The sequence below is a fragment of the Rhipicephalus sanguineus genome, chromosome 5 (assembly GCF_013339695.2).
Source record: "Rhipicephalus sanguineus isolate Rsan-2018 chromosome 5, BIME_Rsan_1.4, whole genome shotgun sequence".
Taxonomy (NCBI): domain Eukaryota; kingdom Metazoa; phylum Arthropoda; class Arachnida; order Ixodida; family Ixodidae; genus Rhipicephalus; species Rhipicephalus sanguineus.
The window spans coordinates 203,337,782-203,604,975 of record NC_051180.1 but is presented as its reverse complement, the minus strand read 5'-3'; the positions used below and the strand labels follow the sequence as shown (position 1 = coordinate 203,604,975).

Below are 267,194 nucleotides of genomic sequence, written 5' to 3'. Positions count from 1 at the left end.
TCGTCGAATGCGCCGGTCTTTCCGACACAATTGCACTCATTTCGCCATCTGACCACGTTTGCACAAGGAGAGGCTTGCTGGTACCTTTGCGAACCGTCCAAGTCACCGGGCAGCACCGCTATTTGTTAACAACCCATCTCCATACATTGTTACGTTGGTGCGAGGGGAAATGTTTGGCAGAGTGAACCCCTCGAAGACGCACAAGTTATGGACGCACCGATGACACACACTGTCCCAGTTCCGGTACGATCAGTGCGGTTTCCGCGTCCGATTCGTTCTCCGCGATACGCCGAAAACCGCCGCCCTCCCGCGGCTACAGCGCGCAGGTGTTGCCTCCTTCCTACTACACAGATTCATACTGAGTCACGGTCCCACCCCAAGAGCTTCTCAGCGATCGAGGCCGTGTTCTATCAGAATCGTGGAAGCCTTCTGAAAGAGTGCCATGCTGTTCACCGCAAAACTACTGCTTACCCCCCGCAGACGAATGGCCTAACTACGAAAGTTTAACCGCCCGATCGGCGACATCTGTCAGTGTACGTCGCCGCCGATCACACCAATTGGGATGCCATTCGCCCTTCGTCCACGTACGCCTATAATACCGCCCCTCAGAGCACTACTGGTTTTTCACCCTTCTTCTTACTGTACGGAAGCCACCCGTCGCAAAACCATCGACACGATACTTCCATACAAGCCGGATCCATCTGAGTGTGCGGCCTATTTCTGACACAGCCAGGCTTGCTGAAGAGTGTCGCGAGCTTGCCAAGACATTTACGACGCAGGAACAAGAGCTGCAGAAGAGCATTCGCGATGGCACCACCACTTCTGAGCCCACGTTCCTCCCCGGAGCGCTCGTATGGCTCTCGGTCCCTACCACTGCAAGTGGCCTCTCTTCAAAACTGCTGCCGACATACGAAGGCCCATACCGGGTCGTCGAGCGCACATCCCCCGGTCAACTACTTGATAGAACCCATCGAACCAGCTTCGGACATGCGCCGTCGAGGGCGTGACAGTCAACGTGGAGCGCCTCAAGGCCTACTATGACCCACTCATAGTGACGAGCTGTTAGGTCGCCGGACGGCTCCCTTTTCGTACCCGGGGGTAATTGTGGTGAAGCAATTGGTACTGTTTCACGGTTGCGTTCTCCAGCGGCTCCTAGTGGGTCGTCCTCTTATAAACGCCGCTCGCTCTCGGAGCCCGTGCTTTGGCCTTGACTGTCGCCATAGGGAATTGTCGCCGAGTCCCGTCCAATAAACCGCTTAACACAGGAATGCTTTCTCAGGCTACTTTTCTTTCGTTTATGAACGAAGCATTTCTTAGCGAACCTTTGGCACTTTGAGCGTTTCTATCTATCTATCTATCTAATCTATCTATCTATCTATCTATTCTATCATATCTATCATCTATCTATCTATCTATCTATCTATCTATCTATCTATCTATCTATCTATCCATCTATGTATCTATCTATCTATCTATCTACTATCTATCTATCCAACAGCTTACGGTCTGGATGCTTCATGATCGTGTCCTTAACATTGTGTGGACCGAAATAGGCATGGAAGGGTAAGATGATTTGACAAATATAACCGTAAGCTCATGACATGCATAACGTGAAAGTCCTGTCGCGTACGTCGTGAAAACACTTTCCTCTAGACAAGTCTGGCGCGTACCCGTTTACCGCGGGCCACGGTGTATGGGTATGCGCCACAGGTGATTAACAGTCTACATCTACGCAGGAACGGCGAGAACAGACATTGGTAACTCATATGCGAGAGCGTTAAGATAAAACGCCAGGCCTGCGCTGAAACCGCAGCACAGACACAGCGAAGCTGGAAGAGCGGCGTTTCTAGAGCCCGTTGTAAGCTCTCTTGGGGCTACAATACAGTACACTAGAAAGGTAACCACTACGTCATAAATCACACTTTTTTGTGAAGTTGGGAAGCACCTACTAGGCCATTATTCGTCATTCAGCGGAGAAGCGAGGCACCAGCTACACGTCTGTAAGGCATTATGTGCACTTTGTTGACGCGACGACTGATGACGATGAAGAATTATGACTCAGCCCTTTGTAATGGTTTGGAAGCTTTAAACGGCCCACCAGTTATGTAATTTGCATTGGGTGACGCCCGGTCGCTATTTCCCTCTCCCGTCATGCTGTATAACATACGTTGACGTGGGAGAGAGACGGGGGGGCGAAGAACTTTACTGAGACCCCGAGCAAATGCATCATGCGCTTATGCACTTCCTTGGCCACCAATACAAGTGCACTTGCGAGGAATCTACTACGCTATAAATCATTGTAATTTTACTGATACCCCGAGGAAATGGATCATGCGCTTATGGCCTTCCTTGGCAACCAATACAAGTGCATTTGCGAAGAACCCACTACGCTCTAAATCATTGCAATTTTACTGAGACCCCGAGGAACGGATCATGCGCTTATGGGCTTCCTTGGTAACCAATACAAGTGCACTTGCGAGGAACTCACTACGCTATAAATCATTGTAACTTTACTGAGACCCCGATGAAATGGATCATGCGCTTATGGGCTTCCTTGGCAACCAATACAAGGGCACTTGTGAGGAAATCACTACGCTATAAATCAATCTAATTTTTGAGAAGTAGGGCAGCAGGCACTGTGCCATTTTTCGTCATTCTACGGAGAGCCGTGGTACCTGCTAAACGCATGTAAGGCATTATGCGCACTTTGTTGATGCTGTGACTGATCACGATGAAGAATTACGGCAGAGCCTTTTGTAATGGGTTGGAAGCATTCAACAACCTATTCGTTGCGCATTTCGCATTCTGTGACGCCTGCTTACAGAATTCGCGTTGTGCGACGCTTGGTGCTTATGTTTACTCTTCTACCACGCTATATTGCATATGCTAATGTGGTTCCTTCCCGACATGACCCTGTATAGGACCTTTTTGGCGAAGCAGTTTCAAGCACCGGCATGGCTCAGAGGTTGAATACTGGGCTCGGCACGCAGAGGGCCCAGGTTCGAACCTCGTTCCATCCTGGAATTCTTTTCTTATTTCGAGGGATACTGGTTACGGACACCGGCGACGGCGGCGGCGGCAGCGGCGGTGGCGGCGGCGGACAACTACGTCGCCAAAAAACAGCCGGTGAAATGATCTCATAACAGCTTTCGCTGTAAAAAAAAACGCCAGGCCTGCGCTGAAACCGCAGCACAGTCACAGCGAAAGCTGGAGAGCGGCGTTTCTAGAGCCCATTGTAAGCTCTCTTGTGCTACAATACATGTACACTAGAAAGGTACCCACTACGCCATAAATCACACTTTTTGTGAAGTTGGGAAGGCACCTACTAGCCATTATCGTCATTCGCGGAGAAGCGAGGCACCAGCTACACGTCTGTAAGGCATTATGTGCACTTTGTTCACGCGACGACTGATGACGATGAAGAAATTGACTCAGCCCTTTGGAATGGGTTGGAAGCTTTTAAACGGCCCCCACCAGTTATGTAATTTGCATGGGTGACGCCCGGTCGCTATTTCCCTCTCCCTCATGCTGTATAACATATGTTGACGTGGGAGAGAGACGGGGGGGCGAAGAACTTTACTGAGACCCCGAGGAAATGCATCATGCGCTTATGGACTTCCTTGGCCACCAATACAAGTGCACTTGCGAGGAACCCACTACGCTATAAATCATTGTAATTTTCCTGAGACCCCGAGGAAAAGGATCATGCGCTTATGGACTTCCTTGGCACCAATACAAGTGCACTTGCGAGGAAACCCCACTACGCTATAAATCAATGTAATTTTACTAGACCCCGAGGAATGGATCATGCGCTTATGTCCCTCCTTGGCAACCAATACAAGTGCACTTGCGAGGAACCCACTACGCTCTAATCATTGCAAATTGTTACTAAGACCCCGAGGAAACGATCATGCGCTTATGGGCTTCCTTGGTAACCAATACAAGTGCACTTGCGAGGAACTCACTACGCTATGAATCATTCTAATTTTTGAGAAGTAGGGCAGCAGGCACTGTGCCATTTTTCGTCATTCTACGGAGAGCCGTGGTACCTGCTAAACGCATGTAAGGCATTATGCGCACTTTGTTGATGCTGTGACTGATGACGATGAAGAATTATGGCAGAGCATTTTGTAATGGGTTGGAAGCATTGAACAACCTACTCTTTGCGCATTTCGCATTGTGTGACGCCTGGTTACAGAATTCGCGTTGTGCGACGCTTGGTGCTTATATTACTCTTCTACCACGCTATATTGCATATGCTAATGTGGTTCCTTCCCGACATGAACCCTGTATAGGACCTTTTTGCGAAGCAGTTTCAAGCACCGACATGGCTCAGAGCTTGAATACTGGGCTCACACGCAGAGGGCCCAGGTACCTTGATTCCTCACTTTTTGGGCGCAACAGCGGCAGTGGACGGCACGCATCATCGTCTCACACGCATTGGTATTGCCAACTTGCAGAAAATACAACGCAGAACTTCTATCCTGCTGCTACGTCGCGGTGGCGATAAGTTGGACCAACGGCCCACTCAGTGGCCGCCACGTTCCACAATAGAGGGCGACGGACGTTAGAGGTACCTGTGGTACCTGGATTCCTCACTTTTTGGACGCAACAGCGGCAGTGGACGGCACGCAGCATCGTCTCACGCCCATTGGTTTTGCCACCTTGCAGAAAATACAACGCAGATCTTCTATCCTGCTGCTACGTCACGGTGGCGATAAGTTGGACCAACGCCCCACTCAGTGGCTGCCACGTTCCACAATAGAGGGCGACGGACGTTAAAAGTACCTGCGGTACCTGGATTCCTCACTTTTTGGGCGCAACAGCGGCAGTGGACGGCACGCAGCATCGTCTCAGGCCCATTGGTTTTGCCACCTTGCAGAAAATACAACGCAGAACTTCTATCCTGCTGCTACGTCACGGTGGCGATAAGTTGGACCAACGCCCCACACAGTGGCCGCCACGTTCCACACTAGAGGGCGACAGACGTTAAAGGTACCTGTGGTACCTGGATTCTTCATTTTTGGGCGCAACAGCGGCAGTGGACGGCACGCAGCATCGTCTCACGCCCATTGGTTTTGCCACCTTGCAGAAAATACAACGCAGAACTTCTATCCTGCTGCTACGTCACGGTGGCGATAAGTTGGACCAACGCCCCACTCAGTGGCCGCCACGTTCCACAATAGAGGGTGACGGACGTTAAAAGTACCTGCGGTACCTGGAATCGTCACTTTTTGGGCGCAACAGTGGCAGTGGACGGCACGCAGCATCGTCTCAGGCCCATTGGTTTTGCCACCTTGCAGAAAATACAACGCAGAACTTCTATACTGCTGCTACGTCACGGTGGCGATAAGTTGGACCAACGCCCCACTGAGTGGCCGCCACGTTCCACAATAGAGGGCGACGGACGTTAAAAGTACCTGCGGTACCTGGATTCCTCACTTTTTGGGCGCAGCAGCGGCAGTGGACGGCACACAGCATCGTCTCACGCCCATTGGTTTTGCCACCTTGCAGAAAATGCAACGCAGAATTTCTATCCTGCTGCTACGTCACGGTGGCGATAAGTTGGACCAACGCCCCACTCAGTGGCCGCCACGTTCCACAATAGAGGGCGACGGACGTTAAAAGTACCTGCGGTACCTGGATTCCTCACTTTTTAGGCGCAACAGCGGCAGTCGACGGCACCCAACGTCGTCTCACGCCCATTGGTTTTGCCACCTTGCAGAAAATACAACGCAGAACTTCTATCCTGCTGCTACGTCACGGTGGCGATAAGTTGGACCAACGCCGCACTCAGTGGCCGCCACGTTCCACAATAGAGGGCGACGGCCGTGAAAAGTACATGCGGTACCTGGATTCCTCATTTTTTGGGCGCAACAGCGGCAGTGGACGGCACGCAGTATCGTCTCACGCCCATTGGTTTTGCCACCTTGCAGAAAATGCAACGCAGAACTTCTATCCTGCTGCTACGTCACGGTGGCGATAAGTTGGACCAACGCCCCACTCAGTGGCCGCCACGTTCCACAATAGAGGGCGACGGACGTTAAAAGTACCTGCGGTACCTGGATTCCTCACTTTTTAGGCGCAACAGCGGCAGTGGACGGCACGCAGCATCGTCTCACGCCCATTGGTCTTGCCACCTTGCAGAAAATACAACGCAGAACTTCTATCCTGCTGCTACGTCACGGTGGCGATAAGTTGGACCAACGCCCCACTCAGTGGCCGCCACGTTCCACAATAGAGGGCGACGGACGTTAAAGTACCTGCGGTACCTGGATTCCTCACTTTTTGGGCGCAACAGCGGCAGTGGACGGCACGCAGCATCGTCTCCGGCCCATTGGTTTTGCCACCTTGCAGAAAATACAACGCAGAACTTCTATCCTGCTGCTACGTCACGGTTGCAATAAGTTGGACGAACGCCCCACACAGTGCCCGCCACGTTCCACAATAGAGGGCGACGGACGTTAAAGGTACCTGTGGTACCTGGAATCTTCACTTTTTGGGCGCAACAGCGGCAGTGGAGCACGCAGCATCGTCTCACGCCCATTGGTTTTGCCACCTTGCAGAAAATACAACGCAGAACTTCTATCCTGCTGCTACGTCACGGTGGCGATAAGTCGGACCAACGCCCCACTCAGTGGCCGCCACGTTCCACAAATAGAGGCGACAGACGTTAAAAGTACCTGCGGTACCTTGATTCCTCACTTTTGGGCGCAACAGCGGCAGTGGACGGCACGCAGCATCGTCTCACACGCATTGGTATGCCACCTTGCAGAAAATACAACTCAGAACTTCTATCCCGCTGTTACGTCACGGTGGCGATAAGCTGGACCAACGCCCCACTCAGTGGCGCGCCACGTTCCACAATAGAGGGCGACGGACGTTAAAAGTACCTGCGGTACCTGGATTCCTCACTTTTTGGGCGCAACAGTGGCAGTGGACGGCACGCAGCATCGTCTCAGGCCCATGGGTTTTGCCACCTTGCAGAAAATACAACGCAGAACTTCTATCCTGCTGCTACGTCACGGTGACGATAAGTTGGCCCAACGCCCCACACAGTGGCCGCCACGTTCCACAATAGAGGGCGACGGACGTTAAAGGTACCTGTGGTACCTCGATTCCTCACTTTTTGGGCGCAACAGCGGCAGTGGACGGCACGCAGCATCGTCTCACGCCCATTGGTTTTGCCACCTTGCAGAATACAACGCAGAACTTCTATCCTGCTGCTACGTCACGGTTGCGATAGGTTGGACCAACGCCCCACTCAGTGGCCGCCACGTTCCACAATAGAGGGCGACGGACGTTAAAAGTACCTGTGGTACCTGGATTTCTCACTTTTTGGGCACAACAGCGGCAGTGGACGGCACCCAACGTCGTCTCACGCCCATTGGTTTTGCCACCTTGCAGAAAATACAACGCAGAACTTCCATCCTGCTGCTACGTCACGGTGGCGATAAGTTGGGCCAACGCCCCACTCAGTGGCCGCCACGTTCCACAACAGAGGGCGACGGACGTTAAAAGTACCTGCGGTACCTGGATTCCTCACTTTTTGGGCGCAACAGCGGCAGTGGACGGCACGCAGCATCGTCTCACACGCATTAGTTTTGCCACCTTGCAGAAAATACAACGCAGAACTTCCATCCTGCTGCTACGTCACGGTGGCGATAAGTTGGACCAACGCCTCACTCAGTGGCCGCCACGTTCCACAATAGAGGGCGACGGACGTCAAAAGTACCTGGGGTTCTGTACCTGGGATTCTGCGAGGGTTCTGCTATAGGACGGACGTGTTTTTCGTGGGCTCCGGAATGACAGCGTCAGATAAGTGTTTTTTTTTTGCATGATTCGAGCTTGTTTTTTTTAGTTATATGAGTACATAAGCCACTAGATTGAAACTTTAAAGCATAATAGGGCTTACAATTTTGTACTGTTTCCTGTGTGACAGTCGCCTGGGGTTTTTTTTTTTCGTTCGGTCACCACGTGTCTGAAAGGTACACATGTGCTTTGAAGTATAGCATACTTGCGGAGTTTTGTGATACCATTTGACTTTAAGTGTATCTAATCCGCCGTGTGAACCATCTAGCCATGGTCAAAAAGCCCGTAAAATGTTCAGGGTGCGGAAATGGGATGGAAAATAGAGGTTTGTATGGATGAGAAAGACAGAGGGAGCTGACGCCAAGTGTAAGCAATGCGAGTTAGAGGCGAAAAATGGAAATAATGAATGGCTGCCCAGAATAAGCTCATGGTAAGAATCGCCGAGCTGGAGATTGCGTTGGCGACAGAGCAGGAAAAAACGATGGCTATGGGGGAATGGCTTAAGTCAGCCGAGGAGGGGTTAGCAAAGGTAGTCATTGTGAACAAAGAAGGAAGCGACAGCGGGAACAGCGTGACATCGACCCCCACATTGGTAGACTCGAAGGGGGGAACAGGTTTAGAAAAGACAGGTGCAAGGGTCACAGGACCCAGCTTCCGCGAAGTAGTTTTGGGAAGGGGAGGGGACAAAGCAGCAGTGGCACGCGCTAGTAACCGAGGCAGTGGCCAGGTGCGGGACGGTCCATCAGAAGACTCAGAGCACGTGATAATAGCCGGGGACTCGAATTTAGTTAGATGCGAAGAAGCAGTCAAGGAAAGGGTGAGAGGCGACAAACGAGTTTTAATAGGGAAGTTCCCGGGACATAGGCTGGGATCAGTGATGAGACTAGCTAGCGCAAAACTCGCAACTAAGGCTAATGGACGTAACCTCGTGATAATCGCGGGAGGTCTAAACGACGTCTTGAATGAAGAATCAGCCGAACTAGCGACCACATTGGCGAAAGGGTTGAGGACATGCGCGCCATTTCCTCTCAGGTGCAGATAGTGGTATGCACAATACCGGAAGTACCAGTGAGAAATATCAACTTGCAAAGAGCGGTTGTCGACGCAAACAAAGAATGATATGGCGAATTAGTCGAGAGAAGGGCTTCGAGGTAGTGGATATAAACAGGGAGGTGCACAGGTGGGGCGGTTTCCAAGAGACAGAATTCACCTTCGATAAGAGGCTGGTCATGAGGTGGGCTGGCGACTGGCAGGACGCGCAGTAGCTTTTTTGGGGGCACGCGGGCCCTTCGGTGCCCACGGTAGCTTGTAATGACGGAAAACAACCAGGGGGACTCTTTGACAAGCAGTATAGCGAAAACCCAGAGAAAAGGTAAAAGAAGGAGAAGGCGCGTGTTGCAATTAGTTACATAACATGCAGGGGGCAGAAAAAAGGCAAAATGGTTAGAGAATTGAGGAGCAGTTAAGCAAGGAACAGATAGGTTGTTTATGCGGTTACAGAAACACACCTTAGAGACTTGGAGAGCCACCACATATTGACAATTATATTTGGGAAGGATGTAACAGGATCACCTCAGAAAGCAGAGGTGGGGGTGTTGGAATGCTAATTCATAGCAGAACAAAATTGGGATAGAGTGAAACAAACGTGTTCAGAGCACATGTGGGTTTCGGGCACAGTAGTGGAAAGAAAACGTGGCTAGGTGTAGCTTACTTGTGGACAGGCAATAACTGCAGAGAAAGAATCTGGAGATAGTGAAATGCAGAAGCACCGATATTAAAGAATTTGGTCATGATGCGAAATAATCCTTCTAGGGGACATGAGCGCTCACATTCATGACCTTGACGGATATTCAGACACCAATTGCAAGTTATTGCTAGATCTCTGCGAGCAACGTAGTCTTGAGATAGTTAACGTGGGGCCTAAGTGTGAGGGGCAGATCACGTGGGAAGTCGGAAACCGGCAATCGAGCATTGATTATTGTCTCATGACAGAAGGAATATATGACAAACAGAGAGAGATGAGAATAGACGAGGAAGGCATTAACAGCTTGGGTAGTGATCATAAACGCATAATATTACAAATGGGATATAAAACTGAAAATAAGAACATAGAATCAAAGTTTGGCAGCTTGTATCTAAATGACAAACAAATAACAAATATAGCCGCAGTAGTCGAGGAAAAAGTAGACGAACTACCAGGCAAAGACTGGAAGTATAGTGAGCTGCTACATGTAATCACGAAAGAAATGCAAAAAGAGAAGAAAACTATTTGTTGGAAAGGAAAGAGAAAGCCAAAAAGTTGGTGGAACAAAGAAACCGGGAGGCGATCGAGAAGCGACGTGAGGCATCACGGGAGCACAGACAAGCAAAAAAGGAGAAGCGGCCACAGGACGAAGTCAACCAAATATGGGAAATATATTTAGAGCAAAAATCCATTATGCAGAAATTAGTCGAGGCAAAATTAAAGGTGAAAGTGAACGCTGGATGACAGAGATTCGCGAAAAGAAGAAGGCCAGCGCCTAGGATATTTTGGAGCCACCTAAAAGCGCTGGGTAGGAAGTCTGTCACAATGCAACAACATATGGTAGATGAAGGAGGAAATCAATTGGAAGGGTATGAAGCGCTAGGTTACATCCGAAAGATAACAGCTGATTCGTTTGAAAAGGTCGCCCCGGGGATTCCGCCAGTGAGTAAAAGTACGCAAAGGAGTGCAACCGACGAAGATGTAGTACTAGAGAATTTCAATTGGAAGAAGGCCGAAGGAAAAATTCCTAAGCGCACTACTCCGGGCTTAGATGGGGTCCCGTCAGCCTCATTAACGAACTCGGGCATAAAACTAAAGCACTGCTGAAGCCGTAGAAAAGTGCTTACAGGAGAGGGAAATACAGACAGTTGGCGAAAAAGTAGAATGACTTAATCTATAAAGGCAAGGGAGAAAAGGATAACATTCGCTCGTATAGACCGCTAACCATTACATCGGTGCTATACAGGTTGGCGATGCAGGCAGTAAAATTAAAAATAGAAGCGTGGGTAGAACAAAATGATATTTTGGGAGAACTTCAGAATGGATTTCAATTGACAGGCGGTTAGACGATAATCTGTTTGTTCTTACCCATTGTATAGAAATATCGAAAATAGAAAACAGGCCCTTATACGTAGCTTATCTAGATATTACCGGGGCGTATGACAACGTTAATCAGGAAATTTTGTGGGATATACTGAAAGAAGTGGGCATAGGTGACGACTGTATACAGCTTTTGAGGGAAATATACCGAGAAAATACAGTTTGTATAGAATGGGAAGGAATAAGTAGCAAGGACAGCGTTGAAATTAGCAAGGGGCTGAGACAGGGATGTCCTTTGTCCCGCTGTTATTCATGCTGTACATGGTGAGGATGGAAAAAGCGCTAGAAGGTAGCAGCATTGGATTTAATTTGTCGCCACACGCAGATCGGCACGATGGTTGAGCAGAAGCTTCCAGGTCTATTTTATGCTGATGATATTGTCTTATTTGCGGACAGTAAAGATGATATACAGCGACTGGCAGATATATGCGGAAGGGAATGTGAGGCTCTAGGACTAGGATTTAGTGCAACAAAATGTGGATTGATGGTATTCAATGATCACGAAGACCATGTGGTCTTTATACAGTGCCAAAAAATACCGAGGGTAAGCGAGTACAAGTACCTCGGAGTATGGGTAAATGAGGGGGATAGATATATGAGGTACAAGAGAAAGCATCGGTAGCAAAGGGAAAGAGGAATGCTGCAATTATGAAGCACAGAGCTTTATGGGGATACAATAGGTACGAGGTGCTTCGAGGGCTGTGGAAGGGTGTGATGGTCCCGGGGCTTACATTTGGGAACTCAGTAGTGTGCATGAAGTCAGAGGTACAATCAGGAATGGATGTAAATCAAAGGACGGTGGGCCGCCTCGCGTTGGGCCCTCATGGGAAGACGACAAATGAGGCTGTAAAGGGTGATATGGGATGGACAGGCTTTGAAGTGAGGGAAGCTCAGAGCAAAATGAGATTCGAAGAGAGGCTGAGGAAAATGAAGAACAGTAGATGGGCAGAGAAGGTTTTCAGGTATTTGTATAGGAAAAGCGTTGACACGCAGTGGAGAAAAAGAACTAGGAGGCTCACCAGTAAATATACGGCTAGCAGTGCGGGCGATATGGCAACAAGGAGCATTAAGCGGAAGGTCAGAGAGGCGGAGAGGACTTATTGGATGGCAGCGATGGAAAAGAAGCGGCTCTCAGTAACTACCGAAAGGGAAAAAACGAAATAAGGAGGGAAAGGTTTTATGATAATTCAAGGGAAGCACTTTACTGTTTGAAGCAAGGTCGGGCTGCCTTAGAACGCGTAGTTATAAAGCGAGATTCAGTAACGAAGAAGAACAATGTACATGCTGCGGGGGATACTAAGGAAACGATGGAACATGTACTGATTGAATGTGGCGATATTCACCCAGGTATACGTGTGGGCACGAGTCTACATGAAGCCTCGGGTTTTAGGGACAACAATGGAAAGCTGCACACGTCCGCGATAGAAATAAGTAAGAGACGGTTAGAGTATTGGTGGCAGAAAGTAGAGATAAAGAACAAAATAAATAATGGGGGAAAAATAAGGTCATTCTGCCTTAAGAGGCAGAGAGGTGGACCGCGAATTTATATTTTTTGGTATAATAACATAGATTTAATCAATGTAGATAAGGTATTAGGCCACATGAAACAAGGAAGCTTTTTTTTTTCTTCGAGCCTGGTGGCAGACATGTCACCGCCCCGTTTTAAAGGGGACGCTCATAGCATCCATCCATCCACCTGCGGTACCTGGATTCCTCACTTTTTGGGCGCAACAGCGGCAGTGGACGGCACGCAGCATCGTCTCACGCCCATTGGTTTTGCCGCCTTGCAGAAAATACAACGCAGAACTTCTATCCTGCTGCTACGTCACGGTGGCGATAAGTTGGACCAACGCCCCACTCAGTGGCCGCCACGTTCCACAATAGAGGGCGACGGACGTTAAAAGTACCTGCGGTACCTGGATTCCTCACTTTTTGGGCGCAACAGCGGCAGTGGACGGCACGCAGCATCGTCTCACGCCCATTGGTTTCGCCACCTTGCAGAAAATGCAACGCAGAACTTCTATCCTGCTGCTACGTCACGGTGGCGATAAGTTGGACCAACGCCCCACTCAGTGGCCGCCACGTTCCACAATAGAGGGCGACGGACGTTAAAAGTACCTGCGGTACCTGGATTCCTCACTTTTTGGGCGCAACAGCGGCAGTGGACGGCACCAACGTCGTCTCACGCCCATTGGTTTTGCCACCTTGCAGAAAATACAACGCAGAACTTCTATCCTGCTGCTACGTCACGGTGGCGATAAGTTGGACCAACGCCCCACTCAGTGGCCGCCACGTTCCACAATAGAGGGCGACGGACGTTAAAGTACCTGCGGTACCTGGATTCCTCACTTTTTAGGGCGCAACAGCGGCAGTGGACGGCACGCAGCATCGTCTCACGCCCATTGGTTTTGCCACCTTGCAGAAAATACAACGCAGAACTTCTATCCTGCTGCTACGTCACGGTGGCGATAAGTTGGACCAACGCCCCACTCAGTGGCCGCCACGTTCCACAATAGAGGGCGACGGACGTTAAAAGTACCTGCGGTACCTGGATTCCTCACTTTTTGGGCGCAACAGCGGCAGTGGACGGCACGCAGCATCGTCTCACACGCATTGGTTTTGCCACCTTGCAGAAAATACAACGCAGAACTTCTATCCTGCTGCTACGTCACGGTGGCGATAAGTTGGACCAACGCCCCACTCAGTGGCCGCCACGTTCCACAATAGAGGGCGACGGACGTTAAAAGTACCTGCGGTACCTGGATTCCTCACTTTTTGGGCGCAACAGCGGCAGTGGACGGCACGCAGCATCGTCTCACACGCATTGGTTTTGCCACCTTGCAGAAAATACAACGCAGAACTTCTATCCTGCTGCTACGTCACGGTGGCGATAAGTTGGACCAACGCCCCACTCAGTGGCCGCCACGTTCCACAATAGAGGGCGACGGACGTTAAAAGTACCTGCGGTACCTGGATTCCTCACTTTTTGGGCGCAACAGCGGCAGTGGACGGCACGCAGCATCGTCTCACGCCCATTGGTTTTGCCACCTTGCAGAAAATACAACGCAGAACTTCTATCCTGCTGCTACGTCACGGTGGCGATAAGTTGGACCAACGCCCCACTCAGTGGCCGCCACGTTCCACAATAGAGGGCGACGGACGTTAAAAGTACCTGCGGTACCTGGATTCCTCACTTTTTGGGCGCAACAGCGGCAGTGGACGGCACCATCGTCGTCTCACGCCCATTGGTTTTGCCACCTTGCAGAAAATACAACGCAGAACTTCTATCCTGCTGCTACGTCACGGTGGCGATAAGTTGGACCAACGCCCCACTCAGTGGCCGCCACGTTCCACAATAGAGGGCGACGGACGTTAAAAGTACCTGCGGTACCTGGATTCCTCACTTTTTAGGCGCAACAGCGGCAGTGGACGGCACCATACGTCGTCTCACGCCCATTGGTTTTGCCACCTTGCAGAAAATACAACGCAGAACTTCTATCCTGCTGCTACGTCACGGTGGCGATAAGTTGGACCAACGCCCCACTCAGTGGCCGCCACGTTCCACAATAGAGGGCGACGGACGTTAAAAGTACCTGCGGTACCTGGATTCCTCACTTTTTGGGCGCAACAGCGGCAGTGGACGGCACGCAGCATCGTCTCAGGCCCATTGGTTTTGCCACCTTGCAGAAAATACAACGCAGAACTTCTATCCTGCTGCTACGTCACGGTGGCGATAAGTTGGACCAACGCCCCACTCAGTGGCCGCCACGTTCCACAATAGAGGGCGACGGACGTTAAAAGTACCTGCGGTACCTGGATTCCTCACTTTTTGGGCGCAACAGCGGCAGTGGACGGCACGCAGCATCGTCTCACGCCCATTGGTTTTGCCACCTTGCAGAAAATACAACGCAGAACTTCTATCCTGCTGCTACGTCACGGTGGCGATAAGTTGGACCAACGCCCCACTCAGTGGCCGCCACGTTCCACAATAGAGGGCGACGGACGTTAAAAGTACCTGCGGTACCTGGATTCCTCACTTTTTGGGCGCAACAGCGGCAGTGGACGGCACGCAGCATCGTCTCACGCCCATTGGTTTTGCCACCTTGCAGAAAATACAACGCAGAACTTCTATCCTGCTGCTACGTCACGGTGGCGATAAGTTGGACCAACGCCCCACTCAGTGGCCGCCACGTTCCACAATAGAGGGCGACGGACGTTAAAAGTACCTGCGGTACCTGGATTCCTCACTTTTTGGGCGCAACAGCGGCAGTGGACGGCACGCAGCATCGTCTCACGCCCATTGGTTTTGCCACCTTGCAGAAAATACAACGCAGAACTTCTATCCTGCTGCTACGTCACGGTGGCGATAAGTTGGACCAACGCCCCACTCAGTGGCCGCCACGTTCCACAATAGAGGGCGACGGACGTTAAAAGTACCTGCGGTACCTGGATTCCTCACTTTTTGGGCGCAACAGCGGCAGTGGACGGCACGCAGCATCGTCTCACACGCATTGGTTTGCCACCTTGCAGAAAATACAACGCAGAACTTCTATCCTGCTGCTACGTCACGGTGGCGATAAGTTGGACCAACGCCCCACTCAGTGGCCGCCACGTTCCACAATAGAGGGCGACGGACGTTAAAAGTACCTGCGGTACCTGGATTCCTCACTTTTTGGGCGCAACAGCGGCAGTGGACGGCACGCAGCATCGTCTCACGCCCATTGGTTTTGCCACCTTGCAGAAAATACAACGCAGAACTTCTATCCTGCTGCTACGTCACGGTGGCGATAAGTTGGACCAACGCCCCACTCAGTGGCCGCCACGTTCCACAATAGAGGGCGACGGACGTTAAAGGTACCTGTGGTACCTGGATTCCTCACTTTTTGGGCGCAACAGCGGCAGTGGACGGCACGCAGCATCGTCTCACGCCCATTGGTTTTGCCACCTTGCAGAAAATACAACGCAGAACTTCTATCCTGCTGCTACGTCACGGTGGCGATAAGTTGGACCAACGCCCCACTCAGTGGCCGCCACGTTCCACAATAGAGGGCGACGGACGTTAAAAGTACCTGCGGTACCTGGATTCCTCACTTTTTGGGCGCAACAGCGGCAGTGGACGGCACCCAACGTCGTCTCACGCCCATTGGTTTTGCCACCTTGCAGAAAATACAACGCAGAACTTCCATCCTGCTGCTACGTCACGGTGGCGATAAGTTGGACCAACGCCCCACTCAGTGGCCGCCACGTTCCACAATAGAGGGCGACGGACGTTAAAAGTACCTGCGGTACCTGGATTCCTCACTTTTTGGGCGCAACAGCGGCAGTGGACGGCACGCAGCATCGTCTCACACGCATTGGTTTTGCCACCTTGCAGAAAATACAACGCAGAACTTCCATCCTGCTGCTACGTCACGGTGGCGATAAGTTGGACCAACGCCTCACTCAGTGGCCGCCACGTTCCACAATAGAGGGCGGCGGACGTCAAAAGTACCTGGGGTTCTGTACCTGGGATTCTGCGAGGGTTCTGCTAGAGGACAGACGTGTTTTTCATGGGCTCCGGAATGACAGCGTCAGATAAGTGTTTTTTTTTGCATGATTCGAGCTTGTTTTTTTTTAGTTATATGAGTACATAAGCCACTAGATTGAAACTTTAAAGCATAATAGGGCTTACAATTTTGTACTGTTTCCTGTGTGACAGTCGCCTGGGGTTTTTTTTTTTCGTTCGGTCACCACGTGTCTGAAAGGTGCACATGTGCTTTGAAGTATAGCATACTTGCGGAGTTTTGTGATACCATTTGACTTTAAGTGTATCTAATCCGCCGTGTGAACGATCTAGCCATGGTCAAAAAGCCCGTAAAATGTTCAGGGTGCGGAATGGGATGGAAAATAGAGGTTTGTATGGATGAGAAGACAGAAGGAGCTGACGCCAAGTGTAAGCAATGCGAGTTAGAGGCGAAAATGGAAATAATGATGGCTGCCCAGAATAAGCTCATGGTAAGAATCGCCGAGCTGGAGATTGCGTTGGCGACAGAGCAGGAAAAAACGATGGCTATGGGGGAATGGCTTAAGTCAGCCGAGGAGGGGTTAGCAAAGGTAGTCATTGTGAACAAAGAAGGAAGCGACAGCGGGAACAGCGTGGCATCGACCCCCACATTGGTAGACTCGAAGGGGGGAACAGGTTTAGAAAAGACAGGTGCAAGGGTCACAGGACCCAACTTCCGCGAAGTAGTTTTGGGAAGGGGAGGGGACAAAGCAGCAGTGGCACGCGCTAGTAACCGAGGCAGTGGCCAGGCGCGGGACGGTCCAGCAGAAGACTCAGAGCACGTGATAATAGCCGGGGACTCGAATTTAGTTAGATGCGAAGAAGCAGTCAAGGAAAGGGTGAGAGGCGACAAACGAGTTTTAATAGGGAAGTTCCCGGGACATAGGCTGGGATCAGTGATGAGACTAGCTAGCGCAAAACTCGCAACTAATGCTAATGGACGTAACCTCATGATAATCGCGGGAGGTCTAAACGACGTCTTGAATGAAGAATCAGCCGAACTAGCGACCACATTGGCGAAAGGGGTTGAGGACATGCGCGCCATTTCCTCTCAGGTGCAGATAGTGGTATGCACAATACCGGAAGTACCAGTGAGAAATATCAACTTGCAAAGAGCGGTTGTCGACGCAAACAAAGAGATATGGCGAATTAGTCGAGAGAAGGGCTTCGAGGTAGTGGATATAAACAGGGAGGTGCACAGGTGGGGCGGTTTCCAAAGAGACAGAATTCACTTCGATAAGAGGCTTGGTCATGAGGTGGGCTGGCGACTGGCAGGACGCGCAGTAGCTTTTTTGGGGGCACGCGGGCCCTTCGGTGCCCACGGTAGCTTGTAATGAGGAAAACAACCAGGGGGACTCTTTGACAAGCAGTATAGCGAAAACCCAGAGAAAAGGTAAAAGAAGGGAGAAGGCGCGTGTTGCAATTAGTTACATAAACATGCAGGGGGGCAGAAAAAAGGCAAAATGGTTAGAGATTGAGGAGCAGTTAAGCAAGGAACAGATAGGTGTTTATGCGGTTACAGAAACACACCTTAGAGACTTGGAAGAGCCACCACATATTGACAATTATATTTGGGAAGGATGTAACAGGATCACCTCAGAAAGGAGAGGTGGGGGTGTTGGAATGCTAATTCATAGCAGAACAAAATTGGATAGAGTGAAACAAACGTGTTCAGAGCACATGTGGGTTTCGGGCACAGTAGGTGGAAAGAAAACGTGGCTAGGTGTAGCTTACTTGTGGACAGGCAATAACTGCAGAGAAAAGAATCTGGAGATAGTGAAATGCATAAGCACCGATATTAAAGAATTTGGTCATGATGCCGAAATAATCCTTCTAGGGGACATGAGCGCTCACATTCATGACCTTGACGGATATTCAGACACCAATGGCAAGTTATTGCTAGATCTCTGCTAGCAACGTAGTCTTGAGATAGTTAACGTGGGGCCTAAGTGTGAGGGGCAGATCACGTGGGAAGTCGGAAACCGGCAATCGAGCATTGATTATTGTCTCATGACAGAAGGAATATATGACAAACAGAGAGAGATGAGAATAGACGAGGAAGGCATTAACAGCTTGGGTAGTGATCATAAACGCATAATATTACAAATGGGATATAAAACTGAAAATAAGAACATAGAATCAAAATTTGGCAGCTTGTATCTAAATGACAAACAAATAACAAATATAGCCGCAGTAGTCGAGGAAAAAGTAGACGAACTACCAGGCAAAGACTGGAAGTATAGTGAGCTGCTACATGTAATCACGAAAGAAATGGAAAAAGAGAAGAAAACTATTTGTTGGAAAGGAAAGAGAAAGCCAAAATGTTGGTGGAACAAAGAAACAGGGAGGCGATCGAGAAGCGACGTGAGGCATCACGGGAGCACATACAAGCAAAAAAGGAGAAGCGGCCACAGGACGAAGTCAACCAAATATGGGAAATATATTTAGAGCAAAAATCCATTATGCAGAAATTAGTCGAGGCAAAAATTAAAGGTGAAAGTGAACGCTGGATGACAGAGATTCGCGAAAAGAAGAAGGCCGCGCCTAGGATATTTTGGAGCCACCTAAAAGCGCTGGGTAGGAAGTCTGTCACAATGCAACAACATATGGTAGATGAAGGAGGAAATCAATTGGAAGGGTATGAAGCGCTAGGTTACATCCGAAAGGTAACAGCTGATTCGTTTGAAAAGGTCGCCCCGGGGATTCCGCCAGTGAGTAAAAGTACGCAAAGGAGTGCAACCGACGAAGATGTAGTACTAGAGAATTTCAATTGGAAGAAGGCCGAAGGAAAAATTCCTAAGCGCACTACTCCGGGCTTAGATGGGGTTCCCGTCAGCCTCATTAACGAACTCGGACATAAAACTAAAGCACTGCTGAAAGCCGTAGAAAAGTGCTTACAGGAGAGGGAAATACCAGACAGTTGGCGAAAAAGTAGAATGAACTTAATCTATAAAGGCAAGGGAGAAAAGGATAACATTCGCTCGTATAGACCGCTAACCATTACATCGGTTCTATACAGGTTGGCGATGCAGGCAGTAAAATTAAAAATAGAAGCGTGGGTAGAACAAAATGATATTTTGGGAGAACTTCAGAATGGATTTCAATTGACAGGCGGTTAGACGATAATCTGTTTGTTCTTACCCAGTGTATAGAAATATCGAAAATAGAAAACAGGCCCTTATACGTAGCTTATCTAGATATTACCGGGGCGTATGACAACGTTAATCAGGAAATTTTGTGGGATATACTGAAAGAAGTGGGCATAGGTGACGACTGTATACAGCTTTTGAGGGAAATATACCGAGAAAATACAGTTTGTATAGAATGGGAAGGAATAAGTAGCAAGGACAGCGTTGAAATTAGCAAGGGGCTGAGACAGGGATGTCCTTTGTCCCCGCTGTTATTCATGCTGTACATGGTGAGGATGGAAAAAGCGCTAGAAGGTAGCAGCATTGGATTTAATTTGTCACACACGCAGATCGGCACGATGGTTGAGCAGAAGCTTCCAGGTCTATTTTATGCTGATGATATTGTCTTATTTGCGGACAGCAAAGATGATATACAGCGACTGGCAGATATATGCGGAAGGGAATGTGAGGCTCTAGGACTAGGATTTAGTGCAACAAAATGTGGATTGATGGTATTCAATGATCACGAAGACCATGTGGTCTTTATACAGTGCCAAAAAATACCGAGGGTAAGCGAGTACAAGTACCTCGGAGTATGGGTAAATGAGGGGGATAGATATATGGAGGTACAAGAGAAAGCATCGGTAGCAAAGGGAAAGAGGAATGCTGCAATTATGAAGCACAGAGCTTTATGGGGATACAATAGGTACGAGGTGCTTCGAGGGCTGTGGAAGGGTGTGATGGTCCCGGGGCTTACATTTGGGAACTCTGTAGTGTGCATGAAGTCAGAGGTACAATCAGGAATGGATGTAAATCAAAGGACGGTGGGCCGCCTCGCGTTGGGCCCTCATGGGAAGACGACAAATGAGGCTGTAAAGGGTGATATGGGATGGACAGGCTTTGAAGTGAGGGAAGCTCAGAGCAAAATGAGATTCGAAGAGAGGCTGAGGAAAATGAAGAACAGTAGATGGGCAGAGAAGGTTTTCAGGTATTTGTATAGGAAAAGCGTTGACACGCAGTGGAGAAAAAGAACTAGGAGGCTCACCAGTAAATATACGGCTAGCAGTGCGGGCGATATGGCAACAAGGAGCATTAAGCGGAAGGTCAGTGAGGCGGAGAGGACTTATTGGATGGCAGCGATGGAAAAGAAGCCGGCTCTCAGTAACTACCGAAAGGGAAAAAACGAAATAAGGAGGGAAAGGTTTTATGATAATTCAAGGGGAAGCGCTTTACTGTTTGAAGCAAGGTCGGGCTGCCTTAGAACGCGTAGTTATAAAGCGAGATTCAGTAACGAAGAACAACAATGTACATGCTGCGGGGGAACTAAGGAAACGATGGAACATGTACTGATTGAATGTGGCGATATTCACCCAGGTATACGTGTGGGCACGAGTCTACATGAAGCCTCGTGTTTTAGGGACAACAATAGAAAGCTGCACACGTCCGCGATAGAAATAAGTAAGAGACGGTTAGAGTATTGGTGGCAGAAAAGTAGAGATAAAGAACAAAAATAAGGGGGAAAATTAAGGTCATTCTGCCTTAAGAGGCAGAGAGATGGACCGCGAATTTATTTTTTGGTATAATAACATAGATTTAATCAATGTAGATAAGGTATTAGGCCAACATGAAACAAGGAAGCTTTTTTTTTCTTCGAGCCTGGTGGCAGACATGTCACCGCCCCGTTTTAAAGGGGACGCTCACAGCATCCATCCATCCACCTGCGGTACCTGGATTCCTCACTTTTTGGGCGCAACAGCGGCAGTGGACGGCACGCAGCATCGTCTCAGGCCCATTGGTTTTGCCGCCTTGCAGAAAATACAACGCAGAACCTCTATCCTGCTGCTACGTCACGGTGGCGATAAGTTGGACCAACGCCCCACTCAGTAGCCGCCACGTTCCACAATAGAGGGCGACGGACCTTAAAAGTACCTGCGGTACCTGGATTCCTCACTTTTTGGGCGCAACAGCGGCAGTGGACGGCGCCCAACGTCGTCTCACGCCCATTGGTTTTGCCACCTTGCAGAAAGTACAACGCAGAACTTCTATCCTGCTGCTACGTCACGGTGGCGATAAGTTGGACCAACGCCGCACTCAGTGGCCGCCACGTTCCACAATAGAGGGCGACGGACGTGAAACGTACCTGCGGTACCTGGATTCCTCATTTTTTGGGCGCAACAGCGGCAGTGGACGGCACGCAGTATCGTCTCACGCCCATTGGTTTTGCCACCTTGCAGAAAATACAACGCAGAACTTCTATCCTGCTGCTACGTCACGGTGGCGATAAGTTGGACCAACGGCCCACTCAGTGGCCGCCACGTTCCACAATAGAGGGCGACGGACGTTAAAAGTACCTGTGGTACCTGGAATCCTCACTTTTTGGGCGCAACAGCGGCAGTGGACGGCACGCAGCATCGTCTCACGCCCATTGGTTTTGCCACCTTGCAGAAAATGCAACGCAGAACTTTTATCCTGTTGCTACGTCACGGTGGCGATAAGTTGGACCTACGCCCCACTCAGTGGCCGCCACGTTCCACAACAGAGGGCGACGGACGTTAAAAGTACCTGCGGTACCTAGATTCCTCACTTTTTGGGCGCAACAGCGGCAGTGGACGGTACGCAGTATCATCTCACGCCCATTCGTTTTGCCACCTTGCAGAAAAGACAACGCAGAACTTCTATCCTGCTGCTACGTCACGGTGGCGATAAGTTGGACCAACGGCCCACTCAGTGGCCGCCACGTTCCACAATAGAGGGCGACGGACATTAAAAGTACCGGCGGTACCTGGATTCTTCACTTTTTGGGCGCAACAGCGGCAGTGGACGGCACGCAGCATCGTCTCAGGCCCATTGGTTTTGCCACCTTGTAGAAAATACAACGCAGAACTTCTATCCTGCTGCTACGTCACGGTGGCGATAAGTTGGACCAACGCCCCACTCAGTGGCCGCCACGTTCCACAATAGAGGGCGACGGACGTTAAAAGTACCTGCGGTACCTTGATTCCTCACTTTTTGGGCGCAACAGCGGCAGTGGACGGCACGCAGCATCGTCTCACACGCATTGGTTTTGCCACCTTGCAGAAAATACAACGCAGAACTTCTATCCTGCTGCTACGTCACGGTGGCGATAAGTTGGACCAACGGCCCACTCAGTGGCCGCCACGCTCCACAATAGAGGGCGACGGACGTTAAAAGTACCTGTGGTACCTGGATTCCTCACTTTTTGGGCGCAACAGTGGCAGTGGACGGCACGCAGCATCGTCTCACACCCATTGGTTTTGCCACCTTGCAGAAAATGCAGCGCAGAACTTCTATCCTGTTGCTACGTCACGGTGGCGATAAGTTGGACCTACGCCCCACTCAGTGGCCGCCACGTTCCACAACAGAGGGCGACGGACGTTAAAGTACCTGCGGTACCTAGATTCCTCACTTTTTGGGCGCAACAGCGGCTGTGGACGTGTGGGATGCGGAGTCGGTAAAAGGACGCATCCCAACATAAAACGTAACAACTGTTTATTAACGGAGTAGCAGCAGCGGGGCGAGCATACCGACGCTGCGCTCAGTCGGGTAGCGAAGGAAGGAATACTTCCGAGCGTAGCAGCTCGTGTTTATAACAGCCGTCGGTGACGTAAGCCTCCGGTGACGCTGCGGTGGCGCTGTCCCTTATCGGAGGCGTGGTGCAACGTACGGCCATGTCACGCCGGGCTGGCTAATGACGAGCGGTGCCTGCGCCGGTTTGTGCGCAATGTGTCGCCACATCACCCCCCCCGCGGAGTGCAGAGCCCTCAGGGTCTGTAAAAATCTGGGAGGCGTACCAGACGTCCAGAGCGTGTTGTGAAAGGTGTGGGCTGTGACGTCGGCGTCTGTGGATAGATGCCTGTGGATGGAGTGGCGCTGCCCGGTTCGTTCGCAGCGATGTATGCGGGCTTGAGCCGGTCAATTGAGACGCGGACGTCGTTCCCGTTCAGGCGCAGAGTGAAGTTTTTGTCGTCGCGATTGACGACCAGGTAGGGTCCGCTGTAGGGTGGCTGGAAAGGCCTGCGGACGGTGTCGTCGCGGAGGAAAGCGTGCGTGCACGATGCCAGCTCCTTGAACACGAACGGTGTAGGCTTGCTGTGGTGGGCTGCAGGTGACGGGCGTAAGGCGGCGATGGTGCGTCGGAGCCGGGCGACGAAGTCGGTGGGATCTGACGTCGTAGTACTGGATGGCAGCGCAGCGAGAAATTCACCTGGGAGGCGGAGTGGTTCCCCGTAGACGAGCTCTGCTGGTGTAGCGTGGATGTCCGGCTTGAAGGCGGCGCGAAGTCCAAGGATGACGGCTGGGATGGCCTCGAGCCAGGTTGAGTCCGGGTGGCACATAATGGCTGCTTTGAACTGTCGGTGGAAACGCTCGATCATTCCGTTGGCGCAGGGGTGGTAACTGGTGGTCCTTAAGCGTTCAAAACCGATGGTCAGCCCGAGGAACCTGAAAAGATGCGACTCAAACTGCCGTCCTTGGTCGGTGGTTACGCGGCGGGGGGCGCCGAAACGAGCAATCCAGCCGGTGAAGAAGGCTGAGGCGACGTCTTCCGCGGTGATTCCCTCGAGGGGCCATGCCTCGGGCCATCGAGTGTACCGGTCGATGGCGGTGAGGCAGTAGCGGTAGGGTCCAGCCAGGGGGAAGGGTCCTATAATGTCGAGGTGGACGTGCTCAAACCGACCAGAGGGCTGAGGGAATGTTCCGAGTGGTGACGTGACGTGCCTGGTGACTTTAGCGCGTTGGCATTGAATGCAGGAGCGCGCCCAGGTACGACAATCCCGCTGCATGGAGGGCCAGACATAGCGGTCAGCCACGAGGCGTGTAGAGGCGCGTATGCCGGGATGGCTGAGGTTGTGGAGCTGGTTGAAAAGACCACGGCGATGGGCCAGGGGCACGTAGGGCCTGCTTCGTCCTGTCGACATGTCGCAACAGATTGTGGTTGCCGACCCTGGAATGGGGACTTGTTGCAGCTGTAGTGAGGACGTGCCCTTGAGAAGTTCCTGCAGTTCGGGGTCTGTAGTCTGGGCCTCGGCGAGGACGTCCGCTGTTATCTGCACAGAGCTGATGGCTGCTACACGTGAAAGCGCGTCGGCGACCACGTTGTCTTTCCCGCTGACATGTTGGATGTCGGTGGTGAACTGTGCGATGAACGAGAGTTGGTTCTGCTGTACAGGCGGGAGTTTGTCGCGACGTTGAGAGAAGGCGTAGGTAAGAGGCTTGTGGTCGGTATAGATGGTGCAGTTCTGTGCTTCGAGAATATGGGAAAGTGTTGCACTGCTTCGTATATCGCCAGAAGTTCCCTGTAGTAGGCTGGCAAAGTTGTCGGGGCGGTTGTCGTGGTTTCGTCAGCGGAACTGGCGGTTGAAGGGGCCGTTTTCCGAGCTGCGAGTTTCTTGGAGAAGAACGCCAAGGGATGCCAGGTGTTGTCCACGCGTTGCATGAGGGCGGCGCCGATGGCGAAACCAGATGCGTCCGTGAAGAGTCCCAAGGGAGCGTCTGGCACGGGATGGGTGAGAAGCGTGGCGGTGCAGGGGGCGGCTTTGCATTCTTCGAACGTTTTTGTTAACGTCGGTGTCCACGTGACGGGTTGGTTTCCTCGTAGGCCAGCCAAAGCATCATGGAGGGGAGCCTGGTAGTCGGCTGCGTGTGGCAAGAAACGCCTGTAGAAGTTCAGCATGCCGAGGAAACGGCGAAGGTCTTTAGCGGTGGCGGGTTGAGGGTAATTTTGCAAGTCCGAGATGCGTTGGGGCAAGGGCCGAGTTCCCTCAGATGAAACTTCGTGGCCGAGGAAGCGGACGACGGAAGCGCCTAGCGTGCTTTTTTGGATATTGACGAGTAGACCGTGGTCATCGAGGCGTTGGAAAAGCAGACGAAGGTGCCTGTGGTGCTCTTCGGCGTCGCGGGAGAATACCAGTATGTCGTCAAGGTAAACGAAGCAGAAGTCGAGGCCGCGGACGACTTCGTCGATGAAGCGCTGAAAGGTTTGTCCGGCGTTCCTCAGGCCGAAGCTCATGAAGGGAAACTCGAACAAGCCAAAGGGAGTGATGATTGCCGTTTTCGGGACGTCATCCGGATTGACGGGTATCTGTGTGTAGGCCTTCACCAAGTCTAGCACGGAGAACACGTGGCAGCCATGAATGCGATGGGCGAAGTCCTGTATGTGGTGGACGGGGTACCGGTCCGGGATGGTGCGCGCGTTGAGGGCACGGTAGTCCCCACAGGGCCGCCAGCCTTCGGTCTTCTTGGGAACGAGGTGAAGTGGCGAGGCCCATGGAGCGTCAGAGCGGCGGGCGATTCCTTCGCGGAGCATGGCCTCGAACTCTGCTTTGGCTATGCGCATGCGGTCCGGGGCAAGGCGACGGGCGCGGCAGAAAACCGGGGGGCCTGAAGTGGTCCGGATGTAGTGCACGGTGGTGTGCTGCACTTTGCGTGGCAGTCCGCTGGGGCGCGTCAATCCGGGAAATTCGGCGAGGATGCCGTGGTACGGCGAATGATTGTCAACACTGAGTACCTTGATGCTTGGCTGTTGGGCGGTCGTTCGTTGGCCTGGTGTGGAATGTCCCGTTGTCGCGTCGATGAGGAGGTCGTTGCGGCAGTCCGGAAGGAGGTTGTAGTGGGCCAGAAAGTCCGAGCCGATGATTGGCTCGGCGACGTCGGCGATGACAAAATTCCAGCGAAGGTCACGGCGTATGTTTCTGAGCTGGATGTGCATGCGGAGCGAGCCGTACGTCTTGATTGTGGAGCGGTTTGCCGCGCTGAGCTCGAAAGACGTAGGCGGACGAGGACCTTGAAGATGGGATCGCGGGTAGCAGCAAATGTCCGAACCGCTGTCGACAAGGAACCGCTGCTTCGTGATTTGGTCGGTGACGAAAATGCGACGGCCTCCGGGTTGGCAGCTTGCGGCCGTCTCTACGAGCTGCCGTTGGCGTTTTCCGCATGCCCAGTGGAACACGGTGGTCGACATTGCCGGGCTCTGTCCCCGAAGCGTCGGTGGTAGTAACACGGGCCGTTGTCGGGTTGCCGCGACGAGGTGGTGTTACGGTCGCGGCTTTGCGAGTGGCGGCGCTCGCGCATCGGGACACGTTCACCCAGGCGTTGTCGAATGCAGGTGAGCTGTCGATCGATGTCGTCGATACGGCGTGCAAGCACTGCGGTGGTCAGCGGTGCAGCGACAGCCTGGGTGGTGGGTGACATCTGTGGCAAGGAGGCCTCGATGACGCGATCGGCAATCACCGCAAGTTCGTCGAGAGGTAGACCAACCTGAGCCTGCAGAATTGCCTGGACGTGCGGCGGGAGTCGCTGGAGCCAAAGCGCTCGGAGGAAGGAATCCGGGACTTGCATGTTGCCCGCGAGCGCACGCATGTGGCGCAGGAGCTGCGAAGGTTTGCGCTCGGAAAGCTCTGCGGACTGAAGTTGGCGTACCTTCTGGTCTTCCGAGAGCGACAGGCGGCTGATAAGGGTAGTCTTCAGGTGTTCGTAGAGGTTGGCCGTTGGAGGGTTGGTAAGTATATCCCGGACCTCGATGGCATAACGTGCGTCCAGGTGGGCGATGACGTAGTTGTAGCGGGTCCGGTCTTGCGTGATGCGCGCCAGGGAGAAGCGTGCCTCGACTTGGGCGAACGATACCTCTGGCGAGTCCGCCCAAAATGGCAGAAGCTTGAAAGTGGCGCGCCAGACGTCCAGGTCGGCAGCGGCCGCTGTGGTAGCAGCGCCTGCGTTGACAGCGACCGTTGAAGCGGAGCTTTGGGGGGCGTAGTCCGCACGAGGCTGTACGGAATCGTCGGGCGAATGCGGTTCGTTTTGCATGCGCTGCTGCTGTTCCTGAAGTTGCTGTTCAAGATGTTCCACTTCCTTGCGAAGAGCGGCAAGGGCTTCCGGTTTGGCCATGGCGGTGCGGTTTGTTCGGTTTCCGGGTCACCAGATGTGGGATGCGGAGTCGGTAAAAGGACGCATCCCAACATAAAACGTAACAACTGTTCATTAACGGAGTAGCAGCAGCGGGGCGAGCATACCGACGCTGCGCTCAGTCGGGTAGCGAAGGAAGGAATACTTCCGAGCGTAGCAGCTCGGGTTTATAACAGCCGTCGGTGACGTAAGCCTCCGGTGACGCTGCGGTGGCGCTGTCCCTTATCGGAGGCGTGGTGCAACGTACGGCCATGTCACGCCGGGCTGGCTAATGACGAGCGGTGCCTGCGCCGGTTTGTGCGCAATGTGTCGCCACAGACGGTACGCAGTATCGTCTCACGCCCATTCGTTTTGCCACCTTGCAGAAAATACAACGCAGAACTTCTATCCTGCGGCTACGTCACGGTGGCGATAAGTTGGACCAACGGCCCACTCAGTGGCCGCCACGTTCCACAATAGAGGGCGACGGACGTTAAAAGTACCTGCGGTACCTTGATTCCTCACTTTTTGGGCGCAACAGCGGCAGTGGACGGCACGCAGCATCGTCTCACACGCATTGGTTTTGCCACCTTGCAGAAAATACAACGCAGAACTTATATCCTGCTGCTACGTCACGGTGGCGATAAGTTGGACCAACGGCCCACTCAGTAGCCGCCACGTTCCACAATAGGGGGCGACGGACGTTAAAAGTACCTGTGGTACCTTGATTCCTCACTTTTTGGGCGCAACAGCGGCAGTGGACGGCACGGAGCATCGTCTCACGTCCATTGGTTTTGCCACCTTGCAGAAAATGCAACGCAGAACTTCTCTCCTGTTGCTACGTCACGGTGGCGATAAGTTGGACCTACGCCCCACTCAGTGGCCGCCACGTTCCACAACAGAGGGCGACGGACGTTAAACGTACCTGCGGTACCTAGATTCCTCACTTTTTGGGCGCAACAGCGGCAGTGGACGGTACGCAGCATCGTCTCACGCCCATTGGTTTTGCCACCTTGCAGAAAATGCAACGCAGAACTTCTATCCTGTTGCTACGTCACGGTGGCGATAAGTTGGACCTACGCCCCACTCAGTGGCCGCCACGTTCCACAACAGAGGGCGACGGACGTTAAAAGTACCTGCGGTACCTAGATTCCTCACTTTTTGGGCGCAACAGCGGCAGTGGACGGTACGCAGTATCGTCTCACGCCCATTCGTTTTGCCACCTTGCAGAAAATACAACGCAGAACTTCTATCCTGCTCCTACGTCACGGTGGCGGTAAGTTGGACCAACGGCCCACTCAGTGGCCGCCACGTTCCACAATAGAGGGCGGCGGACGTTAAAAGTACCTGCGGTACCTGGATTCCTCACTTTTTGGGCGCAACAGCGGCAGTGGACGGCACGCAGCATCGTCTCAGGCCCATTGGTTTTGCCACCTTGTAGAAAATAGAACGCAGAACTTCTATCCTGCTGCTACGTCACGGTGGCGATAAGTTGGACCAACGCCCCACTCAGTGGCCGCCACGTTCCACAATAGAGGGCGACGGACGTTAAAAGTACCTGCGGTACCTTGATTCCTCACTTTTTGGGCGCAACAGCGGCAGTGGACGGCACGCAGCATCGTCTCACACGCATTGGTTTTGCCACCTTGCAGAAAATACAACGCAGAACTTCTATCCTGCTGCTACGTCACGGTGGCGATAAGTTGGACCAACGCCCCACTCAGTGGCCGCCACGTTCCACAATAGAGGGCGACGGACGTGAAAAGTACCTGCGTTACCTGGATTCCTCACTTTTTGGGCGCAACAGCGGCAGTGGACGGTACGCAGCATCGTCTCACGTCCATTGGTTTTGCCACCTTGCAGAAAATACAACGCAGAACATCTATCCTGCTGCTACATCACGGTGGCGATAAGTTGGACCAACGCCCCACTCAGTGGCCACCACGTTCCACAATAGAGGGCGACGAACGTTAAAAGTATCAGCGGTACCTGGATTCCTCACTTTTTGGGCGCAACAGCGGCAGTGGACGGCACCGAACGTCGTCTCACGCCCAGTGGTTTTGCCACCTTGCAGAAAATACAACGCAGAACTTCTGTCCTGCTGCTACGTCACGGTGGCGATAAGTTAGACCAACGCCCCACTCAGTAGCCGCCACGTTCCACAATAGAGGGCGACGGACGTGAAAAGTACCTGCGGTACCTGGATTCCTCACTTTTTGCGCGCAACAGCGGCAGTGGACGGCACGCAGTATCGTCTCACGCCCATTGGTTTTGCCACCTTGCAGAAAATACAACGCAGAACTTCTATCCTGCTGCTACGTCACGGTGGCGATAAGTTGGACCAAGGCCCCACTCAGTGGCCGCCACGTTCCACAATAGATGGCGACGGACGTTAAAAGTGCCTGCGGTACCTGGATTCCTCACTTTTTGGGCGCAACAGCGGCAGTGGACGGCACGCAGCATCGTCTCACACGCATTGCTTTTGCCACCTTGCAGGTTGGTGTTGATTTAACTAGCACTTACCCTTAAATTACCGGTGTCCGCTGCTGCTGCTGCGCCCCTGGTTGACCATTGCCCGCTGTTATCATGAATGAGTGTTTGGCATGCAAGGGCAACATTCAGCCTGAAGAAATACCACTCCTATGTACAGCGTGTAAACATGCGTGTCATGTTGGTAAATGTTCGGGAATTACTGTGGCTACTTTGTGTAGTAAAGGCGTGTCTTCGAAGGGCACATGGAAATGTGGAACGTGTCAGACAAGTGAAAAAAAATGGGGCACATCATTTATTCTGTCTTACAGCCAAAGACTCGAATGCAAGCTTAACCAGCTAAATGGAAACATTTTGGGCACTTCTTCCGCTTGTACCCAAAGTGGGCGCCTTGTCTGAGGCTGTGAAAGCCATTCCTGGCATCGAGGCATCAATCCAACTGCTCTCTGACAAGCACGACAAAATACTTGCGAAGATTGACAGTCAGGGTACTGAAGTTGCGGCCTTGGGGAAACGTGTTCCACACCGAGAATCTAAAACTGCTAGGACACCGGTAAGAGAACAAAAGCTGATTATCATTCATACCGCTAAGGCCGAGCTAGCCGACCGTATTCTCAGGGAATTTGAACTCAATGCACCCAGCCGGCGCGTCCCCCTTGTGGGACACCTACGCCAAGATGGAAAGGATGTCTGCTGCGGCGTCGTTACCGTCCGCAATGCTGACACTACGGACTCGCTTCGTGCTAGCCTTCAATGGCGCCACGGCACCATAGTGTAAGTGCGTAAAGTGGGGAACTCCAACAAAGCAAGCCTCACTTTCGCCGGAACTGAGAAGCCATGTTTCGTACATTACGACTCGGAGCTTGTGCAAGTTAGGCCTTACGAGCGTACCATTCCGGCCTGTGGAGATTGTGGTGTGGTCGGCCACCGCCCGGACGCCTGCCCCGGCCTAAGGCCGGACCGGTGTGGACTGCGGGCCCCTCACAAGTGCAACCCAAAGTGCGCAGTCTGCGGTGGAGCCCATGCTACGGGGGCACGTGCGTGTACAGCTAAATATCGTGATTCCCAACACGCCCATCCAAAACGCGGGCCTAAATCCAAGCGGAAGAGACGCAGGCATGGCAAGCGTCGTCCTAGCTAGCCCAAGGACAAGGTCGTCGACCCTACAACGACAAAGTTTGTGACCCCACCCACCGGAAATCAAGGGAAACCTCCGCCACCAGCTCCTCGTGATGGTGCAGCGAAGCAGCCTGGACCCCCCCAAACCGGCGGCCCGAAGACGTGGGTGAACGTCGTCCAGCAAAACTCGCAGGTGAGCGGCGCGGGCAGGACAGCTCCTTCCCTCCCTCTCCCTTCCCGTTCTCCACAAGCGGCAATCTCCGCCGAACAAAGAGACATATCTGCTCTTCGCGAGCAGGTTGCAAATCTTCAGAAGCGCCTAGCGATCGTGGAGGCCCACCAAAATCCCTTAACCACCCCTCTGCCCCACCCGCAGCAGAGGCGATGGAGAGCGACACCACTCCCTCGGGACAGGCTGTGGACGCCCTCGCGGCGCTCGAGGCGAGAGTGAGCGCGCTCGAAACCCAGGCTAACTCCCGAATATCTGCATTGGAGACGCAAAATAATGCCACACTTAGTTCGGCAGCTGACAAAATTAGTCAGCTTACAGAATCTATCCCAAGCATCATAGCTACTCAGTTGGCTCAACTCACCCGCCCTACCAAGCGCGCTAGCCCGCTGAAAACTTTCGCGAGTCGGCACCTCAAAGCGTCTAGGCGTCAGACCATTGACGAAAAGGAAGAGGTAACCTACAGCATCCCCATTATGGTGGAATCGCCTCTCCCTGTAGCCACTGGCTCTCAAACCTCCCCTCTCCAAACTATTAGCTCTACCCTTGACCATGGCGGGCACCCCCAGAAATAAGAAGCAGCCGCAGCCCAATTCGACATTTATTCAAATTTTACAGTGGAATTCCCGCGGATTCAAAGCACGCACCAAGCGAGGAGCTGATTTACGCCTTTTCCTTTCAACTTTTGCCGAGTTACCTGCTGTGGTGGCCCTTCAGGAGCCAGTAAACGGGGCCACTCTCACCAACTACTCGGTGTACCAGCGGGATGCGCAGAGCTGCCTCTGCGTACATAAAGATTACACGGCCTCAGAGGTTGACCTGGATCTTAGCGCAAATTTTCCTATGTAATGGTGACGATCCTTCCGCTACGCAAACAGGACCCCCCATTACACCTACTTAACATTTACTGTCCCCCAAAGCTCCCGAATGTTACTTTTGCAGATATCTTCAGCCGGGCCTTGAAGATCGCGAAGCAGGATCCCCTCATTATCGTCGGAGACTTCAACGCTCCCAGCACCCTATGGGGATACACACGTCAAGAGAAACGTGGACGCAAGTTGGCAGAGCTTGTGTCCACATTGGGCTTCACACTTCACACAGATCCCGCGCAACCCACTCGAATAGGTAACTCCGTTACACGTGATACGTGTCCGGACCTAACCTTTACGAAAAATATTCGGCATGCAGATTGGAGCAATACCGCGGAATCCCTCGGTAGTGACCACTGCGTAATTGTCACCACAATACGTACCAAGCCACTCAAAAGACCACATTCCCATGCAAAACTACCCGACTGGACCAAGTTCCGGGCCACCTACGTAAACCCCCAGTCGATAGTCGACCAGGGATACTTAGCGTGGTTCCAGCATTTAGTATCACACTTGAAATCAGTGGAGCAAAATGTTAAACTCTCAGAGGCGAATCCGGTGGTGGATAACCACCTCCTCCATCTCTGGGAGGCACGACACAGCCTAGTCCGCCGCTGGCGTGGTCAAAAACACAACCGGCAACTCAAAATTCGCATCGGGGAGATCACCCGACAGGCGGCTGAGTACGCGGCCCAACTCACCGACTCCAATTGGGTAGACCGATGTAACCAGGCAGCTCGGCAATTGTCGAGTCGCAGTACGTGGCGTCTCTTCCGCGCCCTTATCGATCCGGCATAAACCCGTACAGATACACAAAAACACCTTCAAATGGCTATCTATAACTTTAATGGAGACACGTCCAAACTGGCCGAAGCACTCCGCGACAAATATTTGAGCATGCACCAGGATCCCCGTGGTAAGGCATACTCGTATGCAGGTTCCGAAAACGCCGAGTTGGATCGACCGTTCCAGCTCCATGACCTAAAAGCGGCCCTGGCTAAAATGAAGCGAGGTACAGCACCAGGCCGGGACAAGGTGACGGTAAAGCTTCTTGCCAACCTCCCCGATCCTACGACATGCTTCTCGATTACTTCAACATTATCTGGCTTGGAGGCACCCCCCCCCCTATCGATTGGAAAACGGCAGTAGTAACTTTCATTCCATACCGGGTAAAGCCATCAACACCGACAACCTCCGACCCATCTCCCTCACTTCGTGTGTGGGGAAGCTGATGGAGACAATGGTCCGTGACAGATTGTCAGTATTTTTGGAACAGCAAACCATTTTTGCCGACACCATGTACAGTTTCCGCCCACACCGGTCCGCACAAGATGTCCTGCTGCAACTTCACAAGGAGATCCTGGACCCTGTCGAGCACCCCAGCAATGATAAAGTGGTTCTCGCACTTGACCTGCGGGGTGCCTTTGACAATGTGACCCACGAGATTATCCTATCCCACTTGTCGCAAACGGGCTGTGGGCGTAATACTTTCCGTTATATCAAAACAATTCCTCACAAATCGGCAATCCTATATCCCGCAACAAGACACAGAACACGGGCCATATCAGTAATGCACACGAGGGACCCCACAGGGAGCGGTTTTGTCCCCATTATTATTTAATCTGGCCACGATGAAGCTCCCTACCTAGTTGGCTGAGGTCGCCTGTGTTCAGCACGCGCTGTATGCGGACGACATCACCATCTGGGCAACAGAAGGATCGGTTGGAGAGATCGAGACCAACCTGCAACAAGCGGCAGCTATTGTGGACGAATACGCTCGTCGCTGTGGTCTTGAGTGCTCCCCGAGCAAATCGGAATTCGTGCACCTTCGCCCCAACTCGAAGTGCACAACCAAAATTGCCCTCTCCCTACTTAGCGGACCGATACCCGAACGCGAGGAAATCCGCGTGTTGGGGCTTTTCATTCATCAAAGGCGCAAAATTGACACTACCCTACACAAGATACGAATGGTGGGTGACCAGGTGGGCCGGATGGTTCGTCGTGTATCCAATAAAAGGGGGGGGGGGACTACGATGCAAATATGCCCTGCGGCTGGCTAACGCGTTCGTCACCAGCCGAATTTTATATTCGGCTCCATACCTCCACCTACGCAAATGCGATGAGAATGCCTTGGATGTAGTTCTCAGCAAGGTTTACAAGAGAGCACTCGATCTCGCCATAACGACGTCCAACCAGCGTCTCCTCGGTTTGGGGATGACCGACACGTTTGGGGAGTTACGAGAAGCTCATCTTACCAATCAATACTTGCGCCTCAGCAAAACACCTGCGGGGCGACGCCTTCTGCCCCGCTTACATATATCCCTCGTTACGCAGACGGAAGAACGGGTCCGCGTCCCCGAAGCTTGGCGCTTCGCTCTCCAGGTGCGAACCCTTCCGTACAACACGACTAGAGGCACCCATGATGGTCGCCGCCTTGCGCGGGCGGAGGCCGTCTCTCAACTGTATGGTGAAAAGCCAGGTGTCTTCTATGTGGATGCTGCCGGCCCGCACCATGGGGGTTGGTTCACGGCGGCCGTCATCCACTGAAACACTACAGTTCAAGGCCTTACTTTCCGTGCCCCAAACATTACATTTGCGGAGGAGATCGCCATTGTAATGGCCGCCGCAGATCCAGAGCCCCGGATCATTATCACTGACTCCAGGGGCGCCTGCCGCAATATTGAGCAAGGGTATATTCCATACCGCGCATTCAAAATCCTCCACGCTTGCCAGTATACGGGGTATCCAACCCGTCGTACAATCGTGTGGGCTCCGGCTCATGCGGGTCTTCAGGGAAATGAGACAGCCGACGCTGCCGCCCGCGCGCTTACTCACCGGGCGTTGCCTCATCCGCAGCCAGCTCCGGAATCCGATTTCAATCCAGCCACCACCATTAGAGAGATCACCTCTTTATCAATCTTCGCATGGCCTCTATCCCCCCGTTTGCAAAGGCCTCACCAAGGCGGAGGAGCGCTGGCTTCTCCGCCTTTTCACCAATACTGTGCTGTGCCCGGCAGTATTAACACATTTCAATTCGGCCTTCTCGGGCGCGTGCCCGCACTGTGCGGAGGAGTCTTCCGACACCTATCACATGGTGTGGGCATGCCCCTCCAATCCTGCCTACCCACCCCACTCCCACCCCACCCGAGAAAACTGGGGAGCTGTCCTGCTCGGCTGCTCCGACCTCCAAGCCCAACAGGCATTGGTGGCTAGAACCCGGACCGCCGCGGCAGCTACAGGGATACCGGACTAGGGATCCCTCCTAGTGTTTGTGAAGGACGGGCCCATCCGGCTCACCCCGTCCACACCTCTCGCTGTATATAGCGTAATAAACGTTTTCCACCACCACCACCGTCACCATGGCCGGGTGTTGCGCACCGCAGTTCACCAATCATGCAGGAACGCTGGAAGCTGTATCGTTTTCCAAGAGACCGGAAAAGAAGGTTTCTTTGGACAGTAAAAATCAAACGCGACAAGTGGCATTCGACGAACATCATCCGTTGGCAGCGTAAGCTTCCAGCTAATATTTCGAATTGACCTGCAAGGAAAGCTTGTGCCGGCGTCAACCTTGCGTAAGAAATGGACACTCTGATATCAGCTGTATGCTTGAAAGATTTTGGTTCACGTGTGTATGAATCCTGCTATTTACTTCGTAAACATTCCATACTGCACTTGGTTGGTCCTGTATCTCCCTTTGATTTTTTCTTTCGGTATTTTTTGTGATGCGAAATTTATCATGAAATATATTACGCATGTTCGTCTGTACATGATACGCTTCTTTTTTTGTAATCACAATTATTTGTGGGATTGACGTCCCAGAACCACGATATGATTATGAGAGACGCCGTAGTGGAGGGCTCCGGAAATTTAGACGCTCTCTTCTTTAACGTGCACCTAAACCTAATTATACGGGCCTCTGGCGTTTTGCTTCCTTGGAAATGGGGCCGCTGCGGCCGGGATTCGATCCCGTGACCTTCGGGTCAGCAATGAAGCACCATAACCACTAGAAAACCACGGCGGGTTCTTGTGTTCTATATTCCTTTCCGTGGTTTAATTAAGTACGCCTTCTGTTCTGTCTGATGCTTATGTATGTATGTGTGCAGTTAAATCTTTTTTATTCTTCACTGTTTCTGCGTTTGCAGGTTACCTTTTAGATGCGCATTATCTCTTGCTCGGGGGTATGTCACGCGGCGTGGTAATCCGCACGCGGCGTAGTAGTCTGCACTCACACTACGCATGCACCTGCTTGCGCTTCTCCTGCGTTCTCGCTTCTCCTCTCACGGCGCATACGCTACTCTCCTCCTCTAGTCTCCTCTCCTTCAAGTGGTAGAGCGCTGCGCGCGTTCAGTCCAGCGCTTGCCTCGGTTGGCTCCTCTGAAATGTGGGCTCGACATGCCGAAATTCTCTCCTGCGCAGCGCGGCGATGACGGCCAGCGCATGCGCGTCGCCTCCCCCTCTCTCTCAACTCTTACGCTGACTCTCTCTCGCACGCCTGTCGACCGCGTCCCCGCGCGCCCTGTGAGAATTAACGGCCAGGCTAGAGGGAAGACACGACGTGCGTAGTGTTCCTCTTCGCGTTCCACGACGCTAGGTCGGTAGTATGCCCAGCGAACGCCAACGGAACGCGATCGTGCAAGTGCTCCGGCTTCGCATCGCCTCATGGTCCCCTTTAGCGGGAGATGGTGTAATTTTTTTGTCCTGTCTTAAATCATTACGCAGTTCTTGTTTTTTAACCAATCACGATCACTGTGAAGCGACTAGTGGCAGTCCTCAGCAAATTCTGCCATGGAGCACTTTATTTGTGTAATTGCTTCTGTCAGCACAGCATCAATGTGCGCAAATAAAGGACATGTATACAGGATAATAATAGGGGGCTAATAATAACACGCACACACAAATTCAGTATTTAAATTATTTGAGCAAGCATAATATATTTTTTATAATATACGCCGTGAAGGCTCATACAGAAGTGCGCATACAAACAGCACTCGCGAAGCGTCATTACAAAGAAGACGCATGAAAAGAAGAAGAGGACGGGGCATCATTGTGTACAGTAGACCCGCTGTGTCACTAAAAAAATACAAGAAACAAAGTCAAATTGTACAATGAGTACCTCAAGGAAAATCTAGGATCGGAGGCACCTCACCTGGTTTTGCACTGCCTCCGTGATCTGCCCACCTTTGTTTGATCCAGCTACGACATCATGTAACGACAGCATCATGTGACGTCACGCCAAAATTTGTGACGTCATGATGCCGTCATATGGTGGCGTCGTCACGTGACGTTGATTTTTTGCATCACTTGTCTCCGACGCCGCGGAACGCCAACGCCGAAGGTCAAATTTCGCGTTTATGAGGCATTTAAGGCTTTCGCCTTAAAAAAACGAAAAAACGTCTGCCTCAGTGGTATAGTGGTTACGGTAATCGGCTGCTGACCCGAAAATCGGTGGTTCGATCTCGACCACGGCAGTCGCATTTCGGTGGAGGTGTAATGCTTGAGGCCCGTGTACTGTGCGATGGCAGTGCAGGCTAAAGAACACCAGATGGTGAAAATTCATGCAGCCCTCAACTATGGCGTGTCTCATAATCATATCGTGGTTTTGGCACGTAAAACCCAGATATTATTAATAAAAAAGGCACAAACAAAGGACGCAGTGGATCTTCCGCGCATGATGCAAGACAGTATTGGAAACACTCAATAACGTGTGCATGTGATTGGGCATGCAAAAAGAAAAGCTGCAGGTACAAAAAAGGGAAAACGCACATATACTGCGCTTATGCAAAGTTTTATGGCATACTACACAACAACGTATTCATTGTTTTGATAAGGACTCCGATGCCGTTACAAATGCGGCCACAGATTGTGAGCAAGAAATGTCAGCTATAATAATGATAAGGAAGCTTTCGTTTCAATAAAGCAGAATATTTGCACCACACTGCCCCTCGGCCCTTTATGCTGTGTACAATATTTATGATGCCATTTATAATAAACGAGTAAATTGTTTGTAAACTTAGCAAAATAAGCCACCTTAATCGCGCTTAGGTTGCTTCGAAACACTAAAATGCGTGTGTTGATATCCACATACTGCTATTGCTGCTGACATGGATATAAATCCTTTAAACGATTATTTGTGTTTTTGGAATGCAGCGTTTACGAGAAAACTAAGTAAGGCTTTAAACTTAACTATGTCGTTTCCGGTGTAAGGAAGGGGATTCGTTTTCAACATGTCTACGTCTACCTCTAGTGCATACCACATACACATGCCGTCAGTTTACATGAATTACATGCTCTCTTAATAAACATTTAGGGAACAACAGCACTAAATGCTGTCCAAGCATCAAAAAAGAAAAGAAGAAGATAAAACTCGCTAGCGTGCACTTATTTCCGGGCGTATCCGCGTACCGCAAGCGCGTTATGTAGCGCGTTTCGCATGCAGCCTAGCTGCGACGGGGTTCACAATGGCGGCCGCCATAGCAGACGACGCGGCTGTCCTCAGCCTCAGCGTAGAGCGCGGGCATCAAGGCACCCTAGTAAACGCCAGTCAGAGGCGCTATCAAGCGGCCCCAGCGCAGTGTCAGACGGCGACTGCACAGCGAAGGCGAATAGCTGCGCGCGCGCTGGCGCCACTGTGTCTACGGCGTCACTCCTCTCGAATGCGGCGGTGTCGGAGAGCGCGTGAGATGCCAGCTCCGGTGACCCAGCTGTGTGACATCACTTATCCTCGCACATGCGCAGCACAGCTCATGACGCTCCACGCAAAATCGGCTCCGGCTAGGCAAGTGTAGCTAACGCTACAAAACTGTACTCGTGTTATCCATAACCTCTGGATATGTGAACAGATTTCTGAGCACTTTAAACAGGATCCTATTTTGCATATCAGGAACCATGACCCACATACCTCCTCTGCGGCACCTCTCAGCGAAGCGACCACGCTGATGACCAGTCTTAGTCCGATCAAGTCAACTACGCCGGATGACTTCCTTCAGTCCGCAGACTTCACCGTGCTCCAACGTGCAGATACATACTGCCGTACAATCATCGATCGGCTCACTGACTCGTCCCGTGCTCTCAACAGCCGCTTACAAAGACAGCTCGCGCGTTTCAAACTTCACGATGAAGCGCTCCTTCGGCATATTTACCATCCTCTCGGTAAGCGATATGTCCCAGTCATCCCTTTCTCACTTCGACTCCAAGTTTTAGAAGCCTTTCACCACGACCTGAAGGCTCGCCACTTAGGTTTTCATAAAACCTACGATCGCATCAAGACTCACTGCTTCTGGCATGGACTTTCCACTAGTGTTTCCAAGTACGTCGAGTCCTGTTCGTCATGCCAGCACCGAAAATGTTGAACAGCTCTTCCCGCCGGCCCTTTACAACCCCTACCATGCTCGTCCGCTCCCTTGCAGTTCGTGGGCGTAGACTTATACGGACCTCTACCGCTTACACCCGCCGGTCACCGCTGGATTTACTGCCGTAGACCACTTAACTCGCTACGCTGAGACGGCAGCTCTTCCTTCGGCTGCTGCCTCCGAAGTCGCCGACTTTCTCCTTCGTGCCAATATCTTTCGCCACGGCGCCCCTCGAGTTGTCCTTAGTGACCTTGGCAAGACATTTCTTTTCCATGTCCTCGCTGAAGTCCTACAGGCCTCTGACACCATCCATAAGACTACCTTGGCATATCAGCCGCAGACAAACGGCCTCATCGGGCGTTTCCACCGAACTTTGTCAGACATGATCTCTATGTATGTTCCACCCGATCACAAGAACTGGGACACAATACTACCTTTCGTCACGTTTGCCTACAATACTGCCATACAACGCACTACAAGTTACAGCCCGTTTTTCCTGGTGTATGGCCATGCACCTTCTTTTGTTCTGGACACCAACTTCTTGTCCGCGCTCTCTGTCCCACCTGCGTCACTTCCAGAGGAATTCGCTGCCCGCGTCGCCCGCTGCCGTGAAATTGCCCGCGCCAACACCTCTATCATTCAGGCCAAGAGGAAAGTTCGTTGTGATGAGACACGTAGAGTTGTGTCTTTCCACCCAGGCGACGAAGTGCTCCTCTGGACACCTGTTCGCAGGCCGGAGCTCTGTGAAAAATTCGTTCACAGATACCTGGGCCCTTACTCCGTGCTTGAACGAACATCCACCGTGAATTATCGCGTCGCTGCTGTTAGTTCGGCTTCGGACCGCCGCTGTCGCGGTACCGAGATCGCCCATGTGTCTCTCCTGAAGCCCTATATCCGGCGTTAGTACCCTTACTAAGTGGACGTCTTGCTGACCGCTTTCGTGAAGGGGGAAATAGTGTGAGCGCTGACTCTGTAGTTCATCACCTTCACTTGTGCATGCAAATCATTGTAATCATCAACATCGTGTTCGCTCGCCGGTGTTCGGTTTTTGGTTCGCGCGCGTTTGCTGTAAATACAACGAAGTTTCGTCGTACCTGACGTCGTCTTATATTATCTCAAAAAGGCATTTTTAGAATTTAGAAGTAACCGCGAGAACTTCTATTTGACGTACACCAATGCCACAACCAATTACACTTTGAGATATAGGAACCAGGAACGTAGCCGGAAATTTTTAGAGGCCAAGCTCCTTATAGCGGCACCCGTTCGTCCCCTGTATGTAGTGTGTAACCAGTCTTAACGCTAGTACCAGATCTTGACCTCCAAGGTGGTGCCGGTGGGAGATTTCTCCTGTGCGTTGTTGAACAATAATAAATTCGCAGCGTGCGCGTTAACTAAAAGCCGATTTCTTCTGTCTCTCATTCCCCATTAGCAGCCATTGGCATGTTCCAGTAGGAAACGTTAGTAGAAGTAGAAGTGTAAGTGTTAGCTAAAAGCCGACTTCTTCTGTCTCTCATTCCCCGTTAGCAGCCATTGTTTACCTCCAAGGTAGTGGCTGGTGAGATTTCTCCTGTGCGTGATTAAAGAATAAAAATTCACAGCGTACATGTAAAATTAAAGTGAGCTGCAAGTCGCCATGACTCTCATCGACCCTTTAGTATAAACCGGCCCGACCTCACGTCGTTGATGATGTAATGGGCGTGAAGCTACGCGACGCCGCCGCCAAGATCCTGCCGTACGAGAGCTTCGCCCCACTCATCATCAGTCACCCCGTGGATATGCTGTGAAATTTTTTTTTGGGGGGGGGGGAGTTTCAACCATACTTTATAGATGTTCGTGCGTGCGTTTGTAAGTGTGTTTATATATACGCAAGCAAACTTGAAAATTTTCGGGGGGTTTGAACGCTCCCCCCCCCAACTCCCCCCTTGGCTACTCCCCTGCTATACTCGGGGACAAGTTTCTGTGGCAATGAAGGAAAAGCTACAGAGCCACAATGCACGTATGCTACCGATAATGAATGTAGTCCCACAATTGCATCCGTATTTTCTGCGTGAGATATATAAAATATTCCTTCATTTTCTACATGTAGCTCTTTGAGACGGAACGCAGCGCATACAAGCGAGATATTTGTATTTATTTTACTTTATACGTTGTCACTTTGTGTTTTGCGTGCTTGAAAAAGTCGCGCCTTATAGGCACCGTTCAGTCGAGTTTGCCAGTCTGACTGCAGCGCCAGAATACATAGCCTAACGGATAAAAAAAGCAACCTTGAGACGGCCTCAATGAAATTGGAACGCGACGCGCGCGTTTCGCGCCCTGCATCTGTCAGCGGATTGTGGCCGGGATCCGTGGCCGGGATACACGGGGGACGCGAGCACGCGTCTATTTTCTACGTGCCCCTAACGGTGAATGCCGAAGACTTTGAGACGGGGCAGTTTGAGCAACGCAGCTCCATCTGGTCAGTGTGCGGTGCCTATACCCGTACCTTAGACGCTAAGCAGCGTTTGCGTCAAAATGCAACGCTAGCCATCACTTTCCACGGCGTTACGAGACGCGCGCCAAACCGGACTACTTCGCGTAGCCGTACATGTGCAGACGCTCCGCACCCGTAGCTTTCCCTTAATTCATTGACAAGAAAAGTTGTCCGCGAGTATAGGAACCTTGGTAAAGCACGAACGAACTACAGAAACCAATTATTACAATGGCGAATTCATATTCTCCACAATCATGAACATGCACTATTTCATAATATGGGACATTCTCTAACTCTGTCAACATTTAGAAAAAAATCAAAACGGTGCTTTCTCAGAAAATAATTCGTATTGTTGGGGTGCTATAATTATGGTATTTTCTTTCATCTATTTGTTGCTGTGCTACAAAAAATATCTGGATCTAATTTTTGTACAACCAGCACCGAAAACGTTGGACAGCGTTGAGTAGGTATCTATACATTTAAATGCGAATGCATTTCTTAGTCGGGCTATGTCAGGCGTCTGTCGGTGTCCGCGCGCCGGCAGGTGTTATCTCTCCGCTCTCACTCCCTTCTCCCATAGCAACAGCTGCGGGCGCACGCGCTTATCCTCGCCCCTAGCAACCGGAGCAGGTGGTGCGGGCGGAGTAGCGGAGAGTGAGTGGAGAGAAGGAGCGCGCTCTGGCGTGTGAGGGCGCTCGCATCGCTGGAGCTCGGCGGAGCTCCCGCGTGTGTGGAGAGAGTGTAGGAGAGGGTAGGTGCACTGCTTCGCCGCTCCTCTCTCGCTGTTCACTCTCCTCCCTGCGCCACCGCCTCAATGCAGTGCGTTTGAAACGCGTTTGTAGCGTTTGTGCTGCCTTGGTACTGCCTTGGTACTCCCGTTTGTGCTGCCTGAAAACAGCGCGTTCCAAACGCGTTTGTGCTGCATTGAAGCAACGCCACCTAGACAAACTTCGTCAATGCCGGGAAGCTAAACTCCATTTGTCGCGTGTCGTCAAAGGTAGTGGGCTGACTTTTTTCAGTGGCCCGCTCTTGCTCGGCGGACGCTATCACCCATGCATCACTACAGGGCTGCGACGCTGGTTGCGTTGTGCGCTGTGCTTGGTGGCGGATCATCGCCTACGCCCGCGTTCGGCGGCGCGTTCGCATCGGCGTTTTTACTAGTGTTCGAAACTGGACGTGTATCGAATCTCTCACGCGCTGGCTGCCATCCGATGCCGAGTTAAGTTGAAAGCAGTGCCAGAAACGCTAATGCTGCGTTGCTCTGAGTGCCGTCGGTTCCTTCGAAGCTGTGATGTGTGCTGCTTGTGTTTGTGCGCGTGTTGGTCGTTGAGTGACTAGGCTGTGATGCCAGGGAAGTGTTGTGTTCTACATTGTTGTGGCAACTACGACTCGAGGCCCAAGGTACACGTATTTGGATTTCCAATCGATAAAGACACGCGGAAGGCATGGATACGTGTTAACCCAAAGGATAATTTCAGCCCATCAAAGCATTGAAAGGTAAATACACACCTTCTCTTTTGATTTTCGTGTATTCCGTTTCATGTAGTATGATGGTATTACGTTTCGGTTTTGTCACGTGCGTGCGTTTCGCAGTATGTTAGGGTGAACTGCAGAAACGCGAATCGTAAAGTTGTCACTCTCTTGTCACTTGCAGGTGTGCGAAAAACACTTCAGTCCGGACGATATTCTACGAGAAGTTTGCAATAAACAAGGCACAAAAGCGGAAGGAACGAGATGTGTATGCTTAGTTATGTACTTTGAAGCATGCGTTGTTTTTCATTATTAGAACATTTGGCACGCAAATAACGGGGGTTCCAATCGAATATAAAAGTCGCCACATGACACGCACTGTGGGAGTTAATGTAATGCGTAGCAGTCAGCATGGATCTGCATATATCGCATTATTTGTCTGTGAGGCAAATGAAGGCCTTCATGTCATAACAACGGGTTCACTATTGAATGTTTGTCGTGCATTCATGCATGTACATTTCGTTAAATACCATGCTATAGAACTTACACTCTCGTGTGTACAATACATGGCTGCTCATTTATATTTGTCACGCACTTATTTCACGTCCTACCGCTTTTGGTATAAATCCGGTTAGCGAAACAGCCGGAAGTTTACTTTGACAATGTCATATAATTCACGCATTACTTGACAAACATGTCATGATTTGCATGCTAAGACCTGTCACTTGTGCTCCTCATACAGTCACGTCACGGCATACCAGTTTTGATACACATCTTGCTAGCCAAACGATTGCAAGCCCACCATGAGCGTGGCATGCAAGTCATGCCGCACATGGCATGAATGTCATGATTTTTACGTTACAACCTGTCATTTATGTTCGTCATACAACCATGTAACGCTATGCCAATTTTGGTATACATACATTTAATGAAACGGCAGCGAGCGCTCCAAGAGTGTGTCATGTAAATCAAGCCTTACATGACATGCATGTCATAATTTACATGTTACAGCCTATGAGTCTTGTTTGTCATACACTCCTGTTCCGCCATACCGATTTCGGTGTATATTAAATGAACTAAACGGCCGCTAAAGCACGAATACCGTAGCTCACGCAGGTCGAGCGTCAGCCCACTAGTGACACGTCACTCGAACAGCTTCCAGGCCTTGACGAAGTTTGTCTAGGTGGCGTTGATTGAAGGCGGTGGCAACATCCCTGAGGTGATTACGAAGACACGTAGGAAGCGTTCGTTGAGAGAGGCGTCCAAAAGGGAGACACTTGAGCGCGTCGATGTGTCCAGCTTTACGCCATTAAAATTACTACGCCGTGTACTCTCGGCGCAAGAAATGCATTCGCATTTCCTCACGATTCCCTTCGGGGAGGTGGGGGCATTTTTAACACGAAAGTGTTTTATGCCGGGGTCCACCAAGACTTCAGTGACGTATTTCCGTCACGGAAATGACGTCGAAAAAATATACACGATCAGATGGCAAAGAAAAAAAAGTTCCGTCAACGGGCATCGAACCCACGACCGCTCGGTCCGCAACAACAGATGCCGGGCGCGCTATCCACTGCGCCACGGTCATTTTTTTTTCCTTTATTAACTGCGCCACGGTCACAGACTCTGGGGCTTTACAAACGCGCCTTTTATATCTACCACTCTCCCGTTCGGCGGGGTGGTGTTGCCCTCTGAGAGCGGCAAAATAGAATAATACGTCATTATTGTGGCTTTCGCGATTAGTACCTGCAACGCGTTACACGTTCGTCCCATTCGGCGCGTTTTCAATAGAAGTGCAATTTTGTCAATGCCTTAACACACCGCGAGGTGGAGACCTTAACGCAAGCGTCGTAAAAGCGTTGGCCTCGCTCATAGCATCACGCTAATCAAACCAAACATAGCTCTGCGACGCGCGCCTGGCTCACCTGCCTGTAACACCGCGTTCCCCGCCTACGCGCTCGCCCCGAGAAAAATTGCGGCCGGGCTACCGCTGCGGCACGACGCGCTTTGCGTTTCCCTCTAGTGCGGCCGTGGTGTTCAATCACAATTTAACATGCCGCAGGATGGCGACCAAGTTCTGCGTCCAATATGCGACGCTCTTCTGGCTATCACAACTCGTTCTCTGATTACGCTTTCACCGTTAACTACTACAGCTACCACAGGGGTTTGTTTAATCATTGAACATGGACGTTAGTCGTCGGCATGGAGATGTACCACCAAGCATCAAAGTGGGTGCATCCATGTTAAACGGCGCTGCCAGACATCCATATACATTGTGCAAACTCTCTTATATCAATGTACAGTAAACATTCAGTTACTTCTAGGGCACGTTTTACTTTCGTGTTATTCCGATTCCTATGACGGAGGGATCAACCATGTTTTTCATTTGTGTATCTACTTATTCAGATTATTGCACTTTATTATGCTGTACAGAAGTAGTTCATTTGAAATTGTGACATTTATGTACAGGCACATATATATATATATATATATATATATATATATATATAGATATATATATATATATATATATATATAGTATATATATAGTGTATGATATGCCGTGTGTGTGTGTGTGTGTGTGTGTGTGTGTGTGTGTGTGTGTGTGTGTGTGTGTTTCTGCAGCTGTCCACTGTTGTCTGCTGTACTCGTGGTGCCAGAAGCCTAGTCAGCCATGTATAAACACGCCTTTTGTTCCGGCACCATGGGAATTGATGTTTTGAACATTGTTTATTTGCAGGAAAAAAAATACAAGATTTCCCTGCGGGAGGCAAAGACTAAAGACTAAATAGCCTGACGAGGTCTTGACCTCCTGATACAGTCTGCGCCTCATGTATAGTCGAAACTGTAAAATAAGCTTCAAACTTCAAGAGGAGCGAACGCTAGAATGGGTCGTCCTCTCCAGTGACATCTCGTGGGGCTCTCTCCAACGCGCATTGCTCGTGCAGGGCCGGACTGAAACGGTGCGTGGGCGTGAGCGCCCGCCCCCTTCTCGAGTCCGGCCATGGCTCGTGGACGCCGCTCGCTGTCAGGCCGTTGATGAAGCTACCGGTCGACTTCTACGCCAGCGTTCTATAAACGCCTTTACAATCTAACAAGCACAAAGCAATAAACAGCGCCCGTCCTCTTTGCTTCTTTATTCTTTCTGTGTTTGTTCCTTTGCGCTTGTTTAGATGCACAAGTTGAGCTAAGATTTCTGTTTCAGTCATGAAATACTCCGACACAAGCATTAACATTTTATGTCCACCTCACTCGTTCGCGCTGCACGCTCCGTAGACGCCTCGTGTAGATTACGTATCTGGGCTTCAAACAACCACCGCGAAGGTGGTGCCCACGTTATTTCGCCTCAATTATGGCAGATTTTCTGGTGGAAGAAATTAAGGTACAGGAATATTTGCTCAGTAGCTTTCAAAAGCATCACAATCAAAATCCTTACGCATGAAAAAAAAGTGCTCTTTGCGGTCGGAAAATTATTCAACACAAATTTTGAAGGATCATCTATGCCCCGCCACGGTGGTCTATAGTGCTTATGGCACTCGACTGCTGACGCGAAGGTCGCGGGATCGAATCCCGGCTGCGGCGGCTACATTTTCAATGGAGGCGGAAATGTTTGAGGCCCGTGTGCTTAGATTTAGGTGCAGGTTAAAGAACCCGAGGTGGTCAAAATTTCCGGAGCCCTCCACTACGGCTTCTCTCATAATCATATCTTGGTTTTGGGATGTGATATTAATATTATTATTATTATTAAGGATCATCGAGACTGAATTTTGTGCGCCACTTCACTTAGCGGTTGCGGCATGTTTAGTGCTGCTTGATGGAAGAACTGCTACAGCATCGAGGTATAAACTCCACAAGTGAACTTTATTTGACCAGCAGCTGTGTGTGTGGTGAACAAACAAAGGGAGATGGCTCTTACACTTTTTTCTTACTTGACACATCAATTCCGGTTCATATATACAGGGCACACGAGCAGGTTTCTATGCGGTCGCAAGGGTACACTTCATCAATAAGGGACACTCTAGCACAGAAAGCAAGTATATTTGGGCGCCCATGAAATGGCTGCAGCTATGGGACGACAAAACGCATGACCAGGTAGCACGAAAACATGGCAACGCAAGAATGAGCGGTGGCAGATGGCAGCGATTTCAGCTGTAGAGTTTCTTTTTGTCTTCAGACTTTTGCAGTGACTGATCACATAAACTTGCAACGATTGGTCTTGATTGTAGATCCCAATAAGGCTACAACGTGGAAATCAAAATATATGGTGATCCTATACTTCCAGCTAATTTTAAGTGGTCGCCCGACCTTTATTTCTACAAGGCTCGCACGTTTCGCACACTTCACCACCTTGCTATTGATGTAGCACCAATCCTTTTCACCATTGCAGTGCTTGTGTTGAGAAATAATGAGCAGAGGTATGTGCGTAACAGAAAAGCAATATCCGAGTCAGCACAGCTCTTCGGGTTGTTCTTCTCAATAAAGGCATATTCAGTGCCACAGTCAAATCATCTAAACAACGTAATATAGCGCGGCAAGTACGTCCAAAAGTCACTATCAAAGGAACAGCCGGCAGAAACAGCCCGGTAGAATACAGCCCTATGACGCAGAGAGCCTTGTGCACGCGAAACAACACAAATCAGTGGGGCAAACATTATTAGAATTTCAATATATTGCAGGCTTCTCCATATATTTACCACGCCAACATGACCGAATGCATACACGTTATAGCACACAAGCAGATAAATGTACTTGAACGATGGAGTCACAGGGTTCACCAAAACCAAGGTGACATATGTCCTACGCAAACACCCGAGCTAGATAGCGCTGGGTCTGTTTTAATCATGGGCCTTTTCAACATGCACTGGAGCCCGAAGTCCGTTTATTTGAGAATGTCCCAGCGAAATATGTGCGCCAGAATGTGAATACCAGAGCTGTGACATCAGCGTTAGAATGCCAGGTTCGCTAGAAACTACAAGTATAACGAGAACGTTGTGCAGGAAAACCTTACGCAGTCACAATGAACCGTAGCCGCTAAAAGCGAAGTCGAGTCAGTCCGCCGTAGAGCAGTGGTTAGATCGACGTAATGGTGTAAGTTTCAAGGAACGCAGAACCAGTGCTAAGGAGAACCTAAGCAAAGAACTAATGGCTGACTTGGCCAGCATAGAAGAGCTTCTCGCACAGAAAACTTATACGACCAGTTTAGGGGCGAATGCGCGATGTCACTTTTCTGCGCAAACTAGAATACGTCAGGAGCAATGGTAATATAAAAGCAAGGTCTGAGCATGGGCTCCCACCTTCAACAATTCTTTGCCCGCTACCGCGCTGTTTGTTGAAGTTGGTGATATAGAATTGGGTGGCTCAAAACTATCTATCAGTTCATTTTGTGGAAAACAAAACCACCGCAAGAACTCAGTGCGACAAATTATGCTTGTAATTATTTCGAAGAAAATAATACGCGTGTAAATTTGATGAGACAAAGCATCTAAAACGTGAAGAAACGTGAAGCATTTTCGCGACTCATAGTTGAAGACACATATCAAGGAACAGATGACAGGAGTGCAAAACGCTTGAAAGGACAGGGACAAGAGCAAGAACGAGCTCTAGTTCTTCGTGCTGCCCTTGCCCTTCTAGCGCTCTGCAGTTAGTATGTGACACCAACAAGGCCGAACATCACCATTGCAAACTACCAACCGGTTTATATATAGTCTTGCAGTGGATACTTAGGCGCACTTTAATTATGAGCGAGTAGACCACCTTAGAGCTCCACTCAGTTGTGATATTCCCCTACCTGTGGCCACAATATTTCTGGTTCTGCCAGAAATATTGTACTCCACTTGGCCCATTCGTGTTGCTACCAGAGTGCCCGAAATAATTATGAATTTGAGAGACTATGATTCGCACCACAGTTGCCTCTAGGCGCAGCGAGAGCAGGACGTAGGGTACAACCTCAAGGGATCAATGTTATCCGGTGTGTAAACGACTGAGTACAACACCCAGTCAAGTACTTAAACGAACTGCATCAAGTGAAATGAGCTGGCCGACAGAAAGCAGCAACTGATTGTAAAGGTTTTGAAAATGTAGCCACGCAGAGGAAGAGCTACTCCACGCTCAAAAGCGAAAGTGCGAAAGGCTTTTTAAATGTAGCAAAGAATGGCACTTGTCCGAACACTTTTACGGCAGTGATAGTATGCGAGTATGTTGTGTGCCAGTATGCCTACTACCAGTTCATCCAGATTTCACTACGCATTAGCAAAAAATCTAGGTGACTATTGTAATGCTGGCCGCGCTATAATTAAATCACGGAAATGTGTAACTGGCTATTTATGAAATGCTGTGATATGACCAGAAATTTTTACGGCTTGCATTAACGCCTGTCGCCGGTGATTGCCATTTTTTGCCCGAGAGCCTTATGGCGGGAAAGAGCTTTATAACCTGAGAGCTTCTGTTAGAGTCAGTTGTTCACGGAAATGGCCGTTGATAACGGGTGCGCTCGTTGACACCATTGTAAGGTGCCGAGAAAGTCGCTCTGCCCTCAGGCACCACGGACTTCACAATATTTATATTATGATATTTATATTTCTTTATTAATATATATATAAACTACGACTGCATCTTCCTAACATTGGCTACTTATACTGCAGTCCACAGCGCGCTAGCTGACATCGTCCGCAATCGAATGACCTTGCCTGATTTGAATCGTGACTGCTTCAGTTCGTAGCAGACACGCAAAAGGACAACAGTCGCGTCTGTGCTACACATGCATAACAACGCAAAAAGTCTACTGCGATCTCCTTTGTTTCTATTTACGTAAATAAAAATGTATAGTGCTATGGGGTACATTTTTGCGCAAACTATGAAAGAAAGCACGGGAAAAGAGTAGGAGAAAGCAATTGTGAGCCTCTGTTTCGTGAAATCCAGATAATAGGCAGGAGCAGTGACACATTAGCGCGAGAGTTATTGGAGGCATTCCACATTAAGAAGAGAGGCACGAGTTGTGTCAGTGATACGTCTGTTTGTCTGTTTCAAATGAGATGCAACTATTTGATATGAAAGTGTGATTTTTCTCCCTTACTGACGCACGCATGCGCACATGGTTTTTTGTTGTTGGCTTCACCGTTCGAATAAACAGTTGAAGTTTAGGGCTCGACCTTTCTGCTTTTTCCTACTCTTTTCCCGTGCTTTCTTTCATAGTTTGCGCTAAAATGTACCCCATAGATTTCACCCAACTCTCCAAGCAACAAGTCTTACGCATGTATAGTGCTAGCGGCGTCGCATGCACATGTCTAGCTGCATAAGGAAACGTTCGTACGCCTAATATTCTGGACCCTTGCAGTCTGCTTTCGCTACTGATCAGTCCAATATTGCTGCCCGATTGTTGAGGACGCAGAAAAGCTTCGATTTGTCGGTGGCCTCGAAGGTAATGTTGCATGAGTACCTACTATTCACTATAATAGTCATATGATTTCCTATTCTGGTGAGTGGAGCCATAGGTTTTTCGTATAGATACTCATTGACGTGGAGCCATGATTAAGAACACAGAAAAGTACGCTTAGCTAGTGAGGATTTGTAGATATCTACGACGGATGGCATCAACTCATTTATGTTGGTAATATGGGCGTATATTAAACAACGCGATCCTTACAGTAACTTGTGGCGTTTTTTTTTCGAAATGGGCTAAATCCAGAAACCGAAACTAGCTCAAATATTGCTCCATTGGCAAGTACATTCTCTCAACTTCCCTCTAAAAGAGAGATCGGAACGAAATGAGTCAAATACCAACAGCTACGTTGCTCACAGATCCCGTTTCAAAACGAAATTGAGCCAGATCCATGCGCTGTATAGATCGAAATGAGTCAAATCCAGTATGCCGATAGTAGAGCGCTTCGGCGATCACGTGATTCGGCGAACGTGGAAGCCTCCGTGTGATTTCCCGCCTAGCCTGACTACTCTGCCTGTTTTCTGGGTGTTTGTGCAAGTTTTTTTTTTTTTTTTGCCCTTTCGAAGCTGGATTATCATGGATTCTGATGGAAGTGAAGGGATCGGCGAGAGATCGGTCCCGAGACATCGACGACATCGTGAACAGAAGCAATGTCGACGCCGACGAAGCAAGAATGTGCCACTGCCCGAATTTCAATAAAGTTTTTTTCAAGAATACCGCATTGAATTCCATGTCTCAATTCGAAATGAGCCAAATCCAAAGTTATAATGCTAATAATGGCGAAATCCGCTGCATATTTTTTAATTGATTGTGGCCAGAAACTTTCCCTAGCCGACATGTAAAACGTATCATAGAATAGCTTTGACAGCGTTGTATTTAGTTTGCATAGCAAATTTTTGCCGTTTTCTCAAATTCTCTTTGGATGGATTTGACCCATTTAAAAAAACGCCTCACTTGTTTAATGAAAATCACGGTGCAGTGATGCACCGAATAATAATCTAGTCGGGTATATCGGCAGCAAATACACAAGCTTGTCCTTTTCGTGCTATGTGTGGTGCTTATCTGTTTCGCGTGTAAACAGGTGTGAAGAGCAATTTCACCTGTTTACAAGAAGAAGCGCCGCCGTGCCTGCGCCTGAGTTCTATGCTTCAGAGAGAAAAAAAAGACGATATTGCGGTTTTGTTGCGCACAGCTTGAAATCATGGGCGCATATCACAGACACAATTTATCGGCGTGTTCATTACAGGGAAATGATGTCCATTAATAGTCAGTTTGATTGCCTATAAAACCAAAGAATAAATCATATATAACCATGACAATAGTATCTCTGTTAGTGAAGACTTCCCTTCACACCAGAAAAATACTAATTGAATACAGAAGACATCTACAAGCACCATATAATTTACAGCATAAAAAGCTGACGGAAGTTCCTACGGATGCGCTGCAAGTGAGCAGTGAAAGGAAACTGTCAAACACCACGAATGGTGCCCTGGCATCTGTTCGATCCCTAAGGTAATGCCGCAATATTTCAAGAGCACCTCCATAGGATAACGCGAGGGGTAGGAACACCGATGCCATATTGTCTCGACTACCGGTTCTCTTTACTAATCTTCGCATTCTCTTGCATAAAAGAGACGATCTATGCAGCCTAATAGATGATTGTGATGCAGACATAATTGCATTAACCAAAACATTGTTGACGAGCAAAGTAAACTCTGAGTTATACCACTGTAATTAAGCGCAAACACACTAAGTGGCGGCGTTTTAATTTGTGCTAATAAATGTTTAACTGTTTCTCCGTAGCCGCAACATGTGCCTTTGAATGTGTATGGCGCTACGTTTCTGTGAACTTCAAAAAGGCTGTGATTTGTGCTTGTTACTGAGCACCATCATCGACTTTTTGTGACATCATATATCATTGTTTATGCCAGTGCTAAATACGTAATTAGATGATGCACCAATTTTGCTTGTGGGTGATTTTAATGTCCGGAAAATTTCCTGGTCAGGCAGGTATTAATTCCAACTTCCGCAGAATCGAAGCGTTTTATCGACGTATGCGCAGATATACTCCTGGTGGTTACTTCCAAAACCACGTCACCTCTTTTGGATCTTGTTTGACACCCATAAATAGACATCTTCTCTTGAGCAATCACGATGTCTTGTATTTTACTATTAGTCAACCGCGCCACAACAGGTTAAAGACCATTAGTGACTATAAAAACGACAATTTCACAGCTATCAACCATGAAATTGCTCTTTCTTGGATAATTTGCTGTCTAATATCACTAAACGCTCACTGGATACTGAGTGGAATATATTTAAAGAAAAAAATTTACGGTCCTGACAACTTGCTTGTTCACACGACCCACTTTTTTAGTCTACCACAATTATTCGTGGTGCAGGAAATCCTTGAAACAAAAAAAAGACTTCTCTTTCGCGCAAGTGAGTGGGTATAAAGTCAGGTTATATAGAGAGCTTACAAAGAAGCTGCCTCAACTAACAAATCTGCGATAAAAGATACAAAATACTCATTTTTATTGACACCCGCCCGAACACAGTTATGAATAATTCAAAAGCTTTCGGAATGTAGTAAAACCTAAAAATCGCAAATTTTATCACTCAGCACATCTTCCGGCGAATCCATATATCGGCAGCACAGCGCTAAAATTCAAAATACTGCTCTTATAATAGACTTCACGCCTGCAAGACATGCTCTCCATCTTCCAAGGCTATTGCGCTGCAATCTTTCGTCATAAGAAATAATAGACAACCTCAAGCCTACGTCGTCTTCTGGAATAGTAGAAATCAGGACAAAATTTCTAAAAAAAAATGCCAGCGAGCACTGTCGTACAAAGTATTTTTTCGCCGTCGTACTTGTCCTCACCTATCCCTCTCGACTGGAAAAGAGCTATGAATATTCTGATCGACACATCCTGCGAAACTAATTATCTTTTTTACCTAAAGGTCCGTATCCCTAACCTCAGTGCCATGCAGAATAGTGGAGCACATTAAATTTTCTAACCTTGTCAAATTCCTTGAAGAAAACATTTTTTTCTCTGGCAGTCACCATGGCTGTCGCATGTGCCTTTCCTGTGAGAATCAGCTGTCTCTTTTGCTAATGACTTACATGTTTATATTGATACCGGTTTTTGACTGATTGTATATTCTTTTATTTCTCGAAAGCTTTCGACAGAGATAAACACTTATTGCTCCTAGACAAACTGAGCGCACTAAACATAGACCAGGAATACATAGTTCAATCCAAACGTTCCTTTCATCTTGTTCACAATTTGTTCTAGCTAATAACTCCTCTATCATGGCTCCATTTCAATCATGCATTCCACAACGGTGCGTGGTCGGTCTTCTTTTTTTATTACATATTAATGATATACCTGAAAACGTTTTCTCAAAAGCTTTCCTATTCGTTGACGACTGCTTTGTATATCATAAAATTATTAACGCTCTAAGATAACAACATTTGAGTCTGATTTAAATAAAAAACATAAGTTCTGCCTCACTTGATGCATACAGCTTGACAATATTGAATGTAAATCTGCACGTATTCTCGTTCTAACGCAATCTGCCCTCTATATGCCATAATTATTACCCCCTTCATTCCTTCACACGCTATCGCTATTTAGGCGTTCATGTAATCAACGATCTTTCCTAGAAACAGCATATGCAATACCTGATATCTAAAGCTAGCCGCTCCTTACGATATTTGAAAAGAAAATGTTCCCTTCCACCTGGTCCATTAAAACGACTGCTACACACAGCCTACGCCCACACCCATTCACAATATGCCTCATCCACTTGGGATGCCCATCAAGCCACATTAACTAATAATAGAATTAGGACAACATCCCTCTGTTCGTTTCACTCTGGCTTATTATCATCGAACTGGTAGTGTTACAGTGATTACAAGTGCCCTTCGGATACCCTTGTTATCTCTTTGCAGAAATCACGCATTTCATTTTTGTTTTTCATAAACTCCATCACCACAAGGCATTTCATCGAACTCACCCTGCGCCATACTGTTCAGCTCGTCATGATCACGTGCATAAAGTTAACGTCCCCCGTCATAACAGCTTAGCAAGTTCGCAATCAATCCTTCTTAGTGCTTTAATCGATTCGAACAATCTATATGTATCATTATTTCGCCAACTGTGCTCGTGTTAATAATGCACTAATCAACATGAACTAGTGAACGCTATCAACCAGTATAACTGCGTGCCTTTTAGACGACATTCCCTGTACTCTTTGTATATTTAATCCTTATTACGCACTGTACTGAGTGTTTGTAATAATTTGTAATCTCTGTGAATCAATTTACTATTAATTAGCGTTCTTCCCTGCACAGCGATTTGCTACAAGTACTGCTATATTTATGTTGTTATCGCATAAAACTTCGTCCTCTCCCCTCTACAGCGTACACACTGTACCCTGAGGATACCAGAAACAAGTATAAAAACCATCCGAAGCAAACACAATTCTGAGCGAAGCAGCCCTGCGTTGCTATTGGAGATAGGCAATTCTTTGGCTTCATCTGTAGCTGTTATTTCTCCAGTGACTTTGAAAGAGCTGTTATAGCGCATTTATGCCGCTTATCAACAGAAAGAAATATTACAGGCAGTTCAGGAAACGTAGAAACTTGTAAATGCACAAATGTGTATTGGCTTTCATATTTTGGTGCAAAAGGATTCGCTAGTTTGCACCAAACGATCTCAAGGACGAGGGCGCTGACTTTGAGGGTGCGCTACGCATACCGAAGAAGCGGTTCTTATATTACGACTCTCATGCCACCGGTTTCTAAATCAGCGATTCTCCAGATACCATGCATGACTCACTAGTACACTGTTTGCCAGCATCTGGGAGGAAATAGCTTCAACAAAATTCCCGAAAGCGTGAGTGTGTCGCCCTTGTGGTTCCTCGCGCTCGAAACACCGGCCATTAAAGATGCACGAACAAGCCGATTTCAACGCATTAGCTGACTTGTAGGTAAGTTAGCAAGTAAGTATCTCCAGAAATGAGAGCTGACACGCTAACTAATTTTAGCACAAAGATAATAAAATTGAATTGGGGTATAATTGTCCATTGAAAGACGCAATTTCCTGCCAACGAATGTTGTCAACGATTACACTGGGAAAACAATGTTTTCTTAAGAGGTTGCGCCACAGTAAACTCACACTGCTGTACAAAATGAGCACTAATTTGATTTTAAAGCCAGCACGGGATGCGCGACAAGTTCCGCTATTCACAGATTCCAATGCGACGCGATGCACAACAGACGCTCTGCAGATGTTGCACACGAGACGCGGTATTTTGCGAACCGGGAATAAGATTTCAAGACGGCAACGCCTAGCGCTTCCACAATTACTGAGAGAATAACAGTTGCATGACTAACGTAATTTCTCACCAGACGTCTCATCAAAGCACTACAGTGCATCTGTCTCACAGCATTTTCAGAGCAACCATTTTGTACTGGTGCATCGTAAATGTAATCCCTTTCTTTTGTTGAACATATTACATCGGGAAGAATGGCAGTCGGTGTCAGTGCATGCATAGGCACTACAATATATTGGGAGGAATGCTCACTTCGCTTCGTTCAGCGCATGACTCTACATACGGTTCAAAATATTCATTGATCAAAACAATAATTATTACCAAGCACAAGCATGCGAACGCGGCTGAACTAACCACGTTTTCCTTTTGCAAAGTAAACTAAAATAAAACTTGCGTGTCTGAGAAATCGTCCATTCCTTTACTGGACTGCCAGGCAGATACTCGATAACAAGCCGTCGAATGTTTCTGCAATATGAAACTCTTTCTTCAAGATAAACAATTTTGTATTCTGTCACCCGTCATTGGTGCTGCCAAAACGTTGTGCGCTGTTTTATGTGTATCGCACTGATTTTAAACTTCGGTATGAAGCAGGAGCGTCCTTATAAGTGAAAGCTGCAACCAACACTGAGTGTTTCACTTCTCTGCTTTTCAACGTGAGCTACTTCGACGTCAAAATTTCAAGTACAAAGTGCAGGATAGTTGAACGTTGCCTCTTCAGCCATCCGTCAAACTTCATCGCAACACACCAGCGTAACTCACCAAGCTGCTTTGAGATACTTAAAAAATGTATTCAAATTAGTATGCCATATTTTAATAAACTACCGCTACCAGCGTCAGGACAGTGCTACAGTTATGATATCTAATGGAGTGGCCCACGATTCCTGAAATTCTGCAAAAGTGTCACAGGACCCGCAGGCCCATCACGTGTCGGTCTGCGCTGCATGAAATGACTGCGAAAGCATATCCTACTGCAATGCGAACGCTAAAAGCGGCTAGGCATCGCTGCCTCCTATGTCTGGACTTTGTCTCTTCCTCAAGTCCAACTTTCTATCTAAGCGGCAAATATTTATGCGCCGTTCTTCATGCATAAATCACCGGGAAATTGTGAAAGGGGGAAGTGCTAAGAATACCGGAATACATCATCAGCCCTCTTTTGTGTAAGTATACCACTGAAAGGTGGCACCAACAAACAACTTTCTCATGAGGACCAAACCGAATGATTCAAGCGTTGACTCCTGCCATCCGGGTTGCATGGACATCCGGTGCACAGCCTCCCCTAAAGACATGCCCCTTTTGCGTTGCCCCAACAACAGTGACAACGATCGATCTCCTGCTTGGGGCCTGTCCAGGCCTTCAAAAGGCTCGCACTCGCCACCTGCGAGGCCTTGACTACCACCGCGGTCGACCACCTGACTTAACAAGCTGGACGTACGGGCCTTTGCATCGACCGCTCCTGGCCTTTATCCGCGAAACGGAACCCTTTATTTTTATTTAACTTATGCCGTAGGGCATACTGGCGCCAATAAAAAAAAAGAGCACAGTCTGCACCTCTTAGCTATGAGTCGAAAAAAAATCAAACAAACAAACAAACGGCGATAGAAATGCCTCCGTCATAAGACAATGATCGAATGCGAGTGATGGACGCCTAAGCAAGGACGCTGAGTTATCGTGCAAACGCAAAATAATGTGACCACACAAAGCAGCATTGGATTATTTATGACGTTTGCAACGGGCACACACGAGATTATGCGTAAGCAGGAGTCTTTACTCAAACGGTCAGCTATTTATTACACATTCACCATGATCAACTAAGTAAATTACAAAATATATAAATACCAACTTTTCTTACATCAGCGGATAGCGAAATCCAGCAATTCGTTATTTCTTGGCTTGCCGTTACCAGACAACACATTTGTCTGGAAGGCGCTGTGATGTAACTGGAGGATGATCGAAAATGAAGGATAAGTATGATCCTATATATTTGTTCATTTTTGTCCCTTCTGTGAATTCACATCTTAAAACAGGCACCATATGGGCTGATTACAACGCCTGCTAAGTCAGGAATACCGCTGCAATGGCCACTTGAATAACTCTGCCATCATCGACACACTTCTAAAACCTAACTTGTGGAACATGGCGCTTGCTGACCATAAAACTGCGCGTGACACCAGCTGTGATATTCCTAAATACTGTCATTTCAGCCTGGGTCCACCTCTATCGCCTCTTAAGAGAGCTGTGTAGAATGCACCGAACAGTAAGCATTCAGGGAGCGTAACCAAGCCACCGGTACTGCGGGAATTGTTGTTTGGCGAATGTCGCCATTTGTAGTAAGATTTGTGCCCAGCTGGAAAAGCAGCCATAGTGGTGAAGTATAGCTTACATAGACAGTAAACGCGGCACTACAGCCAGAATGTTGATTTCGCAAGTGTGCTCCCCTGGCCCCCACTTACAGAACAGGCACGGTTCGCGAGGGATGCTCTGGCCATCAAACGCGTCTACTTGCAATAAATCAGACGCCACTTAATGGAGATACGGGAGTGGGCCGCACGCCTTCGATGCTGTCAGTGATCCTCAAGCCGTAGGTTGCCCGACTCTGATATTGGAACAAGGATGCGAACGTGTCCAAACTACGCTCTAGAATTCACCGCTCTTGTCCCCGCAACACCTTCGAAGGCGGCCCAATTTTGGCCAGAGAAAACATAGGACAGTGCGCAAGTAGGAAAATGTTGGGACTCTTTAACGAAAACAAAGAAATCGCATCAATTTTACAGAACGTAATACAAGGTCAGCTGTGAGGCCACAAACTGGCAAGAATACCCCTCTGCGGATTCGCGTTACAGATGTGCATCAACTCTGCAAGTGACGACATTAGTGCGCGCGGTTGCTTGCTTCCCAGTACAGGCAACCATCTCCCAGGTAGTCAATTGTGAGCTTCCTTGATAAACAGACTGACGAAAGCTTCTACTCACACAGCGTGAATTTTCCTTAAGGACAGACCGAAGACCGAATAAGGACGGAGGACATGCACAGCCGCATTACCAATCCAGATAGGTGCAAGCGGGCGTCCACGTCAGCGTGCCCGCAGCGAGCACACTGAGGAGACACAACGGCGTATAGTACCAGACAAAATTGATTTCTAGCCTTCCATCAAATGAATGCCACAGATGTGGCACTCGGGCTCGTCGTGTATTGCGTGTTTCTTTAGTCCATCTTGATGGTCGCCGGCGACGCTGGCTCTTGTTTCATCAAGCTCTTCTGGGAGAGAGCGAGCAGCGCGTTCAGGCTGTTTTCCGCGTCCGTTGCGTCATCCACGGCGGGCGGCGCCAAACCGTTTGGGTGGTGCAGGTCGAGTCCATTGCTTCCTGGTCGGTCGTGGCCATTCTGCATGGACGGGTGGGGCGGAGGAGCCCCCCGGACCACCCGGGACGTTCCCACGTAGTCGCCCCGGTCCAGCCTGGGAGGTCTTCCGCGTGGCCGAGGCGGTGGCGAAGACAGGTCCGTGGCACAGTGGCTGTTGCTCGATTCCTCGGACTTGATCTGCGATGCCAGCTCCTTGATGACACGGAGCCCTGCAAACATTTTTCTCCTAAATGCGACGTCTCAGCATGTTAGCTACATGTTACCAGCATGCACGCAACTTGTGTTACCCACTCCTAGTGTTTATTAGGAGTGGGTAACAAAGCAAGGACGGCACTAACGAGCGCCTGTCTGTAATGTAGTGCTCTGGGCTTGTTGGGCTGCGGCGTCCTTATGCTCTTACCCAGTTCCTTTGTTATGCTCCAACTAGCCCAAGATAACGCCGTATTGCCGTTCATCTAGTACAGCTCTCAGCATTGCTTAATGTGCACATAATCCTCTCTTCGCGGTATTCATGGTGGCGATTAGTGCACAGAGCAGCCAGGCACAAGAAGCTGGCTCTTGTGCGCCGTTTTTGCAATGCGCTTAAAGCGATCGTCATTAAACTGTTCCAACGCAACTAGCTCACCACCTTATAATCTAGGCGGCGCTTGACACACACACACACACACACACACACATATATATATATATATATATATATATATATATATATATATATATATATATAGGAGAAAGGTATACGCGTCAACAAAAAGCACGGTTTCGCCGCAAGGCCGAAGCAATGAATGCGATTGCAAGAAAAGTGGCCCGTAATAGACGCGCTGCTACGCTGCAGAAACACCCCCGGCCGCAACTACCGCGCGAGAAAACAGTAGAAGGGCAACGTTCTCCCTGCGCAAATATTAGAAGAAGCGAACGAGCTGGCCGACAACCTTTAAATGCGCCCGTTGCACTCCTCGAGCCATCTCGCTGGTAATGAAGAAACGCTTATAAGCGCCTGCCGTCTCTGAGTACTGCCACGATGCTACGCTGCAGAAACATATGCCCCCCGGCAGCAACTACCGCGCGAGCAAACAGTGGAAGGGCTAGGTTCTGCCTGCGCAAATATTAGAAGCGCACGAGCTGCCCGACGACTTTTAAATGCGCCCGTTGCGCTCCTTGCGCCATCTCGCTGGTAATGAAGAAACGCTTATAAGCGCATGCCGTCTCTGAGTACTGCGGTAAAGGGTGTGTATATAACGCTCGCCGTTAGCTACCTGAAGGATCTGCGTTTTTTGGCGTAGTGGTTAGTCCCACTCGCTGTGGAGCGAGAGGTCGCTGGTTCCATTCCGCGCTTCGGAAGCATTTTTCTGAAATATTTTTCTTCGGGACTTATACATGTATACGGTGCATGACGCCGGCGACGCCGACGGCAAAAACCAGCCGAGACTGTCCATGTAATTCCTATCGTAATAAAGCTGCTTATTTGTCGACGTTTCCATCAGAGACCGATCTGCATCAAGACGAAACTTACCAGGCTTCGATGCGTTTTATGTGGTCGTCCTCCGAGCCGAGAGAGAGAAAAAAAAGTAAGAAAAGGGAAGTAAAAAAAGCAAAAAGAATTTTTTTTTTGGAAAAAGAAAACAGAGTCGCGAACAAACCACGTGGACATAATTACACATAAGAACAAGTGCTTCCTGAAAAAAAAGAAAAAGAGCAAAAGGACAACAAAAGAAAAATGTGTAGATTTTCATAGATCGTCCAGGTGGACACATGGAGTACATTCCTGTCGTCGTCCGTTGTCGAGCTCCACTTTTCCGGCTCTCCCCTCATCACTTGTTCCTGAAGCTTGGACACGATAAGTGAGTACGTTCTTTTAGTCCATTGTCACGCCTCACGTCTTCGGCTCTACCCCCCCCCACCCCACCCCACACAAACACAGCTGCTCGTGAAGCCTAGTGAGGGGATGAAGCTTCATAAGAAGTGATACGCGCTTAAAAAAGAGGTCAACTCAAAAAGCTTAACACAAGTCCAGAAAAAGTGTAGAGGATAGGTACATTCATGCAAACCAGGCAGCCACGACCTGTGGCACAGGATAATGTTTCGGCAGAAAATACCCTTCAAATTATTGCCGGGGGATTGTCGTTCGAGTGTCAGAGTGGTTTCATTGTGGGGAGAATTCTTTGAAAGATGCCCCCTCTCTTTTCCTCTCACCGAATTCGCGTGAGGATGTTGCATGCCCGAAAGCGTGCTCCTGGCGATATCCGGAAATAAAAAACGAAAAAAAAGAGGGAGAGCTTCGGTTAAGATTATTATTATCTTTAATCTTCCAGAGCACGAATTGAAGACAATTTGATCGCACTGATATTTAGTCCAGCCTTCATTGTATTAAACTTATAAATCATATATGATTCGCGCTGTTAACGCTCCCTGTACCGGAGAAACCGCTTTGTAAGAGTGTAACCTTGATGGAATCAGATGGGTGGTTTTCCAAGTTTATATGTTGAGACAAAGGCAGATGCGGAAGTGAATTAACATGTGAACGATGGTTATTAAAGCGGGTGCGGAAGGCTGTGTCTGTCTGCCCTATGTATTGAATACTGCATACTCCGAACCCGAGATGGAAGACTGCATTATAGTTGTCACAGTTAATGTTTTAGTAAATAGAGTACTTGAAATTGGAATGTGTGCTTTCAGCAACGTTGCCTGTATGTGTTTGCGAACCTTGCAGCGAGCCTGGTCGCATGGCTCAAATCCAGTTGTAGGTGTCTTATCGGTTTTCGAAATCTGAAGCATTGTATGTACATTCAGCGTGTGTACATTCACTTCGAAAACCGATAAGACAAGAAAACCGTTAAGAAAACCGATTTCGCCAAGGCCCGACAGCGTGGTCGGGCCTTGGCGAAATGTGCGGACGCAGCTCTAGGTGTCGGCTTGAATGTGCGTCAATATTTTTGACGATCGCACTTAACAAGGAAGCGCTGTCGTCCCCGATGAGCGAATGGGAGACGATCCGCACGCGGGTTGTTTTACTCGAAGCATGGTTCAGAGCGCCGCGGTAGGGTAGTGCATGAGCGCAGTCATGTGGTTTTACTTCATATTTCGCAGGCTTCCTGTTAACGTGGGAAAAAATCGTCACGCAGCATGTACTTTGCCTCCAAAAGTTGGGTCAGTCGCTTTGGAATGCCCTCTACAAAGAAACGAAAAGGACTTGGCCCTCTCAAGTGAATATTCAAAATTGTGCACAATTGATCTTACTTAATTACCTAATTAGGCGGAATGTATATGGATGGATGGATGGATGCTATGAGCGTCCCCTTTAAAACGGGGCGGTGACATGTCTGCCACCAGGCTCGAAGAAAAAAAAAAAAAAGAAAAAAAAAGCTTCCTTGTTTCATGTAGCTTCCTTGTTTCCTTGTTTCATATACACAAAATAACGAGCGCCGCATGACGGCAAATCATGTCTTTGATTTCATTGAAGGATCCCTGACATCGAGATTTTTTGTTTGTGACTTCTTTACTGTAATTTGTAGCCGTGTTTCTGGTAATTCCGATATAGAATCGTAAATGCTCCAACGTTTCGTATAATTAGTGCAAGCGACGTTAATTGTGACCAATGTGAGCGTCACTACGGAGCGCCCGCCTAAAATCGTAAGAAACTAGCGCCCCACAGCGGAGGAGCGTCCGAGACCACGTGCGCTCAAGCTTTGGTGACGCTGACAGCGCAGTCTTCAAATCGGGGCCCCAGGCGCGATGAATAATGAAATGATGTGGGTTCTTCGGTATGAGTTAAGCGTGTTGAGAGCGCGTTCCCTCAGGAAAAAGAGAAGCATTCCTGATGTAAGCAGTTACAGTCACCTCGAGAGCACAGCGAGAGGGGCGAGGAACAATAGACCACGTCGGGTACCAGTCGTGGTTTTGTCTGTGCCCCACAAATGTCCTGCGACGTCTACAATACTCACTTTTCTTGTGGAATGTGACAAGGGGCCTTCGTTTACGTCACACTAGAAGCGATGTCACGAGGTGCTCTCAACTAAGATGAGCACTCATGTTTACTTTAAAGGGACACTAAAGAGAAACAATGAATTGGTTTATATTGATACAGTGTGCTCGGAGAACTCTTGTGCAGTTTATTTCACCACCATAGGTTTATTATTAGAGGAGAAAAGCAAGTTCAAAGTTTCATTTTTAAATTTCGCGCCGGACTTTGTAATTCGTGACGTAAAAGATTTCAAAGAGCATTTAACGTATTTTGGCGCCATTGGCTCGACGAAATTTCCACAAACTCGTTATGTCAAGTCTCTGACCCTATCAGAGGACAATGTACTTCAATTTAACCGATTAGAAACTACGTAGGCCCAAGCAGGCGCCGTCAAAAATATGTGACATCACGGCAAATGGTGCGGGAATTCCAAGGTGGCGTCGCCACCTGTATTTTCTTTTCGCGCGTTTTCTCGCTTATTAAGCGTCTTCTCGCAGCAAGCGTGGTGTTTTTGGTATCGTGGAAGGCTACTTTACTAATACGAGAAAAATCGTTTTGCTATTTAGTGTCCCTTTAAAACCAAATTAAAACGCCTAAGAGGCAACGTTCGCGACTAATAATCGGCCAGAGGTGGCCACGTATGCAAGGCAATCAAACGACACAAACATCTCGAGGTTTCACTTTTGGTGTCAGGGGTCCTTTAAGTCGCAATTTTTAAAATGCTTGGCTAAAATCAACCAATCGTTGCGGAATTCACATGGTTTGATGCCTGGTGCAATTCTGCCACGCAATATGAGATGTGCTCCTCGCAGTACGTGATAGTATTACAGGTTTTTTTTTTTTTCGGAACAGTTTGAAGCGCGAGGGTGGCTCTGCGGTAGAACACCTGCTTGCCATGAAGAAGTCGTGCGTTCGATTCAAACAACAACCGAACATTTTATTTATTTACGTCTATCTCGAATTTTCGCTTATCGACAACGCTGATTTTTCCCTCACAAGCAACCGCGCCGACACCGCGATTTCCGCGAAACGAGCTCTCGAAAGCTATGAAGTTCAAATCTATACCGCATGGAGTGCGCGCGAGATGCCAGCTTTCTGTGGGATGCATACGGTTTGTCGCAAAATGGTTATTAAATCTTGTGTAGCGAAGCGTTTGAACTCAGTAGTGGGTCGTTCTCTCGAGGGCCTTCTAGTGGGTCGTCCTCTTCTCTGAGAGCGCGCCCCTCGTGCTGAGAGTCGGCGCCGGCTTGACTGTCGCTGTCGTATATCGTCGCCGAGTGCCCGCTAATAAACGTCTTTACAATTTGGTGGAGAGTGATGTGCCTTCACAACAACTTCGGCCCTGTTTCGATGTCCCCGGCGCTGTCCTTGCGCAGCGCAAACCTGGGACGTGGCATATGCAAGTCGTACGCTTACTAAAGCCGAGACCAACAACACCGTTACGGAGAAAGAATGCCTGGCAACCATCTGAGCCCTTACGAAGTTCCGACCTTGATTGTAAGGTCGTCCATTTGATGTCGTCACCGACCACCATGAACTGTGCTCGTTGTCGTCATTAAACAGGGTCGAGGGCACAATTTTTTTCGGGGGGGGGGGGCACCTCCTTGATTTGAAGGGGGGGGCCGGGCAGGCAGATGTGGTCCAGTGTCATTTTGGGCTCCCTATGTCATAGAAAAAAAACATGGCTGATCCCTCCGTCATAGCAATCGGTATAACACGAAAGTGAAAAGTGTCTTCACAGAAGTAGTGCTTATTGTGTAGTGGTATATGAGAGCTTGTACAATGTCTATTCGTGTTTGGCAGCTAGAGCACCGTTTGACGTGGATGCACCCATGTTGACAGCATGTCTCTATCGCGACGACTAACGCCCATCATCATTATTAAACCGTTATGGTAGCTGACGTTGTGAACATATATTTGGACACAGCGAATCGTGAATCCCGCGTAAGGATGATATCACAAGCTCATAATCAACACTCGTACCCGGTATGCGCTTCTTCAAAGCGTCGTCAATTAAGGAGAGAAACGACACGGTGTGCGCTTTCTAGCGATGGGTGACCGACGCCTGCGCTCATGCATGCACTACCACACACTGCGCTTCAGCAACACGGGAGGTAGAGGTTCGTAGCCTGAGCCACAAACGCGTGCGTCCCGCTGGCCTCTATCTCGCAGGCGCGGCTCTCGCTCCACCAAGGCACGACATTCGCCCGTCGAAATCGCGTCCTTTCTGCAACGCATATTGCAGCAGTTTTGTTAGTCGGTGTTCTCGCAATTGAAGCAGTCGGACCGCGGAGAAATCCCGTTGGTGCACGTGGAAGCTGCATTACTCCGATGAGCCGACGCACGCTAACACGAAGCCAAAGGCAAAGAACGTAACTGCGTCAAGGGTGCCTCGGCGACGCCAGCGCGGCCAGTCTACCTCTCTGGTATCGGGACGCTTTAACCATTACCTCCGATATCGCGTTGCAATCTCGGAGTAAGCACTAGTAAGTGTCGATCGTGAAGCATTACTTCTTTTCACACCTCACAGACGGCGGCACCGCCCCGCTCCGCCCACCGCGAAAGAGAATGTGTGAAAGACATAAGGCGCGTTCGCGCCGTGTCTAGCATCTCCCGAGTTAGCTTACTCGGTAGGGGGTCGGGCGCTTGCCGTCGCGGCCGCAACGTCGTGGGTTCGATTCCCAGCGGGGTATCTTTTTCTTGGTTTTTTTCTTTCTCACCCGTTGGCATCCATTTTATCAACGTCATATCCGTGACGGATGTACTTGGTGGACCCCGGCATAAAACACTTTCCTGTTAAAAAATTACACCATCTCCCGCTAAAGGGGACCATGAGGCGATGCGAAGCCGGAGAACTTGCACGATCGCGTTCCGTTGGCGTTTGTTGGGCATGCTACCGACCTCGCGTCGTGGAACGCGAAGAGGGACGCTACGCGCGTCGTATCTTCCACCTAGCCTGGCCGTTAATTCTCAAAGGGCGAGCGGGGAACGCGGTCGACAGGCGAGCGAGAGGGGGGCAGCGTAGGAGAGGAGAGAGAAGGGGAGGGGACGCGCATGCGCTCGAGCTCATCACGGCGTTGCGCAGGAGAGAATTTCGGCATGTCTAGCCCGCGTTTCAGAGGAAGAGTGGAAAGGGGGAGGGGATAGGGGAAGTGGAGAGGGAAAGTGGAGAGTGGAAGGGGAGAGGGAGAGTGGAGAGGGTAATAGGGAGAGGTGAGTGGAGAGGGGTGTGTGTGGAGAGGGTATGCGCATGCGCAGTAAGGGTGGTCACGCCGCACACCACCACCACCGGATTGAGCTCCGCCTTAAGATACTTCGCATCTAAAAAAGCTTCAGGGAGGGGGGCATGGGCCCGGTGTGCCAACCCGCCCCCCCCCCTCCCGCTTGGCTCGTCTCGCCCGTTGGGCACTTCTGCAAGACTACGACCTCCGCGTGCTGTACCGCAACGGACGCCAGCATGCTGGCGCCGACGCCCTGTCGCGCTCTCCCTTGCCTGACCACAACGCCCGCAGCTCAGTGTCTCACTTGTCGTTTCTGCCATCGAAATTCACACCATCGCTACCGAACAGCGCAAGGATCAATGCATTGCCTTACTGATAGGCTTGCTGACAGATCCATTGGCCACACCATCCACTCGCGCGTTCCGTCGTCAAGCCCACGGTGTAAGATATATACTCTTTAGCTGTGGACACTTCTCGGCTTGCATGCAGAGCGCGATCGACCAGATAAAGTAACAACGGCGCGCGTCTGTTGGTGCGGTGACCGCAGCGGGTATCTAGCGGCGGGAAGACGCAACCTAAAGAGAGAAAATGCTTTCTGCACCGTTGCTATAGCAACCGACGCAGTCGGCGGCAACGCCGGCGTCCGCTGCATGTCTTGTTTTTCGCTCGTGAAAAACGCGGTATGCGTTTCGAACTTGGAGTAGCTGGCGTGCCGTAGCCGCGTTCGCTGACTAGGAAATTCAGATTTCCCGCGAAGCGCCAGTTGCTACGGGAACGCGTTTTTGTGTAGAAGTTGCATCATCCCGCCGGTAGGCATCCGCTGCCGTCAGCGGTCCGACGTGTCTGACGGGCTCTCGGCGTCGTTACTTTATCTGGTCGATCGCGTCTCGCGAGTGTCCTCACCTAAAGAGTATATATCTTACACCGTGGTCAAGCCCACCATTTCGCCGTTCGCGACAACCTGCTGCACCGACGCAATTACAACGGCGAGGGCCGCCAGTGGCTACTAGTAATACCCCGCAGTCTGCGTTCTGACATATGCGGGTCGTTCCACTTTGATCCGCAGTTTGCACACTATGGGGCATCGCAAACCTACCAACGCATTCACCAACGGTACTTTTGACGAGGGATGTACCGCTACGTGCAGAAGTTCGTTCGCTCATGCATCGACTGTCAGCGCCGCAAAACTTCAACTAACCTGTCGCCGGCAGGTCTGCAACCTCTACCTTGCCCTGGCCGACCGTTTGGGCGCGTTGGCATCGATTTGTATGGGCCACTTTCCTTGACGTCCGCTGCCAACCGCTGGGCCATCGTCCCCGTCGACCACCTCACGCGATACGCTGAAACTGCCGCCCTCCCGGCGGCTACAGCGCGCGACGTGGCCTCCTTCCTGCTCCACAGATTCATGCTGCGTCACGGTATACCCCAGGAGCTGCTCAGCGATCGAGGCCGTGTCTTCTTGTCGGAAATCGTCGAAGCCATTCTCAATGAGTGCAACGTTGTTCACCGCAAAAGTACTGCTTGCCAGCCGAACGCTTTAACCGCACGCTCGACGACGTGCTCTCGATGTACGTCGCCGCCGACCTCACAGATTCGTATGCCATTCTGCCCTTCGTCACGTACGCCTACAATACCGCCCCTCAGAGCACTACTGGTTTCTCACCCTTTTTATTGTACGGCAGGCATCCGTCGCACACAATCGACACAATCCTTCCCTACAAGCCGGATCGATCTAAATGTGCGCCTATTTCTGCCACAGCCAGACTTGCTGAGGAGTGTTGCGAGCTCTCCAAGACCTTTACCAAGAGTGCCAGAAGAGCATTCGCGGTGACACCACCACTTCTGCGCCCACGTTTCTCCCTGGAGCGCTCGTATGGCTCTCGGTCCCTACTACTGCAACTGGCCTCTCTTCCAATCTGCTGCCCAAATACCGTGTCATTGAACGCACGTCAACTAAAGGATGGAACCCATCGAACCATCTTCGGACATGCGCCGTTGAGGGCGAGTCATTGTCAACATGGAGCGCCTGAAGCCCTAACATGACCCGCTCATAGTGACAAAGTGCTAGGTCGCCAGGCGGCTCCCTTTTGGTACCCGGGGTAATTGTAGCGAAGCGTTTGAACTCAGTAATAGGTCGTTCTCTCGAGCGCCTTCTAGTGGGTCGTCCTCTTCTCTGAGGGCACGCCCCTCGTGCTGAGAATCGGCGCCGCCTTGACTACCGCTGTCGTATATCGTCGCCGAGTGCCCGCTAATAAACGCCTTACAATGGAAAATGGAGGAAGCAAGGAAACAAGCAAGGATGGAGGAAGCAAGGAAACAAAGACACGGGAAGTTACATAAGTTACACAGACTGGCGCTGACTTCCAACTACGTTTATTGAAAAGCACGAAGCCAGCTTTCATGTATGTGCGTATGTTACCAACAACCCGAGACGCATCATGGGTGACAAAACAAAAACTGCGTCTCTTTGTCAGTTATATGCTTCATTATATAACCTGCCGTGAGCCAAAACTCGCAAGGCCGAGTGTCCTCTCAGGGCGACTGTTTTCAAGAAGGGCACCTGGTAGCACCAGATGAGTGTCCACCTTCAACGCCCTTTCAAATGTATTGCCTTCAGTCACCCTTTCATGATAATAGGCTCAAGTGAACTGCTGGAGACTGGATGCCTCCCGTTCAGCATTTTGCTAGATTTCAGGAAGCTATTCTACTCCATACCGCATCAAGGCCTCTTCAGTGCTGTACGTGAGTGCATCGGACATTCGGGGCAGCACAGCTTCTAGAACTCCACCGGTTGAAACAGCGGAAACTTCTTAGAACTTTTATAATTTTTATGCGAAGCAGCTTTTGCTCGGGGCTGTGTCCGTCCATTGGTGACCGTCCGCTTTCTACCACCTAACATAGTCATCTGTAAATATTGAGCGCGCGCTCGCGTCAAGGAGACGTCTTATTCATCATGTTCTTCGACCGCCTTGAAGATGATACGTGCCGAGCACTTTAGGGGCCCGGGCTGCCGTATGCTGTCCTAGCTTGGCGTAAGGGGCTGGTTAAGACGCTGTGGTCTCTCCCCCTTACACTATCTCAGCAATCACATGATGGCGTCGGGGAACGAGATTCTGCAGACGCGCCATGAAACCCCGTGGCGGGCTCCAACAAGAGTTCGGGATGAGTAACAGCAACAGCAACTACAGTGAATTCATGGTGTGCTCCACTTGCAAGGAGGCGTTGACATCGGGCAAGGTGCCCGTCGTGAACGGAACTTTAGGTCGACCCATGCGCTGCTTCGCATCCCCACATGATTCGCTTTAGTGGGAGATGGTGTGATTTTTTACTTCCAGTCAACCGCCATCAGTTTTAAAGGAGAACATCACGTGTAGGAACGCGGTATACGTTGTAGGGAACGCTGCCGGCGGCCCAGTAAAAAAATTGGGAAAGGCTTGCGGCGCGTGGCTCGGGGCGGCTGCGAAACACATGAGCCTGGCCCGGACCCGGCAGCAGTAGAGATGTCTCTGTTGCCACCCTGTTCTATATGAGGGCTAAGGCCGACCGCCTGCCCTGGGGCCATAATGCATAGGGTCCTCAGATGCACCGATACTTTGCAAAATATTCTTAGCCTCAGTTGAGAGGCGTGCAAATGCTCGGGTTGCTGGCTAAGAAGTAATTATGTAGATGACTACCAAGTAGTTTTACCCGATTTGAGTACCACCGATTTCGATAATGTCATCGGGATGATCATTAGCGCTTTCACTATTGAATCACGTAGGCTAACCTTACCTGTAAAAGGCTATGTAACAACAGCATACAATTTTTAGATTTTAAGCTAATGTTCCAATGGCCATGTTGCTATTTATATATAATCCGAGGACGAAGAAGAGCATTCTGCCTTATGACAGTGCGCACACTGAACTTGCTAAAAGGGGCATGTGGTGCCGTGTATGAAATTCGCACTAGCGAAAAACTGGCACACGACCACTTCAGTTAGTCTGAATAATCAGTTTCCACCTCAACCCCTCAATACACTTCGTGCCCGTAAAAATGTTCTCCGGCAGGATACACGCGCTCTTATCCCACCGTGTGTCTGCTCTCTCCCCTTTCACCTTAGTAGGGCGGAGGAAGTCGTGCTTAGGAGGCTTCGGGCAGGGGTGGCCCTTACACCAGCTGTTATCTCAACATGGAACTGGTCGCATTTACGAGTTGGTGCTACGTGCCCGTACTGTTCTGTTCCAGTGATGCAAGCAGATGCATACCACCTCATATGGAGATGCCAAGGATTACAGTCGGAACGCTCCCGTCATTTCCTGCAAGCTGGTCTTCGCGACAGTGACACAAACAGTTATGACCGATAAATACATGACAACACATTCCACAAGACGCTTCTTCACTTCATACACAACACCGGCCTAACGGCGCACATTTAACACAAATATACACAACAAATACTATGCCTTAAGGGCAAGTCTACGTCGTAAAAGAAAAGAATAATCAGTTTCAACGATTAGACGCTGCGTGTTTTAGTTCTCCACTTCTCACTACATTGTGTGCGAGCCAGTCCTAAAGGGCATAAAGAAAATGAACCAGACAAACAAAAGGAGAAAGAGATCGACGAAGACCGCAGGTGATTCTGTACATCTACGGACTCACCCATAATTTTAAGGGGGATGCGGGGCTATAAGAAAGCGATTTTCGCAAAAAATATGCATTCTCAAATTTCAGTTGTTTTGGATTACTGGTTCGTTAAAGAACACGCTAACCAAATTCGGTTGTTGTCTGCGCAGCAGGAAAGGATAAAACGAACTCTTCTTCACGAGATGGTGGCGCGTTTGCTGTCGAAAGCGTCTCTGAAACGCCCTCTGCAAGACGCGGCTGCAAAGCGGGCAAGAAGCCGACCGCGAAGTGTATGCCCGTGTGAGAACGTTTGTTTATGGCGCCTTTAAGTCACGAATAGCTTTCTCGAGAGAATACACTAGACGGCAAACAAATAAATTAAATAGGCACATTTTTAAGCGCGGCAACAGCACAGTCGCTGGCAAACCGGAACCAAAGCTCGCATTGGTGGAAACATATCACGTGACCATCCACTGCTAGTTTCGCCTGAATTTTGAGTTACACCTGCTGTGGTTCTGTGCTACTCGGCGGCTTATCTGTAATATTTCCAGCGAGTTCTTTGTGATCAGCGGGTGGTTTGCTTTGTGGCCAACACGTTTTGTAAGCAACACTCACAGCTCGAAAGCTGCGAAGAATTGAAGAATATTGGATGCTATTGTCACAGAACGGCATCGTGTTGAAGAGGAAGGCATTACCTATGCAGCAGGCCACTTTGATTAACTTTTTGTGACCGTCGAGAGAGAAAGCATGTTGTCAGTCTTTCAACTCATTTTTCTCAGTTTGCACTTTTAGAGAAGAAGCCTGTTAGAAAACTATCATTTCCAGACTGCTTCGCCAATAGCTGCTTACAAGGTCCTTTCTAGGTTAAAATTTTCTCAGGAGCAAGATAAGGTACTCTTTAGATCCCTAAATATTTTCTAAGACAACAAAAATTTCAGGTGTGCGACATGCAGTTACAAGAAAAAATAGCATTTTTGCAGAAACGACATAAAAAATATGTGACTGGCCTTATCCAGCACTACATACCATCTAGAAGGAATCAATTGATAAAAAAAGTTGTTACATTTTCATTATTTTTGAAATTATAGTTTTCCTTAGTTTGCATACGCGATTGATCATTATAAGAGCTATAGCTTTTTTTTATATTCCTGCTAGGGTGCTGAAATTTTGAATATGCTCTAATAACAGAAATATAAGCCATCCCTGAAATTTTATTTAAAATTAGTGCAGCAGTTCAAAAGTTGAGTCTTCAACCCCGCATGCCCCCTTTGGAAAATTGTTAACAGGTATGCCGTAAAAGCGGTGTTTCCCGTAAGTTAGCGCAGATTTGTTGTGCACCTTCTTTTTGTTGTTGTGGTGTTGTGGTGTGTTGTGCACCTTCTTTTTCTCTGTCCTCGTCCGTCAGTGCGCTACTTAAATCATGATGAATCCGTACCAACTAGCTCAAGTTTCAATTCTCACGCAGATTTGCCCTTTGTTGACCAAGGAAAAGAAGAAATCATGCGCAAAGGAGCATTGTCATTACACGGACTGTCTACACACGTGGTATACAGGATACGACTCAAATGCGGTAAAGAATACATTGGCCAGACCGGCTGTTGCTTCAGTATCAGAACATGTAAGGATTTTTCCAATGTCAATTCAGGCGGAAATCTTGCAGATCACTGCAGCAAGTGTAAGTGCACAACATATTTTGATCACTCGACTTTCGTCAAGCATGCAAAAATATAGGGTGTATTAGATAAGATCGAACACGAGGTCCCGGTCACCATTCCTGATTTTGATGAAACTTACTGTAGGTATAGGCATTACACCCAGAACAATGGTTTCGAAGTTAGTCTTGCGAAAAAAAATTTCGTTCGCCTGAAACAAAATATACAAATTTAGGCCGGAAAAACACTTTTTCGCCATATTCGCGAATTCTGAATTTTGAGCGCACGTAGGAAAATAAGGGTGCACTTCTTGGTCACAACATTTATTCCCTTTAAAGAACTAGTGAAATACAATCTTTTGAGTTTATTATTTTCCTTGTTTGTCAGAGTACTTCTGAAGAAAAAAATCACAAACTTGGCAAATCGCACAAAGCACCTGTGTTTGAGGATTTTATAGCTGCAAACAATTTAAAGTGAGGGCAATAAAAATCGGTACATATTAACTTTGGTACCTTCGCTCTTTTTTAAAATTATTTTCGTGGATTTATCGCTCTCCATTTTACTCGATAATTGGGCTGAAACGTAAGTGATTTACCAAAAACGCCGAACTTTGAATATAGTTTTCTCAAAAACGCCATTCTTAATTTTTTTAAAAATCCCCCTGATTGAAGTCAAGGACGTCATCTATTTTTCTGCATTAAAGAACGTTGCGTTATTTTGGTTGCTAACAAGTTATAATGGGTCAAATTTGCCTAGCGGCCGCGTCGTTCCTTATGTGCTGAAACTCGGATATAAGTTGTTCAAAATACTTGTATGTGAGATAATCACAAATCAGCAGCTCCACACCAACATATGCGCAGCCAGGTGTCATGGTTCAGCAAGCTTTTTCATGCGATCAGCCGCTTGACAAACACGCAGCAGCGGTCGCTCGATGCTGCGGGCGCTCACATTACATGAGTGCCGCTTCGACTGCGGATGAGCTCCGCGTGCGCGCCAAACTACGCTCAGAGAACGAACGAGAGAAGGAATGCATCACTGCGAAATTTAATATCTGTTAAGCGCCAAGAAATGTCGTAATATGCAACGAAAACTCTGCCTTCAGTTTCGCAGTGAGCGCCTCCAGTAGAGCGCTCATGTATTTTCTTTCCCCTCCTGTTATGCCCGCAGCCGCAAAATGTGGTAAACACTCGGCTTGCGTTGAATATTATATGTACGGACGCACAACAACACAATATTGTAAAAGCTGTGCTTTAATGACGCAAAATACTTGCACTCACTTATTTTCACAGCCGGCTGACATAAATGCTCTGGCCCGAGATAAACAACTGCAATTTGAGTTGTTCAACCATAGGAAGCACGTATGAGGCATTTCTTTAGATGTCAATGGCTTGCTTTTGTGTCCCATATTGCTGATAGTTTAAACCTAATTATCTTTAGGCCATCAGAAGAGAGAAAGCAACACATGAGAGCTCTACTGGAGGCGCTCACTGCGAAATTGCAGGCAGAGTTTTCATTGCATATTACGGCATTTGTTGGCGCTTAACTGATATTAACTTTCGGAGTGATGCATTCCTTCTCTCGTTCGTCCTCTGAGTGTAGTTTGGCGCGCACACGGAGCTGATCCGCAGTCGAAGCGGCACTCATGTAATGTGAGCGCCCGCAGCATCGAGCGGCCGTTGCTGCGGGTTTGTCAAGCAGCTGATCGCAACACAAAGCTTGCTGAACCATGACACCTGGCTGCGCATTTGTTGGTGTGGAGCTGCTGATTTGTGATTATGTCACGTACAAATATTTTGAACAACTTATATCCGAGTTTCAGCACATAACGAACGACCCGGCCGCTAGGCTGACTTGGTCGAATTTGTGCCATTATAACTTGTCAGCAACCAAAATAATGGAACGTTTTTTGTGCAGAATGATAGACGACGTCCTTGACTTCAACCAGAGGGATTTTAAAAAAAAAATTTTAAATGGCCTTTTTGAGAAAACTATTTTCAAATTTCGGCCTTTTTGGTAAATTACTTACGTTTCAGCCCAATTATCGAGTAAAATGGAGTGCGATAAAGCCACGAAAAGTATTTTAAATGAGAGCGAAGGTATCAAAGTTAACATGTACTGATTTTTATCATCCTCACTTTAAAATGTTTGCAGCAATAAATTCCTCAAAGATAGGTGTTTTGTGCGAATTGCCAAGTTTGTGATTTTTTTCTTCAAAAGTTCTTCGACAAACAAGGAAAATAATAGACAAATAAGATTGTATTTCACTTGTTCTTTGAGAGGTATAAATATTGTGACCAAGAAGTGCACCGTTTTTGCCCTAGGTGCGCTCAAAATTCAGAAATCGCGAAATTGCCGGAAAAGTGTTTTTTCCGGCCGAAATTTGTATACTTTTTTGAGGCTGACAAAATTTTTTTTCGCAAGACTAACTTCGAAACCATTGTTCTGGGTGTAATGCCTAGGCCTACAGCAAGTTTCATCAAAATCGGGAATGGTGACCAGGACCTCGTCTTCGATCTTATCTGGACACACCCATAGAAAGATAAATAATAGAGGCAGCTCACATTAGGAAATCTGGTTTCAGCTGTGTAAGTATTCCAAGTGCCTTTATAACTGACAAGGGAATGCAGCTTCTGTTTGGTCGCCTATGATGCGTCTCGAGTTGTTGGTAACATGCGCGCATGCAGAAAAACGGGCTTCGTGCTTTTCAATAAATGTAGTTGGAAGTCTGCGCCAGTCTATGTCGTTAATGTGTCTTCCCTTGTCATCGTTTCTTTGCGCTGCACAGACTTAGTATATAAAAAGACATGCACCAGCTAGCACGCCGACGGATTCTTCTAGGTTAATTCAAGCTCGACAAGCTTTTATCACAGCGCCTTTACCAATTTCCTGGGTGCTAGCTTTTATCAAGTATGTATTGATATCCTTTGTCCATATCTCACCTATATTTTTAATCTGTCTTTGGCGAGCGCTATCTTTCCCAGGAGGATGCAGATCGCAAGAGTTTCTGTGCTTTTTAAGAAAAGTGACATAAACGATATAAAAAATTATAGACCTATTTCGATATTACCAGTATTATCCAAAGGGCTTGAGAAACTTATACATGTGCAATTGTCTAAATTTTTCGATAAGCACAATCTTATATCTACAGCCCAATTTGGTTTTAGGAAACGCCTGTCTACTGAGTTAGCCTTACTACAACGAAAAGAATCCATTTTACCACAATTTGAAAGCAAGAATCTTGTGCTCGGCCTTTACATAGATTTCACTAAAGCATTTGATTGTATCCGTCATTCCATATTGCTTGAAAAACTTGAAACTTACGGTATTCGCGGGCACTGCTTAAACCTTGTGAAGTCTTACCTAGATCATCGTCATCAGTACGTCCAGGTTGAAAATTGCTGCTCAGATTTAAAACATATCAGTAGAGGCATTCCTCAAGGCAGTATTCTAGGCCCATTCCTCTTTATAGTTTACATAAATGACTTGGTAAATATCTACAGTGATGCGAAATACGTCATGTACGCTGACGACGCTAGCGTATTCTTTTCGTCACCTGACCTTGGTAGCCTTCAGAACAACGCCAACACTGCTCTAAAGGCTCTCCAAGAATGGTCAGCAGCAAACGTTCTGCAAATTAATACAAAAAAGACAAACGCCGTGATTTTCAGACCGAAATCTAAGCAGATAAGCTGCGATCACATCACCTTTCTTTATGCACATGAAACAATCGAAATAGTGAGTAGTGTGAAAATACTGGGCGTTACCTTCACACAAAATATGCTTTGGGATGTACACATCGACTCGGTTTTAGGCAAGTTATCTCGTGTGGTCGGTATGACGGCGCGTCACAGATTTACATTACCTTTTACAATAGAGCTTCTTGTTTACAATACACTCTTTTTTTCTTCCCTATATTATTGTTTTATGGTATGGGGTACGACGACATATACCAATGTTGAAAGACTTCATATACTGCAGAAAAAGTTTGTACGAGCACTTTTCAATATACCCTATAATTCCCGTACTTCAGATTTATTTTTGAAAGGAAACAACATTTCCGTGTTTAACCTTTACAATTATAAGTTAAGTCTAGCGTTTAAACGAGAAATAAAAGAAAACTTAAAGTTTTTCCATGACTTATCTAATCTTGCTAAAAACACGCATTCATATGGCACTCGTTACATAGAACAGTGGAAGGTGGTCACTGCGCGGGCAAATTATTCTATGCAGAGAATATCATACACGTTACCAACCCTTTTAATTTCATTTCATAAGTTACACATTGTATTGCAGGTAACTTCTGCACGAACACTGCGCGAACACTTCATCAACCCATTCTCGCATAGTAAATAAGAGTAAAGTATTGCTTCCTTCATTCTTTCTTAATGATGTGGCTGTTTTTTTGTATGAAATTGTATAATCTTTTTCAATATATTTGTATAGTGAATATGTGTTCTGTATGATTTTCTTTTCTTTTTATGAATGTGTGCTATCGCTGCCTGCATTGTAGAGGTGGCTGCGGGCCTCTGTCAAGTTGCTTGTTTTCAAGCAACTTTTACCCGCAGTCTCCTCCATCGCTGATGGAAATAAAGAAGTTATTAATATTATTATGTTCAGAAGAGGTATGGCCTGTTTCGACATGCGCCATGACACTTTATACCCACGGCCATGACAATTTCGGCCGCGGGTAGAAATTTCATGTGCAGGGACCCCCAGTAGCCGTTGGGTCCATGCAATAATGCGTTACTTTGTACTGGGGCCGCTTCTCCTCGCCAGCAGACCAAAGGAGAGAACAAAGAAACGCCAGAGTTCAGCACCCAAACCGCTAGGAGGCCTCCGCAGTTAAACTCTCTACTGTTAGCTACAAAGGGCGGGTACCTTCGTCCATGAGCGTCTCCTGCACAAGCTGCTTGGTTATCTGCGCCGAGGTCTTCTTAACACTGGCCATCTTCATGTTGAACACGTCTGCAGCGCTTGGCGGAGCTTGCTGCTGCTGAGCCAGGTTGCTCGACTGGTTAGAGTCCTGAGACGGTGAGTCGTGTGCCTCATGACTCAGTGTCGGTGACGAGTTGTTGCTGTATGCCGAGAACTGTGAATCTGCACAGAGTGCGAAATGTTAGGTGAGGTGGCGCGTCTATGCAAGAACAGGGGACAATTTATGTACATTAGCAAGCAGATGCGTCTACTAAAGTTATCATAACAGTTATCAATATCTGCAATGTGCACTTCAGCTCATTCAAATATAACTAATTTTCGCACATTGTTATAGATGACATTCCTAATAGCATCTGCCATCAAGTGATTGCAGGCAATGACCATGGAATTTCGTTTGCCCAGTCTGGAGAGCAATGCCTTCAAGGTCTGAAGCTCCTGAACGATCCACACAAAGTAATCCGAGAACCGCTACGTAAACGGCGACATTCCACCCGCGTGTCTATCTCTCTCAAAGGACGTTTTAGTTTGCCGCAGATTGGGTAAATAAAGCAACAATGATACGGCACAGTACACATGTACAAGGACATGTTCGGCTGCATCTCAGAAAGGACTGTGCGACTCATTGGCTGGTGCATCACGTCCGTCACATCCACATGATAGCTAATTCCTCACCAGGGATCGGCACATATTAAAATGCAGGTGGCCACATAATGATGTCTTGTTATTGAGCAATGCTAGCAAAAGTTATGAATTCCATTAGTACTGATGTGAGGGCTTGTTGGTATGGCACGTTTGAATAATATTGTAGCCAAGTAAACGGGGACGCAGGCAAGTCACGTGAACACACGGCGCTGTGTGTGTGCGATCATTTGCTTTGCTTTTGTCGCTGTTAATTTGCGATACATCATTATTCAGAGCTGAACCTAAGACATCAGTGATTAATGCACACGCGATAAACTAGTCTGTGGGGCACTTCTCGACAAAGCCATCATCCGTGGAATTGCTGCTAAGGACGCAGCATTCCATTGACCAACGGTCCGCCTGAACGGTTGCTCGCGTGACCGCTGACGAACGGCGAGAAGGAAAGGAGTGAGCTCAACGCGAGGTGCGCCAGGTTAGCAGAACCTCCAGGATAAACAGTGGGTATCACGAAGTAACGATGTGGCCTTGCTGACATTTCATATAGAGCAACCTAGCTGCAACGCGAACACGACACAAGGGCAAAACAAGGTAAGCAAAGTGCTACACGTGAGAAGGCGTGCTGATACGGGCTTCGGTACACAGTGAGACTTGAAAGCAGCGCTAGGAATAGAAGCGACAAAATAGGTGCTTACAAGGAGTTTATTCCGCAGTAGTGGAACACGTTCTCGCAGAAAAAACATTTTTTAAAGACAACGTGCATTTCTGAATCAATAATTATTATGCCTAAGGGCAGACCTCCGAAAAAAGAATTATGGCACATGCGCGAAGATTGCAAGATATACATGCACTCTCTTCAGCAAAGCTGCGGAGGCCATGCTTATGAATGAGTCATTGCGCGTGTGAACACAAGTGTTTCGAAGATCTCTCCGGCGCATTATACCTTTTATCTTTTCAAACCCTAATGCGATCAAAGTGTAGCGCTCAACTCCACTTCGTACAATGCTGAGCGAGATTTCCTGCATGTTCCATCCTTCATGATGCGTGCATACTTTCGTAGTCGGTCGCTTAGGTAAAAGCCTATTTGCCCAGCGTATGGCTTCCCACAAGTTAGCGTTCAGTCATACTCTACCTTCGATTGGCATTGAACGAAACACCATGCGTGCCGTTTCACGCAGGATTTTGGAGTAGATTCTTGCACATTCACTCTGCCACACAATCCACGTAAGTTAATTGGGTGCGCTAAAAACAACTGAGAGCCCTACTCGAACTGCAACCTTTTTCAGCCGATGGGAGGCTCCATGAATGTAGCGCATGACTGCAAACGTGTTCCGTTCAATCACTTCACGTTCGTTCACGGGTTTTCGCGATAGTGTTTCGTCCAGGAGCAGTTTACCGAGACTGAACAACATGGGTGCGGGAAAATCTTGTCTTACTCAACCCGTCAGCATGCGCAGAAAAACTAGCGCCGACTTGACGCGGGCAGGATCGGTTGAGGGTATTCCTGAAGACTGACATGGCAATGTCCCGTTTCGACGGCCCTTGAATGAGCTGAAGAAAGCGGCAATAAATTCTTTTTTTAAACGGGGCGAGTACTTCCAGAACAACTGTTCGGGGCGCAAGATGAGCTCCAGGCCGACGTCATCGGTGGGTTCTTCAGCCGTCAATGCGAAGCTCTTCAATTTTAATCCAAACAGCCACAGGATGCACTGCACTCGTATGTGAGAAGGCGCGGAGCCATAGGTCAGCAAAAAATGTGGAGCTCACTCAGACTGACTCATGAAATATATTTTGCCCTTTGAGCTCACTCCGGACTCAGACTCACCAAATGTTTCCTCACCTAGACTCACTCGGACTCAGACTCACTAAAGTATTACTCACCCGAACTCACTCGGACTCAGACTCATGAAAATATTACTCAACCTGACTTACTCAGACTCACGGCTCAATCAGAGTCTCAGTGAGTATGAGTTAGTCCACTCATGAGTGAGCTTGCCGACCTATGCTTGAAGACAACGAAAACGTCGTCCACGCAGTGAACGACCCGCATACTTTGACCTTCCGTGAGGCCCACTACAAACACCTAGTGACACCACGCCAACATCGAGTCGCTACGTACTTTAAGTAGGCCGATGTTCTGGGCAGGATGGAAGCTCAAAGGGATGAAAAATTCGTCAACACGGGGTGTCGCTGGAGCCGACGTATCGACAAGCAGGTGGGAAACTTTCTGCGCAAAAACCAGACTATTCACAAGACGAGATAGACAGGACGGGCGTCTTGTGATTGTCTGCTTCTTGCGCACAAAGTTTCCCATCAGCTATGCACAATCTCACCGAATTTCAAGTTTTGTTAAATCGACAAGCAGACTTGTCTTCTTCAAGGCTGCAACTGCTTGTAGCGAGGCAAGCGCCGATACACACACCTCCGCTCAGGGCAGAGTAATCCCCTTGAAAGGCCACTACGGACGACTCCAAGAAGAACTTGAAATGTCCAAGCAATTTTCTATGGCCGCCCCATTGCTTTTCGGAACCGAACGCTTCATGTGTCGTACTTTAAGTAGGCAGAAGTTCTGGGGAAGATAGAAGCTTAAAGGGATCAAAAATTCGTCAACATGGGGTGTCGCTGGAGCCGGCGTTTGGACAAGTGGACTTGTCTTCTTCAAGGCTGCAACTGCTTGTAGCGAGGCCAGTGCCCATACACATACCTCCGTTCTGGACAAAGTAATCCCCTTGAAAGACCCTCGAAATAGGTACGTGAAGTCAGGCATGCGTTACCAACACGAGTAAAACCAACAGGACTTCAGAAAAACATCGACAGCAACATAATGTCCAGCTGCAGACTGGCATCTAACATGGTAATGCGAGCAATCTTCTAGCCGATTTTCCGTTGTAACGTGCGTGCTCTTTCGGCGTGCATATGGGCATGTCGCTGGCGCCACATCGACGAAGTAGATGGAACTAAAGCTGTATACAGCACTGCAGTTTACACCAGTACGAGCGTCTGCATTTGTAATCACTAGAACAAAAGTCTCAGAGGTCGAGCGGCGTGCGCGGAAGAACACATGATAATGTTTAACGTCTTCTCGAGTAGCGAAAGGACGCAAGCTTTTCCCTCACCGTGAAATAGGCACATTGTTCATTAGGGAAACCCTGAAATGGCTTGTTAACCTCGCACATATGCACTGAGCCGGTAGAGCCACTCCTTAGATTATTGAGAGACCAATGCAAAGCCGTTGCATGCGTAATGTCTTTTGTCTTTAAACGTGTGAAGTGCTACAGATCGTAGAGCGACTTATTTACCGCGATAGCGCTGAAGAGCTCGTTTCGCAGAAATTCCAGTGGGGTATCAGCGGCGGTTGATTCTTTGGTTGTGAGTGAAAAAGCAGCATTGTCCGTGAACGAAAATTCGAGGGAGATGCAAATAAGCATATGAGCTGGAGGGCGTCCGCACTTTCGGTTTCTTTGCGGCGCGGTTTAGGTCTCCGCCGAAAAGCGATGGCAGGCTAGCGATTGGGAAGACGATACGAGCACGGCCCGATTACCGTATCGCGTTCTACTCTTGTTGCCGCCGCTTCCGAGAGAGACGGGCGCGCGGTGTGGTCGCACCATCTCCTGGAGGCGTTGTAATGGTTCGGCGCGGTTTCCCCGCCGTTTCCGAAAGATGACATGGCCATGCCGCGCGGATGTTCGCTTACGAACACGTAGTGGGTGCATCGCTTGTTACCCATAACAAAGGGCACACACATTTGTACGCGCATTTTCTTGCAGACACGTAGAGGGTGCACCAATACTTCGAAAAAAAATGTCACGCTCGCCGTTCCTTCACTCCACAGGGCTGTTGACACGCGTGTGGTGGATTCTGTGCGTTCCCAATGTCTTTTCCTGCAGTGACTGAAAGTGTCATGGCAGTGTGTGTGTGCGCGTGCTCAGTGAGTGAACTCAACGTGTACGAACGCAGATAGAACAGAGGCGCAGGGCATTGTTTATAGCTTATCCCAACACTGCAGCGTCGCGCGATACTCTCTTGAACTTAGACACACAAAACAGTGCTGCCAGAATTGTCATAAAAGTGCTGTTGAAGAGGACGGAAACCTTCACCGTTACTACATGTGTGTCGTGTATGTTTGTGTGTTCGTTCGTGTGCGCGTGCGGATTTCGCTATCGCGTGCAACTCTTAAAAGTGAAGCTTAAAGCTTCAGGGTCCCCAAATATTCTCAGTCGTGCCTGCCTCCCATATGATGGATGGGTAGATGGAGGAAATATCAATTAAAATAACGGCTTTCTGCTCCTTGGCGCTCGGGGCGCCTCTTTGCATTATGCCGTGGCAAGATCGGCCCACCAGCCCCAGCTGAAAATCCGAGCTCTTGCCGTGGTCGTAGAGCCGTCTTCCACAAGGAAAGCAAACAGGCAGGAAGGCGGTCTATGAGCAGTGTCGGATAGGCGGCCGATCTCCTGGGATGTAGTCACAACGAAGCTCTCTTTATTTGACCTTGGTGCGGAACAAAGGAGCGCTAAAGAAGCGGGGACGCAAACAAGAGACACACCGAACCGGCGCTTAACTTTCAACTGAACTTTCATACGAAACTCGGCTGCCTAGTACACAAAGGCGTTAGCGAGAATCCGAGGCTATAGCACTACCTGACTTTGACGTTAAAGCTGCTTAGACTGGCACATGCGACAACTTACTAAAGCCAAAATATCGACAATTCAAGAGGAAGCGAGCGCTATCGCGCCCAAACAAACAATAAAAAACCCAGCCTACTCACGTATACTATAGAAAAACCAAGGATGGGGTCGATAACTGTCATTCCTGAATTAAACTCTGAGCAGACGTTGGGCGACGTGTTTCGTTGCGGTATCCGAGTGGTCGGCGTTTAATGTGCCTGGTCGGGCAGACCTTTTACTGCTGGTTCGAGGAGTCAGTGTGCGATGTGCTAGACAGTCAGAGACAAAGAGCAATAGATGGGTCCGCCACGCTTCCTGCCGAACGCGTCGCGTAATCTGGTATCGTGTTTCCGCTTTCTTTTAGACCATGCATGACTTCTCCGTGTGTCTGCCAAAGTGATGCGCAGTTCAGATATTGAATCCGCGATGACGGAATGATTGTGAAGACGAAGCATTGGGTGCTATACAGGATGGCCCGAGTCTGACGAAACTTTATTTGTTTTTCATTTGTTTTTCGTTCCACTGAGTGCAGAAGTGCACCCATGCAAAAAAGAGTGTCAGAAACTTTTACTAATGTTATTTTTTAGAGGTACGGGCTGTGTAAATTCTTTTCCAAGCCTTTAATGTCTGCACTAAGTATACTTTAGAATAATCAGCACCGTGGCCTCTGAGATTGGCTCCGGCCGAGCGCCTTACAGCACCGCGGCGCGAGCTAATCGCCGAGGCCGCGTGTGTAATCGGTCGCCACGTACAGGCGCGTTCAAAAGTATACGGACCACGGGATCGCGTGGCAGAATGCATCGACGCGCCATCTACCGACGCTGCGCCTGCTGTCGAGAGCACCACTGAAGCAGCGGTGCGCATGCGCGTCCCTACATATCAGATGGCCTCTCATGTCGCTCTGTCTGACGTGGTTATGGCGCTCGTAGACAAAACGTCAACTGGGTGTCGCTTTCGTTGCTCCATCTAATCTGCGCCGTCGTTTTACGAAGCGGCTGCGGTGGGGGCGGCTCAAGCGCCGTGCGCGCGTCGCTTTTTACACCGGTCAATCAGCCTAACTAAGCATCGTAGAACCTAGTGAAGCCAAGCATACATGATTAAGTTTCTCAACCCAGCTCGTCTCTGTCGCATTAAGCAATGTTAAGCTTAGATGTGCCTAGTTAAGCCAAAGTAAGTGTAGGCGAAACTGATTAAACCTAGTTGAGCATGGTATCTCGTAATAAAGCCAAGCATAGCTAAGTTCATTTAAGCAAATCCCAATTAAGCTTAGCCCAGCTTGCCGTTTTCATGTTAGGCCAAGTTGACCTTACATGAGCGCAGTTGTTTCGAGGAAAGTATAGCCAAATCTAATTAAGCATACTTTGTCATTGTTTCACCCGATATAGGCAAGCATATTAAGCATAAACAAGGCAAGCCTACTTGTGACCAATTAAGCCAAGTCGAATTCCCCATCAGCCCAATGAAGCCAAGATCAGGAGGATTACCCTTGACCAATCTGAGACTAACTAGGATCATTAAAGACTAATTAGCATTAATTATTGCACTAATTAGGCCTATATCGAACCAAGCACACCCTAGATATTCAAGTTTCACGTGGCCTATTTCCTCAACGTTAATAAAACTAATTAACCTAATTAAGCGGTGTCAAGATATGTAGATATGAATCTCATTAGGCACAGTTGAGCATGGCACTTCCAAATTAAATCAGAGCGTAATTAGCTGTAATTAAGCAAATGAAATTAATCGTGTTATTTTCAAGCAGTCGAAGCTGATTCCCTGTGAGCGCCTTGCAGCCAAGCTCAGGAGCATTACCGCTGACCAAGCTGAAGCTAATAAAACTCAGTTAATCCTAAGTAGCGGTAATTAGGAAGAGGTCCAATTACGTCTCCTTGTGTTGTGTGAGATCGAACCAAGCTCACCCGCGACACTCGTGTCATGTGACATACCTTCTCTAATTACGCCTAACTCAGCATGGTATTGAAACTTCTTTGCCGCATAGGACGCTCTCGGCAGAGGTGTTTCATATAGATTAATCACGTAAATTTACACAGCACAAACAGGCTGCAAAACTGTACCGTGCTCACCAGATTCAAACAAGACACCAAATTTTTCATTATAATGACTGGTATTCGCTACTGCTTGAGATAACCACGTCACGTCGCAATGAATGTGGTCCTTCAGGATGATTTTTTGCTCATTTACCAGTTCGAGTTGAATTTACACCGATATAACCCGAACTGAGGACGGTGGAAATGAAGGTATCTTGGATACTTAGCCCTAAAGTGTCCTGTTTCGACTTTTTTGGTTGAAAATATGCATTTGGTTAGGTTACGAAAATCAAAAACATAGCAAAGAATGCGCCATCAGGAGACGGCAACTAAATCCTGAGTTTGCGCGTGCACCTTTTGCGACAGCTTCCATCGACAAAAAAGCTGTCCGTTGGGCGCCAGCGCGTATATAGATTGCGCTTTAGGTCTGAGTTTGTTCCGCCTGATAATTTCACCCATGAATGACGGGGTTTCCCAGCCACAAATTAGAGGTATATTTTGAAGCCTTCAGCCGCATATGACGTAACAATTCCTTTATTGAACTGCGTGGTCGCACGCTTAGCCCGATGTCCTATCTTCGTGATCACTGGCAGCGATGAGCGCAGACGATAACTTTCATCGACACGCGCTGCAAATAGCTCTTAAGGTCGTCTGTATTACAGTTTTGAAATAGTAGACTCTGAAAGTGGCGTCAGTAGTGGTTCTTCATCAGTAATGGCGCCATACATACCCTTGGACGAAAGAAGACGCATTGAGGAGCTTGACACCGCTTAATTAAGCTAATTAGATTAATTAACGTTGTGGAAATAGGCCACGTGAAACTTGAATATCTAGGGTGTGCTTGGTTTGATATAGGCCTAATTAGTACCATAATTAACGCTAATTAGTCTTTAATGATCCTAATTAGTCTCAGCTTGGTCAAGAGTAATCCTCCTGAGCTTGGCTTCATTGGGCTGATGGGGAATTCGACTTGGCTTAATTGGTCACAAGTAGGCTTGCCTTGTTTATGCTTAATATGCTTGCCTATATCGGGTGAAACAATGATAAAGTATGCTTAATTAGATTTGGCTATACTTTCCTCGACTCAACTGCGCTCATGTAAGGTCAACTTGGCCTAACATGAAAACGGCAAGCTGGGCTAAGCTTAATTGGGATTTGCTTAAATGAACTTAGCTATGCTCGGCTTTATTACGAGATACCATGCTCAACTAGGTTTAATCAGTTTCGCCTACACTTACTTTGGCTTAACTAGGCACATCTAAGCTTAACATGGTTTAATGCGACAGAGACGAGCTGGGTTGAGAAACTTAATCATGTATGCTTGGCTTCACTATGATCTACGATGCTTAGTTAGGCTGATTGACCGGTGTAAAAAGCGACGCGCGCACGGCGCTTGAGCCGCCCCCGCCGCAGCCGCTTCGTAAAACGACGGCGCAGATTAGATGGAGCAACGAAACCGACACCCAGTTGACGTTTTGTCTACGAGCGCCATAACCACGTCAGACAGAGCGACATGAGAGGCCATCTGATACGTAGGGACGCGCATGCGCACCGCTGCTTCAGTGGTGCTCTCGACAGCAGGCGCAGCGTCGGTAGATGGCGCGTCGATGCATTCCGCCACGCGATCCCGTGGTCCGTATACTTTTGAACGCGCCTGTACCTTCTAGCGCGTTGCTAGGCCGGAGCGCGCTCTCTTCATCCTGTTGTCAAAATGGCTGACTGGGCTAGCGCTTGTCTGTGTGTTATTAATTCCTTGTCTACGTAACGCGCTCGTATTTCAAGCAAGCAGACTTCATCCTCTTATTCATCATCTGCTCGCTCTCCGAGCACGTGCGCCCGGCTGATTAGCTAATCGGCTGGGCCGTACACCTGGCCACTTATGTCAGGGCACACTATGACCGAGCTATTTAAGCAAAGTCATGCTTGGACCGAGCTAAATAAGCTACATCTTTGAAGACCATCATAATGAAAGCTGTGTAAGGCTAAGACCCAGCTAACTAAGACTATGCTTATTAATACGACGCTAAATAGGCCGCAGGCAGTAATTACAACCAACTTAATTAGTTAGCCACTAACGTGATGCTAATTAGAATCGTACTAACAATATGCTAATTCGCCCCTCACTAATTAAGACATCATTAACTAGGAATGAGCCGTGTAATTAAGACATTAGCGCATAAGACAGGCCAATTCATTATCATGGTATTTAATTAAGACCTATCTAATTCATGCCATAAAAATTGAGACCGAACTGACGTGGTCATCACTCCAAAGAAGACCGAGCAGATTGAGTACACGAGTCACGTAAAACGCTGGAAGAAGCTAGGTGATCACAAGCTCCTCTGATGGCTCTAGCCTTGCACGAGTAGTGCAAGCTGACCAAAATATTTTATATGCAAAGAAGCTGCTGCTTAGCGTCAGCCGCATGAAACGCTTCAGAGGCACATCGGAACTATGACAGTCACAAGTTGAACTGGGGCTTTTTCAGAATCAACGAGTTTGTTCCCGAGTTCGCGCGTCAATTAATTTAATTGACAGACACCCGCGGCGAAGATCCGGTCCAACCACCGCGTTTGCTAATGCCGAGGAGCAGTGCTCACGCCGCAACGCCGGCGAGCGGCACGATTCATCTTTGAGCTTAATCGCGCAGAATATGCAGACACGCACGAAGAACTAAAGGTTATATAATCACGTGGCTACGATGTCTCGCATTCATTTTCACCGCGCTCGCGACGTACCACTCACAGCCATGAAGCAAGCGCTCCTGGTGGAATTTGCGGCGGCAAATGTTACTTGTTTCTGGCGGCACTGTTCCTACCGATTTGTTACTGCAGAAAATACTTCAGACGTTTGATCTGTCACTGTAACACTACTTCCGCCCTTCGACAAGACTTAGACAAGATATCAGTGGCTTATCGTTGCGCTAATCGGAACGGGTGATGTGGGGAAACTTTTTCCTGCTTACGAAAAAGTGGGACGTATGTGTCCCGCTGTCGCACAAAGGATTAAGCGCTGTTGTTCGGCAGGTTATTTTGTCCGCGTGCACATCACTGGTGCTTTCATGTAGGGTACTGCTGTTAAGCGTAGTTTTGTCTTTCACCCCTCGCCTTCTGGAACGCTACTCATAAGGAAGACAACGCCTACTTTGCGGTAACCTTATGCATCACCAAATAAATAGCCTGTAGGCGATAGTTATTGATGCAAGTGTGCAGGCTTGCGCATGCTGGTATGCCATCGTAAATATAAAAAGAGCGCAACAATGCATGTGTGTTCTACGCAAGTGCTCGTTTGTTGCGCTGCTCTTACATCTGTCAATGAAGTTCCCACTCACCAGTGTCATCGGTGTCTGCTTTGTCTTGTTCGGAACAGGACGACAACCGGCCATACTGCGTTTTGGCTGCGTTACTGCAGAATCTGTGAATGACAAGAACGGCACAAAGAAATCAGCTTTAGGCAGCTATGAGAGATCCTTGCTCGGGCATGTCAGCTCGCCCGCCGAGTGGTCGTCGCAAGGGCACTGCCACACGGTGTCACGGGAGTAAGACCGTTTTGGCGTGCGTCGTATTCCGTTTGCTCAGCTCCATAAGCTCTTTTAACATTTCACCGTACGCACTTGGACATCACAACACGTTGCTGTCGAGTCTACGGCCATCCACTTGTACATCTTCATGCGCTGACGGGCTTCTATTGTTTGCAGCATCTTGGTTTTTAGATGGGCACAATTTAACGTTAAGCAAAGAAAATTTGTATGTATGAAACCTTTTCTAGAAATGCGTAAAAGACGGATGTCTCCTTAATAAGGACATTTTCCATCAACCGGATATCGCCTCCATGCATGGCTGTATGCCGAGACCATACCCGCCTGGCTGCACGATTACCCGAAGGAGCGTCAATGTAGTGCCCATTTCATTTGAAAATAACGTCAGCAACTCATGATAATTGATAACTACAGCTTAAAATTCAACTGTGTTTGCATTTATAGAATGTAATAATAACTTGAATGAACAGTCTGGGTTAAGTCTAGAGGAAACAGTCGCAAGGTTTTCGTAGGTGGAGTGCGCCGGCCCCCAAATCATGACTTTACCTACTTTATTGGACCCTAATGTTTTTTGGACACCACAGCTCAAATATAAATAGCTCTAGAATTAGTGAAAGCATAATCGAACGTGCTATCAAAGTTCCAAGTAGCCTAACTATTGATGAGGATATGAAGGCCCTACAAGGCGTGACCTGGCGACAAGCGGCCGGCCAAGTCGAAATAACAACCACTTTGATCAAAGACAAAGCACATCATATACCTAACAGTTGTTTGGTGAGGACAACAGGTTAGAACATCATATACTTCACAGATATTGGATATTGTACTTAACAAGCTTGCGACGCTCTACGCAATATGTCTTAAAATTTAAAACGGCAGATAGATACATCGAAGGCAGTTGGACCTGATGGTTTATCGCCATTTGTTCTAAAAAATTACACCATCTCCCACTCAAGGGAACCATGAGGGGATGTGAAGCGGCATTGGGGGTTCACACCAAGTTTCTGTTACGTTCACTCGGCGTTTCCGTTAGTGTGTGAGTTTTGTATTTAGCGTTTGTGTTATCATCACGTTGTGTTTGTGCGTTGCTTTCCGTTAGCGACGAGTGAACTAGTGGCTCCGACGTTGACGTTACAACTCATCTGAACGGGAGCGAAGCGATAATGACGGAAGCCCACCGAGCGCACGCGCTTATATGCACATGAAATGGGGGAGGGAGAGGCGAGAGTGGGTTACAGGATGTATCTGGCTGCGGCGTGGCTGCATCATTGGTAGGAGAGTATGCGCCGCGACTGCAGCGCGGGGGAGGAAAGGAGAGAAGGCGACCGAACACCTGCGTAAAGGAGGAGAGTGGGAAAGAGAGTACGCGCATACGCAGTGGAGCGAGGACTCCACCACCGCCGCCGGACACAGCCCCGAGCAAAAGCAGCCTTGCACCTAAAACATGGTTCATCCCTCCGTCATAGAAATCGGTATAACACGAAAGTGAGAGGTGTCCTCAGAGAAGAAGTTGTATATTAATGTGCGAGACCTTGCACAATGCTTATTTGTGTTTGATAGCACCGCCTATGCGCACCCACGTTGACGCCTGGTGGCCAGTGTTGGCGGTAACGCGTTACAAGTAACGGCGTTACCGGTAACGCGTTACATTTTCAGTAACTTAGTAACCTACTCGTTACTATTTCGGAACTGTAACGGCTAACGTACTTTCGTTGCCATTTTTCGGTAACGTGAGCTGTCACGTTACTCGTTACTTTGAATTTCCATTATCCTCGCAGTCTTACACAAAATTCAGCCGTCTTGTAGGAGCCTTTCTCAGACCTCGCCCAGACGTTATTTTTTCGCTGCGGCAGACTGCTGTCGGCCCGCCAAACGTTGACAAAGCGACCCCGCACGGGGTCCTTTATTGTACGGGCGAAATTGCAACGGGGAGCAAATTGCCGAAGTTTACTAAATTGATAGTTTCGGCTACCTTGCTATCGAATTTCAAGTTCCTCGTAACCGTCAAATGCGAGCTGTCGGGACCTTCTCGGCTTGTGGACACCAAGGCTCGGTGTGAGCTCCAGCGCAAAGGAAGATGACTTTTTCGGAAATGCCTTCTGAACGTAATCGACAACTGAAGATGAGTGACTGTCTCGCTACCTCTGATGCCGCACGGCATCGCCATGAGTGGGCTCAAAGAAAACTTTCCGCGCGTTCACCAGCTCTTCCTCAGAGGGAATACAAGAGTACCGCCTAGCGCGCCGTCGAGCTCCTATTTCGCGTAGGTGCGGACGTATTCGCTATTAAGCGCGTCAGGCTCTCCGATTAAATATTTGAAACACAGCTGTTGCTTATATTCAGCTGTTTGTAGTTACATTAGAAAACTTTCCATGCAATATTCTAGCACTATTTCTAAACTTCTTATTCAAAATTAGTTTTGCCTCTTGCAACTGCGCCTACGTTTCTGGTTACTGAACTCCTGAGCAAGCAAGGCTGACCTTGAACACTTTCACATACGCTGGCGCAATATTTGCGGCAATTACACAGGTCAAATTGAAAAAAAAAAGAACTTGTCTATGTAAATAACTTTCCCCAGATTTATGTCATTTAAGCATTCAATCATTGCTGCCAAAATTTCAACATTTATTTTGGTAGTAGAAGCACGCCGTCATAATCACTGCAAGTCTGTTTAGTGATGTTTTCATTGCGGCGAGCGTTGACGATGAAATCGGTCACTTTGTGTAATTATCCATTCCGAAAAATAGCTTCCCCGTGTGCCACAGTTGGAGGCTGTGTTAAGTTGAAGGGCTGGTTTGTGCTTGTTATACGCAGTATTAATACGCAGTATTAATACGCAGTTAGAGGATCAATATACCAAGCGTGGAACCACTGTGGAGCACGTAGAAGATCAGCTGGAGACGTAAAACCAGCTAGGAAAAACGTACTTGCTTGAGCTCGCTCAAAAGGAGAATGCGCCGCTTCAAAACAGGTTCCAAGCTATAAGCCTGGTCAATTTCAGGCATATTGAATGTTTCTTTGTTACATGGGCATTCGGCTCAAATATTTAAAGCCTATTTTTCTCAAAACGTACCTTTTTTGCATCCTACAGTTACGCGAACAGTGATAATCTTCCTTGTAATAGATATCTTCACATAAAATTTGTCGTGCTGTTCCTTTATAGGTGCAACAGTGCATTCAAGCAGAATGATTGAAAACTACCGGTAAATTTTTGTAATATGGACAATTGTATGCAAAACAAACCTGCCAAATATCAACTTTATCAGTCTTTTTATGGTGACGCACGTTAGCTTAGAGATATTGTGATCGTGGAGGTTAGACGCACAGGATATTGTCCTCACCCGCCAAGTCGCGTTTGAACAGTTTTTTTGTTGGCATTGTTGGCGCAACATGCATATTTTGGCACATGTTGATTTTTATAAATTTTACTTTTTACATTTTTGCCAATTTCATCACTTTAAAGTTTAAGTTTACCAGGCCCTACAAGCCGAAACCACACTTTTGAACTAAAAGTGTAATTTTTTTTCTCGAAGGTGGTGACCTAACTTAAATTTCTTCATAGTACTTGCTATAATAGAAATGCCATTATTCCGTCCGTCTCAATTCGACTAGACAATTAACGGAAAATATTAGAACACCCGTACAAAACACAAACTTCTGGTGGTTCGTTCTTTGTATCGTGTCCCAGACAACATCATCAATGATACTCAGAGTGAACTTTTTTTTTCTCCCAGTGACAGCGCCCACATTAATACTGTCAATAAGAATGGGTTACTATGCCGAAGCGTTCTGATGTTTAATATGTATGATCGTGGTGTTTTTTTTTTATATTTTGTGCAATTCAATATAATTTACGCGTTATTGTTTTTCTTTGAATTATCTCGTGTTTTGTTTTATCAACTGCTCATTATGTCATGTCGTGGCGCATGTCCACCTCCCCCTGCAGACTGCCCAAAGGCAATCGAGGTGAAGCGTAAAGAAATCAATAAATAAACACGGAAAGGTCGGCTGCAATGAATACAACTGATCAAAGCTGTCGCAAGTTGCGCTATTCTATTTGTGTGCGTGCAATTCAACTGATTATGTGTTATTGTACAAATTTATAATTTTTCGCCCAATTTACGCTGCTTCTATATTTAAACGTCCTTTGAAGAGTCAAAGCACCAGAGCAAGATTGAAAACAGGGCACACTCAGGGTAGTCAAACATCGGACACATATCAGAGTAGTGGCCAAATTTCGACAACTGGGACACATTCGTCCCCATGCGGCCTCGGTGAAACATACAGTACACCTGGAGAACATAGCCATTTTCACAAGGGATGCACGGGCGTGCAAAATGAAGTCTTGGATTCCTATTGTTGAAACTGAAGCAAGATTCGCTGTGGAATGGTTTCTCATCGTTTCAAGCCCCGTCTTGTCTTTCACTTGAAGCTCGCCTTAGCGCTGTGTAAGATAAGCCGCGAAACAGAGCAGCCTTCACGAACTTCTTTAGGAGATGTCTTGAATCGCAGACCACGATGCTCCGCATTGCGAAATTTCAGGGTAGCTGTATTGATTTCCCGATGTATGAGGAAACTAATTTAGGAGATATATGCACCGTCGTCACGGCGACAGAGACGCTTCTTTCGCCGGCGCAAACGGCAGGGCCCCCTCGGTGCTTTGCTTCGCGCAACCTCCGGGTCGCTGGGCCTGCGCTCGGGCACTTACATCGGTTGCTCGCTTCAGCACGAGCTTAGCTCAGATCGCACTGTACTGTGCGCAAGGGAACAATCTGAACAGCGTGGCTGGCGCCACAGTGTGCTGTGCGACAAGTAGCAGTGCCACCTTTCGCAGCAGTCGCCGAATGACACTGACGCAGCAGTTGGTTTCTAACGCACTCACCGCGAGCCTTACCAACAAGGTGATCGGCGAACGGACGCCACCTCTAGGACGCCGCGAGCTACACTCACGCAGCGCTGTTGTCTTGCTACTCGCGGAAAACAGCGCACTCAAAAAGCGTCCTGTTTTCCCCCACGTTGTTCATCTCGCTCTATGTCAGTCATTCTTCGCGTTCTCTCTCTTTCGTCCTCCCTTATGTCAACAGATCCTTGAGTCGCTCACGTCAACGATGACCGCTCGAAAAGAAGGACACTTTAAGAACTACGCTCATAGAGCAGGTCAAGACATTTGCCTTATAGAACGACGTGTTTACATTCACAAAGTCGTCCTCGTTACGAGGACAATGCCTAAACAAAAAAATGAATGACGACGAGAAACGACAATGAAAGGAGCCCCTTTCGCTATGAATAGCACAGGAGCGAAGCTTGAATCGGGATCCGTCAACGAGGACGGCAGCGCGCATCACACGCTCTTCTGCCTGCATTGATGCACTTGCATCAGTGCAGCTACTCCGCAATGCTTCTACTTTCGCTCTTCGGAAGGCACATGCGTCGTGGAGCGCGATTCAGACACGCGAGGGTGACAATTTCTCGCGGTCCTCCAATTCGCGCGCTTGACAGCGTCAAACGGCCGTGTCGCCCCACGAAACGTTTCCTCTAGCCCAGCTGTTCTTGAACCCCACCAACTTTTTTTTCTAAGCGTTGCAGGCACTCTCTCTCCGAAACATGCTTCAATGCATTCTTGCGTACTCTCGATAGCAGCTTCTCTTATGCGAGGGCTACGCAGGAATGACCACGATTGTGCATTTTTGCCAAGACATAAGGAATCATCTAGCTAACCCTTTCAGCACGTACTGGAAAGAGCGACCCGTTGGCCTGAAGTGTTAAGCGAATTAAAAAAAGAAATCTTACGTGATATGGCATTGGCTGCTCTTGACAGGACCTTAGAGACTGGCGGTCTAATTATGCATGTTCAACGTATCTCGCATGCATATATAAAAAATGACTGGTTTCTTTTGACTCAGCACAGCGAAAAAGAAAAGAAAAATTCTCGAGAGAAGAAGTGTTTCTCAGAGTACGGCAAATGGAAAATGGGTTCCGCATCGCACGCGATATCACGCTGGTCGCTCGCGTTTTGTCAGTGGGCTGCCGCTGCGATATCTGACTCTTGCCATGTGTGAATCTCTCCTGCGGACGCTAAAGACAGACCTTGAAGAAAGATGGCTGAACCCAGTCTTATCTGCAAATATCTAACACAACCTTATTTGCAGATATCTAATGCAACCTAAAGACGATGGAAAAGCGGAATCGTTTTGATGGTCATAGAAGCTAACATGTTACTCACTCCTGAAATTTCCGATGGCATCGAACGAGACATAAGTGTTCGTTCGTTCAGTGGTCATTTAGTGTGGTGTAGTGCACTCTCCTGTCGTTAAAATCGGCGGAAAGGTTGACCCGTGATGGCGGCCACATGTTCACCGGGAGAAAATGCAAAAAACAGCCGCGTATTTAGGCGCTCATTAAAGCGGTTAGAATTAATTTGCGGTGTACTGTGCTAAGACCTGCCTCATAACGTTGCTCTAGAACGTAAAACCCAGGGATTTACCTGCATCGGCGCATTCAAACTTGGTCTCGAAGGGGGCGAAAGCGGCAAAACTCACCGAAAATTCACTCGCTTCGCTGCCTAAGCGGCCGCAAAGCCGCGCGGCGAGCCCGACGCGAAAGCGGACCGCCTTTCCGCGCCGTAGTTTGGCTGCGCTAGCGTAAAGCACGTGACGTAAATACACAGCCGGCCGATAATTCAACATGGCGGTGAAGGCGTCGGCGGTGGCTCGCATAGGCGCATCTGCAAACTACCCGTGCAGCACGACAAAACTCACAGCCTCGACCAGCACGCGTTCCTCGAGAGCCTGGCTTGGTTTAAGGTTGCCGAGAAGATTGGAAGTAGAAGCAGCGCGTCGGCGTGCCCCAACGTGTCTCCCTTTTTAACACGAAAGTGTTTTATGCCGGGGTCCACCAAGTACATCCGTCACGGATATGACGTTGATAAAATGGACACCAACGGGTGAGAAAGAAAAAAAACCAAGAACATAATACCCCGCTGGGAATCGAACCCACGACGTTGCGGCCGCGACGGCAAGCGCCCGACGCGCTACCCACTAAGCCATATCGGGAGATGCTAGGCACGGCGCGAACGCGCGTTATATCTTTCACACATTCTCTTTCGCGGCGGGCGGAGCGGGGCGGTGCCGCCGTCTGTGAGAGGTGAAAAGAAGTAATACTTCACGATCGACACTTACTAGCGCTTACTCCGAGATTGCACGCGATATCTGAGGTCATGGTTAAAGCGTCTCGATACCAGAGAGGTAGAGTGGCCGCGCTGGCGTCGCCGAGACACCCTTGACGCAGTTACGTTCTTTGCCTTTGGCTTCGTGTTAGCGCGCGTCGGCTCATCGGAGTAGTGCGGTAGTGCATCTTCCACGTGGACCAACGGGATTTTTCCGCCGCCGACTGCTTCAATTGCGAGAGCACCGACTAACAAAACTGCTGCAATATGCGTTGCAGAAAGGACGCGATTTCGACGGGTGAATGTCGTGCCTTGGTGGAGCGAGAGCAGCGCCTGCGAGACAGAGGCCAGCGGGACGCACGCGTTTGCGGCTCAGGCTACGAACCTCTACCTCCCGCGTTGCTGAAGCGCAGTGCGTGTTATGTATGCATGAGCACAGGCGTCGGCTACCCATTACTAGAAAGCGCACACCGTGCCGTTTGTCTCCTTAATTGACGACGCTTTGAAGAAGTGCATAACGGGTACCTGTGTTGATTATGAGCTTGTTGATATCATCCTTACGCGTGATTCACGCTTCGCTGTGTCCAAATATATGTTCACACCGTCAGCTACCACAACAGTTTAATCATGATCATGGGCGTTAGTCGTCGCGATAGAGACATGCTGTCAACATGGGTGCATTCACGTCAAACGGTGCTATAGCTGCCAAACACGAATAGACGTTGTACAAGCTCTGATATATCATTACACAATAAGCACTACTTCTGTGAAGACACGTTTCACTTTCGTGTTATACCGATTCCTATGACGGAGGGATCAGCCATGTTTTTTTTGCACAGCCGGGTGAACCCGCCGCCGCCGCTGCTGGCGTGTCCGCTTATGTAGTTTCTGCTGGTGCATCTCCCGAAACAACGGTTTGAGAAGGTGAAAGCTATTTCTTTTCCGTATTTTACATGCATAACTTCAATTTGGCACGAAAGTAAATGCTCAGGAAACGTGCAAATTAGAATGCATTCACGAAGTGGTTAAGGCGGCGGCGGTGACGGCATGCAGCAGAGGCAGAACAAATCGGAACGTTTTCGAAGCGCGCGAACATGGTTTTGCGGCCACTCTGGCGTTTTCGCTTTCTCTTCGCTTCTCAGGTGGGAATGCGCCACATGTGTTTTCGGCGACAGGCTGTTTTCTCTATAGATTACGTAATGAAGCAGAAAACTGTAGCAGGACATCCAAGAAACACCAGTGCCACAGCATAAGAGCTGACATTGTGCTGGGTAAACAGACAGACATATTTCGCAACGCCCACGCGCTATAGGTGGCGCGCGATGTTATCCATGTATATTGTAGCAAAACAGCCATTTGGGCTAGTTGGTAACGGTTCACATCTTAAGGCAAAAAGGCGCACTGCGGTAACAAGGACGTAAGAAGGCAGGTACCCACGACACAAAGCGCACACTCGCAACTGCAGGTTTATTGAAAGAGCACACATAAATACGTTACAAAAAAGGCACGTGGTGCAATCGGTTCCTCCCTTCTTATGTCCTTGTTCCTGCAGTGTCCCTTTTTGCTTTAAGGTATGATGTTATCCAAGATGGCGGAACGAGAGAGTATGGAACTCTCGACTTCGCATTCGTGTAGTAGCACGTCGGGCTTTTATTATTATTATTATTATTATCATTATTATCATTGTTATCATTACTTCATTCTTCTCGTAGAGCGCCGAGTATATTCTTTTTTTTTTTCAGAATTTATCAATTTCGACTGCGAAATGCTGCTGTCTTTTATAAAGCTGCTGTTGGTAGGAACCATTATGGGATAACTTGAGAGTTACGAAAAAAGGATCCGGTAGTCCAAGGCGAAGAAGTTGTGAACGCTGCAGCCATCTTATTTACTGTGGCGTCCGGAAATGCAGTGTGCACGCAGTTACGATTAATGCTCACAGACATGCCACGTTAGAGGGAAGCCTCATGAACTGAAGTTTAATTTTGACGGAAGCATAAGTACCACTTACGTGAAATTTTTCTCGTAGGCTGCAGCCGCTGTGGCCGCCCATGCGTCCACAGCGTGCTTCACCTTCACGCCCCGCGTAAATACCGGGCGCGCACAACCAAAGTGCATACGTGCTTGTTCTTTTACGGCGAATGACGCGCTTTACCTCACCTCAAGGATTTTTGCGACGCGAAGCGTATCTAGAACCAAAAGTTATGGCTGGAGTGCAACGTATTACGCTTAAGCCAGCAAAAATACGCTGATCGTGTCTTCAAGTTAGACATCTTTCGAAAAGCGTCAGTGCCTTACAGAGCTAGCGATTAGCGAGCAACTGCGGACCTTGTTACGCTCCGATGCAATGATCCTGGCAAGTTGAAAAACGCACTACAGCGCTTCGTCGATATCTTGTTCCTTTATACTTCGTCTGCCACTGACACAAAAACAAAGTTAGGCAGGGGGTAGCACCGAATGGTGGCCAGGCCTGTCAGTCATCACAGTTAATTCGATTGAGCAAATGCGAATTTGAGCGCAGTATTGTCCTCAGAAAAGAGCGCGTGCAATATGTGTTGAACCTGTGTACCCGCACAATGTTATTAAATTTGTAGTAGGGCGTCAACACTTCCCTACACAGTCCTGCTGTATTTGTATGATGCAAGCCCAGTGTTGAGAAATGGAGCTCATGCATCTTTCGCAGCGCGGTTGCTGCACTGAAGCACGCCACATTGTGTTGCTTTTAAGTATTATTCTTTTTCTTTTTCAGTGACATATAGCCTGTTAACAAAACAAAACCGAGGCGAAATGCAAGAGGCCCGCTAACAGCGTGTCGGAACGGAACGAAAACCGAAAACGAAAAACAAAAAAACGATATTTTTGACCGGAACGAAAACGTAACCGAAACTTTATCTAATATTTCGTTGCGGAGTGAAACCGAAATTTTTTCAATCGTTTGTCGGTTCACGAGAAAACTTCGCAATCAGGAACCACTGAGCTCATGCAATGTGCATATCTCAAGGTACAGTATTAGCGCGTACCTCAGGCAGGAATTCCGAAGCAAAGGTATGTTGAAATTGTGCGAAAAACGAAAACAGTGGCAACCAGAGATGCTTATCTTAACGCAAGTGGCCTTTTGTGCGCCTGTCGCGCAGGCCAAAGTGGAGAGGGCATTGTCGGCGCTGAAGTTTGTTACAGCGAAAGCTGTTATGAGATCACAACAGCCGATTTTGGCGCGATGGTTATCCGCCGCCGCCGGTGTCCGTGACCGCTATCGCGTGAAATAAGGAAAAAATGAAATGATAAACAAATTTCTAGAACCGGATGGCATTTTAACCCGCGCCCTCTGCGTGGCAGTCGAGTTTCCAACACGGTGCCACGCTGGTGCTTGTAAGTCCTTCGCAAAAATACTCTATACAGGCGTCATGTCGGGCAAGGAATCGTGTTAACATATGCAATATAGCGTGGCAGAAGAGTAAAATAAGAACCAGTCATCATACAATCCTAATTGCGCAAAGAGTGTGCGGTTTAATGCTTCCCACCAGTGTTGCGGAGTTGCCACTCTAGAAATGAAATGGCTCCTGAATCATTCCACATTTTCGCGGCCGCGGAATGAAATGGGAACCGAATGGGGACAACGCTTGGAGGAATGGAATGGGAATGGAATTACGACTTTTTTCCGAAAATAGAGCACGTTTTCGTCGACGTGCTGTTTTTGAAGCTTCAAACATTAGTAAGTCAGAGACCCGAATTTAACAATAAAGCGGTATTTTTAAAATGTCTTGGCTGATTACAAGGACGGTACATTCATAAGCTACGCTCCTACTACAAACCGAGGCATAATAAGTTAGTGTTCAAACATATGCATTATCCCAGCAGATACTGAAGGGAGAAAGAAATTACCCCTGCGCGTTGGTTCCCATTGATGGCCCCACACGAATGTGACGAATATTGTATGCACAGCCTGATCTTTATCTCTCGAGCAGTGCAGCACATGACACACGTAAATAACCTTTGCGACAAGGAAGACATTGCATACCTGCGCACAGGCGAACACAGAAAGTTCTCCTCACCCCATCCACGCTTGCGAGGCGCGCTTCAAAAGCGTGAGTGCTGACGAGCAGTGCGGCCGAGTGTTCCGCATTCGATGCAAAGGAACAGGGTACCCGAGCGGTGCACTGTTCCAACTAATACCAGCAGATCTAGAGGGTTTTGTGCACCATGAACTAAATCTTAGCTTTCTCCATATTCACGACCTCTTCAGACGCGTGGCAAAACTGCGTAGTCTTCTTGGATACTACTTTTGTCAGCACAAAAATACGCTATGTCGTCATTTTAGCATTAACACGTTTAGACTTACACAATATTAGAATATCCCCATTCGTTCAAACATGCTGACCATGTAAATACTATAGGTAGCGGGAGGCCTGCCCCTATGCGAATTAGTAGGGTGGTGGTTGTACTGCACGAGATATGTCACCACGCTACTATCCCCCGACCTTGGTGTTTTTGGTAACGTGTTTTGCGTTCTTAATGCATCTGATTTCATCAGCTTTGTGGGGTGTTCATTCATAACTCGATAAACTATCAAGATGCCTTTCCTACGTTGAAGAATTACATGAATGGATTTGAACTGCCCGGTCATTCCCGGAGTGGGAATGGGCTAAGTTTTCTCATTCCGAGGAATTGAAAGGAATGTAATTGCGGCAAGTTCTAATTGCCTGGAATGGAATTGGAATGCAATGAAGGCGCCCATTGCGCAACACTGCTTCCCACCCACTGCAAAGTGCTCAGCCATAAGTCTTCATCATCATCAGCCACACCACAAACTGCACATAACGTCTTACACATGCGTAGCGGGCACCACGATTCTCTAAAGAATGACGAAAAATGGCATAGTGGGAACTTCGCTACTTCAGAAAAATTACGATGATTTGTGGCGTAGCGGGTAGCATGCATGTGTGCTTGCATTAGTTGCCCCAAGGGACTCTACAATGGGCTCTACGAAGTCCGCTCTTCCAGCTTTCGCTGTGACTGTGCTGCGTGTTCCGCGCAGGCCTGGCGATCTTTTTATCAGAACAGCAGTCTCGCACATCAGAGAATACACTCAATGAGGTGCTGCTTCTGAGATCGTGCTCACTCCCTTGACACAAAGCAGTGAGCTCACTAAAAAATCGTAATTGACTTTTGAGAAAATAAATACTATGACTTTGAAGGGTATACTGCTTTGTGCTAGTTGGTAGGAATTCGTGGTGCAGTTACTTCCGCTCCTCTGAAAAACGTGTTTTACCCTTGTCCAACTTTCTTAAGAAGAGGGCAAGTAACTACATCAAAAATGCAATGTCTTTTGACATTACCTTAACTTCAAAATTTTCATAGAAGAAATACCGTTACGAACTGCTACGGAACAATTCTTTTTTTCGTTCCGGAACAGAAACGGAACGGAACTTTTTGCGGTGGAACGAAAGTAAAACCCAAACGAAAAACAATTCGTTCCGACACCCTGCCCGCTAATGTTAAAGAACTCCAGGTGGTCTAAATTTTCTGCAGCCCTCCACTACGGCGTGCTCCATAATCATATCTGTGTTTTGGCCCGTAATACTTCAGAAATAATTGACAAAACTCAAACGCGTCCACCCGTCGAGAGCCACACGACAACACTGCCCCTTTAATCTCTGAAGCACTGCTCTCGGCGGCCACTACGCGGCGCGACCGTACGTGCGCATTGCGAAGATAGTGGCGCTTATATAGTGACAGCAACACTCTCAACGTGGAACTGGCCACGGCAAAGGACGTCATTTTGTAAAAGGCAAAGTACAATTGGCAGCTTCTCGCGTGGAAACAACATTCGGAAGTCTCACTGCATATAGTTAAAACGTCGCAGCCTAGCTTATAAGGCAATTGTTTTCAAGTAACGCGGCGGTTTCACGGATGATGCGCGCTGTCCCATCTCCTGACACGGCTGTCCATTGGGCTGGTTGGTGATTCATGATCTCAGGTTTACAGCTCAGAAGAAAAACAGGGACGACGATAAAGGGTCTCTGTTATTACCGGCTGTCCCGTTTACGTCTGCGCTGTCACCCCATTTAGATGGCCTCCTTGACAAAACAAACTTTAATGCGCGATAAAGAAGCAGGGGCGGCAAACTTTACTGAACTGAGGCTTCCGTTAACGAGGCACACATCCTGTGCAAGCATTCGCGACTGACTAAGATGTTACAACAGCAACTAGAGGATGGATAAATATATCAAAACGCCTGCTAAACTTCTCTGGGGGGTTCCCATTCCGCTTAAATGAGTTTTCAGGCAGAAAGAAACGTGTCAACGACAGCTTTGTTCCGGAGGGCGAATATGCGGCTCCCTCAAACTCGTCGGGTGACTGATGACCGTATAACTAGTTCCAGCTGCACTAAGCCATGCGTGGGACAATGCGACTAAATGTTTCGTACGCGTGTATCGATGAGGCAAGCGTCACCGCTGATAAATGACGGTTTTAATAGCCGATTTTGGCGGCGATGTTGCACGCCGTAGCCGCTGCTGCTGATGGGCGGTGCACCGCGCATAATCCGATCACCGCTCATGTCGAAACCGATAATTATCCATGGAAGTCAACTATTCCACGCCAAAGAGCCAGTGCACTGTTTTATCTCATGGTTTTCGTTCGTAAAAGAAATGGCACTTGCAGTAAGGGTACGCAGCGACCGGGAATGTGCAAAAATGCTTGCAGAAAGAAGTGCTCTGTTTTCTGCCTAAATGAGAACTAAGTTATTAATGTCGATGTGATGCACTCCGAACGTGTTTTTAGGTTGGCGCAAGACGTGCAAAAGCCTAATACACTCTAAGCCAAAAATGGAAAGAAAGAGAGTAACTGCGGGTTTTAGTCCTACAGACCAACTGTTACTCCCCAAAAGACCAACTGGAACAAGATGGCTGACATGTCTCAAGTTCGGGGAGTAACCGTTTAGTGTTAGGTTGGAAGAGAGCAACAGAAGGACGAACGGCAACGGTTGCTCTCGGTGCGCAACCGTTGCCCTCCTGCAGGACGCACCCTGTATGGGTCGATGCATGGGCCACATTTTCTTGCGGGCTGGCGTAAGGAAACTACTTTTTGTAAACACAAGAGAGAGATACGCACGTTAATAGGGACATTTAGCTTGCACATATAATTTTAACATTACCGTGTTACCGGAACACATGTTTTAGAAAAGTTTTAGCTCCCCGTACGTAAACGTTTACGTACGTACGTAAACGGATACCTTTACGTTTGAATAAACCACGAAATGGTGATGATAACGGCATTTAAGTTATATTTAATTTAGATAAGATTGTATAACCGCTACGACAAAATCACGAGGGGTTTTTAGCTTGTACAGTATCCCGGTATACGCAAAAAGGTTACCAGGTTATCCGACGATGGTTTCGCCATCTTTTGACGCTTCGTGCAACCATAGTCATGGACATGTTTGTTTTCGCCTAGTGTTTTAAAGCGATAGCGTCAGAGAGCTCGTGTCGCAGAAATTCCGCCGTCGGCGTCGGTGTCGGCACCATTGGTTGTGAGCGAAAAATCGTCCGTGAGCGAAAAATCGAGAAAGAAGCAAATAAAATAAAGAACAAAATTTTCGGTCCCAATGAGGATCGAACCCAGGCTGTTCACGTGGCAAGCAGGTGTCCTACCACTAAGCCACGATATCACTTGCATCTGCTTCCGGAAAAAACACTACATAAATTCCATGTAGTGGAAGGAGTCTCCTTAACGCATGTTGTTCGACAGGTGCCACGACGAAAATGAGCCCATTCGGCGATTTGTAGGCGCATTTGGGAGGCCATCAAATTACGTCGAAAAAGGCCGGGATAGTGCAGCCATCGCCGCTAAAAACACACACAAACTTTCAAACAGCTCTAAAAATGGACAACTATGTCCATCTAGCGGAAAATATATCAAGCCAACGCCGGCTTTCCAGAGGAGGCGTTGATCAAGCAACAGCAAACGCTAGATAATGTGCTGCCATCTGTGAGGCATTGTGAGACTCTTCATGGCCTCCGAGATGGCAAGCGCGCGGCGTGTATCTTGGAGGCCATGCGACTCTTGCTTTAGATCGAAAACCTGTACCATTCGCGCGCGCGCGTGTGTGTGTCTGTGTGCGTGTGTTTGTAACAATACTAAGTATGCACTTAGTGGTTGAAGTGCGCACTAGGGGCCGGATTTCGCTATTGCGTTAAACTCTTAAAGGCGAAGCTAAAGGGTACCCCAATTTCTTTTGAGGAAAAAAATGACTGAAAAGATAACTCATTCGTAATTATGTCGCGGCAAGGCATTTACGCCAGAAGTAGAGCGCACGATGTGTCTGCAATAACAATTTTTTGCTGCCTGGTTCATCTTGTTCCCGCTAGATGGCTTCACTATCCAGCCTGTCGGGGCATTTATGTCAAGGCTTTCACGTTTTTACGGCGTCGGTATTCTATTTCTAGGTCACTCTAGTGGCTTTAGCCGCTGAAACAAGGTGATCGCAATTGGCGCTCGCACTTCTGCTTATTTTTACTCGGCGGCTGGAGCCTCGGCAAAGCGGGTATCGGGAGTAGCCGCGAACGAAGGTGGATTTGCGAGATACGGCCGTAAACGTAAAGCCAATCCGGCGAGTAGTTCACGTTTCGTAAAGGCCCGTGCATGCGCACATTCCTTCCGGCAACTCGTAACACGATAACGTAAAGCTAAAAGCCCCTAATACAAGCTAAAATCTCCTAATAAAAGGCATGGTTGCACTAGAACGCCAGCACCTGACGCTGCTGTCGTCGCAAGTTAAATGGCGTGTTTGCGTATAACATTTGGCATAAATACATAGCCTGAGAATGTGGCAATAAAATGCGAAGCTTCGCGAGACTCCGTGTATACTTCACGACAAACAAGCAGTTGAGAGAAGTACACAGTTGATAGATTTGCGGTTTTATGCTGAACGGCAGTCTCCAGTACAAAGCAGCAAAAGCCCTGACTGCAGGGTTGCAGCAGAGATCACGCGACGCACACTTATATCGCGATGCGCAGAAAGACTGACAGCGAGCTAACGCCGCTGCCTCCCCCCTCATCGCTACCTTGTCACTGGCTGATTTTGGCGGGAGGACAGCTATCGCAATCGGGTCCGGTAGTTTCACTATGTGTTTAATCTCAAAGCAAATGAACGTCATCAGCTCGGGTGGCGTTGTCTTTTCAAAGGGGAGGCGACTCTTCCGCAAAAAAAATTGTTATTATTATTATATTTATACTGATAACAATAAGAATAATGATAATAAAGAAGAAGAAAACACACCTCCGGGCAAAAAAGAAAAAAAAGAAATTACTGGCCTTTTAGCTAGAGCAAAAGGGAGAACTGGCAAAGCCTGTGTTTTCGCGAGATACTCGTTACAATGACGTTTTCATATGTTTACATTGTTACTTTCTATTCTCTTTCAAACATCACCATTGGTTCTGCACGTGTATGCTCATTTCACTAACGTGTCAGGACGCGCAACGATCCGTCGGTACCTACATAGCCCCGTTTCCTTTCCGACAGTGCCGTAGACTGTGATGGCGTAGTGGTTAGCGTACGCGCATGGCAATTAAGTGGTCGCGAGTTCGAATCCTGTGTATTTGTTGCAAATTTTCTGAAATTTATTTCTGAATGAGATGTCTGTATATCGTTTGTACATCCAAACAAATATCTGTATGAACCTCAATATGCTCTATAAGTCAATCAAAAACGAAATTTTTTTGGCCTAAGAAGAAACTAAGGATTAACAGGAAGGAGCATCCGTTGCTCCCTTGAGGTGCATCAGGAAGGACTAACAGTTGGTCTTCAAGGAGCAATTGGGGGGACTAACCGTTCATCCTCTGAAGGGGCAACTGAAAGGAGAGCAACGGCTCGTCCCTTTGCCGTTGCTCCTTTTAGGAGAGTAATGGGAGTGGCAATGCACTTGCTCCCTCAAACGAGGAACCCCTATACCCCCGTTGGCTCTCTTTTGGCTTAGAGTGTAGCATCAAATGTACATCAGAGACTCAAATGACAATGCACGCGAGGATTCCTGATAACTCAGACATCCAACTGCAGTCCCCAATGTCAAAGAGAATCACAATGAAGAAATGTTCCCATATAGAAATGTTGCCAACGAAGAAATGCACACACACACACATCACCTCACTGTGGTGTGACCTGTGTTCTGCCAGCTGTCTGGTGGCGCCACCTATGTCGGGGAGCGGGATGGGCGTGTCAGAATAAATCCCTTGTTGCGACGCTGACCTGTGCGGACGTGTCTCTGGTTACCATGCGCAAAGTGTCCGAGCCAACTCGAAACACAACACGGTGTCAGAAGTGGCCGAATAGACGCATTCGCTTCTACTGATCGAATCAAAAGAAATGGTCAACGAGCAACAGACTCCCGACTCTTAAGTGGCTCGGGATTTCGTCTCGGGAACCCAACGCACTGGACTTCACCAACGCTTCGTCTTGGCCAACGCGGAAAACACGTTACGAGGATCACGCAGCGGTCTCCCTGAAGCGCAAGTGCGCTTATTTTTATACTGCATGGGCCCCGAAAGTCGTCCCCTGATCGACAATTTTGAAAATCCGAAGACTTCGTTCTAATATGAACCGGGTCTTAAGAACAATGCGCCTGAAGAGATAGAGCAGCGCGTCCCAACGCTACCGTTTATACCAGCGAAAGAGCCAAGATCCCCGCGTCACGTGCCGTTTCTCGCGTTTTTATTCTTCTAGCGCGCACTATGTTTTCTGTTATCTACACCCTCGGCCCACGAATTGCTATGGGTGCATTTCAAGGAATGACAAAGGCCGCGTGACTACTTTGCCGCCTGCTACCTTTTGGCGACATGCACCCACAAAGCCGTCGTTTCCCATAATGTTCTTCAGAACACGTGCGAGTTTCCAACTCAGCTTGGGCACCGCGTCATCGCGCACTACGACTATTGCCTTCAGCAATACTAGTGACGTCCACCACTGGCCTAATGTGGGCGCTTCTAAGTAGGTGTGGGTTCGAGCTAGTTGGTACTCCATGATCAACACTTCTTGCGCAAAATTTTCTCAGACAACGAACGAAACAGACACAGCAAAAGAAACAGTAAAAATATTCCTTGTACCAACTATTCCAGATATCGTTTTGCATCTTTTGTCTCTGTATCCACGTTTAAAACAGCTCAATATAGGAGCCAGGTACCACGGCTGCAGTTTGTAAGTCAGGGAGTGCCGTCATTCGCTTACCATGCAAGAAATGGGCAGGTGTCAAGACTTCTGGTTCCTCTGAGGCAGGATACGAATACGTCAGACGCCTACTGTCAGTGACGGCTTCAATTTCTGTTAGCACCGTGATCATTTGATCATAATCTACAAGTGACCTCCCTAGACCTCTCCTCAAAATTGTCTTTCACTGACCTAACCATGCGCTCCCAAAATCCGCCCCACCAAGGTGCAGGGTCAGCAGAGAATTTCCACGTTTTGCTATGAGCAGACAGATAATTCCCAATCTCACTTCCCCGAATAGTGTCATACACAGCACGAAATTCGCAAGAAGCACGTTTAAAACACAGAGTATTGTCAGAGTATACCATTAAGGAAATCCACGACGTGCAATAAAATTCCGAAAAGCCTCCTGGAAATTGTCTGCTGTTCAGCGCAAGACAATCTCTGGATGAATAGCACGTACTCCCGGGCAAGTGAACAGTACGATGTAGGATTTTTGTGCCGGCTCATTCTTCAGGTACACTGGTCCAATAAAATCTACACCAGCAATGTCAAACGGCTTGGACTCATTCACTCGGTCAGCAGGTAGCGCCGCCATAGGAGCCATCGCAGACTTCACCCTGAGTCGCGCGCACCAAGTACACCGCCCGATCACTCTGTTAACGCACTGCTTCCCCTTCGTCACCCAGAAGCGCCCTCGGAGTTCTGCGATGGTTGCGAATCCTTCGTGAAGAAGCCTCCGGTGCAAGTCCGTTGGGATGAGTTCAGTGGTGATGTGGTCAGGATCGGATCCTTGATGCCTTCATGGTACACGACGTTCCGATCGTCTCGTTTCAATTCGCAGCAAGTCATTATCCTCAGCAGGAAATAGGTGCACATCCCGAATTGTCGACGCCCTTGGGGAGATCTCCTGCCTGGACGGCTGCTAATTCAAGGCCGAATCGTTGCTTTTGGGTAACGGACAGGCATTACCTTTCAGGAGCGACAAGCGTCTCAGTCGTTAGGTGGCCTTGAGGGGTTATCGGGGCGCGGCAGGCTGCAACGAACCTGAATATCCAAGCCGTGACTCGCAGCACCCGTAATCAAGAACTATATCTTGATAGGTCGAAAACAGTGTGCACCGATGTCGATGACGCATAGAGCGTAACGGTGTCTACTGCCTAATTCTCTTTTACGTCATCTTTTACAGCAGTTGGATTGGCGGTCGAGTGCTTGGGCCATTATTTGCGTCTTGCCAAACAAGGCGGTCCTCGGCACCAAATATCGCTGAAAATCAGGGACTTTATCGACGTGCCTCGGGAAACTAGGTCCGCTGGGCTTTCTTTTCCAGAACAATGGTTCCATCAGGAAGTGTCGGTAATAGCTATGATCTTAGCAAGCGCCACCGTTGAATCAGTCAAAAAATAGTATTTGGAAGAAGGGATTGCGACAGTGTCAGTTGTAGACTTCGCTAGTCGGGTACCCATTAAAGCTCCAATAAGCTCGAGCCGTGCAAGTGAAAGCTGTTTTATGGGAGCTACTCGGGCTATGTCCATGACCTCAACAGGTGCTTCATCGTGTTTGTGCCGCAGGTAAGCAACAGTACCGTAGGTGGCCTTGCTTGCGTCCGTAAGCACGTGGATCTCTAATCCAAGTCGCCAATCGACAAACAAAAGCCAATCGACAAACAAAACGTGGGCGCTGAATGAGTCTTGACATCACAGACTTCTCTGCACCACATATCCCACTCTTGGGCAAGTTGCGTTGGAATTTCACAATCCCAATCAAGTTGTAGCTTTCAAACACGCTGAAAGAAGATGTTGGCGCGGATAAGAAATGGAGTTGCAAGACCCAGTTGGAAGACGCATGTTCGACCCTCTGGGTCGAACAGTCTGCGAGATGACCCGTCTCGTAGGCTTAGCTCCTTGCAGACGTTCAAGAACAGGATCGGTTCAAGGTTAGCATCAGCAGAACAGACTGTTGGGCTATTTGGTTATCCGTGAACTCTGAAAGAATAAGCGCTAAAATTGACGAGCACACAAAGAGGAGAACAAAGGACTAGCGCCAGTCCTTTGTCTGTTCTCCTCTTCGTGTGCTCGTCCATTTTAGCGCTTATTCTTTCAGAGTTCTATGTTAGCATGTCTGATCTGGTGTTCCCCAGTAGTCCAAGTATCTTCGTGTGGTCCGGCTGTTCTGTGCGGTTTTCCATGTCAGTGTAAGTTAGTTGCCCACTTCTAAGCAACTTCATTCCAGCCTTGGCGAGGATTTCTGTGGCATAGTCATTTAGTTCGCAGGCGTCCGATGCGGTAGCGACACTGGTCACCATGTCATCCACATAAAAGGAACTCGCCAACTTCTCTGCTGTTCGGCTATACTTTCCGTATGCGCACTGGAAGTGGTACTGCATTGACGCACTCAGTAACAAAGGCCTTGCCTTAGTGCCAAAGAGAACGATAGTCGTGTGGTAATCGCGAACGCGATTCGTGTCCTGCATTCCTGTTGCTGTTCTCTCAAACCAAAGGAATCTCAGGGCGTCCCGGTCACACGGCATGATTCCAATCTGCAAGAAAGCTTTCCGGACGTCAGCCGCGACTCCGAACTGATGCTGCCAAAAGCGCAGCAGCATCTTCAACATATTGTTGCTGAGGTTCTTTATAAGTGGTCATCCAGCGAAGTGATTCCAGTGGCATGAGACGACGCATAGATGACAACTCTGAATTTTGACGATTCTCTTATTACGCATCCTCGACGACACCAACTGGTTCCGCACGGCCATCCTTGATATACTGTCTGACTGCTGCATCATAGGCCTGTCTACCGTTCGGAAAAAATTTTCTCATTGTGGTGAAAATGAGAAGATCATTCGTCACATCGGCGGCAACGAACACGGTTTTGCCCCATAAAGAAGGAATTATATTTTTAATTTGATGTTGAAAATCGTGAGAGAATGACCGCTAGCGTCACCCAATGGCGATGTGGTGAATCTCCTGGTAGGACAAGAAATCCTCGCAGGTAGACTCATTTTGCTTAAAAACAAACATGTATAACTTGAAATTGTATTTTACGCACTTGAGGCAGCTTTCGGTTACGTCAGAAAGTTTTTTTTTTTGCTTTTTCTTTTCTCACGCATTCAGAAAGGCGCCCGGTGGCACTGCTTGCAGCGCCGTCTTCGATTTCGTCTGCTTCAACTCATGCGCTATGCCATGCGGCCCTCCACGCTGGTCGTACTGTGCCGCTGTGTTGTTGTTAAGACGTCTCACATGTGCTGTGCTGTGATGACGTGCATTTATAGTATCTTTTCGATGAATTAACTTGGCTTGGATTGCGGCAGCAGTGCTAAAAGAAACGCATAGACTGCGATTAGAGCAAAACAAGTGTTCTGTAATCGTATAATAAGGCTTAATTTAAACGCAAGCGCCCCGAAAACGACTGTTACATTTATTACAATAGTGTTTAGCGAAAATAAAGTAATCTTACAGAAATCACATGTGCTTTCGGTTCTAATTCTTACCGTCACTACAATCGTCATCGCGTCCACCAACCAGTCTTCTGGGCATGTTTCACGCCAATGGAAGAAGACAGAACGCAGATCGAAAAATTCTGTTTTAAAAATTTTCACTCATTTTTCAGAGGAACCGCTGCAAGGTTGGACACTTCAGACGGTATGCTTTCTATTGTGGTAGAAACCCGAAAAGCGATGAAAGACGATAGACGGTCCCTTTAAGTAGAGCTTCTTTGCTCTGAGGTAGCCGATGAATTAGGCAGCGAAGTCGTTTGACAGCTACCGCACGATTATCGTGCAGGTATGATGGCAGTTCCTTCCAAGGCAGACAGAACTCGTATCGTTGATCGCGCAACTCAGCGGTTTCCTTGAAAGCTTTCAAAACCTTCTTATCATGGGAGGATGGCTCAACCGCATCTGTGATCCTTAAGCTTTCAAGTTGTCGAAACTTTCGCATTTCTGTACCAACGCGTTCCTGCAGCAGTTCGTCCTTCATGCAGCATTATGTTTGAGCGACCTATTTCTGGCTCACCGCAACAAGCTCCTTCGCGATCGTTTGACCAGTACGGACGTCGTTGGCGTCTTCAGATTCGTAGACGACTACCTAATTGTTTCACGCCTTGACTCTAACAACTTTGACGCAGGGGTCGCTAGAACCCTGAGCATTTTTACTGACGTGTTGTCCCCTCTTTTACTGACGCATGAAGTCCCCAAGGACAATTTCATAAGATTTTTGGACATAGGGTTGTATTGCCGTCCAAGAGGTGTTTGCTGGAGCTACGAGCCTAGAGGTAACAAGCCGGTGTTGCCATTTGCATCGGCGCACTCCAAGTTAGTCAAATGTGCCGCGATTCAGTCGTGTTTCCACAATTCTTTGTCCAAGTCTTGTGAGCATAAGATTGAGGAAAGTTTGTGGGGCCAGGCCAAGCGTCTGTGCGACTCCGGTTACCCCATGAGACTGTTGTCAGCGGTGGCGGAGCGCCTGAACAAAAAGTACAGGTCTAACCCGAGTGAGCATCAGAGTGACACTCGAAGGAAAAAGCTCGCAGTAGTGCCCTACATCCACACCGTATCTCACAGCCTGAAAAGGATTGCGAGAAGGTCCGGTGTGGACGTTGTCTTTTCCGCGCCCGTGCGACTGCAGGGACTTTGCAGGCGAGTGAACGCCGAAAGAGAAAAAGAAAATGCTTCGTGTTCCACTAAACATAGCGAGAAGTTTGTTGCCTGCGTTAAAGACGTTATTTATTCCGTCCCGCTGTCATGTTCCCGTGTGTACATTGGCCAGACCGGCCGTTGTGTGAATCAAAGGTTGCGCGAACATAAGTACAATGTCACGAAAGTTATGTCCGGACACCTTGCCATTCACTGCCAAAGATGTGGCTGTTTTCCCATTTTTGATAAAACTAGTATTCTCAACAGGGCAAGAGATCGATTGACAAGAGAAATTATTGAAGCGTATGAAATAGATAAAATGAATGATACATGTGTCAGCATGCCATCCTTGTCACTAACAGATAAGGAAAAGAGATATCTGGATCAGTCACTCTAGGTTGGTGGCAACTGGTTGTGATTGAGGCAGAACATGCGCGTTTGGGTTCTGCTTTTGTTTCTTGTTTTGTGTGCACCTGCTCGCGTGTGTCTATATAAGCGTCACGTGCATATGAAAAATAAACATTCCAGTTGAAAGTCAGCGCTGTGTGTGTGTTTGCGTGTTCCTTCTCCGTCCGCGTCCAGTCGCGCTGTAGAAACTAAGCATGAACAACCAAGTAGCCCGCCAACGCACTTTAGTCAATTTCATGCAGCAGTTCCTCCGAAATACACGAACGTTTGAGTTTGTGTGTGGATCAACTTTCTCGCTTCCTGCGGACAAACTGTTCTCCTACGAGACCGTTGTCAAGCGTTTCACCGATCACTTCTTGCACCCGGCTAGCGAGCTCTAGGAGTCTTCTCGCTTTGACAAGCGCACTCAGGAACCGGCGAAAGTGTTGGTGCTTATTACGCAGAACTTTGCAGACTTGTGAAGTGCTGCTACTACCCATCAGTTCAAGCCAAAGTACGCCTCGTGTGTGACAGGTTCATGGCTCGCCTCTTGCACCAATTGTGGTGTAACACCAAGTTGTCCTTAAAGGATGCTTAAATTAAGGCGCGTGAATGGGAAGACACCGAAAAAGAAAAAGCGGCAAAAGGAACTTCCGAAGGATTTACGCGAGTTCAACCATCTCCATAAACTAGACGAAGCTCACTAAGCGTATTGACATCCGGATGCCAGGCAGCGTGACAGAACTCTCAAGACGGAACTCTCCGGCGCCGCTACTTGTTCTTTTTGCGGAGGTACGCCGCATCCTCGCTCAATGAAAGGACATTCCGCTCCGCTGAGCTGTGTCGCTCCCCTAAAGCAAGACCGATCAAGCTTGCCATTATCCACATGCATACTGTTGTCGAACCTGAGCACGCTATGTGCGTGGACGTCGCGGTAGACAATTATACAGCCTCTTTCAAGGTGGACTGTGGTGCAGAAGTCTCAGGAGTACTAGCTGATTTTTCCGGCAGTACCCCTTCATCTCCACAAAGTGGACAACATGCTGACTGGTTGGTCCAGAAGGGCAACCCATTCATGTACTGGAATCGTGTGTCACCCAGCTGGAATCGTATGTCACCCAGCTCTTGTGGCTAGGAAAAAGATGTGCACAGCGACTTCGTGTAGAATGCTCACTTACTGCTGCGCTACTGGGTCTTCCCGCGCAGCAAGCAAGAGAGGTCATGAGATTCCTTGGAGACGTAGGGTCACCCCAGCAGAAGCATCATGCGGAACTGTTTAAAGGCCTCGGCACGCTAAATGACGAGTACCACATCAGACTCAAACCTGACGCCGTCTCACCTAGCGCACCTAGACGTATCCCCATCTCACTGCAATGGGTGGTTCGACAGAAACTTGACAGAATGGAAACCGAAACCGACTTTGCGTTGACTTGACTTGCATGAATGAGGTGGTGCTCCGAGAACGCCATATATTGCCAAACGTCGAGCAAGTTTTAGGTCTGATAGGCGGGGCAATAGTTTTTTCTAAGGCTAGACGTTACAGCCGGATTGCACCAGGTCAAGCTCGCTCCAGAGTCTCAAGAGCTGACAACTTTCGTAACACCTTTTGGACGATACTGCTTTTGTCACCTGTCGTTTGGTATCACATCGGCACCGGAATATTGCAGCAGAGCCGTTAAGGTCGAGGTTGGCGGCGTGTCATAGATAGAAAATAATCATCATCATGAACCGCCATCTTTGTCCTCAACTTGGTACCCTTCTTCCTCTTCTGCTTCGCTGCCAGAGTTTGTCCGGTGAATGATGCAATAAACTGATGGGCGAGAGAGCGAGTACACAGAGAGAGAAAGAGAAAGAATAAAAGCAGAAATTCCAGGCGCAATCTTTTTTTGCCCAGGCAGGATTTCAACCCGCGGGCTCACGATCCCAAGGCGCGCGTCCTAATCACTCGGCTATCCAGGCACACTGTTAACGCATCCCTGTATTCCGTGGTACAGCAAGGTGATGGGAAAGGGAAATGAGGGACATGGAAAGAGAAAGGCGGTAGAACAAAGAGTACAGAGAGAGAAAGAAGTAAGAGAGAGAAGGATCAGAGACAAAATTGGCGAACCTTGCACTAAGTCGCGCAAGGCTTGAAACAGCGAAACTGGACGATTCACAAATCTAATCTCGTTGTTTCTAGGTTGTTGCTAGGCTTTAGCTAGGTTAGTTACGACACGGATGTCCAAACTCCAGAACAGAGCGTTCGCCCCTCTCACAGATCTACGGGCACGTCGTCGTTGGCGTAGGGCTGCCATCGTTTCGGGCTCTTCACGCAGCCGCCGTTGCCTTTCCCGTTCTCTGTAGGGCAGCTTCGCGCTATTCGTGCCGAGCCTGAAGGAAGAGCGCAGCTGGGTGCCCATTGTTTGTCATTATTTTAAATTCGAAGCATTTCTTAGCGAACCTCAGGCACTTTGGCCGTTTCTATCTATGTATCTATCTGTCTATCTATCTATCTATCTGGCCGCCTACGTCTGGGCGCTCTCCTGACCGCCTCCATAACTTATAATATACCAAAATTGGCATAGCAGGGGAGCAGTGTATGAGGAACACGATTCACTGGTCATGACATGAATAACACAAAATACCTGTCGCGTACGTCATGAAACGCTTTCTCTCAGTCACGTGTGGCACATACCCGTAAACCAGAGTTAATGTTATGCGGGTATGCGCCACAGGTGATACAGAGTCCCAACCAACACAGTAATCGCGAACACACACATTGACACGCAAGGAAAGTGATCATAATAATATTTGTTGGAGTTTATATCCGCAAACCACGCTATAATATGCGAGACGCCGTAGCGAAGGGCTCCGCAAATTTTAAAGTGTACCTTTAACGTGTACCGAGATCGCACAGAACACGGGCATCTAGCATTCTGCCTCCATCTAAATGCGACCGCCGCGGCCGGGATCGAACCCGCGACCTTCGGGTCAGCAGCCGAGCACCTTAGCCGCTGAACCGCCGCGGCTGACGTAAGGAAAGTGGGGAAACTGAAGACAGAACACCCCTGGAAGACGCTGAACTACCATCCACTTGTCCACGTGATCCACAGCGTGGACCACGTGGATTGCGCAACAACAGGCGTCAATGCTTCCTACAATATATCTACTCAGAGAACCAGGCCTCTCATCATTACCGGTGACTTAAACATTGATTTATCGAAAAACAACAATACTTGGTGCTTATACTGCGTGTATGACGGATTGGATGTGGAGAGGACATCAAAAGACGTCGCTGCCACGTCCATGACAGGAGGCATAATAGATCATTTCATCGTACGAGGCATCCAGGATTTCCACCAGCTGCACTACGTATACCTCGCACTTCTCGACACAGGCTCCTCGTAGCCGCGATCACGAACGGATCCGATTAACAAGTCCGGTCCAGCTACTGGTGCTCACTGATCAGGGTGGTGATGACCTTGTTCAAGAACTGTCAAGAACCCCTTCTACACAAACAAACGGGTTCGGGAAACGTGCTGTGTTCTCCGTCATAAGGGACAAGTATAAATACCACATATCAGCTTACCGCTTCTGGTGTTGGTAATACCCACGTTGCCGTTGGCAGCGTTGCCCAACTGTAAACAACTGGTTATATAACACATATTCGGCTATTCAACATATCTGTGTGCGTATAAAATTTATACATATCTTTAGTGCCATTTTGTAACGTTTCGCTCAGTAAAAAAAATTACGCCACAGTCACTTTCCCGCCGCATGCTTCGCATAACATCGACTCCCGCGGTACATGGGATCTGCCGAATTTTTTTCTTACTTTTTTTCTCTTTCTTTGTCTTTCCCTTTGTTTTAAATGGGAAGCATCTCTTAGCGAACGCTAGGCACTTTGAGCGTTTCTATCTATCTATCTATCTATCTATCTATCTATCTATCTATCTATCTATCTATCTATCTATCTATCTATCTATCTATCTATCTATCTATCTATCTATCTATCTATCTATCTATCTATCTATCTATCTACCTATCTATCTATCTATCTATCTATCTATCTATCTATCTATCTATCTATCTATCTATCTATCTATCTATCTATCTATCAGCCGCCAACGTCGGGGTGCGCTCGTGATCGCCTCCTTAACTTGGTGTAGACGAACACTGGCATGGGAGGGTAAGAGAATTTGACGAATAAGACTGTGTGCTCATAACCTGGATAGCGTGAAAATCTTGTCACGTACGTCGTCAAACCCTTTCCTGCTGGCACGTGTGGCACATGCCCGTTTATCACGAGCCGCGGTGTACGGTTATGCGCCACAGGTGATTGACAGCTTATATCTACCCAGGAACGGCGAGAACAGACATTGGTAATTTAAATGCGAGAGCGCTGAGAAAAATTGGGGGACGCTTAAGCTTCGCCTTTAAGAGTTGAACGCGATAGCCATATCCTTCCCCTAGTGCGCACTTCGAACACTACGAGTGTTCAACAGAATGCGCGCAATAAGGTGTGTGCCTTACGTAATGGGTAGCATGCTTTAAACCAGGAGCAATTGTGCGCGAGAAACTTTTTCGAAGTTGCGATGCACCTACTACGTGGTCTTAAGGGAGTACGCGCAGTAATGTGTGTGCCTTTTGTAATGGGTGGCTGTCTTTAAACCACCAAGTCGTTATGATATTGACATGGTGTGACGCCCGATGGCAATGTACGCTTGTACCACGCAATATTACTGCGATATTACATCTCGTATTGTGACACCTGTACACAGGACGCGTATTTTTGAGAAGCATGAAAATTATTTTCAATGCACCTCCAAGCAGAGGCGTGGCTGTGTGGTAGAACACCTGCTTGCCACGCAGACGGCCTGGGTTCGATTCTCACTCGGACCCAACATTTTTATTATTTATTTTATTTGCAGCTTTTTCGATTTTTCGGTCACGGACAAGATGATGATTTTTCGCTCACAACCAACGGTGCCGACGCCGACGGCGGAATTTCTGCGATACGAGCTCTTTAACGCTATCGCGTTAAAACCCACGTCGTCAGCGTTGACCAGACGAATGCAAAGAATAAAAATTAGGATCTCAGCAGGAATCGAACCCAAGCGTTCTGCGTGGCAGTCAGGTGTTATACCATAGAGCCACGCCAGATCTAGAAACTGCTTTCGAAAAACACCCTATGGAGGCGTGACGTCGGCGCAACGTCGAATGTGGTTGTAGTGCTGGCTATGTAATTTTATAACAAAGCAATAAACACTACATATGTACTGCTATGATACAGTCATCGTGTCAGGCTAACGTCTGTGGTTCCAGTGTTGGCTGTGCTTTTATAGCGGTGTAATAAATATTACATTTGTATTCCTGTATGATTCCGCAAGCTATATTGAAGCGTTTCTCGACCCCGGAGCCGTACCCGTAACGATAGCTATCTATGATGTGCACATCATCGCACCGTAAAAGTGCACATCGCTACGATAATATTGACGCATGTGCTGTAATATGATGCTGACGTTACGTCAGACCATAAGTTAGCCTTTGAACGCTAGTGCTGTCAACGTGCCCGGTAAGATCACGATTTGTACACATCTACTGCACTTACAAAAACACGTCGATCCACCTAGTAACGCTTGGCTTCAAGCCGAAAAATGCAGCATAGAACTACTCGCTGACTGCTTCGCATGAAAGTACTTCCTCTTTATTTCTTTCTCTTTCTCGCCTTTTTTTACCATTATTTCCATTTAGATCACTTCTTTATCCCTGCTATTTCTTCTCTCTTTCTGTCTCTTTATTTCTGTCTTGATCTTTTTTTATTTTTTCCTATCTATTTCTCTGCCTGCTCCTTTCTAACTCTTTCTGTGTTTCTCTTTCTCTGTTGTTCTATCTTTCATTTCTTTATTTCTCTCAATTTCACTCTCTCTCTCTTTCTTCCTAAAGCATTCTCTCTCTCTCAGTGAACCAGTGGTGAGTAGTGGGATTTGCCCAATTCCTGTGGCACATGCCCGTTCATGATGATGATGATAATTATCTGGTAGACCGCAAAAATTATAGCTTGCTTAAACAGCTTCGCTGTAAAAAAAATATAAGGTGAGAGACCGACTACACAGAAAGAAAGACAGAGAAACAAAAACATAGAAAGAAAAAGATAAACGATGGTTGATCCCTCCGTCATAGGAATCGGAATAACACGAAAGTAAAGCGTGCCCTTACAGAAGTAACTGAATGTTTACTGTAAATTGATATACGAGAGTTTGCGCAATGTATATTGATGTCTGGCAGCCATAGCACCGTTTAACGTGGATGCACTCACTTTGGTGATTGGTGGTACATCTCCATCCCGACGACTAACGGCCATGTTAAATGATTACACAAACCCTCTTGGTAGCTGTAGTAGTTAACGGTGAAAGCGTAATCAGAGAGCGAGGTGTGATAGCCAGACGAGCGTCGCATATTGGACGCAGAACTTGGTCGCCATCCTTCGGCATGTTAAAATGTGATTGTACACCACGGCCGGACTAGAGGGAAACGCAAAGCTCGTCGTTACGCCCCGGTAGCCCGGCCGCGATTTCTCTCGGGGCGAGCGCTTGAGCGGGGAACGCGGTGTTACAGCCAGGTGAGGCAGGCGCGCGTCGCAGAGCTATTTTTGGTTTGGATTAGCGTGATACTATGAACGCGGCAGGCGCTTTTACGACGCTTGGGCTAAGATCGCCACCTCGCGGTGTGTTAAGGCATTGACAATATTGAACTTCTATTGAAAACGCGCCGAATGGGACGGACGTGTAACACGTTGCAGGTGGTAATCGCGGAGTCCACAGTAATGACGAATTACTTTAGCGCTCCCAGAGGGCAACAGAACCCCGTCGACCGGGAGAGTGGTGGATATGAAAGGCGCGTTTTTGAAAGCCTCTGGAGTCTGTGACCGTGGCGCGGTGCATAGCGTGCCCCGCATCTGTTGTCGCGGACCGAGCCGTCGTGGGTTCGATGCCCGTTGATGGAGCCTTTTTTCTTTGCCATCTGATCGTGTGAATTTTTTCGACGTCATTTCCGTGACGGAAATGCGTCACTGAAGTCATGGTGCACCCCGGCATAAAACACTTTCGTGTTAAAAAAGGAAGCAAGAAAGGAAAGAAAGAGAGGGAAAAGGATATTGAAAGCAGAACACAAAGAGAAAACAAACAGAAGGCGAGGGACCGACTACTGAGAGAGAGATGAAGGAATAACAAGTGGAAGAAACTGATAAAAAGATAGAAGGCGAGAGACCGACAGCACAGAGAGCGAGAGAGAGGACCAAAGGCATAAAAAGAAAGAGAAAGAAAAGAGAAGAAAGGGAAGAAAGAGAAAAAGACAGAGAGAGAAAGAGATAGAAAGCAACAGACACAAAAAAGAAGGTAAGAAATAAAAAGAGTAAAATCATAGCTATGTATACTACAGTATAGCAAGTATAGTGTACCGGTAGGCTTAGAAAAACTGTCATCTGCATGAACCGCCACCTACTTCAACTTCGAACTCTTCTTCCTCTTCTGCTTCGCTCCCAGAACACGCGCACCGATTGGTTCCCCGTGAGATGCAATAAAAACTATGGGCGAGAGCTGCTACGTTTACCACGTAAGCAGTCCTATAAACCCCGGTGTGCCAGTGAATCCCGGTGTGCGTCTTGTGTCCTCTTTGTGCTCCGTCCCGTTCGCGCTGAGAAGTTTTCAAAATGCGCCAGTGAAGTGGACCAGTGTGTTGAGTAGTGTAATTTGCCGCATTTCCCTAGCAAAAACGCGCTACAGGAGTTTTGCAGCAGATCTGTTACGGTAGCGGCTAGCACTGTGCTGTAAATAGAAAATTATCATCATTAACGGGCACGCCCTTAATGACCGCTCAAGTATTCTGTACAGATGGTGAACAAGGGAAGCTGAAACGTGCCCAGCCTTGCGCGAGTTAGTGAAAGTTGCGCAGTTTTTTTTTAGAGCGAAACTCCTTAGGCCCGCACCCCGCCGTCGCCGTTGAAGCTCCCTTCTCTTAAGCATCGTTTTGCGTTGCAGTTGCCGATGATTTAAGAGGAAATGTTTAGGCCTTGAGCGGTTTTGTTCTAGCGCACCAGAAATTCGAGGTTAAAAGAAATGAGCTCTGTGCACAACCAATTATAATGGTCATGTTCACTTTCACCACCTTTATCGCCGATTATGAAATGACAACCATCATTCTAGCGCACTACGGGCGCTTTGTCGAAGGTAGTAGCAGATGCTGTCCCCACTCGGTGCCGGCGCAAAAAGACAATGAGCGCGCGCGGTGGTCCGTCGCCACCGTCGACGCTCCTCGCCGCATCACCGCTCGCACCCCTCTCCCACCTGTCTCCCTCTCCCTCTCCCTGCGCTACGCACGCTGCACTCACTCGCTCAGTCGTCGCCGCCACTGAGCGCAGCAGACGCTCTCCCCACCCGCTCCCCACCCTACTGCCTTCACGAAAGCCTGCAGAGATGATCAGGCACATAATCGTTTGCGTCCCATTTCTAAGGAGCTTCGCTCATCTGTTGTATTCGTACACGGGACAACTGCTAGTTTTTAAAGACGATAGTCTTTCTTGGGGAACTTAAACGCAGAAATTTTGGTCTGTCTTTCTGTCTGTCTGTCTTTCTGTTTGTCGGCACGTCCCTCGATTCAGCCACTCGGCCAAAGTTGAACCACTTGCCCAAGGGCCAGCCGTCTTGAACTGGTACGGCTGTTCATACTTGTGAACGTTGTCGATCAAAAAGTAAATATCATGCATATCTGAGGTGCAACATCACTAGGTAAGTATTAGATGGCGTGTTCCTTTAATAGAAAATGCATACATACGTAATTTTAAGGACCCTAGTTTCTTAAGCTGCGCTGAAAATGCATAAGAATGGAAGCTTGAGCGAGTTGGTATGCGTTCATCTTTGTTGAAACAGCGCTCACTAGACGACGACGAAGTAAAAGAAGGCACAGGACAGGCGCTGCCTGTCCTGTGCCTTCTTTTACTTTGTCGTCGTCTAGTGAGCGCTGTTTCAACAAAGCTGAAAATGCGACTGCGCTGAAATTTGCCTTCCTCCGTGCCCTTCGCACGAGCTCATTGTTGTGTTTCGGTTTCGGTTCTGTATTGCACTGTACGAATGCCATGGGTTGGTGTTGAAAAACTTTAGTTTTGAGAAGGCCAAGAAGGTGAAAAAAATATTTTAAAAATGAAAAAGCAGCGTTGTGGGCGGCCTTCAGGCTGCCGGTTGTGGGCGCCGCTCTGGCGTTCCTGTTTTACCCAGGCGACGTGTAAATAAAAGAGTGTGTGGAGAGTACTCGTTGAGTGCGGACGTTTCTCTGCAAAGGTCTTCGCCTGCTGCTGCGCCGGGACTACCAGCACGCAACACAGCACTCATGTTTCCCGAAGTCTTGCCAGATGGCGTCCATATCTCACACAGCGCCTCTTCTATCGTCTTTACACGACATTTGCAGCGAAGCACGCAGATACGCGGCCAATTTTTTTTCAAAAACAGATGGCAAGGATCCTAGAAGGTCAAGAAGGTGCCGCAAATATGATAGAAGACCTTCGTGTCTTTGGTTGCGACAAGACCACGACGCCCGCTTGGAGCAAGTGATCTCTCGTCTTTCCAAAGCTGGAATAACTCTTAACCAAGGTAAGTGCTGCTTTGGTGTGTCCGAAGTGCCTTTATTAGGCGTGGTAGTCTGAGCCGATGGCATCAGACCCTATCCAGACAAACTGGAGGCTATCAAGACTCTTGAAGCGCCGAAGGACATCTCCGAACTTCGCCGAATTGTCGAGATGGTGAACCATCTGCTAGGTTCCTTCCTAACATCTTCGAGATGACAGCACCCCTGCGTGCTCTTCTGAGCAAGAAAACGGCCTGGTCATGGCACCACGAACAAGAGTTAGCCTTCAGCAAGATCAAACAACTCCTGATATCAGATAGCTGCATGGCCAAATATCACCCCTCCTACACCACCACGATTTTGGCAGGCGCCACTTCCTTCGGATTAGGGGCTGTCCTACTTCAAGCGCGGCCTTCAGGAGAACGTCAGCCAGTGGCATATGCTTCTCGCTCCATGACGGTCACGTAACAGAGGCCACAGTTAGATGGAGGAGGAAGCTCTGGCGGCGACATGGGCAATGCCTAGCTTTGACGAGTTCGTACGTGGCATAAACTTTACTGTTGAAACGGAGCATCAACCACTACTCACCCTGTTCAGCAAAAGGGAACTTGATATGCTCCCTCCTCGTATCCAAAGACTGCGCCTCAAGCTTATGCACTACCAGTTCACCATGCAGTATGTCCCGAGAAAACTACCAGCAACTGTCGATGCTCCCTCGAGGATACCACCTAAAGTTTCTTGTATCGACACGGTGGAATTGTTCGCAACAGAAGTTAACAACGCATCCTCAACTCGCCGTTGAATCCCGACGACATCTAGAGAGCCCAAAGTACGGATGGCCAGCGCACCCGTATTTCTCATGCCGAACGTCATTGGCCTCACAAGAAGAAGCTGCCCTTACATTTGGCGAACCATGCTTCAGTAATTCACGAGATCACAGTATGTGGCGGTCTTCAGCTAAAAGACCCCTGCAGCGTGGGTTCTACTTCCTTGAGATCAGCAGTCCTGAATCTGCCGCACGGCAGTCAAGAAGGTACAAACCGGTGCAAAGAGAAAGCCAGAGATTCGGTGTGGTGGCCGGGGATTACAAAAGACATTGAGTACATGTTGCCCGAAGCGAGCAGTGTGCACGCACGCGCATAAACCCAGCCGAGTCACTTCTTTCCACACCTTTAGCGGATCGCCCATGGGAGGTTCTTGGTATGGATCTCTTCCACAGCAAAGGACAAGCGTTTTTGCTCGTTGTGGATTATTACTCTCGCTTCTCTGAGGCTCCTGCCTTTCGATCATCAACGGATTCTGCGGTCATCTAAGTGCTCAAGAGCACATTTTGCTCGACATAGTGTCCCGGAAATGATGAGAGCTAACAACGGGGCGCCGTTCTCCTCTCATGAGAGCTCAGGAAGTTTACGGATTCCTGTGGTTTCACCCTCGTGACCAGCAGTCCCCCTTTTCCTAAATCAACTGCAGAGGCTCAAACGATGACCCGCACAGTGAAGGAACTGCTTGGAAAATCGGGTGGCCTACATCTTGATTGACCCAGCTACAGCGCTACTCCGGGCGTGAATGGTTTCAGCCCCGCTCAGCTCCTAATGGGGAGAGAACTTGATTATCGAAGACGAAGGAGTTGCTGCAACCATCTTGGCCTGCTAGAGACACAGTGGCCAAAAGAGACGCGTCTTACATGACGAAAAGCGAGCGACACTTTAACCAGCGTCATAAGGTTAGGCCGATGCATCTACTGGAGACGGCAGAACGAGTGGCGCTTCGACCTAAAGAAGTTGGAGGTACTGTGTTAACTCTTTCGTTACCGCGCCTAGAAAACGTGGGTCACCGTTGACCCAAACACGCCCAATGAGAAAAATAAAAATACGGCGCTCCTGTCAACTAGTTGCACTATCTAGCACATTCTGTAAGTACTAATGTTTCGCATCCTGCCTGGTTCGTTTTTTTTTCACGAGCGACGGCCATTTTTAAGTGTCTCAAAGATAACGGTTTGCTTGGTTTGTTCGCGAAAATCGTAGACCACCTGGTAAAGAGACAATCTCAGCAATGTTGTTCTTTGAACGATTCTTTTGCGTCCGCAAGCAATTTTTCTGCGGTTTCTAGCAGAAGTGAATCCGAGGATAATGTCAAATCATGGAAATATAGTTCGGATGATAAAAACCGTAGAATAAATCCGGATCGCTGTCAGGTGTTGATCAGTACGTTACACTTTCTAGCACATCGATTACTCTGATTGAAATGTCGTGAGGATGTTGGCACTGTTATGTCTTTTATTTGTAGTGTCTCAACAGTATACGGTAAACACTTGGCAACATCACCATCAGCCAGCGGAGACAAATGGCCAGCCCATGAACCGCACCTGGCCGTGACCTCAGATTGCTGTTGCGCAGTGAAGCGATATGTCAGTCAGTCAAGAACTTTATTCATCGGTCCTGAGGAGTTTAGGCCGCCGGGGGATCCAGGGGGGACACCCTAGCAGCCGCTACCGTAGGCGACGCCCGAGTCGGGGCGGGAACGTGATGGCGTTCCGCCAGTTCTTGGGCCCTCTGGACTGCCTTGAGTTGTTGGTGGAGCTCGGAGCTCCTGAGTGCCTCTTCCCAGTCGGACTCACTGGTGAGAGGTCCCTGAGGTAACGCGGGACATTGCCATAGCATGTGCGAGAGTGAACAATAGAGTTCTCTGCAATCTGGGCATTGGGGAGTGATTTCTGTGTTATAATGGCTCAGTCGGCCCCGTGATAGGTACGATCTTGTTTGTAGCATTCGAAAGGCTACCGCTTGCGCACGTTCGAGCTTTGTGTGTGGTAATGGGTATTGGCATCTGTTGTTGCGGTAGTGAGAGGTGATTTCGTGGAAGGTTAGTAAGGGGTCGTTAAACTGTATGTCTGGGCCCAGCTCTTCGGTGGCTGATTGATCGTCGCGGCGGGTGAGCTCTCGCGCTCGGTCATGAGCCGTTTCGTTGAGGTTGGGTTGTTGGGAATGGACGTCTTTGCCCATGTGGGCAGGGAACCAAGAGAGGCAGTGCGAACCCGTGTGCTTTCGTGTTTGTAAGATGTGGGCTGCTTCACGCGCGATGTTGCCGGTTTCGTAAGCCCGAATGGCGGCGCGAGAGTCAGTGAAGACGCTAGTGTGCGAGGGGTCGGTCATCGATAAAGCTATGGCGACCTGCTCGGCTATGGCGCTCGTTGCTAGCCTAACCGAAGCGGCTGAGCGTAGGGCTCCATCGCCATCTACTACTGCGAGTGCAAAGGTGGAGGAGTTGCCGTATTGCGCCGCATCGACGAACACGGTAGAGCCGCGATTCGCGGCGGTACGGTCGAGGATAGCGCGAGCGCGGGCCAGGCGTCTGCCTTTATTGTGGTGTGGGTGGACGTTTCGCGGGAATGGGGTTACCATGTAGGTTTCTCGGACATCTCTCGGGAGGGTTACTGCGCGTTCAAGGTAGGGGTGTGAGGACATGCCGGCTTCGTTTAGTAGTCGACGGCCTGCCTTGGAGGAGGAGAGGCGGACCACTTGGGCTGTGGTCTGGGCCTCGATCACTTCATCGATGTCGTTGTGCATACCTAGTTGGTCGAGACGGGAGGTACTCGTGTTTTGGGGTAGGCCGAGGACTTGTTTAATGCTTTTGCGCATGAGTGTGTTCAGCTTAGTCTTTTCCACTTTTGTCCAGTTGTGGGCAGAGGCGACGTAATTGATGTGGCTCATTAAGAACGCGTGGTATATGCGCAGGAGGTTGGCCTCACCGAGACCTTGCCTGCGACCCGAGACTCGCTGGATCAGTCGGAGCATGTTTTCCGTTTTAGTTGTGATATGTGTTATTGTACGTGCATGGCACCCGGTGGCCTCGACTAGGAGGCCGAGAATGCGTATGGAGTCAACGCGGGGTATTCGTTGCCCGTCTTTGGCTTGTAGTGCTATGGGAAGCTCGTGTAAAGGGGTTAGATTACGAACGCCTTGGCGAGATGGCCGGTACAGTAGCAATTCGGATTTCGTGGGTGACAGTCTCAGTCCGGTGTTTTGTAGGTAGGCTTCTGTGATATCGAGAGCGGTTTGAAGGGCTTGCTCTACTTCCGCCAGGGAACCTCCCGGGCACCAGATGGTGATGTCGTCCGCGTAAAGAGCATGGTTTATGTTGGGGATGTCGCGGAGTTTGTCAGACAGTCCCTTCATTACTATGTTGAAAAGAAGGGGCGAAATGACTGCCCCTTGTGGTGTCCCGTTGGGACCTAATGTGTATGTGTCGGATGTGAGTTGCGATACTCGTAGTTGAGCTTTCCTGTCTTGCAGGAAAGAACGGACGCATGCCTGGAATCTTTTACCGAGGCCAAGGCTGGCAATGGATTCCAGTATGAAGCGGTGGGAAACGGTGTCGAATGCTTTGGTGAGGTCTAGGGCGAGGATGCCGCGGACATCTCTCGTTTTTGAGTCGAAGATGTGCTTCTTTAGCAGTAACATGACGTCTTGTGTTGAGAGGTGTGGTCGGAACCCTACCATGTTGAATGGAAAGAGTTCGTGGTCCTCTATGTATCGCGATATGCGATTAAGGATAGCATGTTCAGCTGCTTTACCTATACATGAGGTTAGGGAGATGGGGCGTATATTGTCAAAGTTGAGTGGTTTGCCAGGCTTTGGGAGGAAGACCACCGTGGCCGTGCGCCATTGTTCAGGCACGTGGCCGGTTTCCCACATGTGGTTTATGTCTTTCGTGAGTAGTGTGATGGCTTGGTCATCTAAGCTTCGCAACAGGCGGTTGGTTACTCTGTCGGGACCAGGGGCCGATCTACTGTTGAGGTTGTGCAAGGCTTCCCGAATTTCAGACTCCGTGAAGGGGTCATCGAGTTCGGGTATTGTTACACATTCTATTTGTGGGTAGTCGGTGGGGTGTGCGGTGTGTAGAGGAAGGTGTCGTTTGGCTATTTCCTCAAGGAAGGTTGTCTCCGTTCCTCCCGTCTTTTTGTGCGAGTGAAGGAGACGGTCTATGGCGTGACTCTGGTTGTCTTTTGTTTGGCGGTCGTCGAGCATGTGTTTTAGGAGGTTCCATTTACCTCCCGTTCGCATGCGGCCGTCGACCGCTGAGCAGAGTTCGTGCCATTGGAGTCGTGTGAGCTCCGTGCAGTATTGGGTGATGTCTCGGTTTAGCATTGCTATGCGTTTGCGTAAGCGTCTGTTGAGTCGTTGTGTTTTCCAGCGTGCAAGTAATGATGCTTTTGCCTCGAGCATGTGTGCGAGGTGTGGGTCCATCCTCGGGACGTCGAGCTCTATTTGTATGGTTTTCGTTGTTTTGGCTACGTCTTCCTGGAGTGAGGACAGTAGTTCGGTGAATGTGTTGTATGCGGTTGTGTTGTTTTTGCGGAGGGTGCGGAAGGCATCCCAGTCCGTTAGCGTGAATGTACGGGGTGGGGCTGTTGCGTTGGGTAGTTCGGTGCGTATGATGAAGTGATCGCTGCCCAGGTTCTCCTGCGTATTGGTCCAGGTATGGCCTGTGACGTTACGGGTGAATGCTAAGTCAGGTGTAGTGTCGCGGCGTACCGACGTGCCTAGTCTCGTAGGGAATCGGTGATCAGTAATTAGTGTGAGGGACAGGTCGTCTATTGCTCGCGTGAGGTTAGTGCCCTTGGCCGTTGCCTGGGGGTAACCCCATGACGGGTGGGGGGCGTTGAAGTCTCCCGCTATGATGAGCGGAGAGTTTCGCGCGAGGGTTGTGGCTTTTGTTAAGAGCGCGTGGAAGGACTGTCGATACTCCGACGGGGAGCTGTAAACGTTGAGAACGAAAACGCTTTGTTTTAATAATCGGTTTGGTATGAGTTCGATGAGTATCGCCTCTAGGCGGCTGCGGGTGGGTAACACGTCGTGTTCAATGAAAGCGAATTTCTTACTGATGAGTGTGGCTATGCCTCTCTTGGTCTCCCGTCGTTGTGAGATGGGGTGGTAACCCGATAGTGTGAGCTTGTCACATAAGGTTTCCTGCAGTAGTATTACGTGAGGCTTTTTGGGTTGCGCTTTAATGCACTGCTGCAGTGGGGTTTTGCGTTTCGCGTAGCTAGCGCAATTCCACTGCCAAATTTCTAGGGTGTCTTGGGTTGTGGAAGCCATGGTGATTAGATTAGAGTAGCTGGCCCAGGCAGGTGTGCCGTTGGATCCGTAGGAAGTGCTTGTTTCGCTTTGTGTTTAGCTTTTATGGTGGCTTTTTGCTCTAGTGCTTCTACCCGGCGTGACAAGGTGTGGATACTTTCGTTGTTTTCTCGTGGGAGACGGAGGATTTCGTTTAGAGTGTCTTGTGATGTGTCACTGTCACCACTGACCGTTTCTGAGAGTGAGGGGGCTCTGCGCTTGGGTTTGCTAACGTCTACCGAGGGTGAGGGTACAGGTTTAGGGGCTGTGAGAGTTTGTATCTGTTGCCTCGCATCATTTAGTTGCGTGGTGAGCTGTTGTATGGTGGCCCGAAGGCCTGCTAGTTCTTGGCATAGGGTTGTGACTATCTCGCTTTCATGCTCTGGCAATGAAGGCCGCGTTACCTGTTTAGTTGGTGGTGGGCTCAGTTGCGATTGTTGCTTCCCTTGGACTCGATCCGCCCATGTCAGCCCGGCCTGACGGGAGGGGGAGCGTGCCCTGGAGCGGGAGCGGCTGTGGAGGGCGCTGCGACGTCTCGCTGCCGGTGTGACGGAGCGGCTTCTCCTGGATGCCGCGGAGGTGCTCGAGGTGGCGCTGGAGTTGCGGGAGCTGGCTCCGCTCGGTCCCCGGGAGCGGCTACGGCCACGTTGACGACGTCGGCGCCGTCGTTGTCGCACGATGTACGGAACTTGAAACTTGCGCTTGCAGTCCTTGTCGGCGGTGGGGTGCGGTCCGCCGCAAAGGGTGCAGTGGGGCTTACACTGGTGGTTCTCGGGTGGGGTTTTGAGCCCACACGTCCGGCACCATGTTGTGTTGGGGTTGGGACAAACGTCTGCGCGATGGCCGAGGCTGCCGCAGTTGTAACAAACCTCCGTGTGCCTGCGGAAAAGCGTGCATCGAATTATGCTCGCCCCGCAGTACACATAATTGGGAACTTGCATTCCTTGGAATAGGATGGTCACGGCTGGGGTGTTCTTGATGCGTTTCACCTCCAGAGCACTGGGGTTGCGTTTTGTGACGATCAGTTCTCGGAGCTGGTTATCGTTGAGGTCGAGGTCGATGCCTCGGATGACGCCTTTGCAGGTGTCGTCAGGTGGAGCCGGGTATACCGCAACTCGGTACAAGGTGTCTCGCAGGCGGAGTTGCTGTACCGTGGTATAGGCTCGTGCGTTTCGTTCGCTAGGGGTACACACGACGAAAATGTTCTGGGTTACGTTAGGGCAAATTGAGTCTTCCGTGAGGTCCTGAGGAGCCAGGGCTGCGGCCATTGCCAGGGATTGCTCAAACTGCACCGGTGTGATTTTAGCCACGTTGAGGCCGTCTCGGGGCCTGACGATGATGCGGTATGTGTCCCTCGGTAGTTGAGGGAGTCTCGAGGTGGCGACGAGGCGTTCATACGCGCCTCTCGGTCCGGTGGTGCGGCCGCCGTTCCTTCGTCTGCCTCGTGTACTTGCGGGTCTTGCGTCTTGAGATTGCTTAGCTTTGCTCTTGCTTGGTTTACGGTTGTAGGCCGTAATCCAGCCCGGGCCATTCGCTTCTTCAGGCGAAATTGCTTCGCCGTCTACGATTTCCATGGTGAACGGGGGAAACTTGCGGGTTAGGCCTAGGCCTACCCGCCTTGGGTCGCCGGAGCTAGGCTTAGCCCGTCAAGGTTAGCGAGGCTGCGGCGTGGTTGGCACTTCGGAAGGCAAAATATGGAGAAAGAGCCTACCCACCGAAATAAATCCGGTATCCACGGAATCCGTGTAACCTGCTGCGTTCGTTGGCGTGAAATTGACGGTGGGTTGAGGTGAAAAACCTCGCACAGTCATTGAAGATAGCGGAAGCCGATGTTTCCACGTCCGCACTGGTCGGCTTCTTCTTCTTCCCCAAGCGATATGTGCCACAAGGAAAATCGGCGTTTTGGGCATCTTTTCCACAGCGAAAATAATAAACAGGATTTGTGTTCACAAAATTAAGTATGCGTCGTTGAAAATGCTGCAGAAGCAGTCTTATGCCAAGGATCACGGTTCTTGGGAAATGTTCATGGCCGCGGAGACGGTAAATTTTATTTGCCTGACGATATATGGTCATCGTCGAGCTTCCACGACTACACCTCTCCAAAACAAGTACATTCAGAAAACGTCCTGCCGATTGACTAAGCCGAGAAAATACGAAAAGTGCTCCGAGGACAAGAAACTTCACTACTGATCAAATGCCACTTGTAACGCCTGTTTCACCCAAGGGCACACCAACCATAGAAATTTTCGTTTTTTACAGCTAACAGTTTTCAGACATGGTACACCTCTTTGTATAGTGCCAGACATTGAAATGTAAAGATTTCTTTGTAGCTAACAAGTTTAGATTATTATAATTCCGTGCGGTGAAGCCATACTTTAGGATGTTTTGTTGCCGTGTTCACTGTTACCTATTCGTATCTGAGTGTTTTTTTCTGTGTTGCTATTCAGCGTAATTCGCCAAAATACCTATGTATCACTGGCAAATTTATTCTTCTTTTTAATTATGCTTTATGTGTGACTGTGCTTGAAAACTTTTTAATGGGAAAAAATATAGCCTTGTAACCTGATGGAATATTACAGTTTTCATTGGGCAGACAAAAGAAAAGGTACGTCATACGCTTTTTGATCTAGATCATTCAAACTTTGCTCAAATATAAAACGCTGTCGGGCAAACTGTTTGTACATTTCAGATTATTTTTCGTTTTGTTTCTCTCATGTTGGGAGCACAACAAAATGTCCTTTGCAATGTTCAATAAATCTTGTTCTTAATAAATATTCATTAATGGGCTCGGTGGCACCACCCGGAGCAGAATGACTTACTTCGTGCTATTCTTTGTAAAGATGCAGCTCGGGTTATGCGGCGACAGCGGTGGTTGCCCTTCTATTGCGGCAAAGGCTTCATCGGAGCAGATCGAGCTACCACGCACCTCGACTGCGCAGCGTGCATCACCGGTACTCATCCCGCTGTGTTCAAGACACGTGCATTCTCGGCCGCCTGGGTTACGTCTGCATCAACCATTCGGCTTACCAGCGGCACCTGGATCATCGGCGGATCAGCTTAAAAGGAGGCCCAGCAGTCACGCGCAACTTAATGGGCACCGCCAGGAGCAGAGTGACTTACTTCGTGCTATTCTTTGTACAGGTTGGTAACAAATGGTGTTCTTGTACTTGCATTAAGAGTAACAATGTTTGTCTGGTAGTGCTGCCGAGCCCACAGTGCGTACTACTTTCTGGTTTGCAATCACTGCGAGTTATTATCATGATATTGCAACCGAGTGGCGATGCTGAGCTAAGCCCAGGCCCCGATAAAATAGACGAAATATTGCGCGCTCTAAAAGAGAAATTAAATCTTCGCATTCAGCCCTAGAATCTGGTTCGATGAACGTACAGAAGAGGCTTTCACAAATTAAAGCTACGCTGTCGTCACTTAAGCAATATCACGAGAAAGTTTTTAAGTGTGAAGCGACTGTGCACGCTATGCGCAGTGAGGTTGCCCAAATGACGATAAAAATCAATGAACTGGAAAACAGGAGCCGACGTAATTACATCGTCATATATGGTGCGAAGAACCCGATAAAGAAAATCCTGCAGCACTTGAAGCACTTGTAACAAAAGATATATTGCATGACATTCTACGCGTTCAGGTAAAAGCAGTGGAACGTGTGCATCGAATTGGTCTCAAGAAGGCAGGTAGACAGCGGCTGATCATACTACGCTCTTATGATTTTGCAGAAAAAATGACAGTTCTTCACAACTGTTTGAAATTGAAAAGAAGCAAAATTTCTTTTTCTGAAGACTTTTCTGCACGAATCCGTGACGTGCGTAGAAAACTATGGAAAGCCTCAGCAGACAATCGGAGTAACGGCGACAAAGTCACACTCCTTTACGACAAAATGAAGATCAATGATAATTGTACGCTTGGAATAATGATGAGAACAATATTATGCCATTAGGGCGCTCGTAAGTTCAAGTGACAGCGAACGCTAGCACTTCTAGAGGCTGACCATTATAATGTACAACGCCACTGACGTTACTGTGCTTCAATGCGAGGAGCATTGTCAACAAACTTGATAATTTTGAAGAACTACTGCTATTGTACAGCCCAGATGTGATTGCCATCACAGAGACGTGCTTAAACTCTGATATCAACAATTCTGAAGTGGTCCCTCCCTCATACGTACTTTTTCGCACAGACCGAGACGGTCGTGGTGGGGGTGTTGCCATTGCGGTTAAGCGGCATCTGTCTTCTACCCTAATAAATGGCATCATGAGAGCGCATGGTGTACAGTAACGGTCAATGATGCCACTTTACTCATAGGTGGTGTCTACAGACGCCCGGCTGCTCCGGACAGCTTTCTTGTAGAACTGTACGACTTTCTGCACAGCCGCATCACCCAAAGGACCAAACTAATCTTAGCTGGGGACTTTAACTTGGGCGGAATCCACTGGGACAACTTGCTATCCGGCAGTAAAGAAATCAAAAGTTGTGATATTCGATTCGATATCATGCACAGTTTCTGATTAGTTCAATCCGTGCGTGAGCCACCACGAGTCCAGGGACAATCATGCTCAGTATTAGACCTCGTCTTTGTTTCTGCCCATTTAACACCCGAAGTTAGCGTAGAACAGGGTATATCCGATCAAGGATGATTTTAATGACATTTGATGGCCTTCGTACGGCTGCAAGGCGCCCTAATACTGACACTAGAATCGTGGTTAAAGATTACATGAAGGGAAACGATGAAAGTATTATTATCTATAAATAATGCAGGATGACTTCGGCGATAGCACATTAACTGCCAATGACCTATGGTTAAAGTTAAAAAAATGGCATTAAACATTGCGAAAATTCGTTCATTCCTAGCAAGGTAAAAAAATAAAGCGAAAAACGCCCTGGATTACCAGAACCATCAAACATTTGAAAAGGAAGGCGCAAAGGATGCGTAAGAAAAAGCAAAGTCCCACCTTGGTTAGTCAGCTTTCGCGATAGCTTACTGAAAGGTTAAGATACGCGAGGGAGAACTTTTTTGCTAGCACATTGACTGAATTCATGACAAATCAGCCTCGGAAATTTTGGCGGTCCATGTCAAAACCAGAAGACTCTACCAGCGAATGGGAAATTGACGGTGTAATTGTTGATGACGCGTGTGCTGTCGCCAATTCATTCAACACATATTTTCAGTTTGTTTTCTTCCGTGGTTACGTCGACAATATGCCTTTGCCAGAGCATGAATCGATGGATGCGTGATATCTTCAAAACAGAGTCCGGCATCTTGAACTTGCTACTAAATATAGACGTCTATTAATCGTCTGGGCCTGATAATTTATCAAACACTTTCCTCAAGCGATACGCGGGTCAACTGTCCCCTTTCTTGCACAAAATTTTTTATCCCTCACTTGAATCGGCAGTACTTCCCGCAGACTGGTTGTGTGCAAAGGTAGTACTAATTCACAAATGTGGAAACAAGCACCTTCTAGACACATACAGGCCAATATCCCTGACCAGCACATGTTGCAGGTTAATAGAGCACATATTTATAAGGCGGTAATGGCATACCTGGAGGAAAATATCTTATTATATTCTATGCAACATGGCTTCAGGCAAGGACTCTCAACTACCACTCAACTTGCAGAAATAATACATGACTTTGCCGTCACAATCGATTCAGGACTGCAAGCTGACGCGATTTTTATAGATTTTTCTAAAGCTTTTGACCACGTCCGACACAATTTATTAATTTACAAACTGAAATCCCTAGGAATTAATTCCAATGTCGTCTCATGGATCGAAGCCTACCTCTGTTACTGCTCCCAGTTTGTTTATATAAATAATGCAAAATCAGACCATCTTGCCCTTTTTTTCAGGGGTCCCACAAGGATCAGTTTTGGGGCCGACTATATTTTTAGTGTTAAACTTAAATTGAGGACGACGCAGCGAGCGATGGAAAGGAAAATGATAGGTGTAACCTTAAGAGACAGGAAGAGAGCAGAGTGGGTCAGGGAACAAACGGGGGTTAAGGATATCATAGTTGAAATTAAGAAGAAAAAATGGATGTGGGCCGGCCACGTAGCACGTCGGCAGGATAACCGGTGGTCATTAAGGGTAACTGACTGGATTCCAAGAGAGGGCAAACGCGTGAGGGGAAGACAGAAAATTAGGTGGGTAGATGAGATTAAGAAGTTTGTAGGTATAACGTGGCAACAGAAAGCACAGGACCGGGTTGATTGGCGGAACATGGGAGAGGCCTTTGCCCTGCAGTGGGCGTAGACAGGCTGATGATGATGATGATGATGATATTTTTAGTGTACATAAATGATATCTACTCATGTATGGAACCCGGGATCAAAATAGGGCTTCTCGCAGATGACTGCGTCATTTACACACCTGCTAAGACAGTTGATGATCAGATAAAACTTAATAATTATTTAGAAAATATCAGCACTTGGTGCGAAAAATGGGGCATGCAAATAAACACAAAGACAACCATGTGCATGACCGTCACTCGCAAAAAAGAACATTGATACTTCACATACACACTAATGAACGATCGCATGGAACGAGTTGACTCGATTAAGTACCTAGGTATCACGATAACAAACTCACTAAAGTGGGGCTTACAAATAAGTAATGTTTGCGCTAAAGCGCTTAAACAACTTGCATTTTTAAGAAGAAAACTAGCTACGGCTTCCCCTTCGGTGAAATCAACCACTTATAAAATTCTTGTCAGGCCTATATTGGAATACGGCAGCATAGTATGGAATCCGTATCAAAAGTATTTATGCCTCGCGCTAGAAAAGATTCAGAACCGGGCCATCAGGTTTATATGCACAAAACATTCCAGACATGACAGGGTTTATAACCGCACTTCGCATTGAATCGGGTATACCTACGCTCGCTTGTCGGAGGAAGATAGCTTGTTTGAAATTTCTTGTTTGAAACTGTGGTAGCGGCAGCGGTGGCAAGCGGTCACGGAAAAACGACATTCTACTGATACTTGCAGGCCCGCCACCTAAACCGAGCTGCTAGCTTCAACGTGGGACAAGCCCTGTGGAGTGTTCTGTTGATTTCCGCACGTGTCGTACACCGCCAAAGGATCCTGAGTTAACAGCACGCTTCGTCTGTTCCTATGTCCTGGCTGCCTTCTGCTGTCTACCACCACCATCTGTAGTTGCTGGACGCAATCTTCTGGACACTATCATCTTGATCTTGTGGGCGTGAAAACGGATCTACTTCGCTCACTCTGGTAGCGGCAGCGGTGGCAAGCGGTCACGGAATAACGACGTTCTACTGATACTTGCAGGTTGGTTGCATACCTTATACATTTTGTAATGTAGGCGTGTAGACTGCCACTGCTGCTGCTACCATAAGTGCTATTGAAATTGTGTGCTTTTGTTTTATTGTTGGTTCGCTGTCGAGCTGCGACACCAGTCACTGTCGTACTGCATTTTGGCCATCTATTTGTTGACTTAAGATGCCAAAAGAGATCACAGCACTCTTTGACGACCTAAAGCGTGATCTGCGGGCTGAGTTCAAAGATTTTAAGGACAGCATTGAGCGAGATTTCCACAAAGAATTGAGAGATATCAAGACTTCCCTGGCTCATGCGAACAAAGAATACGAGGAAGTCAAAGTGTAAAACAAAGAACTTAAAGAATCAAACGCCAAGCTTCATGTACTGTGCTCCGACCTCCTACAGCAGGCAAAAGACCACGAATGCCGAATACTTCAGGCTGAGCAGTATTCTCGGAAAGCCAACGTAGAAGTTAAAGGTATACCGTACAGTGCCTCTGTGGACCTGACAGAAGTGATCACCAAAATTGGTGAACATATTAGGGTTCCACTCGTCGCAAGTGATATTGCACGTGTTCACTGGGTTCCGATAGCCAAGAACGCAACTAAAAAGAATGTGGTAGTGCTGTTCCTGCAAATGCAAAAGCGATATAGCTTTTTGAACAGTGTGCGCACGGCAACGTTGAATTGTTCTGACGTCGGCATCGATGCTCGATCAACCTTGTTCGTGAACGAGCACCTGTGTCCCGAACTGAAGCGATTACTTGGTCGAGCTACAGCGCGTAAGCATGAAGTAAACTGGAAGTATGTCTGGGTGCGCAATGGCAAAATCTTTGCAAGACAGGCAGATGGCTCACTAAGGATCAGGATTCAGAGTGGAGAGGACGTAGATAAGGTGGTCAGCTCTTCATGAGTACTACGCAATGAACTTATTGATGTGGGTGAGTCGTATTCTTGATGTAATGTCGGGATGAAACGGGAAAGTACATTGTGTTCAAATCCATCTTCTTTTTTCTTACTCCTCTTGGGATATAGAACAGTGAAGTGTACGATATTATATTTCAATAGAGCTTTCATGGGCCTTTTTTCCAGTTTCTTTCTTAAAATCTGCTTGAATGGAAACCCAGCCAGTAACTTCTATATACAAGAAAGGCGTGATAAAGCACGAAATTTCACTGTAATGCAAAATGACATAAAGTATTACCACTTTCTGAAATTTGAGTAATGCCTGCAGAAAATACCATTTCTTCAGCTGGTTCACTTGCCAGCATCCGCAAGCTTTATTCATGCTGACCAGTCTTTATTGCCCCATGACATGCATCGGAATCAGGGCATCGACGAAGCCTATATAAACATAATGGAAGAAATCTACAGCGGATCCACAGCCACTATAGTCCTCCATAAATAAAGTGACAGAATCCCAATAAAGAAGGGCGTACGGCACGGAGACACGATCTCTCCAATGCTATTCACCGCGTGTTTACATGAGGTTTTCAGGGCCCTAGATTGGAAAGAATTAGGGATAGGAGTTAATGGAGAGTATCTCAGTAACCTGCGATTCGCTGATGACATTGCATTGATGAGTAACGCGGGAGACGAATGACAGCTCATGATTACTGAACTGGATACGGAAAGTAGAAGAGTAGGTCTGAAAATTAATATGCATAAAACTAAAGTAATGTGGAACAATCTTGGCAGAGAACAGCGCTTTGCGATAGGTGACGAGACACTGGAAGTTGTAAAGGAGCACGTCTACTTAGGACAGGTAGTAACCGCGGAGCCGAACCATGAGAGTGAAATAACTAGACGAATAAGGATGGGATGGAGCTCATTCGGCAAGCATTACCAAATCATGAATGGTAGTCTACCACTATCCCTCAAGAGGAAGGTATATAACAGCTGCATCTTACCGGTACTTACCTACGGGGCAGAAACCTGGAGACTTACAAAGAGGGTTCAACTTAAATTGAGGACGACGCAGCGAGCGATGTAAAGGAAAATGGTAGGTGTAACCTTAAGAGACAGGAAGAGAGCAGAGTGGGTCATGGAACAAACGGGGGTTAAGGATATCATAGTTGAAATTAAGAAGAAGAAATGGATATGGGCCGGGCACGTAGCACGTCAGCAGGATAACCGGTGGTCATTAAGGGTAACTGACTGGATTCCAAGAGATGGCAAACGCGTGAGAGGGAGACAGAAAATTAGGTGGGTAGATGAGATTAAGAACTTTGCAGGTATAACGTGGCAGCAGAAAGCACAGGACCGGGTTGATTGGCGGAACATGGGAGAGGCCTTTGCCCTGCAGTGGGCGTAGACAGGCTGATGATGATGATGATGATGACATGCATAACATCGTTCCTCAGAAGTGGCTTAAACAGAACGTAATTAAGTGTTTCCATCTAAATGTTCGCTTAATAAGCAACAAAACAAATGATTATCAGATGCTACTTGATAAATTTGGATTTACACTTGATGTCATAATGATTTCGGAAACTTGGCTTGATGGTAATGACAGCTTTAATGTAGCTCCTTACAAAAGATTTACTGTCAACCGTGATGGCCGTCGTGGCGGGAGCGTGTGTACTTTAATTCACGAAAAAATTGAATCTCATGCAACAGAAGAATTTTGCTTCTGCTCTGCCGATGTAGAAGTCGTTTCAACAATAGTTGGAAATAATACGGTAGTATCAGCGTTTTACAGACCACCTGGAGGTGAAATGTGTGCATTCGTTGATTTCTTTGAAGGTTATCTCAGATTTATTGATATGCATAAGTATGATGCTATAATCAGTGGAGACTTTAATATTGGTATGCTCGCCTCGCCTACTAACAGTATTAGTTTTAATGTTCTTTTGCGCTCCTACGGATTCACAATTGCACCTAAAACGCCTACCCGAATCACAACTACTTCTGAAACACTTTTCGACCTATTCGTCACGAATATAGATATGTCCAACATACATTCGGGTGTTACTTGCTGTGATCTGAGTGATCACTTGGGCATATACCTCTTTTGCCAGAAATCAATTCCCGAACAAGCCGTTCGGACTAAGAAATTCTACCAACTCGTCACATCCGATGCACTGGATAGTTTCCGCTTCGACTTATCAAATACAGATTGTAGCGATATACATAAGGAAAGTGATACGAACAGCGCGTATCAGCTATTCGCAGAGAAATTTTGCTCAATATACAAAAAGCGCTTTCCTTTTAAAGAGAGAAAAGCCTATAAAAGACAAAGAAAACCCTGGATAACCCGTGAATTACATGCTCGTATCAGACAAAAAAAAAATAAACTGTACAAGTTGTTTATTATAGGAGAAGCATTCCCGCACTTCGTGACTTCAAAAAGAACAGGAATAATTTAAACAATGACATTCGAAATGCTAGACGAAGTTATTATGAAAAGTATTTTGAATGCACAGTAAATCGTTTGGATAAACTTTGGAAAAAAGTTAGATCACTGGATCCTTCTAATGACAATCGTAGACCACTGGAGAGGGTCATTCAGAATGGTCGTAAATATACAGGCAAATCTCTTGTTGATGCATTCAGTGACTACTTTACTGCGCAATCAAACATCCATGTAGATACACCTACACAATCCATTACGAGGGTATCACCCACCATGTTTTTAGAACCAGTTGATAAAAATGAAATAATAAGCATATTTTCCGAAATTAAAGGGGTGGTGCCACTAAATTTGTGGCTTGCGCATTCTTTACTGTAAGCGTTTCCTATAGCTCTAGGAAGCATGATGCACGCACCAAGATTCATGTATTCTCGCTAAATAATGTAATATCGCCTTTTGATGTGGACAACTTTCGGTTTCGGTTTCTGGGCACCGAGGTTGGGCAGTGACGTAGAAGTGTAGGAGGCGTGCTCACGTGACCACACAAGGCTGTGACGCACTTAGCCAGGAAGCGATCGAAACTCGGCGAGTGATGTAGCAACCGATGCTTTGCCGGTACTATAGTGAATTAGAATATATTCTAGTTCACTACAGCCGGTACGTACGTTGCGGAAATGGCGGAGGTCCGGAGGTCACTCGCATTACTGCAGCAGACTTGGTGCGACGTCACTACAACTTTCGTTGACCATCCCACAGATCTACGTCAGTGTTGGCGCGCTAGCGATGGGTTTCGATCGGGAGAATGGGCATTTAGGTACACTTTGGAAGTGAATTAAAATATGTTCTAAACGTTTGCGGTGTCCGACCCTTCATGTGGAATGTCCCTGCATACAGAGGAAACCCACAACAGGCTTGTTATAGCCTCCAAATTTGATGGCACCACCCCTTTAACAACAGTACCTCCTGTGATGTTAACGACATTCAAATACGTCCTGTCAAGTATGTAATCGATGTCGTATCTGATGCACTGGCATATTTATATAATTTAGGTCTTCAATCTGCACAGCCTCCAAATTGATAGGGTAACCGTTTTGCGTAAAAAAGGCGACATAAATGATTTTTCAAGTTATCGACCGATCAGCATCCATCCTGTTTTTTCTAAGGAGCTTGGAAAAGTTATCCTTCGACGTATAGAGAAATTTTGCGAAGCCAATGATATCATCACCGACTGCCAATATGGTTTTAGGAAAAATCGTTCTGCTGAATTGGCCCTGCTCCATCAAAAACTGCACATACTAGAACGTTTTGAACAAAAGCAAATTGTGTTAGGAATATTTGTCGATTACACCAAGGCTTTTGATGGAGTAAATCACGAAATTCTTTTTCAAAAGTTAGAATTATACGGGATAAGGGGTCATGCCTTACTCCTCATTAAGTCTTATTTGTCGTCGCGAACTCAATATGTCCAAATTGATCAATTTAAGCCATCTTCACGCCGTGTTGTCTGCGGTGTGCCCCAAGGCAGCATTCTTACCACTACTCTTTAATATATGCATTAATGACATCGTAAACAATGGTAAAGTTTCCCGTATTAACATATATGCGGACGACACAAGTATATTTATTTCAAATGAGGATCCTAATGACGTAATAACTCAAGCGAATAACCTACCGCAAAACTTAGAAAAATGGTCAGATGAAAACGTGCTTTCCGTCAATGTGTCAAAGCCTAAAGCTATTATTTTCATCTTAGGAATAAACGTGTTACTGTCTCTGCAATTCTATATCATTTAAGTGTTCTTGAAATAGTGTCATCTTTTAAATCACTCGGGGTATTGTTGTAACTTCAGAACCAGGGCATGCTTTTCGAATCCTTTATTCAGGCATGCCAACGGGCAGCCTCAAAACAGCACAACGAACCAGTAACGTAGGGCACACGCCCCTATATACAAGTGGCTCCAGGTTACACATGCGCAGTGGCGATCATTCACTTATCACCGCAACTTGACAACTACGACACGTGTAGCCTATCGCGATATGAACAGATTTTACCTGCTTGTCAGAAATTATGCAGTGGGACGACCATGTTAACCATATCCTCTTAAAAACATCCCGCGTTGCTGGTCTCCTTACTGTGCACTGTGCACTTGTATGGGCCACAACCACTAAATCAAATCTACAAAAAAAATATTATTCGTACAAAAACGGCTACTAACGGTAGTTCATGAATTGCCTCACAGACATACAACAAGACATCTTTTTGTTCAATTTGACATTCTTAACATATTTAACTTATACCACTACAGACTACTACGCATGTATATAGCAAAGTTAAAAAAAAACGCCGGGACAGCTTATGCAGTCTTGCCTCGTTAAGGTTGTTTGAGTCTCATTACCCACACCGTCACAAAACACACTGGATTTTACCGGCTACCCGCCCCAACTATGGCCGGCATATGCTCCACTACCAGTTACCATTCGTATTAAATCAGCTAATTGACGCGCATATTAATTTGCCGGAAATCGATAATGCAGGAATACGGAAATTTCTCGCGCAGTGTAATGAATAACGACCCATACTCACATCCTCGTACAGCAGATGGCATTTCATTCTATTTTTCCCGTTATTAGAATGACTGAAATGATATGCATGCGATTATGTATATTGGGTATTTTGTATGTAACTGCATGTTTATTTGTGTAGGCATGTATATATATGTATATATATACATATAAGTTTATGTATAATTTTCCTTTTCTAGGAGCAAATCGTAGTGCTGTGTGTGTGTATGTTTTTTTTCTTTTTTCTTTCTGCGCTTGTTTAAATGCAGACCAATAATATTCCATACATACATAGAACTGTATTTTTTTATGTGCCTCGCTGATGTTACCCGTACGGGAGTGGGAACTTCGTCAAGCGGATTGTCGCTTTTATTCCCGCCCCCTCCATCATTATTTTTTGTACTGATGGCAAGTAAACATTATTATTATTTATTATTATTTATCTAATTTGTCACGACCTGACAAAGTTAACAAAGTCCGACTTCTTGGGGCCGCCCGGACGTCGTTCTAGTAGAACAAACCATGCGAAATGTATTAGCCCAATTATTTCTCGTTGTAACACATAAAAATGCTCTTTTTTCCCCTCAACAGTAGAACTATGGAATTCACTTCCAACTCATATTGTTTGTTCGCAATCTGTGACTGCATTTGTATCGGCACTTGAGTTGCACCTTCAGTCGTTATCGAAACCATGAGTACGATGTGCAGTATGCGATCAAACATTCCGGTCACAGTATTGACGCCTTTTCTGTCCTTTTATTGTCGTTGCAGCTTTTTTTTATTTTTTATTGTATGCTCATTTCCATTAAAATGCTGTTGAGTGTTTTACGATGAGACGTTATTGAGTGTATATGCGTGCGTGAGTGTGGCTTACTGCGTCGCTTGTCATTTTTGTATTAAGTGGCTTTTCAATAGGTGCCCAGTGCGGATGTTGACTTTTTTCTTCTTTTTTTTGACACAGCGTGTCTACTGTATTTAGTTGTTTCCTGTGTCTTCTTCATATCATGCGTTTTCTTTGAAATGAATGCTTTGGCAGTACTATTTTGTATGCCCACTCCTGTATGAACGTTCGGCTTACAGTATAATAACTAAATAAATAAATAAAAATAATAACTAAATAATTTACATAAGTAATAATTTGTTGAAGTAATACCATTAACAAGTTCAATCCCTTTGCTTTATGTTCATATATATATATATATATATATATATATATATATATATATATATATATATATATATATACCACAGCATGTATGATATTGTGCATAATAAAAATAATTACTAAAAGATACAATATGTGGCCAATTTTCCCATGGTAACGGAAGAGTTAAGGCCTCGGCTATCACATGAATGTACATGCTAACGTACCTTCCTGTCACCTTGCAGTTTCCGAACCCTGGTGTGCACGTGCACCAGTGGGATGCCATGCTTCTGCCTTGTCGTAGACAATGGTTGTCGTTATGTTCGCCTTGTCGCCGATTGAGACTATGACCCGTTTGTCCAGCGTATGTCTTCTTGCGAGAGAGCGGAACCTCATAAACGACGTTGGCCATGCATTCTACGAACGATCTTGTATGTTTAGTTGTACACGACAGCTTCTTGGGCCGTTCTGCTTGTTTTGTTTTGCGCTTTGTTTTGCGCGAGCAATATCTCTAAAACTATTTTTGGAGCCAGAGTGACGCTGCGGCACATGCTGTGAGAGAGTGACGGTAGCAAGCAGCAGTCCCTACGAATCGGGTAGACATGGCAGTCTCGAACCGCGATGGAAGGCCCTTCTGCTCAGCAACGACTTCGCCGGTCATCTGTGGGCCATCCGGTACCTCGATGAAGCCGCCCGTATCCAAGGACTCGAGGACGTCACCTAGGCCGGGGTTCTAGCAGAACCTCCCCGTTCAAGACCACTGGACAGGCTCACTAAAGTTTTTAGATACGAAGCCGCTTATGGCGGAGTTCAATCCGATGGTGGTGTGCGCCGTGACCACCCTTATTGCGCAGGCGCAAGCCCTCTCCACACACCTCCTCTCCACTCCACTCTTCATTCTCCCTCTCCTGGGGAGAGGGAGAGTGGCACATTCCCTCCTCCTTTAGATAAAAGGCTCGCGTTAGGTCGTACACATGCTCAGTCACTGCGCCGGAGTCATGAGTTCCAACGTCAACGTCGGCGCCAGTTGCAGTAATACCTTAACGCCTGCCGCGATCACGGAGCAGCGGGTGGAGTGGAGGAAGGCTCGACGCGCCGAAGCGCAACGTAAACGTCGGCAAGCGGACCCCGAGCTCCGGGCTAGGGAAGCCCAGTGCAAACGGCAACGTAGGTGGGAAACTGCTACGGATGAAACGCGGGCTCGACATGCCGAAACGATGCTTCGCATCGCCTCATGGTCATCTTTAGCGGGGGATGGTGTAATCTTTACTCGCTCACTGGCCAGCGACACAAGAAACAACATCCGGCATCTCCCTGGACCAATGCGGACGGTTGTCGAGTGTCCTGCCTTCATCTTGTCTCGCGTTCTTTAGTGCGCTGTGTGCGGATGGTTGGCCTAGTGCAGGCAGACCCCACCACCGGCGCCCGACGCATGCAGTTGTTGATCCAGCTCTTCATAAATGGCCAACGCGATTTACGGTTCTACGTTGACGTCGTCCATTGACACACGCAAATAATTTTCTGGACCACCTCAGTGCGACCAACAAACGCGGAAGAAAGGTCGACTCGCTGGGAAGATCGTTCTGGATGTTTACTTACCCTTCCAAGTTATTATCTACTGCTCGAAAAATATATGCTGGCGATCGCAGAATGCAGACGTTCTGACGCGCACGTCCAGAGCGATCACCGCGTGCACGATGTTAGATAGATAGATAGATAGATAGATAGATAGATAGATAGATAGATAGATAGATAGATAGATAGATAGATAGATAGATAGATAGATAGATAGATAGATAGATAGATAGATAGATAGATAGATAGATAGAAATTGCCTTTGGTCGTTCAGATTAGGCTTCATTTTCAAAGGAGGGGTCTCAGAAGACCGCTCGAAGAACTCCCCACATGAAAAACTTGCAATCTGAACTTGCAATATCTGGAGAAGCTGTCCACTTTCTTGTCAAAATATGTCTAAGCTTTCCCAAAAAAGTCCAACGACCTGTTTCACAGTCGCCTTTTTTGCAATTTTTGCATAGAAGGAGAGCTTCAAGCATTTGCTTTCCGGAGTCTTTATTTGCTATTTTTTTCATTTATCTGATTAACAGCGATAACATAATATACTATAATTAAGTGCGCTTCCCGAAGTTCTAGTCTGCGTTCCCCGAGCTCCCAAAAATAGTCTAGCAGAAAACAAAGCTCAGAGTACAGGTTACCGCGGAGAAGGTGCACTTCTTTAGTTGTCTCTCTCTCTCTTTACGTTGCCTATCTATCATTCTCCCATTGCTAATGAAGTTGCAGGGAAGTCTTCGCCTTTCAGTTTTAGTATCGCGACACCCCGCCTGGTAGTGAGGATGCCGGGAGCAAGCGCTCCCGCCTGCCAAGCAATAAATGAAGCAGAAAAGCAGCGACCAAACAACACGCCTTCTAAAAAACACCAAGACTAGGACTGGGCCTGTTTCGTTGGTTTCATTTTCCGCGTATAATTATTCGTTACTTCCGCTTCACGCTGCACACCGGCTGATAACTTTTTTTAAAACTCGAGCTGGCAGAAAAAAAAGTACGTCGGTCACCGTACCATGCGATTAATTAGTTTAATTTGTGCCTTCTCAGCCCACCAATCCTGTCATGGCAAACTAGTCCAGGCGGCTGCACAAAGCATCGCCAAGCCAAGGAAGTCGCGCGACGCACCCGTTTAGTTTTTCGAAAAGGGTGAAACATTGCTCGTCATGAAGTAATATGAGAAGTGCAAGTGCATAATCACAAAGTCTGGGCATCTTCTCAGATATCGTGGTGCTTCGTTGCATGAAACTCTCAGCATTGTTGGTATATATATATATATATATATATATATATATATATATATATATATATATATATATATATATATATATATATATATATATATATATATATATATATATATATATAATCGGAAAACCGACGCTTCTGGTGCGTTTCGGGGAGCGGCCACTTTTCGGCGAGTTGCCACACATCCATGCTAACGAAAAATCACAGCATATCCACGGAGTGAATGATGATGAGTGTGCGATGCTGCGGAGAGAGAGATGAGAAATAACTTTATTTATCCCATCTTAAGGGAAAGGGGCTGCGAGATGAAGGCGAGGAATCCTACTCGCGGTAGGCCTCCTCTACCACCTCAGCCCACCTCAGCGGAGGTTCATCGGTAAACCGTGAATCTTCCGTGAATTCTGCCCAGTGCATCATCACCGACGTGAGATCGGGCGCGTTTATACTAAACGTTCGATGAGAGTTATGACGACTTGCAGCTCACATTAATTTTACATGTACGCTGTGAATTTTCATTGTTTAGAAAACCATTGCTTTAGAAAACTTCTGGCGTCTTTCCTTAAGCAACTGGCGTCTTTTCGTTTTGCTTTAGAAACATCTGGCGTTCTGTCGTTTTGCTTTTAGAAAACATCTGGCGTCTTTCGTTGGTTTATTTCATCAATCAATGGCGTTTTGAACAAAACTTTTATTGTTTTATCACGCACAGGAGAAATCTCACCAGGCACTACCTTGGAGGTAAACAATGGCTGCTAATGGGAATGAGAGACAGAAGTCGGCTTTTAGCTAACACTTACACTTCTACTTCTACTAACGTTTCCTACTGGAACATGCCAATGGCTGCTAATGGGGAATGAGAGACAGAAGAATTCGGCTTTTAGTTAACGCACACGCTGCGAATTTTTTATTGTTCAACAACGCACAGGAAAAATCTCCCAACGGCACCACCTTGGAGGTCAAGATCTGGTACTAGCGTTACGACTGGTTACGCACTACGACTACGAGGGACGAACGGGTGCCGCTTTAAGGAGCTTCGCCCCTAAAAATGAAAGCGAGTTCTGACATCTGAGAGTAAACAGCAGAGTTGGCGAGCCAGCGTCGCCGCCTGTCGAACCCCGATTGAGTTCTTTCTTTCTTTCTTTCTTCGTTTACCTCTTGCTACATTGCTTTTTCTCGTCCTTTCCGACCTCTTCCAACCCATTCCCCTTTCCCATATCCTTGTAAAACTGTACTATACAAGGCTAAAAAATGGGTTACCCACTCCTCTCCTCCTTCCCTTTATAGGCATCTCTCCCCCGTATTCACAAATGCTCCTCGACTTGAATTTCGTCCTTCACATGAAAAAGTCGAGCACAGCGCCGCTGTTCGACCGAAAATGACGGCGCGCTTCTCAAGAATCGCTGCAGATAATCGATGATATGCAGTGATTTGTTTCGCCTAGAAACGGCGCTCCCTGGTGCGATCTTGTACGCGTTCTAAAATAAGCACGGAGGCGTGGCATTACATCCAGCCGCACGTGACCGCACGCGATTGGTCATTGCAGGGCCGTGACGTCTGTCGTGGTTCACATGGGCCATTCGCGTGCGGCTGGATGTAACACCACGCCTCCGTGTTTATTTAGAATGCGTACAAGATCGCACCACCCATCGACTTTCTCAAGTCAAGGTGGAGCGTTGAGTGAAGGAACGTTCTAGAATACGGGGTTCTGTTTCGCCGGGGGCCGGTGCGAGCGCGTCGCCGGCCGGCTTAATGCCGATGACGTAGCGAAGCCTTTCTCTTACCGCTTCCAAGTTGTAGCCGGTGACATTCCGGGAAGCATCCGTTCGCGATCGCAACAACTAACTTTTGTTACCGCTGAAAGTGTTCTTCGTAATGGGCCTTTTCCGGGTGGTAATCTGCGCCTGCGCGCCTGCATCGTCGAGGCCTGCGGCATGATTGTTGGTGCCCAAAACGCGACGACAGGCGTGGACCAAGGAACGTCTGGTATCGTGAGCTTGCAAATCTTCCCCCAAAGAAAGGCGCGAATGCAGGCCTCGGAGATTGTTTAGCAGCGCGCGGCGGCCAATTTCGGAGGCCAAGGGTCACCAGTTTCGATTTCGGCGATCTCCACTGGAGGACGTGGAAAAGGCTCATTCGGCACATGGATGCGAGATATCCGCGGCGCGTCGGAGGCTTGCACTCGTGCGCGTGGAGACGGCCGTCGATCGCTTGCCTTTGACTAGAATAGGAGAGGAGGTGGCCGCTTCGCCAATGCACTGCGCGTTACCAGCCCTCGGAAGCTCTGTCGCCGCAGAGAGCAAAAAACCGCCAGGCCTGTCTCATCAATTAGTTCGGATTTTCCGAGTTAGGGGCGCTCAACGTGGCCAAAAATGTTCTTTCAGAATTTACAAAAAAATTGTTAGAAGCTTAGCTCGCCGGTCATTTCTCACAAAGCTAATAGGCATCGGTTTTTGTGTTACTTCCACGTTTAATACAAGAGCTTCACTGTTTGAGGCCCAGTATTGAGATTACACTGACGCTCGGAAACCAGCAGCTCATTGGCATCAAGTGCGTTTCGGTCGCTTATTTCATTCAAATTCTACGGCGGTCGTTTTCTTTTATTGGCATTACGCAGCTCCGTCTTAACTCAGCTTTAATATAGAAATGCGAGCTTGTGTGCCAGACTTAACATGCCGCTGCCACAAAGAGAACGAGTCTAAAGCCCGGGAATCATGTCAGCTGCGGCGCTTCACCGGCTGCACTAACATTTATAGATACCGTAAAAAGTTTTGGCTGCGCCGCTTCCAGCGTGAAAATTCAACGTCGGCAAAGTGCTCGGAGAATACATACGAAAACGGCATAACCATGCACCGTGCGGGCGCGCGCACCGGAGAGCAAAACTGCGCAGTTTTGCGTTTGAACAGCTTGCTTTTTCTTCTCTTTTTTTTTCCGTACGCTATGGTTTTTGTCATTCCATAAGGTTTCACGACTTGTCCAGTTGATCAGATGCACACCTTGCGGATTCCAATGACATTTTCTAAGCTTGTTTACTTCGTTCTCACATTTTCAGAAAAGCTTTTTAGTGCTAAACTATGTAACACAGATCCAAGCATTACCTGCTTCTGTGCACAAATAGTCTGCTGCAATACATTCTCATAAATAAACGCATGGTAGAGCCAAGAGAGCTAACACTACGCATGTGCATTTGTACATTTTCGTAAGTTTACAATCATACATACTACTTCTTGCTATACCATATAATTTATGCAGTTGGCCAATTAACTGGCCTAGCATTCTCTAATTGAGGCTTGGCCAGGCACTGTCCACTGAAGGACGGCACTAAAACAAGTTCACGTACAAAGCAGTGTTATGTGCACACTATTTTTCTCACGCAGTGTTTTCATATACTCCCTTCTTAGACATGAATCACAAATCTAATCACGCTTCTACCGAAGTAATACTGAAAGACGAGCTAGTTGGTATGAGTGCATCGTAACTTATTTAATTCGCTGTCACACCGAATTAAAAAGACCGCCCATAGGTATGGGCTAAATGTTGTTTTCACGGCCAAGAATAAACTAGCCAAGCTGTGCCCCATGGTTAAGAAGAAGCTGGAAGGTGTTGGACGAGGAGGCGCACAAACTTGCAAGATTAAGCACAAGGTCTGTTTTGTTCCATGTGCATTTAACCTTGTTTACTGTATTCCTCTCACATGCGGACGAGTGTACGTGGGGCAGACTGGTCGCTGCATAAATATTCGCCTAAGGGAGCACCAGTCATCTTTAAAGGGCAGGCCGCTAACGCATTTGGCCTTAACACTGTGCAAAGTGTGGTTGCGAGGCGCGCTTTTCAAATACAATCATTTTGTTTAAGCACCATGATCGCACCGCACGAGAGATTGCGGAGGCATTTCACATCAACATTAGGCAATCATCCTGTATCAGCCACCCGTCAGTGACAATTTTCGAAAAAGAAGTATCACTGCTAAAGCGGATAATGAACACATGAGATACGGTACGATGACATGGATTTGAAACTACGACGGTGCGCATGGGCAGAGGCTGACTACTTTGATATATATATGATCCTTTTCTGAATAAAACCTTCAGTTGATAGTAGCGCTTGTGGTGTACCCTTCTTTTCTGTGTCCGTGTGTCAGTGTGCGCTAAAATAAGTTACGATGCACGCTTCTACCACAGTGATCATGAATGCTTTTTCCTCTTCCAACCCAGCCACAGCCTCCAAGGAACTGCTCATATCAGTACAATGTTGGATGCTTTATCCCTGAGGTTACCTCAAGTCAGGAGAGAAAGTATCATCACTGAAAGTAAACTCATGGGCGAAAATCCTCACAAGGTATGGTTATGGACACTTTATTTATTGAACCAATTTTTGTTTCACCATTCCTGTCTCACTCTTTCTCATGAGTCGATTTTTTTTCTTCTCAGAAAACTGGACAAATAAGAGATCACCGGTTTCCAAGCTATCCACACGAAGACGTAAGAAGCTCAACAGTCGCCATAGTGACAACCCCATGCGCCAACAAAGCTGGCCAGGCGGAGAGATGCACGCCTTATACTGAAAAGCAGCGATTGTGTACGGTATGCTGAAGGAGCACAAGATTGGGTTCAGAAATTATTGTTTCTTGCTTCATGAATTACTCAGTTTAGAGTAAATGTGTTAGCTGCAAATTTTTTGGATAGTCCGTGTGATGGGGTACCGAACATATAGTCCAGGGTTCGACGGAACACCGTCTGGCCAGGGGCATACATTTCTTGCTAATAAACAAACAACGAAAAAAAAACGTTTCGTTGCAACTTTGGCGAGTGGTTATTCGCAGTGTTCTTTGAACACTGTGAAAGTTTTCCTTCGAGTTTTTGTTGTCCTGCTTTTTTTTCTTTCTTCTTTTTAGTAGTACTTTCTTTATTTTCTCTGCGTAGCATCAGTGTTCTATTAAGTAATAGTATATCTACATATGTATGGCATATGTGCATATTTATATTTATTTGTATAAATTGTTTGTATTTGTTATTCAATTTGTACACTGTAATTGTAACAGCTTTATTGTGTTAGAACTCCCCTACGTAATGCCTACCCAGGCCTTCAGGGTACTTGAATAAAAAGATATGCAAGAAACATACTGTACTTTGATCTACGTGTCAGACTGCATAGAGTATCACATACAACTTGGTAGCAAATGGCCCAGTAGTATTGCATATTTAGCAGCACTTCTTTTTCACGCTGAGCATAGATTGCTGTAAATGTGAAGACTGTTGCAAAGCAATGGCAGGGAAAGCTGCAGTTGTGCAGAAAAAAAAAAAACGTTACGCATACCGCTTGCTTGTAGGGAGTGAAATTGCGAAGGAAGGAAGGAAGAAACAAGCGGAAAGACAGGGAGCTTAGCCAGTTCTTACACCGGCTGGCTACCCTGGGCTGGGTTATAAATAGGAAAGTGTGTGCAAACACCGGCCCCTTGATTAAACAAGACATTTCGTGTAGTAGTTACCTGAACAATAGTTTCCGGCCCACTACTCTGGAATAAATAATGTTTGGTGATATGAGTGGAAGAATAAAATCATGCGCATGAGGACATTTTGGGCGGTGTTCTATGAAACCGGTTGTAGATTTTGTGAAGCACATGAAAATTTTGTTTTTAGCTCAACTGAATGAACTTTGTCAATACATAAATGGGATGATATATGAACAGGCGCTGTCCAGAAAAGAGGGTAAAGCACCGTTGCATTTGTGCAAGCAATTTATTAAATGCGAAGCATTTCTTAGCGAACCTCTAGCACTTTGAGCGTTTCTATCTACGTATCTATCTATCTATCTATCTATCTAGCCGCCTACGTCTGGGTGCTCTCATAATCGCCTCCTTAACTTGTTGTAGACCAAAATTCGCATGGGAGGGTAAGAGGATTTCACGAATATGACTGTCGGGTCATTACATTGATAACGTGAAAATCCTGTCGCGTACGTCGTCAAACCCTTTCCACTAGACACGTGTGGCAGGTACCCGTTTACCACGGGCCGCAGTTTACGGGTATGCGCCACAGGTGATTGACAGTTTATATCTACCCAGGAACGGCGAGAACAGACATTGGTAGCTTAAATGCGAGAGCGTTAAGAAAAACCCACATCGGCAGCGTTGACCGGACGAATGGAAAGAATGAAAATTAGGATCCCAGCAGGAATCGAACCCAAGCATTCTGCGTGGCAGTCAGGTATTCTACCACAGAGCCACGCCAGGTCTATAAACTGGTTTGGAAAAACAGCCTACGCAGGCGTAATATCGATGCAACGTTAATTGTGGCTGTTGTGCTTGCTATCTAATTTTACAGAAAAGCATTAAACAATACGTGATACTCCTACGATGTCTACTCCTACGATACAGGCATCATATCAGATTAAAGTCTGTGGCTCCAGTGTTGGCTCCGCTTTTGTAGCAGCCTAATATACATAACATTTGTATTCCTATGATTCCGCAAGCTATACTGAAGCATTGCTCGACCCCGGACGAATACATGAACGAAAGTTACGTATGATATCCACATCACCGCACCGTAAAGTGCACTTAGTCCGAAAGAACGACGCGGTGTCCTCTGAATTTCTTACGATGCTGGGCGACGGCCTCATACTAACCGAGGATGATGCCAGATTGATTGACAGCCGCTTTGTAGACTAGGCTACGTAGGCCCCATACGCCCAGGTAGTGTCCGAATACAAGCGCCATCCACTGATGTTGGTCTACGTAGCACTATCCTGGCCTACCAGCCTCGACGGCCTATACCTAACCTACGCGAAGGGTGACTTCGGGTTCCGAGATGTCGCCGGCTCAATCGACAGACAATTTGTCGACAAAATGACCGACGCATCCATGAATTTCAACAGCTGTACTATACCTCATACTTCACTAGACGTGGACCCCTCGTCACCGCGATTACGACTGGATCCTATAACAAGTCATGACCAGCTGCTGGTGCTCACTGCTCACGGAGATGATGACCTTGTTCAAGAACTGTCAAGAAATTGTTCCACACATGCACACGGGCTCGTGAAACGTGCGTGCGTTATCCATCATAAGGGACAAGTATAAGCACTACATATCAGCTTACCGCTTCTGGTGTTGGTAATACCCACGTTGCCGTTGCCAGTGTTACCGAACCGTAAACAACAGGTTATATAACACATATGCGGCTCTTGAACATATATATGTGCGTATGAAATTTATACAGATCTTTAGCGTCATTTTGTTACTTGTCGCTCAGTAAAAAAAATTACGCCACAGTCACCTTCCCGCCGCATGCTTCGCATAACACCGACTCCCACGGTACGTGGGATCTGCCGAATTTTTTATATGTGAAGTTGAACGAGAGACAAATAGCAAATAATGATATTAGGGGCGAAGCTCCTTAAAGGGGAACTCCGGTGCACTTTCGACCATATTGAGATAATGCTGTTTTCAAATAGTATTAACTGTCTTGTAACGGCTAGGGTGGTTCGTTTTGCTGAGAGACCCGTCAATAATTTTAAATAAGCAATGAACGATGAGTCGAAACCGAAACCGAAATAGGGAGCTGCTTCAGCTCGTAGGCGGTGACGTCACGAGGAGCACTCCCGCCGCCGTAGTGGCCGTAGCACACGTGATTCTTCTACCGCGTGGAAAGCAAGCAGCGATGTCTTCCGACGCGGAATCTAGCTATGCCAGCTCGTCCGAACCGTCCGAACTAACCAGCGATGACTGCAGCGACGAATGCTTCTACCTGAGCGCGGAAGCATCGCCTTTTGCCTTCGACCCGCCAGCGCGTGAAGCATCTGACGTGATAACACACACCTGCGGTGTTCTTCGCTTTGTTCTTGCAACCTTCAACACAACACCTGCGTCCACCCATCGTTTTTTACCACATGCTATATGCAGCTAGCAAGAAGAGCAACAATTGTGCTAGCGTCGTCGTCGCCTCGAAGAAGAAAGCGCGCGCAGCGTCCGTCTGCTAGGCGAGGCGGGCCGGGGTACCAGGGGTACGTAGACAAGATACGTCACGTAAACAGGATGGCCCGCACTTAAAGGCGTGATTCCATAATTGTCTACCAATTTTAAAATTCGTTTTCTAAAAAACTAAATGCCTTACGGTTGTATAATTTGGCACATATCATCAGGGTACCGAAGAGAACATATGCTGAAAGTTTAATTGAAATCGGTGAATATCGAAAAATCCCCGGAGTTCCCCTTTAAGGCGGCACCCGTTCGTCCCTCGTAGTCGTAGTAGTCGTAGTGCGTAACCAGTCGTAACGCTAGTACCAGATCTTGATCTTCAAGGTGGTGCCGGTGGGAGATTTTTCCTGTGCGTTGTTGAACAATAAAAAATTCGCAGCGTGCGCGTTAACTAAAAGCCGAATTCTTCTGTCTCTCATTCCCCATTAGCAGCCATTGGCATGTTCCAGTAGGAAACGTTAGTAGAAGTAGAAGTGTAAGTGTTAGCTAAAAGCCGACTTCTGTCTCTCATTCCCATTAGCAGCCATTGTTTACCTCCAAGGTAGTGCCTGTTGAGATTTCTCCTGTGCGTGATTCAACAATAAAAATTTTGTTCAAAACGCCGTTGATTGATGAAATAAACCAACGAAAGAAGCCAGATGTTTTCTAAAAGCAAAACGAAAGAACGCCAGATGTTTCTAAAGCAAAACGAAAAGACGCCAGCTGCTTAACGAAAGACGCCAGAAGTTTTCTAAAGCAATGGTTTTCTAAACAATGAAAATTCACAGCGTACATGTAAAACAAAGTGAGCTGCAAGTCGTCATAACTCTCATCGAACCTTTAGTATAAACGCGCCCGATCTCACGTCGGTGATGATGTACTGGGCAGAATTCACGGAAGATTCACGGTTTACCGATGAACCTCCGCAGCTTCGCCCACTCATCATCATTCACTCCGTGAATATGCTGTGATTTTTTTGTTCTAGATAACACACCTGACACATGACACGGAGTTTTTAAAAGTTTGCTTATATTTAGCAGAAGAATAAATGAGCGCACTCACTAGATATAATCAGAGTTCATTGAGAATGTGTACTAACTGCTATTTCCTTGATATTGCTGTGAGCTATGGAGCCAAAAAAGGTTGTCCTGCTTTTTTTTCTTTCTTCTTTTTAGTAGTACTTTCTTTATTTTCTCTGCGTAGCATCAGTGTTCTATTAAGTAATAGTATATCTACATATGTATAGCATATGTGCATATTTATATTTATTTGTATAAATTGTTTGTATTTGTTATTCAATTTGTACACTGTAATTGTAACAGCTTTATTGTGTTAGAACTCCCCTACGTAATGCCTACCCAGGCCTTCAGGGTACTTGAATAAAAAGATATGCAAGAAACATACTGTACTTTGATCTACGTGTCAGACTGCATAGAGTATCACATACAACTTGGTAGCAAATGGCCCAGTAGTATTGCATATTTAGCAGCACTTCTTTTTCACGCTGAGCATAGATTGCTGTAAATGTGAAGACTGTTGCAAAGCAATGGCAGGGAAAGCTGCAGTTGTGCAGAAAAAAAAAACGTTACGCATACCGCTTGCTTGTAGGGAGTGAAATTGCGAAGGAAGGAAGGAAGAAACAAGCGGAAAGACAGGGAGCTTAGCCAGTTCTTACACCGGCTGGCTACCCTGGGCTGGGTTATAAATAGGAAAGTGTGTGCAAACACCGGCCCCTTGATTAAACAAGACATTTCGTGTAGTAGTTACCTGAACAATAGTTTCCGGCCCACTACTCTGGAATAAATAATGTTTGGTGATATGAGTGGAAGAATAAAATCATGCGCATGAGGACATTTTGGGCGGTGTTCTATGAAACCGGTTGTAGATTTTGTGAAGCACATGAAAATTTTGTTTTTAGCTCAACTGAATGAACTTTGTCAATACATAAATGGGATGATATATGAACAGGCGCTGTCCAGAAAAGAGGGTAAAGCACCGTTGCATTTGTGCAAGCAATTTATTAAATGCGAAGCATTTCTTAGCGAACCTCTAGCACTTTGAGCGTTTCTATCTACGTATCTATCTATCTATCTATCTATCTAGCCGCCTACGTCTGGGTGCTCTCATAATCGCCTCCTTAACTTGTTGTAGACCAAAATTCGCATGGGAGGGTAAGAGGATTTCACGAATATGACTGTCGGGTCATTACATTGATAACGTGAAAATCCTGTCGCGTACGTCGTCAAACCCTTTCCACTAGACACGTGTGGCAGGTACCCGTTTACCACGGGCCGCGGTTTACGGGTATGCGCCACAGGTGATTGACAGTTTATATCTACCCAGGAACGGCGAGAACAGACATTGGTAGCTTAAATGCGAGAGCGTTAAGAAAAACCCACATCGGCAGCGTTGACCGGACGAATGGAAAGAATGAAAATTAGGATCCCAGCAGGAATCGAACCCAAGCATTCTGCGTGGCAGTCAGGTATTCTACCACAGAGCCACGCCAGGTCTATAAACTGGTTTGGAAAAACAGCCTACGCAGGCGTAATATCGATGCAACGTTAATTGTGGCTGTTGTGCTTGCTATCTAATTTTACAGAAAAGCATTAAACAATACGTGATACTCCTACGATGTCTACTCCTACGATACAGGCATCATATCAGATTAAAGTCTGTGGCTCCAGTGTTGGCTCCGCTTTTGTAGCAGCCTAATATACATAACATTTGTATTCCTATGATTCCGCAAGCTATACTGAAGCATTGCTCGACCCCGGACGAATACATGAACGAAAGTTACGTATGATATCCACATCACCGCACCGTAAAGTGCACTTAGTCCGAAAGAACGACGCGGTGTCCTCTGAATTTCTTACGATGCTGGGCGACGGCCTCATACTAACCGAGGATGATGCCAGATTGATTGACAGCCGCTTTGTAGACTAGGCTACGTAGGCCCCATACGCCCAGGTAGTGTCCGAATACAAGCGCCATCCACTGATGTTGGTCTACGTAGCACTATCCTGGCCTACCAGCCTCGACGGCCTATACCTAACCTACGCGAAGGGTGACTTCGGGTTCCGAGATGTCGCCGGCTCAATCGACAGACAATTTGTCGACAAAATGACCGACGCATCCATGAATTTCAACAGCTGTACTATACCTCATACTTCACTAGACGTGGACCCCTCGTCACCGCGATTACGACTGGATCCTATAACAAGTCATGACCAGCTGCTGGTGCTCACTGCTCACGGAGATGATGACCTTGTTCAAGAACTGTCAAGAAATTGTTCCACACATGCACACGGGCTCGTGAAACGTGCGTGCGTTATCCATCATAAGGGACAAGTATAAGCACTACATATCAGCTTACCGCTTCTGGTGTTGGTAATACCCACGTTGCCGTTGCCAGTGTTACCGAACCGTAAACAACAGGTTATATAACACATATGCGGCTCTTGAACATATATATGTGCGTATGAAATTTATACAGATCTTTAGCGTCATTTTGTTACTTGTCGCTCAGTAAAAAAAATTACGCCACAGTCACCTTCCCGCCGCATGCTTCGCATAACACCGACTCCCACGGTACGTGGGATCTGCCGAATTTTTTATATGTGAAGTTGAACGAGAGACAAATAGCAAATAATGATATTAGGGGCGAAGCTCCTTAAAGGGGAACTCCGGTGCACTTTCGACCATATTGAGATAATGCTGTTTTCAAATAGTATTAACTGTCTTGTAACGGCTAGGGTGGTTCGTTTTGCTGAGAGACCCGTCAATAATTTTAAATAAGCAATGAACGATGAGTCGAAACCGAAACCGAAATAGGGAGCTGCTTCAGCTCGTAGGCGGTGACGTCACGAGGAGCACTCCCGCCGCCGTAGTGGCCGTAGCACACGTGATTCTTCTACCGCGTGGAAAGCAAGCAGCGATGTCTTCCGACGCGGAATCTAGCTATGCCAGCTCGTCCGAACCGTCCGAACTAACCAGCGATGACTGCAGCGACGAATGCTTCTACCTGAGCGCGGAAGCATCGCCTTTTGCCTTCGACCCGCCAGCGCGTGAAGCATCTGACGTGATAACACACACCTGCGGTGTTCTTCGCTTTGTTCTTGCAACCTTCAACACAACACCTGCGTCCACCCATCGTTTTTTACCACATGCTATATGCAGCTAGCAAGAAGAGCAACAATTGTGCTAGCGTCGTCGTCGCCTCGAAGAAGAAAGCGCGCGCAGCGTCCGTCTGCTAGGCGAGGCGGGCCGGGGTACCAGGGGTACGTAGACAAGATACGTCACGTAAACAGGATGGCCCGCACTTAAAGGCGTGATTCCATAATTGGCTACCAATTTTAAAATTCGTTTTCTAAAAAACTAAATGCCTTACGGTTGTATAATTTAGCACATATCATCAGGGTACCGAAGAGAACATATGCTGAAAGTTTAATTGAAATCGGTGAATATCGAAAAATCCCCGGAGTTCCCCTTTAAGGCGGCACCCGTTCGTCCCTCGTAGTCGTAGTAGTCGTAGTGCGTAACCAGTCGTAACGCTAGTACCAGATCTTGATCTCCAAGGTGGTGCCGGTGGGAGATTTTTCCTGTGCGTTGTTGAACAATAAAAAATTCGCAGCGTGCGCGTTAACTAAAAGCCGAATTCTTCTGTCTCTCATTCCCCATTAGCAGCCATTGGCATGTTCCAGTAGGAAACGTTAGTAGAAGTAGAAGTGTAAGTGTTAGCTAAAAGCCGACTTCTGTCTCTCATTCCCATTAGCAGCCATTGTTTACCTCCAAGGTAGTGCCTGTTGAGATTTCTCCTGTGCGTGATTGAACAATAAAAATTTTGTTCAAAACGCCGTTGATTGATGAAATAAACCAACGAAAGAAGCCAGATGTTTTCTAAAAGCAAAACGAAAGAACGCCAGATGTTTCTAAAGCAAAACGAAAAGACGCCAGCTGCTTAACGAAAGACGCCAGAAGTTTTCTAAAGCAATGGTTTTCTAAACAATGAAAATTCACAGCGTACATGTAAAACAAAGTGAGCTGCAAGTCGTCATAACTCTCATCGAACCTTTAGTATAAACGCGCCCGATCTCACGTCGGTGATGATGTACTGGGCAGAATTCACGGAAGATTCACGGTTTACCGATGAACCTCCGCAGCTTCGCCCACTCATCATCATTCACTCCGTGAATATGCTGTGATTTTTTTTGTTCTAGATAACACACCTGACACATGACACGGAGTTTTTAAAAGTTTGCTTATATTTAGCAGAAGAATAAATGAGCGCACTCACTAGATATAATCAGAGTTCATTGAGAATGTGTACTAACTGCTATTTCCTTGATATTGCTGTGAGCTATGGAGCCAAAAAAGGCTAGTTTTGTGTGACACCCATGATAACAGTGAGGCAGACAGGTAGGAGGTAGTGAAGAATGAAAATGTAAATTCAGCTTCTGCACTCGTCCATCGTTAAAGCAGTGTCTTTCACGACTATGCACCGTTGGCACCAGAAAAAATGGACTCATTTATTGTTTTCAATGCAAAGCGTAACAATTTCAAAAAGGTAATTACACATAGTGAAGAATGAAAATGTAAATTCAGCTTCTGCACTCGTCCATCGTTAAAGCAGTGTCTTTCACGACTATGCACCGTTGGCACCAGAAAAAATGGACTCATTTATTGTTTTCAATGCAAAGCGTAACAATTTCAAAAAGGTAATTACACATATTTGACAGAAATGATCACTCACTTTCTATTTTTCCGTCATTACTACCATGACTTCCAGCACTTCCTAGCTGTCTGGTGTACTGGTGCGCCAAAAGTTCCTGTTGTGTGCGCACACGTCATGTGCAGCGTACTGTCGGTGCTTGCCCCGTGGCACATCCTTTCTTTTTACAAATGAGTGATTTTAGGAACACACGCAGGCATCCTCCATCCCATGTGTCAGCTGATCAACAGTGGGCGAGCAAGCGTACCACAAATCTCGAAACTTGTCTTCCGTGGCTTGAATGTTCACTTGCTGAAATGTTGGATTCAGGCTAAGGCTTTCCTCATTCGCCAACTATTACTCATTTAAAGTGTTTATGTCACTGCAAACCATTTACCTCTTTTGAAACATAAATTTAGTTTCCGTTTGAATGTCATACTGGTGTTTTCCCAGCGAACCGGAAGCTTTTCTGATGAACCTCCCTGCCCTTTCCGATTTCTTCGCCCTCCTCCCAGGATACAAGAGAATAGCCCAACTGAAATTTAGCTACTTAGTAGGAATTTATCGCAATGAGATCGGCACGCAGACACGAACACAAGAATATTGAGCACTATATTGAGAACACGTTATGTTCAAGAACATCAAGCATAAGAGCGTGGTTTCACTTTTTTTTTCAATGCCATGTGCCTCTCACAAATGTGTTGTTAAAAAGGTGCAGTGCGGCTCAGGCTAATCTTACTGACGCTGCATTTTTTGAGACCAGTGTTGATGCTGTTTGTTTATTAAATGCGAAGCATTTCTTAGCAAACCTTAGGCACTTTGACCGTTTTTATCTGTGTATCTATCTAGCCGCCTACGTCTGGGCGCTCTCTTGGTCGTCTCCATAACTTCTAATATACGCCTAGTGCGCGCCGACGGAAGCGCCATAGGCGGCGAACTCAATCATTGCTCTCGGGAAAGCAAGCAGACGGCCGCCGTGGTTTCCTACGTCGTTGTACGTGTGTTTCCGCGTTTTTCACGTTTCCGTAGTGAAATAAGCAACGTTCGTCGTATGTGTGGTGGCCGAAACTTCAAGGGATGTCGAATAACAATTGCTGTAGAGTGGAGTGCTGAAACACCTACAAAAACGCGCCCGGAACACGGTTTTACTCACTTACCGCAAGGCCTCCTGAGCAAGAGCGACGGAAGCAATGGATCGCCGCTGTTCATTGGCAAAGACGAGCCGCTTCCTCACTGTGCGGGTTGACACGTCGCTTCTTGTTCTAATGCTTTCGTTCTGTCATATCGGTGCTCGCTTGATGCACTCGATCATGTTGACACTGGTAGACGACCAAAGTTATCAGCCTGAGCATGCGTTGGCTCGGTTCGACCTCTGTGCAGGGCACTTCGCTCAAACGTTCTATATTTCAGAAGTGTTGTAGTTCGGGCGAGTTGGTCATCCATGAACTTAGCTTGTACTAGCGCGGTACATGTACCGCGCTATTACAAGCTAAGTTCTATATTTATTATTTACAGAAACAGAAATGCAGCAGTGGTTGACTTCAGAAAGAACAAGAAGTGATTGAGACGTCACCTTTGTAAACAAAACAAAGCGGATGTTCACCACGAGCTGCACCTCATAGCTGGATCTTGTTACGCTGGTCTGCGCGACGCACCTTTGATATTCACCGGCATGACGATTCACTCCACGCGGACGTTCGTTCTCCTCCGCAGTCGGTCATCACATGTCTTTTCGGCGACCCTCTTCAAAACTTGTCACTGTCATCTCTTGATACTTAACTCACATCATTAGATCATCAAACAACACGTCTTCTGCAGTCGAGCGAACGATGCTATCACTAGAACGACATAACTTCATCGCCGACTAACTCCTCACTGACTGACTCTGCCCCCGCGCGCTTGCTGGGCTTGCATCAATTGCCTGTATCGGCTCGCGCCTGGGTTCGGGAGAGTGCGTATGATTCGTCTGTGCGTAGCACAGCGAAAGCTAGGGAAAGGGCGAGATCCTCTCACCGATTCGTCTGCGGAATCAGACGGCGCCGCTGGCTCGGCTAGCTCGGCTTTGCTTTCTCGAATATCCCGATCTTTCGCGTTCGTTGGCTGTGTCGGTGGCGTCTTCTGCGGGGGGCTCCCGGCGCCTTTTTATACTTGTTTTTTCGATGCGCGCGCTCTGTCGCGCACGAACCGTCGGCGCCAGGCTTTCATGCCGTCGTTCGAAATCGGCGACGTGCGCTTAGTTAAGCGCTCGTTCCTGACAAACATCGTGCACAAGTCCACTTTCGTAGAGGCCCACGCCTTTGCTGCAGCTGCCAGTGCAGAATTAGTTGGCTGGCACCCGCACGAAGGGGAAATAGCAGCCGTGAACTTCATTCATCTCCTCACAGCAAAGCTGTACAAAGCGCTGTCGTCTGCTCGGCTTCCCGCACGTACTGTCGGCGGCGCCCGCTAGGTGGCTATCAGTGGCGCCTCTATAGGCGGTGCACGAGGCGTATACTCAAATTGGCATAGCAGGGGATCAGTGTACGACGAACACGATTCACTCGTCATGACATGAATAACTCAAAACTGCTGTAGCGTACGTCATGAAACTCTTTCCCTCAGTCACGCGTGGCACATACCCGCATACCACAGTTCAGGTTGTGCGGGTATGTGCCACAGGTGATTCACAGTCTCCATCAATACAGTAACCGCGAACGTGCACATTGAAACGCAAGGCAAGAGAGGCAGCTGAAGGCAGAACTCCCCTAGAAGACACTCGACTGCCATCCACTCGTCCACGTGGTCCGCCAGAATAAGGCAGTGTTCTATTCATTTCTTATGTGGCTTTTCCATTTCTTATACGACCAGGTAGTATACCGATACGATAAGCGCCAGCCACTGAAATTGGTCTACGTAGCACTTTCCAGGGCTACCAGCTTCGACGCCCCATTCCTCACCAACGCAAAAGGTGACTTCAGGTTCCGAAATGTCGCAGGCTCTATCGACGGGCAGCCTGTCGACAACATGACCCGGCTAGCAAAAAAGGCGTCTAGACATTGGCTTGGACCGGACTACCACCTTCATTCAATGCCACAACCACAACAATCACCTCGCGCTCGCCGCTCTTAACGTAGAGTCTGTGCGCGCCCACGTGCACGACCTCGAAAAAGACGCTCTGCTCACAGAAACTGGCGTGCTAGCACTTTGTAAAACCTGGAGCGATGACCCCACTGAGTCGTCCGCAGCAAGCGGCTTCATTGCAGGTGCGCAGGCGTGGGCACATATAGGAACACGGCGATGCGCAACTTCAACGTAGGCCGCATCCCAGTTCGCCTGCCGCCATGCACGAACACAGATAGACGAGCAGCAGAATCGCCCGTGTCTGCGTTGCGCACATCAATTTCAATAACAAAGACGTTCCGCTCGCCGCCATCTTCCTGAAAACTCTAAACAACCCCTTCCACGCATCCACACGGGTTCGTGAAACGCGCGTGCATTCTGCACCATAACGGACAAGTATATGCACTACATATCAGCTTACCGCGTCTGGTGTTGGTAATACCCATGTTGCTGTTGGCGTCGTTACGCAACTGCAAACAATTGGTTATATGTCGCATGGGCGACTCTTCCACATATCTGTGTGCGTATACCATTTGCGCCTATTTCAAACGCCATCTCGTAGCGTTTCGCTCAATGTAAAATAATTACGCCACAGTCACCTTCCCGCCGCATTCTTCTTGTAACATCGATTCCCGCAGTGCGTGGTATATGACGAATTTTACAGCTCAAATCGTGAAACGCGCACGTTTAATGAGAAATACGATGGGCCGCACTGTACGCATGTACTTTGCAAGGGTACATGCGTACAAGGGTAGATGTGTGCAGGGGTACATGTCGATTATAAGTATCGCTGTCTGACGCTTCGTTCTGCGCTCTATAAGAAGTATGCTGAACGAGCCAAGACACATAAAGTTGATCAATTTTCACTGGCTATTTTAATGAACAGATGGCTATTTGTGTTTCTTTCATGTATTGTTCAACTCTGTGCTGACAGCGCTGCTTTTTTACATACATGCATACTGCAACGTTCGCGATTACCAATAAAGATTGTAAGCTTACTTGCTTTGCCTGTTTTGTGCCACTTGAGACCTGTCGGAAAGAACACTCACAGCGGCAAGAGAGTGCTAACAACTGTCTTTGCGAGAGTAAACGCTTGTCCCATATTTCACTCCCTTTTCAGGAGTGCTCAGAACTCTCTGCTGCACAGAGTAGGTACAATCTCTCGACAGAGTTCTGGTACTGTGGCTGAACGAGAGTGAACAAGCTCCCTCGCCAGAGTAAAGTCACGCTTTTGAAATGAGGTACATACACTCTCGGCTGGAATTGCACTACTCCCTCGCAGAGTTTTACAATGCCGGTTGGGCTAGAGTGCATGAACTCCTCCAAGAGTAGGATCACTCTTGCTGCTAGGACCAACGTCTAAAAATGGGGAAAAAAAGAAAACCTTCGTGCGTTTTCTACAATGTAACAGTGAACCTGGCTGAAATGCCTCAAGCTTGCCTCACACATACACAGAACTCACATCCGCACACTCATTCATACACAACACAGCAATACCGAACATATGCACTACTGGCACTGCACACAACCATACACCCGGTACCGGTATATATATCCACGATGTTTTGCCCCCCTTTTAGTGCCGGTGGCAACAGCTCTGCTGTACGTATTTACACAGCAGATATACACAGAACACGTGTAAATATCTAATGATCTATTGGGATACTGTTGGCACACCGACCTTTTACTATAAAACAGCATAATATTCAACACTGTTTTCATTCGTAAATTACAAATATCAGCTGGGATTCTATGATATCGGCTCAATGCAATACAGCCGCTCATGCCCAAGTCTGAGAGTTGTAGCCACGCGCTTACAAATACACTTGCGACGATCTTTTACCAGGGCTGGCTGATGAATACTTTACGACGTTACGATCTGGCGTCCGATAGGCCATGCGCTGCCGCGGCAGGCGCGGCACGTACGCCAGAAAAGCAACGCCGGTCAACATAACCACAGAGCTTTGTTCCACACGCAGGTTGGTGTATTTTAATTCTGGATTGTTCATAATCTAACACTGCTGCCGCTGCCAAGCAATCTTGAGTAGTATTTCACTTGTGGCTGGAGGTATTTCAACTTCTTAATTCTTCCACCCAGCCAGACAGACTTCTGCCGAAATGTTTACATTTAAGTATTTCACTTGTGTATGCTTGTGTTGACATGATGGCCAACGCAGCCATTTGTCTTGCTTGTAAAGAAAAACTTCCTGATTACGGCCACTTCGCTCACTGCTCAATCTGTGAGTTTGACTACCATTACGGTAACTGCTCAGGTGGATATGAAAAACTCGGAAAAACGAAGGGTACCAAAGACAGTTGGAAGTGTCCAACCAGCGTCGTGGCTCGAAAGAGAGGCAACAAGACGGCAAATAAGCTGTCGCAAGAACAGGAGTGTGAACATGCGGGCGAACTGGCTGCCATCAACGCAAAGCTAACGATCATTTTGCAAATGAAAGAGCAAGTTGACATGGTTGCTACCTTGCGTGCGACATTGAAAGGTGTCGAATCATCGCTGGAATTATTGTCTAGCAATACGATGATATCCTCAACAATCAAAAACGCCAAGACAAAGACATTCAAAGTCTTACAAAGCGGCTTAACCAACTGGAAGATAATCAGGCGAATTCTGAGGTTGCCAGTCTCAGGCTACAAGTGAATGATCTCGAACAGTACGGCAGGCGTCAAAACATGGAAATTCATGGCTTGAACTATCACGAAAACGAAAATCTACTCACAGTTGTTAATGATCTGGCAAGTGAACTTCACCTCGACCTAATTGGCCTTAATGATGTAGACGGACTGCACAGATTTCCCGAGAAACGCGGCAAGCCGCCCGTTATCTTGGTACGTTTTGCCAGTCGGGCAGTAAAAGATAAATGACAAGCTAAATCCAAGGAGCTAAGACAAAAACGAGGAGGCGTTCGTTTCTACGATAACCTCACCGCTCACAATAAACGGCTACTTTGGTTGACGCGCACGAAAGCGGCTGACATTGGTTATCAGTACACCTGGCAATCAAACGGAAAAGTTCTCACTAGGAAACAAGCAGGTGATAAGGCTATTGTTATCAAATGTGAAGAAGATCTCACTAAAATTACATAACCTGCCAGCGCTGCTATTTTCTACATCTTTTGTAAATCATGGAGAGCTTCGAAGTTCACTCGTTCAATAAGAGTGTCTCAGAGTACAGAGAGACCATCAAAAGCTCTTTCTCTCTATTTCACTTGAATACTCGCTGTCTGAGGAACAAATGTGATGAACTAACTTAGTTCCTTAACAAGCTTCATGAATCTTTCGATGTTTTAGCTTTTACAGAAACGTGGTATAATGATAACTATAAAAACATTTCCATGTCTCGAACACACAAGCGTGGAGGCGGAGTATGCGCGTATATCAAGACATGTATTGCTTATTCTACCATACCTGAATTGTGTATTACTAGTTCGGACGTTCAGTGCCTTGCATTATTAGTTAATAATACTGTCATCATTATTGTGTACCGTCCACCATCCAGTTCCATTAGAGATTTTTACAGATTCCTTGAAGAGACATTCGACTATTCGGTGACAAATAACCGGAAAGCTATTTACATTGGCGATATCAACATTAATTTACTCTCTAATCAAAAGTTGTCAGTCGATTTTCTTGACATGATACACAGTCATGGATTTGAAAATTGCATAACCTCGCCGACGAGTATAACAGATAATTCAGAAAGTCTTCTTGACGTTTGTTTGACGAATAACAGCACAGACAACATTTTCTCAGGCACCCTAACACTAGGGTTAAGTGATCATATGCCAATCTTTTGCATACTTCCTTGCTATTCAAAGCCCAATCCACAATGCACTCCACCTACTTTTGTCAGGAAGATTGATGAGAAAAGCCTAACACATTTTCGAGATATTGCGTCCCACACTGATTGGACCAGTGTCATTCAAGAAAAAGACCCAAATATCTCATTTAAGTTGTTCATGGGCATCTTTACAGCGATATATAATAAAGCCTTTCCAGAGCAACCATTCAGAAAACACAAGAAAAGCAGGAAACCATGGATTTCCCAGAGACTTTATAAAAGGATCGTCGAGAAAAACCGTTGATTTGCGCAATTCATACAGACAAAAGAGCCTATATTGTTTGTTGAGTATAAGCAAATAAGAAATAAATTGGGAGCCGACAATAAAAAAGCAAGAAATGAATATTACTTAAATAAGTTCCAGACATGTCATTCCTCTAGGCAGACTTGGTCTATGTTAAACCAATTAATTGGCCGTAATAAAAATCGCATTGACACACCCTTCACACATGGAGGAGAAATTTTAGACGGTGTCAATTTAAGTGATAGAATCAATGCGCATTTTTTAATTGCAGGCACACTAAAGGAACCACACGACTATTCCATAGATCCTGTGAGTTTCATGAAGGGAACGTATTCCAAATCTATATTTTTATCACCATGCAGTGACGAAGAAATACTTCATATCATACATTCTCTGAAGCTCAAGTGTGCCCCTGGTGCAGACAATACAATGTCAAAGTCAGTTAAAGTAATCGCCGATATAATTGCTAGTCCCCTGGCACATATATGTAACGTTATGCTGACCACTGGATCTTTTCCTGATGACATGAAACTGGCCCGAGTCAGTGTGATTTACAAGGGCGGTAACATAGATGACCTAAATAACTATAGGCCCATCTCTGTGCTGTCAGTTTTTTCGAAAGTCGCTGAATACGTAATTAACAATCGTCTTTATAGTTACATTTCTCATAATAAGATTTTGGTTGATCAACAGTTTGGATTTAGAAAAAACAAAAATTCAGAATCCGCCCTAATGGATATAAAAGAAAAAATGCTAGACAACTTTGAGCATAAATTAATAACAGTAGGTATTTTTTTAGACCTGCGCAAGGCGTTTGATTCAGTAGCCCATGACATACTAAAGAGAAAATTGCATTTTTACGGTATAAGAGGAGTTGCGTTGGACTTACTCAGTAACTACCTAAATAATCGCCAGCAATTCACGTTTGTTATTATTATTAAGTCCAACACAGGACTCATCTCAACTGGTGTACCACAAGGATCTGTTCTTGGTCCCGTCCTATTTTTACTCTATATCAACGACATAGTTAACGTACAAAGTATTAAGGACATTGTGATTTATGCTGACGACACGAATGTATTTTTCGCCGGACAGGATTGCCAAGAATTACAGTATGCAGCAAACGCATGGTTATCCGAACTATCAATATGGCTACAAACAAATCGGTTGCAATTAAACGTCACAAAAAAAAGTATGCATTGTTCAGACCACAAAATAAAACCATTAATAACCAGTTTTGTTTGAAATATCGCGGCAACGAAATTGCACGCGAATCAAAAATCAAATTTCTTGGGGTTGTATTTCACGAGAATATGTCTTGGTCGGAACACATCAATTACTTATGCACTAAAGTTGCTCGCTCAATAGGCACAATAAATAAATTACGTTATGCATTGCCGGTTAGAGTAAAGCTGTTATTGTACTACTCGCTTATTTATTCTCATTTTATTTATTGCATACTTGTATGGGGAACGACTACACAGACTAACGTAATGAAGCTTTCAGTACTCCAAAAAAGAGCTGTACGTGCTATCGAAACTATCTCAGTTCATGAAAGCACGAAAAGTACATTTCGAAAACACAACCTGTTGAACATTTCACAAATATATCTGAAAAAACTATCAATTCATATACACCAACTTGTCAGAAATGATAAAAAGAGTTTTGAACAACGATATCTAAATGTCAACACATCATACGATTTTCGACATAAACGCTATGACTTCCATACAACACGAACAAATTATGGCCTTCAGAAACTTTCGGTTATCATACCTCGTACCTTGAATGTTTATCCAAAAATTAATTTTCTGATAAGCGAATATTCAAACTGTAACATTCCTTCAAATGTGCTAAAAAGTTTGCTATTAGAAGAAATGTAGAAAAAGCTTTATAATCTTGTCCTGTCTTCTTTAGGTAATTTTGTCATGATCTTTTATGTCCAATAAATATTTACCAGCTATTCATTGATGTCTTAAACTACTGTTATGTACACGTGACTAATTGGGATGTACTTTATTTTGTATTTGTTTTTGTTGCGTTTAGCATGCGAGATGCTTTGATTCGAGGCAGTGACTTTACGCGTTGTATAACTCACACATTGTATAACATTCTATAATATTGTACCATCACTGTGTATCACTTCTATGAAATTCATGCTGCAACATGTGCCTACCGTAGGGAAGTTGGGCCCTCGTCAGGTGTATTAACACACCTTTAGCCCAATTTCCTTGGTATACAGTGTTCGCTGTACACCGGAATAAAATTTGATTTGATTTGATTTGACAATGCAAATGCATCTCTGGCGATTCTCGCACTTTCGCTCAACCTCGGTTACGTTTTAATGTAACAGTGAAAAGCTTTCAACGATAAAATGCGCATTCTTCAACCTTCGTGAGCCACTTACGCCGAGATCGGTCGCACTCAATGTGACCGTGCGACTCCCAGCGAAGGCAGGCCTAGCGCATCTGCCGAGTCCGTGTGTATACGCTGTCGGCTCTTCTGGGTTTAGGTATGCGCAATTCCGACGTGTGAACATGAGTGTACAGTAGAGCTTTAGTATCGGTTAACCTGAATAAACCATTTTTTTCTTGCATACGGTGTTCGTACAAGAAGCGATGGGCATCGTTACGACGCCGCTTTCAGCAAACGCACCCCGACAGCCACCGAAAGCCGCCGGGCGCACTCGCCGGCACTTCGCAGACACAGACTTGTCAATTAGTACGCCTAACATGATGGCATACTTTCTTGCACGTTAAATTTGGTGTTTGCGATCGGTTATGTATGTAGTTGCACCTATCGATTCAGATGCAAATCAGTACACTGACACGGGCGCTGTGCGGGTGTATCGTCGATAGCGCGAGAAAATACACGTTATTGAATGTCATTCGTTGTTGTCAGCTGTTTTGTGTGTTATGAGGACGCGAATTTATTTGAAAAGGAAGATCGCGTCTATCTTCAGTATGCGACCCGTAAAGATGAAGTCGAGCGGTGAGCTTTGTCTTCACTAGTCTTTTTACGGCAAAATGGTTGCGTTGGAGCGTGGTGTAGTGGTAGAGACCTCGGCTGAGAATCTGATGGTGGCAGGTGCGATTCCTCCTGCCGGATGTTTTTTTTTTCTTCACGGCTCTTTTTTTATTGCAATAATGCTTTAGTGTCTACCATAATTATTCCAGTGGCAATTAGCTTGTGTCGTAAACTAAGTTGACAATGCGTTAGAAGTTGCCGATGTTCGAGGCTTCGAAGCATGCCTCTGTTGGCGTTTCAGAAACCAAAGGTTTACGATCACAAACGCTTTCTTTTGTTATTACTGAAAGCTATCCTACTAACTTGCACATTAAAGTGACATCTGTGGCGTCTACGCTCGGTTGATTATGGTTAAGAGACAGTTATATGTCGCTGTGCGGCGTCGGCCAGAAGGTCGCGCTAGTTTGTACTCCGACTGCTTGGCTCCTGACCCTGTTCACGCTACGTCGGGGCGGGAGCTCCGTTGAATGGAAACTCCATCTGAGTAGCAGAGAGTTCGCGGTCTCTTTTACTATGCCTTCAAGGAAAGAGTAAGTTCCGCGGCTAATTCTCCACTACTTCCCCACGGCGTTAAGGAACTCTGGGGAGAGTAATACAGTCGCTGTACTCTTCCAGTACTTCCTCTACATCTGTGAGTGAAGTGGAAATTTTAAGCGCTCGTTTTTCTTTGTTATACACAATAATAATGAGCACTAACAGACAATAATGCCAAGGAAAGTATAGGGGACGTTATTAGTAGTAAATGTAATGTAAATGTGAAGAAAGAAAAGTGGACGAAAAGATAGCTTGCCGCGGGGCAGGGACCGAACCTGCGACCTTCGAATAACGCGTCCGATGCGCTACCAACTGCGTTACCGCGGTGGCCATCCCCCGTCCACTTTATTGGGTATATATGTGTATTTAAACGTGGGAGTCAGTCAGCGCCGCCAGTAGCCATGACGGCGAGTGTCGTACACTCTTTTTTCGCCTGTTGGCGTGAAAGCATCAAGTCTGCCAGACTTGATGCTTTCAGGTGGTATGCGAGGGATTATTGGTCAGCTGCCAGCTCGTAATAAGTTCACGTGCTACGTGATGCCAACAGGCGAAAAAAGAGTGTTGCACACTCGCCGTCATGGCTACTGTCGGCGCTGACTGACGCTGCCACGTTTAGATACACATATATACCCCTTAAAGTGGACGGGGGATGGCCACTGCGGTAGCTCAGTTGGTAGAGCGTCGGACGCGTTATTCGAAGGTCGCAGGTTCGGTCCCTGCCCGCGGCAAGCTATCTTTTCGTCCACTTTTTTTTCTTCACCTTTACATTACATTTACTATTAATAACGTCCCCTATACATTCCGTGGCATTACTGTCTGTTAGTGCTCATTAATATTGAGACCTGTCGGTCACCGGGCGACATAACGAAAGTATTTGTAGTAGCGTTAGACTGCCGTGCGCGCAGTCTAACCAGACCCCGGGACAGCAGACCCCGGGACAGCAGTGATTAAACACCCAGAACCAGCGGCCGAGCAGCCGCACCCGCCAGCAATGCAGCAGCCATATTTCGCCAGCGTAATGACGATGATAGTTTTAGCAGGGCCATCTCTCGGTCGTGTACTTTAGTCCGCAACGCCGCCGCTGCCCTTATTCTCATTGCACTGACAAAGTTTCCCTTCTCTCGATTTTGTGTACGTGCTTTGTCGCGTTACGCGAAAACCCTCCAGTTGCCGCCGATTTGCGCAAGGTGGCAGCAGGGATGCGGCCCTGAAACTTGGTAAAGTAGCGACCCTCTCCTCCTCGGTTCTCCTCCCTTTCGCGCTCCCTCTTGGCCGCCTGAAAGGCTCAAGCGTAGCAGACGGCATTTCGCAGAGTTAACGCGCACACGGCCGCGCGGTGCGCTACAAGTATTCGCGCTTGCAGTCTTCCTATCACCATCTTTATTTGCGGCGCAATAAAATTTTTCCGGTGGGTTATACAAATGTATTACCTTCACTTTACCATTTTTTGATAGCTAATCCGCAATGAAAGTGTCTAAACTTGCGTAACGGTGACCCACATATTTGAAGGTACAGTTCAGCGCGTAACTTTTGTAAAAAGCCCGTATGGCCATATCGTCTTGCAAATTGTTGCAAATGACACGGTTCGAGACTGAACGTAACGGTATACAGCAAACCCTCTGAAACCTGCATAATCGTCGTCGATATTGCCAGGTGAATTCGCAGGGTGTATCAGTTATCACGCACGAAGGCTGGCACAAAGAGTGAGTGGCAGCCGCTCCGAACGTTCGGAACGGTGTTACAGCTTCAGTACCGATCTCGTGCCAATGTTTGTACTAAGCACGCACAAACGCACAGATGGTGAGACCGGCGCAATTATGTCTTTAAAGTGTCAACGCCAAATTGCACGTGCAGCGCCAAGGCTTGTAACGCTGTTTGGTGACGGCCACCCCACGTATCTCGGTTGGACCCGCACCTCGTGCAAAGGTACATAGTAAACTTTTCTATCGTGAATGCACTGCCGTCAGCGATAAGGAGGAAAAAAGCCTCATTAGCTAATGAAAAGAGCACAACTTTGAAATGCTAAGGTGCGATTTCTCGACCGAGCACCATGTTTTATCAAAGAAATGTGCTGAATTTCTAAAGTTCAAATTCTTGCACGTGTTCCCCATAATATAGTCAGTCCGCGTTTTAGAGCCGAGCTGTTAGGCTTTTCGTGCGGAGTGAGCAGAAACTATAATTATCATGAAGGGCCTCTACCTTATGTGTCATCTCGCTTCGCCTAGCCCCTGGCACAGCCGGACCTGGTGCTTGCAACGCAGTAAGTTATACATATTCAAGCCTAATTACCTATTACTAATTAAAATAGGTCTAGTTCGGTCAAGCCTAATTAGGCTCAGTTGAGCGTGGCCGAATTTAGGTTAGTTTAGCCAAGTTGAGCCTAGTTAAGCGAGGCGAAGCCTAATAAAAGCAAGCTAATTAAGCTATACATGATTCAGACTGATTCATTATTCCTGATTACTAAGCAAATCCTGACTACACTAATCCAGCTAAGCTAATCCGGAATACGTTAATGTAGATTAGGTCGAGTTCGCCTCGCCAGGTCAGGGATTAAGCCAAGCCAGATTAAGGTAAACCGGATTAAGCCGCATTAAGATTATCCGATCTAATCCGAAAATTGAAACTGCCGATTCCGGCCCTCCGTGATAAAACCACTCGAATGTTTGTGGATATATTATTGCGATTTAGCTTAATCCAGATTAAGCAGTATTGTGGAAAATACAGATAGTTTACTGAGCTCTGCTCGGCGAGCCCGTTCCGGATTAAGCCACGCTTGGTCATGTCATGCCGGATTAAGCTAATCCCATCTGTGCGCCGACTGAGTCATTTTATTACTTTAAAGCCCAACATGGGCATTACATAAGGCGTGGGTTTACATATGTTCATTATATAATAGTTGGAAATAACATGTGTATAAGCATTATTAAACACGGTATGAGTAATATGGGTACATGATTCTGTAATGTATACAAGCAGCCGGAATCATGAAAACGACATCCAGTAGTTTTTATTCTGCATGATGATCGGATATTTTTGTATGAATGTGGGTGCGCTGGTTAGGGCGGCGATTTCGTGGGGCAGGCTGTTCCAATCTGTGGCTGTGTGGAAAAAGAAAGAATCTGAAAAAGTAGCCGTATGAGTAAGGGGGCGGCCCACTTGGTTCATGTGCCGAGTTCGATGTGACGTTCGGCCAGCGGGAATATTGTACGGTGGTTTATTAAGCGAACAATGATAGAACTTATGAAAAAGAGATAGGGATGATACACGGCGACGAGTAGCAAGGGTCGGTAGTCCTAATTCATTTCGCAAACACGGCACGCTGACATGATATGAATATTGAGAATGTATGAACCTTGTAGCACGATTTTGTACAGATTCGAGAGCGTTGATTAAATATGTTTGGTGGGAGCTCCATACTGCGCATGCGTATTTGAGCTTAGGGCGGATTATGGTTTGGTAGGCTAGTAATTTTACATGCTTTGGAGCTTGTTTTTGGTGGCGTTTAAAGAAACCGAGTGCTTTATTAGAAGATGAGATGAGGTTAGTAATAAGTGCGTTCCAAGACAAATCATTAGTTATGGTAACAGGAGTCGGTAATAGGTTGGCCAGCAGCCCCGCTGTTAGCGCAGCCTTGCACAATGAGCAAGCTGCCCAATTTTTTCCAATACTAGGCGCACCAAGTATAACCGCAGTTTTGAGCCATTTGGCGTGTGCAACGTAGGCGCAGAAAAGCAGACTGTGTGTTGATACAAAGCAAACATCCCACAGAGGCCCGCTCAGGCTAGTGGCAAGCCTGCCGTAACGGCTCGGTGCCGTAGAACGTCGGCAGCAGCCGCCCGCGCGAGAGCTGTCCAAGGTCCACGGCAAGCTTCGACGGCGAGGCATTTGCGCCCCCGAAAAACATGGCCGCACTGCCAAAAGCAGTTGTCGTGCACCTCGAATCTATCAAGTGGCCGCCGTGCACTCTGTAGCTTGTACGGTCCGAACTGATGCTTCCTTTTGCTTTAGATTCATGTCCTTAAGCTTCGACAGCAAGGTAATCGTGCCGCTTCAGCACCGTTTTATTGCTCAGGATCCGCTGCTCGACGTTGACGCTTCGAAGCTGCTTCGCGCTGACGAAGTTCAGGGTCCGCCGCTCGCTTCAAGCGTTTGCGTTCAGCGTCGCGTGCCCTTCGCTTCTCAGCTTTGTCTTGAGTGGACGTAATTGGGCTGATGCTGACGCGTGCTTGGGTCAGCCCACTCACTGACGGGACTGTTGCTTCCATCACACTTCATCGGAAGCATCAAGGGAGTCAAGCGGAGTCAACCGAAGCAAGCGCTGCATTGAACGCGCGCAGCGCTCTACCCGCTTAGAGGAGGAGAGTAGCGCATGCGCCGCGAGAGCAGAAGCGAGAACGCAGGAGAAGCGCAATCAGGTCGTAGTAGAAAAGTGGAGAGAGTAACGCGCAGCTGTTGGAGAGAAGGAAGGAGGAGAGTTGCGCACACGTATTGTGAGTGCGGACACCAAGGCCAATGACCCCCGAGCTAGAGATGCGCCGCATCTAAAACTTTCCGACGCGCGGAATCGAACGGGCGACCTTTCGCTTTCCAGCGCGCGGCGTTAAACGGTTACGCCACCAACAGTACCGTCTTTCAGCCTGCTAACGGCGAGCTATTTATATACACCATTTTCTTCAGCATGTTTTCTTAGTCACCACATAGATGGCGCGATGTGGGCGCGCGGCGCGCTTTAAAGATCGTCGCCCCGCTCCTGCGAACGCCGTTGCCCTTCGCCCTACATGGCATGGTCGCCTTCGTGCGCTTATCTCGAGGAAAGAAGGGGGCGGCCGGGGGAAGGTGGAGCGGGGGATTGTACGTCTTGCGCTTTCTCCGCAATGTCGACGCTTAAGTAACAGAGCCTACAAAGGTCACTTCGCTCCCTGCAGCGGCCTCGTTTGCGAAAGGAGCCCGCTGTTCAAACAGAAATAAGTAACAACAGTGTCAGTTAGGTCGCTCTCGTCCTGTGTGTACCTGTTCGTCCCTTTCGTGCGTCCTGCTTTATGTTTGAGCAGTGCCCTTCAAGTGTCAAGCTGTGACGCATGATAGTTCGCGCCCGTCCTGTGTGCGTTCTTTTCGTGCGTCCTTTGGGCTCGAGCGACGCTCTGGCAATTTTGAGCTGCTTTCCGTTCTTCGCGTTACATTCCAATTTATTGCTATCGCATTCATTGCTTCGCCGTTGTGGCGAAACTGGCTTTTTTTGAGAGCCATACTAAAATAGTCGATGCTGTAGGCTTAGCGAGTGGGGATGGGCGCTTCGAAATCTCGAAAGGACATACATTATGCATTTGTTAGCTCTTTCTGATCCTCCACAGCTGGCATGACTTGACCTGGCGCCAGCTCGGGGACACGTTATTTGGCTTTACGCTGCGCTTTTTTGAATACCGGAGAGACTAAAATGCTGTATTGACTGCTAGAACCATGGTTGGCAACGGAACGGACGACATCCGCACTTCTAGCGTGAAAACACCGGAGCATGAAGAAGCAGCTTGAAGCGTCTCGCGGCACACGCAGACGACGGGGCAAGCCGAAAGCAGACGACGCGGCAAGCCAAAAGCAGACGACGCTACGGGGCGGTGTAGCTCCTCCGTCGGTCATTGGCCTATCCGGCAGCCGGAGAACGTCACGAGAATGAGTCTCGGACCCATTCTCGGAACGGCGAAGAACGACCGACGTGCGCGAGCAAAACCACGGCCGGCGAACGGCAAACGGTGCACGGCAAGCCACCGTGCCGCTAGCGTGAGCGGGCCATTAGAGTTTCCAAGAAGAACAGTGGTGTGTTCAGTGAAATTTAACCTGCTTACGACGTTATAGCACGCAGCAAATTGCGCAAGCCCTGAAACTAACTACTCTGAGATACTCAAATCGACAACTCAAATCGAGGATATTGGCTGCAATTTCTCCATTCCAATTTGTTGCATTCATGTGCCTTTCTTCGCAACTCGTCGCGCCTACAGGACGGTGTCGCGAGGAGCTTTTTGCCATCTCTGAATCAGTGCCGGCCTTCGCATGCGCAGCACCCACCCACGGCGATGAAAAGCGACGCCACCCTTTTAATGAAACATATGTCGCAACAAATGCGCAAGGAGCAACAACTGCGTATGCAGGCAATACACTCGCTCTTCGCCAGCACTCGGAGCAAAGATGGCGATCGAGAGCAACTGTAAATAAACGAACTCTCCGAGCGGTCCGACGCGACGCCATTTCGCCAACAGCGAAACGGCGAGTCGCAGAGAGGCTGGAGGAGGGAGAAAAGAAAGGAGGCGCGCTTTCTTCAAAGTATGTCGATACTTTACAAAGCGAGCGCGCAAACCAGGGGCAGATCATTCAGCGTTCAAAGGGTTCAGATGAACCGGGCCCTCCTGGCTTAGGGAGCCCTCCGATGGCTGGAAAAAAATGGCAAACTTCGTGGTTCCGTTCGGAAAAACTTAAGCGTCCTGCTGATATTCCTTGATTGAAACACACATTATATATTGTCGCGGTGTCGTGACGTCGACGAAGGCAGCAGTCGGCGTGTCCAAGGTGAAACTCTTTATTTGGCCCAACTTGCGGCTGGGAAACGGAAAGTCAAACTATAGCAATACACACAGTACACTGATAGTGCCGAAAAGAGCATCGGCCGTCGAATAACAGAACCGCGGCAAGGCGTGTCGGCATTTATACATGCGGCATCGAACATTCGAGACTTTTAGCTTGTGAACGAGTTAGTTCGAGAATGAACTCAGCTGTGCGAGTTTGCGGCATCGAGCCCAAAAGACGATCCTAAAATAATCTCGAATGTTCTCGGACATTCTGGCGCGCTTTGCGCAAGGCAGCAGCTACACGTGAAATGGACCGGTAACATAAACCACAAAGAAAGGCGCGTGTGTGGCAATATTTTCATAATGCATGCTTCGAAAATGCTGTTCATTGCATAATGCGCATAATCTTAAAGTTAGTTCACAGTACTTCTGTCTGTGGTAAAAACGTTGCACTTGCCCAAAACCACGCATCGCGTAGAGCGACGGAACTGAACCAGCTTATGGACACAGTGTGTAGCCGTACAGAGATTTGAGCAGCTACTCTCACCTGTAACTATGCAAATAAACTTACGTTTCTTCTTGTAAGAACGCGTCTTCCTCACTGGAAAACGTCGGCTATGGGAACGGACAGCGGCAGCCAGATACCGTAACGAGACCCGCCGAACCCCACTCCTTACAATATGTATTCCTAGGATACAAGCGTCATGTCAGGTTAACGCCTGTGCTTTCAGTGCTGGCTCCGCTTTTATAGCAGTCTAACACACCTTGAATTTTTATTCCTATGATTAAGCAAGCCATATTCAAGCGTTGCTCGACCCCGCAGGAATAAGCTAACGACAGTTACGTATGGTGTTCACATCATCGCTCCATAAAGTGTAATTCCTGTCGATAATACTTAGGTATGTGCTCTAACGTGAGTGCTGACGTTACCTCAGACCATAAGTTACCCTTTAAACGCCAGTGTTTTCGACGTGCCTGGTAAGCACACGACGTGCACACAACTACTACACTTTCAAAAACACGTCGATCCACCGCGTACCCCTTGGCTGAAAGCCAAGAAATGCAGCATAGAACTACTCGCTGACTGCTTCGCACGAAACGGATTCCCACAAGGCGTGGGATTTGCCGATTTTTTTTTATTCTTTCAGAGCCCACATCTTCCGAACATCTGCCTTGCTTTGGTTTCCACTGACTAGTAGCTGCAAAGTGCAAGCAAGACGAAGAAATCTAAAAAAAGACGAGGTGTTTCCTCCAGCCGTGTTGTCTAGCACACCGCGTAGCACTGTGACAAACCAAACAGCCCTTTATTATCTGCAGCCAAGAAAAATTCGAGAAGGTCTGCAAAACTTTATGCTTTAAAGAGAAAACTTTGACATTTTGAGACTTTTATCAGTGACCCTTGATATGAGAAATAAAGTAACACAAGAAGAGTCTGGCGGATCGCACGCTTTCTGGGAATCATTTTAATGCGATGTAATCACCGATGCCGGATTTCTTGTCTTTGAGCAAAGTGTTACGAGGTGGATGGTTGTGTCTGCGCAAATTGAGTGTTGAACACATATCGTGTGCTTATGAGGCACGGTGACTGCACTAGAATGTAGAGGGTAGCGTATGGTCCGACCTAACGTCGGCACTCTTGTTAGAGCGGGGACGTAAGTTTCATCGCCATGATGTGCATTTCATACGTAAGCAGCGTGGAGAGTTGGGCGAGTTGGCACGAGTTCATTCTGGTAGAACTGCGCAGTGGGACGAGACACGAAGATGTGTCACACGTAGACATGCCATACGTAGTGGTCGTAGGCTTACTCGCGCTATACTTGACTATAGCTAGCTTGAGGAATCAGAGATATGCAATGCTTGTTACGTCGATATAAGACCGGTTACGGACGCTACAATTGGCGCTGTCCTTCAATTGGCTTCAAATGGGACACTACAATTGGCACTGTCCTGACATGAGGCTTGCACAGGGTCTTTTCGCGAAACAATTTGAAGCACTGGTATCGACATATTTGCACAGCGCAAAATGAACGAGGACAGGCAGCTTTGTTGTGCAGTCTTCCCGCCTGACAAGTCCTGGCTTTCCCAAGCTTGTGCTGGTGTCGGCAGCGAAAAAAAATGCTTGGAACCAATAAACAGGGAGATGAAACAGCAGCAAGCTGTGCCGCCAGTGATAATAAGCGAAACTCGGTGCTCCCCTACCTGCATAAGACTTCGCACAACTTGAAAAAAAAATAGGGGACAAAGTAGAAGTTAAAGTTGTGCTCTCTACTCCGGTAAAACTATCAGTGCTCTCTAAGCGCGTGAATGCTCAAACCACATGGAGGGGCGTTTGCACAACAACACATAAGAGGCAGCTTGTAGCATGCGCGGTGGGTGCTATGTGCTTGATCTCGTTGACTTGCTGCAAGACGTACTTTGGATAAACGGGCAGATGCCTGAACGAGCGTTTAAAGGAGCATTATTATCACGTTACCACAGCTGTTCAAGGCCATCTGGGCATTCACTTTGAAACCGGAAAGTGCACCGTTGTAGCGAAACATCGTGAGCAGCTCACACGTGAAGTCATAGAAGCTAATAAAATGCAACACCTGGCTGACCTATGTGTAAGCATGCCTTCTGTTGCCCTCACGAAAAAGGGAATGGTTTATGTGGCTGTGATGTTTGTGCGATTTCGCTGATATGTGCCGTTGTTGTCTTGTGTATATACTTCAAGCCTGATCGCTAATAAAATTTAGCTGCAGTCAGCGCCTGTATCTTGCACTCTCTCCGTCCTTGTTCATTTTGCGCTGTGCAATTATGTCAAAAGAATGCGTTGGCGGGCTAGTTGGTGAGAATCCATAGTGCTTTCTAGCGCGAAAAACGACACCACAAGAAAGAAGACAGACCGCAGCGCTCAACAGAATGTGTTATGTCTTCTTTCTTGTGGTGTCGTTTTTTGCGCTAAAAAGCACTTTGTGCAAATATGTCGATGCTCAATCACCAGCTAGGCCAAGCAACCGTTCTTTCACGAAGCATTAGCGTGGCTCATGTGATAGAACATGTGACTTCTATGCAGGATGCCTAGAATCGATTCCGGCTGGAGCCGCGATCTTTAATTCTTGCTTGCATCACCATATTTAGCCTATCGACGACACCGCTGACCTCGGCACCGCGTTTTCAGTGACACGGGCTCCCTCACACTGGCGGCTTCAGGTTTCCAAAGTCTGGGTTAAGATGGACTGAGAATCACCTGTGGCACATACCCGCAATCCGTCGACCACGGTATGCGGGTATATGCCGCACGTGGCTGGTGGAAGGATTTCATGACGTACGCGCCAGGGAAGCCGCGTTGTTCATATGACTATATGCGACTCGCGTTCTTCATATATTCGAGTCCTCCTGTGCCAATTTTGGTATGCGCCAAGCTAAAGAAACGACCACGAGAGCGGCAGGACGTAGGTGGATGGATGGAGTCACCGTCACGACCATGTGAAGATAGATAGATAGATAGATAGATAGATAGATAGATAGATAGATAGATAGATAGATAGATAGATAGATAGATAGATAGATAGATAGATAGATAGATAGATAGATAGATAGATAGATAGATAGATAGATAGATAGATAGATAGATAGATAGATAGATAGATAGATAGATAGATAGATAGATAGATAGATAGATAGATAGATAGATAGATAGATAGATAGATAGATAGATAGATAGATAGATAGATAGATAGATAGATAGATAGATAGATAGATAGATAGATAGATAGATAGATAGATAGATAGATAGATAGATAGAAGCGGCGAAGGTGCTTTTGGTTCGCGAAGAAACGCTTCGCATCTACAGTTGAAACCCGCAATAACGAAATCGGCGGGGAAAGCACAAAATTTCGCTCTTGCGGGAATTTCTTTGGCGCGAGAATGCGGCAGAAAAGACATGGAATTTACGAAAAACACATTTTATTTCCAAAAGTCAGTAAGTTTGCATTGGCGGGCCTTACCATGCAGTAATTTCATGCCTCTCGATCGGGAATCTCGTTTGCCACGGCACAAAATTAGCTCCGTGCACTGGTCAGTGACGGCAGCACTGCGCTCTCACCAGTACCGTCATCAAGTGCGCCTACAGGCGAACCTTCTTCCGGCTCCGCTGGATCAGCACAGAATCGTGGACAGCGAGCTGCACGCAACGCCTAATTCTTCGGCGATGTCCATTTTTTCCCTGCCCTTTACCACCTCACTGATGATTGCAGCCTTATCTTCCAGCGTGATGAACTTCCGCTTTTTCGTTGGAGGCGGCATCTTCGCAGGCAGCGAAATCGGACGAGGCAGTCGCGACACACAGTTCACGTTGCACCAAGCGACCAAGCAAACGCTCCGCAAATGGCACCACACACGCGCGCAAATCCGACAAAGCCAAGCACAGAGCCAAGTCAACGAACGGAACTCTATGAGGAATGTGGATTTGGTTACGTACTCCGCGATAACGAGCAGGTGTTTCGGCAAGCCATCATCGTCATCATTGTCGCCAGCTTTATGTTTTTTTTTTTGTAAACAATGATGGCGGCTGCTTCTCAAGTGCGCTGTAGCGATAGTTTTGCACAATTTAAGTGTAGTATGAATGCATTTCAGCAGTTTTCGAATGTAGTTAATGTTGCGCGAGTAGATTATTTGCGCACTCGTGTTTCAAAAATTTCGTTAATGAGGGACTGCGGTATGAATATCTTTCGTAGTCGCGAGTTACGAAATGCATTGATTTCTATGGGCGTTCGCCGGTGCTCCGAAAATATTTCGTTGCGGTGAGAATTTCGTTCCCTCGGGATTTCGTTATCGCGCGTTTCGACTGTAATAATACACTCATGGCGTACATAAGATGCCGACATGGTCTGCGACAAGTCAATGAAAAATTGTCTTACTTGTCGATGCGCCGCAGCTGCTTCGAGAGCTCGCTCTGCTCATTGATGAGCTGCATCTGCTGCGTGGAGATGTGCTCCAGCTGGGACTGGAGCTGCGGCACGGCTCCCACGTTGGGCGGCAGGTCTCTCGATGCCTGCAGCCGAGCCTTGAGCTCCTCCTGCTGGCGGCCCAACAGTCGCAGCTGCTCGCAGATGCCTTCGAGCCGTTCCTGCGACGACGCAGTTACCACTCTCATTTCCGGCCACGATTGCGAAAGGAAAGAAAAAGATTAGAGCCCTTCCGCTACTGTAAATGTGGAAGACAGTGAAGCTGTCACTATGGTGGCTATGCTATAGTGAATACTGCTATAGCGAAATTTCAGTATAATTTTTCATTTGATTTACTTTGACAATACTGTCACGTGGTCGTGACGTCGACGAAGGCAGCAGTCAGCACGTCCGAGATGAAACACTTTATTAGGCCGAACTTGTGGCGGGGAAAATGAAACTCCAGTTTACAGCAATAAACTGATAGCGGCGAACAGAGCGTCGACCGTCGATCAACTGACAAGCGGTCACGCGCGTCGGCTTTTATTCGCAATGCCCATAGACTGTCGCGCCGCCAAGCGGAATTTAGGAGCGTCCTCTCGAGGAGGGTTAGTAGACGACAAAATGGCAGCACTACGCAGTCGCTCCCTTCTTAGGCTGTGCTAACCTCAGTGTTAACGCGTTGGCAAGGAAGGAACACTACGACTTGGCATGTTCCCTGCATCAGTGAACAAACCGGGACCTCCGTGACACGAGAAATCTGATTCGTTCTTGCGAGGCGCGAATTTTTCGTGAAAATACGTGGCGACTCGCGCTTTCAATGCTAGCCCACAGCGTACGCATACTATCAGCTTCACGAGGCTTTCTGTAACCACGTAGGTTAGTTAAATGTTATCGTCTGACATATTCAGTTGAAGCTCACCCTGTTTTACTTGTATATATCATTGGTGACTGTTTCTTGTATTTCATGAATCCCATAACACTGTAGCGGGAGGTCTCGCCGGCTCGCGATGTGCTCTTGTAAAACTGAGCGATCTCAAGTTGTCGATACATTAAAATATGCCTCTATCATTTGTCAGCAAAGCGCTGTTACTAATCGTGCGAGCGACGTTTCAATCATTCGAGGACGCGTCCGCTCCACGCCTTTCGTGGAGCGAACGCTTTCCACGCCGTCCTTCGCCAGTGTGTTGGTTTCATAGCCAGCGCTGCGCCGCTTGTTTTTTTACGTTTGTTGATAGGTGGCAGCACACTGCAAGCGATTTGCTCGTTGACCGATCTGAGAGCGAAATGTTCTCCGCGCCCAGACGTCTCTAATTGTAAACGTGGCGACGCGGAGTGGTCGAAGTTGTTCGGTGGAGGAAATTCTTCAGATTGCTTTCAGCAGTGATGTTGAAAGAAACCATCTTTACGACGAGGATTTTTCACTGGACGTAGAAGACTGTGAAGGCACCGAGAGTGACAGCGACGGTGAACGATCAGCTGCTAACTCACGAGGAGCGAGTTGCACTTCACGTCCCCTCGTGCGTTAATGTTCTTTCACGCTCGTAAGTCACTTTGATTGTATTTAATGTATAATATCCTTGAGCGAGATCAAAATAAAAGCATAGTTCCTCTTGTGCATTGCATGTATCAATTATTGTGGATATTATGGAGCGCCGCATGCCGCGAACACGCTCGAGCTCGACCAGAGAAGCGAAATGGTTAGAGCGTTGGAACGTGCAGTCACAGCCACAATCCACGCCTCTCGGCCAACTTCTTCGACGTTGCGAAAAGGATACGTGTGCATTCTTTTCGATATTCGTGTTCCGATTGTGCTGATCGAGCCTGCAACATGCGAGTGAAGTGAATTGCACACGGCTAGAGTTTCAGCATGGCTGTGGCACAAGCGCTACTGAATGGGAAGTTAAATGCTTGTGTTCCGTTGAAGACGTAACTCCGCGTTCCCGACTGCACAAGTAATGACGACGGCGTATTATGTTTGCAAACCATCACCACGTTAAACGTACGGTCCCGTGCAGCAGCGATCGCGCTACTCGCTGGCGGCCTACTACTGCGGCAAATCCGTAAGGCAGGCTCGGTACAACGTATCTATAAACGTTGGCTCGGTACGTACTACCTCGGAGTGCCGTTCTGCTCATACGTCAATTTTAGTTGATGCAGTTTTATGTAGCACGCACAGATTTCGCAAAGCATCGTTATGCACGGTAACGGAGCTGAAATATAACATTTCACACCACAGCAAATAATTAGGTGGCGAGTACTTAGCACTTTCCATGGTTTGGGAAAGTAGTTTAGTCTCATATATCCAATTCAGCACTGCTCATGACTTCATCCGGTGAAAGTGGCACGAGCCGTACGTCCGCACGTACTATCTGTTCCTATGCTAACAAACGAGTTGACCCTCCTCCTGGCGCCATCTTGAAAAGCACGGTGCGCCACCTATAGTTCGTGGGCATTGCGAATACAGGCGCTATCCAACTTTCCAGCAATATCGCTGGTGGCAGCGTAATCTCTAGACAAAGCTGGAACAGTCACGTGCAGGGCGCAATCTTAACAAACCGATCTACTAGAATCGCGACGCTTCTAGAACACTACTTCGCGGACAGCGTCGAGCGTTGATAACCGTCCCTGGCGGTCAAACCCGAATACATCTAAACAAGACGGAGTGGGCGTGGCATTGCCCCCCTCTGAAAAAGCATCGTCCCGATTCTTGTGAAAGAACATAGAAGAGAAAAAAAAAACAAGTGCATACACAAATAAATTACAATAACAAAGGAAAAAAATAGAGTCCCCAGGCTCGCTAACGCGCAAAAAACGGCTTAAGGCGCACGACATGGACGACTTCAGGTCGAGCACGGCGCCGCTGAGAGTTCGTAATGCCGTCAGGGACAACCTCATAGTCGAGTGCGCCGAGGCGTCGAAGTACCCTGTACGGTCCGAAGTATCGTCGAAGAAGCTTCTCACTAAGTCCTCGTCGGCGTATTGGCGTCCATACCCATACACGGTCACTGGGTTGGTATTCCATGTGGCGTCGTCGAAGGTTGTAGCGGCGGCTGTCAGTCGTCTGCTGGTTCTTGATCCGTAGGCGGGCGAGCTGTCGTGCTTCTTCGGCGCGCTGTAGGTAGGTGCATACTTAAGGTTAACAGCGCGAAAATAAGACATTCCAGTGATATCTTTGCTTATGTTTTCACCTTCTGTTACCGATTGTTTTCTGTTAACCCGGGTATATAAGAGCATTCGTGTCAATAAAAATTCAGTTGGAAGTCAGCGCTTGTCTCGTCTTTTTCCTGTCCGCCGTGTCTTATTTTCGCGCTGTTAACCTTAAGTATGCACAACCAACTAGCCCAGTCAGCCACTTTATTATGTAGGTAGGTGGTCACGTCGATGTTTTCCTCGTCGGTCACGTTTGGTAGCATGGCGTCGAGCGTCGTTGCCGGGCTCCGTCCGTAAACCAGCTTGTATGGCGTCATCTGCGTCGTTTCCTGTACGGCCGTGTTGTACGCGAAGGTCACGTACGGAAGGATGGCGTCCCACGTCTTGTGTTCGACGTCGACGTACATGGCCAGCATGTCGGCGATGGTCTTATTTAGACGCTCGGTGAGGCCGCTGGTCTGTGGGTGGTACGCGGTGCTGCGGCGGTGGCTTGTGCGGCTGTATTCCAAGATCGCCTGAGTTAGGTCAGCCGTGAACGCCGTACCTCTGTCGGTGATGAGAACCTCTGGGGCGCCGTGCCGAAGGACGATGTTCTCAACGAAGAACTTGGCTACCTCAGCGGCACTGCCTTTGGGCAGGGCTTTTGTTTCGGCGTAGCGGGTGAGGTAGTCGGTAGCCACGACGATCCATTTATTTCTGCAAGTCGACGTTGGGAACGGCCCCAGGAGGTCCATCCCGATCTGCTGGAATGGTCGCCGAGGAGGCTCGATCGGCTGAAGGAAGCCTGTTGGTCTTGTGGGCGGTGTCTTCCGTTGCTGACAGTCTCGGCACGTCCTTACGTAGCAAGTGACGTCGGCGGCAAGGCGCGGCCAGTAGTACTTTTCTTGTACTCGTGCGAGCGTTCGGGAAAGTCCGAGGTGTCCAGCCGTTGCGTCGTCGTGCAGGGCATGCAAAATTTCTGGTCGCAGTCCCGAAGGTACAACGATAAGGTAGCTGGCTCGCGCCGGAGAGAAGTTCATCTTTACGAGGACGTTCTTTTTCAAGGAAAATGATGCCAATCCTCGACTGAATACTTTTGGGACAACGATGGTCCTGCCCTCCAGGTATTCCACTAGACCCTTCAGTTCCGGGTCGGCTCGCTGTCATTCGGCGAAGTCTTCCGTACTTATGGCTCCCAAGAAGCTGTCATCATCTTGGTCGTCGGGCGTTGGTGGGTCGACGGGGGCACGAGACAAGCAGTCGGCGTCGGAGTGTTTCCTTCCGCACTTGTACACGACAGTAATATCAAATTCTTGAAGTCTTAGGCTCCACCGTGCGAGGCGACCTGAAGGGTCCTTCAGGTTAGCTAGCCAACACAAGGCGTGATGGTCGCTCACAACTTTGAAGGGCCTGCCGTAGAGGTAGGGGCGAAACTTTGACGTAGCCCAGATGATGGCAAGGCACTCCTTTTCTGTTGTGGAATAGTTGACCTCTGCTTTCGACAGCGACCGGCTAGCATAACTGATAACCCTTTCCAGTCCGCCCGTCCGCTACACAAGGACGGCGCCGAGTCCTATGCTGCTTGCATCGGTGTGAATCTCCGTATCGGCGTATTCGTCAAACTGCGCAAGTATCGGAGGCGTCTGCAGGCGTCGTTGCAGTTCGTAAAATGCTTCTACTTCCGTTGTTTGCCACCTGAATTCGACGTCGGTCTTCGTGAGCTGCGTTAGTGGCTCAACAATCCGTGAAAAGTCTTTGACAAAGCGTCTGTAATAGGCGCACAAGCCGAGAAATCGGCGCACGGCCTTCTTGTTGGTGGGTGGCGGGAAAGCGGCGATGGCAGCTGTTTTCTGCGGGTCTGGGAGCACTCCAGTCTTGCTGATCACGTGACCCAAAAACAAGAGCTCCTCGTACGCGAAGCGGCACTTTTCTGGCTTCAGGGTGAGCCCGGAGTTCTTGATTGCTTGAAGTACGGACTGAAGTCGCTGGAGGTGTTCGTCGAAGTTCGAGGAATACACAACGTCGTCCAAGTAAACAAGGCAAGTCTGCCACTTCAAGCCAGCTAATACAGTATCCATGACTCGTTGGAAAGTCGCAGGTGCCGAGGAAAGACCGAAAGGCATGACCTTGAACTCGAACAGGCCGTCCGGTGTTATAAAGGCGGTCTTTTCTCGGTCTCTCTGGTAGACTTCAGTTTGCCAGTAGCCGGTCTTGAGGTCCATCGACGAAAAGTAATTCGCGTTGTGGAGTCGACCCAGGGTGTCGTCTATCCGTGGGAAAGGGTACACGTCCTTCTTTGCGATTTTGTTCAGGCGACGATAATCGACGCAGAAACGTAGGGTCCCATCCTTCTTCTTCACTAACACCACGGGAGACGCCCACGGGCTGTTGGACGGCTGGATGATGTCGTCGCGTAGCATTTCATCGACTTGTTTCTTAACGGCCTCCCGTTCCCGCGTCGAAACCCGGTAGGGACTCTGACGGAGTGGTCGAGCATTTTCTTCTGTTATGATGCGGTGCTTAGCAAGGGGCGTTTGTCGGACCCGCGATGACGACGAGAAACAGTCCCTGTAGTCCTGCAGAAGGCGTCGAAGCTGTTGCTGTTGGCGAGCGGGAAGACTTGGGCTTACGTCGAAGGGTGGCTCAGGGATCGTCGTCGTAGCTTCGTCAGAATCTGAAAAGGCAAACGCATCGCTGACGGCCAAGCTTTCTTCGATGTATGCAATCGTCGTGCCCCTGCTCAGGTGTCTGTATTCCTGGCTGAAGTTCGTTAGCATCACGCTTCCTTTTCCTTCATGCAACAGAGCAATGCCCCTTGCGACGCAAATGTCACGGTCTAGCAGCAAACGCTGATCGCTCTCGATGACACCTTCGATGTTTTCAGCTTTTTCGGTGCTGACGGAAATTATGACGCTGGAGCGAGGCGGGATGGTAACTTGATCCTCGAGCACGTTAAGGGCATGTTGACATGGACTCGTATACGGCGGTGTCGTTTTGTCCGACGATAGGGTTATCGATTTGGTTCTTAAGTCGATGACGGCGCCGTGATGATTTAAGAAGTCCATGCCAAGTATGACGTTCCTGGAGCAGTGTTACAAGATTACGAAACTCGCAGGATACGTGCGATTATTGAATGTGACTCTTGCTGTGCAGACTCCAGACGGCGTTATTAGATGGCCTCCAGCGGTGCGGATTTCGGGGCCTTCCCAAGCGGTCTTAACTTTCTTCAACTTCGTGGCGAAGGGCCCACTGATGACGCAATAGTCGGCTCCAGTATCGACGAGAGCGGTGACGTTGTGTCCGTCGATGAGAACGTCGAGGTCGCTAGTTCGTCGTCTTGCGTTGCGGTTGGGTCTCGGCGTCGGGTCACGGCTGCGTCGGTTTGTTCCGCTGCTTCCATGTTGCGTCGTCGGGTCTTCTTCGGTCCGCAAGACCTCGTCGTCAGGGGTCTGTCTGGTTCGCGTCGTGTTCTGAAGGTTTCGTCGCGACGTCGTCGTCGTCGGCGGAGGATCTTCGGTAGTTCGTCGTACAGCAACCGCAACTCCATCGGTTGCTGCCCTTAGTTTTCCGGATACGGGCTAGGCGACCGGCCCCGGTTTGGGCCAGTGTACGGCCGGCGGTGCGGTGACATGTAGCGGCCGGGCGACGGCGAGCGTGAAGCACGCCGTTCTTGCCACTGCGTTCCGGTTAGGTAGTCGTCGATGTCGCGAGGCCGCTCGCCTGGCTGCGGTCGTGGCGCGTTGATGGCGAATCCTCGTAGTCCCATCTGTCGGTACTGGCAGCGGCGGTACGTGTGGCCGGCCTCCCCGCAGTGGTAGCAGAGCGGGTGGTTGTCAGGGGCGCGCCAAACGTCGGTCTTCCTCGGCGCGGATCGCTGGCCGGCTGGCGGGCGGTATGACGTCGGTGGTGGCGGCGGCGGTGCCTGGCGGCGGAACTGCTGCGGTGGCGCGGCGTCTTGACGCGGGTGAGGAGGAGCGTTGCGGCGGACTGCAGCGGCGTAGCTGACCCCTTGTGGCTCAGGCTGCACTAGTTGAGGTGCTCGCAGGGATTGCTGTATTTCCTGGCGCACGACGTCAGTAATCGAGTCTACTTCAGGCTGCGAGGACGGCAACAGTTTACGCAGCTCCTCCCGCACGATAGCTCTGATTATGTCTTGCAGGTCGTCGGATTGCAGCGCTTGAACCTCCCCGTAGGTCGTCGTGGTAATCCGGCGGTTGTACTGCCTCGTACGCATTTCAAGCGCCTTTTCGATCGTTGTGGCTTCCGAGGCGAATTCCGCGACCGTCTTAGGTGGGTTACGAACAAGGCCGGCAAAGAGCTCCTGCTTGACTCGTCGCATTAGGATGCGGATCTTCTCATCGGACATAGCGGGGTCAGCATGGCGGAAGGTGGACCATTTCTTCAGTGTACATGCCGGTGTTCTCGTTCGGCAGCTGTACACGAGTCTCTAGCAGAGTTTCGGCTCTTTCCTTCCGGACGACGCTCGTGAACGTGTCCAGGAAAGCGGCGCGAAAAAGGTCCCAGGTTGTGAGCGTGGCCTCTCGGTTCTCGAACCATGTTCGAGCGGTGTCTTCCAAGGCGAAGTACACGTTCCGTAGCTTGTCGTTATCAGTCCAGTTGTTGTAAAGGGCGACGCGGTCGTACCTTTCAAGCCAACTTTCCGGGTCTTCGAGCGGTGACCCACGGAAGGTAGGTGCCTCCCTCGGCTGATGTAGCAGCACAGGTGCAGGCACCATGGGTGCTGTCGCCGTCGCTGATGCGGTGGGCATGGTCGGGGTCTTCCTGGTCTTGTCGGGTAGAGGCCCGTACTCCGGTGCTAGGCCTTGTTGCCTACGGCTAGCTCGCTGGTCGTGGTTGGCGTCGATGTCTTCTCCGCGCTGGGGGCTGGGTTCACGGCTTGACGGGGGCGTCCGGATCATGAAGGAACAGCACCTCCACCAGATGTCACGTGGTCGCGACGTCGACGAAGGCAGCAGTCAGCGCGTCCGAGATGAAACTCTGTATTAGGCCGAACTTGTGGCCGGGTAAATGAAACTCCAATTTACAGCAATAAACTGATAGCGGCGAACAGAGCGTCGACCGACAGCCTCGTAAATTTCGCGTACCATCTGTTCCCGGTGACGCTTAACCACTGCGGAAATGGCTAGGCTGGGCGATGCGTGGGTCAGCAGGCCTTCAATCGCCTTATCACAAAAAGAAATTGATTTTCTTCAGAACGCTTGCACACGTGAGGCTCATGGCGTGCTATCGCGATGATTATGTTCCATAGGTTTTCACTGTTTTTATCTTTTTATTCTTCTTCCTACATTTGTCAGATACTGCACAAGTATATAGTGCGCGGTGCTAGCAAATAAAACTTGTTGTAAGTCAGCGCCGCCGTCTGTGTCCTTCTTTCTCTTGTCCGCCGTTTTTTAGCGCTGTTTTTTATGTGAAGTACGTCGTACCAACTCGCCCAAGCAACCACTTTAGATCCATGAATAAGCCACTTGTTTTGCGCAAAGAAAGAGCCCGTTATTTCTTTGCGCAGACCAGCCATACATTCTGTGGCTTATTCATTGTGCACGCCTGAATTCCAGCGCCATAGGTACACTAAAAGCACAATCACAAAGATGAAGTAATCATAACACGATAGCAATACAAAATGAACGGCTTGAAGCAACTTGCATGCATTGGAATTATATTTTAATAATGATTTTATCGTATTTTACGAACACAAGATAACAAAGCACAACTGTACTTAACATTTGAAACTAACGAGAGCAGACACGTTCAACAACACCACAAACACAAAACGAACCATTCAGTACAAAGAATATTAGAACTTCTGAAGATATTACACTAAGAACACAAGAAAATTCGGGAATGTGACATAACTAGAACAAGCAGGAAAGAGCAAGGAAAGCTACAAACAATCTAGGAAGAACGTAATACATTTAACGAGGGACGTAGTTTTCACAATGGCGTCCACCAATGATGAATATTTCTTCAGCAAATAGGCCATTTTAGTAACTGAGTGTCTTAATTTGTTCCTCTTCGTATCTCTAAAAATGTTCTGGTGCAAAACGAATATGTACTCGTAAGAGTGTATGTAGAAAAGATATTATCACGACTGGTTTTAGGTGGGGAGCACCTTATGCGCTCGGGCTGTCAGCGTCTCCTGTCATCGTAGCCCGTCATGGTAAAGCGAGTGGCAATTAAGACGGCGTGTTCGCCCAGGAAAAGCTCGCGAGAACGCGTGCTCGCCCGCGGGAGACAACGCCACGTGAGCTTCTCTTAGTGGCAAATACCCCTGTCACACTGGATGTGTTAACGTCATGCGGTTCGAATGTCATTCGGTGTAACGAATGCCATTCGATCCGAAGTGCTGCTACACGGCAAAAATTAATGTGATTCGTTCATGATATCAATGTCGATAATTCAGAAAAGTATGGCTGGTAAACTTGAGGATGGTAAACGCAGAGTGGTAGAAAAGCGAGGCTATTTATTTTAAAAGAGACGTGGGAAGTTGCTTCGTTCCATAAACACGCGTAAACATTTTATGTCACAGACTATTTGGCCACCACAAGCCAAGGCGACGCTTAGCCAGTAGCCACAGCCGATAGAATGAACCATGAATGAATGAACACAAGCAGCATGGCTGACATAGGAGTGCCGCTGAACAACGATGCTAAGCTGCGGCAAGTAAAGCGTTGAGTTGCTTTGTACTTGGCGTTACGAGGAATGCGCATAAGCCAGAAGAGGATACTTGATCGTGAGATAGAAGAAGAATCAAGGCGCAGCCAGTTGAGTCTGCACGTAAAGCAAGGCGGTGTGCGTTCGCTTAATACATGCGCGGCGTGACGACAAAAGACAAGAAAAACGTGTCGCGTCTATTGGAGTTTTCTAGAACGCGAAATGACAGGTGTACCCATGGCAGTTTGCGCTGCGATAGCACACACGCAAAAACACAGAGCCGTTCGCTCGCTTTCAAAATGCGGTCGCACGCGCGTCCATGCGGGAAAGCAGTTCTTACGGAACTGCACACAATTATCTCCCCAAAGCCGTGTGAGAGCAAACGTCCCCGTCTGGGTGCAGTGCGCCCGTGGAGCTGAAACCACCGCTGCACGTACATTATGGCCGACGGCGCCGGCGGCCAGACGCCACTGAGGCGGAGAGTAAAAACATTTTGCGGCAGCCTTCCGTGCACCTGCTGTTGTTAAAATGACGCCTTAAAAAAGCAACAATAATAACTTGTTTGTGTGAATGCATGTCAAATTGAGAATCCTGAATGCCACATTGCAAGTAGTCTCTGGGGTAGAGAGTATAAGTTCGGTTCGACAGTGACGACGAGTGTGTTTTTCGAACTAATTCGATTGCTTAAGTCATTCCATTCGAATGACAATAAAATGTCCAGTGCAACAGGGGTATGACAGGGGTATAAAGACGGCGCAGGAAAAGCTGTTTCTGCGATGGGTGCTGGACGCTGTATGTGACGCTGTGTGTAGCAAAGAGAGGACGCTGTCCTCTCATTGCAAGTGGCACCGCCACAGGTTTCATGTTAGGAGAGCTGTCTTGTATAGTATAACATAGCAATGGCTGGGAAGCGGAAGTGAGGAGAATGCAACAGGCAGCTCCGCCGCTTCCTTCGAACTACTAGTGCGTAGCTGTCCCAAGTTTTTCTTTTTTAAACGCATTTCTTAGTCGGGCTATGTAAGGCATCCGGCATTGTCCGCGCGCCTTTCCGTTCTCACTCCCTCTCCCATAGCAACAGCTGCGAGCGCGCGCTCTTATCCTCACCCCTAGCAACCGGAGCATGTGGTGCGAGAGAGTGTAGGAGAGGGTAGGTGCAGTGCTTCGCCGCTCCTTCTCTCGCCGTTCGCTCTCTCTCCTCCCTGCGCCCCGCTCTCCCGTCCGCTCGCGCCTCACTCTCGACCGTTCGCTGGCTGGGCGCCTCTCAAGAACATCCGGAAATGTGTGCTCGAGACGCCGCTGTGAAACGCCAACGGCGACCACAAGGCTGAGATTATGGCCGTCAGGTACAATGACAACACAAGCAGGTGCTGATGAATGTGTAAATAAATGGTTACGGTACAAATCCTCGTCTCCCCTATTGAAAATCGTGGGTTGGTGGATGCTGGAATTGTTGGTGGATAAGGTGGAAACAATAGTGGACAAGGTGGAAAGAATAGTGTATGTGGTGGAAGCTGTGGTTGTCATAATGGCTGATGATGGCGAGAATGGAAAAAATGGTGGCAGATCGTGGTGGTGGTGGCGAGCTTCTTTTGGTGTTAAGTGGAAATGCTGGCTGATGGTGGCGAGGAAAACATGTTTTGGTGGGTGGTTGGTGAACAAGCTGGATGATGGTGGCACGATGGAAGTGCAGGTGACATTATCTGAAATCACTGTCACCTCTTATGTTTTCCTGTCGAATGTGCAGAAAAATATGTTTAAAGTTCAAAGAAGCCAACGCCGATCATTAAGCTTTCCAGCCCGCATTTTTTTATTCATTCGGCGTCAATAAATTTGTGGAGCGCAGCAGCCGTGAATGTATACATTTTACGCACGTAGTTATCTGGTTTACATACGCGATGTGCAGCTGCATTGTGATGTTTACAAGCATAGAAGTGTCGGTGTGAACAGCGACAGTAACTGTGTTACATCACCGCGCAGTTCCCGAGAAGTAAATGAGTCCTTCCAGCGGGCAGACCAGAAAACAGCCGCCGCTTGATACCGCCACGTTAGAAACGCAACTCTCGCAATTCTTGCGCACTCATTTACCTCAGAGGCACTTTAGGGTAACAGTGAAAATGCATGCGAAGCTAAAATGCACAAACTTTTACCTTCGGCCTGCGTCGAGATAAGCCCCACCAAGTATGACTTCCACCATCATATTCTACCACCATGATTTCCACCAAAGGTTAGGCATAGCGTACAGACCGAGTCCATCTACGTGTCATCGGCGCTCCTGGGTTTCAGGATACACGATTCTGATGAGTACGAATGACTTTGCAGCACAGCTGTGGCACGGCCGCTGCATAAAAAAACAGGTGCGGCCTGCTGCGTCGCGTCGCCGTCAATGGGCGAACGCGGGTCGGCTGAGCGGCAGCTGTTTTGGGTGAGGGCGCCACTAGCACGGTCCTCAAGACAGACGCCGGTTCGTGTTAGTATGTGGTCGCCTCAGGATTTATGCGTGTCCATGTGCAGTTTCGTGTGCTTTCTCGTGTCCTTGTGTGTAACCGCGCGTGTGAGCAGCTTGCCTCATGTTTCCTGCGCCTGAGTACGGTTTTTTGGTGCGCGCGTGTGTGGCAGGTGGTTTTTTCTAGCGGTGTGATGACGCGAAGCTGTTGCGTGCCGGTGTGCAACTCGAACGTGTGAAAAGACGCTGCTGTGAAGTACCACGTATTCCCATGCGATCTACAGTGTCGGGAAGCGTAATATTCGTAACAGAGCACTTCTTTCTCTCATAAACGAACGCTAAAACAGGCGCGCGCCGCCGCATACTGACGACAGCATCAAGCCACTGCGCCGACTGTGACTGCTGTTGCTGTTACCCCCAACGGGTGCGCGCAACGAAAAAAAAAAGACGAGCATCAAAATACGCCCAGGGCGAACCCCTACCCTCTCCACCGAAGTCGCCGTCGCGGTTGCGATAGCCTAACACCCGCGCAGATCGGGAGAATTCAAGAAATCAAAGTGGAACCAACCGATTCCGCAGACGAACCGGCGAGAGGAATCCCTTTCCCCTAGCTGTCGCTGCGCTACGAGCCGAACATGTTCGCAAAATCGGGAAGGATCCAAACGAGAGACGACGGAGGGTAGGACGGTATGGTGAAGTCGGCGAAGAAGTTATGTTGTTCGTGTGAGTTGTGTAGGCGCTGTGCCGTGCTCGCGACCGGGCTGCAGAAATTAGGCGTCTTTTCCTCTTCAAGCCACTACCGCCACCACCAGTCGATCTTGGATGATCTAGTGATGACACCGTGGGAGCACTGTTTAGAAGAGTGTCGCCAAATGACGGTGACCAGAGCTGGAGTTCATTTGAGTGTTTTCTGGAAGAGAAATATTCCAGAAACGTTCGAAGAATTGTAGGCTGCACAGGTTTGGTGAATATTCAAGGCCTTTAAGAGTTCTTGGATAGTTTCTAATGGATGAGAGTGCATTTGTAGCACGGTAAGTTTGTTCCCGTTGTTTCACCATCTAAGTGATGTTGTGAGTTGTAATTGATACCTGCCGAGTGCCGAGTGTGGATGTTTGCGTGATGCTTGTACTGCCCTAACTGAGAATATATTTTGTTTGTGTTGTCAACTCTTGGCTCTAACTCTTGCTTTGGACCACAACCGGCATTTGTTGGCGCACTAACAGGACCTACATTTAAATTTTGTGTGCTTTTGTGGTGCGTTTCGGTGGGCCGATAAGTCAGCCCTTGAAATCTGCCCGACGACTGTCTGCCCATTAAGGGGATCAGTGATTGACTGACACTCTTCATTTCAGGTGAGTCAAACGGGCAGCATTCGTGGAGAGTATTGAGGCCCACTCTACAAAACACTGGTACTCCTAGGGAAAACTGTTCACATATGTGGGGTAATCGGCAGTTCTAATAACGACTTCAATATTCAACGTGTAATGTGCAGCTATAAAACGCGTTATCTACGGCCTGATTGTAGTAAGTGTCGGGCCATGTCGGGCGTACAAACGCGGCTGTCGAAGCGCCTCTCCGTGAACAGCTGTACCAGTGTGGTGGCGCCAGTGCGGGCGCAAGGAGAACTAGGCCCCGGTCGCAGTTTCGGCGCCATGCAGCAGGCCGCAGCTGTTTTTAGGGGCGAAGCTCCTTATAGCGGCACCCGTTCGTCCCTCGTAGCGTAGTATGTAACCAGTCTTACGCTTTGACCTGCAAGGTGGTGCCGGTGGGAGATTTTTCCTGTGCGTTGTTGAACAATAAAAAATTCGCAGCGTTAGCTAAAAGCCGACTTCTGTCACTCATTCCCATTAGCAGCCATTCTTTACCTCCAAGGTAGTGCCTGGTGAGATTTCTCCTGTGCGTGATTAAACAATAAAAATTTTGTTCAAAACGCCGTTGATTGATGAAATAAACCAACAAAAGACGCCAGATGTTTTGTAAAAGCAAAACGAAAGAACGCCAGATGTTCCTAAAGCAAAACGAAAAGACGCCAGCTGCTTAACGAAAGACGCCAGATGTTTTCTAAGCAATGGTTTTCTAAACAATGAAAATTCACAGCGTACATGTAAAATTAAAGTGCGCTGCAAGTCGTCATAACTCATCGAACCTTTAGTATAAACGCGCCCGATCTCACGTCGGTGATGATGTACTGGGCAGAATTCACGGAAGATTCACGGTTTACCGATGAACCTCCGCAGCTTCGCCCACTCATCATCATTCACTCCGTGGATATGCTGTGTTTTTATGTAGCGGCCGCGGCTGTGGCATCGGCCAACCTAAAAGAAGCATTTTTTCTTGTGTACGGTGCACGGTGTTAGATATATACTGTTTAGGTGTGGACACTTCTCGGCTTGCATGCAGAGCGCGCTCGACCAGATAAAGTAACAACGGCGCGCGTCTGTTGGTCCGGTGACCGCAGCGGGTATCTAGCGGCGGGAAGACGCAACTTAATAAGAGCAAATGATTTCTGCACCGTTGCTATAGCAACCGACGCGGTCGGCGGCAACGCCGGCGTCCGCTGCATGTCTTGTTTTTCGCTCGGGGAAAACGCGGTATGCGTTTCTAACTTGAGTTGCTGGCGTGCCGTAGCCGCGTTCGCTGACTAGGAAATTCAGATTTCCCGCGAAGCGCCAGTTGCCACGGGAACGCGCTTTTGTGTTGAAGTTGCATCATCCCGCCGTTAGGTATCCGCTGCCGTCAGCGGTCCGACGGGCTCTCGGCGTTGTTACTTTATCTGGTCGATCGCGTCTCACGAGTTTCCTCACCTAAAGAGTATATATCTTACACCGTGGTACGGTGTCCGCACAAGAAGCGATGAGCATAGATGCGACGCGCTTCCAACAAACGCCTCCGGTCACCAAACGCCGCCGGTCGCACTCGCCGGCGCTTCTCTTACACGTATGCGAGAACATAGACTTGACAATTCGTACACCTTACTGAACCAATATGATGGCATATTTTTACCGCGCACTGCACTTGTTTTTGGTCTAGCTGTTATGCAGTTGTAGCTAATGATACAGCGTCAGATCGGTACGCTGGCACGGCTGCGCTGTACGTCGCGCGAAAAAAAAAAAACATCCCAATACTCAATCAATTGTACGCGCGTATTTATCGAATGAGATTAGAGTCGACATAAAGCCTCTGCATATGTCACCCTTTGGGAAAAGCGAGAAACTCGGTCCACTTGACATTTTTTATTGGAGTTACGTTGTGAATTCTAAAAGAAAGTTAGCGCTGTTGCCATTATCGATCGATGTGCCATTAATTACCGGCAGCAGTTTGTTTTCGTTTAATAACTATGCAAATTTTACTTAGTAGGATGTGAAGATCGCGTCTCTCTCCAGTATGAGACATACAAAGCTAAAGCCAAACGTTGTATTAGTATGTTGACTAGTCATTTTGTAGGACGCAAAGCAATTGTCAGCGTGGCGTAGTTCCTTGCACGAAGCCAAGTCTTCACAGGCAAAGTCTCTGAATGTAATTTAAAAAAGAACGTTTTTGTCGATGGTGTCAGCGGCATTTTACGTACTCGATCTAAGACATCATGTCCTGGCAGTCACAAGTATTTTGCACGATAAAGTGGTGGCGGAAACAGCATCGCTATTAAATCTCTGTAAAGGTGTTTGCGTGATACACAGTACAAATATTCATTTGAAAACCTAACTGTTAAAAAAACGAACAGAGACATTTTTGTGTCATCCGTTGATTGTCCTCTGTGTGATGTGCCAGAAACAACTGAACATTGTTTTATAAGCTGCAGAGATGCAATCTTATTTTGGGATGTGCTGCAACGAACTCTTCAAAAAGACTTTGTGCTAAATTCACATTCCGTGCGATATCTCCTGCCAGCGAGTTGTAATGACGTACCATTTGACATGCTTCTTCTCATTGGAATGCATAGTCTGTGGAAGACGCGCATGTTGCAGAGAAACGCAAAGCCGATAATTTCCTCAACAGCCCACTTCATTAGGATGGCCACTCAGCTAAGAGATGTATACGAGCAAATCGAAAGTCAGCCAGAATGGTATCCGGTATTGGTGAGGTGCTTATCCTTACCGCTGTTCTAGCATATAATTGGAAAAGGCTGTTGCTATAGCGTTACTTGATGTATTCGCTATGAGATGATTCCGAATTCGATAGTGCCGTCTGTTAGTCATTGTGTCGCGATAAGAGCATAATCAACATATTAGTTCTTTGTATTGAATTGCGTTCAAGTGCCATGTCTCTGTTGAATAAATACCATGAAAGACAAAAAAAGTCAGCGTGGCGTAGTGGTAGAGTACTCGGCTCTGGAACCGCAGGTCGCACGTTCGACTCCCGGTGGCGGAAGTTTTTTTTTTTTTTTTTGCATACCGCTTTTTTTTTTCCTTTTTCTTTTGTACTAATGCTTTCTACATCGCCCTCTACACAATTATTTATGTGTGACAGCTAGGCACGATGGTCCCGACGCTGTAGAGCCGTTTTATGCCCAGTTCTCCAGCATCCATCATACGCCAGCATCCAGCATGCACCATGTGCCACCATCTTCCAGCACCATAATGATGGATGGTGGAATCCACCATTCCACATGGTGGATAAATTTTCAATAGGATTATAATAATAATAATATCTGGGGTTTTACGTCCCAAAACCACGATATTATTATGAGACGCCGTAGAAAATTTTCAATAGGGTCATCATTAATTTACGCCATTAAAATTACTACGACGTGTACTCTCGACGCAAGAAATGCATTCGCATTTCCTCAAGATGCCCTTCGGGGAGGTGGGGGCATTTTTTATTCCAGAGAGCGATTTGAGAGAGTGTTTAGTAATGTTCGGAGAGTGCTTGTAGTGCCGGCTCGCTGGCACATTGATCCTCATTATTTTCGAAAAGTAAGCTTCCAACGTAACTCGTGCTGACGATGTCGCGCTTTTTTCTAGCTCCTGCGTATCTGAAATGCGTGGCGCCCACCCACGTGCTGCAGCATGTGCCAAAATATACGCGCATTTATCCTCCTCCCGAATGTTTTGCGCAGGCTCCCCTAGCCGGGTGTGTTCTTGCGCGCATGCGTGTGTTAATGTGTGCGTGGATAAGGGAGTGCCAGGTTGCGCCAAATTTCTTCAATATTGATGCAGCCGCAGCATTGCTGAATGAAGGAGGCGGAAGCGGACGTCGCTTTGGTTGTTGTTGGACAGGCGCCATTTTCTGCACCCTGTGCGGAGTGAGACTACATTGTAAACAGTTCTGTAAATAATCTACTCTCAACACTCTTGGTGGAGGTGCTGGGTAGCGTAACGCATGTTGTGGCTCCTGCTCGAGAGGTTGGCAGTGTCGCCAGCACCATTCGGCAAGGGGTCGTCGGGGTTGCGCCGCTGCGCAGCTACATAAAGGTACGAGAATCGTAGCGCTATTATACACTATAACTTATTGGAGGGAAACAGCACGAAAGACGAAAGACCAGGCAGAGAAGAACAAATAAAACAGCGCTGACTTGCAACAAAATTTATTCGTCAAACCACGCATTATATACGTGCGCAGTTGAAAACGAGAAGAAGAAACAACACATGACAAGTCGAAGATAAAAAAAAAAAAACTAACAGAAGCATCACTAAAAAGCACGCTCATTGCGCGTGCAGTCATTCTGATAGAAAAGCAACCTCCTTTTCTGACAAGGCAACTGAACATCTGCTCACGCATGCGTCACCCAGCCTAGCTATTTCCAAGGCCTCCAGTATTTCACGTGTAAGCTGCTCCCGATGACGCTTCACAACCGCACATAGATGAAGCTCGGTGACGCACCCACAATCTCGGCAATGAATGCCAAGGTGGCCAGACACCGCCGAAGACACGCTGTCAGTGTGTTCCTTGAGACGCTCATTAGGACACTGGGCAGTTTGGCCTATGTAGCGTCTTCCACAGGACAGTGGTAGGGAATACACCACGCCTTGAACGCACAGAACAAAATTATTCCGATGCTTAGTCGTGCAGGCGCGGGTTTCTCTAACTCCAGGGTTGACAGCCTTACAGATTCTCCATCAGAATGACTGCACGCGCAATGAGCATGCTTTTCGGTGACGTTTCTGTTAGCTTATTTACCTTCGACTTGTCATGTGTTGTTTCTTCTCTTCGTTTTCAACTGCGCAGGTATATAGTGCGTGGTTTGACGAATAAGCTTTTGTTGTAAGTCAGCGCTGTTGTATACGTCCTTCTCTGCCTGGTCTTTCGCGCTGTTTCCCTCTGATATGTCCTACCAACACGCCTAAGCAATCACTTTAGCTACACTATAACTATAATTAACACTACTATTGCACTAAAACAGGCAGAAGTTCCCGCAAAGGTGGAAGCTTGAAACGGTGAAGAATTCGTCAATACGGGGTGTCACTGAAGCGGACGTTTCGACTAGCGGACTTGTCTTCTTCAAGGCTGCAACCAGTTGCGGTCTTGAAGAAGACAAGTCCGCTTGTCGAAATGTCGGCTCTAGTGGCACCCCTTGTTGACGAATGTTTCAGCCCTATTATGCACTGCTACACCACTCGTAACATTACTATCTCATAGCGGCGACCAACGGCAGTCTCAAAATGAAATACTGCAGTGCCAAGAAACGCCAGTTGAGTACTTATGGCTTTAACTGAAACCTCCGACACGCTTAATCACTATATTCTGGGCATGCCCAGATACGTTTTTGTGTCTACCTTCTTTTCCGCCGCTGTGCGCCTTTTTCACTTGCTATTCGGCGTCTTGACATCGTTTTTGAGTCTGAGTCTGCTCCCCCTGTCTCTTTAAAATGAATACCTGCCAAGTAGCTCAGATCTATGTTATTCTATGCTTCATTTCTAGTCCACTGAGCCCTATTCCGTGTTTTGCTACTTATCTGAACAATCCTGCTTTCTTGGCTTCCTTAATTTCTATTTGCTTTGTTGGCGCTAGGGACTATCTCAGAGTTTTGTAAGAATCGAGGCTGCCCTGTTGAAGATCAACTTTTGTGCGGCTTTCTGCAACCATCTACAGGACATACCAGGAGGATTTGTGCTATACTTACCGCGGAATCCTAGCGTAAAGTCAGATTCTACTAGGAGTGCCTCAAGGTCCGTTGCTCTACAATGCGCGACGTTCGGCGCCAGAAACAGATGTACGCCGATTGGATGAGGGTAGCTAGCCAGCACGCAGATGTCTTTTGTAGGGTGAAATTCCGTGAGCTGCTACCATGCATAAGCAAGATTTTTGTACTATTTCAGCACCAAATAACTTTCTAGTCCTTGGAGGAGCTGTATTAGATGACAATCACTGCGACACCCTAGCCTCTAGTCCAAAACACTGCTTTAAAAACCTGACCTCATACCGATAGACATCTAAGCCTGCTACGCAGTATCACTAGTCTAGACTCTGAAGAGCGCTCGCATCGCATTGCAGGCTGCATTGCTGGTATCAAGAGATCTAACAAGCAGGTTAGCCCTTCTGATCAAATCTGGCGTTTGGTTAACTCCTCTGTGGAGAAGAGGACAGTAATTTCAGATAACGCTTGTGAAAAGAGACACGACGTCGAACGAAACAGAGGGTGCTGATCATCGGGAGCAAAATGACGAACATTTTCAGAAGCGTTCCCATTCCACTCGCCACGCAAACATGCGCCGCCGCCCTTGAAGACGACCCTACGCTGACAGAAAGGAAACCTATCCACATGCCTGACTTGAACAGGATCCTCCTATTTTGCCTGCAGAGCACTTCATGTTAGAACGGACCTTCCACAACCACGTGCACGAGACACCGATGGGGGCATCTACCTCGGTAACAGCTTCAAATTTAACGATGGAATGACTTGAGAATCGTGCACTCGCCTCTTTCAACGCGCCGCCCAAGGCCTTCCACCGCTACATAGACGATGCTTTATGCATAATTCAGCGACAGAAAATTCCTTCATTCCTCTCCCATTTAAATAGGATTGATGCATCTATTCAATTCGGGGCCGAGGTAGAAAGAGACGGCGAGCTATCCTTCCTGGACGTCCTTGTCAAACGTGACCAGCGCAGTCTGACGTTTTCTATGTACAGAAAGAGCATGCACATCGGCAGGTACCTGCAACACGGCGACTCGCTGCGCCCTACAAACCAGAAGAGATCGGTGGTCGCCTCACTTATCGCTAGAACCAGCCGCATCTGCACAACGCCAGGAAGCAGGGCTGCTGACCTACAGCAAGTGCACCGAGATCTCTCGGCATGTGGATACCCCAAGTCCTTGTTGAATTCGGTGGCACGCCAGCTAGGCCAAGACCTGACCACGTGTTCCCAAGAAAAGGTGCCGCTATATCGTACGTCTTCGTCGGTCCCTGTCTCGTGTCTTCCCCTGCGCTGTAACCACAATTTGAAATGGAATACCAACGAGCCCGTACTCACACCTTGATACCGTACGAGCCTTGTGTGAGCGAAGGTGTGGCCCGCGGTCGTCGCTATTACGACGTCCAAGTAATATTCCTTCTGTCATTATAAATCGTTCATTTTTTCCCTCGTTCAGTCTTATTGCAGTTATTGTATTATATTTTTGTTTTTATATTACCGCTATCTTTTACAGTTGAGCATTTGCTGCAGTTGTTCCGCAGCAATGCTTCACCGATGTTACTTTGTATTGTCAATTGCCTATGCATTGGCACTCTTCAACGGAGGTGCCCTACGGTCTTCGGACAATATGACCCTAGCCTGTAAAACGTCTCCTTCGCTTTTGTATCGCTCCTTCGCTAGCAGTTATCTTGAAGCGACAGAACTTGAAACTTAAAAAGAAAATGGAGGACACGTTCGCTACTAATTTTTTACAAAGTATGGCTTCAAGCGCCGCTCGAAGCCACAGATAAAGGACAGTGTCGCACGGCGTTTTATGGTTGTCCTTTTTTGAGTATCTTAAAACACACAACGAAGCTGTCTGAAACTACGTTGTGTGTGAAGTGCTTTTCTGAACGTCATCTGGGAAGATTGTGTCCCTTAGGCATGTGGCAAGAATCCCGGGCGTGCGATTCAACGCCGAGAAAACACAACGCATGCGCCCAGCCCGCACAGGAATTGTTAGGTATTCACCTGATCAGACAGCGCAAAAGGAATTTTGTACCAGTTATACAAAGTGTTTTTCTTTTAGACAATACAGTTTTTTCTGAATGAAATTGTATAAAACCATGTACTTAAAAGAAGTTGTTGTTGGGCGAGTTGGTAGATCATTTCCAAAAACTTAATTAGAGCTCAAACACACGACACTTTCACACCCACACACACACACACACACACACACACACACACACACCCAGGCATCAACCACGGACAGCGCTCACTTCCAACTGATTTATTCATCGCATGAAGGCTTGAATATATACATGTGGCACATGCGCGCATTGACATAGAAAAAGACAAGGACAGCTGTGTAAGCACCCCGTCGCTATCTTTGTTTCCCAGTGAACCTCAGTTCATCAGTTCTAGACTGTGAGAAGGAAGGAGCAGGAAAGAAAATGTATGTCTTGATAGCGTGCGTGTTGGCTTTATCTGATGTTAATGCGCGCGTGTGCCACATGTATATATTCAAGCCTTCGTGCAATGAATACATCAGTTGAAAGCGAGCGCTGTACGTGGTTGATGCTTGGGTGTGCGGGGCGTGCGTGTGTGTGTGGGTGTGAATGTGTCGTGTGTTTGCGCTCTAATTAAGTTTTTGGTATAAAACCCAGGCAGCTGTCGTGTTCCGACACTAACTTTACCTCGAGGAGGAAATACTTTGCGGCACGCAATGTTGTACTGGAATGATTCACAAACACTCATTATTTCACTATTTTAATGATTTACTTGAGGGCAGTTTCTATAAAAAAGTTGTAGGACGTGTCAGTTTATGGCATACCCATTTTTTATAAGTTCTAAGAAACCACCCAAATTAAGATTTGAATACACGAAATTCAACGCCCCTATCACGGCGATATTAAAACTTAGCGTGCCGTGCGCGTAGAAATGCTGCCGCTGTAGTACGTCAGACCGCAACTTCAGCTGACGATTACGAACTTTGAAAAAAAGAAAGCGCGGCGCGGCGGAATCTGCTCATGAAAAACCGCAATTCGTCTAAAATACAGAAGTGGACCGCATTTGGTATGTAGTGCTTGTATGCTTCTTTCTTAAACTCTGAATAAGGGCCATGAACTTTTCGCTTGTCTGCAAGAAGCGCCACAGTGGCCTGCCCCCTAGTTTTGCGCGGTACAGTGAACAGAACAAGCGTAGATTGCGATCTTCTTGCGTACTGCGCGAAGGGATCTCATAAGCAAGAAACCCCGCACGCAATGATTTATGTCTCGACCCTTCCCTCGTGGTTACGCGTCTTTTTGTGTTTCAGTAAGATCAAATAGTAGCCGCGAAAGCGGCCATATGCCTAAAATTTCTGTCGCGTTCGAGGCAAAATAAAAATTAAGGACAGAAAGCAAGGAAAGAAAACGCAGGAACCGCTCACTCCTGAGCACTTGTTGAACGAACGGGAACGGAAATGTCCCTGTCGCTCGACCCAGCAGCACTGCAAATAATGACTGGCGCAAGGCACTTTATACGAGAATGACAAACTGCACAACACGTCATATTGATATACTTTTTCTTATTATTTATGTACCGATGTCTACAGGGCAAGCTATACAGAAGCGAGGGATGGCATAGTATGGTTTTGGCAAGCTTTCACAGGCCATGGATGCCTCTTACATGTTCATCTCTCGCATACCGGCACTTCATGACGATGATTAGTAGGCGCCACTGTTGGAAAGTTCGCGTTCTTATTTAGCGTCGTAATATATAGAAAAAAATGGCTGATTCCTCTGTCCTAGGAATCCTTGTATAACACGAAAGTGAAGCGTGTCTTCAGAGACGTAGTTGAGAGATTGTTGTGCATTGTTTTGCCACAAGGGCGAATGAATGAATGCTATAGCAACAAATTGTAATGACACGCGAAGACGGGCAAGCAGCTCGAAACTCTCTCGAAACTCTCTGCTCAAGCAGAAAGGACACACGGAAAAGCCATACACAGGATGAGCGCGAACTAACAACTGTTACAGCTGGACAGTTAAACCGCGCTGCTCAAACACAAAGGAGGACGCACGAAACGAAAGCACAAGTATACACAGGATGAGCACCAACTAACTCTCACAGTTGTAACTTATTTGTGTGTGAGCAGCGCACTCCTTTCTCAAAAGCGGCCGCTGCAGTGAGCATAGCGACCTTCGTGCTATCGGTAACTTCAACGCAAACTTGCGGTGAGAGCACAAGAGCTACAAACGCACGAGCGACCACGCCCTGCAGAGGCGCGCGCTCATCGCAACGCGTGGGGCGACGACCTTTAAAGCGTGCCCTTCGAGCCCTTCGCGCCATCTCGCGTGTGATAACGAAAACACGCTGGAGTGCCACCGATCTCTAAGTACCGCCACCGGCAAATGGTCTATATAATTAGCTCGCCATTAGTATGGTGAATCTTGCTTTCTATAAAGCAGGCCAAACCAAAGCAAACGTGCCGTCTGTGGCCTTGTCGTTTCGCTCCGCGCGCTGCGGTGCAAGGGGTCGTAAGTACGACTCCCGGTGACGAAACTTCTTCTTCTAGTTTTTTTTTTTTCATTGCCATTTCTTAGTGTATGCTTTACAACGTCATATGCGTGATGGAAATACGTCAGAGTAGCCGTGGTGGACCCCGGCATAAAACACTTTCGTGTTAAAAGTGATACGGACACGTTCTTATCGAAACATCAAAGCCAACAGATGAACGCCGTACGAGCAAAGGGCCTATCAGAGTCCCTGGTGCATAAGAAATACAACGAACCTCCTCAGGCACATTTCCGCGTTTCCATTTACAGTGAACAATGCAACACGTGCTTCCGTGTTTCTCAGCCTTCTGCTAATGTTATTCCCAGTTGGCGAAGCTCCTGAAGCACGTCATGTTGCACGATATTAGAAAATGTCATTTAAAAGAACTGAGAGCTGGACGAACTACTAATTCAACAGGACGAAAACTGCGCGAGAAAAAAAAACTTGGGATAAAGAAGACAAAGCAGTAGCTTCATAAGAACAAGCGCAGTGGGTTCCATCCGAAGAGACTCGAAAGCCATTCGTTTTTAATTTTCAACTTGCTTTTACAGACCAGCGTATAACGGTACCTTCTTGTTGTTAGAAAAGTGACAGCACTCCGGTATTAAGCGGTAGATGGTAAACATTTAGGGCTAGTAGAGAGATGAGAAGTCTTGCCTGTCTTTTCTTCTTCTCCTCCTCCATGTGCGCCTTCTCCATTGGCTGCTCGAGGCGGGCCCGCTTGCTTGCCGCTGGCTCGTCCTCGAACTTTGCCCCGTAGCACTGGCTCCTGCAAGGGTCGTCCGCACTGCCAAGCCTGGTTAACGCCGCTGTTTCTCACAAACACTGGCATCACAAATTACTACGACGGCTTGTGCCGAAATGCATTTGCGTGCATTCCATTTAATGTAGCAATATTTACGCCACAATACTCGCTACTTAGAAACACACTTCTCGTAATTCCGCTGTCGAAGGTGTATCTTACCTGCGGAAATCGTGCTAAACTTCGGTGCCTCCGTTTTAGGATATTGCCGCAGCGATGCTGTTGACGAGCTTTCAAATTTTATTCAAGCTGCTCAACGGATACCACCCATATCACTACTTTATCAAATACTCGTAAAGTAATTAAGGTCATCCCTACTGAAACGTTCCGTAAGCCATTGCAATTGTTCCATATGTTTCCATGCGGAATCCATATGTTAACACGAAAGTGTTTTATGCCGGGGCCCACCAAGACTTCAGTGATGTATTCCCGTCACGGAAGTGACGTAGAAAAAATTTACACGACCAGATGGCAAAGAAAAAAGATGGCTGATCCCTCTATCATAGGAATCGGAATAACACGAAGGTAAAGCGTGCCCTTACAGAAGTAACTGAATGTTTACTGTACATTGATATAAGAGAGTTCGCACAGTGTATATTGATGTCTGGCAGCTATAGCACCGTTTAACGTGGATGCACCCACTCTGATGATTGGTGGTACATCTCTATCCCGACGGCTAACGTGCATGTTAAATGATTACACAAAACCTTGTGGTAGCTGTAGTAGTTAACGGTGTATGCGTAATCAGAGAACGAGGTGTGATAGCCAGAAAAGCGTCGCATATTGGACGCAGAACTCGGTCGCCAACCCGCGGCATGTTAAAATGTGATTGAACACCACGGCCGAACTAGAGGGAAACGCAAAGCGCGTCGTGCCGCACCCCCGGCCGCGATTTTTCTTGGGGCGAGCGCGTGAGCGCGGAACGCGGTGTAACAGCGAGGTGAGGCAGGCGCGCGTCGCAGAGGTATTTTTTGTTTGGATTAGCGTGATGCTATGAGAGAGGCCGCCGCTTTTACGACGCTTCGGCTAAGATCGCCACCTCGCGGTGTGTTAAGGCATTGACAAAATTGAACTTCTATTGAAACGCGCCGAATGAGACGGACGTGTAACGCGTTGCAGGTGTTAATCGCGGAGGCCACGGAAATGACGAATTACTCTACCGCTTCCAGAGGGCAACACTACCCCGCCGACCGGAAAATTGTTCGATATAAAAGGCGCGTTGGTAAAGCTTCTAGAGTCTGTGACCGTGGTCCAGTGGATAGCGTGCCCGGCATCTGTTGTTGCGGACCGAGCGATCGTGGGTTCGATGCCCGTTGACGGAACCTTTTTAACACGAAAGTGTTTTATGCCGGGGTCCACCAAGTACATCCGTCACGGATATGACGTTGATAAAATGGTCGCCAGCGGGTGAGAAAGAAAAAAAACCAAGAGAGAGATCCCCCACTGGTAATCGAACCCACGACCTTACGGCTACGACGGCAAGCGCCCGACGCCCTACCGACTGAGCTAACTCGGCAGATGCGGAACCCGGCGCGCACGCGCCTTATATCTTTCACACATTCTCTCTTTCGCACGATGCTCTCTGTTGGCGGTGTAGGTAGGCGGGGCGGTGCCGCCGTCTATGAGAGGTGAAAAGAAGTAATGCTTCACGATCGACACTTACTAGCGCTTACTCCGAGATTGCGCGCGATGTCGGAGGTCATGGTTAAAGCGTCTCGATACCAGCGAGGTACACTTGCCGCGCTGGCGTCGCCGAGGCGCCCTTGACGCAGTTACGTCGTTACGTTCTTTGCCTTTCGCTTCGTGTTAGCGTGCGTCGGCTCATCGGAGTAGTCAGCTTCCACATGCACTAACGGGATTTCTCCGCCGCCGACTGCTTAGATTGCGAGAGCACGGACTAACAAAACTGCTGCAATACGCGTTGCAGAAAGGACGCGATTTCGACGGGCGAATGTCGTGCCTTGGTGGAGCGAGACCAGCGCCTGCGAGACAGAGGCCAGCGGGACGCACGCGTTTGCGGCTCAGGTTACGAACCCCTACCTCCCGTGTTGCTGAAGCGCAGTGTGTGGTAGTGTATACATGAGCGCAGGCGTTGGTCACCCATTGCTAGAAAGCGCACACTGTGTCGTTTTTCTCATTAATTGATGACGCTTTGAAGAAGTGCATACCGGGTACCAGTGTTGATTATGAGCTTGTTGATATCATCCCTACGCGGGATTCACGATTTGCTGTGTCCAAATATATGTTCACAACGTCAGCTACCACAACGGTTTAATCATGATCATGGGCACTAGTCGTCGCGATAGAGACATGCCGTCAACATAGGTGCATCCACGTCAAACGGTGCTGTAGCTGCCAAACACGAATATACATTGTACAAGCTCTCATATATCACTACACAATAAGCACTACTTCTGTGAGGACACGTTTCACTTTCGTGTTATACCGATTCCTATGACGGAGGGATCAGCCATGTTATTTTCTTTGCCATCTGATCGTGTAAGTATTTTCGACGTCATTTCCATAACGGAAATACATCACTGAAGTCTTGGTGGATCGCGGCATCGAACACTTTCGTGTTAAAAAGGTTCCGTCAACGGGCATCGAACTCACGACCGCTCGGTCCGCAACAACAGATGCCGGGCACACTATCCATTGCGCCATGGTCACGGACTCTAGAGGCTCTACAAACGCGCCTTTTATATCTACCACTCTCCCGGCTGGCGGGGTGGTGTTGCCCTCTGGGAGCGGTAACGTAAAATAATTCGTCATTACTGAGGCCTCCGCGATTAACACCTGCAACGCGTTACACGTACTTCCCATTCGGCGCGTTTTCAATAGAAGTGCAATTTTGTCAATGCCTTAACACACCGCGAGGGGGCGACATTAGCGCAAGAGTCGTAAAAGCGTCGGCCTCGCTGATAGCATGACGCTAATCCAAACCAAAAATTGCTCGGCGACGAGCGCCTGCCTCACCTGGCTGTAACATCGCGTTCCCCGCTGACGAGCTCGCCCCTAGAAAAATCGCAACCGGGCTACCGGGGCGGCACGACGCGCTTTGCGTTTCCCTATAATCCGGCTGTGGTGTTCAATCACATTTTAAAATGCCGCGGGATGGCGACCAAGTTCTGCGTCTAATGTGCAACGCTCTCTGGCTATCACATCTCGTTATCTGATTACGCTCTCACCGTTAACAGCTACAGCTACCACAACGGTTTGTGTAATCATTTAACATGGACGATAGTCGACGGGACGGAGATGTACCACCAATTATCAAATTGGGTGCATACACGTTAAACGATGACATTTGCTGCCAGACATCAATATACATTGTGCAAACTCTCAGATATCAATGTACAGTGAACATTCAGTTACTTTCGTAAGGGCACGCTTTACTTTCGTGTTATTCCGATTCCTAAGACGGAGGGATCAATCATGTTTTTTCCCGTATATTTGCCATATGTTTTCTATATATTTCTGTAAAATTCTTACGGAAACACACGGAATTTGATTTACGTATGATAATTGATACGTTTCTGTAGGGATATGTTAACATCTAACACATCTGTTCAAAATTGTTCTGCTCAGGTTATTACAGCTGTCTCGCCTGCTTGCGAAAACGCACATAATTGCAGTATTTCTTTGATGTATCATCTACTATTTCTTTTTTATTATATTTTTTTTTCAGTAACGGTTCTTCAAGTTATCATCAAAAGGTTAAGATACGAAGACTTTGCCAATCCCCCAGAGTGGGTAGGTGCCATAGTGCTGAAGATACAAACAAACAAACAAACAAACAGGGAGGGGGGTTGGGGGCAATGGCCATCAGATGAAAGAGGTCTTTAGCGTCTTTATCTTGAGCATAAATACTGCGCGTTACATTTTAGCGGCAAGCGGTGGGATTCGGCAGGACAGAATGCCCGAAGGGCGAACTGGTGAGAGCTCTCGAGGAGATTTCAGAAAGGCACAGCCGAGAGTGAGAGGTTAGGATTGAAAAGATGTGCCGTGGCAATAGGAATACACTTTAAATTCTGCTATTGCCGCAAGTTGTTGCCATGGTACTGTGTGCCAAAACGACGTCGGGCGCGCTCAGTCAGTCTGCAGATACTATGGATGCGTAGAAAAAGTTTTCTGAGTGTACTGTTGAACTCAAGAACGCCGACACGAAAGCGGCACCAAAGAAAAGAACGTAAGGGACAGCGGATGGACAACGACCTAGCCACATACGGTGCTTGGATGCAGGCATGAGCCCAAGTGCGACCAGCACAGCCAGCCCGACGGCGGCCACTCGGAAAGCGTGCGAAACGTTGGAAGGCTTTCCGACGGGCTCGACGAGCTATTCCTTCTCTAAAAGCCACCTGTCCTGTAGTCCCTGTCTCAAAACACGAAGCGCGGGAAGAAATCGTGAACCAACTAGTCCAACTCGTCACTCCGCTAAAAGCTTACACAATGCGCTAAGAAAGAAGAAAATTTCTCGAAACGAAGCGCAGGCTCGAATGTGTGATGTTCACCAGTTACCGTCAGGTCATGGCGAAGACAAATGGCCTGCAGTTGCGAATGCAACAGAGAAAATCCGAAAGCAGTGTACGGCTAGCAGCATTTACATCGTATATTATCCACCCCGTCAGGCGCGAATTATGAATGACTGAAAAGAAATATGTCGAGTTCGCACAGCGTCATTCTAAGCGCTCGATATTACATTCTAAGGAACAAACTGGAGTGATATGACTCTCACGCAAGCTTCAGTAATTAATACTAATTAGCGTGTAATTAAATATTTCATTATTCTGCTGTCAGTGATGTTCCATTTTTGCATGAAAAGAATCACATTTTACGCTCGAAATGCATGCATGATTTGTTTTTGGTTGTATTTACTAGGAGCAAAAAAAAAATGTCACACTTTCGCCGCAACTGCGAAGCAAGGAATGCGATAGCAACAAATTGGTATGTAACGCGATGATCGGAAAGCAGCTCGAATGTTTTAGCGCGTCGCTCAAGCGCAAAGGACGCACGAAAAGAAAACACACAGGACGAGCGCGAACTATCAAGTGTCACAGCTCGACACTTGAAGCGCGCTGGTGAAACATAAAGCAGGACGCGCGAAACGAACGCACAGGTATTCGCCACGAGATCGTGCTATAGGTGGCAGCACCGTCGCCGCGTTTGTGTGGATAGGCGGACGGCGGCGCGTATTCGCAATGGATGGATGGATGGATGCTATGAGCGTCCCCTTTATAACGGGGCGGTGACAAATGTGCCACCAGGCTCGAAAAAAAAAACAACCTTTACTCTTTTTTTTTTTTTAGCGTTGGCCTAGTGTCTTTACTTCAATTAAAACTGTTTTACTCCAGAAGAAAAAAAAAACGTTACGTTTTCAGCTCCGTTCTGTGCCCTTTACGGCAGAATGTCCTTATTTTTTCCCATTACTTATTTTTGTCCTTTCTCTCTAGTTTTCTGCCACCAATACTCTAACCGTCTCTTACTTATTTCAATCGCGGGTGTGTTCAGCTTTCCATTGTCTCTAAAACCCAAGGCGTCATGTAGGCTCGTGCCCAAACGTACACCTGGGCGGATATCTCCACATTCAAACAGAACATGCTCCGCCGTTTCCTGATCTTCCCCACAGCACGTGCATTGTTCTTCTTCTTTACTGAATCTCGCTTTATAACTACCCGTTCTAAGGCAACCCGATCTCGCTTCAAACAGTAAAGCGCTTCCCATTGAATTGTCGTAAAATGCCTCCCTCCTTATTTCATTTTTGCCCTTTCGGTAGTTACTCAAAGCCGGTTTTTTCTCCATAGCTGCCATCCAGTAAATCCTCTCCGCCTCTCTGACTTTTCGCTTAACGCTCTTTGTTGACATACTGCTTACACTACCAGCCGTATATTTACTAGTGAGCCTCCTAGTTCTTTTTCTCCACTGTGTGTCCACGCTCTTCCTATACAAGTAACGGAACACGTTCTCTGCCCATCTACTCTCCTTCATATTCCTTAGCCTTTCTTCGTACCTTATTTTGCTCTGAGCCTCCCTCGCCTCAAAACCTGCCCATCCCATATCGCCCTTTACAGCCTCATTTGTCGTCTTCCCGTGAGCACCCAACGCGAGGCGTCCCACAGTCCTTTGATTTATATCCATTCCCGATTGCACCTCTGCCCTCATGCAGACCACTGAGTTCCCAAAAGTAAGCCCCGGAACCATTACACCTTTCCACAGACCTCGAAGCACCTCGTACCTATTGTATCCCCACAATGCTCTGTGCTTCATTATTGCAGCATTCCTCTTTCCTTTTGCTGCTGAGGCTTTTTCCTGTACCTCCATGTACCTGTCACCCTCATTTATCCATACTCCGAGGTACTTGTATTCGCTCACCCTCGGTATTTCTTGGCCCTGTATTGACACCGCCTGATCACAAGGGTCATTGAATACCATCAATCCACATTTTTTTACACTAAATCCTAGTCCTAGAGCGTCCCCTTCCCTTCCGCATATATTCGCCAGCTGCTGTATATCCTCTCGACTGTCAGCAAATAAGACAATATCGTCAGCATAAAATAATCCTGGAAGCTTCTGCTCAATCATCACGCCGCCCTGTTTGTGTGACAGATTAAAACCAAAGTTGCTACCTTCTAGCGCTTTTTCCATATTCACCATGTACAGCATGAATAACAGCGGGGACGAAGGACATCCCTGTCTCAGCCCCTTGCTAATCTCAACGTTCTCTTTGCTACTCATTCCTTCCCATTCTATGCAAACTGTATTTTCTCGGTATATCTCCCTCAAAAGCTGTATACAGTCATCGCCTATGCCCATTCCTTTCAATATACCCCACAAAATTTCCTGATTAACGTTGTCGTACGCCCCAGTGATGTCTAGAAAAGACATGTACAAGGGCCTATTTTCTATTTTAGATATTTCTATACACTGAGTGAGAACAAACAGGTTATCGTCTAACCGCCTGTCGACTCGAAATCCATTCTGGAGTTGTCCCAAAATATCGTTGTGTTCTGCCCACTTTTCTATTTTCATTTTTACTGCTTGCATCGCCAACCTGTATAGTACCGATGTAATGGTTAGTGGTCTATACGAGCGAATGTTATCTTTTTCTCCCTTGCCTTTATAGATTAAGTTAATGCCCATAGACTGTCGCGCCCCCAAGCGGAATTCAGGAGTGTCCTCTCGAGGAGGGTTAGTAGAGACAAAATGGCAGCACTACGCAGTCGCTCCCTTGTTCGGCTGTGCTATAGCTGTGCTAACCTCAGTGTTAACGCGTTGGCAAGAAAGGAACACTACGACTTGGCATGTTCCCTGCATCAGTGAACAAACCGGGCCCTCCGTGACACGAGAAATCTGATTCGTTCTTGCGAGGCGCGAAGTTTTCGTGAAAATACGTGGCGACTCGCGCTTTCAATGCTAGCCCACAGCGTACGCATACTATGCAGCTTCGCGAGGCTTTCTTTAGCCACGTAGGTTAGTTAAATGTTATCGTCTGAGCATATTCAGTTGAAGCTCACCCTGTTTTACTTGTATATAGCATTGGTGACTGTTTCTTGTATTTCATGAATCCCATAACACTGTACGCGGGAGGTCGCGTCGGCTCGCGATGTGCTCTTGTAAAACTGAGCGATCTCAAGTTGTCGATACATTAAAATATGCCTCTATTCTTTGTCAGCAAAGCGCTGTTACTAATCGTGCGAGCGACGTTTCAATCATTCGAGGACGCGTCTGCTCCACGCCTTTGGTGGAGCGAACGCTTTCCACGCCGTTCTTCGCCAGTGTTGGTTTCATAGCCAGCGCTGCGCCGCTTGTTTTTGTACGTTTGTTGATAGGTGGCAGCACACTGCAAGCGATTTGCTCGTTGACCGATCTGAGAGCGAAATGTTCTCCGCGCCCAGACGTCTCTGACTCTCTGTAATTGTAAACGTGGTGACGCGGAGTGGTCGAAGTTGTTCGGCGGAGAAAATTCTTCAGATTGCTTTCAGCAGTGATGTTGAAAGAAACCATCTTGACGACGAGGATTTTTCACTGAACGTAGAAGGCTGTGAAAGCACCGAGAGTGACAGCGACGATGAACCATCAGCTGCTAACTCACGAGGAGCGAGTTGCACTTCACGTCCCCTCGTGCGTTAATGTTCTTTCACGCTCGTAAGTCACCTTGATCGTATTTAATGTATAATATCCTTGAGCGAGATCAAAATAAAAGCATAGTTCCTCTTGTGCATTGCATGTACAAATCATTGTGGATATTATGGAGCGCCGCATGCCGCCAACACGCTCGAGCTCGACCAGAGAAGCGAAATGGTTAGAGCGTTGGAACGTGCAGTCACAGCCACAATCCACGCCTCTCGGCCAACTTCTTCGACGTTGCGAAAAGGATACGTGTGCATTCTTTTCGATATTCGTGTTTCGATCGTGCTGATCGAGCCTGCAACATGCGAGTGAAGTGAATTGCACACGGCTAGAGTCTCAGCATGGCTGTGACACAAGTGCTACTGAATGGGAAGTTAAATGCTTGTGTTCCGTTGAAGACGTAACTCAGCGTTCCCGACTGCACAAGTAATGACGACGGCGTATTATGTTTGCAAACCATCACCATGTTAAACGTGCGGTCCCGTGCAGCAGCGATGGCGCTACTCGCTGGCGGCCTACTACTGCGGCAAATCCGTAACGCAGGCTCGGTACAACGTATCTATAAACGGTGGCTCGGTACGTACTACCTCGGAGTGCCGTTCTGCTCATACGTCAATTTTAGTTGATGCATTTTGATGTAGCACGCACAGGATTTCGCAAAGCATCGTTATGTACGGTAACGGAGCTGAAATATAACCTTTCACACCACAGCAAATAATTAGGTGGCGAGTACTTAGCACTTTCCATGGTTTGGGAAAGTAGTTTAGTCTCATATCCAATTCAGCACAGCTCATGACTTCATCCGCTGAAAGTGGCACGGGCCGTACGTCCGCACGTACTATCTGTTCCTATGCTAACAAACGGGTTGACCCTCCTCCTGGCGCCATTTTGAAAAGCACGGCGCGCCACCTATAGTTCGTGGGCATTGCGAATACAATTGTTCGCAGCGGCGCTTCGCCGTAGGTGGTCTGAGTCCATTGTTGGGGAATGAAGCGCGTTGACTGCAGCGTAATGGTGACGTATACGCCCTGCATTGCCGCATTAATGCACGAAACCGGCCTAACGTTCCTATTACATGTGAGAGAAGCGCAATCTGCCAATCAATGGGGTACTGGCCTTTGGTCACATTAGTGTTTTGCACTGTGCTCGATGCATTTTCTGGCACGTGTTTAAATTGTGTTTTGCCTATATCACAATAAAATAGTCTTGCGCGACTGAGCCAATTAAGCACTTAGCTCTTGCTCTAGCAGCTACAAAAAAATAGAGCCTGTATTTCTGCGTAATTAGATGAAGAAGAATTTTGTGCACGCTGCTTTTCTGTTTGCATGAATACGCGTACTACTATAGAAATGCGTGGCTTCAGGTATTTTTTGCCGCTAACCGCCCTCTGCAGACGCTAGTTCATGCTTTGCAGTATCACAAGGACTTCCAAATCGCCAACACTTCACGAGATTATGTCGCTAAAATTTCGCATTCACACCTCGACATTCAGTACTTTTTGCTTCGTTTAGGACGACGTCATATGCACTACGTGATGTGCTTGATTGACAGTGGTACGCACATTCAAATAATTTTGGCGAATGTACGGTACGGTGGTGAGACCTAGCGCCATACCGACACGTGCATGCCCTCAGTTGTTAGAGTGCATACAAGTTTCGTAAGGCGAAATGCTTATGTATATCGTGTAGGCATACGTACAATTATTTGATACTGTGCTAGCACAACGGAATAAGTTGTAATCTGAGGACGTGCATGACATACGCACACATGCGAACACAGTGTGGCTAGCATACGGCGCAAGGAGCCATCCACACCACGGGGTTTCGCCCGCTCACCGCTAGGTGCCGACTCCGCTCGATCTCGCGGCCAATAGCCCACTAAACATTTTGCACCCTTAAGAGTGTAAAAGGGCGTTAATGACATTAACACCTTTTTCTTATTGTACAACACCCTTTTTGCTTGATATACACCCTAATAGAAGGGTGCGCGTGGAAAAAGGGTGGTAATGTCTAGTGTGGCTAGCAGACGGCGCAAAAGCCATCCACACCACGGGGTGTCGTCCGCTCGCCGCTAGGTGCCGATTCTGCTCGATCTCGCGGCCAATACACAGGACGAGCGCGAACTAACTCTCACAGTTGTTACTTTTTTCTCTTCGAACAGCGCGCTCCTTTCGCGAACGCAGCCCCTGCAGCGAGCGGAGTGACCTTCGTACGCGCTCTAACTTCAGCGCGGACATCGCGGTGAAAGCACAAGACTGTGATGAGCAAGTGCGCGTTTCAAAAGGGCACGACGCAAACACAAACCGAAGAAGACGACGGCGATGACTCGCGACCGTAGAACGTGTGAGCGTGAACAGTTTTGATCAAATGAAGAGCCCCAACGAGGTTTGACAAGAAAAGCCACAGGGCTGAAGAACAAAGCAAGCAGACGTGGCAGGGGCGTGACCGAGTGAAGAAGGCGACCAGGGCGAGGGAGTGGCGGCCGGCAGAGTTCCTGCGTCGAGGCCGCGGCGGGCTCCTACCCGGGCGTCTACCCAGCTTATTCAATCGTCTGGTGTCGGCCAGATACGCGCTTCCCATCGTCTGGCGTTGACTAGACCAGACCGACGTCTCCCGTCTCATCCCCAGTCTGCGGCTGGCGAACGCCGAAAGGGCGTCCGGCTGTTGACCTCGACTCGCCCTACGCTTCTGTCCATCCAAGAGAGCGTCTCGCTCTCCATCTCTAGCCGTCGCCGTCGTCTGTGCCTTGTCTTCAGTCTTCGCTACAAGCTTCGCGTCCCGATTAATGGCGACACTACCTTTTTCTCTTGTACATATCTCTGGGAACTGTTCGCGCCTTTTAACAATTTCCTACACTTGTTAACTTCTTTCGCGCTTGCAGTTGCTGTACCTTTCTCTCTCCCTCACTATGTTTATTTCTGCTGTGTCAATACATTGAGCGTTTGGTTTCTGGTGTGCAGAAATGGTCTCGCCTCGCTTCTCGATGGCGGTTATGTCATAGGTTGAATGTTTACCGAACCTACACGAGCGCATAATAATTAAATAGCCTCGTGACAACTGGCGTCCGCGACAGGACGAGACCATTTGGGCCTACAGGAGTGAATGAGTCTCGCCTTTTAGTGGCAGTTTTAAAACTACCAGCAACGTCATTGTAAGCACGGACCCTCTACAAGAAGATAACGGTGAGGGGGGTGGCGACAACACCAGGAATAGTCTAAAGGTAGTGCTAAGTATCTCTCCGCAGAACATAGCAAAGAAGGAACAGTCGAGTTTCTTGGAAAGTAAAGCGCATATGCGAACTGGTGCTACAGAATGCACGCTGATCGAAGAGGTATGAAGTCCTCTAGACAGCCCCGATGAATGGGCAATATATGTTCGCATGGACTGCGCATTTGAAGAACATGAGGCGATTTATGGAGAGGGCGCCGTGTCTTCCGGTGTACGGTGTAAAACGAGTGGCGTAGAAAGATGTGTACACCGCATAGGCAACTGCAAGGCGGTGGGCGTAGAGTCTTCCTGTGTACCACTGGCAGCAGTAACCGGTGGCACAGGTACGGTCGAGAATCATACATATAGCTTGCCTCAGAATCGTGTGACGCTTACTTCAGGTGAAAGTAAAGAGCGTAGCGCTTTGTGTGAAGACCCGGAGACGACTACTAAGTCACTCTGAATGGAAATCAGGAAAAAATCATATGAAGGTGCACATGACCTGTGCACGAACAATGCGCTCCAGAGGGGTAGCACGCATGTTGTGAAGGGCTCTTTAAGTGAAGATAAAGGAACTAAGGTCTCTACCGCATCATGCGAGGCAGCAGCTGTTCCAGGCGAGATGCTGAGGGCATTGAAGGCGTATAGGCCAAAGAGAGGTGCTGGAGTGCGGGAACGAGTCATTCGAGCGATTCTGACTGGGTGTCACAACGCCTTCGATCCTATGCCAATCTCAACAAGCTTGACGGATCATTTCATTCTAGCAAAGACCAGGTGTTTGAATGGAACAAGTTTTCGCGGAGAGGCACAGACAGGCGTGTCCTCGAAGATTTTTCCAAACTTTTCCACAGCTGTTGTGTCCTAGAGAGACAAAAAGAAGATCTCGTCTTGTGTGGGACGCGATCATATAAGATAAATGAAACTTACCGGTAGCTGCTCTCGGATTTCGACAGAGGACAAAGCACTTAAATTGCTTGTATATATTGTCACGTGGTCGTGACGTCGACGAAGGCAGCAGTGAACACGTCCGTGATGAAACTCTTTATTTGGCCGAACTTGTGGCCGAGGAACTGAAAGTCAAACTACAGCAATACACTGATAGCGGCGGACAGAGTGCCGACCGTCGATCAACTGACAAGCAGTCAAGCGCGTCGGCTTTTATAAGGCGCTATCGAACTTTCCAGCGATATCGCTGTTGGCGGCGTTATCTCTCGACAAAGCTGGAACATTCTCGTGCGGCACGCAATCTTAACGGATTGTTCCAAAACAATCGCGAAGCTTCCTACACATCACGGCGAGGCCTGCGCAGCGCGTTGCCCACAGTCTTTGTGGGTGAAGCTTCCACTCATGAAATATAAGACTCGCGGCAATGCCCCCTCTGAAAAACGCCAGGCCTGCGCTGAAACCGCAGCACAGTCACAGCGAAAGCTAAAAGAGCGGCGTTTCTAGAGCCCGTTAAGCTCTCTTGGGGCTACAATACAAGTACACTAGAAAGGTACCCACTACGCCATAAATCACAATTTTTGTGAAGTTGGGAAGCACCTACTAAGCCATTATTCGTCATTCTGCGGAGAAGCGAGGCACTAGCTACACGTCTGTAAGGCATTATGTGCACTTTGTTGATGCCACGACTGATGACGATGATGAATTATCCTCTGCCCTTTGTAATGGGTTGGAATCTTTAAACGGTCCACCAGTTATGTAATTTGCATTGGGTGACGCCCGGTCGCTATTTCCCTCTCCCGTCATGCTGTATAACATACGTTGACGTGGGAGAGCTACAGGAGGGGGGGAGAACTTTACTGAGACCCTGAGGAAATGGATCATGCGCTTATGGGCTTCCTTGGCAACCAATACAAGTGCACTTGCGAGGAATTCACTACGCTATAAATCATTGTAATTTTACTGAGACCCCGAGGAAGTGGATCATGCGCTTATGGGCTTCCTTGGCAACCAATACAAGTGCACTTGCCAGGAACCCACTACGCTATAAGTCACTGTAATTTTTGAGAAGTAGGGCAGCAGGCACTGTGCCATTTTTCGTCATTCTACGGAGAGTGTTGGTGCCTGCTAAACGCATGTAAGACATTATGCGCGCTTTGTTGATGCTGTGCCTGATGACGATGAAGAATTATGGCAGAGCCCTTTGTAATGGGTTGGAAGCATTCAACACCCTACTCGATGCGCAATTCGCATTGTGTGACGCCTGGTTACAGAATTCGCGTTGTGCGACGCTTGGTGCTTATTTTTACTCTTCTACCACGCTATATTGCGTATGCTAATGTGGTTCCTTCCCGACATGAAGCCTGTATAGGACCTTTTTGCAAAGCAGTTTCAAGTACCGGCACGGCTCGGAGGTTGAATACTGGGCTCCCACGCAGAGGGCCCAGGTTCGAACCTCGTTCCATCCTGGAGTTTTAAATGCGAAGCATTTCTTAGCGAACCTCTGGCACTTTGAGCGTTTCTATCTACGTATCTATCTATCTATCTATCTAGCCGCCTACGTCTGGGTGCTGTCATGATCGCCTCCTTAACTTGGTGTAGACCAAAATTTGCATAGGAAGGTAAGAGGATTTGACGAATATGATTGCCGGGTCATGATATGAATAACGGTAAAAAATTGTCGCGTACGTCGTCAAACCCTTTCCACTAGACACGTGTGGCACATACCCGTTTACCACGGGCTGCGGTGTACGGGTATGCGCCACAGGTGATTGACAGTTTATATCTACCCAGCAATGGCGAGAACAGACAGTGCTAACTTAAATGTTAGAGCGTTAAGGAAAACCAACATCGGCAGCACTGACTCAACGAATGGAAAGAATGAAAATTAGGATCCCAGCAGGAATCGAACCCAAGCGTTCTGCGTGGCAATCAGGTATTCTACCACTGAGCCACGCCAGGTCTGTAAACTGGTTTGAAAAAGCAGCCTACGCAGGCGTAATATCAGTGCAACGCCAATTGTGGTTGTGGTGCTGGCTATGTAATTTTGCAAGAAAGCAATAAACGCTACATGATACTCCTACGATGTGTACTCCTACGATACAGGTGTCATATCAGATTAGTGTCTGTAGTTCCAGTGTTGGCTCCGCTTTTACAGCAGTCTAATAAACATTACGTTTGTATTCCTATGATTCAGCAAGCTATATTGAAGCATTGCTCGACCCCGGAGGAATACATTAACGAAGGTTACATATGATATCCACATCACCGCACCGTAAAGTGCACTTCGTCCACCAGAACGACGCTGTGTCCTCTTCATTTCTTACGAGGCTGGGCGATGGCCTCATGCTGACCGAGGATGATGCCAGATTGATTGACAACCGCTTTGTAGACTAGGCTACTTAGGCCATATGCGCCCAGGTAGTCCACGAATACAACAAACACCATCCACTGATGTTGGTCTACGTAGCACTATCCAGGCCTACCAGCCTCGACGGCCTATACCTCCCAACGCGAAGGGTGGCTTCAGGTTCCGACATGTCGCCGGCTCTGTCGACAGACAATTTGTCGACAAAATGACCGAGGCATCCACGAATTCCAACAGCTTTACTATACCACATACTTCACTACACATGGACTCCTCGTCATCACGATTACGACCGGATCCTATAACAACTCATTACCAGCTGCTGGTGCTCACTGATCACGGGGATGATGCCCTTGTTCAAGAACTGTCAAGAACTTCCTGCACACATGTACACGGGTTCGTGAAACGTGTGTGCGTTCTCGGGACACGTATAAGCACTACATATCAGCTTACTGCTTCATGTGTAGGTAATACCCACGTTGCCATTCGCAGCGTTACCCAACCGTAAACAACTGCTTATATAAGACATTTCGGCTCTTCAACATATATATGTGTGCGTATAAAATTTATACAAATCTTTAGCGTCATTTTGTAACTTGTCGTTCAGTAAAAAAAGTTACGCCACAGTCACCTACCCGCCGCATGCTTCGCATAACATCGACTCCCACGGTACGTGGGATCTGCGGAATTTTTTTTCTTATTTCGAGCGATACTGGTTACGGACACCGGCGGCGGCGGCGGACAACTACGGCGCCAAGAATGGCCGGTGAAATGATCTCATAACAGCTTTCGCTGTAAAAGCATCGTCCCGATGCTTAAAAACAGAACATGAATACATGCAATACTAAGGAAAACTAATAAAGAAAGCAAACATTAGAGTCCTCAGGTGCGCTAACGAGCATAGTACGGTTTAAGGCGCACCACATGCATGACCTCGGGTCGAGCTCGGCGCCTCTGAGAGTTCGTGATGCCCTCGGGGACAGCCTCGTAGTCGAGTGCGTGGAGACGTCGAAGTACCCTGTACGGTCCGAATTATCGTCGTAGAAGCTTCTCGCTCAGTGCGCGTCGTCGTATTGGCGTCCAGACCCAGACACGGTCGCCGGGCTGGTACTCGCCGAAGCGTCGTCGAAGGTTGTAGCGACGGCTGTCGGTGTGCTGCTGGGTCTTGATGCGCAGGCGGGCCAGCTGTCGAGCTTCTTTGGCACGTTGTAAGTAAGCGGTGACGTTTGGTAGCATGGCGTCGAGCGTCGTCGCCGGGTTCCTTCCGTACACCAACTTGTACGGCGTCATCTGCGTCGTTTCTTGGACGGCCGTGTTGTAAGCGAAGGTCACGTACGGAAGGACGGCGTCCCACGTCTTGCGCTCAACGTCGATGTACATGGTGAGCATGTCGGCGATGGCCTTATTTAGACGCTCGGTGAGGCCATTGGTCAGCGGGTGGTAGGCGGTGGTGCGGCGGTGGCTCATCTCGCTATACTTGAAGATCGCCTGAGATAGGTCCGCAGTAAAGGCGGTGCCTCTGTCTGTGATAAGGACCTCTGGGGCGCCATGACGCAAGACGACGTTCTCCACGAAGAACTTGGCTACCTCGGCGGCACTGCCTTTGGGCAAGGCCTTTGTCTCGGCGTAGCGGGTGAGGTAGTCAGTCGCTACGACGATCCACTTGTTGCCGGAAGTCGACGTCGGGAACGGCCCCAGTAGGTCCATCCCGATTTGCTGGAACGGCCGGTGAGGTGGTTCGATTGGCTGCAGAAGTCCCGCTGGCCTAGTCGGCGGTGTCTTCCGTCGCTGTCAATCTCGGCAAGTCTTGACGTAGTGGGCAACGTCGGCAGCAAGGCGTGGCCAGTAGTATTATTCCTGTATTCTGGCGAGCGTGCGGGAAACACCGAGGTGTCCAGCCGTCGGGTCGTCGTGTAGGGCCTGGAGGACGTCTGCTCGCAATGATGAGGGAACGACAAGAAGGTAGTCCGTTCGAAATGGCGAGAAGTTCGTTTTCGGGAGAAGGCCGTTCCGTGAGAAGAACGACGGCAGTCCTCGCTTGAATACCTTCGGAACAACGGCGGTCTTGCACTCGAGGTACTCCATAAGGCCCCCCAGTTCCGCGTCGGCTCGTTGCCTTTCGGCGAAGTCGTCGGCACTTATAGTTCCGAGGAATCAGTCATCGTCGTCGTCTTGCGGCGGCGCGTCGACGGGGGCACGAGAGAGGCACACGGCGTCACAGTGTTTTCGTCCGGACTTGTACACGACGGTAATGTCGAATTCTTGAAGCCTCAAACTCCATCGTGCGAGACGACCTGAAGGATCCTTCAAGTCAGCTAGCCAACATAAGGCGTGATGGCCACTGGCAACTTTGAAGGGCCTGCCATAGAGGTAGGGGCGAATGACGTAGCCCAGATAATGGCAAGGCATTCCCTTTCTGTTGTGGAATAGATGGCTTCTGCCTTGGATAGTGACCGGCTAGCATAACTGATAACCCTTTCAAGCCCGTCAGTCTTTTGCACAAGGACGGCACCGAGTCCTACGCTGCTTGCGTCGGTGTGTATTCCCGTATCGGCGCAATCGTCGAAATGCGCAAGAATGGGTGGCGTCTGCAGGCGTCGTTTAAGTTCCTCAATTGCGTGCACTTGCTCCGTTTCCCACCTGAATTCCACGTTAGTCTTCGTGAGAAGCGTCAGTGGTTCGGCGATGCATGAAAAGCTTTTGACGAAGCGTCTGTAATAGGCGCATAAGCCGAGAAATCGGCGCACGGCTTTCTTATCGGTGGGAGGTGCGAAGTCGGCGATGGCTCCTGTTTTCCGCGGGTCTGGGCGCACTCCAGACATGCTGATCACATGACCCAGAAAGAAGAGCTCGTTGTACGCGAATCAGCACTTTTCTGGCTTCAGGATCAGTCCAGAGGCCTTGATTGCTTGAAGTACTGCGTCAAGTCGCCGGAGATGCTCGTCGAAGGTCGAGGAAAACACGACGACGTCGTCCAAATACACAAGACACGTCTGCCACTTCAATCCGGCCAGCACGGTGTTCATGACGCGCTGGAACGTCGCAGGTGCCGAGCAAAGACCGAAAGGCATGACCTTGAACTCAAAGAGGCCGTCGGGTGTTATAAAAGCGGTCTTTTCTCGGTCGCTTTCGTCTACTTCGACCTGCCAATAGCCGGTCTTGAGGTCCATCGACGAAAAGTACGTCGCGTTGTGTAGTCGATCCAGGGTGTCGTCTATCCGTGGGAGGGGTTACACGTCCTTCTTCGTGATTTTGATCAGGCGCCGATAATCAACGCAGAAGCGCAGTGTCCCGTCCTTCTTCTTCACTAACACCACGGGTGACGCCCACGGACTCTTGGATGGCTGGATGATGTTGTCGCGTAGCATCTCGTCGACTTGTTTCTTTATCGCGTCGCGCTCTGGAGTCGAAACTCTGTAGGGGCTCTGACGGAGGGGCCTCGCACTTTCCTCCGTTATAATTCGGTGTTTCGCCACCGGACTTTGTCGAATTCGTGATGACGACGAGAAACAGACCTTGTATTGCAGGAGCAGGGTTTTCAGCTGGTCTTGCTTGACCTTCGGAAGGCTCGGGTTGACGTCGAAATCTGTTTCGGGACCTCGATTCGTCGAAACAGGTTCGGCAGCATCGAAGAGGGCGAAAGCATTGCTGGCGGCCCGACATTCGTCGATGCAGGCGACCGTCGTACCAATGTTGAGGTGCCTATTTTCGTGGCTGAAGTTTGTCAGCACTACCTTTGCTTTACTGTCACGCAGTTCGGCTATACCTCTTGCGACGCAAATTTGACGGTCCAGGAGTAGTTGCTGATCGTCCTTGACGACGCCTTCAAGGTTCGCAGGTTTTTCGGTGCCGACGGAAATAATGACGCTGGAGTGCGGCGGAACGGTCACCTGCTCTTCTATCACATTCATTGCATGGTTCTCTGGCGTCGCGTGGGGCGGGAGCGCTTTGTCTGAGGTTAGCGTTATCGACTCAGACCTCAGGTTGATGACGGCGCCGTGGTCGCTTAGGAAGTCCATTCCAAGTATCACATCCCTAGAGCAATTTCGTAGGATTACAAAGCTCGCAGGAAACGTCCGGTTATTGATGGTGACTCTCGCCGTGCAGACACCAATCGGCGTTATCAGGTGGCCTCCAGCTGTCCGGATTTCGGGTCCACTCCAAGCGGTCTTTACTTTCTTCAGCTTGGTGGCGAACGGTCCACTGAAGACAGAATAGTCGGCTCCGGTGTCGACGAGAGCTGTGACGCTGTGGCCGTCGATAAGAACTTCGAGGTCGCTAGTTCGTCGCCTCGCGTTGCAGTTAGGTCGTGGTGTGGGGTCACGGCTACGTCGGTTTGTTCTGCTGCTTCCCCGTTGCGTCGTCAGGTCTACTTCGGTCCGCGAGGTTTCATCGGCACGGCTTCGTCTGCTTCGCGTCGTGTTCTGCAGGTCTCCTCGCGTTGTCGTCGTCGACGGCCGCGGAGGATCTTCGGCATTTCGTCGTGCAGCAACCGCACCTCCATCGGTTGCTGCCCTTAGTTTCCCAGATATGGGCTAGGCGACCGGCCCCGGTTTGGGCCAGTGTACTGCCGGCGGTGCGGTGACATGTAGCGGCTGAGCGACGGTGAGCGGCAAGGTCGTCATTCTTGCCACTGTATTCCGGTGAGGTAGTCGTCGATGTCGCGAGGCCGTTCGCCTGGCTGCGGGCGGGCGCGTTGACGGCGAATCCGCGTAGTCCCATCGGTCGGTACTGGCAGCGGCGGTACGTGTGGCCGCCCTCCCCGCAGTGGTAGCAGAGCGGGCGGTTGTCAGGGGCGCGCCAAACGTCGGTCTTCCTCGGCGCGGATCGCTGGCCGGCTGGCGGGCGGTATGACGTCGGTGGTGGCGGCGGTGGTGCCTGGAAGCGGAACTGCTGGGGTGGCGCGGCGTCTTGACGTGGGCGAGGAGGGGGGACGTTGCGTCGGGCTGCAGCAGCATAGCTCATGGCTTGCAGCTGCGGCGGTGCCGGCTGAGGAACACCCAGTGACTCTTTGATTTCCTCGCGTACAACGTCAGCAATCGACGTAACTTCGGACTGTGCAAACGGTGCAAGCTTTCGCAGTTCCTCTCGCACGATTGCTCGGATCGTTTCGCGGAAGTCGTCGGAGCCGAGGCCATGAACAGCTGCGCTGTCTTGAAATGCGCGGCGATTGTACTGCCGGGTGCGCATCTCGAGCGTCTTCTCGATGGTTGTTGCTTCCGAGACGAATTCTTGAACTGTCGAAGGGGGGTTCCGCATCAGCCCGGTGAAGAGCTCCTGTTTGACTCCTCGCATAAGACAGCGGACCTTCTTGTCCTCGGGCATGACAGGGTCTGCATGACGGAACAGCCTTGTCATCTCTTCCGTGAAGAGCGCCACGTTTTCGTTCGGTATCTGCACGCGGGTCTCGAGCAGAGCCTCAGCACGCTCTTTACTGACGACGATCGTGAATGTCGCGAGGAACCTGGTGCGAAAGATGTCCCACGTTGTGAGGCTTCGCTCTTGGTTCTCGAACCAGGTCCGAGCGGCGAAAGCGAAATAGACATGCCGTAGCTTGTCTTCGCAGGTGCAGGCATTGAAAATCGCGACTCGGTCGTAGGCTTCGAGCCAGCTTTCCGGGTATTCGAACGACGATCCGCAGAAGGTTGGCGGCTCCTTGGGCGTCCGGAGAAGGATCGGTGCGGGGGGCACAGCGTCTGGCATCATCGTTGTTGTCGAGGTCAGGGTCTTTGGTTGCCGGGTCTTTTCAGGTAGAGGCCCGTGCTCTGGCGGTAGACCTTGTTGCCTGCTGCTTGCTCGCTGCTCGGCCTTGGCGTCGACGTCTTCTTTGCGACTCGGGCTTGGTTCACGGCTTGACGGGGGCGTCCGGAACATGGACGAAGAGCACCTCCACCAGATGTCACATGGTCGTGACGTCGACGAAGGCAGCAGTGAACACGTCCGAGATGACTCTTTATTTGAGCGAACTTGTGGCCGAGAAACTGAAAGTCAAACTACAGCAATACACTGATAGCGGCGGACAGAGCGTCGACCGTCGATCAACTGACAAGCAGCCAAGCGCGTCGGCTTTTATACAGGCGCTATCGAACTTTCCAGCGATATCGCTGTTGGCGGCGTTATCTCTCGACAAAGCTAGAACATTCTCGTGCGGCGCGCAATCTTAGCGGATTGTTCCAAAACAATCGCGAAGCTTCCTACACATCACGGCGAGGCCTGCGCAGCGCGTTGCCCACAGTCTTTGTGGGTGAAGCTTCCACTCTTGAAATATAAGACTCGCGGCAATATTGTAGTGTTTGAACTGGCATTTGGTGTGAAGTATGGCGTGAATATAGTTTTGGCATGACGCTGGAAATGCCCATTGAAATGTGTGGTGGACATATTTTTATGTCAACAATGAAAGTGCAATATGCGTGTAGGATTAAGATGGTAGTAGACGTGGGGCAGGATGCGTGTTGTGCGTGAAACGCGCACTGACCGGCAGTTTTTTCATTGGAAAGAACTTATCGAAAGGGGGACAATTTGTATTGCAGGTTCTTTTTCTTGTTTATATTAGCTCTCTATGACTGAGCCTTTGACATCATACGGAAGAAAAAGGCCGTTTGTTTAACAAAAATCACATAAAGCGTTTAATAAACAAATAAAGCGGAATACCTATCTACATAAAATAAACACTTTACGAAAAGGTCAATGCACCCAATAAAACCCTCTTAACGACAAGCAAAGAAAAAGTTTAGAGACCTAAACTTAGCTTTACAGCTCACGCCGATGAGCGACCGAGCGTCGGAATAACTCGTTGTCGGTCTCACCATGTCGTTTAGGGCTGGCTGACGTTTACGAAACCGGAACGCTGTGGCTCCAGCTTGTGGAGTAGACGCGGGCTGGCAACGAATTGGAAACAGTGGCTATTGGGCGACGCGCTGAGATGCCTGGAGAAACAGGGCAGGTACCTGGACGCACAGCTCGGGCCCGTAGCCCAACTGCTAATGCTTGCCTGCCGGAAGTGAAGTCAGCAGGCCTTGAGCTATAGTTCGAATACCATGGTTAAGGTCTCCTCGCAGAGGAGCGAGGCGGCAGAAGGCTCCGGCCGGTTGAAGCCATGGAGCATGGGTCCGCAACCGGACTGCGCGCCTTCAGCGCCCGGTCCGGTGACAACCTTCCTCTCGCCACGTATCCTCGAACTCCCCTCTCCTCTTCCGCGCGCAAGGCTTTTTCCGCCATCGGGTCCACCTGTCCACTCCTCATTGGAGACTGCTGGACCTCGGTGTTGGCACATGATTGGCCCCTGACATGTTCCGTACTGTTTTCTTATTGGGCCACTTGGACGTCGAACCATTGAACCTCGCGCCCTCGTGAAGGTATTCGTCATCGTCGTCGTCTTCCATTCGGCACTGTGCTCATCTGCACGTGCGCACGCCTTGTCGCCTTTCTATTTATGACGCCCACTTTTCAAAGGCGCACTTCACCCATCACAGACATACAATCCACCTCCTCACGAGATCAGCGCGCGCGCAGGTGACTACGCCCTGTAGGGTAAAGTGCATCTTGGAAAACATGAGGCGCGCGCGCATCACAACGAGCGCGACCACCACCTTTAAGGCGCTTCCCTTGTGCCCTTCGCGCCACCTCGCTTGTGACCAAGAAACCACGCTGAAGTAATTGGTGTGTATAGTACTTATTGGTAGTCAGCACTAGTCTCGTTTCAGCTGTCTCGTCCTTGTGTTGTCGCGCTGTTTTTTGCTATAAATAGCTCGCCTTTATCGTGCTGAGAGATGTACGGCTCGTGGCCTAGCCGTCTAAAGCCGCGCGCTGCAGCAGGGCGAGAGGTCGCCCATTCGATTCTGCGCTGCGGAATAAATTTTCCTGAATTATTTTTCTTTGAGGCTGTTCTGTACACACACACACACACACATACACACACACACACACACACACACATATATATATATATATATATATATATATATATATATATATATATATATATATATATATATATATATATATATGCATGGACGGGACAAGCCAGCCAGCAGGTTCTATAAAATTGCTGTAGCAATAATAAAGCTTTTCACGTGAAAACACGGCACGTCGACCGAGCCGTCGACTACATTCACCGAAGGGGTCGGCTGCAGTCATCGGAAGCACGTTTAGGATAAGGAGATACGCAGAGGTTATGGAGAAGGTTAAATACTTTTGCGTGCAATGTACCTTGCTCTGTCTTGTTCAACAGCAAAAAGAACTGGTGAAAACAGGTTGCGTACACACATCTCTGGACGTTGTGCCTCAGGCGGCCATACAGTAAGGATTGTTTTTTCTTCCTTTGACATTGCCGCGTCATCCCAAGTGAAGGCGTCAGATCAGAAGCCCTGCCAAGCGGCATCAAGCAATATGGAAGACTACCAAGGGAGCGCTACAGTTGCCAAAAAACTCATGACAAGGATAGCTGTGCAGGCTCCTGTGCGCACGGCAGTGCAAATATCCTTCCATAATTTACAGCGGAAGACGACACCACAGTAAGCAACACAAGACACACGGAGCGCTGACTGACAATTGATATTTTATTGAAACCAGTGAGTATTTTATACCACTGGTGGCGAGGAGAAACGGGCAAGAAACATGCGCGGAAGGGACATTAGTGCCGACAGAAAACAGACATGCGTCAAATTTCACAGTCAAGATATTTGATTTCTTTTTCTTCGTTCAGCGAACTGGGAGCGCGGAAAAAACACAAAAGACGAAGCGAGTAACCACATCTTATGTGGTTCCTCGCTTCGTCTTTTGTGTTTTTTCCGCGCTCCCAGTTCGCTGAACGAAGAAAATGAATTACCAACTGGCCCACCTTTTGATCCTCCTGCAATATATTTAATTTCATTTTGGGTCTACGCTACCGAGGGTGCGCTTATACACATAAATTGCAACTTTGCTATCACATGTGCCTCCTGTATTTCTCTTGTTAGAGCATCACGATGATTGCCTATTACTTTGCAGTCTCTGTACATCGGTTCACAAGGTTCGCTGTCATTTTCCTCAGATCGACAATCTCTGCAGTGTATGGCCACGCGACCACAAGTGGCCACGCGTGTGACATTGTCATGGTGCTCTTTAGTCTTCGGTTTATGCATCGTCCGGTTCGTCCCAGGTACTGTTTTCCACACGATAACGGTAGGGAATAAATTACACATTTCTTGCACTCTACAAACTGCTTCACATGCCTGACTGTACATCCATGTGATTCTCCATTCTTAGGGTTCACCTTTTTGCACATGCCAGCCAGTTCTTGGGAGCCGAGAAGACGACTTGCCCACCCGCACGTTTTCCAATTCTTTTGACGCTTAGCAGCACGTCATGTTGGGCCAGTTGGCGCACCGTCACTTGAAATACGTGGCGCTCTCTCTCCTCTCAGTTGCAACGGTGCGCCACGTATTGCAAGTAGCAATTCTTTTGAGGCTGTGTGAAACCTGATGGAGGCAGGGCATGGCAACAACTTTTTTTCTCCTTTCTCTTAGTGGGACTGACTCGCTGCCATCGCGAGGTCTAAGGCTATGCTTGAGTTTCTGCGCAACAGCGACCATAAGCTCGGAAGGGTAGACAGCTTTCGTGAGGCGACCGGTTTGTTCCTTAAGGCTTTGTTTCATGGTGTGTTCACACTTTTTTAAAACGTTATTAAATACAGAATGAATAATGGCTCTTTTAACAAGTTTCGAATGGGCTGAAGCGTTAGCAAGGATATGGAAATGTGGAAGCTAGAAACCAACTCGCCCAACATATTACCCTGTGTATGCAAATATACTGAGTGCAAGTATATCGTCAGAACTCGATCGTTATTGCTCTGCTCTAGAATACATATTGCGCGTAGATGCCACAGAAATTGGACAAATCCCATAACGTTTCAGCTTCTCTTGTTAACCATCTGCACAGAATCCTTGGGCAGTAATTAAGCGCGTTACGGTTCATGATGACGATATATTTCGATCTACGGCACACGTCAGACCTCGATCGCTATTGCTCTGCTGTAGAATTCCTATTGCGCGTAGATGCCACAGAAATTGGACAAATCCCATTACGTTTCAGCTTCTCTTGTTAACCATCTGCACAGAATCCTTGGGCAGTAATTAAGCGCGTTACGGTTCATGATGACGATATATTTCGATCTACGGCACACGTCAGACCTCGATCGCTATTGCTCTGCTGTAGAATTCCTATTGCGCGTAGATGCCACAGAAATTGGACAAATCCCATTACGTTTCAGCTTCTCTTGTTAACCATCTGCACAGAATCCTTGGGCAGTAATTAAGCGCGTTACGGTTCATGATGACGATATATTTCGATCTACGGCACACGTCAGACCTCGATCGCTATTGCTCTGCTGTAGAATTCCTATTGCGCGTAGATGCCACAGAAATTGGACAAATCCCATAACGTTTCAGCTTCTCTTGTTAACCATCTGCACAGAATCCTTGGGCAGTAATTAAGCGCGTTACGGTTCATGATGACGATATATTTCGATCTACGGCACACGTCAGACCTCGATCGCTATTGCTCTGCTGTAGAATTCCTATTGCGCGTAGATGCCACAGAAATTGGACAAATCCCATTATGTTTCAGCTTCTCTTGTTAACCATCTGCACAGAATGCTTGGGTAGTAATTAAGACCGTGACGGTTCATGATGACGATATATTTCGATCTACGGCACACATCAGACCTCGATTATTATTGCTCTGCTGTAGAATACATATTGCGCATAGATGCCACAGAAATTGGACAAATCCCATTACGTTTCAGCTTCTCTTGTTAACCATCTGCACAGAATGCTTGGGTAGTAATTAAGCGCGTTACGGTTCATGATGACGATATATTTCGATCTACGGCACACGTCAGACCTCGATCGCTATTGCTCTGCTGTAGAATTCCTATTGCGCGTAGATGCCACAGAAATTGGACAAATCCCATTATGTTTCAGCTTCTCTTGTTAACCATCTGCACAAAATGCTTGGGTAGTAATTAAGACCGTGACGGTTCATGATGACGATATATTTCGATCTACGGCACACATCAGACCTCGATTATTATTGCTCTGCTGTAGAATACATATTGCGCATAGATGCCACAGAAATTGGACAAATCCCATTACGTTTCAGCTTCTCTTGTTAACCATCTGCACAGAATGCTTGGGTAGTAATTAAGAGCATGACGGTTCATGATGACGATATATTTCCATCTACGGCACACATCAGACCTCGATTATTATTGCTCTGCTGTAGAATACATATTGCGCATAGATGCCACAGAAATTGGACAAATCCCATTACGTTTCAGCTTCTCTTGTTAACCATCTGCACAGAATCCTTGGGCAGTAATTAAGCGCGTTACGGTTCATGATGACGATATATTTCGATCTACGGCACACGTCAGACCTCGATCGCTATTGCTCTGCTGTAGAATTCCTATTGCGCGTAGATGCCACAGAAATTGGACAAATCCCATTACGTTTCAGCTTCTCTTGTTAACCATCTGCACAGAATCCTTGGGCAGTAATTAAGCGCGTTACGGTTCATGATGACGATATATTTCGATCTACGGCACACGTCAGACCTCGATCGCTATTGCTCTGCTGTAGAATTCCTATTGCGCGTAGATGCCACAGAAATTGGACAAATCCCATAACGTTTCAGCTTCTCTTGTTAACCATCTGCACAGAATCCTTGGGCAGTAATTAAGCGCGTTACGGTTCATGATGACGATATATTTCGATCTACGGCACACGTCAGACCTCGATCGCTATTGCTCTGCTGTAGAATTCCTATTGCGCGTAGATGCCACAGAAATTGGACAAATCCCATTATGTTTCAGCTTCTCTTGTTAACCATCTGCACAGAATGCTTGGGTAGTAATTAAGACCGTGACGGTTCATGATGACGATATATTTCGATCTACGGCACACATCAGACCTCGATTATTATTGCTCTGCTGTAGAATACATATTGCGCATAGATGCCACAGAAATTGGACAAATCCCATTACGTTTCAGCTTCTCTTGTTAACCATCTGCACAGAATGCTTGGGTAGTAATTAAGCGCGTTACGGTTCATGATGACGATATATTTCGATCTACGGCACACGTCAGACCTCGATCGCTATTGCTCTGCTGTAGAATTCCTATTGCGCGTAGATGCCACAGAAATTGGACAAATCCCATTATGTTTCAGCTTCTCTTGTTAACCATCTGCACAAAATGCTTGGGTAGTAATTAAGACCGTGACGGTTCATGATGACGATATATTTCGATCTACGGCACACATCAGACCTCGATTATTATTGCTCTGCTGTAGAATACATATTGCGCATAGATGCCACAGAAATTGGACAAATCCCATTACGTTTCAGCTTCTCTTGTTAACCATCTGCACAAAATGCTTGGGTAGTAATTAAGCGCGTTACGGTTCATGATGACGATATATTTCGATCTACGGCACACGTCAGACCTCGATCGCTATTGCTCTGCTGTAGAATTCCTATTGCGCGTAGATGCCACAGAAATTGGACAAATCCCATTATGTTTCAGCTTCTCTTGTTAACCATCTGCACAGAATGCTTGGGTAGTAATTAAGAGCATGACGGTTCATGATGACGATATATTTCCATCTACGGCACACATCAGACCTCGATTATTATTGCTCTGCTGTAGAATACATATTGCGCATAGATGCCACAGAAATTGGACAAATCCCATTACGTTTCAGCTTCTCTTGTTAACCATCTGCACAGAATGCTTGGGTAGTAATTAAGAGCATGACGGTTCATGATGACGATATATTTCCATCTACGGCACACATCAGACCTCGATTATTATTGCTCTGCTGTAGAATACATATTGCGCATAGATGCCACAGAAATTGGACAAATCCCATAACGTTTCAGCTTCTCTTGTTAACCATCTGCACAGAATGCTTGGGTAGTAATTAAGCGCGTTACGGTTCATGATGACGATATATTTCGATCTACGGCACACGTCAGACCTCGATTATTATTGCTCTGCTGTAGAATACATATTGCGCATAGATGCCACAGAAATTGGACAAATCCCATTACGTTTCAGCTTCTCTTGTTAACCATCTGCACAGAATGCTTGGGTAGTAATTAAGAGCATGACGGTTCATGATGACGATATATTTCCATCTACGGCACACATCAGACCTCGATTATTATTGCTCTGCTGTAGAATACATATTGCGCATAGATGCCACAGAAATTGGACAAATCCCATTACGTTTCAGCTTCTCTTGTTAACCATCTGCACAAAATGCTTGGGTAGTAATTAAGCGCGTTACGGTTCATGATGACGATATATTTCGATCTACGGCACACGTCAGACCTCGATTATTATTGCTCTGCTGTAGAATACATATTGCGCATAGATGCCACAGAAATTGGACAAATCCCATTACGTTTCAGCTTCTCTTGTTAACCATCTGCACAGAATGCTTGGGTAGTAATTAAGAGCATGACGGTTCATGATGACGATATATTTCCATCTACGGCACACATCAGACCTCGATTATTATTGCTCTGCTGTAGAATACATATTGCGCATAGATGCCACAGAAATTGGACAAATCCCATTACGTTTCAGCTTCTCTTGTTAACCATCTGCACAGAATGCTTGGGTAGTAATTAAGAGCATGACGGTTCATGATGACGATATATTTCCATCTACGGCACACATCAGACCTCGATTATTATTGCTCTGCTGTAGAATACATATTGCGCATAGATGCCACAGAAATTGGACAAATCCCATAACGTTTCAGCTTCTCTTGTTAACCATCTGCACAGAATCCTTGGGCAGTAATTAAGCGCGTTACGGTTCATGATGACGATATATTTCGATCTAAGGCACACGTCAGACCTCGATCGCTATTGCTCTGCTGTAGAATTCCTATTGCGCGTAGATGCCACAGAAATTGGACAAATCCCATTATGTTTCAGCTTCTCTTGTTAACCATCTGCACAAAATGCTTGGGTAGTAATTAAGACCGTGACGGTTCATGATGACGATATATTTCGATCTACGGCACACATCAGACCTCGATTATTATTGCTCTGCTGTAGAATACATATTGCGCATAGATGCCACAGAAATTGGACAAATCCCATTACGTTTCAGCTTCTCTTGTTAACCATCTGCACAGAATGCTTGGGTAGTAATTAAGAGCATGACGGTTCATGATGACGATATATTTCCATCTACGGCACACATCAGACCTCGATTATTATTGCTCTGCTGTAGAATACATATTGCGCATAGATGCCACAGAAATTGGACAAATCCCATTACGTTTCAGCTTCTCTTGTTAACCATCTGCACAGAATGCTTGGGCAGTAATTAAGCGCGTTACGGTTCATGATGACGATATATTTCGATCTACGGCACACGTCAGACCTCGATCGCTATTGTTCTGCTGTAGAATTCCTATTGCGCGTAGATGCCACAGAAATTGGACAAATCCCATTACGTTTCACCTTCTCTTGTTAACCATCTGCACAGAAGGCTTGGGTAGTAATTAAGAGCGTTACGGTTCATGATGACGACATATTTCGATCTACGGCACACGTCAGACCTCGATCGCTATTGTTCTGCTGTAGAATTCCTATAGCGCGTAGATGCCACAGAAATTGGACAAATCCCATTACGTTTCAGCTTCTCTTGTTAACCATTTGCACAGAATGCTTGGGTAGTAATTAAGAGCGTGACGGTTCATGATGCCGATATATTTCGATCTACGGCACACGTCAGACCTCGATCGCTATTGTTCTGCTGTAGAATTCCTATGCGCGTAGATGCCACAGAAATTGGACAAATCCCATTACGTTTCAGCTTCTCTTGCTAACCACCTGCACAGAATGCTTGGGCAGTAATTAAGCGCGTGACGCTTCATGATGACGATATATTTCGATCTACGGCACACGTCAGACCTCGATCGCTATTGTTCTGCTGTAGAATTCCTATAGCGCGTAGATGCCACAGAAATTGGACAAATCCCATTACGTTTCAGCTTCTCTTGTTAACCATTTCCACAGAATGCTTGGGTAGTAATTAAGAGCGTGACGGTTCATGACGACGATATATTTCGATCTACGGCACACGTCAGACCTCGATCGCTATTGTTCTGCTGTAGAATTCCTATTACGCGTAGATGCCACAGAAATTGGACAAATCCCATTACGTTTCAGCTTCTCTTGTTAACCATCTGCCCAGAATGCTTGGGTAGTAATTAAGAGCGTGACGGTTCATGATGACGATATATTTCGATCTACGGCATACGTCAGACCTTGATCGCTACTGCTCTGCTGTAGAATTCCTATGAGCGTTGGTGCCACAGAAATTGGACAAATCTCATTACGTTTCAGCTTCTTTGTTAACCATTTGCACAGAATGCTTGGGTAGTAATTAAAGGGGTGGTGCCATCAAATTTCGAGGCTAATACAAGCCTGTTGTTGGTTTCCTCTGTATGCAAGGACATTCCACACGAAGGGTCGGACACAGCAAACGTTTAGAATATATTTTAATTCACTGCCAAAGTGTACCTAAATGCCCATTCTCCCGATCGAAACCCATCGCGAGCGCGCCAACACTGACGTAGATCTGTAGGATAGGCAACGAAAGTTGTAGTGACGTCACACAAAATCTGCTGTATTAACGTGAGTGGCCTCCGGACCTCCGCCACGTACGTACCGGCTGTAGTGAACTAGAATACATTCTAGTTCACTATAGTACCGGCAAAGCATCGGTTGCTACATCACTCGCCTAGTTTCGATCGCTTCCTGGCTATGTGCGTCACAGCCTTGTGTGGTCACGTGACCACGCCTCCTACACTTCTACGTCACTGCCCAACCTCGGCGCCCAGAAACCGAAACCGAAAGTTGTCTACATCAAAAGGCGATATTAAATTATTTAGCGAGAATACATGCATCTTGGTGCGTGCATCATGCTTCCTGGAGCTATAGGAAACGCCTACAGCAAAGAACGCGCAAGCCACAAATTTGGTGGCACCACCCCTTTAAGAGCGTGACGGTTCATGATGACGATATATTTCGATCTACGGCACACGTCAGACATTGATCGCTATTGCTCTGCTGTAGAATTCCTATGCGCGTAGATGCCCAGAAATTGGACAAATCCCATTATGTTTCAGCTTCTCTTGTTAACCACCTGCACAGAATGCTTGGGCAGTAATTAAGCGCGTGACGCTTCATGATGACGATATATTTCGATCTACGGCACACGTCAGACCTCGATCGCTATTGTTCTGCTGTAGAATTCCTATGCGCGTAGATGCCACAGAAATTGGACAAATCCCATTATGTTTCAGCTTCTCTTGTTAACCACCTGCACAGAATGCTTGGGCAGTAATTAAGCGCGTGACGGTTCATGATGACGATATATTTCGATCTACGGCACACGTCAGACCTTGATCGCTATTGCTCTGCTGTAGAATTCCTATTGCTCGTAGATGCCGCAGAAATTGGACAAATCTTATTACGTTTCAGCTTCTCTTGTTAACCATTTGCACAGAATGCTTGGGTAGTAATTAAGAGCGTGACGGTTCATGATGACGATATATTTCGATCTACGGCACACGTCAGACATTGATCGCTATTGCTCTGCTGTAGAATTCCTATGCGCGTAGATGCCACAGAAATTGGACAAATCCCATTATGTTTCAGCTTCTCTTGTTAACCACCTGCACAGAATGCTTGGGCAGTAATTAAGCGCGTGACGCTTCATGATGACGATATATTTCGATCTACGGCACACGTCAGACCTCGATCGCTATTATTCTGCTGTAGAATTCCTATGCGCGTAGATGCCACAGAAACTGGACAAATCCCATTATGTTTCAGCTTCTCTTGTTAACCATCTGCACAGAATCCTTGGGCAGTAATTAAGCGCGTGACGGTTCATGATGACGATATATTTCGATCTACGGCACACGTCAGACCTTGATCGCTATTGCTCTGCTGTAGAATTCCTATTGCTCGTAGATGCCACAGAAATTGGACAAATCTTATTACGTTTCAGCTTCTCTTGTTAACCATTTGCACAGAATGCTTGGGTAGTAATTAAGAGCGTGACGGTTCATGATGACGATATATTTCGATCTACAGCACACGTCAGACCTTGATCGCTATTGCTCTGCTGTAGAATTCCTATTGCGCGTAGATGCCACAGAAATTGGACAAATCCCATTACGTTTCAGCTTCTCTATTTGCACAGAATGCTTGGGGAGTAATTAAGAGCGTGACGGTTCATGATGACGATATATTTCGATCTACGGCACACGTCAGACCTCGATCGCTATTGTTCTGCTGTAGAATTCCTATGCGCGTAGATGCCACAGAAATTGGACAAATCCCATTATGTTTCAGCTTCTCTTGTTAACCACCTGCACAGAATGCTTGGGCAGTAATTAAGCGCGTGACGCTTCATGATGACGATATATTTCGATCTACGGCATACGTCAGACCTCGATCGCTATTGTTCTACTGTAGAATTCCTATAGCGCGTAGATGCCACAGAAATTGGACAAATCCCATTATCTTTCAGCTTCTCTTGTTAACCATCTGCACAGAATGCTTGGGCGGTGACTGAGCGCGTGCCGACTCATGATGACGATACACTTGGATTTACGGCACACGTCAGACCTCGACCGATGACAAAAAAGTAATGGAGAAAACTAAAGCACGGCTAGACGCTTGTTTTGTTGAGACGGCGCCAACGCCATCATGTGACTCTGCTCCACAAACAGGGACGCGGAGACCTCATCACCTGTTGTCGCTGGAGGACTCTAGCAGAAAGATAAACATTTTGCAGACTCCACGCCGTGTGAGAATCGGTATCATGCGAGACAGTGAGCGCGTAATTCTATAGAGCATTTTTTGCTTTGAGGCAAGCGTTGCGAGGTGGAAAGACATGTTTTGTGAGTGTGGTAGTTGTGTCCACATCGTGGCCTAACCAGGTACGTCGATAACACTGCCGTTTAAAGTGTAACTTATGGTCTGACGTAATGTCAGCACTCACGTTAGCCACATACGTTAGTATTATCAAAAGGACGGGCACTTTACGGCGCAATGATGTGGATATCATTGTGAGAACGCGGGTGCCACGTCACAATGAAAGTTTTTAAAAAGAAATTTCACCGCCGCCTATCTGTAACGCACGTACACACGTGGGTTTTGCTTGCACGGATCGTCCAATTCTTTTTTCGCCAGTGCAATGGATGGAGTGCTGATACATGCCTCGCCCGCCCTGTGAATTTCTAGAGCCTCTATCATCTCCCTTTCTCTTTGTTGCCATCCGACATGCATCACAGAAGTAGCGTCATATGCCGGAATACAACCTTGGCACTTTTTGCAGTGCACTGCGAATGCTTAGCTTTTCGTACCAGCGATATCCTGCCATTTGGGTGAGAAACCATGACGATGTTGCACGCATTGGTACGAGGTCCAGTTTTAGTGGTGTAACGTAGAGACGTCTGAAGCGCGTAATGTGAAATGAAATGGTGAAAAACGTTTTAATCATATTCTAACGACTGGAGAACAACGAGAAACACTACAGGCACCTTCTTGAATTCAATCCGAGGGCAAGCTTCAGGCGCGCTAATTAGGGTGACAAAAGCAAGTTGTGCTGGGCATACTCACCTTGACTGGCCCTTGGAGAAAGGGTATCCGCTGTCGCGCACTGCCTGCCTCGCCAGCGGGAACAGCTCGTCCCGCCGCGTGAGCAGCGCCGGAATGTGCTTGCAGATCTGCGCCGCGGCCTCGTTCACCGACACCTGCGAGTTGCACGCAGTGCTTCCCTTTTACCAGCCATTGCGTATAAGAGGACGCAACTGCCAGCCCCGCAGCAAACGAGAAGCTGCTTTCAAGAGCGTCTGCTAAAACCCGAAAAAGATATTGCAAAGAAATACGGACAAAAATTCAGCGAGAGCATTTGAGCAGATTCATTTATAAAGATGGCATTGCGTTCTTCAGAAATGATGGCGGCGAATAAGAAAAATATTACTGATTATGCAAACCCAAATGGATTGAAGCGTGGCTAATTATACATATGGAGGACGGCATATTTTACGTTCAGTGCCGTTGTGAAAGAATAAGAGTTGAAACTTATCGACCAGGCTTTAATACAACACGATGACCGCACGGTGGGCTTTGTTCTTTGCCGTTTTACAAATCAATGAGCATTAGAAGGGACACCACTTGTCAGGGATTCTGCTACTGTAAGCACGCTGAAGAGAAGCTAATGGCGGTCTCTCAGTTATAGAGGCACTGCAGCAGTGCAAGTTTCATAGAAGTGTTTGTATACAGCTATTGAATTATCCTATCCAACCTGTAAATGTCAGGACGCACACTTGCGACGACGTCAGGGGCAAGAGAACCAGACCTTCTTCCGCGCCTTGTTGTTCACAAAAGTGACGAAGATGTACGTATTTCCCAAAGGATGCACCCAGTGTATTTCCAAATGCACCAAAAACGAGAATCGGTCTCGTGCGTCCGCATTCGGTTCTGTTTCTCTACGACGAGTACGCATAGTTTTGATGGAAGGAGGGAGCATGTTGGTGACGGCGTATTCGATGCAATTGTAACGTGATAGCGTTCAATCGCTCGTTTCGCGCAAATTACGCTGTCCGTGTCGACGTCGTTGGTTGTGAGCAAAAAATCATCACCTCGTCCGTGACCAAAAAAAATATGTTGCAGTGACTTAGCTCGGCTATCGTAGCCAGGATAACGTAGCGTTAGCAGAGGTTCAGCTAATTATTCTTAGCTTTCCTGATTGTCTAGGATTAGCTTGATTATCATGCTTACAGCTGCTCTAATGACACACACACGGTATAAGTATTATGCGGCACATGCGTATTTACTTTGCCAGGCAACTACTTCGGGATCCGATGAGTTAAGCTTCTCCGCTCTTCTGCGCCGTTGAGCAGCATTTGCGCTCACCTTCTCCATGACTATTCCACACTGGCAAACGCCAGTCAGAGGCGCTATCACGCGGCTACTGCTCATTGTCAGACGGCGACTGCACAGCGAAGGCAAATAGCTGCGCGTGCGCCGGCGTCAATACGTCTGCCAAGGCTACGACGTCGTCACTCCTCTAGAAAGTGAAGTACAGACCGGCGGCGGCGAGTCGCGCGCGGCGGCGGCGGAGTGCGCCGGAGCTGGTGGCTGCGGTGCGTGACATCACTGATCCTCGCGCATGCGCAGCGCGGCTCTTCAGGATCCACGCGAAACTGGCTCGGCTAGGCCAGTGTAGCTAACGCTGCAAAATCCATAAATATGCAAAGAAAATAATAAAAATATTTGGGTTCGAGTGAGAACCGAACGCAGGCCGCCTGCGTGGCAAGCAGGTGTTCTACCACATAACTATGCTATTTATTGAAATTGTTGCGGGGAAGAAACACTATAGGAATGTCGCCAGGCGTCAAGTAGAATCGCGCCAGGCTTCAATACATACGAATGGCGCAACGAGTGGGTGTTTTAAATGGCTACCCATTACATAGGGCTCAGACATGTTTAATCATCAGCAGCAGCAAAAGCATCAACAAAGTGAACAGCAGCGTAGGTTCGACTGTTGCTTTACGGACGCGTAGTGGGCCCTTCGCTGATTCGCAAAAAGAATAACGGCGAAGTGGCCTTTTAACTCCACTAGCAGTAGGCATTCTAGGATACTTTGAAACAGCGAATCTTACGCGCAGAGTCGTTCGTTTCCTTACGGAATGGTTGAGGCATATTCCGAGAACCTAAGGCAGGATAGCAATTGAGAAGGTGATGCGCACGGGGTCCCATTACGCTATCGTGTTCCACCCTTGAAGGCGAAGCTCAAGCGTCCTCCAAGTTTTTCTTCGTTGCTTTGCATGTTTTCTGGGAGCTTGTGGTGTCTAGACTTCTCGCTACTGTCCGTGTTTGCACACCCGGTCTCTTTAACACGAATACTTACCAATTAACTGAGCTCTCTGTTATTCTATGTTTTCTGGGCAGCGTTCGTTTCCTGTGCCGACAGCTCTGTATGATTTCAGTAGCGTTCATCATCGTGCGCATGAACATCTACGTCGACATAGGCCGAAACTACAAGCGCTCAACAGATGTTCGAGCTGCATAATTCTTGAAGAAAGAGGTTAAGTGACATTACTTCCCAGTATTTGTATAGAATACCTGCACGGTACGTAATAAAAAAAATGCAGTGGCTTAGCTCGGCTATGCCAGGATATACGTAGCGTTAGCAAAGGTTCAGCTGATTATTCTTAGCTTTCCAGATTTTCTAGGATTATTAGCCTTCTTCTGTTCATTCTTCGTACGCTGAACCCCTAATTGCCCGGAAACTACTTCGGGATCCGATGAGATAAGCTTCTAGGCTCTACTACGCCGTCGAGCGGCATTTGCGCTCTCCTTCTCCATGGCGTTACCCACCTGCAAACGCCAGTCAGAGGCGCTATCAAGCGGCCCCAGCGCAGTGTCAGACGGCGACTGCACAGCGAAGGCGAATAGCTGCGCGCGCGCCGGCGCCGCTGTATCTATGGCTACGACGTCACTCCTCTTGAATGCGGCGCAGACCAGCAGCGGCGAGCCGCGCGCGGCAGTGGCGCAGACTGCGCGCACGCTGGCGCCAGCGTGTCTGCCGCACCTACGACGCCACTCCTACCGAACGCGCAGACCAGCAGGGGCGAGCCACGTGCGGCGGTGTCGGAGTGCGCGTGAGATGCCAGCTCCGGTGACCCAGCTGTGTGACATCACTGATCCTCGCGCATGCGCAGCACGGCTTATGACCCTCCACCCGAATTCGGCTTCGGCTAGGCAAGTGTAGCTAACGATACAAAAATATCACAACCGAAGAGAAACAAGTTGAATTGTGTATCTTGCGCGAGAGTTGAACCAGTGCGCTCAGTTGCTCGTAGCGACCTTTTTTGGTACTGCCTCGTAGCGTTCGCTCACATCACAATGCGAAACATTTCTTAGCGAACTTCTGTGACTTCGAGCGTATCTATCTATCTATCTATCTATCTATCTATCTATCTATCTATCTATCTATCTATCTATCTATCTATCTATCTATCTATCTATCTATCTATCTATCTATCTATCTATCTATCTATCTATCTATCTATCTATCTATCTACAAGCCGCCTACGACTTCGTGCTCTCCTTGCCGTTTCCTTAATGTAAGGTACACCAAAATTTGTATGGCATAACATGAATGTCTGGCAAAATTAAATGACAGGTAATAACATGAAAATCATGACGTGCATGTCATGAACGGCATGATTTACATGGCACGGCTTTGGTCCTCTTGTAACCGCTTTGTTAACCTCATATATGGGTCATTGCGCGCCATCTGTGCCAGCCTTGGCGCTCGACCATCTGCGATTTGAATGAAAAATATCGAGCACTAGCACGAAAAAAATCGAGCAAAATACTTTGCCAAAAATTTTTTTTCAGTGCCGCAAACCGCATGTGAAGTTTCTCGGAAAGCGCGAAAGTATGGCTCGTAAAACGCGTTTTCAAAAAAAGCTCGTCTTTCTAACTTACGCTAGGTCAAAATTTTCCATACAGAACTATATCACGCTTTTCACTTAAAATACGTTTCGCGAATGATTGCGCTTTCGTGGTTTTTTATGCGCGCTTAAATATGGACGATATGGTCCATACTGGGGATTTTTTCATAGAAAGGCGACATTAAGCGAAATGTGATATTTTGCATTAACTGATCGCCAGGAATTTTCGCTGTAGCCCAAAAATTCCCGCTAAAGGGGACCAAGAGGCAATGCGAAGCCGGAGCATTTGCACGATCGCGTTCCGTTGGCGTTTACTGGGCATGCTACGGGCCTCGCGTCGTGGAACGCGAAGAGGAACACTACGCGCGTATTGTCTTCAGTGTAGTCTGGCCGTAAATTCTCACAGGGCATGCTGGGAACGTCGACAAGCGCGCGAGACAGAGGCAGCGTAGGAGAGCGGAGAGAGGGGAGGGGACACGCATGCGCTGGCCCTCATTGCGGCGTTGCGCAGGAGAGAATTTCGGCATGTCGAGCCCCCATTTCAGAGCAGCCAACCGAGGGAAGCGCTGGACTGAACGCGCGCAGCGCTCTACCATTTGAAGGATAGAATACTAGAGGAGGAGAGTAGCGTATGCGCCGTGAGAGCAGAAGCGAGAACGCAGGAGAAGCGCAAGCAGCTGCTGGTAGAGAAGTGGAGAAAGTAACGCGCAGCTGTTGGAGAGAGGGAAGGAGGAGGGTCGCGCATGCGTAGTGTGAGTGCGGACTACCACGCCGCGTGCGGATTACCACGCCGCGTTAGATACCCCCGAGCAAGAGATACTCCACATCTAAAATAGTTTGAGACGTATATGTCATGAAATGGTTTCTACTGCTGGCGACAAAGTTGCGAAAGTGTTCATTTTCGCATATGTTTAGTTGTAAATTTCACATTGGGGCGGTTTTAGTAATATCATGCTAAATAGCGTATTTACTAGCAACATTTATGGTCCACTGACTGAGAAAGTGTTATCAAACTACTCTTTGTTTTAAACAAGAAAAATATTTTTGAACCTGTTTTTAGCGGGTGTCTGTTCTTGCTCGTGTTTTGTCTTTGCAGCAATGCGTCCAGCGGTAGTAAGCACAACCTACGTGGGCACGAGGTTCGCCACGGAACAGCTAGACAACATAATCGTATTTTCCCGTGCCTATTTTGAATAATTTACGACCGAGTATTGGCCTGAGTCAACGCGAAATGCGAACCCCGCTAGAGCGCATTTAACCACATGCAATTGTCCATTGAAGGCCGGCATAGTGTGCTTACGCAACTGCGGGAAGTGACGCCGATGCATGCAACACACCGCTGCCTGCGCAATGATTTAAGAGTAGGAGGAACACTGGGTTTAAGAAAAAAAATCACACCATTCCCCGCTAAAGGGGACCATGAGGCGATGCGAAGCAGTGTTTCGGCATGTCGAGCCCGCGTTTCAGAGGGGAAGTGGAGAGGGGGAGGGTAAGTGGAGAGAGGTAGTGGAGAGGAGGACGGGAGATGGGAAGCGGAGAGGAGGATGGAAGAGGGGGAAGTGGGAGAGAAGTCGAGATGATAAAGTGGAGAGGGGGAAGTGGGAGAAGGAAAGTGGGGAGAAGGTTTGTGGAGAGGGTTCGCGCATGCGCAGTGAGGGTGGTCGCGCCTAGAGCCCTGCACGGGCCCGGGCCGGCCCGAAAGCGAATGTTATGCATTCCATGGTCTAAGGTATACTGTGCCAAGCTGAAGTGACACGTATATATATATATATATATATATATATATATATTAACAGCACTAACAATTGGCCAGATCACGGTTGGTCCATAAAGATTTCGGTCTTTTATTCGAGGTTGACACATACGATACATTTCATTTATATTCCTTGGTATTACGTGCCAAAACCACGATATGATTACGAGGCACGCAGTAGTGGCACCGGATCAATTTCGACCACCTCGAGTTCTCTAACGTGCACCTAAAGATAAGTATATACACTGGTGTTCTTGCATTTCGCCCCCACCAAATTGCGGCCGACGTGGCCGCGGGAATCGCACCCGCGTCCTAGGACTTAACAGCGAAACAGCTTAACCGCTGAGCTACCACCGTGGGCAAAGCAACATTTCGATGGATGTACACACCGGATTTTCCGTCCGATCGCCCGCTACAAAGCGCACGGCATCATTAATAATCATCATCAACAACTAATATCCTCTAGCGGGCCCGGGTCGGGCCTGGTCATGAACAAGCGCGCCCTGGATTAGTTTAGTAATGAACGCCCGGGCCCGGGCCGGGCTCGGGCCGTAAAATCCGGCCCGTGCAGTGCTCTAGTCACGCCGCACACCACCACCACCACCACCGGTTTCAACTCCGCCATAAGATGCTTCGCATCTAAAATTAGACCATTTCTCGCTAAAGGGGACCACGAGGCGATGCGAAGCCGGAGCACTTGCACGATCGCGTTCCGATGGCGTTCTTTAGGCATGCTACCGACCTTGCGTCGTGGAACGCGAAGAGGAACGCTACGCGCGTCTTGTCTTCCCTCTAGCCTGGCCGTTATTTCTCACAGGGCGAGCGGGGAACGCAGTCGGCAGGCGTGCGAGAGGGGGGCAGCGTAGGAGAGAAGAGAGAGGGAGAGGGGACGCGCATGCGCTGGTGCTCATCGCGGCGTTGCGCAGGAGAGAATTTCGGCATGTCTAGCCCGCGTTTCAGAGGAAGCAACCCCATTTCCCATGTCTAGAAAGCAACCCCATTTCCTTTTCCATTACTTTATAGACAGCACCATGTTTGACGTCTGCATTCCAGGTCAGTCGGCATGGGCTGAATATTGCCTTTGCGAGTGCTTCATTCGCTTGAGTTACGTCGGCGAAAAGCTGGTGGAGATACAAAATTTCAAAAAGATATTTCTCAAGTTAAAAAAATAATACCCTTTTCTAACTTTGTCTATGTTCAGCTAATACATAGAGCTTTCAAATGAAGTATCGTGCATATTTTTAGTCCTATCAGCAAGGCAAGTTTTTTGACGGTGAATACAGAGCTTTTCTAAAAAAAAAGTGAAATTCGCAATTTTTTTTTCAGGCGATTTGCTACACCTTCAGCGACTAAATTATTTTTCTTTTGTAGTATGTCAAACAGGCTTCTAGTATATAATTAATTTCTACGCTTTGAGTTTGCTATGTTCCTGGAAAAAAATATCAAACTTTGCAACTTTATTCAATTTTGCTCGTGCGAAAAGCCCTCGAAGAATCGATATACATAAATAAGTCATTATTTTTACAGTTACATCACTTCATTAGCTTGCCGGAAATACCATTTTATTGAGTGCATCCTATAAGCGCCGTTTGAAAAAAATTGTTGTTTGATGCCCTTTAGCTCAGTCGGGGCAAAACTACAGACTCTCACAAACAGGCGGGAAAATTTTTGGCAACAGAAATAAACGAGCAGAACGACTTTTGAACTTCAAGAAAAGCGTGGAAATTTTTTCAGCCATATTTTGTGATGGTCGAAAAAACGCTGGTTGATTTGGCATGGAATGACCCATAATATATATATATATATATATATATATATATATATATATATATATACACTTACGGTGCATAAAGGCGGCGGCAAAAGCCAGCCGAGACTATCCATATAATTGCTATCTCAATAAAAGTTCCGCTGACGGGAGTCGAAGAAACCATGACCGCTCGGTCTACGACGATGGCTTGCGGGCATTTAGCCCACTGAGCTACCGCCAAACACATTGCGAAAGCTACATGAACGCACCATTTATCTTTCACATTTCCTCTCAGAGTGCTCTTGGATGGATGAATGGATGGATAAATGCAATGAGCGTCCCCTTTATAATGGGGCGGTGACATCTGTGCGACCAGGCTCGAAAAAACAAACAAAAACGCGCCGTTTCCAATACAAGTTTAATTTTGTCAACGCGTTAACACACCGTCAGGTGGCGGCTTTAGCACAAGCCTCGCTCATAGCATCCATCCATATTGAAAAAATTGGCCGCGTATCTCTGTGCTCCGCTGCAAATGCCGTATAAAGACGATAGAGGAGGCGCTGCGTGAGATATAGACGCCATCTGGCAATACGTCGGGAAACATGAGCTTGTGCAGAGGGTTTCCTTCCTCCGAGGCCCAGGGCGTTCTTCGGCACGCATATGGCATTTTCAGCGCAACCGCATTTTCAGCGCAGCTTAAGGAACTAGGGTCTTTAGAATCACGTATCTATGTATTTTCTATTAAAGGAACAAACCACCTAATACTTACCTAGTGATGTCGCGCCTCAGATCTGCGTAATATTTACTTTTTGATCGACAACGTTCACAAGTATGAACAGCCGTACCCGTTCAAGATGCGTGGGCGGTAAGCAAGTGGCTTAACAGACAAACAGAAAGACGGGCAGACAGAGAGACCAAAATTTCTGCGTTTAAGAGAAAAACTATCGTCTTTAAAATAGCTCTCCGACGCTCTCCGACGCTCGCCTGGCTGCCGTACCACGTTACCCACTCGCCCTGTGAGAAGTAACGGCCAGGCTAGAGGGAAAACACCCCGCGCTTAGCGCTTCTCTTCGCATTTCACGACTCCTTGAAGGAGTGCATATCGAGTATCAGTGTTTATTGTGTGCTTGTTGATGCCATCTTTAAGCCGGATTCACCATATGCGGTGTCCACGCATAGGTTAAGAACTTAAGCTACCGCAAGGGTTAAATCATGATCATGGGTGTTAGTCGTCGGTACGGAGATGTGCCACTAGGCGTCAACGTGAGTGCGATGCGCCTACATCAAGTGTCGCTGTATTTGCCAAACAACAGTAGACACTGTACAAGCTTTCACATACCAATGCACTATAAACAATAAACTACTTCTGTGACGAGACGTTTCACTTTCGTGTTATACCGATTCCTATGACAGAGGGATCGGCCATCTTTTTATGTAGCTACGCCGTTGCACGCGCAGCCGCCGCCTTGCGCTAGCCGCGCCTTTATGTCTGGGAACCTTCTAGATTATCTCAGAATCTTCTTATAGGCTTGAGCGGGCAAGGGCGAACAGTTGAGGTTATTCTAGAACTAACGCGGCACCAGCCATAAGGCACGAGTGTCCGATGCTGCATGTATAAACGCAGACGCGCCTTACCGCAGAGCAGTTCATCGACGGCCGATGCTCTGGTCGCCGCTATCAGTGTGCAGTGTGTATTGCTGTAGTTTGACTTTCCGTTTCCCGGCCACAAGTTCGGCCAAATAAAGAGTTTGATCTAGAACACGCCGACTGCTGCCTTCGTCGACGTTACGACCCCGTGGTAATATAAACTGTCAATCGTGGTAAACGGCTACGTGCCAGACGTGTCTGGAGGAAAGGTTTGACGTAGTGATGCAGAATTATCGGTAAATTGAGTCTCGATAGCATCGATAGATTTTTTGAAACTATCGATAGTGTAAACAGGCTATCCATAGTACTACTATCGACAAACTATCGATAGTGCAATTGGTAGAATTATCGTTACTAATACTAGCGATATTACTGCCACGCGTATTTATAGACTATAGACTATGGGACGCGAATAATCTAGACTATCCGCTTCCTGCGCGCAATCTCAACAAAATGATCTACTACGATCGCGCGATGCTTCTCGAACACTGCAGCACGGCCAGCGCTGAGCGTTGCTAACCGTCCTTGCTGGTCAAACCCGAATACATCAAAATAAAACATGAAGCGGGCGTGGCAACAGCTTTCTTTTGATGTATTCGGGTTTCACCCACAATGACTGCTAGCAACGTTTGACGCAGACCGCGCCAAAATGAAGCTTCATGATTGTTTGAGATCATACTGTTAAGAGTACGCGCCGCACGCGAATAGTCAAGTTTACTCGAGAGCTTACGCGAGCACCAGCGATAACGCTGGAAAGTTCGATGACTGATGTACAAAAAACTACGCGTTCCACCGATGATCAGATTACTCGACTGCCGACGACTGTTCTCGCCGCTGTCAGTGCGCCGCGTGTACCGCTTGAAATTTTAGTTTTCATTTTGTGGGCACAAGTTCGCCCAAATAAAGAGCTCAGTATTTCCCAGTCTTGCTACAGCATTCTTTACCGTCACAACTACGTGACAATACTATCGATAGTGATGTGAATAATGATGATATTGCTGGCCGGCCATATTGCCAAAATATTTGCGATAGCCTACTATCAGCTTCGCTTACTTGATGAGCAATTTCGGCGAGAGAAATAAATTATTTCAGCACTAAAAATGGCGGAATATGTCGGTCAATAAATTCATATACAAAGCAAGCAGTTACACCTTACAATTAACAAACTTAGTTCTTCATATTTTATTTTGAAATCATAATATGCAATTTACATTTCAAGCCGCCTAGGTCCACTACATGCAACGGCTTCCTTTTCGCTACAGCTGAATAGTTTTTGACTTTAGGATCGTGTGTCAGCGAAGCACTGTGGTGAAGAACAAAAGCATGTCAACTTTCTTGCCCTTCAGCCTGCTGCTCCGACTCCACTATGCACCACGCGCGCGGAGAACGAAATTTATGCTGCAATAAGTTCGCGCTGTTGATTTTATACTATCGATAGTATACCATCAAATTCACTATCGATAGCGTTATCGATAGCATTGATTACCATCGATAGTTCGATATAGTCACTCAGCTATCGATAGTATCGGTAGTACCATCGATAGTTCTGCATCACTAGTTTGACGACGTACGCGACAGGATTTTCACGTTATTCATGTTATGACCCGACAGCCATATTGGTCTAATCCTCTACCCTCCCATGCCAATCTTGGTCTATACCAAGTAAAGGAGGCGATCATGAGACCTTCCAGACGTAGGCGGATAGATAGATAGAAACGCTCTAAGTGCCAAAGGTTCGCAAGAAGTGCTTCGCATTCAATATACTGGTCACTTACATACGATTGCGTTTCTTCATAAGCGCAACTTATCCGGCGTGGTAAAGCAACTACCCTTATTCGTTTCCGACTTTTATATATTTGCGCAGGCAACGGGATGTTGTGCGCATCGGTGTCACTTCCCGCGGTTGCGTAAGCACAGTATGCCGGCCTTCAGTGGACAGCTGCGTATGGTTAAATGCGCTCTACCGGGGTTCGCATTTCGCGCTGACTCAGGCCAATACTCCCCAGTAAAGTATTCAATAAGCACGGGAAAAGATGATTATGTTGTCTAGCTGTTCCGTGGCGAGCCTCGCACCCACGTAGGTTGTACTCAAGTAGAGCACCAAGTCGGGCTAGTTGGTTAAGATTCATTATGACGACTAAAACTGCGCTAAAAACACAAAGACAAAGACGAGGAAAACAGGACTCGCGCACCGTTAGACGCGTTCCTGTGAAGAAAAAACACTAGCAAGAACAAACACCGACATAACACAGTTTCAAAAATATATTTTTTTTTGCTTAAAACAAAAAAATAATTTGATAAAACTTTCTCAGTCAGTGGACAACTAATGTTTCCAGTAAATGCGTTATTTAGCATAATTTTACTAGGATCGCCTCAATGTGAAATTTACGACTAAACATATGCAAAAATGAACATTTTTGCAAGTTTGTCGCCAGCTGTGCAAACCATTTCCCTACATATACATTTGAAACTATTTTTGGCTACAGTAAAACTTCCTGGCGATCAGTTAATACCCTATATTACGTTTCACTAAATGTCACCTTTCTATGAAAAAATCCTCAATATGGGCCATATTGTGCATATTAAGGGGCGCATAAAAACCGACAAGAGCATTCAAGTTCATGAAACTTATTTTAAGTGAAAAGTCTACGATTGTTCTGTAAGAAAAACTTCGTCCTAAGCTAATTTAGAAAGAAGATATTTCTTGACAACGCGTTTTACGAGCCATAGTTTCGAGCTTTCCGAAAAACTTCACATGCGGTTTGCGGCACTGAACTTTTTTTTTTTCGAAAAGAATATTTTGACAGTAGACTTGTTGCTTCGGATCGATAGTCCTCGATTTTCATCATTCAAATCGCAGATGGTCGAGCGCCGAGGCTGGGACAATTGGCGTGGAATGACCCACATGCCACAATTTGTATGTCCTGACAATAGTGTATTACGAACATAATTGACAGGTCCTAACGCACAAATCATGGGACGCTTGTTATGTACAGCATGACTTGCATGACATGCGCGGCCGTTTAAATAAAGGGATGTATACTTCAATTGCTATGACGCATATAAAGGACAGGTGGTAACATAAAAAATATGACATGCATGTCATGTACGCTATGACTTACTTGCCACACTCATGACACGCTCGCGGCCGTTTCGCTAGCTTAATATACCCCAAAGCTGGCATTGCGTGACGTGACTCTATGACGAACGTAAAGTACAGGTGGGAACATGACAATCATGACATGTACGTCGTGCTAGGCATAATTGACACGCCATGTTCATGGTGCGCTCGCGGCCGGTTTGCTAGCTTGATATACAAGACTGGTAATGCGCAACGTGACTGTTGACGAACCTAAATGACAGGTGGTCACATGAAAATCATGACATGCATGCAGTGTGTCGGAACGGAACGAAAACCAAAAACTAAAAACGAAAGAAAACGATATTTTTGACCGGAACGAAACGTAACCGAAGCGTTATCTATTATTTCGTTCCGGTGTGAAACCGAAATTTTTTTAATCGTTTTTCGGTTCACGAGGAAACTTGGCAATTCGGAACAACTGAGGTCATTCAACGTGAGCAATTGTGCATATCTCAGGGTACAGTATTAGCGCGTACCTTGGGCGGGAATTCCAAAGCGAAGGTATGTTGAAATTCTGCGAAAAACGAAATCGGTGGCCACTAGAGATATTTATATTAGCGCAAGTGGACTTTCCCCCCTGTCACGCAGGCGAGCGTGGGCAGGGCATTGACGGCGCTGAAGTTTGTTACAGCAAAAGCTGTTATGAGATCACAACAGCCGAGTTTGGCGCCATAGTTGTCCGCCGCCGCCGGTGTCCGTAACCGCTTTCGCGTGAAATAAAAAAGCCGGCAGATCCCACGCCTTGTGGGAATCGGTTTCATGCGAAGCATCAGCGAGTAGTTGTCTATGCTGATTTTTTTGGCTTTGATCCAGCGTTACGAGGTGGATCGACATGTTTTTAAGCGTAATCGACATGTTTGTAAGCGTAGTGGTTGTATGCACATGACGGCCTTACCAGGCACGTCAACTACACAGGCGTTTAAAGGGTAACTTGAGGAGCACAAACGTGAGTATTATCGAAACGATAGGCACTTTACGGTGCGATGATGTGTATATCATATGTAACTTTCCTTAGGGTATTGCTCAGGGGTCGAGCAACGCTTGAATATAGCTTGCTGAATATAGGCATGCAAATGTAATGTTTATTACACTGCTATAAAAGCGGAGCCAACACTGTAACCACAATTGACGTTAACCTGGCATGACGCCTATATCATAGGAGTGCATCTACAGTGTTTGTTGCTTTGTTATAATATAAGATAGCCAGCACCACAACTACAATTGACATTGCACCGACATTACGCCTGCATAGGATCTCTTTCCAAAGCGGTTTCAAGCAGTGGCGTAGCTCTGTGGCAGAATACCTGAAGATCACGCAGAATGCTTGGGTTCGATTTCTGCTGGGATCCTTATTTTTATTCTTTGCATTCGTTGGGCCAACGCCGCTGATGTCGGTTTTTGTATACGCTCTCTCATTTAAATTGCCAATTTCTGTTCTCGCTGTTCCTGGGAAGATATAAACTGTCAATCACCTGTGGCGCATACCCGCTTACTGTGGCCTGTCGTATACGGGGCACAGGTGTCTGGAGGAAAGGGTTTGACGACGTACGCGACAGGATTTTCACGTTATTCATATCATGCCCAGACAGTCATATTCACCAAACCCTCTTACCCCTCCCATGCCAATTTTGGTCTACAGCAAGCTGAGGAGGCGATCACGATTGAGAGCAGCCAGCCATAGGCGGATAGATAGATAGATAGATAGATAGATAGATAGATAGATAGATAGATAGATAGATAGATAGATAGATAGATAGATAGATAGATAGATAGATAGATAGATAGATAGATAGATAGATAGATAGATAGATAGATAGATAGATAGATAGATAGATAGATAGATAGATAGATAGATAGATAGATAGATAGATAGATAGATAGATAGATAGATAGATACACTTAAACTGTCTCGGGTTCGCAAAGAAATGCTCCGCATTTAAAATGAAATAAGAAACAAATTTCTAGGATTGGATGGGATTTTAACGCGCGCTCTGCGTGACAGTCCAGTATTCCACCACAGTGACACTCTAGTGCTTTTAACTCATTCGCGGAAATCTCTATACATGCGTCATGTCGGTCAAGGAATCGTGTCAAGAATCGGAATGGTCATGCCGTGTAAGGCATGATATACATGCCATGCTCATGGTGCGAAGGCGGCCGGTTTGCTAGCTTAACATACCCCAAAATTGGCATTGCGTGACGTGACTGTATGACGAACGTGAACTGCATTTGGGGACATGACAATCATGCCATGCATGTCGTGTTAGGTATAATTTACACGCCATGTTGATGGTGCGCTCGCGACCGGTTTGGTAGCTTGATATACACCAAGATTGGTATTGCGCGACGTGACTGCATGACCAACATAAATTACAGGTGCTACCATGAAAATCATAATATGCACATCATATATTGCATGACTTACTTGCCACATTCATGGCACGCTCGCGGCCGTTTCGCTAGCTTCATATACACCAACATTGGGATTGTGCGACATGACTGTATGACGAAAATGAATTTCAGTTGACAACATCAAAATCATGTCATGTATGTTTTGTAAGGCATGATTTACGTGCCAGCTCACGGTGCGCTCGCGGCAGGTTTGCTAGCTTGATATACAGCAAAACTGGTATACACGCTCGACATACACGGCATGCATTACGCTGTCTTGTTGCATCAAAACGGCAAGTTGGGCGAGTTGGTAGTTTGCTGAGGGCATCGTTTGCTGATACGCGCCACGTGATCATTTTTTTGTGTGTGTACTTATTTACTGCATGTGTGATGAAATAAATCAGTTGTCAGTCAGCGCTTGTTTGTGTACGTGTCTCTCAGTCCTCAGTCCGGGTCGCGCTGCCCTCAGCAAACGATGTCTTGTTGCGTTTCTGGCCGTTTTGTTAACTGAATATATACCAAAATTGTCATGGTATGAAGAGTGCGTGACGAACATAAATGGCAGGTCATACATTGTAAATACCAGAGTATACGTTTAATTAGAATGTTATATGCCAAATTGTGCATGGATGCATGCATGAGAAACATGCGATATATAAGGAACCAGATGTCAGGAGTAATTTCATTTGTCTCAAAGATAAACAAGGCGATGTATGTAGCTCTTTGCTGTCTGCTTCGAATTACACCGATTCCTACAGCGTGTGAGATCTGTGGGATTCTTCCAAGAGTTGTTAAAAGGCGTAGTGGCTGAAAAATTATTCGCCTTGTCGCTCGTTGTTAGCAAAAGTGATACGCTTTTGAACTCCTGGTCGAACGTTTCTTTCGATGGCGTGGATGCATTGACGGCACGGTCCTGCGGCTGCATTTTAGGAGTGTTTTTCATATAACTCACGGCGGTGCAAGCTTACTTGCGAGATGCAGTTTTCGTTATACCTGAATTGATGTCTTAGTGCAGAAAGGCGGACCACATCCGCCTTATATCGCCATGTTGAGACATCGAGGTCCTGGTCGGTGTACTCCTCTACCCCTTAAGATTAAGCGGTGGGTTTACGGGCAGCACTGGGAACCCAAACTACTGCACTGGAAGCGGACACTCAACCATATAGCCACCGCTGCGGCTTACACTGCGTGATGAGCGGCCACGGGGCTTCACCGACCTGTATTGAGCTCTCGCGACCCATCACATCCGCCATCGCCAGGACGCTATCCCAGAGTCGACCCTACACTGGTCCACAGGGCAGGTTGGTTGGTCCGTGTCTGGACAACTAAAAGCACGAGCTAATGGAGGTGAAGCTGCTGGTCATCGCAGTACCCAAAACCTTCCTCCGCAGGCGACGACGCTCAGGCACAATTATTGAGAACACTCCGCCAGACCGACGCACCCCAGACGGCGAAAAATCGCCACCGGAAGAAGACCTGACAACGCCGCATGACAGCAGGGGCACAAGCTGACGCAGCCGCGATACGACGCCGCCAGTTAAGAGAACGCAGGAGGACAAGAACTACCAACGTCGACGTTCTTATCGACGGCCACAACGTCATCGCGCGGGCCGAACCGGTGCCGACCACTCCGCCGTCAGTTCGCCGGGCAGTTGACAAAAGTTAAGCCTGCCTCGGAAGGGCCAAAAATGCGGACAGCTGGAGGCCAACTGAAAAAGACACCTCGAGCCTGCACAGCAAGGGTCCAGCCAGCCGGGCTTATCCGAAACCAGGCTTTATCCCGTGAGCTGCGTAATTGCACAACATTCCACGAGGAATGTTTTCCTTGGGATGGACTTCTTAAACCAACACTGCGCAATCATCAACTTAAAACAAAGTATATTAGTGCCTTCTTTTTAACAAGACTGTTTGTTGGCCTAGTCGGTATTTACTTAAGGATATTATTAGGCCGCGAATTAGGACACACACACAATGGGAGGAAGACGAGGACAGGACGAGCTCATCCTATTATCGTGTTTCTCCCTTTGTGTGTGTCTTCTAATTCGCGGCCTAATTATGTCCTCAAATAGGGCCTTCAACTGACGAAGCGATACCGTTGGGTAGGAACCTAGACTCCAGAATCTTGACTGTGCTCGAAGATCAAGTCACTATTCTGCCTCACTCCAGCGTCAGAATTCTCGTCGGCACCAAAAAACCTGCAGGTATCGAAGGCGTCACCTAGAGTTATCAACGTTTGCTGCTGGCAAATTCACGTCGCAAGAAGCATATCATAATACTACTACTAATAATAACTGGGTTTTAACGTCCCAAAACCACGATATGATTATGAGGGACGCCGTAGTGCATGGCTCCGGAAATTTCGACCACCTGGGGTTCTTTAACGTCCGCAAAAATCTAAGTGCACCGGCCTCAAACATTTTCGCATCCATCGAAAATGCAGCCGCCGCGGCCGGGATTCGGTCCCGCGACCTTCGGGTCAGCAGTCGAGTGCCATAACCACTAGACCACCGTGGCGAGGCGCAAGAGGCATATCCGTCGATTGCATGAATCAAAAGCAAGCGTAAAGCTCACAACCTTCAGCCACGAATAGAAAACCTCCGCAGAGGTACGACGCTAGCGTACATCGAAGAAACTGTCGCGGTCAGCGATGCGTTTGCCTTTTCAGACTCTGGCCAAGCTGCAACGAAAATCCCTATGCCTGCATTTGTCATCAGGCCTTTCTATAACAGAAACTTCAACAGCAATACAAAAGTGTTTTTCGACGCCATCGCGAGTTGGACCATTTGCCAACCACCGCGTTAAGGCAAGTGTTCGACGGAGTCTGTACCGAGTTTCCAAGCGAGAACGAAAAGCTTGAAAGCGGCGAGTCGACCATATGCTGCGGGACGACATCGTGCAGCCATCAAAGAACCCATAGGCTTCACCAGGAGCCTTGGAGGATACAACTGTGCGTATCCGTCTCGACTGCCGTCGCCTAGCGACAAAAAGGACGTATATCCGCTCCCACGGAAAGACAACGTCTGCGGAAAATTCAAGTCGACGAGAGAGACTGAGTGATGACGGCCTCTGTAACACGAGACGCCCTTTTATGTTCAAGGCCATGTCTTTCGATCTTTACTCGACCTCATCGGTGCTCAAACGCGCGATGGAAACGGTGTTGCTTGTCTTGAAATGGCATACCTGTTTTCTCTACTTAGACGACGTCGTTGTAATCATCACAATCTTCGAGGGACAGCTCCGACGCCTTACAACAGTACTTCAAGTAATCAGGTCATCTGGCCTCAAGTAGGCCTGCAGAAGGGGAGGTAAGGGAGGCCGCATTCTCAGATCATCTAAAGGGGGCGCCAGTCCTGCCCGACACCTTCGCTCAGTCGGACCGACCTTTCACGTCATTTTTAATGTGGAGGGTTATGGCTATGCATGTGTTTTGCCGATAATGGGAACCAAGGTCGCTAGATGTTGCATTCAAATAACTCTTTACTCCTCACATTTACCCTGGAAAGTCGTGCACCAATGGCAGGCCTTTGCGAGGAGCACGTCATCGCTCCATTTACTTTTTTTCATGCAATGCCGAACTCGTTTTTTTTAGACTCGACGAACGTTGGGCAGGGCGCATGCAGAGAAACTTGTCCCCCTTGCCCAAGAGCAGCACTTGCGGACGCCTATGTGGACTCACACAGAAGCCGAAAAAGTGCTGTTTCACATGCGAAAAGCTGCAGTTCGTGGGGAACGTCATCAGCAGGTCTGGAGTTTGCCCCGACCCACACAAGACAGCTGCCATGGCAAATGTTCCACAGCACGAGGACAAGAAGTAAGTATGCAGATTTTTCGGTTTGGGTGTATATTAAATGCGCTTTATCAAGAACTTTTCCCCCATGGCCGAGCCACTAACCTATTTTAATAAGTCAAACGTCGACCTCAAGTAGAAAACGCCGCAGCACGAAGCAACGCATGCAATCGCCGCTTATTCTCGCACATTTCACGAACACACTGATACAGAAATCCATACCGATTGAAGCAGGGTGTGTTGGCACTATCCTTTTACCGAGAAGACACGAAGAAGCAAGGTTCGTCGCTTACGCTAGCCGGTTCCTACCGAACGCTGCAGCGAATCATTCCACTGCCGAAAAAGTGTCTTCAGATTATTTCAGAATCGTAAAATTTCGCATCTACCTGTGAGACAGGCCGCTAAATGTCGTAATCGATAACCGCCTCTTGCGTTGTCTAGAAGTCTTGAAGTACCCTTCAGGCTGCCTCACACGATCAATCGTCAGACTTGAATAATTTGAAGTCTTCGTGGAATACAAGCGCGGACGAAAGCACTCCGATTATCATTTGTTATGATGCTGTTTTATAGGTGAGTAGCTCGCGCTGTGCACCACGTGATCCTTGTTCAGTGTCGCGTGTGCGGTGTATAGGCTTCCAAAGCAACGTCGAGCGGCGCCACTGCTCTCATCGCGACGGGGGGCATCCACGGCCATAACACAGCCGCCCGCGCTTGCGCGCACGCGCAGTGCTCTTGGATTGCATCTGTTGTGCTTCGGAATGTAACTATTGTTGACTAGCAGTGCTCTCGGCCGAATGAGGAGCGCATGCTCGCACGTCTTCTTGCCGCCGCCACTGGCAAATCCGGCGACGAACCGCCTTCGCAGGCAGTGTCTGCCCCCAGTAACGCACAGCTCAGCCGCGCGAGCGTCTCGCCCAAACTTGAGCTTGGGTTCCCTATATATGGTGGTCGGTTCTCGAAAAATAAACATTATTGTTGCTAGTAGCGCTGCGTGCGTGCCATCTTCGTGCCTGCACTTTTTTGCCCTTGTGTCCGGTTTGCGCTGCAAGCAAGTGCTCTAATGATCTACCACAAGCCAACATTGTCACCCTCATTGCATTCGAGTACTGGCTCGTACAAATAACATTTGTTTTCCCCACTATGGAACGTTGGGATTTAGAGCTGGCACTTCTCCGACATGCGGCTCACGCTTTTGCTGCTTGTGCAAGTATCTGCACTGTTGTGGTCGTCGTTCCGTGAATCTACTTTCGGTGAAGATGGAGTGGTGACGCTGTGTTCGGGGACCGGCCTGTGCGCAGCATCGGACATCACCTGACTGCCGCCCGTAGTCGGTGACGTCAACAGACAGCCGCTATTCACGCAGAACAGCCGAAAGGACATTGGAAGCATCGTCCCGCCGCGCTTTGCTAACTGGGAACCACGTGATGACCGAGAAGACTACTTAAGCGAGTAGCACTATGCCACCGTGGGATTTGGAGCCGGCACGCTCTCCGACATGCGGCTCACGTTTTTGCTGCTTGTGCAGGTTAGTCGAAACTGTCCGTTTACGACTCCTAAATTTCTACTAGTTGTGCCGGCTCCACCCACTCTGGCAAGTGCGACATTACCTTGTTACAAACGGGTCTGCGGGAGGGGTGGGAAAAATTGCTGTTCTTTTTTCTTAAGCAAAATACTGTATCTTGTGTTGTTGCTGTTACTATCCGGCGACGTGGAGCTAATTCCTGGCCCTCGTGACACGTATAACTTGCTGAAGAACATCCAGGGTGGCCAGACTGCCATTTTGAGTAAACTAGATTACATTGATGCAAGAGTTACGAAACACAAAACATTACTGACAGAAATGAGCAAGAACTTAAACGACACTCAACGACAGACGCAGGAGGTTATTAAACTGGTCTCCGAGCAAGCCGATGTAATTAAATATCTCTTAGATAAAGTAAAAAATTTACAAGTGAGAGTTGTGGATATAGAAAACCGAAGCCGTAGAAGAAATATGGTATTCTATGGTGTACCGGTTAATGATCAGTTTGAAACGTGGGACAAATTGGAGCAGCCGATTAACGATATTTGTAAAACTAATCTGGGCATTGAGCTTAAATCAGTTGAAAGGGCACATCGAGTGGGACGTTATGACAGTAAAGCAAGACGGCCAATCATTTTAAGTCTTTCAATCTTTCAAGGAAAAATATAATAATATTATCTGGGGTTTAACGTCCCAAAACCACGATATGATTATGAGAGACGCCGTAGTGGAGGGCTCCGGAAATTTAGACCACCTGGGGTTCTTTAACGTGCACCTAAATATAAGTACACGGGCCTCAAACATTTTCGCCCCCATCGAAAATGCAGCCGCCGCGGCCGGGATTCGATCCCGCGACCTTCTGTTTCAAGGAAAAAAAATCACAGCATATCCACGGAGTGAATGATGATGAGTGGGCGAAGCTGCGGAGGTTCATCGGTAAACCGTGAATCTTCCGTGAATTCTGCCCAGTACATCATCACCGACGTGAGATCGGGCGCGTTTATACTAAAGGTTCGATGAGTTACGACGACTTGCAGCGCACTTTAATTTTACATGTACGCTGTGAATTTTCATTGTTTAGAAAACCATTGCTTAGAAAACATCTGGCGTCTTTCGTTAAGCAGCTGGCGTCTTTTCGTTTTGCTTTAGAAACATCTGGCGTTCTTTCGTTTTGCTTTTACAAAACATCTGGCGTCTTTTGTTGGTTTATTTCATCAATCAACGGCGTTTTGAACAAAATTTTTATTGTTTAATCACGCACAGGAGAAATCTCACCAGGCACTACCTTGGAGGTAAAGAATGGCTGCTAATGGGAATGAGAGACAGAAGAAGTCGGCTTTTAGCTAACGCTGCGAATTTTTTATTGTTCAACAACGCACAGGAAAAATCTCCCACCGGCACCACCTTGCAGGTCAAAGCGTAAGACTGGTTACATACTACGCTACGAGGGACGAACGGGTGCCGCTATAAGGAGCTTCGCCCCTAAAAGTCGCCCGCATCTTCCCACGGGGGCAACTCGAGTAAATGCGCCGCAAAGTGGTGCGGGTATCGCGTGAATGTTGCGTAATTGGGTGTGGTTTGGGAATGCTTAATTGTTACACGATGCGCACACCAAGTACGACTTGAACGGCTCCAGCATGCACGAAGTTCCGGGTCCGCAGCTCGCTTAAAACGCTTGCGGTCACACACGCTTGCGGTATATACACACCGCCCGCATTCGAGGGAGAGGAGGGAGGAAGGAGAGAGGCTAGCTGCCGGCACGAGACGAGCCGAGCATGCGCAGTGGGGGTGTGGACGGCGCCGCCGACGCCGCAGGTGCGACTAAGAAATGCTCCGAATTTAAAACAAATAATTTTGCTGAACACCAGGAAACTTAGGGGGACTGCGTACGGCATCGACCAAGATTATTCGTTTGAAACGCGCGCTATCAGAAAAAAACTATGGGTCGATTCCACGAAAGATCAAAAAAGTGTGTATATTTGATGTTTCCGATTTTCCTGATAATTTTGTATGTTGTGCACATATGACTGCACAGCACGAAGTTCGTTTTCAAATAAAATTTTTTTTCATAACAGGAAAATTCGACAAGTGTCGCCGGTTAACGACGACCAGTTTACGAAGAGTGCGTTTTCGTAAATTCGCGATCAATCTGGCAGTTACTGAAGCTATATATTACAAATATCTTTCTTTTTGGCGGAAGTAGCAGTAAAGAGGAAATAGCTCTTATGATTTCATGGAATTATGAACAAATTATGTATTTTTAAAAATTCACGAAAAACGCTGCGTTTTTGAAAATCAGTCAAATTTGGGACGCTATGGCTACTTCTGTGAACATCTTAGCTTGTTCATATTTGCAGCATGAATAGGCCTCTATGTGAATAATGAACCTCTGCATTTGTATTTCTCTAATAATTTTCAAAGTAGTAAATTTTCATGCTCGAAACACCAAAAACAGAAAAGTGCTCGTCGATTCAAAGATCTATAATAAAAAAAACCCAATCTCAATTTTGTTCAAAGTCCCCCAAAATGTTCTCAAAGGACTGCAGAATGATATTATGAAAAAACATGTTACATCATTTTAATTAGGACAAAAGCAGAAAATGTCAAACATTGTGTTTCCAGAGCGTGGTGGCTACTGCGTGAAGGACATCTCTAGTAACAAGAAAATACAGTAACACGCCTTTTTTCTTCTCTGAGCTTCGCTAAACAACAGTAATGATCTGTTGTCGGAAAGTGGGAACTGTTTTGTAAAGAAAAAAAGATCGTTCCAATTAAATGCATTTGCGACACCACTTATATTCCTCGTCGACGGGCAGCACGGACATTTTCGTTCCTCTGGATAATTTTTTTTTAAGCAAATGCGCTTACCTATATAAAAGCAACGAAGCTAAACGCGAAATTTGTGTAGCTGAGTCGATCATGCATTGTAAGAATGTGAGAGATCGCAAATAACGACAGTGGTGAACGGCGAGTACCGCAGTGCAACTTAAGCACAGCAGCCACACATTGTTTGCCAGGCTTTGTCGCTCTGCACGAGAAAATGCTGGGGTGTCGATTGCGTTGGTTACACGATACATTTTTCACCGCTCGTCGCTCTCCCGCCCGGTCTCTGGATCCGCACCGTGCGGATCGTGTGGCGGATCGAGTGGCCCGCGCTACAAGCACTCCTGTAAACGGAGTAGCATGCGTTAGGCGGACAGGTGCAAAGGGCGGCGCGATACACGCCCGCCTGAGCAGACGACAGCCACGAGCACGGCTGTGCCAGTCAGCCAAACACCACTTGAGATAGAAGTTAAGCATCCAAATTGTGCTTCACCTTGATGCGATCACTGTCCTACGCTCTGAAGGTGGCTACGGGTAGGCGTTATAGCCATGACCGAGATTTTGTACGGACTGCCTCATGGTGCACAAAAAGAAAATTCCGCTGCAGCGGAATTTTCGTTATGTAGAAGATATCGTATCGAGTCTCTTTTGCGGAGGGTCATGAAGTAGGATGCGCGCTCAATTCAAGAGGGTGACCAGATCTGCCAGCACTGCTTCAAGACATACAAGGAGATGCAAAACAAAGCAGATGCAATGCAAACAAAACGTGCTTTGTCCGTGGCCAAAACTGCTGCCACCAATCTTCACGTAATCGATTCTTTTTAAACTCTGCATTGATCACATAAGGTTTGACAACGTACACATTTGGGCCAACAAAAACCCCACGTCTTGGCGACCGCTCTCCAGAAATTCATTTCCATTCATGAAGAGACCTTGGCTTTTATACCAATCTCTCAATTCTCGCGCACCACATTATCATAAGAGACGCATGAAGGGAATGCGTTCTTTAGCACTCAAGATATGAATTATACTCAACTGAAATAGATGAAAGAAAAGGAGGCTACAACTGAAAGTACCTACTGTGGACTGAGGGATGTCTAACACTGGCGTGAGGTCGCAAACCACGCAAATGCATTTAATTGGAACGATCTTTTTTTCTTTACAAAACAGTTCCCACTTTCCGACAATAGATCATTACTGTTGTTTAGCGAAGCTCAGAGAAGAAAAAAGACGTGTTACTGTATTTTCTTGTTACTAGAGATGTCCTTCACGCAGTAGCCACAACGCTCTGGAAACACAATGTTTGACATTTTCTGCTTTTGTGCTAATAAAAATGATGCAACATGTTTTTTCATAATATCATTCTGCAGTCCTTTGAGAACATTTTGGGGGACTTTGAACAAAATTGAGATTGGTTTTTTTTTATTATAGATTTTTTAATCGAGGAGCACTTTTCTCTTTTTGGTGTTTCGAGCATGAAAACTTACTACTTTGAAAATTATTAGAGAAATACAAATGCAGAGGTTCATTATTCACATAAAGGCCTATTCATACTGCAAATATGAACAAGCTGAGATGTTCACAGAAGTAGCCATAGCGTCCCAAACTTGACTGATTTTCAAAAACGCAGCGTTTTTCGTGAATTTTTAAAAACACATAATTTGCTCAGAATTCCATGAAATCATACCAGCTATTTCCTCTTTACTTCTACTTCCGCCAAAAAGAAAGATATTTGTAATATATAGCTTCAGTAGCTGCCAGCATGATTGCAAATTTACAAAAACGCACTCTTTGTAAAATGGTCGTCGTCAACCGGCGACACTTGTCGAATTTTCCTGTGATGAAAAAAATTTTTATTTGAAAACGAACTGCGATTTCGTGCTGTGCAGTCATATGTGCACAACATACAAAATTATCAGGAAAATCGGAAACATCAAATATACACCGTTTTTCGATCTTTCGTGGAATCGACCTATGGCAATATGCTAAAGTTAAGAAGGTCGACAAAAAAAATAAAGTTAAACTGAGTGTGGATAAAGTCATCGTGAATGGTAGAGCGTTTCATTGGGATAAAGAAAAAGAGCAGGTTGTCCCGTTTTCGAAACCATGACCAATAAATAAAAGTAAAACTCAAGAACACAAAGATTTCTTGTATTATTAGTTGATTGCAGAAGCGTAACAAATAAAGTAGACCAGCTTGCTGGTTTGATAGATCAGTGGAAGCAGATATCGTAATGGGCACGGAATCTTGGCTCAATGCAACTATTCAAGATAGCGAAGTGTTTCGACAAGATTACGCGGCTTACCGTAAAGATCGGCCGAGCCACGGAGGGGGCATTTTTCTGATTGTTCATTTCACACTGCAGTCTAGCGCTCTAGATATCTGTCACGAGGATATCGAAACAGTCTGGTGCAAAATTGTGTTGCCTAACAACTCTAGTTTGGTTGTTGGCTCGGTCTACCGTGCGCCGAACTCTGATCCGAGCGCAATTTGTGCCTTGCATGAGATTGTCTCAGAAGTGTCTGGCGAAGTGATATTCTTCGGTGGTGATTTTATTCTACCGGACTTGCATTGGCAGGATGATTATTGTGACATTGTTGCTCGTTGTGCTGCAAACACTGAAATGAAAAAGGTTGTAGACACATATGGTCTAGTACAATATGTAAGAGAACACACACGGAGGTAATATCCTAGATTTCTTATTTTCAAACTCACCTAATGTAGTAAACTCTACAACAGTCGTGCCAGGTATTCGCGACCATTCGGCTGTTGTTGCGACAGTCAAAACCAAATGTCAACGATTTACTTCTTGCGAGAATAGAAATATATTTTTTTTATGATAAAGGGGATTATGAAAGTATAAACCAAAAACTGCTTCAATACCTGCCTACTTTTGAATGCTTAGCGGACGAATATGACATTCACGAACTGTGGAATACGTTCAATGTGAAATTGGGTGAGCTTGCAAACGAACATATACCAAACGTAAATTCTTCCAAAGTTAAAAAAGCGTAAGATACCTTGGGTTACATAAACCATCATACGAATTATACAAAAAAAAGGAAACGGATCTTTGCGCAGTATAAGAAAACGAAGAGCAAGGCTCTTTATGAGAGGTTGGCACAAATAACCCTTGATTATAAGCTCAGTAGTAAAATCGCGAAAGAAAACTATTTCAAAGGACTAAATGAAAGCTTGAAAACCAATCCTAAGCATTTTTGGAAGTATTTAAAGGGGTGCGTATTAAGTGATCTGGGCATTCCAGAAATCGTTTGCAATAACCAAGTCGTCACGGATGACGACGCTAAGGCAACGTATCTAAATGAGTTCTTCCGTTCAGTATTTCTTTCAGTGAAATCCGACAGTTTAACGACCCCAGCTAGCAATGCGCCGCCTATGGCGCAGGTGGAACTCAGCGTGCCCGGTATCAAAAAGTTGTTGGAGCAATTGGACGAATCCAAGGCAGTCGGTCCTGACGGTCTCACCTCGCGTGCTGAAGCGGTGCGCTGCGACCGTCTCCCTTTATCTTTTTGTTATCTTTACGCAGTCGCTCTGCGCCAGTGAACTGCCTTACGGCTGGAAGAAAGCACACATTGTGCCAATTCATAAAGGTGGTCCGAGAAGAGATGTACAACATTATAGGCCCGAACGGTATGCAAATTAATGGAACACATAATTTACTCAGCTACCATGAATAACCTCACAGAGAACATATCCTAATTTAAAAAGAATTACACCATCTCCCGCTAAAGCGGACCATGAGGCGATGCGAAGACGGAGCACTTGCACGATCGCGTTCCGTTGGCGTTCGCTGGGCATGCTACCGACCTCGCGTCGTGGAACGCGAAGACGAACACTACGCGCGTCGTGTCTTCCCTCTAGCCTGGCCGTTAATTCTCACAGGGCGTGCGGGGAACGTCAACAGGCGCGCGAGAGAGAGGCAGCGTAGGAGAGGAGAGAGGGGGAGGGGACGCGCATGCGCAGGAGAGAATTTCGGCATGTCGAGCCCGCATTTCAGAGGAGCCAACCGAGGCAAGCGCTGGACTGAACGCGCGCAGCGCTCTACTATTTGAAGGATAGAATACTAGAGGAGGAGAGTAGCGTATGCGCCGTGAGAGCAGAAGCGAGAACGCAGGAGAAGCTCAAGCAGGTGCTGGTAGAGAAGTGGAGAGAGTAACGCATAGCTGTTGGAGAGAGGGAAGGAGGAGAGTCGCGCATGCGTAGTGTGAGTGTGGACATCAACGCTGCGTGCGAATTACCACGCCGCCTTACATACCCCCGAGCAAGAGATACTTCGCATCTTCGCAGCATGGCTTTCGTAAGGGCTTGTCCTGCACTACACAACTTGTAGAATTCGATCACAATTTGGGGTGTAAAATTGATGCTGAGGGTCAGATAGATTGTTCATTTTTTAGATTTTCGAAAAGCTTTCAACACGGTTACCCACTCATTTCTTGTTTACAAACTTCAGAAAAATCGGTATACATAGTTATGTTATCAAATGGATTGAAAATTTCTTATCGGAGCGCAGCCAGTGTGTTGTTGTTAATGGCAAGAAATCGAGTTACGTAAAAGTCACCTCAGTAGTCCCACAGTGCTCTGTATTGGGACCTATATTATTTTTCATATATATCAACCACATAAATTTGGGTATTACGTCCACCTTACGACTGTTTGCACATGATTGCGTGGTGTACCGAAATATATCTTGTGATCAGGACGCGACAGCACTTCAGGGAGACTTGAATAGAATGCATGACTGGTGTAAACAGTGCAACATGTGTCTAAACGCTAAAACGCGCATCCATATGTGTTTCACTAAAAAGCAAAAACCATTGATAAAGAACTAATGTGTAAATAAGCAGTTAGTTACCACAGTTGATGTTTTTAAGTACTTAGGCGTCGTGTTTTCTGCTGATTCTTTATGGAATGCGCATATTAGTGCGATAGTTGGTAAGGCTGGACGGACGCTGAACTTTGTTCAACGAAATCTAAGATGTCGCGAGATTGACTTAAAACAGAATACGCTTACTATATGTGTAAGACCAATATTAGAGTATGCCTGCCCACTATGGTATCCATCGGAAGCCAATCTCACTTCTCAGATCGAAAGCATTCAAAACAGAGCGGCCAGGTACGTCCTGGGCAGGTACCGTAGGAGAGTGTCACGATGATGGAACAAGAATTTAACTGGGAGTTGTTGTCTTCGCGCCGACGGAAGTTAAGGCTGAAACTGTTTTTTCAAATATATATAACAACAAAGTAGGCATAAACAAGGATACTTACTTAATGATACCTTTTTATCTTTCTAAACGTAACGATCACAAACTCAAAATCCGTGAATACCGACCCGACGTGCATGTCCACTAATTCTCTTTTTCGTAATTGTGTAGCGGACTGGAACAAGCTTTGTGAAAAAACGCCAGGCCTGCGCTGAAACCGCAGCACAGTCACAGCGAAAGCTGGAAGAGCGGCGTTTCTAGAGCCCGTTGTA

The 267,194-nt window shown here is 47.8% G+C and overlaps 2 protein-coding genes across 2 annotated transcripts in view; both read right to left on the bottom strand.

The window, feature by feature from the left end:
- Positions 1–58,023: 58,023 nt before the first annotated feature.
- On the bottom strand, positions 58,024–181,262 carry LOC119395187 (uncharacterized). The gene is made up of 4 exons (XM_037662465.2): positions 181,027–181,262; positions 88,693–88,775; positions 77,954–78,172; positions 58,024–59,848 (listed from the first exon to the last, which is right to left on the bottom strand). Exons 1-4 carry the CDS (start codon positions 181,260–181,262, stop codon positions 59,481–59,483), a joined length of 906 nt encoding a protein of 301 aa, XP_037518393.2. The 3' UTR covers positions 58,024–59,480.
- Positions 181,263–205,470: 24,208 nt separating this feature from the next.
- The window catches only part of LOC119395186 (NGFI-A-binding protein homolog), a 1,247,109-nt gene continuing 1,185,385 nt past the window's right edge, over positions 205,471–267,194 (bottom strand). Inside the window, exons 11-12 of the mRNA XM_049416112.1 lie at positions 239,037–239,170; positions 205,471–205,678 (exon numbers count right to left, since the gene is read on the bottom strand). Of these exons, the coding sequence (XP_049272069.1) occupies positions 205,471–205,678; positions 239,037–239,170 (342 nt within the window). The remainder of the gene's footprint in view (positions 205,679–239,036; positions 239,171–267,194) is intronic.

Bases quoted from the DNA above. Each gene is read 5' to 3' on its own strand.
- LOC119395187 (XM_037662465.2), bottom strand. From the start codon at position 181,262: ATGAGAGTGGTAACTGCGTCGTCGCAGGAACGGCTCGAAGGCATCTGC. The intron at 88,776-181,026 runs GTAAGACAATTT...TGTCATTCACAG, and splicing joins CAGCTGCGGCGCATCGACAA to ATTCTGCAGTAACGCAGCCA. The intron at 78,173-88,692 runs GTGAGTGGGAAC...CACTCTGTGCAG, and splicing joins AGCAGACACCGATGACACTG to ATTCACAGTTCTCGGCATAC.